Source organism: Balaenoptera musculus, chromosome 20 (assembly GCF_009873245.2).
Source record: "Balaenoptera musculus isolate JJ_BM4_2016_0621 chromosome 20, mBalMus1.pri.v3, whole genome shotgun sequence".
Lineage (NCBI taxonomy): Eukaryota > Metazoa > Chordata > Mammalia > Artiodactyla > Balaenopteridae > Balaenoptera > Balaenoptera musculus.
In genome coordinates this window covers 10,758,850-11,016,378 of record NC_045804.1, presented here as the reverse complement: position 1 = coordinate 11,016,378, position 257,529 = coordinate 10,758,850, and the positions used below count along the sequence as shown (strand labels likewise).

Sequence of the window (257,529 nt, the reverse complement as noted above, 5' to 3'; positions counted from 1 at the left end):
CAAGGTGACAGGGAGTCGCTAAAGACCAACAGAGTGGGCACCACTGTCAGAATACTGCGCTGGGTGGGGTCAGAATGAACACATCACACGGCCTGAGAAAACACATTTACCTGCCAGGTGCAATATCTTTCATTTTAAAACCCAACACAGGGACTTCCCTGGTGGTCTAGTGGTTAGGACTCCACGCTTCCACTGCAGGGGACATGGGTTCAATCCCAGGGCGGGGAACTAAGATCCTACATGCTGCACAGAGTGGCCCAAAAAAATAAGAAAGAAAACCCAACACGGCCTTAAGGAATTAGAATTCTTCCAGTGAGAGACTGAGCCCTGCAAAGGGAGGTGACTTTAGGCCATTTTAATGCCACCAGGGGATCTTCCCTCCACCCCCTTCTCCTTGTCCTTGTCCACTCCTTAGAGGAATCATGAAACAGTAAAGGGATTTTTAAAATCCAGCCTTAGAGAGATGGTGGGGTGTGGGGGGGGATCCGCTGTCCTGCCTTCAATTTAGTTTGTGGTTCAAGATAAACGTGGAACAATCCAGCTGGATTATCAGGTCACCTCCTCTACTGAGCCTTCCTTCAGCCTGTACTGTCCAGTGTAACCTGGCTTCCCAGGGCCGTGGCTGTAGCATGCACTCCCAGGCGTGGAGTTCGGAGTGACACCAGCACACTCACATCTCCAGAGCAGGAAGCTGCTTATAGCAGGAGGCCTCAGCTTCCTACTTTCTGAGAAGTCAGTATGTGGCGTGGTCAGTGTGGTCATCCTGTTTCGACAGGTGTTCCAAAGTAGAGGTTCTGGACACTGTCCACTTCCAGGTGCTGAGGACCTATTTGTAAGTGACCCTGTCAACATGTCTCCTAAACCAGAAAGATGGTTAACAACCCAAAGATCCAAGTCAAAACACACATACCACATCCAATAAAGACCAAGAAAAGATGGAAAAGCCAGTATTAGGAGCCCATCCTGAATACTCACAGAGAAAACCCCTCACATTCCCTAGTCTATATCAATGCAATAAATGTATGCATTGAAACATGCACACAATTTTTAAAAATAAAAAAATAGTATAACATTAAATAGTATATAAATGTAATATATGATCTAACGGAATTAGAAAATAACAAAATACAAAGACAGTGGTAGATGCAGTTTACTTTGCAGGGCTGAGCCAGGCGCAGAGAGGAGGAGGGTGGAGGAGGATGGTGGGGTGGTGGAATGAAGGAAGGAGGGGACGAGGAAGCCAGAGGACTTGACGAAAGGGTTCAGATGGCATCACCTCCAGCTTTGTCCCTAAAAAGATGGTGCTGTGGACACTGCGAGCTTGAATCTGGACATCCTCTCTTCCTGATCCGTTGTTCACAAAGGGCCCGGGCTCCTCCACATAGAAGATCTGCTTGGGAAAAGCCTGCCCAGTCATTATTCCCCAGGTCAGCCGCATGACACAGCAGGGGAGCCCCTGGACTTAGCCCCACTGCCCATCCAGCCAAACCCAGCATAGAATATCTTCCTGGTCCCTTGGATATTGGAGCACTTGAAACTTCCTCAATCTCATGCATTTGTAGAATGGATTCATTTGGGCCCCAAACACACCTTTTGGCCAGTCTTGCTCCTTGCCTGCCTAACTTGATAATCCTGGGGTCGTCTGCAGAAAGGACGCTCTCCGAGGCACACTTTGCTGGGAGGATAAGTGTGGGGAGAGGCTGGAACGAAGGGCCTTGTGGGGGTTGCTAGGGCAGGGACGCGGTTCTGCCCCGGACGAGAGCATCCAGCCGTCTCAAAGCAGGGCCTGTGTGACCAGGCAAGCTGAATAGAACGCTCACATTAACTCCAGAGCCGTGCAGAACAAGAAGGGCTTGTAGTTGTGGGCTTCGTTCGCATCTACTTCCCAGCCTGCCTCCAGATCTTCATTTCAGCTGTTTTCCCCACGGAAAGACAGGAGTGAGACTCAGCCGTTAAGTGTCTCACTAATGGGGCTTTGGGGTTCTACGTGGTTGGGGCAAAGTTTGGCTGGTAGGAGTCAGGTTTCTGGGCCTGGGTATTCTTGACTGAGGATCATGCTCTTTGGACCCTATGGAGTAGCTGTTCCCGAGTCAGATGTCCCCCAAGTTAAAACACTGGGGGCCAAAAATTCGGTCCTCTGTCAGCACTGAATGAGTTCATCCACCTTGGGCTGCAGGCCTGCCCAGACAGAAGGAAGAGCAGGCGGTAAGTAACTATGTTTCCTTTCTTGTTTAGGGAGGCAGGAGGGGCAGAAGTGAGAAGAAGAACGTAAGGGAATAACTTCATGGCTCCCACAACAGCACCTCCCTGTATGTGTGTCTCTGCCTTCTCTTCTTATAAGGACACCACCCAAGTCTAGTATGACATCATCTGAACTTAGCTAATTACATCTGCAAGGACCCTATTTCCAAATGAGGTCACAGTCACAGGTGCCTAGGATCAAGAATGTAACTCTTTTAGGGAACACAGTTCAACCCCCTACACGCACCAGCTCCATGGGCTTTGCCAGAAGTCCTCTAAAAGATTCAGCTGTCGGCACTGCACGAAGATTTGTATGATTTGGATGAACTTGGGTCCTTCCAGAGGATTAAAATTATTTTAAAAGCAGGGAGGGGAGAAACAGGCTCTTTGCCAGCATCAGCAGCTAAATTTACAAAGGGTAGATAGATCTACCCAAAACAGATTTTATAAAAATAATCACACTTCAGGCAGCAAAGGGTTTGCTATTCACTCCCAGGTTAGCCCAGGTTAGACCTGCTCCAGGTAGACTTTATTTATTTATTTTTTGCCACACAGCTTGCGGGATCCCGGTTCCCGGACCAGGGATTCAACCTGGACCACGGCAGTGAAAGCACTGAGTCCTAACCACTGGACCGCCAGGGAATTCCCAGGTAGACTTTATCTTAAAGAAAGATGGAGGTCCCTACCCCACTCCAGCACTAATGGGAAAGCCCACCACTCCCCCCCGCATTAGCTCACAGAGCACCCTCAGCCTCCCCTGCCCAGTGGGTGTGGGGTCTGCAGGGATGTGGCTGCAGAGCCCACAGCTGCTGCCGTTTGGGGCTGGTGGCACCGAGAGCATTGCTCCGGGACGACTTCAGGCTGTAGAGCGGGCATGACAGAGCAGTCACACCAGATCTCCTGCCCTCTTTCATTTTCAAGTAAATGGATTACTGGGGCGTGGGTGGGACGTGATGTTGGCATTGCAGCCTGAGTCCTAAATCCTTCCCCTTCCGCCTCCCATCCAACCTCTCTGTCTCCATTATCAGGGTTCTGCATCAAGCGGCTTCCTCCCAGGGCCACTTCCCCAAAGACACAATTTTTATTGAAGCCACACCTTGAGGGGGAGCTGCCTGAACTGCATTAGACATTCAGTTCACGTGGAAGAGAGAGTGAGAACAGGGGAGGGTAGGACAAATAGAATTTGAGGAGGTTCAATTCATGACAGCAGCAACTACTTCTTAAATGCCTGCTACACATACACCCCAGGCCTCCACTCTTCTCTTCAATTTAATCTGTGCAGTGACCCTTTGGAAGATGTGGAAACTAAGGGTCAGAGAGAGTAGACAATTTACTCATCATGCGTTATGAAATCAGAACAAACTGGACTCAAACTCAGTTCTCTCTGAGCCCGCCGCACCATGCTGCCTCCTTGTCCGTGACTTTCAGAGTTTCTTGCAATTATCTCCGGAGTTCCAGTGGAGACAAACACAGGCCCAGGCTCTGAACAAACAACATGAGGCTTCCTAACCATTTTAGATTTGAACATTCTAAACCTACATCATCTGACACAGCAGCCACGAGACACAGGTGGCACTGAGCACTCCACGTGTGGCTGGTCCAAGCTGAGATGTGCTGTGAGTGTACAGTTCACACTGGGTTTCAAAGACCTGGTATGAGAAAAGTAATGTAAAATATTTCATTGATAAGTTTTACATAAATTTCATGTTGAAAATACTTATTTTAGATGTTATCAGTTAAAAGATATGTTAATTTCACCTGTTTCTTGTTACTTTTTTTAGTAAAGCTACTTGAAATGTTAAAATGACCCGCGTGGCTCACACTGGGGCTTGCGTTGTATTGCTGTATTGCATTGTCTGTTGGACAGCGCTGTTCTACATCACCACCATCATCATCATCATCATCTGTGTAGTCAGGGCTCCACCAGCTGCTGTAACAAGGGGTCTTCAGAGCTTACTTCTGGCCCATGTAACGGTGCTGGCCAGGGCACAGCTCGGCAGGTGGCCTCCTTCACTCCGGCTGACCAAAACTCTGTCCCTTATGATATGTGGCTTCACCAGGTCCCCCGGAAGCTCATCTCCATGCCAGCCAGCCAGCCAGAAACGGGGAAAGCGCTCGGAGGAGGGAGCACGGAAGGCTTCTATTGGCCAGGTTAGAAACGGCATGCACACTCCCCACGTACTGTTATTAGTCTGCTAGGGTTGCTGTGACGAAGTACCACAAATGGGGTAGCTTACACAACAGAAATTTACTGTCTCACAGTTCTGGGGGTTAGAAGTCTGAGATCAATGTGTCAGCAGGGTTGGTTCCTTCTGAGGCTCTGAGGGAGAATCTGTTCCAGGCCTGCCTCCTGGATTCTGGTGGTTTGCTGGTGATGGCTGGCATTCCTTGGCTTGCAGAAGCATCACCCCAATCTCTGCCTTCATGTTCACATCGTGGTCTCCCTGTATATGCGTATCTGTACCAAACCTGCCCCCGACCTTTTTTTATGACTGCATGGTGCAGCTTGCAGGATCTCAGTTCCCGGACCAGGGACTGAACCCGGGCCATGGCAGTGAAAGCCCAGAAGCCTAACCACTAGGCAACCCTCCCCTTTTTATAAGGACACAGCCATATTGGATGAGGGTCCACCCTACTGCAAATATGCACTTTACTAATTACATCTGCAATGACCCTAGCTCCAAATAAGGTCCCATTCTGGGTAATGCGGGTTAGGACTCAACATGTGAACTTTGTGGGGCCGGTACACAATTCAACGCACAACAGACAGCACTGACTTGATATCAGTCACATGGCCACACACTACAGGGGAGGCAGGGAACTGCAATGGTGTTGGTGATGTCAGTGCCATAAGTGGTGATGTCATGCCAGCCAGTGGTAAGGAAAGGCTCCATCGACTGTGTCATCAGTACAGTCACATGGATCCCCGGTTTATAGACCAAGGCTCAGAGAGCTTGTCCGGCTGATGAGAAAGGATGATGGAACCCAGCCCTGCATCTTCTGACACCAAGTTCCAAATTCTTTCCAGGCAATTCTCCATACTTCTCTTTTCTCTTTTTTTAAAATTTATTTTTTAAGTATACGTCAATGTAATGTTCTTTGAAATATTAAACCATACAGATATGGTTACTGTCAACCCAAGAATCACAGTTGAGTTTGACGTTTATCTTTCCACAACTTTTAAAAATCTCATACATATATCATACCATCATTTAGTGGGTGTGTTTACACAAACGGTATCTTAAGATGGGTATCACTCTGCAACTTGCCTTTTTCACTCAAAAATCTGTTAGTACCTACACCAATCCATTCCTTGCACGTTCCATGGTCAAGACACTTATGTTGCTTTCATTTTCCAAAATTGCTAACGAGGTTGTGATAAACGTCCTTGGTCTGCTTCCCGGGAGACAGGCTTGTGTTTTGCTAGAGTGGCTTCCAAGAAGCAGAGCTGCTGAGTCACAGATGGTGAGGGTTTTCAATGAAATTGGTCCCACCTGAGTGTTATCAATTGGCTACACTGTGAATTGGACGATCTCTGGGTTCCAGAATGGGTGGGCTCAGAATGTGGGCACAGGCCAAAAAGGGACAACTCCCATCACAGCTCTGACCAGGTGTGGCCCAGCGGGCAGAGCTTCAGGACACACTCGCCTTGTGGAAAAAGAGAAACTGCCTGAGGTAAGGAAAGGCTGCCTTGGGGCTGGCGGTGAACCTTTTAGCTGGCTGGTCAGGGTCCTGGAAGGAGAAACACCAGAAGATGGAGGACAAGGAATCTGAAAAGACTCGTGTATTATGGGCAGGCCTGGACCCTTGCTCTGCTCAGATACTGGCCAGGGTGGCCTGGGCAGAACACTGGTGGCCCTATGGCACCGCATCCAGGGCCATCTGCACGGTGAGTTCTTTCTCAAAGAGAGTCCAGGAGCACAACTTTCCTCAGCTAGGATTTACCTCTAAAAATTGATGGAAGTGAAATTTAAAACATGAAAGTCATGTATGGAGAGCTTGCTAAGTAAATTATGACGCATATAGAATAAAATATCACGTAGCCATTGATAATCATGTATTCTGTTTATTATCACAACAAATAATTCACAGCAATGACCGCATGAAAATGTGGGTCACAGAGCACCATGGATGAAATGATCCCATTTACATGACTGTAAACACACACCCACATGCTAACGTACACACATGTACGTGTACTGGAGGGAGGAGGTGTGGAGCTATCACCAAAGTGGATGGGGGGGATGGTTACCTGTAGTTTTTACAATAAGCATTTATGGTTTTTACAAAAACACCAAAGCTATTACTTATTTTAATTTAGAAAACACAACGAAGATATTTTTAATAGACACTTGAAGTCATTTGGCAAACCTTGGTTTTCCTCTCAACAACAGCTCAGCCGCCGCCATCAAGAAGGGAACCCACCTGAGAGATGCCCACCCTCCCCATTTCCCCTGAAATCCAGGAAGCAGCTGGGGCGAGAAGTCTCCTCTCCTAGACCAGGTTGAAATCCCTGCCCTTTCCTTTCTCAAGTGGTCTGCCATTCTAGAAAGTGTTCTCCAAACCACTCTTTAAAAAAAGAGTTCGCATACCAGGAAGAGCAGGGAGGTACTTTTTCAATCATCTCAGAGGAAGGGATGAGTCCCACCTGTGGACCCCCACGCAGTTGCCCTCCCCCTCCTCTGGGACACCTACTCAGGTTTCTCAGATCCAGCTGCAAGGCGGCATCCGGCATCACAGTGACCAGAACCTTCCGTGAGACCCTCTGATGTCGGGCGCCCATCGGTAGCCCAATCAGGCCTTCAGCAGGGCGATCTTGTGTTCCGGAACAGAGTCTTCGCTGCCATTGTAGGGCTGGGTCCCTGGTTCTTGCTTCAAGTATTTCTCTGCAGAAAACACAAGGTTTCCAAACACTAAAAAAGCGAAGTGAGGATAGGTCAGTTCACAGAATGGGATTAAAGGCTGGCCTTTTGGGGGCCTCAAGCCTGGGGAGTTAAGGTCCCTGGGTCAATGTCTCCAGCCCTGGGCTGGTTTCACCTAAGTCTCCACCAGCACCTCACCACTCTCCATGCCACGATAACCCTCCTCACTGCTGGGCGGGTTCCATGGTGCGGCTGGGCCCAATCTGCTTATCCAGTTCTTGCGGATCAGCGTCTGGCTGCTTTAGCAGCGACAGGGATGAACTGCACAGACATCAAGTTGAGCCAAGGAAGCCAAACACAAAAAGAATCCTCTTGATCCTACTACATGAAGTTCTGGAACAGGCTACACTGACCGATGGTGGAAGAAATCAGAGCAGTGCTTACCCCTAGTGGGGGTCACTGGAAGGGAGAAAGAGGGAACTTTCTGGAACGATGGAGACAAGCTACATCCTGACTGGACGCCCACTGCATCCATGTGTCAGGACTCAAACTCACGTTTAGGATCTGTGCGTTTCACTGTATGTAAACTGTGCCTCAATTAAAAACGCACATACAGTCCTAAAAAATAAAACCCCAGAGCAGAAGGCCCCCTGACCACCTACCTGTCCACTGCCTCACCCTCGTCCGAGTGCTCCCCACTCTTGGACTCAAGCACCGACCCTCCCACCTCCCAGGGTTTCTGTCCTGCCGTCCTGACCCTGTGGGGTGTGGGCAGCCAGGCTGACACGGCTCTCACTCTGATGACTGGCCACACCCACCTGCTTCTTCCAGGGTGCAGAAGTACAGGACGCCCTTCAGGTCAGCTGACAGCAGGACACGGAGAACGGGGACCTGTGGGACAAACGGTGATTAAAGGTGGGAATGCTCTTGCCCTAGCAAGCCACGTCACAGGCTAACCCACATCTCTGTAAGAGGAACACTTCTTAAGTGAATACTTTCTGAAGGACATGGAGATGAGTGCTCTGCAAACACAACACTTGATGTAACGGACACAAGCAGAGCTCTGCAGCCAGATGCCGCGAAAAAGGAGCCCAGCCGCCTTCCTCACTGTGTGACATTGGGCAAGTCACTCAGCTTCTCTGGGCCTTGGCATCCTCACCTCGACATGGGGACGGTGACAACACAGACCTCACAGGCTACTTTGAGAGCAGATGCCGACACCCACCTGCAGGCCAATGAGGGCGAGGGTGGCGCCCCGCTTGTGGAAGTCCTCCAGGAGCTCCCCGAGCCCCAGCACCACCGTGTAGTCAATGTTGCAGATGTGGGCGCAGTCCAGGGCTGCAGAGCGTGGCGGGGATGCTGGGGGTACAGGGGAGTGGTCACACCAGGCAGAGGCTGCCAGAAAAGGCTCTGGCCAGGGGCATGGGGCCAAACAAGGCCATCAGGAGCTCCTCCCCAGTGGGGACGGAAAGGCGAAAGGACAAGAACCCAAAACATTAGCTGTTTGGAGACAGCAACAACCATTTCCTTCATAGGGCAGGCAAACAGACCCCTTTCTCCCCTAAATACCAACTCCTGGAAGGAGTGGGCCCTCAGGGACACATGTTGGGGAACTGCCACCCTTGCTGCATGCAAACGCGGTGGGCAGGTGTCCACTGGACGCCACTCTGAGATGCCCGAGACCCCCTGGACCCAAGGACGGGCGAGCTCCTTCCTGAGAGCTGAGAGCAGGGTCTTGGGGTCCAGCAGGAACCCCTGCTGAGAGGGTGGCGGGGAGCTGGGGGTGACCGCAGCCCATCTGGCCACGTACTTTCCAGAGCCCGGCTCAGTAACGCCTCCCGGAGGGTTTCGATCGCAGGGAAGTGCAGGCCGCTCGCCGGCTGCAGGACCAGCATCGGGCCCTCTGACACCTGGGGACAGTGTGGGGGAAGCCAGTGAGCCCTGGAGGCAAGTTCAACAGGGCAGCTCTTCCAGGCCTAGGGTGGACGGGAGGGTGCAGAGCTGGCGGGACCCCCACCCACGCCACAGCCCCACGCGCAGCAGGACAGCACTGTGGGGTTATGACCAGAAGGTCAAACCATCCGCTAGGTGAATGGTCACTTGGCAGTGCCTCGGGCCACAATCACATCAAGAGCTCAAAATGCAAGTCAGCAGGGTCAAAGGGTCTGCCCATGGCATGCTTCACCCCACCGGCCCCCTGAGGCCAGCAGGTCCCCCTCAGGGAGACCAGATGGGCTACCTGTATCTTGGGTCTGGCCACGGAGTGCAGGAGAATCAGCATGGACACCAGGGTCCCTGCCAGGATGCCATACTGGACCTCCCAGAAGCAGAGCAGGAACGTCACACAGAGGGGCAGCAAGTCCAGCCCTGGGAGAGGGGGTCCAGCTGAGGAATGGCCTATCCTCAGCGAGCTCGGCTCCCAGCTACCCGAGCCCCCTGACAAGAGACACCTCGTGCGTGGCTTTTCTCATAATGAGTGAAGGTGTCGTGGACCCTAAACAGCTCCTGAGGGACCCCCATCCAGAGACCTGGGGACCGATGCTCTGACAGGCCATGCCAGCTCAAGGATGTGTCAGAGGCAAGAAATCCCTCCCTACCTGGGCGAGGGGCCCTTAAGACCTGCCTGGTCGGCCTGGTCCCCTGCCCCTGGGAAGAGGTCCCAGTGGGCACTTCTCAGGGGACCAAGGAAAAAGGGATATGAGGACCAGGGAGGCACCAAGACTTCTCTTAGATGCAGAAGCCACATAAATCCCTTAACCACTTGGAAAAACAAAGAGAACAAAAACTTGTTACAGTAAAGGAATTGCAGGTTCCGGGGAACCTTGAGCCGCTATGACCTGTGGAGAAAGGGAGGCTATGACATGGGCCCTGCTGGTCACCCCAAAGCCCCCGTCTCTCCCCCAGCTGGGCCAGCCTGGGCAGCGGCCAATGGCAGAGGGAGGACCATCAATAACCTTGGTGCCGACGGACAGGACATACATACTCTTCACTCGCCAGAGCGTCCCCACGATCTTGGTGTCGAACAGGGGGACCACGGCCATGATAATCACAGCAGCCAGGGCAGACTTCGGGATGTAGTAGAAGAGTGAGGTCAGGTAGTCGAGTGACAGCAGCACCAGGGCTCCTGCAGGGGCGTGGGGTGCTGTGACCTCATGGCCCTGCTGCCTCGACTCCCACCCAGCAAGGAGTCCCTGCCCTGGGGCACACAGCCAGGCGCCAGAGCCAACGGCACCCACACCCTGGGCTCCCTCCGCTCCTTTCCTCCTATCTCACTGCGGCGGACACAGGGGGAACACAGTGTCTGTGAAAGGGGTGCTCACCCGTCATCAGGCCCCCTGCTGGGCTGCACACCCCTGACTGGGCATTCACAGCCGTCCTGGAAGGCAACAGAGACCCATTAGTGGCTGTCGGGCCGGGAGAGCAGGGGAGGCGAGGGCCCACATGCTGTGGCTGGTCTCCTGGGATGCAGGATCCGGAGGGAATAGGAGGACCCACCAACGTCGCCACCTAGTGGAGAGGCTTAGACACTGGCACGCTGGGTCCTCTCTCCAGGGGGACTCTTGGGCCTTCTCAATTAACCCAAAATAATGGATCGGTACGTCTGAGAGAGACCTGGTTGTAAATCCAAATGTCCAACAGGGGAGCCATAAATTAAAACTCTGTTACGGGCTGAACTGCATCCCACCCTCCCCCGCAATTCAAATGTTGAAGCCCTAACCCTGAGCACCTCAGGAAGTGACTGTATTTGGAGAAAGAACCTTCAAAGTGGTGTTTAAGTTAATATGAGGCGTTTAGGGTGGGCCCTACTCCAGTGTCCTTATTCGAAGAGGAAAATGGGACACACAGAAGCCAGGATGCACAGACACAGAGGAAAGGCCACTTGAGGACACGGAGAAGGCGGCCATCTGCAAGCCCAGGAGAGAGGTCACAGGAGAACCAACCCTGCCGGCACCTTGATCTTGGATGTCCAACCCCCAAAACTGTGAAAAGTAAATGTTCGTTTAAGCCGTCCAGCCTGTGGTATTTTAAGACAGCTCTGGCAAAATAATACACCCCCTTACAATGGAATCCCCCGCTACCACGAGAAACGAGGATGCAGACGCTTATTTTTACTGATATGGAAAAATGCTGACGATCACCTGTCCAGTGGGGGGGGGAATATATGTACATGTATAAGTCATAGGTAGATACACGTACACATACGTGTATATGTATGTACGTATAAACAATAAAAAACATAAAAGGAGAAACACCATAATTCTAACAGTGGAATTAGAGGTTAATGTTGCTTCTTTTTCACGTTGTCTATTTGAAAAACTATATTCAGACCCAAACGCCACGAGCTTTCTCTGCCGAAGAACTGGTCCTCAGGCCACATTTCCCTTTGCCGCCACCAAGATGACAAGAGAACCACGACTTGATTCCCACGACAGTACAGGACTCTGCCTCCCCCACGCATCCCATACCCCAACCGTGACCTGTGCCCACCCGTATTCCTCCAGAAATAAATGTTGTCTGTACATTTCCATGAAAGCCTTCTAAAAAGTCACCTTTAACCTCTATGGAGTTAGGCAGAAATTTCATTAATTGGTTAAAATACTCACAGAATTTTTCCTGTACCCACTATATACAAGGAATTGTGCTAGATACCAGGGGACACAAAATATGAGCTTGACTGAACAGGCTCGCAAACTAGTTATGCCAACAAGAGCATATAAAAAGTTAAACTGAAAAACAGAGGTTTTACTACATAAACGCTATTACAGCACCTACCAAGTCACTAGCATCGTTCTATGTGATTTCCTTTAAATCCTCTGAATAACTTTCCGAGACAGGCCCCGTCTTGATTCTGCTTTACAGACGAGGATGCTGAGGTGCGGGAGGTCGAACGGTGTGCCCTGTGCCCCCTTGACGTGGTGGTTTGGGGTGTTGGGAAGGTTTAGTGCTCGGGGTCGGGTCAGGTTCCAGGACTTGGCCTGAGGGCCGGGCACTGACACCTCCTCTTCTCCTTCACCCTCCCGCCCTGCCCTCCCGCCTTTCGGGGGGGCCATATAGCAACCCCACTCGAGAGTCTGCCCCTTCCTCAGGCAGAGCCGCAGTCCCTCCCACCTCCACTATCTTTCAGGAATTAACTCCAGCACCAAGATGCTGGGAGCATTTCCATGCACGGGGATCTTTTTAATGTTAAACTGCAGCACTGTGTATCGGGGTAAAGAAAACCTGCCAAGATGGTGAGGGAAGCAGAGGGAGCCCCCTCCTGTCTCCCCATAGACACCGTCACAGCTGACCAAGGGAGAGAGGACCAACGTGGAAAAAAGTGAAAACGACCTCAGGACGTGGGCAAGGGCCCCGCAGGGGGAACCTGGTTCTTCAAGCTGGACAAGGACCCTCTGTCCTGGGCGGGGACCTCCCTGGAGACACAGAGAAGGGGGAACGTGGTCACTCACCGGCCAAAGCTGCCTGTGACCGGGTAGGAGGAGAAGAGGGAGCCCAGGATGTTCGTCAGGCCTGTGGAGAAACGGAAGGAAAAAGCTCATCCAGGACTAGAAGCATAAAATAGAGAGAAAAAGGAGAGGGGGAGGAAGGAGATAAAAACCAGAAAGGAAACAGGAAGACAGAAGGTGAGAGGAACTACCCAGTGGGGCATCCTATATCTGGTTCTCTCTCCCTCTAGGAAAGTCAAACCATGATCTTTGCCAAGTGCGCTGAGATTGATTCTAGCTATAAAGCAGTTCTGACCCCAGCCTTGCCTGTGTGAGTGAAATACGCCTTTTCCCATGTATAACAGAATGAGGAATCCCTCCTGCCCAGAAAGGAGGACAGCTGAGTAAGGCAAGTGTGCACAGACAGGCCTGAAGTGCCCAGTACGCCTGCGGGCATCCCTCCTACTCTGAGTTCCTTCAAACCCACACTTTCACAAGATGAATGGCAGAAGGTCATGGCCAGTAAGCTGCCTTCCCTGTGTGCCTCTGATTAACCTGTACTGGACACACCCATGCCCGGAACCTGGCTGGGACCTCACAACGGAGGTAACTAGCTCAAGTTCATCACCATCAGCTCGTCAGCACCCACCTCACCCAGGGGCCTTCACAAAGACCACCATGGTCTCCTTGGCTCCGCAAAACCCACAACTGGTCACAGGTTCAAGGCCTGCTCTCGAGACAGCTCAGGTGTCACCTGGGATGCACAGCTCCACAGTCAGGAAGCCTGGGGCCCACCTGAGTCCTTACTCATCCGCCTGCCACTCCTGGAGGGAGGCACAGGGCGAGGCACAGGCAGCCAAGATCCCACACAATCAGCAGGCTCACCTGAGATCCTACCTGGCCACATTCCTCAGCAACCTGACCCTCGCCCTGGAAGCCCCCACCCCCAGCCCAGGTGGAACATTCCAGGCGTTCCCAGGCACAGATCAGGCCACAGCCCTCAGGGTCTGGTACACAGCAGGTGCTCAGTGAGCCTCAGTCAGACACTAGATGTTGGCACCCTACTCCTAGGGATTAAACTGAACCACCTGAGATGGGAAAATGGGCCCCACTCGGGCCAGCTCTGCACCCTGAGTGTCAGCACCTCCACCACCCAGACCCTGAGAGCCACCCGCCACTGGAGTCTTACCGATGGCCAGCAGCTCCTGGTTGGCGTCAATACGGTAATTATTCTGAGAAGCTAAAGAGAACAGACAATAAAAACACTGTCACTAGATATATATCATCAGGAAACTGTCCATGAAATGATAAAACAGGCCACCAATTTCTCCCTACAGCGTTGTCTATGATTGTAAATAGAAGGTATAAACACAGGTAAAATATATACATATATGCAAATGTATACACGTTTTCGTGTGTTTACAAAAAAAAAGTAGACATACAGCAAAATGTTAGTTAATTGGGGTAGTGAAGGACATTACAAGTGATTCGGTTTTTTTTATCCATTTCTGAACTTTCAATATCTTGTGCAACAGACATGTATTGCTTTTATAATAAGGGAAAGATGTTTTAAACTAAAAAGCTCTCTGGTTGCAAGTCAAGATGACTAGAAAGTCTCAGATGAGGCCCAGAGACATAAGTGGGAAGATTTAGGGAGAAACTATGGAGCGGCATGAATCTTAAGAGGTAAACTTTCTGTAAAGGGCCAGACTGTCAATATTTTAGGTTTTGAGGGTCACACCCTCTGTCACAACTGCTCAGCTCCCCGTTATAGCACAAAGCAACCATACAACATGAAACAAGTGAACAAGAGACCATCTTCCAATAAAACCTTACTTGTGAACTGAAATACGAATTTCATATACTTTTCATGTGTCATCAAATCCGAATCTTCTTTAGATTTTTTTTCAAACATTTAAAAATGCAAAAGCCATTCGCAGGTGATGGGCAGCAGGCTGTGGTTTACTAAGCCTTGATTTAAAAGCATGACAAGCTTTACAAATGAGCACAGGCAGTCAGCTGACTTCGAAAGAAAATGGAGGGCTTCCCTGGTGGCGCAGTGGTTAAGAATCCGCCTGTCAATGCAGGGGACACGGGTTCAAGCCCTGGTCCAGGAAGATTCCACATGCTGCGGAGCATCTAAGCCCATGAGCCACAACTACTGAGCCCACGTGCTGCATCTACTGAAGCCTGTGCGCTCTACAGCCTGTGCTCCACAACAAGAGAAGCCACCGCAATGAGAAGCCCGCGCACTGCAACGAAGAGTAGCCCCCCGCTCGCTGCAACTAGAGAAAGCCCACGCACAGCAACAAAGACACAGCCAAAAATAATAAATAAATTTTAAAAAAAAGAAAGAAAATGGAGAGTTTTCTAAGTAATAGACAAGATGAGTAAAATGTGTCACATGCAGATTCTGAGATATGCCCCTCCAAATTAAAAAAAAAAAAAGGAACAGAAAAATAGAAACTGAACAAGAAAGATGTGAGTTGAACAGGTCGCAAACTGAAATGCAGCGTGGTCTTGAGCAACTGCTGGCGTTTAGAAAGGAAAACCCTTTAGAATGAACACTGGTTTATAGTCTCCTGGGAGTGGTCTAAGGATCCAGATGCTGGAACTTCAGAGAAGGAAACATAATCCTGGCACAACCTGGGCTGGGCAGTGAACACAATTTAGGTAGTCATAGTAACATACATGTCATATATCTGAATTTTAACCTTTAGAGTCAAATTAAATCCAAACAAAGGACTTAACCCTCTTATAGAACAGAAGAAACACATCATCCTCATGGACAACACAGAACAAAAGTCCAGGGACCTAAGACAGAAGCAGGGACACATGAAAGGTTTGGCAGCCTCAGCTCAGGTGGAAGGAATCAGTATTGAGCAGCAAACATGTAAGTAGATTAACGCTTCCCAGCCTCTCCAGGGGTTGGGAGGGGACAGGCCAGGTGTGCTCAGACACTCGGAAAGGGCACCTTGTCAAATTTTTAGGAACTTTGCTAACAAGGTATCAAATACAGCTATTATTACCAATTAAATGAAAACTGTCAATTAAATAAATTATATTAAAAACAAAGATAATACTTAAAATGTATCGGTTTCTAATTTATTTTTACTACCTTTCATTATGACTGATGAGGTTATTTAGCTGTATCTGTACAGTGGATGGTAGCTATTTCATATGTTACCACAAGATTTGAATGTTCAAACTCCACATTCAGCTTGCAATCACCTGGCAGGAGGAGTGTTTACACCATGCACAGAAAGTTCAACTGGCAAAGGCTAAATGCAGGACCTTTTATGTCCACAGAGAGCAGACTGTCAAACATTTCCAGCCAAAGGAAGAGTTTTCATTGACAATCTATTTTTACTATAGGTTTTTTTTTTTTTTTTTAAAAAAGCATTTATTACTCGGATAAAAATTCAAAGTTTTAAAAATCAAAGCAGATAAAAAGCAAGCAGAAGGGCAGGCAAGCAAGGCAGGTTGGGCTCCGGGTTGAGATGCCAGGGAGGGCGTGGGTGGTGAGCATCTTACCAAAGGATTTGGCCACTGCGATGCTCTCCAGGAGACCCATCAGGGGCACCACAGCCAGCCCGGCCCCCATGCCCTGAGAGAGGAGACAGGGATGGTGAGTGACCCTCCGGGGAAGGACAGAAGAGGTCTGACCAGTCAGTGACCTGACAAGGTAGGAACTGACTCGTCTATGTCTGACAGAAGCAAACATACTTCAGCTGCAGGGCTGTGAGCTCACACTGCAAGGAACACGACACACAGCAGAACACAACAAATTCCTGCTCTGCCAGTGTCCACGATGGCAGGAACACCCCTGGGCTCAAGGTAGAAAAATAAATGTGGTGTCCTTTGAGGTTGTGCCTAATCTGGAATTCATTCCTACCTGTCCCTGCACTAGAGACGCCCCTTCCTGAGGACAGCAGTCCTAGCTGAGTTCAGAGCTGCCCGTCACTAAGCAAATGCATTACGAGATAGACCCAGGCCCAGGGGCCGCTGCGGCCTCAGCCAAGCTGGCCTGGCTCCCTGTCTCTACCCACCTGTACCATCTCGGTGAAGGAGATCGTCCCGTTGGCAGTGGTCACTGAGAAGGGAGGGATGTGGGCATCAGGGAGCCCCTCGGGTGTCTTCCCAGTTAGAACAAAAGGCTGGTATCCAGTCACCTGGAAGGAGTATGCGACCAGGGCAGCAAAGGAGACCACCAGGGCGTTGCGAGCTAGGACAGGGGGAGAGACTGTCAGTGAAACCCGGATCGTCTGGGTAACTGGAGCAAATACACCTCAGGAGGTGGAAGACCCCTCCCCAGCCTGGGAATCAGCATGGATACAAGCAACTGTATGGCAGGCATGAAAACATGACACCATGAAAAACGCACAATGGGGAAAGAGAGGAGTGGTGACACACAGGGCCAGCACTCGTATCATCTACTGGTCACCAGTGACTGCACGGTCAAAGGCAGAGCTGGAAAGACTTTGAGATCAGATCTCCCAAGGTGATGCCACTTTGAAGATGGAAAAACAGAGCAGGTTTACTCTGCTGCCTAAAACAACTAAAAACTGGACAAAATATATGGAACAACAGTGTCTGTGTATATATACCCAAATATCTCCCAAATTGACCTTCTAGAAATGAAAACCGTAACGTCTGAGGCAAAAAATACACTGAATGGATTAAAGACAGATTAGATATTACAGGGAAAAGACTAGTGAAACTGATGATGTAGCAATAGAATCTCAAAATGAAACACACAGAAGAAAAGAAAGATTGAAAAATTGTACTAAGCATCAGTAGCTGTGGAACAATTTCAAGTAACCTAATATGTGTCAGAGTCCACAAAGAAAGACCGTGGAGTGGCATGGGGAGACAGCACAAGGATTTGAAGAAATAATGGCTGAGTATTTTTCCAAATTTGATAAAAACTGCAAACCTGCATAACCAAGAAGCTCAGTGAATTCCAAGGACAAGACACATGGAAAAAAAACAAAAAGAAACTACAACAAGGCACATCATAATCAAATTGCCTAAAGCCAATGATAAAGAGAATATCTTAAAAGCAGCCAGAGAAAAAGGTCATATCTAGAGGAATGAAAGAATGACAGCAGACTTCTTGTAGGAAACAAAGCAGGCCAGAAGACAGGAGAACAGCATTTTTGAAGTGTGGAGGAGGAAAAAAACTATCTAGAATTCTATATCCATAAAAGCTACCCTCCAAAATGAAAGTAAAACACTGACTATTTTGGACATACAAAAGCTGAAAGAATTCATCACCAACAGGCCTGCACTACAGGAAACAATATAGAAGGTTCTCCAGGCAGAAGGAAAATGATACAGATGGAAATCTGCATCTACACAAAGGAATGAAAAGCACCAGAAAGATGTATGATGTGGGAAGATATAACAGACTTTGTTCTCATTACTTATACATCTTTAGAAGTAACTACATATTTAAAGTGGAAACAATAATGACTGAGGGATTTAAAACACATGTTGAAGAAAAATATATGACAACTATAGCACAAAGGCTAGAAGAGGAGAAATGGATGTATCTGATCATAAGGGTCTTATATCAACGTGAAGTTGGAATGTATACTGTATTAAGATACAGATATATACGATAAACCCTAAAGCAACCACCAAAAACAAACAAGCAAAAACAAAAACAAAACACACACACAGCAGTTAGAGCCAATAAGTCAATAAAGGGAACAAAAAAAGGAATCAGCAAAAAATACTCAATCCAAAAGACGGCAGAAAGAGAGGGAAAAGGGAACAAAGAAGAAATGAGACAATAGGAAACAAAGAGCAATATGGTAGATCTAAAGCTAGATACATCAATCATCACATGGAATGTAAACATTACCCCACCCCCCAATGAAAAGGCAGAGATCATCAGATTGTATTAAAAAACAAAACCCGTCTATATGCTTCCTACAAAAAACACACTTTAAACATAAAGACACAAATAAGTTAAATAGGTTCAAAGTAAAAGGATGGGAAAACATACGCTAATACTAACCAAAAGAAAGCTGGAGCAGCTCTACATAAAAGTAGAGTTCAGAGCAAAGAATGTTACCAGGATAAAGGGGGTCACTTCCAGAGAAAATTATAATCCTACATATGTTATGTACGTACAACGTTTGTTCTCTGACCGTAATGGAATTATGTTAGAAATCAGTAGCAAAATACTAATTAAAAAATCCCCGAATATTTGGAAACTAATTCCTAAAAGGCTCCTGGTTCAAAGGGTAAATAATCCACAATTCAAAAGAGAAGTCAAAATGGAAATTAGAAAGTACTTAGAACTAAGCAAAAATGAAAACACAACCTATCAAAATTGTGGGATGCAGCTAAAGCAGTGCTGAGTGGGAAATTTATGACCCTAATCACTATACTGGAAAAGAAGGAAGGTCTCAAAGACCTCAGCTTCTGCCTTAAGAATTTGAAAAAGAAACGTAAATTCAAAATCAGCCAATGCAAGGAAATAATAAAGATCAGAACAAAATCTACTAATGAGAAAACAAAAGCAACAGAAAGATCAATGCAATCAAAAGTCGGTTCTGTGAGATAAATAAAATTGATACACTTCTCGATCAATTGATCAGGAAAAACGGCAAGTGACCTGGGAGCAAGTCCTCACTCTGCCTGCTCCTAGCTATGTGGCCTTGAGAAGTCTTATTTGGTTTGTCTGTTTTACGTTTCAGAGCCTCATTTTCCTCACTGGCAACACAGGGAAAATAATATCCCATCCTCAAGGCTGCTATGACAATCAAAAGAAGTGATGTTTGTAAAATGCTTTATAAGCCATCCATCACTGCATGTCAGATTACAGCTCATTCAATTTCTGCAAGTCTCTACTTTTTCATCTGCAAAAGGGGAGAAATGACAACTGTTCCACCTACCCCACAAGAGTGTTCTGGGGCTAAACAAATTCTCTACAAATTGCTAAACAAACACAAGGTACTACTATAGGTTAACCTGTCCTCACTCAGCTAAAATACAAGCTGAAACGATGACTTTTTAACAAACATAGTTGGGAGCTCAGTAACTAGTTTCCTAAGGACACACCACATATTCTGGAGAGAAAGAAGACAGTAGTCCCTGAGAAGCCTACAGGGTTTTGGAGCAGCATTTCTCAGACCTCAGTGTGCCCACACGTCACCTGACAAGCATGTTAACGTGCAGATTCTGCGCCAGAGGTCTGGGTGGGCCTAAGAACCTGCATTTCCAACAAGCTCCCAGGGGATGCCTGTGCTGCTGGTCAGAGGCCACACTTCGAGTGTCAAGTTTTAGGCAATAGAGCCTGTTTTCACTATTTTACAGATGACTGTACTAAAGCTCATAAAATTTTGACAAGTGACTCATGCAAGTGCCAGGTAAGTGGCTAAACTAGGACTTGAAACCAGTAGTTTCACCATAAACCCAGTGCTCTTCCACCCTCCCAAGCGCTCAGCGTTTACCCATGGCCTCCGGGCTGCAGAATGGGGTCTGGTGAGTGACTCTTGGGACTGGGGACAGCCAGAGAAGCTGGAAGTGACTCAAGGGCTGAAATCTAGCCACCTCCTCCCTCCCACAACTGGCTGGATTTCATGGCTGCGGAGTAGGGCCAAACGGGGTGATTTCCATTCCCCTCAGCTCTGGAAAGGCCCAGTAGATATCAATGCTTCCTTGCTTTGCTGTACCTGCCATTCTCTCTCTGTGTCACCTACTGGCAGCTCAGTGGAGAGATGTCCATCCCCACCCCCATCCCCACCCCGAGATGGCCCTTCAACCAGCCAACGGTTCCACTAACTCTCCTCATCTTGCCTTTTACTTCAGCCTTTCTTTACAGATCCTCTGGTTAACTGCGACTCAACCTGTTGATTCCAGGCCTGAAGCAAAATGTTTACCCTTTGCAGCTGCACAATTAAAACAGGATCAGTTTGTCTCAGTGGAACTTGTTTTCTCCTCCAGAGACCTGCCAGAGTTTCTCAACCTTAGCACTGCTGACATCTTGGGCCAGATCATTCTTTTGCCATGGGAGACTGTACATTGCAGGATGTTTAGTAAAATCTCTGGCCTCCACCCATCAGAAGCCAGAAACAGTCTTGCCCAGTAGTGTCAACCAAAAATGTCTCTGAACATTGCCAAATGTCCCCCGGGGGCGGGGGGGTGGGGAGCAAAATCATCCCTAGCTGAGAACTCCTGCTGCTAAACAGAGCTCTCAGCCCTGGATGCATATCAGAACCACTTAGCGAGTGACGTAAAGATCTCTCCGGGTGGAATTCGGGTTCCTGGGGTGACTACAATGTGAGGCCAGGTTGTGCAGGACAAATCTGGAAATGGTCCCTCAGCCAGAAGGCCCCCTCACCTGTGGTGGCAGTCCAAACCAACCCATGGCTGAGCCGCACGCCAGTGGGCATCTCGGGATGGACGGGAGGCACGTGGTCCCGCATCAGCTTTAGCACGAGCAGCAGCACCATGCAGACCAGTCCCAGCACTGCGTCGCCCACCCTGCAGACAGACACCAGTCACCGGCCAAACCTGCTGATAGCACAGGCCTTCTGGCCTTTGGTTGCTGCTTCTGCTGGAAAACGTTCTCTCTCGAATGCTCTTTTTGTTTTTCCCTAAGTAACCTGTGTCCCTGTTCCATTTCAAAACTTTATTTGAAACTTAGTAGGTACACAGGCCCTGGGAGCTGAAGCCCAGATCACAGTGGTAGCCGTAGGCACGCTACCAGCTCACGTTTTTAGTCACATAGCTCTCTGGGCTACACGTCTCGTCAGTTCCGGGAGATTCACTCCTGACTGCCTATGATGCTCTCTGACCGGTCCATCTCCATCTCCACTACCCCCCATGTGGCTGACCCCCACCAGGTGCATCTTATGGGCCAGGAAACGTCAGCAGCAGATCAGAAGGGGAGGAGAGAATGGTCACAGGGTCTCCCCCACTCCCTCCAGGCAGCTCCCCCTACAGCTCCCCCCAGGTCACTTCTTCCTCTTGCCCCTCCAGCCAGTGAGGTGCTCTGGCCTCCAGCTGGGCTCATCGAGCTGCATCTCCTATTTGTCCCTTTAACCTGCTTGCTCTCTGAGAGAAGCCCCTCCATTTGAGTGATGTGCTTGCGGTAGGAACTCTCTCCACCTGCCGCCCGTCCCCTGGCACCTGCATGTCTGTTGGCCTCTGCCTTCCCTTGCCCTGTGGTTCTCTTGCTCACTGAACTATGAACTCTTTGACCGAGAGACCACCTGCCCTTCCTTCATATGGTCTCTTCTCACTTCGACCACAGGAGAAAGCCCTGCATGGGGCCACGCTGACTGGCACACTGGACTGACCAGAGCAGAGCTTCTCAAGCTTCAATGTGCCACCTGGGCCTCTTATTAAGCCGACTGATTCAGCAGGTCTGGGCCGGCCAGACTGTGTTTCTAACCAGCTCCCAGGTGATGCCGATGGTGCTGCTCGCGGGACCCCTGTTTGAGCAGCAAGATCCCAGAGAATTGGAATAAATGTCACCTGGGAGTGGAAATGGGGAGGGAACCGGGAGAGGGATCTAGAAGGAAGAGCTTACTTATGGGGGCGGGGGGAGAAACACAGCCAGCCGGTACCTGGTCTCTCCGATGTTGTGGAAAGTGTAATACACTTGCAGAAAAAACTGCCTGGAGATGTGCTGCAGTCCCAGCAGGTTCTGTCAAACAAGAGATTCTGATTAGACAACCTTCTGCGATATAAAGGCCTGAAACTCATCCCTTGCAGCATCTCAATACTGTTCCAAACCTGGAACCCCCCCCCAAGGGCCCTTCCTGGGGGAAAACATCTCCTGGCTCTCCCGGGCCTATCTGCCCATTCCCAAAGTCCCCAAGGGCAGGAGATCAAAGTTACCCCTCCCTGGGGGAAGTGGGGGTACTGACGGTATTTCACAATGTTCATGTTGTCCCACGTCTTTGCAAATTACTTTCCTAAGGAAAATCAGTCTGGGCGACCTCAAACCAAGGAGACTGGTTCAACTGCTCCCTAGTCTGGGGCCCGGCCCGCCCCCTCAGGCCCGGCTGCCATCTGTTCGCGATCCCGTCCATCACTCAGCGGCCCGCCCTCCACAGCGCAGACCTCACCGCCATTGGCCTGAGGCCGCGTCCGTCACTCGGAGGCCCGCCCATCGGGGACCGCCCCCTGTCGGAAGGGAAAGTCTCGCCATGAGGTGGGCAGACCTGCACGGCCGGGGGTCGAGGGGGCGCCGAGGTCCTCCAGGGAGGAGCGCTGAGGGGACCCCGCCAGGTCGGGGGTCCTCGGCTGGGAGAAGGGGCGCCACTCTGTACTTTAGTTCTTTATCTGGTTGGGCTCAGAAGGGGAGGTCGAGGCCCAGACTCCCAAGGCAATCAGGCTCCAAGGACCCCAAAACCCACCGCGTACACAGCCCCCGAAGGGGAAGGGCAGACATGGACAGCGGCTTCTGTCCTGGACAGGGACTCCTGCGTGGGCAGGTCAAGAGGACCCCCACCCCAGCCTAGAGGCTCTCAGATGACTGTCATGACCTAGTCAAGGTTTTGAAGACAGGGGCCTAGGGTTGCCAAATACGAATGCATAAAGAAGCTACCCTCTCACTGTGTTATGAAAAAAGAACATTCTTGACACTAAAAATGAAAGATAATGTTTCCAGAATAAAGGACAGAGCATCCCACGAAACAGCACTTGCCAAGCTTACCCTGACATATGTGTGTACATAATCTATAGTTCGAATTTACCCACATTGTTCTAGGCTGTTTCCTCCTCTATAAGTGGAGATAATAATAAGCCTACCTCCCAGAGAACTTCTGAGAACTAAACATAGGGAGAGTTTAACCCAGCACCCAGTGACGTGTCAACTACTTTATTCTCTCTCACACGTACCCTCTTAGGCTTCATGTTCTTACTTTCTCATTCGGCCTCCATCCGCGAAGACTGTCACGGGCCACACTGAAGCAGAGCCTGACTGTGGGAACCACACCATGGAGAGGCGTGTGTGTGTGTGTGTGTGTGTGTATGTGTGTCTCCCTGAATCTGTACAATTCAGCTCAGTTTCATTCTGCACACCCAAGCACAGCTCCGGGCGACCACGTTGGAAGTAAAACAGTGCCTGCCTTCCCGGTATGCAGAACCCAATGGAAGGAGAATAAATGATATCCTCAGATAACCGATGATCACTGATTCCAATATTTCTCATAGGTGTTTAAACAGAAACATAAAAAAGCACGATATTTGAGAAACATTAAACAAAAACTTGGAAAAGAAAGACATAAAAGTGAAATCACCTAGCTAAATTAGCTTGGGGAGCAATTTGCTTGTCGGAATTTTGGCAGTACACTCGTGACTTGTAAAGGCCCAATGGTTCAATATGTAGTAGGGGCAGGACTCTGTGAGGTGAACCAAGCACTCAGGCATGAAAACTCCAGCAAGAGCGGGGGCTGTCATTACTGGTCCCCCAAATTACCTGTTGTAGAACTTGGCCATCACTCAATATCTCTCCCAAAGGATGATTTTATTAATGGAGACTCATGCCAGCACGACAGGCTCTGAGCCCCCAAAGAGCAAGAGTTTGACCCACACATATCAGGACCTGGCCTTGGTCCTGCTAGCCAGCAGATGCCCCAGGGCCAACTAGGGTGCCTACCTTAATCTGCCCAAATCCGATGATGATGGCGGCAGCCGAGGTGAAACCTTTAATGACGGGACAGGAGATGAAGTCCAGCAGGAACCCTGGACAGCCAAGAGGGAACACCAGGCTGGTCCCAGCCCCACTGGGTCAGTGTGGGCTGGGAGAGGTGGTATAGGTGGGATTGGGTCTAAAGACTAGTGGCATACCCTGTTTGGGCTGGTTTGGAGAGCAGGAAAGAGACTAGGGACTGAGGCCCGGGGCACTTCTCCAAGTGTCCTGGCCTCTGAGCACAATAGAGGAAAGCTGAGAGCCACCCCTCTTCACACACACACACACACACACACACACACACACACACGGATAGCCCTTGGAAGGCAAAGAAGGAAACGCTGAAGGCAGGGCATCCCCAGAATGAGGTGCCTCGGTACCCCAGGAAGAGCAGAACTGCAACCCCCCGTCCCAATGACAGGAAGGTCTGAGTGCCTTACCCAAGCGCAGGAACCCCATGCCTAATTGGATGCAGCCCGACAGAAAGGCCAGCAGCACAGCATAGGCAGGCTCGTGGAAGGTGTAGAAGGAGACCAGGAGGGACATGATGGCCGTGGGGCCCAGAGTCACATCTCGGGAGGTACCCAGAAAGAAATATACGAAGCACCCCATGAAGGCAGAGTAGAGGCCGTACTGTTGGGCAAAGAAAGCAATGAACATCCAGGAGGCACACGGCACCCGCACAGGGTCCCTGGTGTAGCTGGTTAAGCACAGGGATCTGTGTGGTCCATTGTGTATTCTGGGCACAGCAGCACATACAGGCGGGGTGAACTGCTCACCCTCTGTTACCCAAGGTTGTGGACCTACAGTGACTACGGGGCCTCTTTTCTACCCACACCCAACTGGGGCCTCGTGTCCTTATGTCTGAGCCTGTGATTCTGAGAAAGCATTCTTAAAGCCAGAGTGAGTCATCCCACTGGCCCCATCAGGCAATCCAGAGCTAGTTTGGTGCCTGTGTGTGACAAGCATGACAAGAGGGGTTACAGGAGCACGCGTCTGCCCAAAGGTAGTCACACGCTCCAGGTTGTAAACTAAGGCTTCTTGGGCCCCATGGGACTGGAGCCCAGGGTGCCCCCTTGTCTGGAGGGAACACTATGCATGCATTTCTACTCTGCTCCTGGGTGAGCACTAAGGCCTGGAGTGGGGTCAGGCTAAGGCGAAGGGATGTGGCAGGCAGCAAGGGCACACATCTCACCTGGGGAGGGAGTCCAGCCACCTCGGCATAGGCCAGAGCCTGGGGAATGACTGTGAGCCCGACTGAGATCCCAGCGATGAAGTCCATCTTCAGTGCGTGCCAGGTGTAGTCAGGCAGCCAGGCCAGGAAAGGCAGCCTCTTCTGCATGGTCGCAGTGGACCAGCAGCAGGACATCGGGGCAAAGCCCTTGGGCGGCTTCATAGTAGATGACATGTCTAGGAAGAGTCGGGGTGGGGGGGGACACAGACCAGCAGTCAGTGCCTGGGCTTCAGAAAACCCAGCAATAGGGTGAGAGTGAGGGTGAGGTCCAGAGACATCAGGAGATGCGCAATCGGTCTCTTCTCACCCAGGGGGGTGGAGCTAGATGCGTTAAATCTCCCCTCACCTTGCTGATCTGAGTCAGGAAGCCAACAGCCTGTGCAGAGAAGGCGTCAACCAAAGGTGGAGTGCCCCCCGCCACCGACTGCTCTCCCTGAACCCCACCTGCCCAGACCCTAGGTGCCGTCTCTTCCTCCATCGACTCTGGCCAGAAAAAATAAATGATTTCTCACTGAGAAATTCAAACACTAATCACTAATGATTTCTCACTGAGAAATTCAAACACTAATGATTTCTCACTGAGAAATTCAAACACTAATCACTAATTAGACTCAAGGTTTCTCCTCCCAAGAGAATCTGTTTCCTTTTTTTAGTCCCCCCCCCAGGAAATTTAACGGGGAGCAGTGCAGAGAAAAGCAGGCCCACGGAGATACCCACACGTAGCCGGCGAGGAGTGGGTGGGGTGACTGGAGGCCCTGAGGTTTTCCAAGTGCGCAGCAGAGCAGGCTCCACCCACTACGGCAGACTGCGGCGCTGCGGTGGTGGGAGGGCTCCCATCCTGAAGCTGCGCGCATCACCCCAACCCCCACCTGTGGCGTCTATATCCTAGAGGAGCCTTAGGTATTCTAGTTGGTTCTGAAAGAACGTCAGAGGCTCCCCCAGTAATTCACGGCGCGCATCCTCTAGGGTCCTGGTGCTCATCCTCTAGGGTCCTGGTGCTCCTGGCGCGCAGAGCCCGTCCCAAACCACCCCCAGCCCCGGTGGGGCTGCTCTGGACAGAACCGGCCCCCCACCCCCGAAGCCGCTTGCCCCGGACGCTGGGGTCTACGGGCGGGGACCCCACACCGTCTGCCGGTCCGTGGCCTGCCGGCCCCAGCAAGGCGGACGATGGCGGGGACCTGGGTGGGGATGAGGTGGGTAGGGAGCGGGGTCCCCGCGAGACGCGCCCGTACCCTCGGACCACTTGCCGCCCCCCCCACGTCGGCCGCCCACCAGCGACCCCGGCCCGTGCCCTGGCAACTTGAGCACTCGACCCCGGGCCCCGCCGCCGTCAGCCACGCACTCACCGGACACCACAGCTCGGGGTCTCCCGTCGGCTCCGCAGCGGGTCTGCAAGAACCGCAGAGGTAGGGGGAGCGGGAGCCGGAGCCGGGGCGGGTCCTGGGCGGGTCCTGATGTGCATGTGACCGAGGGTGGGGGCGGGAGAGCTAGTGCTCACGTGACCGCGGGGCGGCGCTCGGCCGGAGCCGCCGCTATGTGCCGCTCCGGGCCGGCCTGCTGGCTGTTGCTCCTCGTAGTGGGTCTCTGTTGTGTGCACCGGGCGCGCCCCCGAAACGTGCTGCTGATCCTCGGTAAGTTCCGACCCGCCGGCACCCCGGGCACCGCCCTCCACGGCCGCCGGCTGTCAAGCCCAGAAGCGGCCAGCGCTAACCCTCCGTGCCCTGCAGGCCCCATTGCCGTTCATTCCCCGACTCCTCTTTTTGCTGGCCCCAGACTCTTCGTGGTCGGCTGCTTGTAGAGGCAAGCAGAGGCGGCCCTGTCCACTGTGGGGTCTGGAGGGGTCGGCCCCAGCATTCACACCCCATTCCTGCCCCCGGTCCTGACCCTGTACCCCGAACCGTGACCAGAACAGCCAGGGCTAAGCCTGCGGTCCCCACTCACCTCGGGAGGCTGGGCGGCTTTCCACAGATCGCAGAGGGGATGCCAGAAGAGTGGCTGGTGCCCAAGTCCTCAGAGACCAGCAGGGTGCCCTGGATCTCTCATCTTCTCCCCAGCAGTGATAACCCCGTTTCCCTTCCCTTTTCAGACCCCAGAGCACTGTGGCTCAACTTTCTTTCTCCTGGCTGAAGGGAGCAGCCCCCACCCACCCACCCGCCTGCCTGCCTTCTCCCCCAGCCCTCCCCACCTCCGTGAAACCCCAAGTTCCTCTAGCGCCCTGTTGTTCACGAGACTTCCTGCTTGGGTAACCAGAGCCCAGCTATCACAAGGCAACCTGATTTTTTCCTCTTTTGAGGTCTGGCTGTCTGCCAGGGCCACTCTTTCTGATTAACTTTGTGGTCTGGGGCAGGTCCTTCTGCTAATTGTAACTTAAACAGCACTCTACAGAGCGGCTCCCTTCAAATCCCCCTATCTCAGGGGCATTGGCAGAGAACCGGCACGTGAATCCACATCCTCAGGCATGTCTGCAGAGCCCAGGACTGCCGAATCATGCCTGCTTGGATCTCATGCTCCCCTGAGTTTTATGCCTGCCTACTAACATGTTCACCCAGTTTTCATACATGCCTGGTGGCATTCCCACTCAAGTAACAAGCCTGCTGAATATCATGCCCACTGGGTCATTCCCACTTGGGAATCACACCTTTGTGATATCAAGTCTACAGAGGTATCATACCCGCCTGGGCATCACTGCCAGGCCACTGCAGCAGGACCCAGGTCTCTCTCACTCCCACATGCTGCTCTTTCTGAGCCCAGCTCATCAGGTCCTCTATGTCTCCCTCCTTCCTCAGCGGACGACGGAGGCTTTGAGAGTGGTGCCTACAACAACAGTGCCATCACCACCCCTCACCTGGATGCCTTGGCCCGCCGGAGCCTTGTCTTCCGCAATGCCTTCACCTCCGTGAGCAGCTGCTCTCCCAGCCGGGCCAGCCTCCTCACTGGCCTGCCTCAGGTGAGGGCAGCAGGGGTTCAGGAGGAGGGAGAGCCCCCAAGGCCTCTGCTGCTGGGAACCCCTCCCTGATCTCCCTGGGGATGTGCCCACCTTCCCTCCCCCACCCCCAGCCAAATGATCCAAGTGCAGCCCTGCTCCACCACTGTGTGACTGTGAGCAAATCACTTATCTCTGTGTGCCTCAATTTCCTCACCTGTAAGATGGAGTGATAGTAATACCTCACTCCTGGGATTACTATAGGATTGGCCAAGTTAACTCTCTATATGTAAAGCTCACAGCAAGGTGCCTGGCAGGTACTTGCACAGCCCAGTGTTAACTCTTTTCATGATATTGTCCCAGGAGCTTTTGTGACAATAAAAGCTGCCATTTAAGGCACTTACTCTATTGTGCTAATGTATATGTAATGAAAGATTTACCATTTTAACTATTTTAAGGCTGCAGTTCAGTGGCGTTAAGTACATTCGCATTGTTGTGCAACCATCACCACCATCCATCTCCAGGACTTTTTTATCACCCCAAACTCTGTCCCCATTAAACACTAACTCCCTATTCCCGCTGCTCCGCCAGCCTCTGGCAACCACCATTCAACTTTCTGTCTCTGTGAATCATATAGTATTTGCTTTTTTGTGGCTGGCTGGTTTCACCGAGCATAATGTCCCCCAGCTTCACCCGAGCACATCAATACCTCACTACTTCTCAAGGCTGAATAATGTTCCATGGTGTGGATAGAGCATATTTTGTTTATCTATTTCTCTATTAGTGGACACTTGGGTTTCTTCCACCTTTGGTTGTTGGAATAATGCTGCTGTGAACCTGGGTGTACATGGGCACTTACTCCTGATGTATTATCTCACAGAGTTATTTTATCGGGGTGATGCTCTGTACGTCCCTTTCTGAGAGCCTGAGGCTGTGAGTAGGAGGCCTACATAAAGAGGAGACTGTGGCCTGTACACAGAAGCTTCCTGAAAGGTTAATCAGGCAGCTGTAGGCTACGCTCACCTCTGGGCAGTGAGCCACAGGAATAAGGACAGGGTTTTTCCTTCTTACATCTCTCTAGTCTGTTTGAGTTTGCAACACGTACAACAATTTTTTTTACACTCTAAAATAAAGTCAGCTAATAAAAAGATGCCTGTTGGTGTGGTTTTCACTCTACGATGTGTGCTCTTGATAGAAAAATTGAAAAGTACAGATACACGAAAAGAAGAAAATAAAAGCCACCCCTAATTTTAGTGTACATTCTCCCAGTCTATTGTATTTCCTGCTGTGGTCCCATGGCAAGGACCTGTGGGCCTGTTGGGCGGGGAGTGAGAGATGGAGAAAACCTCTCTGAGGACTCTAAATCAGGGGCCTACAAAGGGCCAGGCTGGTGAGCCTGGGAGAGCAGAAGCGTTGGGGGTGGGGTGGGGGACAGGACCCTGGCTGCCAGGAGGCGCCCGGCCTCACAGCATCTCTGCCGGCAGCATCAGAACGGAATGTATGGCTTGCACCAGGATGTCCACCACTTCAACTCCTTCGACCGGGTGCAGAGCCTGCCTTTGCTGTTGGGCCGAGCTGGTGTTCTCACAGGTGAGGGGCTTTGTGTAGCCACAGGGGCAGGACAGCAACTTACCTTCCTGCCCCAGAGGGGCAAGGCCTTGTCCCGAGCCACCATGGGCCCTGTGTTGCCTGCTCTGAGCACTTGACCCCAAGGAATCTGGGCCTCCTGGCTGGGCCATGGGCGCACGAGAACAAGGGCCCGGCTGCCCTCCTGGAGGCCACAGCAAGACACAGGGCCTGGGGAGCAGAGAAGGGGGCAGAGGGGAGTGGGAGACCGAAGGGGCTCTGGACAGGCCTATTTCCCCCACTCCAGGCATCATTGGGAAGAAGCACGTGGGGCCGGAGACGGTGTACCCATTTGATTTTGCGTACACGGAGGAGAATGGCTCTGTCCTCCAGGTGGGGCGGAACATCACTAGAATTAAACTGCTGGTCCGGAAATTCCTGCAGACTCGGGACAACAGGTGCGAGGAGGGTCCCTCCCCCTTACTGTCCTCACACAGCCAGACCTCTGGACAGTTAATACTGGATGCAGATCCCAGAGTCTTTGGTTGAGATTCTTGGAGTCCCCAAACAGCTGGGGTGTGGGTGGAGGAGAAGGTTCCAGATGCTCAAGTTGATCTGGTCAGAAGAAGAGGGGACATGGGGAAACTGAGGCAGTGTGGATCACGGGGAGGCTCTCAGTTGTAAGGGAGTAGGCAAAGCTGAGGGGTGTTCCTTCCCAAAGGATGAGGCTCCCCAGGGTGGAAGCCAAGTGGTGGGTCAGCCATCTGACCTTGACCTCAACGCTCAAGCCCGTCCTTCCATCTGCAGGCCTTTCTTCCTCTATGTCGCCTTCCACGACCCCCACCGCTGCGGGCACTCCCAGCCACAGTACGGGGCCTTCTGCGAGAAGTTTGGCAATGGGGAGAGTGGCATGGGGCAGATCCCAGACTGGACCCCACAGACCTACAACCCGAAGGATGTGCAGGTAGGAGGACCCCTCACCACGTTTCCGAGAACTACCCTTCTTCCTCCACCTTATAAATCTGGGGACCTGTGCCCCTCTCATGGGTTTGCAGCCCTGGCCCCAGGTGTGTAAGAAGAAACCCTCTGACTCACTGGAGCCAGGTCCCCATCCGTGGGGTGGCAGAGAGAAGCATAAAGACATGGAATGATGTACCCAGAAGCGTGGGTGTTCTGGGATAATCCATTCAGGAAGAGAGATGATTTGGGGCCCTGGGAGGAAGGCTGGCACCTGTATCTCCCACCCTAATTCAAGCGCTGGCCACTTTGCCCCCTCCACCCAACCTATCTGTTCTAACCTTGACTTTCCACCCACCTGCCCCATCCAGGTGCCTTACTTCGTCCCTGACACACCGGCTGCCCGAGCTGACTTGGCCGCTCAGTACACCACCATCAGCCGCATGGACCAAGGTGGGTTCAAGGAGACCAGGTGGTGGGATAGGGTACAGCTTGGGCCCCTATCTTGGGCCAGAGCCAGAAATCACAGTGCCGCAGGGCCATGTCCCCTCTGGGGGAGAGTCCTTCCTGCCTCTTCCAGCTTCTGGTGGCCGCAAGTGTTCCTTGGCTTGTGCAGCATTACTCCAGTCTCTGCCTCTGTTGTCACATGAGCTCCTTCCCTGTGTTTTCTCTTTAGTCTGTGGCCCTCCTCTTCTTTTAAAGACACTTGTCATTCGATTTAAGGACCACCTAGGTATTTCAGGATGATCTCATCTCAAGATCCTTGACTTAATTGTATCTGCAAAGACCTTCTTTCCAAATAAGGTTACATTCACAGGTTCTGTGTGGACATATCTTTTAGGGGAACCACCATTCAACCCAGTCTGAGAGGTTGGTGCCTTTATCATTTCCCTGATGGTACCATTAGTTCATGGGGACTTGGGAAGGGGGTGGGTGTAGAGAGAATCCTATCTTCTGGCCCCACCCAAGACCATCCTTATTACCTCCACGGGGAGATTCCAGGAAACACAGAAACCACTGCATGGCAGGTAGCAGCTGCATAGGGGTGACACAGAACTGCCAAGGTTGGCCAGTGTCCCTGGAGGGGTGCACTCAGGTGGAGGCCGTGCAAGTCCTGCTCCAGGACAGGGCCCTGGGCGGAGTGCTGGGCGGAAGGCCTGGCTGGTGGGAAGGAGGGCCGGGGTGATTGAAGGAAATGACGGTGCAGGGTTCAGCAGCCGGATGAAGAAATGCTTTAGTGCACACGCATTCCCACAACTGCGTATCTGCCTGCGGCTGAGCTCTGCTATCCCCTCCACACCCTGCAGGGATTGGACTCGTGCTCCAGGAGCTGCGTGGAGCAGGTGTCCTGAATGACACCCTGGTGATCTTCACATCTGACAATGGTATCCCCTTCCCCAGCGGCAGGACCAACCTCTACTGGCCGGGCACTGCTGAGCCCATGCTGGTGTCATCCCCAGAGCACCCAAAACGCTGGGGCCAGGTCAGCGAGGCCTACGTGAGCCTTCTAGGTATGACTCTGCATTCCATGCAGCAGGGATCGAGGAGGGGGAGTGGGGGAGGAAGAGGACATTTAGTGGGACCACCACGACCAGGCGTAGCTCCTCACCCACTACCTTATGCGGTTGCCACACCACCTCAGTGAGGAAAGGATGGTCAGCCCCACTCTACAGATGCAGAAATGAGGCTCAGAGACATGAAGTTAGGAGCCCAAGGTCACACAGCTTGTAAGCACCAAGCTTGGATTCTAGTTTGGGTCTCACTGCCTTCAAGCCAGTCATTTTTCCACTGGCCCACTGGTGAGCATCAATCACCTGGAGCACTTGCTCGTATCCACATATCCCACCCCAGAGTGTCTGATTCAGTAGGTCTGGGGTGATGCCCCAAAATTTGCATTTCTGACAAGTTCCCAGGTGATATTGATGCCCCTTGACCCCACTTTGAGGGGTCAGGGCAGCAGCATGCATGGGCCCCCTGTGGCTCAGGGCTCACATCTCCCTTTGGCCCCAAGGTCAGGAAGCGTTCTGGCCACAGCACAGAACAGGAATAGGGCCCTGTGTGGGGGCTTCCTCACTGGTCTGAAGGATTTTAGAAGGATCCTGGGTGTCACCAAGTTGGGGGCTCTTGTCATGGCATTGAAAGCATGACGGCCCAGAGGGTGACGCAGCAGTGATGAGTTGGCCTGTAGCAGCTTTTTCCTGTTGGTGATTTGATGTGCAAGGCGGCCCACCAGCTTCCAGAGTGGCCTGGATTCAGCCCTTGCACGGGGGTGGGCCTGGTGCCCTGGAGGGCCCGCCCTGCTGAGATGTCATCTCCTTTCCAGATCTCACGCCCACCATCTTGGATTGGTTCTCTATCCCCTACCCCAGCTATGCCATCTTTGGCTCAAAGAATGTCCAGCTCACTGGGCGGTCCCTCCTCCCGGCGCTGGAGGCGGAGCCTCCTTGGACCACGGTTTTTGGCAGCCAGAGCCACCATGAGGTCACCATGTCCTACCCCATGCGCTCCGTGCACCACCAGAACTTCCACCTTGTGCACAACCTCCACTTCAAGATGCCCTTTCCCATTGACCAGGACTTCTACGTCTCGCCAACCTTCCAGGACCTCCTGAATCGCACCACAGCCGGCCGGCGCACAGGCTGGTACAAGGACCTGCATCACTACTACTACCGGGAGCGCTGGGAGCTCTTTGACAGGAGCCAGGACCCCCACGAGACCCAGAACCTGGCCACTGACCCCCGCTATGCCCAGGTTCTGGAACTGCTTCAGACCCAACTGGTCAAGTGGCAGTGGGAGACCCACGACCCCTGGGTATGTGCTCCCAATGGGGTGCTGGAGGAGAAGCTCTCTCCCCAGTGCCGGCCACTCCACAACGAACTGTGAGGCCCTCCCCACCCCCACAGTGGGGGACCACTGTCCTGTGTCTGAGCTGTGTCCTGGCACAGGAATTCCCTGGGGGGTACCCAGGATGGTGCAGGATCCCCAGCCTGTGACAAGGTGAGGGTGGTCTGGGGAACAGCAGGAAGAAGGGTCTGGGACATGGGGCTTCAGTCCCTCTTGGTTCTCTGGAACCCACAGACGTTCTTGTGCCCTTCACCTGAGAGGAGATGGGCTTCTGTGTGCCACGAGGGTGGTGGGAGAGTGCAAACCGCACTCCATGTGGGGACAGCGTCTGTTTGTCAGTCCTGGTCTGGAGGGAGCCTTTGAAGGAAACTTGGGCTTGTCTTCTTCCTTCACTTTGTTCACCGTCAGGCTCCCGAGCCCCGGGCTGGGTTTCCATGAAACCACTGATTCTTGGCAGGCTCCCTAAGTGACGAGTTTCATCCTGGGGTCTGTATGGGCAGAGCTTGCCCTTCTTTTTGAGAGTGTCCAAGGATGAAGATGTCTCTGCTCAAGGCCTGAAGCCGCCCCATCCTCTGGTTGGGTGAATTCTTTTCGGATGAACACAAGTCTGTAGCACAGACAGTACTCATGGAATGCTCCAGACCTGCCCTGCCTCCGCCTGCCTGGAAAACCCAGAAAGGGGGCATTCTCCTTCAAGTGGATGGGCTCCCATCACCCTTCCCACCCCCGTCAACTCCATCCTGGAGGACATGGTGGGGAAGCCACAGGCCAGAGCGTTGTAAAAGCTTTTTATTTTAGTAAAATATACCAAGTTCATTTTCTGAATTTGTTTATGACACAGGGGCCATCAGCAAGGCCTCTACTCGGTCCACACAACCTTCTTCTGCTCATCTGCAATGGCCAGGCGGACACAGCCGAGCAGGGCATGCAGGTCGCTCCAGCTGTCAGGGGCCAGGCTGCTGTACAGACAGGGCACTTTATCCAGCTCACCCTCCTCTTGCCTGGCAGCTTCCAGGAGCTGGTCCTCTGTGGTGCCGAGCTGCTGCAGAGCCTTCCTGCCAGAGCCGGAGATGGGAGGGTGGCTCAGGGAGAGCCTTGCACCAGCCTCCCAGCACAGAGCCCCAGAAATCAGCCGCCAGCTTGGAATTCTAGGGACCTGGATGGACCGATGATGCAACAGATGCCCCTAGACACAGATGGCCTGCTTCGAGGGGACCAGTGCCTTGTGAAGAAGATGTGACTGGGGCCCTAGATGACATTGCACTAACGGGGGTTGGGGGGTGGGGCGGCGGATCTAGTTTACAACTTTGGTTCTCAAATTATAAAGGGGGCAGCAGGATATCTGGGCTTGTCCCAGCAATGGACCAAGTAGTGTTTTTCAGTCTCTGTCCTTACCTAACACAGATGGACTGTTAACTCTACCCCAGGAAACGTGGCCTCAGCCGAGGTCAGTCAGGTTCTAGGGTCTCACCTTACTGTCCTCGGGGTTGCTCCCTGGGGGTGGGCTGCAGGACCTCTGTCCTGGATGTTTTAGGGGAACTGCCCTGTGACACTTCCAAGGCTGGCACGAGGTGAGATCCTGGAAACCCCATCACGGGCTCTGGACGTAGTCGCCGTGGGCCTTATGGGGATTTCTGGTGCCTGTTCAAACCTCACCACCAGCCCCCAGGGATGCACCTACTTGAATTTCTTTGCCACCTTCTCATTGATGGAGATGTAGATAATGATGGGGAAGATCTCCATCTTGTGCAGGACGCGGACACTGTCCAGCTGGACGTCCAGGAGGGCGTGGGTGTTCTGGGGGGAGAGGGGAGGGGAGTGAGCCTCAGCCTTAGAGGAAGCGAGCGGAGCCCACACCCAGGAGTGACGCTGAGAGAAGGGAGAGAAGGGTGAGAAGGGTACAGGCAAGACTGAAGTTTGTAAAGGAGGTGGGGAGAAGAATTCGGGAATGCCCTTTTGTATACGAGGTTGCTGGCTGTACAGTTTTAAAAGTTTCCATCCGTTTGATTTTTTGCCTGGGAAATTTAGAAATCATAGGCCATCGGGATTGAGGGAGACTGCGTGGAGCTCAAATCCTAGGAGTTGGATGGCTCCATCAACCTCTTTGGGGTTGTGAAGGATGGGGGGGCCATTGTGCCTCTGACTCACAGCTGTTCCTGGCTGCTTTGTATCAACACAAAACTTTATAGTTCACAGTGAGCTTCTTTTCATATATTTGAGCCTTAAAACATGGAGTGTTATCTCCATTTTACTGATTTAGCAAATGTTTATTAAACATCTCCTGCGTTGAGGAAACAGGCTCAGGGGAGTTAAAAGTCCCGCCCGAGGGCTTCCCTGGTGGCGCGGTGGTTGAGAATCTGCCTGCCAATGCAGGGGACGCGGGTTCGAGCCCTGGTCTGGGAAGATCCCACATGCCGCGGAGCAACTAAGCCCGTGTGCCACAGCTACTGAGCCTGCGCGTCTGGAGCCTGTGCTCCGCAACAAGAGAGGCCACGATAGCGAGAGGCCCGCGCACCGCGTTGAAGAGTGGACCCCACTCGCCGCAACTAGAGAAAGCGCTTGCGCAGAAACGAAGACCCAACACAGCCAAAAATAAATAAATTAATTAATAATAAAAAAAAAAAGAACTTTCAGTTTAAAGGAAAAAAAATGTTAAAAAAAAAAAAAAGTCCCTCCCGAGGTCACATGGACCCCAAATGGCAGAAACGGGGTTTGGTCTTTCCATGATGGAGCCAGAGACAAGCTGAGCACCAACCTGGGGTGTCCAGGGGGCCCTGGAGGTTGGCACTTCCTGCCTTCTCCCACTGCCGTCCTCTGGAGATGGAGTTCCTCGCATCCCCCACCCCACCCCTTACCTTTCCCATGAGGGACTCGACTGCGCTGCAGGTGACACAGTAGCGACCACCAGACGCCTCCCTCTGCTGGATGATGTCCCCTCTCTGGCTGGAGGCATCGTACTCCTCCTGGCTCAAGTATGCTGAAGGTGACAGTTGATGGGGATGTCACCCACCCAGCTGCTCCCCCAGGAGCCCATGCTGAACACCCATGGGTCTGACCCCACGGACCCCCACCAGCTCTGGGGCAAGTTCTTCCTAGGGTGTCCTCTTTATAAACCTGACCCTGCTCTTCCTGCTTGGAAGAGTGCATGCCCTGCACATTCACCCTAAACCACTGGACACAGCAGGTGCCTAGTCAGTGCCAGGATGTGGGTGGATGGATGGAAGGTTGGCTCGAGGGAAGAGTGGAGGGAAAGAAGGAAGGATGGACAAATGTAGATAAACCCTTCTCCCATCACTTCCCAAGCTCCGAACTTACATATGCAACTTCTTACGCCCAGAAATCCCTTCAATCCCTTAAATCAGTGGTTCTCAACCAGGAGCAATTTTACCCCCAAGGTACACTTGGCAACGTCTGGAGACATTTCTGACTGTCACAACTGCTGGGAAGGGGGTATGCTCCTGGCATCCAATGGGTTGAGGCCCAGGTATGTTGCTTATCTGTGATGCACAGGACAGCCCACAACAGAGGATGATCCAGGCCTAAATGTCGTGCCCAGGCTGAGAACTTCTGCCCTGTATAAACATGTCAAAACACACCCTGACTTTTCCCTTCTTCCTGAATAGCACCCAGTCTCCCAAGTGAGAACTGCACGTGCTCTCCTGCTAGCCTCCACCCTCCAAAGCATCACCAGATCCTGCAGACAGCTGGCAGACAGCTCTTGGGGCTGCCCTCTTCTCCCTACTGTGGCTTTGCTGTACCACCTCTGGCCCAGCCCCTAGCCAAGCCCTTCTGCAGTCCGTCTTCTATTCTGCTTTGAAAACGGGCGTTCAAAGATCAGGCTTAATCATGTCCCCTTGCCTACCACAGAACACGGCACGTCTGGGCACCCACCGCCTCCCCATGGTGCCGTCTGTGCCTTGGTGCCTTTGTACACTCTGCTCCCTCAGCCTGGACTTCCTGGTTCTGCTCACAAACTCCTGTCCTGTCTTGCCGTCAGACTGCAGCCCCACTTCCACCCCCTCCAAAGAATCCCTCTCTGGATCACTTGTGGAGCTAAGATGGGTCAGTCTGCCACATCTTTAGGTGTCTGTCTCCAGAGGAGCAGAATAGACCCTGAGGGCCTCTTGGACTCTCTAGCCCGCTGCACAGAGCCTAGCACACAGCAGGTGCTCACTGGAGGAACAGCGTGGGCCACACTTGCTTCTCTCTGTCCCCTCTGTGAACTCCAGGGGAGAAAGACAGGGCCCTGTTCACTCTCAGCTTGTAGCCTAACTCTCTGTGGCAGCCACCGACCAGTGATGGGTGGATGGAAGAAAGCCAAGGAGCTAACTCCTGCTCTCCACTCTCCAACCAGCTGAGCCACCTTTCCTGCTGAGCAGGGCCACTGGGACCCAAGATTCCCACTGGCCAGTCCATCTCCATGGCTCTACACTGAGTGGCTTTGGGCAGGTGGATGAAGCCCTTTGGTTGTATGACTCCGGTTAAGTACAAACCTGTCTGCCAGCAGAGCTGCACTGGGTGGAATAACACCCCCCCCCCAAATCCATGTTCATCTGAAACCTCAGAACATGACTTTATTTGGAAATAAGGTCTTTGCAGATGTGGTTAGTTAAGGTGAGGTCGCACTGGAGTAGGGTGGCCCTAAATCCCACGACTGGCTCCTTGTAAGAAAGTAACGTGAAGACAGAGGGACACACAGACAAGGAGGCAGAGATGGAAGTAATGCAGTCACAAGCCACCAGCAGCCACCAGAGCAGGAAAAGGCAGGAAGGACTCCCCCCTGGAGCCTTTGGAGGAAGTGCAGCCTGCAAAGACATCTTGACGTCAGACTTCTGGCCTTCAGAACTGTGAGAGTACATATCTCTGCTGTTTTAAGGCTCCCCCCCCCCCACTTTGTGGTCCTTTGTTTCGGCAGCCCCAGGACACTCCTCTGGTCATGCTGCCCTCCTGAAAGCAGATACCTCGCCTTGCCACCTGAGAGTCAGGTGGGACTCCCAGGAGACAGCGTACCTGCTGGGCATTTCTTATACCCTTGGAGGAGGCACAGCTTCTCCATCAGGATCTTCCCGACCACCCTGGGCACGAAGAGCACGGGCCGGGGCCGGCTGGGCCTGTGGCTGTGCACCAGGGTGTAGGGCACCAGGGTGAAGTAGCTCTCGGCCCAGAAGCACACGGTGGAGGGGTCTGTGGGAGGAAGGAGCCGTGAGCGGGCCGGGCGCCAGGCTGCAACAGCCCCCCACCCCCAGGAAGGCCTGTGTCTGTTTTGCTCGCCACTGCAGCCCTGGCACCTGCAGTAACACAGGGCACGCTGGGCTCCCACACGATGCACCATGCCCTCCACACCTGCCCTGGCTGATTCCTTTGTACCTGTTGATTATTCCCTGTGCTTCTCTAGGATCAGCTTCATAGGCTGCAGTTTAAAACCTTTTCCTTGTTTGGCTCACAGGGAGGATAGAGAAACCACGTTCATCCTTGCAAACGATCTGGAAGCTTCCTGTGTCTTCTCCCTCAGCCTCAAGGGACACGTGATCCCAGTCCTTCCGTCCCTCCCTGGTCCCTGATCTCCTCTCCTGGTCATTCAGGTTATATTAGGCACTCAAAACACTTTTCAAGAAGAAAATAAACTCAAAACGATTTACCTTTCTCTAAATTCACTTCTGCTTATCTCATTGCACAGTTTTACCTGCTCAGGGGTCTGTGCTGTGCCGGCCTCTGTCACGGCCTCATGCCCACACCAGTCACTCAGCAGTTGTCTGAGGGTCCACTGGTTTGTGCAGTGTTGGGCATTTGGAGAGTGTTCAGACTTTAATATTCTAAAAGGACTGCTGTCCAGATGACTGTACCAGTGGCTTCGGACCGTCTTATTGGGGCAGGTTACAGAAGTAGGAGTGTCAGTTAAAGGACATTAAAGGTGTGTAGCTCAGCTGCTCTCCAGAAGGGCAGGTAGACATCAGTTATGGTTCTTAAAGACAGATTCTGGCCTAGATGAGTGGCATCACCCTGACCCAGCTCACCAACCACAGCAGCCTCCAAAGACCCTCCACCAGCTCCACCCTCCTCACCTTCTACCTGGCTTGGGTCCGACTGGCCCCCATCAAAGGATGACCACAGAGGGCTGGCCTTGGTTCTGTCCATACTGACGATGCGGACCAGCTTCTGGCCTCCCACAGAAGGCTGCTGGACGAGGGAGAAGGGACGTCCCACGGGGCTGGGGGGCTGGCACCACACCCCCGCCGGCAAATCCAGGGTGGTCCCTGGACTCCCAGGCTGTGCCTGCTGAACAGCCAGCAGGCCCAGACCCCTTGCCAGGGGGTAGGTGACAGAGGGTGGCAGGAGAGGGTCCTCAGGCTGAGCCCCGCAGCCCCCTTCCCGAGCAGGGCATCCGTGGGAAGCAAGAGGGAAGAGTAGGGGCCCCCAGCCTAGCCCTGCCATGATCCAGGGGGCTGCCCTAGCGCCTTGCTCAGGGACAGCTGAGTGCTCTATGTCGGGAGAACCCAACAGTGCCTGGTCTCAGTGGGGAATAAGGATGGGGGGCAGATGGTAGGCAAATGGGGTGAGGGAGGGAGCAAGATGGAGGGATCATACATGACGTATCTGCACGCGGTAGAGGAGCTTGCAGGCTGGGTGGCACACAGACCCAGGTGAAGGTTTGGAGGGCCCGGGGGAGAGACACGCCGGGTCACCTCCCTCAGGTTAGCAGCCTACACTCTCCACCTGGGACCCTCAGCCAGTACCCACCTGTCTTCCAGCCCACGCCAGGTGGGGTTGGGACCCTCTGGGTGGAAGGAAGGGTTGATTGGGCCCCTCCCTCTAGATGATGTGAGCTGGGGGAGAGAGGCAGGGCCCACCTGAGCAGGTCCCCGCATCTAGGACCTGGGCTGACTGGTCCTCACCTTGCGGGCCATGGTGCTCCGATGAGCCATGTCCTGGATGAGGGCGATGAGCAGCTGCTGAGCCCTGCGCAGAGGAGGAAGGCCCCAGCCCAGCTGCAGGGAGGGCTGGACAGGAGAGGTGGGCCCCCTGCCCAGTGCTCTGGGAGACCCTCACTGCCCCCACTGCAGTTCTCCACCCCAGCAGCCATGATAGTCCCCTGGGGTTTTAAAAACCTGCAGAGCCTCAGCCCACCCCTGGAGACGCTAACTGAATTGTCCCAGGCGGGATCCGGGCGACACAGTGTGAGTGGGGTCTAGGCCACCGCTCCAGAACCTCGTCACTCCCAGTGTGGCCCGAGGACTTCAACCTGGCATCACCCAGGGAAGGGGTTGGAAATGCAGAGTCTCAGGCCTCTCCCTGCACCTGCTGAGTCTGATCTCCAGGTGACAGAATTTGCCATGAGGCTTGAGAGGAGCCGGATGAGACACCATGCTCTGTGCCCTATGGTTGATCTAGAACATGGTTCTGAGCAGGGGTGCTGTTGCTCCCAGGGAGGGTGACCAGCTGTCCCATCTGGCCCAGGACTGAGGGATTCCCCAGGACATGGGACTTTCTGTGCTAAAACCAAGGCAGTCCTGGACACACCAGCATGATGAGTCACCTATCCTCAGGGTGCACTGGCAATGTCTGGAGATTTTTGGTTGTCACAACTAGGGGGGCAGGGGCACTACCGGCCTCCAGCGGGTGGAGGCCAAGATGCTGCTCAACATCCTACAGTGCCCAGGAGGGTCCCCCACGACAAACAGTGAGCCAGCCCCAAATGTCAATAGTGCTGAGGATGAGGAACTGGTCCCAAATACTCTAGAATGCTCTAGGACTGAGGTCCATCCCGTTTCACAGAGAAATCCCATCCAAGCAGTGAACTTGGTGGGTAGCACGTTGGGGATTCCACTTCTTTGAGGTGCCCCACCCTGTATCCCTGGGCAGTAGAGGGAGCCTCAGGAAGGCTGTTTCTCCTGGGCAGGAGGGGGCCTCCTCACTAAGTGAGGCCAGGCAATGTCCCCCACCCCGGGGAGCTCCCCGGGCCCTCTCTGGGGTGTGGGAGCCCACAACAGCTGCTCACTGTGCATAGTTGGGGATGGTGCCCTGTTCGGTGCCCTTGGTGCTGTAGGGGCCAACACGGTGGGCGTGCCAGCAGCTGCCGCCCTGGAACAGGGTGTCTGTGACGTGCAGGATGTCGTTGCAGTGCACCTGCAGCTCTCCCTCTGCCCGCCTCTCCAGGGCAAGGTTGACCCGGATGTAGAAGGAGTCCCCCGACGTGGCCACTTTGGCCTTTAGGTCCTGGACCAGCTTCTTATAACCTGATCAAAGAGGACGTGAGGACAGGTAAGTCCAGGGCTGTGATCCCCCGTGAGAACAGTTCTGCCTGGGGGGCCTCTGCAGACTTGGGGCTCAGCCTGGCTCTGCAGTGGGCTGGGAGCACTGGCATCGGTGGCCTCTGGGGGAGGTAGGACAGGACAAGGGAGTGTGTACCCTCCATGTTGACCTTCACAGACAGACAGCAGAAGCCATTCACCCTCTGGAGAAGTCTGACGGCCCGATCCAGGGTCATGCCCTCCAGGACAGCCTTGGACAAGGGCTCTGTTGCCTCGTAATCCACCTGAGGGCAAATCATGAGGGTCACCTCTGTTGACCAGGGTTCTGCAGCTGTGATCTGAGTGCAGGCGTGTGCCCTGCAGGAGACCCACTCCTTCCCAGACACCCACCCACACCCATCAGAGTCCTGTGTCGGGACATCTTGGTGCAGCGCCTCCTGGTTACACACATTCCTGCCCCGGATCATGTATTGAGATCGCCACTGGGCACTGAGTGCCTGCTCTCCAACATGCTCCATTCTAGAGCCTTCTGGAGCAGAGTCCTCAGCTTGGGACTATTGACATTTGGTGCTGTCCTGGGCCCTGCAGGATGTTTTGTGGCATCTCTGGCCTCCACCCACCAGATGCCAAGGCACCCCTCGCGCCACCCCTTCCCCAGCTGTGAAATCCGCAGGGCTCTCATCCATTCATTTATTCCCGGTGTTGTTTTGGTTTAGGAGAGTAGATATTTTTATAATGAGAAAAAAAAATGAGATATGTTTTTAACTCTGTTAGAACTGAATTGGCCCCATTTGGATATCAGGACTGTCTCATAAAGGGGATCCGTTGCTTTAAGCACAACATGAGCTGATAACTGAGAATCTCACGAGGACTGTTAGAAGTGTGACGAAGGGCTTTCATATTGGGTGGGCTGATGCTTACATCAGGAGCTCTGTGTGTGGTCATTCGAGACACATGAGAACTCAGCTCAGCACACAGACAGCGAGAGAGAAGCCATGGGGTCCGAGGGAGTCCTGACTGAGGGCTCAGCCCCTCCCTCTCCCTCTCAGCGCTTGCCTTCACACCCTACACACCCCTACCCTGGGAGGAATGGGTGACACCTGTTTCGAGAATTTCTTGCCATTCTTAAAGGGCCTGATGTTTAATAATTCTGCCTTTAGGCTACATCAAAGTCACCTCCCTGCCCATATGTTCACTTAATAATAATTAGGTTGTACATTTATGTTTTTTGCAGTTTAATGAATATTTTACAGTAAAAAAAATTTTTAGATGCCCCCAATGGTTAAAACGGTGAATTTTATTATGTGTATTTTAACGCATACACACAAAGTGACGATAAGATCATTACAGTAAAAAAAAAAAAAAGCCCCACATCAGAATCTTATGTAGCCTTTATCAGAAGATCCCTGGGTCAAGACTGCCGCATCCCCAAAGCCCTCTCAACTGGTGCATAGTCCAGACTATAACAGCTCACAGGCTCACCCTCCAGAGTTCAAGGATGTCAAGGTGGAGAAGGGTGCAGGGTTTTGATGAGAATCACCAGGACTCTCCTCTAAACAAGTGTGACGCTCTGCTTTACATCAGCCCAAGAAAGAGTGCGGGCCTATCCAATAATACATCTTTGTCAAGTTGAATCTGTGGCTGCCTGGGTTACCTGCCCCTCCCACTGACCCCACCCCTGAGAGGATCCTGGGGTCTCGAGGGGTTGGTGCCACACTCACCATCATAATCTGGGTGCCGGGGCACAACGCCATCTCGTCTGCCGCGGAGCCCGGGGTGACCCGATGAATGTAGATGCCCGTGAGGTTCCCGCCAATAACGCTTATCTGCTCCAGCAGCGCGTCCCCGTGGAAGGCCAGCACCGTGACCTGGCCCAGGATCTTGCGGGCTGGCCTCCGCCTCACCGGGACACTGCTGCAGAAAGGGAGGGGACAGAGCTCATGCATCCTAGAGCAAGAGGTCGGGCCAGGCCATCTCCCCATCTGCCCCCTCTAGTCCCATCGCTCTGGAATTCTCCCTCCCCGGCCTCAGAAAGGCTGATAGTGAGGACCCAGTCCTCACTCTGCTCTGCCACCTGCTGGCCCTGGCCCCCGCCCTCTGCTCACCTGGCGGAGAGGTGGAGGCCCCCGGAAGACAGCTGCAGGCTGTTCTCGGACTCAGGGAGGTCTAGGAGGAAGCCATGGGCTTAGGCCTCGAGCCAGCCTACCCCTCAATGTCATCGCCCTTCTGAAGGAGCTTTGGCTCACCCGTGCAACCTCAGTGCCGCCACCACAGGCACCCCCTACCTGTTCTGTCTTTTGCTGAGGCTGAACCTTCTCTTGCCCCTCCCTTCCTTGATGCCTAGAACCTTGATTCACCTCCCCTAAAATAGGAGTAGCTGGTGGAGAGCTGCATCTGCCAGAGTTTAACCTACATTGTGTCCTTTTGTGATCTTTGAATGAGTTGCTAGCATTTTACAAGATAGGGAATCTGGAATCTGGATTTCTGGCTTCACTTGAGAAATCAAATCTGGCATAACCCTGGGTGTGTATTTCTGTGTGGCAGCCATCGCTGGCACTGGCCGTCGGCTGCCTCCTGTCTCCCCAGGCCACGCTGCTGCCCAGCTGGCCATGGCAGGCCTCTGAGTTGGCAATCTCCTAGGACTAGATGTCCCCAGAGTCTCTCCAAGGCCTGTATTTTATATGTGTCCTGTGAGGCAGATGGCACACCTCTCCCAGCCCAGGTGAGGCTGCCCTTCTCCCCTCCTGAGCCGCTCACAAGAACCAGAGGGCCAACAGAGAGCTAAGAGTTGCCGGCTGCAGGCAGCCTGTGCCCAGCTCACAGGCAAACAGCCACTTGTGCTTACATTCAAAGCCAAGTGAAATTATACACTCCTGATGTATTTGAGGTCAATTCCACTAAAGTTATATGAACCAGGACATTATGCGGAATAATGACAAAAGGAAAAAAAAAAAAAGAGCAATGACTCTTCCTGTTCGTGCTCTTACATCCCGGTTGATTATACCTGGGGTGGATCCTCTCAGCTGATCACCAATATAAATAAACATGGCAATGAATTTGCAAAAGGCAAGGTTTCTGGTCATGTGACCCACAGAAAGCCTGGGGCCGTCTGTCCTGAAGGTGCCGCTAGGCAGAACAGCGTGGGGTACGCGTGCCCCTTGGTGGCTGTAGGATGAAATCTAGAGGGTGCTAAGCACCTACTGTGTGCAAGGCCCAAGGCTGGAGGCAGACGTGCAGTGGTGGCAAAGTAAGGAGGCTGCCCGTGAGGGGCCTGTGCCTTGAGAAGGAGGGAGGACCAGTTAAGTGACAAATATGAGGAATAAGCCACAGGAGAAATGGGAATGTCTCAGGTGCCAACACCCAGGAGAAATGTTCCTAGCAGTTGCCTCGGCCAGGAACAGTGAGGATGGAAGCCTGTTGCCCTCTGATATCACTGGGAGGCCCAAGTGTCCATGGGTTGGAGCAGGGAGGGACAGAGAGACGAGGTGTGTGTCTGGAGCTGTCTGAACATTTATGCCGAGCTGGATGTGGAGGTGAATGCAACTCCCTTAGGCTCCAGGTGAAAACAAAAGGACGCCCAGTAAGCACAGCACATCTGGACATTGGTCTGAACTGCCAGCTAGTCTGGATTTTCCCAGAGGCCCAGGGCAGGGCAGTAGTCAAGTTCACTCCTCTCTGCCCATCCCCTGGACAGAAACTGGGGTGTCTCATCTGCCTCCCTGAAGATCCCTGTCTTCACTTCCCTGCCTGGCTCTGCCAGCCCAGCCCAGGGGTGGTGGGGTGGCTGCAGAGGTTGGGGGGTATGCTCACCTGCCCTGTCTACAATCTCATAATCCAAATCTGCATCACCCTTCTTAGCACCCAGGGAGCCTCCCTGGTCCACCTCCAGGGTTTTGGGGCAGCCACTGAAAAGCATAAGAAGAAGATGGAAGCCAATGTCCCAGTGAGCTGCCAGGGACTGGAGTCATCCAATCCCTTTACCAGTCCCTCTCTACCTGAAAGACGAGGGGTCTTCCCAGAAGTCCTCTGCGGCCCGCTTGTACAGGGACTGCTGGCTGGGAGGCACAGGGCTGCTGGAGTGGAAGCTATCCACCAGCTCTCGGCTGGACCTGGCGCTCAGGTCGGACCAGAGCTGAGACTGGAGGAGGACGGGGCAGAAGTCACCACGGGGCTCTCAGGGGGACCCCTGGGACACCTCTCCTGCTGCCATACTGTGTAAAGAGTATAATGATGATAAACCACAGCCTCCCACTGACAGGGCAGAGGAGGCAAGAGGGAATGGAGGGAGGAGCAAAGAGCCAGGCCACATTAATTGAGCACCTACTATGTGCTGGGCACTCTATAACCTACTTTCTATATTTTATGTTGCTTAGTTCTTATGATAAATCTATACAGTGGGTAGCGTTGTCCCACTTTACATATAAAGCAACTGAGCCCCAGAGAGGCCAAATTACTGGCTACTGAGGGTCACGTGCTGACAGGGTGTAAACATGCAAGATGCAGAGTGTGGCATTGGAGGATGCAGGTGAAATGTGTAGATCCAGGTGTAGCCCCTCGGTTCACCTAATAAGCATTTCTGTAGCATCTACTATGTGCCAGACCCTCTTCTGTCCCGATAGACGAGGGTGCACCTGGTCTGGCCCCAACAGTGGCAGAGGCACTGGCATACCTCAGAGGAGCTGCCGTCGCTGTCGTCCCACGGGCAGAGGGCAAACATGCGCACCAGCTGCTGCTTCCTCTTCGGACAGGGCTCCCTGGCTCCCGCCTCCTGTTTGGGCTGCCAAAGACCCAGATAGGCTGGTTAATTCAGGGAATGTCCTTTGGTTGCTCTTGGGGTTCTACCAAGTCCCAACCCCTGTTTCCAGCCTCCCGAGTGGTTTCCTTTCATTGGCTTCAAGGCAAAACATTTATGTCCCCTCCTCCCAGCCTGGGACACCCAGCACTGAGGGAGCTGGCCACCAAGGGGACATGCAGCAACCGGCTTGGTGACTTCATTTTATTCCTTTTGGATAATATCTGTTATTCTTTCCTGGTTATACAAATAATATATACTATATGTATAATATATCTAAACATACTCCACAAAGAATATTGGTGGGGAGGAACAGGCTGATTAGAGAAGAAAATAAAATTGACCCGTCCTCCCACACTCAGCAATAGAAGAGCTAGCAGTTTGCTATCTGTCCATCAGTCTTTTTTCTATACATATGTATATTTTTTGAACATGTTTGATGTGGTAAGTGGGTAGGAAGGAAGGGCTAGGGCCCCTGCATAGGGAGGGGAGGGTCTGGTTGTGCCTTCCCACCCAGGTCCCTGGGCACCTCTGAAGGGTCTCGCCCACCCACCAGGGTGCCTTGGAGCTGGAGCTGCCGGCAAGACCATAATTAGAGGTTTTACAGTCATTTTAGTTCTTTGAGAACATAGCTCCCTCCGTGTCTATCACTCAGCTCTCCGACAGTTGACTTTCAAGCATCCCAGGAAGGCATCATCCACCAGAGCAAGTGGCTGCCCGCACAGCTTCATACGCTGCTTTCTTTCTTCATCAAACACCACACATTACAGACTCCAGAACCTTCCACTAAGCTACCCCTTCTACGACGTGCATAGTATTACCATAAAAGGAAATGTAGAAGGAGACTCAACCTGCCCAGCTGGGTACCTTCAACCTCTGACCACATGGTCTGCTCACGGGAGCCAGCGTGGTGTATGGAGCTGAATCCGGTGGTGCCAGCAGGGCCCGTGCGGCCGGCTCGGTCCCACCCTGAGCACACCCTGCATTCCCCCCCCCCCCCCCCCCCCACCCGAGCAGCAGCAGAGCTCACCCCTGGCAGCGACTCGGCCTGCGCTTGTAGCCGCTGGACCTGCTGGCGCAGTTCGCAGACCTGGTCTGTCAGCTCAAACACCTTCCTGCGGAGAGCGTCCTTCTCTGCCAGGTTCTGAGACATCTCCAGCTGGGATCCATCCCTCGCCGAGTAGGCCTGCGAGCCGAGATAGAACGGACCGATGCCCAGAGGATAAAGAGGCTGTGCCGCCACCACGCAGAAGTCCAGCTAGAGAAAGCCCCCCCATTTCTGGCCTGCGGTTATCCTGGACTTCCCCGCTGCGCACCATACACAGCTCATTCTGCAGCTTACCTCCATTTACAGTTCACGTAAATGTGTGTAGTTTTAGTAACACCCAATAGGTGGGGTGCACACAAACACCCCCTGCTAGAAATGAAAGGAGGGAGGACGCTGTACAGCAGGCATGGCAGGAGATGACAGTCGAGGGGAGTCAAGAAACCTCCCAGGGACCAGGAGAGAGACCCCGAGTCTGGAACCTGCTGCCATCAAGGGCGGGTGACCCGGCCGGCCAGCCCTCGGCCACACCCAGAGGGGCGGGGCCTTCCCGAGCCTCCCGACCTCCCGAGACTCCACGGGGGCAGCACCTTCTGTTCTCCGAGCCCCTCAGCCCAGCACCCAGGCCGGCCTCTTGCCTCTCCCGGGTACCTGGTCCCGCTCCTTCTGCAGCTCGACCACTTGGCTCTGCAGGACGTTCATCTTCTCCTTGTAGATTTCACAGTCCACCTTGGTTTTCTGGAACTGGAGCAGGGTCTGCTCCTTCTCTTCCCAGTACTGGACAGAGGGGGACAAACATGGCCCGTGAAGGTCAGCGGCTGTGAGGGTGGGGCTGAGGATGGGTGGTGGGGGAGCCTCGGGGAGAGGGAGGGAGGTGGTTCTGGAGGGGAAATAAGGTGAATTCACGCTCATTTCTTAAGTGCTAGATTCCAGGTGCATCTACAGAGTTGCTGTGTTGATTATATTTTAATTTGGTCATCAAAATGTGCATGGGTAAAAAAAAAAAAAAAAAATGTGCATGGGTGCTGCATGTCTATCTGTGTTTTGTTTATTCCATGTCCCAAATGCATAAATATTTTCCCTCTACCTGCCTCATTCTCTTCCACCGTCTCCTTTCTCTCACCCTCCCCTTGCCTTTTATAGCAACTAAAGAAATCCCTGGCTCTCACCCTGGGGCCCCTATGCACTTGAAATCACTCTGTGTTTTAATCACTTGTTTGCCTGACATGTTTTCTCCCCACCCCGCAAAGTAGACGTGACCTCTAGTCTTTGACTGTGAGTTGGTGCCCACTCTAGTTTTGACAAAGGAATCAATGAACAGGCCCATGCATTCGTTAGGCAAAGCTGGTTTTAAGCTCAGCGTGGATTAAAGAATCTGCTTCCTCACCCAGGCAGCCCGGCCCCTAAACACGGCCCAGAAGGGTCACCTGCTTTCGCTGTCTCTCAGCGGCCATGGCCTGCTCCCTCAGAGAGTGGATGCGGTTCACCAGCTCCTGCCTGCTCTCCAGGGCCTCGTCCAGGTTCTGCTCCAGAATGTCCTTCTCCGCCTGGTGCAAAGAGAGGTCAGCCCAGGGACCCTGACGTCCCCAAAGGCCTGCCCCTGGGGAAGCATCCCCATCATCTCGTCCCAAGGATAGGAGGCAGGAAGCTTCAAGGATGGTGTGTGGATGGATTTAGCCTTATTACTGCACATCAGGCAGGAAAAAAGGCAAGGTCAGCAATCAAAATGGAGAACATGCATTTCAGCTCCAAGTGTGCATGGCTAAGAAACAGTACAGGAAGCTGAAAGCCTCTGAGGGTAGCATAGCACCTCCACCGTTTAGGCAGCTTCAGGCTGCTCCTTCAACAAATCCACAAGCAGAGCTTCCAGGAGGGGGAACACCAACGGGTGGGTCATTCCCTCCTCACGCTCACTTTTATGAGCGGTGGCACAGTTCAGGCCGTGGGGTGGCAGTGCCAGGCGGCGGCCTGCCCCACACCCCATGAACGTCTATTGAAGGACTAGTTCAAAAAATAGATATCTATTGATTGAAAGGGATTGGAGAGGAGAGGCAGAGGGCTTGCTTAATTCCAGGGCTTTGGCGTCACTAACTTCTCTGCATCCTACCATTCCCCACTCCCTCATGCCTGCATGGGCAGGACGGCAGAATATTTTGCAGGCGGAAACGTTGCCCTGCTCCCACAACCTTAAGCTAATCCCATCATTTATAATCAGCCTCATCTATTCCAAACAACAGGGCAGCAGCAAACCAGCTGAGTAAGACTTTTGAATATGTGTGCAACAGCTATCAATTCTGCTAACATTTGGGGGCTGGGAAGAGCAGGAAGGAGGGATGTGAGAAGGAGCGGTGGAGATGAGTCACTAGGTTTCATCTCACCCAGGCCTTAGCCACACCTCAATAGAACCACTTGTCCGAAATCCCACAGTCTGGAGGCCACAGGCCAAGGTCAAGGACACTCCCCGCTGGCCACCAGGGAAGGAAGCTGAACCTTGGGGGGACCAGGGCAGGAAGCTGACCCTTGGAGGCACCAGGACCCACCAGGCTGAAGGTCAGGGAGCGGAGCTTCTCATTCTCCTCCTTCAGGCGGCTCAGCTCCTCATCTCCAGGCTCCAGGTCATTTGTCATCTTCAGGGACCGCTCTCGAAATTCCCGCTCACAGGAAGAAGACATCTTCTCTCGCTGCAGCTCTTGCTTCATCAGATACAGCTGCCAGGATGGAGATCAAGGGGGAGAATGTAACTGCTGTTTCTCCACTAGACCAGGAGCCAGCTGTGGTTCTCAACCTTTCTCCTTAAGGATGTTGCTGTTCATACTCAAAGAGGTCCCTCTCCCGAGATTTCAAAATCCATTAAAGGATTTTACCTAATGAATAGATCCAGTCCGTGCGGGACGGGAAGGCATTTTAGCTTTATTTTATAGATGAGGTGTAGGGGTTAAATCACTGGGCTGGGGTCCCCAGGAACAGAACAAGGAGCTCTGGCCACCAGCTCTTGGATCTGACAGCCAGCACAGCCGGGAATGAATGTCCAGTAAGCCTCCTCCAGCATGGCCCTGCTTCTCTGCCTTTCCACAATCTGCTAAACATATCAGATGAAGGGAAATTGGATTCATGAAAATCAGTAAGTAAAAAAGAGGAAAGTCAAGTCAAATAGAGCAGAGATGCCTGGGAATACAGGACCTGGTCTATTCAGACACACTTGAACTCTGTGTGCTAATCTGAGCCGCCTCCCACCCAGTGGGCTGCATGTCCAGGGCTATGAGCTCTGTAAACGACCTGGCCAGGTCCTGCTGGCCTCGGTTCTGCTGGGTAGTGGTCCAAGAGAAACTTGCACCTTGAGCTGATGGGCCTGGCCTCTCCCCATCTCGGGTGTGGTATCCCTGGGAAGAGGGGAGTTTCCCTGTAAGGCAAACCCAGGAGGTCTGGATGTCAGGGTGGAGTTCAGCACTCACTCCAGGGTTGGGGTCAAGCAGAGAAGAAAGAACATTTGGGCTTGGACTTTTTCCCTCTGACATCTAGTTAGCAAACTTTCCATAAGCAATTACCAAGTTCCTGCTATGGGCTAATAACTAGGTTAGGCATATCATATTCTCCAGATTCAAAAAGTAAAATTAAATCATTAAGATCTGGAAGGAGGAGACCTAAAACTGAAAGTAAACCAAACAAATGAACCTAATTATATTTCAAGCTAATACTGTAACCACATGAAGGGAGAGAGAGAAGGGGGTGAGGCAGAGGCAGAGAAAGAGAAGATGGAGGGCAGCCACAATAACTTACGAACACAGTATTTAACTACAGACCCTCAGCCTTGGGCAGGGTTGCGTGGTGGCAGGGAGAGAATTACAAATCCTAGTCTAGTCCATTGTACTGGTATGGGCAAAGCAATTCTGAATCTATTTCAGATGTATTACAGGACTGAGCAAGAGAGGAATGTGTTAAAGTGGGAGCTAGGGTTCTCACTGAGGAAAGGGCACACAGTATGGAGTGGGGCACAGCAAGAAGAAACCCTGGAGGATCTACTGGAATTAGAGGTTTGGGCGTGAACTCATGATTTCTACAACATGTGCATGTACGTGTATATGCATACTTGCGTGCATATGTGCCTATGCATATTTGTATGTGTATGTATACTTGTGTATCTACGTGCACGTTTCCTAGCCCTGTCCACTGAAAGGGCCGAGAAGCAAAGACACCCCAGTAGCAATGAGCACACTGGATCTTGGTCTCTAAAAGGAACTGGGGCTCCTTGGAGAAATGGCTGACCCTGGAGCTGAGGCATGGTGGGTACGAGATGATCCTGGAATATCTTGTGATGATGCAAAGAAAGTCAGTGCTAAGAAAATGCAGGGGCATGTCCCAGGACGCAGAGCAGATTGATGGGGCTCCCACAGCCAAATCTAGGACGCTTTGAGCTCCAAACTCGCTTAGGACAATAATATGTTATAGATCACTGGAAATAGGAATCCACATGTCTATGCCAATAACAGATGCATAAGTGGGGAAAAGGAAAGGCTCCTTCTCACAGTCAGGATGCCGAGGGTAAACTGGTCACTGGAGAAAACACTGGAGATGGGGCTCATCATTCTGCAGCCACTAGAGTAAAGACACGCTCGAGCAAGAATCCCTGGTGAGGCTAAGTCCAGAGGGAAGTGTCGACAAGGAGCAGGGGTGCTTGCTGGCCTCAAAACGCCTCCCCCTGACCCCCGGATTGCTTACTAGCTACAGGGAGTAATAGTGTGACTGCCGATTTTGGTACAATACCTGATCCTGATCTGGATCCTGGACTGGAGGGAAAATGCCATCAACGATGTAATTTAGGTCAACTGATAAAACTGGAACACGTACAGTAGATTAGATTAAAGGATTGTATCAATGTAATTTTATGAAGTTGATAACTGTACTACGGTTATATAAGAGAATATTTTATTTTTAGGAAATAGTCTCTGAAATGTTTAGGGGTAAAGGGCCATGATGTACGCAACTCAAGTGGTTCAGGATAAAGCATGTGTATGTGTGGAGAGAGAGCGACAGAGAGAGAGAGCGCAAGTGATGAAGTAAGGGTATGTGGGAGTCCTTTGTATTTTTATGTGTATATTTTTGGGCAAATTAGAAATTCTTTCTAAATAAAGTTTAAAAAACTAAAATCAAACAATGCCCTAGTTAAAAGCAAAAGCAAATGCGAAAATGACAAGGAATGAATATCCTCCATAAAGAACTCTTGTAGGTCAATAAGAAGATGATTATCCCCAACAGAAAAATGAGTGAAAGACTGCTGGGGTCTAAGGGGGCCTAGATAATAACACTCCTTTTCTCCCACCTGAATCCAGGACCAGATGAGAAAGACAAAGTAGGGGCCCATAGAGGTCCACTGTCCCCATGGTTACTGACACTGCCGGAGGAGAGTGGGGTCTGGGTGGGTCCACCACTCCCAGAATAGCCAGATGGGCCTCCAGACATAGGCAGGCGGGGTCCCCATGGTGGGTACTTCGCAGACCAGGCAGTTACAGGGCAGGGCGGGCTCGAGGCCACATAGCCTATGCAAGGAGGGGCTGGTGGAGGAGAAAGGTCAGCTTCCTGCAGGGGCGTCGCAGGGAGTGGGGATGGGAGTTCCAGGAGATGGACCAGCGAGTGCAGAGGCACGGGGTGGGGAGCAGCAGGTCAGGATGGGCACCCCGGGCGGCACCCCCGATACCTCCTCTTGCAGGCCGCGGCAGCGCGTGGCGGCCAGATCCTTCTCCTGCAGCGCGTTGCTGTAGTGCAGCGAGAGACTCAGCATCTCATCCTTCAGTTTCAGCACCTCGTGGAAGTGGGCGCTGACCTCGCGCTTCATGCGGCTGTGGTCAGCCTCCAGCTGGCGCAAGCCCTCGGCACGGGCCTCGGCCTGGCCCAGGTGCTCCTGCAGCTGCTGGCACTGCCGCAGCAGTGCCTCCTTCTGCCCCTTCTCCTGGCTCAGCTCCTCCTGCAGGCTGCCGATGGCCCCGGCCAGGCACTCGGTCAGCTTGGACGTCTCCATGAGCCCTGTGGGACAGGGCAGTGGGCCCAGGGGCTCCTCATCCAACAGGGTCTTGCTTCCTGTGCCCAGACTCTCAAGCAGGACCCCCCCACACCCTAATCTGTTGGTCGCCTTAAACGCTTCCAGGGTCAACAGGACTGAATATTTTGGTGAAATAAATAGCGTGACAGGCGATTCTGGTACAAGGACTACCCATTCTTGGCTTCCCTGTGGGACCCTGCTGTTCAGACCCAGCTTCCCCCCAGTCAGCTGAGCCGCGCTCGGTGCTCATTCTCATGTCATCCTAAGGAAAACATAGCAAAGAATCTGTATAACAGAACTCTGAATCACATAAATATTGCCTGTGATGCCAAACAGGCAGAAACGTTTTCCTAGCCACGGTTTTGAGTGATGTTGCCTGCTCCTTTGAATACCTAAATCTTTCAGCAACTCCTCCAGAGAAGCCTAAAATTACTCAATTAATAAACATGGCCTCATCTCCCACCCAGCCGGTGTAAACCTTTACTTAGCAGCTCCTCTCCTTTTCCCCTCTGGCGGCCCCTCCTGAGAGCCAGAGCCAGGTGGGACAGGGTGCGACTGGGCTCCCCTCCACCTCAAGCACCAAGTAAAGGTTTTCTAGGAAATGACACACTTCCTCTTTGCCTGCACCTCTCAAATGCAGATTCCACGACCTGTGAGGGTTCTTCTCTTGGTGTTGGATAGTTAGGGACAAACCTTTTCTTTTAGAACCCAAGGTCATGGGCTCCGCCTACCCACCCCCACTATGGTTAGTGTGTGTGTAGGGGGTCTCCTCACCCCCAGAGTGCGGGGTTGGGGGGGGTGCAGAGCACAGGGACAGGAATGTCTGCCTGAAGGGAGCAGGGAATGTCTGGAACGGCCTGCAGTCAAGGCGGGACACCCCCTCCCCCCGGGTTACATCAAAGACCCAGCTCTCACCACTGAAGTTTGTGAAGTCCATGCTGGGCTGTAGCCCAGTGACCAGGGTGTAGACGTCAGGGTTGTGGAATTTCAGGCTCTCCAGGAAGGCGATGGCCCCGTTCTTCCCGCGAGTCTTCAGCAAATCCAGCAAGTGCCCTTTGGAGGGAGAACAGTGTTAGCTGACCAGGTGCGAGGCGGGCTTCCCATGAGGGGAGCAGGGTGCAGGGAAGGGCATCCTTGCACATCTAGGGATCAGGAGGTCAAAGCAGTTTTCCAGGGGTCCCGGGGTGGGGCCCTCACTGCTCCATTTATTCCCATGATGGTGGTCAGTCTCGAGAAGGGCCAGGCTGATATTTATTGAGGAACTGCTACAACCCAAGTGCTAAGAGTTGGGGATAAAAGACTCAGGAGGATGATCTTTGCTCTCAAGACTTCCCAGGTTTGTTGGTGGACACATGCAGACACATGTATACAAAGCAGGTGGGAGGAAAGAAGCAAATAGCAGCGCCCCAGGGCCCGGGTCCCAGAGAAACTTGGGCCTTCCCAGCCCACCCAGATCCCATCATTCTCAGCTTGAATTAGTAGCTTGAATTCATTTCTCCTTGAATGGTCATAAGGCAACAGGCACAAATAGTGTCATATTGATAGCTACCACTTACTGCCTGCTTTCCATGGCCCAGGCTTTGAGATGAGTATCTGATAAATTGTAACCCATTCAATTCTCCTAACAACCTTATTTGATGAAACTATTAGCTTCCCTGTTTTTGAACGAATAAACACAGCTAACCAGACAATCAGAATCAGCTCCAAAGACATCTAGAGTGGGTTGAGTCATGGGTCCCAAAGTTATGTCCACTAGGAACCTACCAATGGGACCTTTTTTGGAAAAGGCTTTGCAGATGTAATTAAGGTAAGGATCTCAAGATGAGATCCTCCTGTGTTATCCAGGTGAGCCCTAAATCCAATCACAAGTGTCCTTATAAGAGACAGAAGAGGAGAAGATGCAAAGAAGAGGGCTTCCCTGGTGGCGCAGTGGTTGAGAGTCTGCCTGCCAATGCAGGGGACGCGGGTTTGAGCCCTGGTCTGGGAAGATCCCACATGCCGCAGAGCGGCTGGGCCTGTGAGCCACAATTACTGAGCCTGCGCGTCTGGAGCCTGTGCTCCGCAGCAAGAGAGGCCGCGACAGTGAGAGGCCCGCGCACCGCGATGAAGAGTGGACCCCGCTTGCCACAACTAGAGAAAGCCCTTGCACAGAAATGAAGACCCAACACAGCCATAAATAAATAAATAAATAAATAAAAATTAACAACAACAAAAAAAAAAGATGCAAAGAAGAAAGCCACGTGAAAATAGAGGGAGAGATTGGAGTGATATGGCCACAAACCAAGGATGCTGGGACCACCAGAAGCAGAAAGAGGCAAGAAATTTTCTCCCCTAGAGCCTTCAGAGGGAGCACAGCCCTGCTGACACCTTGATTTCAGACTTTTGGCCTCCAGACTGTGAGAGAAGACATTTCTGCTGTTTTAAGCCACCTGGTTTGTGATCATTTGTTGTGGCAGCTCTGGGACACTAATACAGTCCCCATGACTGGATCTCGGGTCCCCTCGGTGTTGTTCCTTAAAGTCCTGCACTCCCTGCCCTCACACGGGCCTTCCTGGTGCAACCTGCACTGAGCTGGCTCTGCAGAAAGGGCCTGTTGGGGCCACGGTGGCCGGGATGCAGGTCCTCACCAACTCTCATGGCCGTGTTTGTGAACCTGGGGCTGTGCAGCACCTCCTCCTCGTCCAGCTGGTCCAGCACCTTTGCCTGGCGCAGGTAGGGGGTGAGGCGGCTGGGGCAGATGCTGCGCACGATCCTGCAGCGGTGGTCCTCCATCATCTCCCACAGCATCTCCTCCTCCAGGGCGGTCAGCGAGGAGTCCGTGCGGCACAGTTCTGCCATGGCTGGGCCTGAGCACCCTGGATGGGAAGAGCAGCCATGGAGGGCTGGGATCAGGGACACAGCTTCCTGTACAGAGGACCTTTCCATCCAAACCCTCTTCCCCACGTCACCAGTAGGGAGGAAATGACCAATTCGGAGAGGACATGACACCCGATTCGGCCCTAGTGTCCCGTGACCAGCAAGAGGACACCATCGATTCTTACTGTTGATATCAAGTCGATTCCTCTACCTGGGGCAGAACAAGAAGAACTGGGTTTCTTTTGGATTCAGGAGACTGGATTTGCCTCTAAAACTCAGGAAGTTTTAGGCCCCTGGCCTGGGGAATTGGTTTACCAAATGAGGGTGACATTAAAAACCAGATGGATCTAGAACGTGCATTCTTAACAGGAGTGACAGAGCTTCCAAGGGGTCAAAAATGGATTCTTGAGCAAAAATTCTTACTCTTCTGTGTATAAAGCACAGATGTGCATAAACAGATACACAGTGTACCTGTGATGTTAATATCTTATGAAAGGGTGACTAGGGAGGGGGTAGGCACAATCACGTCTAAGATACAAGACCTTCTGTTAAGAGGACCTCAGGGGGCCCCTTCCCAGCCTGCCAGCCACAGAACACACCCCCCACCCCCGGCTTTGTAATGAGCCACCTCCACAACTTTGCCCCGCCTGAGCCCCTCCTCCCTCCAGCCCTGGCACAAGGTCATTAGCCCATTGAGCCATCTAAATAACCCTAAGATGCTTTTAACCTGTAGCCTGTTTCAAGCATACTAAAAAAGTCCTGCAAATGATATAAAATATCCATGTACCTTCCATGCAGATTCAACCTGTCTTAACACTTTGCACCTGGCTTCCTTTTTAAGGAAGTGCAGTTCGTGACAGCCCGGTCCTGTTGTCTCCTGGTCCTGCCCCTCGCTCTCTGCCCACAGGTAACTGCTGGGCCACGTGCTGTATATGAGTGTGTCTAAAACAATGCAGGGCACCTCTGCATGATTCTTTGTGCCAACAGGAACCTCATAAACAGTGTGGTGCTGGGCATGGCCCTACACTCTGCCCGTTTTTGAGGTTTAGCAAATGGATACGTGCAGCTTGAGATATTTTTTAACTGACTACTGGATTCAATTATACTAAGAAACCATAGTTGGTGCTCCTGTGGGCAGGCATTAGGGCATTTCGCCTTTTACTCCAACACACTGCCGCAGTGACCGTCCTTGTGCATTATCTTGGGCACAGCTGGGAGCATTTCTCTCAGACTTGCGAATTCCTATGATTTGGTTCTTTTCATCTGGAATGACAAGCTGGACTCGCTGGAGTCAAATACCTCTTGAAGAGGCCTGTACACGAAAAATGCTTGAAAACCAGAGAAAATCAACCCTTGTAAACTAAGAAAAAGAGGAGATGGTTGTTGGAGGTCCTGTCCCCATGAACAGCCCCCCACAATCCACACGAGGGGCCCAGTCTTTAGCAAGGACTCACCAAAAGCTGCTCACATTCGTTTTTGCAGGCACTCCTCACAGTGGGATGCGATCCCGTGTTCTCTCCGAGGCCAAGTGTGGTGCTGGCAGGATGGGGCTGGATGGGGAGAGCCCGAAGACCAGTGCTAAGATGATCTCATATCTATTTCAAGCCATGTGACTTGTACCAAAACTCAAAGATTGGGCACCGAAGACTAATGCAAGGGGGAGAAAAAAAAGCAAACTCTGATCCAGGAAATAATTCGACAGATCTTTGACCCTTACTGTTTATTCAGTAACTATAAAAGCTTCCTTGGGGCTTGGAAGCAGGTTTCTAGAAGGAAACTGAACTTTGAACCCTGGAATATCAAGGAGAGTGGGCAGGTGCAATAGCTACCCAGTGCGTCTTGGTCACCATGGGGCCGGATTCACTGACACCCTTCCCCTAAGTCTTGTACTCAGAGAGATGGATCTGCCAGGAGGGGTGTGGGTGGGAAAGGGCCCAGGGGTCTTACTGGCTGAGGGAGGATGGGGAGCAAGCTGAGGACAGGAGTTCTGTCCTTAGGCGGTTCATTCCTGGTTTCTTCAGGGAACAGTCAATGGATGCTCATGAATCAGGGCTTTATAGGCTGAATTGTGTCCCCTTAAAAGATATGCTGAAGTCCTCACCCCCAGTACCTGTGAATGTGACTTTATTTGGAAATAGGATCATTGCAGATGTGATCAAGATAAGGTCATTAGGGTGGGGCCTTGAATCCCATATGACTAGTGACCTTATAAGAGGAGAAGAGGCCCAGAGACAGACACACAGGGAGAAGCCATGTGACAACCGAGTCAGAGATCGGAGCGATGCTCATAGAAGCCAAGGGACGCCAAGGATTGCCAGCAACACCCAAGGCTCGGAGAAAGGCAGGGAACAGATTCTCCCCTACACCTTCAGAGGGAGACTGGACCTGCTGGTACCTGGATTTTGGATTTCTAGCTTTCAGAACTGAGGGCAAATAAATTTCTGTTGTGGTAATGTATTATGTCAGCCCTGGGAAACTAATACATAAGGGCAAAGGGGATTTGGAAACTTGCCCAGGTCCTGGAGTGCCCAGCCATGTCCAAGCTGTCAACCACACACTGGAATGGAAGGCTCTCAAGCTCCTGGGATCTCTACCCCGTAGAAGTTTGCATCACTGGGGTGTGGCCCTCCAAATCAGGATGACCTTCTACCTTGCATTAGGACCAGCTATACAATCCACAGAGCCCAGTACAAAGTGAAAATATGGGTCCCTTGTTTAAAAAGTATCCAGAATTTCTAGACAGTGACAGCAGAGCATTAAACCAAGTGTGGGGCCCTGGGGACAGGTTACACCTGCTTTGCATGATCAAGTGGTCTCCAGGCCCCCACTAAGTAATTTATGCCTAAATCTCTGTCTTGACCAAGTGATTCTTTTGTGATGATCATTGCCCTTCTGTGAGGTTCTCTTTTAAATACCCCTGGGGGAATAAACATTCACTCCTGGCACCTAGGTGCAAGTGGGCTTGTCAAGAGGTGGAGGGCCAAATGGGACCCACTTTCTCCATGGCTGCCAGACTGGTGGCTTGGGGGCCCTGACAGGATTCTAACTGGTCAACCTTCATAGCAGAGGATTTTAACTAGCCAACCACCCAAGGACCCAGGACAGAGGATCAACTCCGGGAGCAGCCCTTCCAAGCCCCGTCCGGCCCTGCCTGGTGAAGGCCATGGTCTTTGCTTTCTCAGGCCCTGCCTGTCCTTCTGGAAACCAGTGGGGCAGCAATAAGATCTCAGGTGCCCAGCCCCAGTGCATGGCCAAGGAGGCAGGGCCTGCCGGCACCTGATGGCCCAGCGCCCCCAGCCAAGATCCATCCCCTGCCCAGGAGGCCCTGAGTGGAGCTGAGTGCTTTTGCCCTTGGGAAGCTTTGCATTCCCTCCTGGCCTCCTCTGTTCCATCCCTACACTCGCTCATCCCAGCATCCTGTTCCCCTCAGCTGATCCCATGACCCCCAGGAATGCGTTGCCACGTGTGCTGAGGCATCTAAGGGTTCCCCTTGCGCCTTCTCAGATGACAACGTCGTGAGTGCAGCCACTCCTGCCACATCCATCTCAAAGGTTCTGGGTCAGATTCTACACATAGAACCAGTCCAAATGGGAAAGGTGCTGAATGAAGCAGACTCACAGAGTCTCTCTTCCCCAGTGCCTCGCAAGATGAGCCAAAAAATGTAAAAAAAAAAAAAAAAAAAAGCTGCAGCAGCCACAAAATAGGAATGATGGAAAGATAAACAAGTTTTTCCCCCAAACGTTGAGAAATGTCATAATATCAGACGAGCCCCGCAATGGGTGGAGTGGTGTCAAGGGGCTCGGGGCCGCCAGTGACAAAACCAGGTCTCAACGGAGGCATGTCGATTTTATGTAAAGCCTCTACCATGTCGTGGTTATCATAATCTCTTAACCTTAGTGGGAACTTTTAGGGAAGTAATGGTTCTTGGAGTTGAAAAACACTTATACTACATTCAACTATTTCATCATAATTTAATTTTAAATTAACTAAAGCTAAAATTTTACTTTGAAAACATGTGGATCTCATTTTTATTGAATGATGTTAGTGTATCTATCTCTCTAGCAGTCCCTCAATCCATATACTTATCCATCCATCCGTGTAATCTGTCCATCTGTCTATTGTTCAGTGTGTGTGTATGTGTGTTTGTGTGTGCACTTGATTGTGTGGGAGAGAGACAGAGAGAGAGAGAAACACAAAGAGATAGAAACAGAGAAACAGAGAAAGAGAGCAGGTAGATTCTGGAATGCTGTTCCCTGATGCTAATACTCGTTATTTGTGGTGGTAGAATTTTAGGAAATCTGTTGCTTTCTTTCTTTCTATTAATTAAACTTTTTAGAATGAGCAAGCATGGGTTCAATAACAACCATAAACTCATTGTTTCAGAAAACAATCAAATTAACTCAGTTGATCAAACGGAGAGGGAAGTCATCACAGATAAGGTGCTCATCAGTCTTGGAGCGTCTGTGATACTTCCTGTCCAAGCATGATTATTCACCGTGCCCCCCTTTCTCTCTCACAAGTGACATGGTTTGGGTGACCAACTATCAGAGACCAGTAGAGGCATCCCCTCTCTTGCTTTTCCCTCAGTCCTGCAAGGAAGAGCCAACCCTCATGTGTGCCGGGCACAGAGATGGTGGGAGCGGACCAGGTTGACAGGTGCTGGCTGAAGAGGGGAAATACTGGAAAAGGCAGGGACTTGGGGGAAGAAGACTTGATTGGCCCAGTCCTGCATCAGTGGGGAAGGGAACTGCTTCTTACCCCCAGGACGGGATTTCTTAACCTTCCACTTAATAAAGGAGAGGGGAGCACATTTATAAAACCCTGTGTTCCCCACAAATCTCTCATAAAATATCCACCTTAATATGCATCAAGCCTGAGCCTGAAGATTCAAAAACAGATGGGAAATAAATACACTGGCCCTGAATGGTGAACCTAAATGCCTTTCTTTGACTGGGGTCAATGGCCCTGGATTAGTTGGCTCAAAGGAGACAGTGACCCAAAAACTTGGGCTCACGGAATATTAACTTTTATTTTTAGTAGATTACACCCTGGCGTGCTGTCTGGTATTATATGATATGGCTACCAAGGGTCTGGGTCGGGGAGCACATCTCCAGCCTGCAGCTCAAACTCTGGGAGCTCCAGATGCCCAGGTCTCCATGGATGCCCTGACGACCAGGACTGGCTGGAAAGCCTTCCCTGGGCTGGGTCACAGGGGGTGACAGCCTGCCCTGGGAGCGTCTTCTAGTCCGACTGCCACCCCTGACCCCGCCTACCGTAGCATCACAGGACTCCCAAGGAACACCTGACTGCTCACAGACTCCCACTCCCATCAAAGTGAACTCAGAAAATCAGGGCCAGCTCAAGCGACAAGCTGCCTTACCAGGACAGCTGAAGACAGGTCTCTCTAGGACTCTCTAAACCTCAATCAACTACCCCTGGCTCCTGGGACCTGTCAGCCACACCAGGGTTTGAGTATAAGTGGGCGTAGCTGAGTAGAAGCCATGCTAGTCCCTGCTTCATGCAGTGAAGCAGCTTAAGACAGGTCCCCAAATGGGAATTTAAAATGTGGGAGTTTCTTTGCAACTCAGCCCCAATGTAAATAGGGGTTAGTCCTAACAGTAAAGAAAATTTAGCCCAGAGATCCCTAAGGATATTTTAAACTCTATAAAATCCTCTTTTCACCCTACAGCAATTCTAGAGGGAGTCTTAGATTATAAGACCCCTGAGCCTCTAAGATGTGGGTCCTCCTATTTGACCCTTTCCCATGTCAGCATTCTTCTCAGACCCCAAGGTGCAGATCTTCCCTTGCCTGTGAAGTAGGGGAGAAGGATAAACGTGCGCGTGCGCGCGCGCACACGCACACACACACACACACACACACACACACACACACACACACACACACACAGGCATGCACAGTACTCCAGAATAGGGGGAATGAGTTAGAGGAAGCTTAAGGGAATTGATGACCCACAAATATGGTGAGTGAGGCAGAAGTTCACCAAGCACAAAAGGGGTGCTCCCTTGCACCCCTCAGCTAAAATTTGGCACCAAAGTGCCATTGTAAATGTCCAGCTATGCCCTTACCGCAGATAGGAGGCAGCTGGTCTTACTCACTTTATACCTGAACTTAGAAACCTTCCTTCCTTTTCTTTTGTCCTGGGCAACGATGCAGAGATAAGAGTACTAAACAGAGCATTCCTTTCACCCAGCATGGCCCACGCTGTCTTAAGGTGGTACTTAGCAGCCAGAGAAAGTTCAAGTAATTTAACCAAGCAAAACGGGACGAGCTGCTTTCTCCTCTCGTACCCAAACCAGGCACCCCCTCCACGCCTTATAAGGAGGAAGCCGGCTCCTCTCATTCCCCTGTAGGCAGCTCTTGGACCGCATTCTTGGCCTACCCACCCTCCCTGGGTATGACGACCTGCTCTCCTGGGGACAGACTCCGTGTACTTGCCTTCCTTGTCCTTGAGAAGCGATGGCTGACCAGCCACAGTCTTGGCTGAGCAGCCGCAGACAAGCAGGTTTGACAGGCGCGTCCGTCTGGGCCCTGCCCACAGGAGCTGCGCCTCACTCGAGCCTCCATGCATCAGTGAAATGCCAACACATTCCCACAGCAGGGAGGATGGGTGTGAAGGGTTTGTTTTGCCTTTGTGAGAACCACAGGAACCTTCCGAGAACTGCCCTTGTATCTGGTCAACCCACAGAAGACGGTGATTGAGAAGATGATGGAAAATCTTGGAGTGGATAGAATCTTCTCTTCTATGTGAACAGTCAGCCCATAGATCCTTCAGAAAAGTCCTAGGAAGTTTAGGATAAATTCTGGACCTCTTCTTTGGTTCTCATGAGCAATTCTGGGAAGTATATAAATAGTTCCAATAGATCCATCTAAAATCAACATTTGATAATTATTTAGACTTGAATGAAAGTCTTGGTTCTTCTATGTTAAGATATATCCAGAATGTGATCACTCTCGCCCTTTGCACTGCTGGGATCTGATCAGCGCCTACGCAGACCTCTGCAATGACCTCCTAGATGCTTTCTCCATGCCCCCTGAGGCAGGTTCTCAACACAGCAGACAGGGCCTCCCTGCTAAAGGATGAGTCAGGTCATGTCATTTCCTTTGCTCTACAAATCCTCGAGGACTAACCATGCCTCACAGGTGAGACTCTGATTTCCTGGTACTTGCTGACCACATTTGCATTTACCTGCTCCACATATGGGGCCTCCTTGCTAGTCTTTGACTGCTCCAGGCACATGCCGGTCCCAGGGCCTTTGTACTTGCCTCTACCTGCAATGGTCTTTCCTCCATCTCCTTCAGGACTCCACTCAAGGGCCACCTTCCTAGAGAGGCCTTTCTAGCCATTCTATTTAAAATCGTAGGACTGGGCTTCCCTGGTGGTGCAGTGGTTAAGAATCTGCCTGCCAATGCAGGGGACACGGGTTCGAGCCCTGGTCCGGGAAGATCCCACATGCCGTGGAGCAACTAAGCCCATGCGCCACAACTACTGAGCCTGCACTCTAGAGCCTGCGAGCCACAACTACTGAAGCCCGCGTGCCTAGAGCCTGTGCTCCGCAACAAGACAAGCCACCGCAGTGAGAAGCCCACACACCACAACGAAGAGTAACCCCCGCTCACCGCAACTAGAGAAAGCCCATGCACAGCAATGAAGACCCAACACAGCCAAAATAAATTAAATAAATAAAAGGTCTCATTTAAAAAAATAAATAAATAAAATCGTAGACTTCCCACACGGCTCCCCATCCCCCTTTCCCTATTTCATTTTTCTCTATTGGACGCACTGCTCCCCAACATATTATATATTCTAATTATTTATCTGTCTCTTGCCTGCCTCCCCATGACAAGCCTGAAACTTCCAGAGGACAAGAATTCTTGCCTTTCTTGTTTTCTGCTGTGTCCCCCACCTGAGAAGAGTGATGCTCCATGCATACTAGTTGGGTGAATCAATAAGCATTGGTTGGGTGTCTGGTTCCCACTGATGCATATACTACTCAAGAAAGAAGGGACAATCATAGTTCCATGGCCTACATGAGTAGGAAGGACCTTAAGGATTATCCTCCTGACAAAGGCAGGTTCCCAAGGTCACACAGCTAACTGATGGAGGAACAGCAACCAGAACCCAAGTCTCTTCCTCCTGGTGAGTGAGAGGGATGGGGCTGTGGCCACTCGGGGCAGAGTAGGTAAGAACACAGGTCCGAGCTCAGATAAGAAAACAAGTTCTTGGACCAGAGCCCCAGCCCTGCTGCACATCAGCTACCCTCTGGGGCAGGTTATTTAAACCCCTAAGCCTCAGCTTTCTTACTTCTCCAGTGGGGCTGCTAGTGGCACCTGCTTCATGGTGGGAAAGCACTTCTCTCTGTGCCTGGTGCATAGAAAGTTCTAGATAGTTATGAAAAACTCAAAATGCTGTCCTTCCAGGTAAAAGAGGGGGCCAGAGCCTCACTAAGCCTCTGTTAAGAACAGAAATTCCGAGCGTTATAGGACCAGAGTTGAGAAAGCCCCAGCCCCCCAAGGTCCGTGAGATTTCTGAGGGCAAAAACTGTTTCTTAGTCACCACTGGGTCTTCAGGAGGACCCCGACTGACAGTTATTCTGTATGACACGGGACTATAGCTGTGTACACAATTCTAGGGTCAATCAAACAGCATTTTGGTAACCTGGCTCAATGGGAAGAGTATGTCCTGGAGAAACTCCCAAGCCCCAGGGGGCACCAGGATAGCACCACCTGGTGAGCACAGCCCCCAGCAGCAATCAATAAAGGATCAAGGAGTGAGCGATAGACGGTCATTGTGAATGCCCTGGGCACTCTGTGGAGGGCCTCTGGGTGCTACCTTATCCATAAAATGTAGGGAGTTGGTGGGGGGTTCTGGGTTTGCCTTGGAATCAAGATGTTAACACCACTTGCGGATGCAGGTGCTACAGGGAAGGCCCTGTAGGAATAAAGTTCAGACTCGCAGCAGAGAGCAACCGGGGACGGGTTCCAGGCTGAGGTGTGGCTCGCTGGCTTCTGCATGGGAGCACGGACCCCCCCCACACACACCCACCCTGGCCTGCACCAAAGCGGGGAGTGGACCAGGGGAAGTCGGGAAGCAGCAATTTCCACAGGAACAGGTGAGACCGGTCATTCCCTGCTGCTTCTCACATTTGAACATGCAACTGCCTACCTGACAACTCCCCTTGGATACTTAGGCATCTCAAATTCAACCCATGGAAATCAGACCCTTTTTTTTTTTTTTTTAATTTTATTTATTTATCTATTTATTTATTTATTTTTGGCTGAGTTGGGTCTTTTGTTGCTGCGCGCTGGCTTTCTCTATTTGCGGCGAGCGGGGGCTACTCTTCGTTGTGTCGTGCGGGCTTCTCATTGCGGTGGCTTCTCTTGTTGTGGAGCACGGGCTCTAGGTGCGTGGGCTTCAGTAGTTGTGGCACGTGGGCTCAGTAGTTGTGGCTCACGGGCTCTACAGCTCAGGCTCAGTAGTTGTGGCGCACGGGCTTAGTTGCTCCGCGGCATGTGGGATCTTCCCAGAGCAGGGCTCGAACCCGTGTCCCCTGCATTAGCAGGCGGATTCTTAACCACTGCGCCACCAGGGAAGCCCCTCAGATCCTTTTTTTTCCTTTTTTTTTAAGAGACAGGGTCTTGCTAAGTTGCCCAGGCTGGAGTGCAATGGTTATTCACAGGCGCAATCCCACTACTCATCAGCACGGGAGTTTTAACCTGCTCCGTTTCTGACTTGGGCCAGTTCACCCCTCCTTAGACAACCTGGTGGTCCCCCGCTCCTGGGAGGTCACCATATTGATGCTGAACTTAGTGCGGACACTTGATTGGCATAGCGTGCTATGAAATCCTGGGCTCAAGCACAGATTTATTATAAAAAAATGTTTGTTAATTGAGGTGAAATTCACATAACATAAAATTAACCATTTTAAAGTGAACAATTCAGTGGCATTTAGTACATTCACAATGCTGTGCAACCATCTCCTCTATCTAGTTCCAAAATATTTTTGTCACTCCAAAAAGAAAACCTGTGCCCATCAAGCAGCCCCTCCCCCCATTCCCTGGTAACCACTAAGCTGCTTTCTGTCTCTATGGACTTGCCTATTTTGGACATTTCACATCAATGGAATCATACATATGTGACCTTGGAGGTCTGGCTTCTTTCATGTAGCATAATGGCTGAATAACGTCCCATTGTGTGGGTGGACCACGTTGTGTTTATCCATTCATCTGTCGGTGGACACTGGGTTGTTCCTGCCTTTTGGCTGTTGTTGAGTCCTGTGGCTATGAACACATGGGCACATGTGTTTGTTGGATCTGTTGGTTTTGCCCTCAAACCACACAACACTGCTGCCCATGGCTTCCCCATCTCACGATGGTACCACCCAGATGCTCACACCTGAAACCCAGGAGTCAATTTTCATCCTTTAAACCCTAACAGCCCCCTCTATCCCATGTGTCAGCCCTGTCCTGAATGTCTCCTGAGCCCTCCTCTCACCATCTCCACTGCATCAGCTCCAGCAGCCACCACCACCTCTCCAACGGGTCTCCCAGCCCCTCTCTTGCCCCTTCACGTCAACCGTTCAACCTCTTGCTGCAGCCAGGTCATCTTTCTCCACTTGATCTTAGCCAAAAGGGTGAAAAGTGATAAGCCAGGTCATCTTCCCAAACTGTTTATCAGAATGAATCCTCTCCCCACAAAGAAAGACAACCCTGAAGTGGCTCCTACGGCAACCATGATGCATTTAAACTCTATTTCACAGTCTATAAGACCTTTTATGATCTGGCCCTGTTCACCCCTTCTCCCACTCCCCCTCTTGCCCACACTCTCGATGCTGCAACCATGCTGGCTTTCTGTCCCTTGATTGTGTCAATCCCCGGTCCACCTGGGGGTCTCCACACTCCCTGTGCCTTCTTCCTGGAACCTGGGGCGTTACCGCAGCCACCTCTTCTCGCAATTCACGTGGAACCTTCCTCCAGTCACCTGGTAAATCTGCAACCCATTAAGTCTGCCACTTTGCCTCATTTTATCTGAATCACAGAAATTACAAACCTACAATTATTTTATTGCCCTCCTCTGGAACACAGGCTCCATGAGGACAGCACTGTCTGTCCTGTTTGCCGCCCAGTACAGCCCCTGGAACAGCGCCTGCACCAGGAAGATGCTCCAGGCACATCTGTGGCCAAAATGTCAGATGCCAGCAGTGTGGAGTCCTGGGTCCAGCTGGGTGGGATCTGGTGATGTTTAGTAAGGTGCCCTGCCTGGCTGGGTGGGTTAGAGGTGGCTGTGCCTACAAAGGAACAGTGTTTGTCATTTAATACCAGGTGATAGGTGAGGTTTCTGGCAGGAAGTCGCTCTTTGGGGACAGCCCCTAGGATCCAGGACATCAACTCCTGTGGTGATGATTCATGGAAACCCAGCCCAGCCCAGCAGCACTACACCCAAACTTCCACCCATCCCAGACAAGACGAGCTGACTTGATTGTGTACACCCTGAGTCCAGTAAGGGTTCAGGGAAGAGGCAGGTCAGCTCCTCAGGTGCAGCCCGCTGAGCTTCTCCTGTCTTGCCCACCACTCCGGCGTGAGCTGGGAGAGTTCCTGTGCTCCTCCTCCCCTCTTGCGTTGGACATCCAGGCACACCACGCTGTACTAGGGCAGCGCTGGGGAACAAAACAGACATGGGCCTGCCCTCCTTGAGATTAGTCTAATCAAGAGAGATAACCTCCCTCCCACAGATTTGGAAAGCATGGGAAGTGAGGTGCAGGAGACAGAGGGCTGTGCCCAGATGTAACAGGCAGGTCCACCTGGGTGCCCCAGAGCCCTGGGACAAAGGATGCAGGCATGGTAAGCCATATAGACACACTTTTTCGGGGACTCAGAGTGGGGCAGCTTCTACCCCTTGCTGTGCTGGAAGTTACTTTTAACTTAACAGGCTGGGCATTAGTTTTCCCAGCAGTAAAATGATTAAGACAAGATATATGCCTGCACTCCTTAGTTGAAATTGCAATGGAGGTTTCTGATAAAAATTAAAACATTAATCTGGACATTTAAGCAGTGGAATTATGTACTGACAGCCGATGTGGGCTGTCAGTTCTTGCTTTGTAAGTACAATTGACTTTTTTTTTTTTTTTTTTTCTGATCAGAAGTTTCTAGGAGATAGCTTTTTCTTTCACATCTTTATTGGCGTATAAATGCTTTACAGTGTTGTGTTAGTTTCTGCTGTACAACAAAGTGAATCAGCCATATGTATACATATATCCCCATATCCCCTCCCTCTTGAGCCTCCCTCCCTCCCTCCCTATCCCACCCCTCTAGATCGTCACACAGCATCGAGTTGATCTCCTTGTGCTATGCAGCAGCTTCCCACTAGCCATCCGTTTTACATTTGGTAGTGTATATATGTCAGTGTTACTCTCTCACTTCATCTCAGCTTCCCCTTTCCCCACCACCGTGCCCTCAAGTCTGTTCTCTACGTCTGTATCTTTATTCCTGCCCTAAAAAGGAATGAAATTGAGCTATTTGTGGTGAGGTGGATAGACCTAGGATCTGTCATACAGAGTGAAGTCAGAAAGATAAAAACAAATACTGTATGCCAATGTATATATATGGAATTTTAAAAAGTGGTACTGATGAACCTAGTCACAGTTGACACTTGAACAACAGGAGTTTGAACTGTGCGGGTAACATCTACAGTGTTTTACATCATATAAGACAATATTGATGTAGGTACTGAGAGACGGATGATTCATCTTGTAAACATGTAACTGAAAGTGGGGTCCAGCTGCTCGCCGCTCAATGGCCAATAAAGAGGCAAGGTTGGTGGAAAGGAAAGTGCTTTATTTTGGATGCTGAGAATGGGGTGGGGGGGGAGGCGGACACCTGTCCAAAGGCCAACTCCCCCCACCTAACAATCAGGGGGCAAGAGTTTTTATAGGCAGAGGGAGGGGGCTACGTGTAGAAGCAGCACAGTCAGCTCTGACAATCATCTTGAAATTGGTCATTGGTGGTCTGACCAGCATCATCTTGATAGTTTTAAGTACAGTTAATCTTCAGTTCCATGGTTGGTTTGTTCCCACTTCCTTGAGGCCAATTCTCAGGATTGTGGCAGCTTCTGTCATGGCTACAGTCTGGTCATCATGTAACTTCTTCCACCTGGTGGGGGTTTCAGTATCTATAAGACAGCTCACAGGACACGGCTCAGAATACTATCTATAGCCCTTGAGGAGGAACAAAAGGTCCTTGACTTTGCTTAGTGCCTAAACTTTTATTATTTAGTCTTGGACAATTTTCTTTTGTTTCTGCATTTTCCCACTTCTCTGACTTAACTTATTCTTTAGCTAAAGTTTTACCACAGACAAAAGGCAGGTGGAGGACAGAGGGGAAGGACCATTGTGTCCTGCTCTGTTTCAAACAGACAATGTAAACTTGGAGTATCGATCATTACAGTACAGTATCGTAAATGTATTTTCTCTTCCTTATGATTTTCTTCACAGACATTTTCTTTTCTCTAGCTTACTTTATTGTAAGAATACAGTGTATAATACATATAAATACAACATGTGTTAATCGACTGTATGTTATGGGTAAGGCTTCCGGTCAACAGTAGGCTATTAGTAGTTAAGTTTTCGGGGAGTCAAAGGTTACACTTGGATTTTCGAGTATGCAGGGAGTTGGCGCCCCCAACCCCCATGTTGCTCAAGGGTCAACTGTGGAGGCTTAGGTCCAGCATAACATAGCTACGCAGAGCAAGTATTTTAACAAATAGGGCAAAGAGCCAGGCATGTTCCAAAACACGACTGCCTAGGTTATTCTCACCTGCTGTTGATAAAGCAAAGCGCTTTTCAGGGAATTCCCTGGTGGTCCAGTGGTTAGGACTCCACGCATCCATTCACTGCGGGGAGTGGGGGGGCCCTGGCTTCGATACCTGGTCGGGGAACTAAGATCCTGCATGCCACCTGGTGAGGCCAAAAAAAAGGAAGAAAAAAAAAAAAAAGCAAAGTGCATTTCGGATCTCGGATCTTAGTGACACTGAGACCTTTGGTGAGCATCGTAAAGGCCTTGTGAAAATTGGCACCGAGTCTGAGAAAAAAAGAGAAAAATCTCTTCTCCTGAGAGGAGCTCTTATCCTGGTTGCAATTACCCAGAGCCCTCTTTCCTGTGTAATAAAAACATGGCTCTCTATGACCTATTGTGCCCACTGCCAGCTCCTAGTTCCTGGAAGAGTGAAGGTACACTCCTTATCATCCCAAAGAGGCCTCCCGGTGGACCTGCCCCTTCTGTCGTTATCTTGGGGGAGGGGTCAGCCCCTTTGATTAGAGGAACCTCAAGGAGTACTAAGGCCAAGTCTGCTTGGTTGCCACTGTTTCGCTCGAGACCTTTGTTCCCTGACACTGCATGCCCACGCCCACCCGACTCCTGTCATCTTCATGGACTCTGGCCTAAAAAGTTAAAAAGTTATTGGCGCCAAACAAAAGGAAGAGGGCCTTAAGATGTGTATTCAGACATTGAGCAAAAGGGACATTGCCAGGAAAATGGCGTAAAATATCATAAATGTGTGAAGGCAAGAGACAAGTCCAGGGGGATCATCAATAAGATCAAAAATCTCTCAATAAGTACAAAAGAGGCAATCATCCTCTTCAAACTTAGAAGAGTGCTGCAATAATTTCATCCCCTCCCCATTGATATCAGATTCATAAAGTCAGCGATCTTCAGTTCACTCTTTCCCCATACCCTTGGCAAGGTTATTTCGCATGCTATTAAGTACCTAGAGCAGCACCATCCAATAGGAATACCACATATAATTAAAATGTTTCTAGTAACCATATTTTAAAAAGTAAAAAGAAATGGGTGAAATTAATTTAAATAACATATTTTAACTCAGTGTATCTAAAATATGGACATTTCAACACATAATCAGTATAAAAATTATTAATGAGGTCTTTCACATTCTTTTCTTATACTAAGTCTGAAACCTGTGTGCATTTTACAACACAGCCCTAGGGCACAGCTTGCAAAACAGAGTGTGGGCAACTTCAGAGAGGGTACTGGATAACTCTTTGTGGAGTGAGAAGACATAAGAACTTATATTTGCATTTTATTTACTTTAAAGTCTAAGAAAGAAATTCAAATTTATAAATATTTGACTGATACTGGCATCCTTATCAGGCATGTTTATCAGGTCAATTATCTTGTAAGGTCTGGACATATTCCAAAGTCAGGGCAAGAGCTTCAGGGCAAGTAAGACCCCTCATTTCCTTGTTTGCTGTCAACATACTGCAAACCTCTGCATTCACAAGTGTGCCTGGTTTAGTGGATAAAATGATTACTGCTAAAAGTTTTCACTAAATTAACCTTCACAACAGGAGAGCGTTCAAGCAGTCCTGGAAAGAGGCTGTTAAGAGATTAAAGATGTGCCCAGTGATGCGAGACAAGCAAACAATGAGAAAGGACAGAGCTTGCACTTGGGCAAGTGTAAGTTTCACAAAGTTAAAAACGCTATTTTCACACAACACAGATGAACGCACGTCAGGTGGTGACGGTGGTTCAGGAGCCAGATTTTTAGAGGCACTTAAAGAAGTTTAGGGTAACATGGCATAACTGGAAATATTCTGCAGGTCAACCGAAAGCCATCACCTCCAGGGTCATCTTTTCTGCAGGGCGGGATTTATCAGCACCTCCACCAGACACGCGGAATCCAGGGCCTTAATGAACAGACAGACGCACCGTCCAGCAAGGCGCGGCCCAAGGTCACGCGGCCAGTTCTGGGGGTCCTGGTGCCGGGGGCCGTCGCAGGACCCTTACTCTCCCAACACACTCGACCCCGGGTAGGGGCTTTTCCATTAGGGGGTTAAAAACCGGCCTGGGGGTGTTAAAGTGAGAGCTGACAAGCAGGCAGTTAAAGATTCCAGACTTTCCAAAGCAGACGATGTGCAGTGAGGATTTCCATCGGGCGGCAGTGATAACGAGTAGTAATGCGTTTGCCGGCGTCCCCGGCCGGCGACAACGTTGGAACATGCGTACACACGAAAGAATGGGCACAGGTGGGGACCCGCGCCCAGGTTCCCACTCGAAGCAGGGCCGCCTAGAGACCCCGCCCGGAGCAGGGTCGCCATGGCGCGGTCCGCAGCCCGTCTGCAGGGGCGCCAGGTCTACCGTCCCGCGCGGAAGATCCATTAACTGGAAAGGACTACCTCAGCCAAAGAGCCAGGCCGGGAGTACCACACCCAGTACTAATCCCAGCACCCTGCCGCCTCCGCACCATTTGTAAGGGGGGGCGGAGTCCGGTTCCGCGAGATCCCGCGGGAGCCCCTCCCGCGCAAGAGCCGCAGCACCGCCCCTTTCCCTGCTGCAGGCGCCCTTTCCCCTTTCACGTGACCAGGAGCTCCCCGCCCCTTCCGAGGCTTGGCCCCGACGCACGCTCGTACGCACGCACGCACGCGCGTGCTATGTCGTCAGTTCCGGGCAGCGGCGGCACGGGGCCCTGCTTCCGCTTTCCTCTGAGGCGCGGGCTTGGGTCTCAGCCTGCTCGGGATTATGGCGGCTACGGCCACAATGGCGACCTCGGGCTCGGCGCGGAAGCGGCTGCTCAAAGAGGAAGACATGACCAAAGTGGAATTCGAGACCAGTGAGGAGGTGGACGTGACCCCCACGTTCGACACCATGGGCCTGCGGGAGGACCTGCTGCGCGGCATCTACGCCTACGGTCGGTGAGCTCGGGCCGCGGGCTGGGGCGCCCGCGGGGAGGGGGGGGCCCGGCCGGGGGTGGTTCCCGAGACTGGGAGTGCGGCCGCCCCGGGGCTGGGGGTCGGGGCTGAGGCCGAGCCCGGGGGCCCTGAAGGGCGACCCCCGCCCCCAGCACGTGTCCCCACCCCCGTCTGTGTCGGCCAGTTCGAGTGTTGTTCTCCCGGCGGGGCTCCGTGCTGGGTCCCGCGAGGGCTGCAGGGTCCAGCGAGGTCTGCAGGGTCCTCCTTGCACCCCGGAGTCACTCATTCAGCGGATGATTGTCTTGCACCTGCCAGGTGCTAGGAACGTGCGCGGCTCTAGGCACTGGCGGCTTAGTAGTGAACCAGGCAGGCCTTAGGGAGCTTGTTATGTTTGGGAGAAGGATTATATAGTCAGTGGTAATGGCTACAAAGAAAATAAAGCGGGATAACGGAATCAAGAGTGATCGGTGGGAGGCGAGAGTTAAACTAGTAGAGCACATAGGTAAGGGGGCTCCCAGGAGGGGCTGGCATTTGAGCTGAGATCTGGACTAAGGAACCTGTTATGAGAAGATTATGGTAGAACTGGGCAGCTGGTGCCAGGGCCCTGCAGCCGGGAGCCTTATGCATTCCAGGAACAGAAAGAATCTCCCTGTCCTGGGAGCCTAGGGGCGAGTTTTGGGTGGGGGGGGCACAGATCTTGAAAAGCGTGGTGCGAAGTGATAGAGTTTGAATTTTATTTCTAAGTGCAGTGGGAGGCCATTGGAGGGTTTTAAGCAGGGAAATGATGGGATCAGATTTACAGTCACAGAGGTGGTCCTGGGTGTCTGGATATGGGGGGAGGTGAGGCAGGAGAGGAAGCAAGGAGATGTTAGGAGGCTTTTGCTCCAGTCCAGGGGAGTGATGATGGTATTGTGGTGGAGATGGAGTACTAACAGGGTTTGCTGATGGGTTGAATGTGAGCAGGAGACGAAAGTCCTGGATGTGTGAGTAACTGGGCAGGTGATGATGCCCTCTCCTCAGGCGGGGAGCACTCGAGGGAGCTCTTCTTGAATGAGGAGAGCTTGAGGGACTTGTAAACCATCCAGGAGGAGATGTCAAGGAGGCAGTTGGGAAGAGGTCGGGCTGAGGATGTAGACAGGCGTGATCAGCATCTGTGCTTAATGCCTGGGACTGGGACGGACATCTTTTTTATCCAACAGTCCTTGATGTCATGACAGTCTAGCACAGAGAAGGTGCGGAGGGAATGGGAGGTGAAGAACCATTACAGCTGGCCCTCGTAGTGTGGCCGACAGCCCTGCCTGCCTCTTGGCACCCGGGACGTCCCTGCCCTAAAACACTGTTTTTAGTTTCCCATCTACTTGCTGAGTCATCCTGAGGGGTTTAAATCATCTGTTATATTTGCTTTTGTGTTAGATGGGAAATTGTACTACATTTTAAAAGACTACCAAAAATTAATTAAAGTACATTATTTGTATGTAAAGTTTTGTTTGTTTACTTGGACAGTAGAGGGGTGGTGGTGTAGTTCATGTAGCTGCATCAAGGCAGGAGGAGTAGATGAAATGGGGTTGTAGGTGATAACAAACAACCTGCAGACTTACTGCTGGTGGGGAGTGGTGACTACAGCACTGATGGGTTTATATTCCTTTTTTTAACTTAAAAAGTAATAGCAAAAAAACCCCATTAGTGCAGGTTATTGTAATATAGTCAAACAATACACAAGTAATTGGAGTAAAATATGAGCCTCCCTCACCCCATTCCCCAGGAGTAACCACCAACATTTTTTTAACCTAACTGGGATGTCTATATTTTGCAACAGTGTTCCTTAGAGATTGTGTCTGTATAAATAAGGTGGTATGTTAGTATAAAAATCCACTTCAGCCTACTTCATTCAGCAGCTGTTTCTTGAGAGCTCAGTATGTTGGACATTGGGTTAGGAGGGGGTGGGGGATTTTAAAAAGATAACATCCTCGGCACAAGGAGCTCCAGTGTATGGTTGCAAGTATGCTGTCCTAGTGGTTAGAGCTCATTTTTTCTGTTTTAATTTACAGGTTTTGAAAAACCATCAGCAATCCAGCAGCGAGCTATTAAGCAGATAATTAAAGGGAGAGATGTCATTGCACAGTAAGTCTGCTCATGCATAGGGGGAGTCAGGTGCTAGTTAGCACAGCAGTGTGTAGTTCAGTGCTTCTTCATTCAGATGCCGTTACCAACTCTTGCCTTGACTTTAGCTATGGGCTGTTTGTTTTTAGTTTTGCATCCTCCACTCTAGAAAGCTTTCTTTTTTTTTTAAGCCAGCTTTACTTAACCTATTATTTGGCATATGGAATTGTATATAATACTCTTTTAATAGCATTATTCCCTATTTGCCTAATTTTTAAACACTCGTTTACAAAAAAAAAAAGTCTGAAATCGTAGAAAAGAATTATATAAAGGGGAATCTTTTTTTTGCCGCCTATAACACCCATTCTGTAGATTCTGCAGCTCTATCACCCCCTGATGCAAAGGCCACATTTACTGTTCTTATCACCAGTGATTTAAAAGTTGTGATGTTATGCCTGAGTCCCACCACCTTGCAGTTAAGATATTGGTCGGGGTGGGGGGGAATCGACTTGGAAGAAGCTGCCCAGTGCTTCTGCAGCTCATCTTCTCAGAGCACTGCTGGGGCGGGGGTTACATGAATGGGAGCAGTGGCATGTAGCCCATCACTCTGAATCCCATTTATCTTTGTTTTCTTTACTAGATCTCAGTCTGGTACAGGCAAAACAGCCACCTTCAGTATTTCTGTCCTCCAGTGTTTGGATATTCAGGTAATCTTAAACTTCTCTTTAATCCTAGGAAATACTTCCTTTACCTTCTGTAACTACAGTGTTCAAGAAGTACAGTTCTTAAATATATCTAGTTGTAATGATTAAACACATTTTTAAAGAGAATCTTAAGTGCACACTAATATCTGAGCTAATATTCTGTCATAAATTCCTTTTTATTTAAACTGATAGTCTTTTTAAAAATTTTTATTGAAATTTAGCTGATTTACAATGCTGTGTTAGTTTCAGGTGTATAGCAAAGTGATTCAGATATATATGTGTGTGTGTATATATATATATATAGTTCCCTGTGCTATACAGTAGGTCCTTTTTGGTTATCTCTCTTTTTACATAGTAGCGTGTATATTTTAATCGCAGACTCCTAATTTATGCCTCCCTCCACCCTTTCCCCTTTGGTAACCATAAGTTTGTTTTCTGTGTCTGTAAACTGGGAGATTTTTTTAACTAGTGGAAATTCTTGTCTGTAAACAAGAATCCTGACCAGTATACCCATTATCACTGGATATGCAATTTAGTAACATTCAGGTTCGCTTACCTGAAATCAGATGTGTGGTTAACTTGAGATAATATTCAAAATAGATCTGAGTCTGAATTAGTGCAGTCTACCTTGAAGATACTGAGATTCTCTATTTTCTGACAAATTACTTTACCAGGTTCGTGAAACCCAAGCTTTGATCTTGGCTCCAACGAGAGAGTTAGCTGTACAGATCCAGAAGGTAAGACAGTTAAAGATGGCACTGTCGTATTTGCAGGTACAGTTGACCCTAAACAACACAGGTTTGAACTGCATGGATCCATTTATTTGCAGGTTTTAAAAAAATGAATATGTACTACAACACTACATGATGTGAAGTTGGTTGGATCCAAGGTTAGGGAGGGCTGATTGTAAAGTCTGTGTGGATATCTGACTAGGCTGGGGTTGAGGGGTGTATGCAGTCGGTAGGTAGGCCGGCATACCTAACCTCCCTCCCTAACCCCCACGCTGTTCAAGCCAACTGATTGACTTAATCTAATCCAGTTTTTCTGTTCTGTCAGGTTTTTTTTCCCTGATTCCTAACATTTTGTGATAAATCACATATATGAGTTGCTGGTTTGTATGAAGTCATTTTTAGTGTAGCTTGTGTGATTCCGATAGTTTTTTGCAATCTTAGGATCGTACTTTTCTTTCAAAAAAATTAAAAATAATTGTAAAAAATAATTGTAACTATTTTGTTTTCATAGTATAAACATTTTGGAAGTGTATCTATTAAGATGTTAATAGCATTTGTGGGTGGATAGGATTATGAATTTTATATATTTTCTTATTTTTCTGTAGTTAATACATACTGTTTTTATAATGAGAAAACAGTAAAACTGACTTCATTCTGGCGCAGAAAAGAGTGGAAGGAGGAGACTTGGGCTCTCTGTAGTTTTATGATAGAAATAATGGCATAAACAATACCAGGTGGTCATCTTAAACTAGAACAGAAACAATCTTCATTTTGGGGGAACTCAGATGTTTCAGACTTCATAGCGGTCTTGGGGCAGACCTTGAACATGAATCTGTGTTTTAATTCAGGGCCTGCTTGCTTTGGGTGACTACATGAACGTCCAGTGCCATGCCTGCATTGGGGGCACCAACGTGGGGGAGGACATCAGGAAACTGGATTATGGACAGCATGTTGTCGCTGGCACACCTGGGCGTGTCTTTGGTAATTGCTTTTGTCTATAAAAAGTGCTTAAACAATAGAGGACCATTTTCAATTTGATATGCTACATGGTGGATTTTTGCATTTGAGTAACTTGTAAGAAGTGGAGGGAAGGTCCCTGAAATGCTGTGAAAACTGGTTGAAATGGCTGGCTCTTTACTTATAGCCTGAGGTCTACTTATTTCGAAATCTGATTTTATAGATATGATTCGTCGCAGAAGTTTGAGGACACGTGCTATCAAGATGTTGGTTTTGGATGAGGCTGATGAAATGTTGAATAAAGGTATGAGTAACAAAAGAATTCATTTTCTGTTGATGTAAAATTCTTAAATTTTCACAGCGTAAAATTGAAATGTGGAGCTAATGAACTCAGTGTAAGTAGTATATTCTTTGTGGAAAACAGTTATGCCCTGGGTGCACTTAGGAACATAAAACTCTGGTTTTTTTATGGTAGTGGTTTGTAAGACTGATGACAACCAGAACAACAGCATTTCAGCCAAACTGATGGGGTACTGCTCGTTGTGTGGTGGGGGAGCACAGATGGCTGAGGCGTGGAGCTGGGATGTGGTGCAGAGATGCTTGGTGGTGGTGAAGGGGTGGAACAGACAGCTGAATAAATCTTGTTTCATGGCAGTAGGGTATTTTGTGGTTTGGATGTTCCATAATTTATTTCGCTAGTTGTTTTTTATTGGTTGTCCAGGTTGTTTTTACTCTTTTATCGGTTATTTTTCAAGATAAATTTCTAGAATTGGGTTGTATTTCATGTATTTCTACCAAAACATATGAGGACAAATATGTGAGGACCCGTAAGTCATAGCAGTTGTGCTCTTAGCACAGCAACTAGGAAATGCATAATGACAGCTGTCACCTTGGTTCAGTAACAGCTGCGGGCAGTACCTCACGGTGTCTTCACGCCTCCCCTCCCTGCACACCCCCTCTCCAGTCTTACTTCCATACCAGGGGGTCGGGTGGGTCGTCCCCTTAGACATTGGGGTCGCCTGGTGTGAAGGGAATATTTTGCTTCTCAGGAGTCACCAGTAACTCATGGGGTTCTTCCCAAGCGTTTTCCTGTTCCCTGGTTCTTGAGCAGTTCTCTCAGGAACCTAGAGGCTGATGCCACCCCTTGGAGCAGCCCTCCACCCCACCTCCGTCTTGGGCCCCTTACCTGGAGGCCCTGCTCTTCAGCTAAGTTAAAGGTACAGTTACTACAAAGTGAGGTCTCCAGAACCAGTGGCATCTATGTCAACTGGGAATGTGTCGGCAATGTAGCTTCTGGCCCCCTGATCTCTGCAGTCAGAACCTTGCAGCCACCTGTCCCCTTCTCACACACCGGCCTCCTAACCCGTCCTGCAGGTGTGGTGGTGTGGTGACCCGGGGGCCAGGTCCTGCTTGCCAGCGGGGGTTTTTTTTTTTTTTTATTAATTTATTTATTTTTGGCTGTGTTGGGTCTTCGTTTCTGTGCGAGGGCTTTCTCTAGTTGTGGCAAGCGGGGGCCACTCTTCATCGCGGTGCACGGGCCTCTCACTATCGCGGCCTCTCTTGTTGCGGAGCACAGGCTGCAGACGCGCAGGCTCAGTAGTTGTGGCTCACGGGCCTAGTTGCTCTGCGGCATGTGGGATCTTCCCAGACCAGGGCTCGAACCCGTGTCCCCTGCATTAGCAGGCAGATTCTCAACCACTGCGCCACCAGGGAAGCCCTTGCCAGCGGGTTTTATTCAGCCTGTACCATATGAAATAATGTAAACTAGTTGAATTATTTAATTGGGAGGTTTTTAAATTAAGGTATAATTGACATGTAACATTTTCAGGTGTACAACATGGGTCAGTATCTGTGGGAGATTTTTTTTTAAGTGGAGATTTTTTTGGTGAAAATCTAGATCTCTGGGTTTATTTAAAATGTGGCAGATCTGGCCACAGTGGATGCATACCCTCACAGGGCAGCAGCAGCTGGAACTGAGATGTGAAGCTACCTGCAGGGGTCTGAGGCTGTGGGCTCAGGGCTCAGGTTTCTGTTGCTTTTACCTGTTGGCATCCAGGACTCTTGGGTGGGGCTCTGATCCCTAGAGTACACCAGGGAGAGGAGAGGGGATGCAAGAATTTGGTTCAGCTCTGTAAGAAGATTCCTTGTGAAATCTTGCACCTTACAGTCACAGCGCTGCATCCAGTTAAATGTGAACAGTTGATGTGCAACTTCTGTTTCAAAGTGTGCAGCCTTAAAAATTCCCCGTGTGTCTCATTCCTCATCCCAGGTTTCAAAGAACAGATCTACGATGTGTACAGGTACTTGCCCCCGGCCACTCAGGTGGTGCTCATCAGTGCCACACTGCCCCATGAGATCCTGGAGATGACCAACAAGTTCATGACCGACCCTATCCGCATTTTGGTGAAACGGTGAGGATGCCCTACTTCTCAGGTGGGACTAAAACACAGCATAGTTGTATTTGGGTTTTAAAACATGAAAGTTCTTTTTAATTTTCTCTTTTGAAAAGCCAGCTTTTATATAGTCTCCTTTGATCCAGTAATTCCAAATTTAAAAATTTGCTGATAGTATTTACTTATCAACGGAATTATTTACCATTGGCAGTAAAATGTGTATACTATTGAACAGCCAAACATTTTGTTTAGAACCATATATAAGGTGTGGTTAAAGGTTCATACTGATCCAGGGCTTGGGCCCCTGCGGTGGAAGTGGCGACTCCTAGGAGGATGTGGCTGGCGGGAGTTTAATGCCCAGGCTCCTGGGCCGCTGGGGGTCGGGCCTGTGCCTGGAACAGCGCCTGGCCTGCGCACGTCCTCAAGTTTTGGTTGGAAGGATGAGTTGACAGGATTGTGTTTGTCCTCCAGTGATGAACTGACTCTAGAAGGCATCAAGCAGTTTTTTGTGGCTGTGGAGAGAGAAGAGTGGAAGTTCGACACGCTGTGTGACCTCTATGACACGCTGACCATCACTCAGGCTGTTATCTTCTGTAACACCAAGAGGAAGGTGCGTGGCCATCCTGGCTCTTTAATGTCCTTGTGGCGAAAACCAAAGATCGGTTTTCATAGAACTTAGGTCAGGTATTTTCTGTTGAGGACCAGAATTACATGCTTTAGGCTCTGGGTACATGGTCTCCTCGGGCAGCCACTGGGCTCTGCCCTTTAGCTCAAAGTCACCCTGGACGATGAGCGGACAAGCGGGTGTATCCAGGGAACGTGTGCAGGGTGTTGATCTGGTCCCTTGACTGAAGGCTCTGGGTCATTGGTTCAGGTGGGGCCCGGACACGTGTTCTTTGAGCTCCCAGGTGATGCTGATGTGCCGGCAGAGCTGAGAACCCTGGCAGCTCTCCTTGGAATAGGAAGAAGATTTGGACCACATTCCAAAAAAGATTCAAACTTAAATTTCAAATGAGAACAGTGACATATTGTCTTTTAAGAGAATTTTTGCCCCAATATTTGCTGGGCAAAATTAAGTTTTCTACACAGCCAGTGAGGATTAGCCTGAGTTTTGTTTATATATATATATATCTATATATATATATATAGATATATCTATATCTATATATATATATATGTATTTTTTTTTTTTTTTGGCTGTGCTGGGTCTTCGTTGTTGTGCGTGGACTTTCTCTAGTTGTGGCGAGCGGGGGCTACTCTTCGTTGTGGTGTGCAGGCTTCTCATTGTGGTGGCTTCTCTTGTTACAGAGCAAGGGCTCTAAGCGCACGGACTTCAGTAGTTGCAGCACACAGGCTCAGGAGTTGTGGCTCGCAGGCTCAGTAGTTGTGGCGCACGGGCTTAGTTGCTCCGTGACATGTGGGATCTTCCCAGACCAGGGCTCGAACCCATGTCCCCCGCGTTGGCAGGCGGGTTCTTAACCACTGCGCCACTAGGGAAGTCCCTAGCCTGAGTTTTAAGAGCACTTGTTTATGAATATTCGAATTGGTTCTGCAGGGAATTGGCGTGAAATCCTGTATACAGTCTCTGGTTTGTGAGCTTATGGCAGCATCTATTGATTCCATCTGTAGGTTGACTGGCTGACGGAGAAGATGAGGGAAGCCAACTTCACCGTGTCATCCATGCACGGGGACATGCCCCAGAAGGAGCGCGAGTCCATCATGAAGGAGTTCCGGTCGGGCGCCAGGTGGGTTGGCTGAGCTCTCTGCTGTGGTCCTGGTGCTGGTGCTGTGGGCCAGCATTTACGGGGTGTTACCCGAGTTTTCCCCCCCACAGCTGAGCTCGGGCAGGTCACCAACTTGCTGGTGAGCAGGGCAGCCACTGCTGGTGTGATAGGTTAGGCTGAGATGAGAACTAGCCTTAACTATGTAGGTCGGTTGCCTTGTTTAGAAGCGTATTTTTCTGTTTCCAAATAAATGGAGATTTTCTATTTATCTTTTTGTACTGGTTTTAGCTTAATCCCACTGTGGCCAGAGAACCTGCTTTGTGTGATTTCATCCCCTCAGTGTGTATTCAGACTTGCTTTGTGGCCCAGCACGGGGTCGTTTTACAAACGTTCTCTGTGCTTGGACAAGATGGGTGCTGTGTGGTGTTGGATTTCAGTTGCTAGCTGTATTTCTCAAACCTGCATCATTACCCTTTTGCCCTTAAGTCTTGTTTCATCAGTGTTGAGAGTGCTGGTTTTCCTCTTGGGGGTTCTTCCAGGTCACTTATCCTTTCTTCTGCCTCAGTTATTCTGCTATTGATCCCATCTAGAGTATTTTTAATTTCATTTATTGTGTTTTTCATCGTTGCTTGGTTCCTCTTTAGTTCTTCTACGTCCTTGTTAAATGTTTCTTGCATTTTGTCTATTCTATTTCCAAGATTTTGGATCATCCTTACTATCATTATTCTGAATTCTTTTTCAGGTAGACTACCTATTTCCTCTTCATTTGTTAGGTCTGGTGTGTTTTGACCCTGCTCCTTCATCTGCTGTGTGTTTTTCTGTCGTCTCATTTTGCTTATCTTACTGTGTTTGGGGTCTCCTTTTCACAGGCTGCAGGTTCGTAGTTCCCGTTGTTTTTGGTATCTGTCCCCAGTGGGTAAGGTTGGTTCAGTGGGTTGTGTAGGCTTCCTGGTGGAGGGGACTATTGCCTGTGTTCTGGTGGATGAGGTTGAATCTTGTCTTTCTGGTGGGCACGTCCACGTCTGGTGGTGTGTTTTGGGGTGTCTGTGGCCTTATGATTTTAGGCAGCCTCCCTGCTAATGGATGGGGCTGTGTTCCTGTCTTGCTAGTTGTTTGGCATAGGGTGTCCAGCCCTGTAGCTTGCTGGTCGTTGAGTGAAGCTGGGTCTTGATGTTGAGATCGAGATCTCTGAGAGATTTTTGCCGTTTGGTATTACGTGGAGCTGGTAGGTCTCTTGTGGACCAGTGTCCTGAAGTTGGCTCTCCCACCTCAGAGGCACAGCCCTGATGCCTGGCTGGAGCACCAAGAGCCTTTCATCCACACAGCCAAGTACGTGGGGATTTTCTTGCCTTTTGGGAGGTCTGACGTCTTCTGCCAGCGTTCAGTGGGTGTTCTGTAGGAGCAGTTCCACGTGTAGATGTATTTCTACTGTATCTGTGGGAAGGAAGGTGATCTCCGCGTCTTACTCTTCCGCCATCTTGCCGCAAATCCCTCTTGGGGGTTCTGTCCATTCTTGCGTTATGTGTCCAGACACCTGAGTGTACAAGTTCAGAATTACTAGATTTCTGGAGGATTTAGCTTTTGCTGTGGAAGTGTCTGCCCTTCTCTACTAGGGCTTTTGTCCTGAATCCTGCTCTGTCTGACCAGCCGCACCAGCTCTGAACGTTTGGTGTCTCCTTAGTACCACCCGTCTTCCTTCACGTCTGGTTTGTAGACTTAAGCTTTAGATGGATTTCATGCAACCAGCATATAGTTGGGTTTTATTTTTCCTTTTCTTTTAATTTAATGATAATTGCTGTCTTTTTTTTAAAATTTATTTTATTTATTTTTGGCTGTGTTGGGTCTTCATTGCTGCGCGGGGGCTTTCTCTAGTTGCGGTGAGGGGGGGCTACTCTTTGTTGCGGTGCACGGGCTTCTCATTGTGGTGTCTTCTCTTGTTGCAGAGTACGGGCTCGAGGCGTGTGGGCTTCAGTAGTTGTGGCACGTGGGCTCAGTAGTTGTGGCTCATGGGCTCTAGAGCGCGGGCTCTAGAGCACAGGCTCAGTAGTTGTGGTACACAGGCTTAGTTGCTCCGCGGCATGTGGGATCTTCCTGGACCAGAGGTCGAACTTGTGTCCCCTGCATTGGCAGGCAGATTCTTAACCACTACCCCACAAGGAAAGCCCATAATTGTCTTTTAACTGGAACATTTAGTCCAGTTTCGTTTAATGTAAATACTGATATATTTGGTTTTAAATTGACCATCTTATAAGTGTATCTTACTTGTCATTTCTCTTCTGTGGTTCTTTTTTCTTTCTTTAGTTTGGATTTTTTGTTGTTGTTGTTGTTATTCCTTTTCCCCACTTTTTATTTTGGAAAATGTTTATTTCTTTATGTTATTTAGTGGTCGCCCTGAAAAGTCATCAGCAGCTGTGGTTGCTTGGTACTTTTACCATCTCCCCTGAGAGCACAGAGAACTTGAAACCCTGACTTCAGTGACCCCCCAGACTTCTGTCACTGTTGTCATGTTTTTTAATTTACATATATTTCAACCTCAACAAGAAATTTTTGCTTTATATAATGAAACTTATATAATGAATGCTGCATATTGACCATACTTGTTACTCTTCTGTCTTTCCTTTATCTCTGAGCTTCCATCAGGGATGCATTTCTTTTTTTTTTTTTAATATATACATATATATACATATTTGTTTATTTATTTTGGCTGCACCAGGTCTTAGTTGTGGCACGTGGGATCTTTAGTTGCGGCATGCATGCAGGATCTAGTTCCCCGACCAGGGATCAAACCTGGGCCCCCTGCATTGAGAGTGCAGTCTTACCCACTAGACCATCAGGGAAGTCCCAGGGATGCATTTCCTTGTGCTTGAAGAATGTCTTTCTGTATTTAGTTTGGGTCTGCTGGTAACAAAATGTCTGTTTTAGTTTCTTTGGAAATGTCTGCTTCATCTTGAAACACCTCCTTCTGACGTGTTGAAGGAGGCAATGCAAGCGGGATCGGTCCCAGAAGTCCTGTGGACACCAAACTCTGCAGACATTCTAATCCCTTATATGAAGTGGCCTATGCAGTCGGCCCTCTGTATTTGGTGTTTCCTGGTTGTGTTGGTCCTGTGGGGATGTCACCTGCTGCTGCTTATGTAAAACAGTGTCTTCTCTGCAGGCTGCTTCTTAGGTCTGTTTTGTTTGTGTTTTGTTTCTGTGGTTTCACGCTGATGGGTCCATGTGTGATTCAGTCTTATTCCTTCCGTTTGGCACTTCTGTGACTCTTGGCCTTACCCCTCTGTTGGTGCTTTGGCTCCATCCTTTCTTCTTCCTCTAGGGCTCCAGTTATATGTGATTATCTGGCAGGATTATTTTCTCCTGTTCTGCTGTCCCTTCAGACTTTGAATGCTTCTAGACCAGCGACGTCCAATAGAAGTATAATTCAAGTAAACATATGTCATTTAACCCAGTATATCATATCACTTCAACATGTAATCAACATTAAAAATATTAATGAGGTTTTTTGCATTATTTTTGTACTAAGTATTCAAATCGAGTGTGAATTTTACGCTGTAAGACAATCTCATTTCAGACCAGCCACTCCGGTGCTTGGTGGGTTGGTGGCCTCAGCATTGGATAGTGTGGGTCTGTGGTGTGTCAGATTCTGTCCTGTGTGAAGGACAGAGAGGTGTGAGTTGCATTTCTAATTTGAAGATACTGTAAACACCACCAAAATCAGTGAGGCCGCTGTACTTGAGTTTTTGCTAGACAAAAGTAAAATGTCCTTCCCAATTATTGGTATGGGACTGGTTCTAAACAAATTAAATGTAGTGTAGTGTAAAGGATAGCCAATTTTTTTTTTTTTTTTATCAGCACACATGACCTAAGTAATGAAATATACCAAACGTGCCTTCTGAACGGGGCTTTCTGGTGCTGTCCCTTGTGCTTCAGCCTGCAGAGGGGCCAGTGTGAGGGGCCCTGATGTGTTCGTAGCCAGTCTGACCCTTTTTCTTTGTGCAGCCGAGTGCTCATTTCTACAGACGTCTGGGCCCGGGGGCTGGACGTGCCCCAGGTGTCCCTCATCATTAATTACGACCTGCCCAACAACAGAGAGCTGTACATACACAGGTAGGCAGCACAAGCTTTTCTTTGGTTTCACTCTTGTTGATGGATTTACTGAAACCTTTTTTGCTATGTTTACTGAAGTGATTTTGCTTTATTGTTGAAGAATTGGGCGATCAGGTCGATATGGCCGAAAGGGTGTGGCCATTAATTTTGTGAAGAATGATGATATCCGAATCCTCAGAGACATTGAGCAGTACTACTCCACTCAGATTGACGAGATGCCCATGAACGGTAAGACAGTAAATCCGTATTTGTGATTGTTTTAGAGAGAGCTTCCTGGTTCCTGGTTTGGGGCACTTGAGGTTTTTCCCGCTTTTTTTTCTTTTGTTTTCGAGAAGTCTTTTGTGAGCCTTTAGTTAAATTTACAAATTTTCACTTTGTTTGTATTATTCCTTCTTGTTTATCTTCTCTTTCAGTTGCTGATCTGATTTGAACAATCTGCTTGCTGGAGCCTGTTCACCTATTTTGTATCAATTTGGAAATATTTAGGAGCAGTTTCTATTTAATGGGTTTTATGTGAACTCCCTTCTCAAAGCCCCCCCACGACAAACTTTGGAGATTCTGCCACCTTTTCTTACCCACATGTAAATAATGCATTGCTTTAAGTCTTTTTCATTAAACATTTAAAACTTTTCCCATAAACTCTAATTTGTATTTCTAATTTTTGTTTGCCCCCAGCTTTTCTAGTAACCTGCTGTCTGTATGATCTTGGGCAGTCATTTCACTCTTTTTTGATCTTTAAGATGGTGAAATGGAAGTGGTAAGCTGCCTGGCCTCTCCACACTTACCCAGATTGGTACCCAATCCCATTTCTTATGGACGGCAGGTGGGGGAGTTGAGACCATAAATACTTTTCTCTGGGTTGGCCTGGGTCTGTGTGCCCAGATGCAGAGGGGCAGGATGGCGCCCTGGGCAGATAACCGGGCGGAAGGATTCACCAGCCAGTCTTCCTCTGGACTAATGAGCCCACAAGTCACAGCTGAGGAGGGGTTGTGCACAGGGCACCATCGGTGATTCAGGGCGGGGCAAGCAGGAAACAAGCCAGAAGGTAAGACACCTGAGAAACTTAACCTAATTGAGATGGCTGTCAAGTAAGGTAACAAAGAAATGCAAACATCCACGGAAATGTGTATCCTTGGGGGTGATTCAGAAGTGTTATGTTTTCATAACCATTAACTCTTGAGTGTTGGTGAAGGTGTGGGGGGCGTGATGGTGTCGTCAGTAGGTACAGACTTTGGAAAGCAGCCTGGCTCTTGGGCAGTAGGAGCAATTAGAATACTTCCCTTTGAGGGCGTCCATCTGCGTAGGCAGTAGTCTGGAGTGCAGACTGCACAGGTGAGCTCACCAGTGTCCTCCAGCACCAGGAAAGGAGTGCGCATCACTGGGGGCTCGGGGAGGGAAGCGATGGGACATTGGCACTGACGCACATGGGTACAGGTTCTTGGGCAGGTGCTTGGGGCCACTAGCGTCACAGGTCAGGTGGGTTCAGCTGTAACACATGGTGGCTAAGTGTTGAAACAAGGGGCTGGTGTGTCAGGTTAGACAGAAATGTTCACAGCATTATTCATAATAGCCGAAAAGTGGAAATAACCCAAGTGCCCATCGACTGAAAGATATGGTAAGTACACATGAATATTATTTGACAATAGGAAAGAATGAAGTGCTGACACGTTGCAATATGGATGAACCTTGAAAATAGGCTAACTGGAAGAAGCTAGTCACAAAAGGCCAGAATGTTTCTGTTTCTGTGAAATGTCCCAAATGGGTAAATCCATAGGACAGAAAGCAGATTAGTGGCTTGTTTTTTTTTTTAATTATTTGTTTATTTATTTATGGCTGTGTTGGGTCTTCGTTTCTGTGCCAGGGCTTTCTCTAGTTGCGGCGAGCGGGGGCCACTCTTCATGGCGGTGCGCGGGCCTCTCACCGTCGCGGCCTCTCTTGTTGCGGAGCACAGGCTCCAGACGCGCAGGCTCAGTAATTGTGGTTCACGGGCCTAGTTGCTCCGCGGCATGTGGGATCTTCCCAAACCAGGGCTCGAACCCGTGTCCCCTGCATTGGCAGGCAGGTTCTCAACCACTGTGCCACCAGGGAAGCCCAGATTAGTGGTTTTCTAGGGGCTGAGAGGTGGAAATAGGGAGTGACTGCTAAAGGGTACAGGGCTTCTTTGGGGGTGATGAAAATGTTCTGGAACTAGACAGAGGTAAGGGTTGCACAATTCTGTGAATGTACTAAAAAGTACTGAATTGTACATTTTAAAGTGGTAAAATTGTGTGGTATGTGAACTATACCTCAAGAATCAGGTGGGGAATCTTACACTTTCTCCTCTAAAATTATACTTAAAGACAAAAAGGGCATGAGCAAAGGGAGAAAATATTTGCAAAGCATATACTTGACAAAGGACTTAAACTAGAAAATATCAAGAACTTTATGTGTAGGTAGAATGGTGGTACCCCCAAAATGCCCACATCTTAATCCCTGGAACCTGTGAATATGCTACATTAAATGGCAAGGACTTTGCAGGTGTAATTAACTTAAAGATTGAGATGAAATTATCCTGGATTATCCAGGTGGACCCTATCTAATCACATGAGCCCTTTAAAGTCAAGAATGCTCTGGGCTACCGTGGGTCAGAGAGTGGTATAATGGAAGAGGCAGGATTGATTCTCAGGGGTGAGAAGGACTCAACCCACCATTGCTGGATTTGAAGATGAAGGTGCCGTGAGCCGGGATACGGAGCAGCCTCTAGAAGCTGAGGAGGACGTCTGGCTGACAACCACAGGGACATGCGGACCTCACACCCATACACTCAGGAGACTGAATTCTGCCGACAACCTGCATGAGCAGGGGAGCAGATTCTCCCCTGGAGCCTCCAGAGAAGAAGCTGCCCTGCTGACACCTAATTTAGCCCAGTTGACCGTGTCAAATTTCTGACCTACAGAACTGTGATAGAATAAATCTGTGTTATTTTAAGCCACAGAGATTGTGGTAATTTGTTATGGTAGCAATGGAAAAACAATGTACTTTGTAACTCAATAATAAGGTCAACAAATCCAAGTAAAAAATGGGCAAGATACCTGAACAGACACTTCACCAGAGAAGATTTATGGGTGACAATGAGTCCATGAAAGATGCTCACCATCTTCAGTTGCAAATCAGAACCGCGAGATCCACTGTCACTGAAACAGCTGAAAGTGAGCATACAGACCACACCAGGCGACAGCAAGGCTGGCAGGAGGGCAGAGGGGGTCACCCACTTTGGAAAACAGTTCCATCACACACACAGCCTCCATATGACCTGACCATATCACACTTGGTGTTTGCTCAAGAGAAATGAAAACATGTCCGTTCACAGACTGGTCCATGATTACCACATCTTTATTCACAATAGTCAGTCAAAAACTGAAAACAATCCTAACATCCATGAAAATTTGATAAATGTGGCACCTCCATCCAATGGAAAACTATTTGGCAATGAAAAAGCACACAACATGGATAAATTGCTAAGTAATTAGACTGAGTAATTAATTAGACCAAAAGAAAAACATGCTATATGATTCCATTTATATAAAATTCCAGAAAATGTAAACTAGTCTATAGTGACCAAAAGCAGACCAGCTGTTGCCTGGGAACGGAGGTGTTGGGGGGTAGCAGCTTAGTCTACACAGCCCTTGGGAAGGGTTCGGGGGGAGACTGCATCTCCCACCACGTGACTGACACCAGGCCTGGCTGGATGTTTTCCAGTCAGTCACCTTAGAGATGGGTGATACTAGGGTGTGAGGTGGGGACGTGAGGGTGCTGCTTTGAGCGTGCACAGTACAGCACACGTGCACACCCTGCCTGGGAACGTCCAGGGGCCCATCGAGGATGGAGTCCTGCTTCTGTGTCAGGGCCTTTAGACACATCCTCCTTACCCTGAATCCCAGAAGGACCGGCAGAAGCTTGATTGCAAATGCCCTTTTTATTAAAAATAATTGCACTTGAGATTAAGGGTTCCCCAAGTCCTGTGTATTCTGCCGAGTGTCTGGGCCCACTTGTCAGACTGGTGGACAGCCTCCACCTGTTGTCGGGGGCAGCTGCCCAGAAAGCAGTCTGCAGCGGCCCCCAGCTCTGTGCTTTCATCAGGTCAGAGCAGCAGCAGAGCTGCCCGAGGCGGGACCTTGGGGTGCAGGTACCACCCCATCCCAAGCACCACCTCTGCGTCACAGGCAGGCAGTGGTGACTGACAGTGCACGCATCACAGTGACAGGCTACAGCGAAGCAAACCTTCCAGTAAACATTCCAAACACAGGGCACCCCTCAGGGCACTGACCCGACTGGGATCTGGACAGAAGACTCAGAAGAGCTGCTGGCCCAGAGCCTGGGAGGCAGACTCACAAGCAGATCCGGGTGTTCAGGGATGTCAGTGATATGCGATTCGGGGGTAAGCACTCTGACCCAAGGCCCACCGCCAACCGAGGGTGCAGGTGCTGGGCTGCCGGGAGGTCTGTAAAGGAGCAGCACACCACTGGGCCCTGGATTAAGACCAACTGATGAGGAACTGCTCTCCCATCGTCAGCAAGACAGGGATGTCCAGGGTCTGGGGACAAGAAACAGGAAAATTTGCTTGGCAACAGAGGTGGGGCAGACAGCAGTCTGTGGACATGGGTGGACGGTGGACATGGGGTCTGTCCTAGCCCTGGGAGCGTCTCGCTCTGTTCCCTCTGAGCACTCTTGGCAGTGGCTGCCTTAATTTGCTTTGGAAACGAGCTGCCCTTTAACCAGGGGCCGACAGTGTGGACACAGGCAGAAAAGATGTGAAGTGCAAGGGGACTGAACCTTCCCACTCCTCCCCGCGAGGATCAGTTCCTCTCCGCCCCTTGTAAGGCCTGAGTGTCCTCTCCCTTCTGGACAGGGAATCCCATGATGCCAGCTCAGCGGGCATCTCCTGCCCCCTCGCCCACCCTCAGGAACAGGCCTTCTGGCCTCAAATGTAGGCTCTCTTGCCTCCGTGTCAGGGCTGTAGGTGAAGTTGGATACAGGAACGCCATTGCAGAGGACCTGCTGGGGGGCTGTGGCCACGCCCAGGACGGTCACCTTCCTCAGCTGCAGGCCAGCCCCCTCACTGCTCACGTGCACCAGCTGGTTCACGATGGTGTTCTGGCCGAAGCAGAGAGACAGGACCAGAGGTGTGAGCAGATGGCCTGGGGCAGGAAGCCCCTCCAGGGCAGGGCCTCTGGACAGCAGATGGGGAAGGCACGTCCTCTGGACAGCAGATGCGGAGGGCAGGTTGGCAGCACACCCCATGCAAACCCTAGGACACTGGCGCAGTGCAGGGGACTCCAGCCAAGGCAGTTGGCCTACGGGCTCTTCTCCCCTTCAGTCTGCTTGACCCAGGGACAGGTGGCCATCCCAGGACCCCAGGCCAGCTCCCCTCACCAAGTCAGGATAGTCACCCCAAGACAGCCCCCAGCCTGGGCAGATCCCAGGACTCACGTTCCTGGCCAGGAAGATGACCTGCGTGTAGGCCCCACGGTCCAGCACTCCCAGGCTCTCCCCATCGTCCCAGAACAGCTCCCCTCGGGCCTCCCCGCTCGCAGTCAGGGCCACGGCCAGGGCCATGGGCTTCTTGCGGGACTCTGTGGTCGTGAGGCCAGGGCCCTGGGAGGGGGTGGCCCACGTCACCGTCCCAAACCTGGTGGAGGCCTCCAGACCCAGGCGTGAGGAGCACTAGGCTGGGACAGTGCCGTGCTAGAAGAAACCAGGATCCGCAGGACGGCCTACGGCCGAGCGGCCTGGAGGCCCATGGACACCTCAGAGGACGTGAGGCCCACAGAGGTTTGCAGACTGACTGTTTTCTGAGAAAGGCCAATGAAGCAGGCCTCTCCTTCACCAGGCCCGGGAGCAAGTGAGTGCAAGGATGTATCCTGTCCTTCCCCAGCCCAGTTCATCCTCAACCCTCAGAAGTATCATCTCTGCCTGGGGGCAGACCCCCAATTGAACAGAGGCATGTGGGGTCCCAGCAACCCCAGGGCTGGACAAATAGGATCAGGGGCCCGGCCCAAGTACCTGCATGGGGATGATGTGCCCGGCCCGGAGGTGGAGGTTGATGGTGTCCAGTGGGGCAGACAGTGTCACCCACTGCCCTTCGCTGTGGATGGCAGACGTGAGGGGTGCAGGAGGTGGGAGGCTGCCAAAGGCCTCCACTGGCACCTGGAGGGGGATGTCATGTCACAAGGGGTCCTGGGCATTGCCAAGCTCCTGTGCTATTGTCGGGAGCTGAGAGCAAAGATCTGGCCACATGGTGGGGACAGAACGTGCAAGGCCTGAGCCAGGGCTCGGGTCGGGCAGGTCAGAGGACGCAAGAAGGGGCAGGAGTTTGGGAGCAGAACTGGGGTCCCAGCTCAGCTCGGTGGCAAGTCACCCACTCAGCCTCGGTTTCTCCATCTGGAAAATGGGTCCTGTAAGGATCGCACAGGATGATGCTGATGGAGCACCCAGGTGAGGGCCCTCATGTAGCCAGGACTCCTCTTTCACTCTCTGGTCCACACGGATGGTGCTGGAGGGAAGACCCACTCCATCTCCCCCGTCCTCCCAGGTTTCAGGGCCCCAGGACTCACCGTCTGCAGGTCATACCACGTGCTGCGGGGGAAGTAGCCAGTGACCTCAACCTTCCCGGCCTTGAGCACCGGGGTGATGAGCAGAGCCTCCCCCCACAGGAGCTGGCGGTCCACGGTCCAGGTGCAGGGGTCCTCGGGGAACCTTCAAACAGGAGGGATGGGCAGGGGGGCCTGGTGACCTCTGAGGTCAGTGGGCTCAAGGGACCCATGGGGAGGCGTGGACAGGAGCCAGAGGACCTGGGTTACATGTGGCAGGGCCGGTTCTGGCCAGCTTAAGTCAAGGCAGGAGCCAAGAATAACCTCTCCCTGCCCGACTACTTGGGCATGACCTGTTCACATTTCCTGTTTGCAAGCTGTGTTCTTGCCCACATGTCTGTCTGGCCCTTACCCGTGGTCTGAGTTTCTGTACATTAGGGACAGTGTCATTTTATTGATACTGTTTTCTCCCATTCGTTTGCCTTGACAATCTATGTTCAGAGCAGTTTTAATATTTTTCTGCTTATGTTCAAAGAAGTGTTACTTTTTTTTCCTAAATGAAACCTCCTTCCCTTTGCTTTTTGCTTTTGATGCTTAGAAAGCCCTCTACTGACAGGTCATAGAGAAACATTCACTTCTGTTTTCCTGCAGCTTTTTCTACAGCTTAATTTTTGACATTTAACTATTTAATCCATTTGGAACTTAGGTTTGTATGGATGAGTGGAAAATAAGTTGATTTTTGCAAATAGCTAACTAATTACCTTACTACTGGAGAATCCTTTAATCCTCTGATTCGAGGTGCCATTTTATGGTACGGTAACTTCTTACATATACTAAGTCCTACTTGGGGGATATCTGTTGGATTTCTTTAGTGGTCTTGTTCCCTTAAGCCCCAGATGGATTCAATCATGATAAGTCTTATAACTCGTTTTACCATCTGGGAGGCCTGGTCTGTACTCAGTGTTCATCCTGGGTTTTTCTGTTATCCAGTGCTCCCTGCCCTGAGCTGGAATCTAATGGGTGGGAACTGGGGGTGCAGGGGGCACCTCAGTGGGGAGTGCCCAGACTTTGCTGCAACCTCCTTCCTCTCTCAGTGCCCAGAACACCCCCTGCAGCAGGGTAGCTGCCCTGGGGTCAGTGGGCCGGAGGCCATCAGTCCCAACCCAGGCACTCACTCCAAGAAGAGGGGCCGGGCCACGGTCTCGCCTCTGACGTGGGCCCCATGGAACAGCGTGTAGAGATAGGGCAGCAGCATGTAGCGCAGGGCAAAGGCCTTCCTCATGGCTTGCTGTGCCGTCTCGCTGAACCTGTACGGCTCCTGCGGCTGCAGTGGAGGGAGTGGAGGAAGCACCTGGGGTCTGGGACCACGGACTCCGAGGTCCCCCCACCCCAGGAGACCCAGCACTTTGGGCCAGCCAGTGCTGGGCTCATTGGCACAGAAAGTGGCATTCCCCAGGGCACGGCCTCCCCTGCCGCCCCCGCCCTACCAGGCTATTCAGGCCATTGTGGTTCCGCATGAAGGGGTAGAAGGCCCCCAGCTGGGTCCAGCGCACACACAGCTCCTCCGAAGTGTTGCCCAGGAAGCCACAGATGTCGGCCCCCACCAGGGGCACCCCCAGCAGATTGAAGAGCAGGATTTCTGGAGGGCAGAGTCAGATGGACCTCCAGCTGCTACAGCAGGAGCAGTCTAGGGCCAAGGAGCCTGACAGACATGTCTGTTGAACTGGCTGGAGGCAAGGATCCCTCCCAAAGCCCCTCCCACCCAGCCCCTACCTGATGGTCAGTACACCAATGGCCTCTGCACCTTGCACTTGTGGTCAGCAGAATGACAAGCCGCATCTGCTCCCTAACTCCCAGGGTGGGCAGGGCAAACTAGACCCGTTAGGGCTGAATTGTATCCCCCTCCAAAGGTAAGTTCTAGTCCTAACCCCTGGTTACCATATTTGGAAATAGGGTCATTGAAGATGTAATCAGGTTGAGAAGAGGACGTTAGGGTGGACCCTAATCCACCATGACTGGTGACCTTATCAGAAGAGGGAACCAGGTACAGGAAGCACAGAGGGTCCCAAACAAGGTGAACCCAAACAGACCTACACCAAGACATAATTAAAATGGCAAAAGTTAAAGAGGATTCTAAAGGCAGCAAGAGAAAAACAAAGAGTTAATTACAAGGGAACCCCATAAGGCTATCAGCTGCTTTCTCTACAGAAAGGTTGCAGGCCAGAAGGGAGTGGCAAGATATATTCAAAGTCCTGAAAGGGAAAAACCTACAACCTAAGATACTCTACCCAGCAAGGTTATCATTAGAATAGAAGGAAAGATAAGAATTTCTCAGACAAGCAAAAACTAACAGAATACAGCAATGCTAAACCTATCCTAAAAGAAATACTGAAAGGTCTTCTCTAAATAGAAAAGAAGCAAGAATCTATAAGAAAAAGAGAATCACAATTGGAAAGTAAATCATCTAAGCCAGTACAAAGACTTAAAAAAAAAAAATTTTTGTGAAAGCAACGATAACTACAATGAACGGCAAAGGGATGAACATGAAGATGTAAAAGAGGACATGAAAATCCTCTGTGGGGGAGCGGAGTGATAAAATCTAGATTTTTTTTTTCAGAATGTGTTTGAGCCTGTATGACTACCAGTCTAAAGCAAGTAGATATAGTAATGGGTTAACATACCTGAAAAAGAGGGTTACCACAAATCAAAAACATAAAATTGATTCACAAAAACCAAAAGAACACAAGGAAAATACAAAAGAAAACCATCAAACCATAAAAGGAAAAACAGAAAGGAACAAAGAAGAAATACAAAATCAAATGGAAAACAAGGTTTAAAATGGCAATAAACACGTATCAATAATTACCTTAAATGTCAATGCACTAAATGCTCCAGTCAAAAGACACAGAGTGGCAGACTGGATAATAAAACGAGCCTACAAGGTGCTGCCTACAGGAGACCCACTTTAGGGCAAAGGACACATAGCTTAAAAGTGAGAGGATGGAAAAAGATATTTCATGCGAATGGAAATGACAGGAAAGCGGGGGTAGCAATACTCACATCAGACAAAACAGACTTTAAAACAAAGCCCATGCAACATTTTCAGAGATCTTGTTTTCTCATCAGTGACCCAAGTGTAACCAACTTTCTCACATGTTACAGGTCATTGAGGCTTAGTGTTTTAAACTAAGATGGGAATATAAAAATACAGAATTCTGACCCATGCATGAAATTTGCTAGCTATTGTTTTCTACTGTAGCTATTAGCTGCCATATGTGGAATCTAAAATATGATACAAATGAACTTATTTACGAAACAGAAACAGACTCACAGACATGGAAAACAAATTTATGGTTACCAAAGGGGAAAGGGGGTGGGGGAGGGATAAATCAGGAGTTTGGGATTAGCAGATACATACCACTATATATAAAATAGATAAACAATAAGGTCCTACTGTATAGCCCAGGGAACTATATTAAAAAAGAAAAGAGGAGGGAAAACACCATGTGAAGACAAGGACACAGGAAGAAGACCGAGAGATGACAGAGGCAGAGGTTAGAGTGACACAGCCTCAAACCAAGGAGGGCCAAGGACTGCTGGCAACCACCAAGAGCTGGAAGAAGCAAGGAGGGATTCTGTCTAGAGTCTCAGGGAGTGGCAAGGCCCTGCTGACCACCGTGATCAGACTTCTAGTCTGAGAATAAGTTTGTTGTTTTAAATCACCTGGGGTGTGGTACTTCGTTACAGCAGAGGGTCAGTGAGTCCCCTGAGTTGCTGAAGGGTCAGACAGCTTCCAGAGCATCTGGGCCCTGTGCCGACCCCACCACCGCTTGGCAGGACTAGAGGCTGCTGGGCCACCCTCTCCTTGTCTCCTCGGGAGCCAGGACCCAGCCTGGAAGCCAGTGGGCAGGATGGGGCGCAGCCTGGGGCTGTGAGCAGTGCTAGTCTGGGTCACAGCAGGTCCTGGGAGCTGCACAGCCTTATTTTAGCTTGGTAACAACAGCTCACACCAGAACTGAAACCCAAGAACCAGACAGGTGGACACAAAGCCCAGGAATCCGGCTCTGGGGTGGCTTCAGAGACTGGCCTGCAGGTGCTCAGGCTCGACCCACCATGCTGGCCCCAGGGTGAAAAGCAGAGCCGGTTGGCACCTGTGGGCAGAGCCAGCAGCCGCTTTGTGAAGGAGGAATGGACTTCTCACCCAAGAGCTCAGCTCAGCAGGACATCCCTGTGGCCGAGGCTCTGTAGATGCATTGCACATGGAAAGCACGCCTGCGACTATGAAAGCACTTCCAGGCCGGGGGTTTGGTGGAGGCTCTTTTCAGCTGTGACCTCTGGGGTCACCTCTATGCCCTTCCCCAGGGCTCCTGAGCCATCCCTGGGCCTAAGGTCTGTCTGCGGCATCAGAGCTCTTGGAACAAAAATCAAAATTTTCTTTGCAGGGTGGAGCCAGGCACTAAGACGAGAGGGGTGGGGGCACCCTTTGGACTGAGCTCAGATGCTATTTCATGCAGCTCAGAATGTGGTCACCAGAAGGGACATTCTGATGTTAGCATGAATCTGAGATGGGGACGCATGGAAGAGGGGCACCACAGGTGAGCCCAATGGCACATGAGTTGGCGACGGGCCCCATGCCATCGCGGCAGCATCTCTCTGAGGACCCAGCTCTGGGCAAAACCCCCCGGAGAGGGGCCCACCCTCCCCTCCTTGCACCCCTCCTGACAGGTGTGCTCACCTGGCACGGAGTAGGAAAGCTGCTCCCAGCTGCTCCACACGTCCCCGGTCCAGTGGCCGGCATATTGGCCGTGGCCGGCAAAGGTTGAGCGAGAGATCACAAAGGGGCGCGTCCCCCGAGCCTTTACCAGAGCCCTGGGTGGAGCAGGGGGACAGAGAGCTGTGCTGAGCAGGGTCACCAGGAGCCCCATCACTGCCCGCAAGAGCGCCTGGCGGTGCAGCAGGAAGGGCAAGCTGGGAGCAAGGAGTCGCCTTGCTGAGGTCACCGCCACTGTCTGCTGGGCAGTCAGCCCTGCCACCTGACTTACCCTCGAAGATGCACGTGTCACGGGGAGGACAAACTCAAGGGAGCCAGAGGCCCTGGTCAGCCCTGGCCTCCCTGTCTCGTCACCATGCCCTTCCTCTGAGGCACCAGGCTTGGAGCTGGGGTGGGGGGCGGGGGTGGGATGTGGGGATGGCCAGGGCCTCCTCCTTCCTGCACCCGGGCCCCTCACCTGTGGGAGGCGAAGGCTTCGGTCAGGCCGTACAGGTTGTGCAGGTCGTAGTGCGTGGACAGGAACTGGTGGCCGGAGGCGCAGATGGTGGCTGCCCGGAGGGTCCCGCCAACCACCCCTGGGGGAGAGCGGGCTGTTTCCTTGGAGCCTCCTCCCGGCAGGCTGGTGCCCCCCACATCTTGAGAGCCCCCTGGGGCCATGGGGTGCGTGCCTGTACAGTCTCCACTTCTCCAAGGACAGGACGAGGCGATGCCGCAGGTTGTGGTCTGCACACCCAGACTTCACGTCTGCCTGCTCCTAACCATTTTCAGTTTTTCCCTGTCCGACTGCCTGAGCCTGAAACACCCCCTCTGAAGGGTCTCGCCTCAGCTGCACATGCCCGTCAGCAGCACGCGGCTGGGGTCTCCCCACGCGAACCTTACTCCCAGGGCACCCCTTGCCTTTCCCGGGCTGGCTGCTGCCCATCAGCTTCTCAGAAACCAGAGCTTTGAGTCTCCCAAACCAGAGAAGGAAATCCCTGATTTGAGCCGTTAAATCCCCAGCCGACTAGTGCTGGGGGGCGGGCAGGTGGAGGCGGCTCACCTGGCACGTAGGGCGGGTTCTCCAGGTTGCTGTTGGGGCAGCCATCCACTGAGCCCCTCACGAAATTGGATGGCTCGTTCATGTCCTGCAAGAGAGGCCCTGGGGGTGGGTGCCCTGCCTGGTGCAGGGAGTGGGGCCGGTCCCTGAGGCCACCGGACGCCCAAGGGTGGGGCCACACTCACGATCCACATGCCGTCAAAGGGCACCTGGGCGTGGAACTCGGCCACCATGTCCTGCCACCAGTCAAGGGCCTCGGGGTTGGTGAAGTCAGGGAAGGCGGTGAGTCCGGGCCACACCTGGACGAAAGGCCAGAGGGGAGACAGGGCCCCTGGAGCCTGCACGGAGGCCCTGTGTGTCCTGGCTGCAGGCAGAGCCGTAGCCTCACTCATCTACCCAGGGATGGGTGGACTGCAAGGGGAGGAGCATGGGGAGAGGACCCGCTTTCACACAAGGGCGGGGAGGCCCCAGAATCTGCACTGCTGGGAGCCTTGCCAGCCTCCCCTCAGGCTGGACCCCCTTCCTCCTGGTTCTGGGCCTGCCCTGGACCAGGAGGTCAGGAGTCTACTGGGCGCCCCGCCCACTGGGAAGGCCTGGGAACCATCAGGAAGCCCCTGGGGGCCCAGAGGATGTGGAGGACCCCAAGGCCTCCCCAAGCATCTTTGGAGCTTGTTTCTGAGCTGCCCGCAAACAAGGGCCCCTGACACAAGGATTCAGGGTGGTCTTCCTTGTCAGGGGCCACTGTCACCCCCAGCTGTCACCGCCCCCCACTGCAGTCCCACTGCCCAGGGACCCCTGCTTTCTCCCCTTCACCCCCCAGGCCCTGCTGTACCTGCCCAATCAGTGGCTGCCCAGTCTCATTGGTGATGAAGACGCCCCGCCTCAGACCCTCGTCATAGGGTCGGTAGGTCCCGGCAGGGCTGGAGCTGCTGATGGCAGGATCCTGGGGAGAGAAACCAGTCAGAATGAGAGGGAAATGCCTGAAGCCTTGGCACCCATCGCTGGGAAAACGAGAAAATGCTCTCGATAAATGTTAACGAGGCACAGGTGGATGCGCCCGTGAGCCAACACGCTGCGTGTGCGTGGACGTGCACAGGACCCCGCCCCCATTGCCAAAAAGGGCGCACCTGGATGCAGGCGTTCCTTTTGCTTTAAGGGCCCAGAGTTCCACAAACGTTCTACAGGGAGCATTTATTTCATTTAGAATAAAAAAAGAAAAGGTCTGTGTCTGCCCTCCCTGCTCTGAGCGGACCTGGATGCTGCTGCCTTCAGAGGGGCTGCAAGGATGGAAATGACCATCAGCCCAATTCCAAACGGATTTCCTCTCCTGAGGGGTATCCGTGGTGGTGACCATTTGGTTGTCTTGGCTCCCCCTCCCCTCCTCTGGCCCCCCAGCTGTACCAGACCCTGAATTACAGCCCTCTGGCTGCGGGGACTGGCCCAGGGAAGTGTGTCTTTCTGCTGAGCCACTCAGATCCTGCCCTCCTTCCCACAAGACAGAGCTGACCGCAGGGAGGCAGGGCCAGGGGTTTCATGGAGCTTCTGGGGTTCCGGCTGCCCTGGCACACAGCTCCACCTGGCCCTTTCAGAGCTGAGTGGTGTCAGCTGAGCAACGCGCCCCCCCCCCCCCCCCCCCCTTGCTTTAAGCTGTTCAAGTAACCTACAGCCGTAAGGATCCTGAACCACAGACAGATGTCTCCAGGGACATCACTGGATAGCAGGAGCCAAGTCTATACATCTGATATTCCCTCGATATCAAAGACCCTCAGAAACATTCTCAGTGACCATGGCAAGCATGAGGACGATGCCACTGAAAGTTGGAGCCAACAGACACTGGGCCCCTCTCCTTCCAAAAGAGCCTGCTCCCTGTGGTACAAGAGGGGAGGGGGCACTCACAACAATCATGATGTACCGCCGGCCACTTTGGTGGAGATCCTGCACCATGGCCGGGAAGTCCCCGAAGCCGTCCTTGTTGAAAGTGAAGTCCCGCCTGGCGTCCATGTAGTCCAGGTCATTCCACTGGACGTCCTACAGCCACAGCACAGGGCGGTCGGGGCCCAGGTTCGTTGCCCCCGCCCCACCCTGGGGGCCCCAGGCCCCTCCCCGGCACTCACCAGAGGGAAGTGTGCCTTGGTCATGTTCTCCACAACCTGGCGGGTGATGGTGGTGGAGGAGTAGCCCCAGCGGCACAGGTGGAAGCCCAGGCCCCAGTACGGTGGCATGAACGGGTAGCCTGGGAGCCAAGGCGACCGTGAGGGGGCAGGAGGGGCTGGGGAGGGAGGGGCCGGGGGCCAGGGTCAGGGAGAGGCCTACCCACGACGTCCAGGTACTGCCGCACCACGCTCTTGGGCTCCGGGCCCAGGAAGATGTACACATCCAGGATCCCGCCTGTCGACCTCCAGCTGAGGGCTGGGCTGGGCTGCAGGACCACATCTGGGGGAAGCAGCCCTGGGGCTCAGGGACAAATACTCATCCCCCTTGCCCAGGGCCTTCGGCACTGCACCAATGGGCCAAACCACCGCTGGAGAGGTGGGGTCCTCCCACAGGGAGCTTGGGGGCCCTGGGACAGTCACCTGAGCCCAGCTTGCTGAGATCCTTGGAGCAGGACCAGAAGATGCTGAGCAGCTGGGCCTGGGGCCCCTTTTTTGGCCTCAGCCCCACCCCGCCCAGGTCAGAGGTCCCAGAGCCCACCTTAGAGGCACTGAAGGACAGAGCTGGCAGAGGCCACAGCCCACTGGTCATTTCTCGGAATAGTGTACGAGACCCGACCCCCTGCCCCCTCCTCTACCTCCAGCCTGTCAGATAGGTGCAGAGAGGCCCAGCCCCCTCTACGAAGGAGGGGGTGTGGCTGCACCAGGGAAACCCTGGCCGGGAGCTCAGAAGCAGAACTGGCTGGGGGACGTGGAGGGCCCAGTACCCCCTTGCTTACCCATGGCATTGCTGTTCAGCAGGAAGACCCCGTGAGCTAAACCGCCATCCTCCAGGACCAGGTAGAAAGGGTGAGATCCATACAGGTTCACGTCGGGCTGGGACACGGCAGACACCCTGCTTTACGTCCTGGCCCATGAAGCCCCTCCGATCACACGCCCCGCCCTGGCCACCCCTTTACCGCAGGCACAACGTCCCGGTTCCAGAGAGTGATCTTGGTCCAGTTGGTGCTGAGCATCAGGGGCCCGAGGTGTTCGGCAAGGCCCGTGATGTGCTGCGACGGCAGGGAGGTGGACAGCTGCAGAAACTGGTCGGCGAAGAACAGGGGGGCCACCGTGGTGTTCAGCCTGCCAGGAAGAGACCAGGTGGCCTCGCACCAGAAGCCCATGGCCCCATGAGCCCTGACCACAAGCAGGTGCTGGGAAAGGGCTGCCCAAAACCCTTCCAGTCCTGGGAGTCGTGGCCCTGAGCACCTCCCAGGAGGGCCAACCTGCTCCCAGACATCGTGGAGCTGCCCAGCCAGGGGCAGTTAGGGTGCTCCAAGGTTCCACGGGGTCCCTCTCTGCATGGAAGGTGCATCACGGCTAATTTCATGGGACAAGTGCCTGCTGCACCCCACCAGCCCCTGTGTAAGACTTTGCTCACCTGCCTGTGGGTGTCTGTGCGTGTTCAAGACCAAGATCTGATAAAATGCTTAAAAAACTTCTCTCCAAACTCCGCTTGAAGGTCAGCTTCTCAGAGAGCCCCCCCCACCCAGCTGCAGAGCCAGCCCACACCCTGCATCTGCACAGCCCGTTTCTACCTCCCTCTGCTATGTCAGTCCTGGGAGCAGGTCTACAACACCCGGCCAAAAAATGAACAGGCCACAAAAGAAAGAAATGCACTTCAGAAGGCAAGTGCTCTGAAGATTTGGGCAAGTCCAAGCTCCCTCCTTCTGAGCGTGTAGCAGAGTTCGGTGCAGAGCAGGGCCTTGTCAGCCAGCACATATTCGTGTAGGACTATGTGGGCAAAGTGCATGGGATGCGTCCTGGGAAAGGTGCTTGCACAGCCCAGTGTCAGGGCCAGCGGGCAGCCGTGGCAAAACTGCTGACCCCGTGGCTGGGGGTACGGGGGGGCGCTTCTGGGCTCGAGCGACACCGGACACTTGGACTCACAGCCATAGCGTTTGAGTCTAAAAGATGCTTCGGTGCATCCAATACCTGGGGGGTGGGCTGGGGGGAGGTGAGGGCGAGACCAAGCAACACCATCATCCTCTCCACAAATATCCCTGAGCTCTGCTGTGGGTCAGAACTGCTCTAGGAGCTGGTGGTTCAGGAGGGAACAGGAAAGGCTCCTGCCTCAGGCAGATGGCAGCCATGGTCCAAGCAAAGGTAAGGTCCCGTGGGGGCACGCAAACCCCGGAGGGACATGGAGCAGAGTGGCCGACAGCACGGACGCTTGGGCTGGGCTCCGTCACCTGCCAGCAAGCACCTGGCCTCTCTGTGTCTCTGTCTCCCCATCTGTAAAGTGGGGATAATAACAGCACCTACGTCCCAGTTGTTATGAGGACTGGACAAGTTAATCACTGCAGTGCCTGATATACTGATGTGCAGTATGTGATAAATAAACAAGAATAAAGCAGGCTTGGGGGTGCTGCCTGGAGTGGGGTTGCCGCTTTAGACTGGACCAGGGTTTCTCAGCCGAGGCACTACTGACATTTGGGCCGATCGCTCCATGTTCTGGGCCGGCCTGTGCACTGTAGGGTGTTTAGCAGTATCCCTGCACCCCAGCGCCCAGTGGTGACAACCAAAAATGTCTCCAGCTGTTGCCAAACGTCCCCTCTGAGGAGGGGCCTTTGAGGGCTCGGGGTGGAGGGAACAGTGAGCACCAGGGCCCTGCGGGGCAAGGAACAGCCAGGAGGCCAGAGCAGGAGGGTGGACCACAATAGGGTCAGGGACGATGTCCTCCAGCTCCCTAAACCTCCCAGCAGATAGTGGGCACAGAAACTGGGCACTCACAGCACCCGTCCATCCAGCTTCCGCCGCATGATCACCCCAAAGGGCTCCTCTGAGAACTCCACGCTGTAGAGCGTGGACGGCGCCTGGCTGCGGACACGTGGGGTCTCCAAGGGCACCTCATAGCGCTGGTTGGTGGGATCTTTGATCTAGAAGAGAGTGGTGTCATGAGGCCCTTGGTGGCCGGCTGCCCCTGCACACCTGTCCACTCCATCCTTCACCCTCCAGAGAAGCGAGGCGTCAGTTCAAGTCTCAGGGTGGCCGCACACAGCGTGGGCGTGTGGACAGATTGGTCCACATCCCTGAGCCTCAGTTTCCTCGTCTATAGAGCCAGGAGAGCACCTCCTGTGGGGTGTGCCAGGTAAGACACAGGAAATCTGGATTTCAGATAAACAATTTTTTTAGTATAAATATGTCTCAGATATTGCACGGGACATGCTTACACTAAAAAAAAAAAAAGACTAATTCCTAGGTTATCTGAAATTCATATTTGTATTTTTATTTGCTGAATCTGGCAACATTTTTCTACCTGGCATATCTAGTCACAGGGTGAACGAGAAAACATAATTAGAACACCCAGCCCTTGTCTGGTACATAGTCATCACTCAGTAATCCACGGCTGTCATCAGTTACTTTGTTAAAATAACTGGGCCGTACTGAATTATGTGCTTCAGGCTCTCTCACCTTTGTGTCCACACATTCATTCAGTTGACAAGTTTTTACTGAGCACCTGCTATGTGCCAGGCACTGTTCCAGGGGCTGGGAAGCAGCAGGGAATAAACCGGACAAGAGGCCCTGCCCTCAGTGGCTGGGATCCCACTGCCCACTGCCTGGAACAGCCCCCCTTCCTCCCTCTCCACCTTTCCCCTTCCTGACTCCTACTTTAGGTCCCAGCGGGGATGTCACTTCCTGGGGGGCGCCTAACCTCCCACCACCTCGCCCTGAGCCCTGCCCTCTAGAACATCTTGGAGAACCTCCTAGTCACTGTCATAGCGGCCCACTGTTCCCTGAGTGTAGGCACTGTGTCTGCTCACACCCAGACTCCAGGTGAGGGCACAATACACGTCTGTGCATAAACAAACACCCCGTAGAGTCTGTCTTTGCCCACTGTCCGCACACTCTCTGCCCCTGCCCAGCCCCCGCCCGCCCACCGTGAAGTGGAGCCGGCTCTCAGTCTCCAGCAGCACGTCCAGCCGCAAGGTCATGATGTCCTTGGGGAAGAAGGTCGGGGTGGCACGGATCAGGGTGGCCGTGTAGCCCGTCTTGGTGGTGGTCAGGTTCTCCAGCCTGTAACTGGGATAGCTGGGAGGGAAGAAGCACCAGGGCTGCCCCATCTGGGTGTCCGGAGGCCACCTTGCAGGCATGTAGCAGCAGCCCCGGGCCTCACACTGCTCCTGGGTGATGGCCTTGTCTGGGGCGCAGTCGAAGCGGCCGTCGGGGGGCAGGTCGCACTGTGTGGGTGCTGCCCTGGGGCTGCCGTGGCGCCCTGGGACGGGCTGGGGCCCTTGGCCGCTGGCTCTGGGCTGGCGAGCTGGGTAAATCTCCTCTTGGGAGAAGCTGCGCAGCTCTCGGGGGACCACGTCGAAGTCATGAAGCAGGATGTGCCCCAGGATGGCCAAAGAGACTAGGGCGCAGACCCCCAGCAGGGGGCAGGAACAGGGTGGCATGTGTGGGCAGCGGGCCCACGAGGCCTGCAGACAGAAGAACCAGGCTCAAAGGGACGGCAGCAGGGACTGGCCGGGGCCTCAGGAGACTCTCTAAGCAGCTTCCAGACATGAACTTGTGGCCAGCCCAGCAGCGCACAGGCTGGAAGTGAGGTCTGGTGAGGAAGCAGGGCAGACCTGGGGGAGGGAGGAAAAAGGAAAAGGAGAGAAAAGTCCCAAGCAGGGAGTTGCAGAATCCTGTGCATTGTGAAGTCTTCTAATATGTTACAAATAAACGCATCTAGAATGTCTGTGAAAATAACTTAATAACACACAAAGACCCATGTGATAGATCAAGTGGAACAAACAAGTTCCCACAGTAGATAAGTCCCGCTCCTGTATGAAGCCTGTGGCCGAAGTGAGTCTTGGCCAGTGGGGTGGAAGTGTGCCCTCCCTCTGTCCCTCTTGGGCTGACCAGGACGTGGATACAGCCTGTGAGGGGTCTTGGGCACTGCAGCCCAGGGCAACACTCAGGGACGGCCAAGCACAGAAGAAAAGCCTGGCCCCCAGGACTGGGCAGGCGGAGCCCCTCCCCGCCCCGGCAGTCAGGCTCATGTGGGGTCTGGTTCTGAGTCTCTGTCACAGCAGCTGCACTGGAGCCTCACTCTGGTTACTTTGGTACTAAGACTGTTCTTACCCGCGTCTCGATTATCTGTATGTTCTAAATATTTTATAGGGAACATTGTTGGTCCAGCTCCTCCGAGGTGCTGCAGACACTGATATGGGACTAAACATGCAAGGATTTTATTAGAGGGGTCCTTTTTATCTGTCTGAGAGAAACTGGGGAGGTTGCCAGAGAGGGTTGAGAGCACCAACACACCCGTGCAGGTCTGACCCCATGGGAGGGTGGTGGATCCAAGAGCCCCAGACTGCCATGTAGGTTAGGGAAGCTTGGGCAAGGCCCCAGGGCTGGGGTTCCTTGAGCCAAAGTTGGCCGTTAGAGGGGTCCAGGTCTCCCAGAAGCGGCCTGCCCTAGCGTTAAGGGCTGGGAGGCAGCCCCTTGCAGGAAATGCAGTGATGATTTCAGAACACAGCAGCTGAGCCTCTGTCAGTGAAGCTCCCTGTGGTGGAAGGTCTGTGAGCTGCATTCTCATGGCCTCCAGAAACATGCAGGTGTTGGGGAAAAGTCACATGCCAGGCAGAAGTGCGCCCAGGTCACTGAGAGGGTCCAAGCCTGTCACAGACACAGACCGGTCACCTGGAACATTCTGGCCACCATGGGCCACCAGTATGTTAGATGCAAGAGTGAACTGTTTTCATTCACAACGCTTATGACACCAAAAGTGTGGAGCTTTTTCTCACCAACCAATTCTCCCAATCTCTGGACACCAGCCGGGTGTCCAGCAATTCAATTCAATTCTGACACCAACTCCCAGAGTTAGCGCAGACCCCACAGGTTGCGGGCTCACTCCCACAAGACTTCCCCCACTTCAGACACTAACCACAAGTCCCAGGTTGTCACCGGCTCTTCTGACCGAGCCGCTATAAATTCCGGGGTTCACACAACACCCCTCACCTCCTCAGGTTCAATAACTGGCTAGAACAACTCACAGAACTCACTTACTGTTACCTGTTTATTATAAAGGATGCAACTCAGGAACAACCAGAGGGCAAGGAAGGGGTGCTGAGCTTCTATGCCCTCTCTGGGCTGGCCACCCTCTGAGCACCGAAGTGTGTTCACAAGCTTGGAAGCTCTCCAAACCTCAACTAGTTTAGGGTTTCATTATGTAGGCACGAATGATGATATCACTCACCACTGGTGATTAACTTAATCACCAGCCCCCTCTCTTAATCACGAGGCTCCTGCCCGGAGGAAGGCCAGGAGAAAGTTCCCACCCTCGATCCTGCCTTGGTCCTTCTGGGGACTAGCCCCCATTTTGAAGCTATCTACAAGCCCCCAGTCATCTCATTAGCATATAAAAGACACTCTTACCACCCGCAAGATTCCAGGGTTTTTAGGAGCTGTGTGCCAGGAACTGGAGACAAAGACTAATACTCTTTTTTCATACCACATAGTGTCCCAGTTTCACCTGACCCTGCCAGACACATTTGCGATCATGATGACTCAGAAACTAAGGAACTCAGAGTGGAGTCCAGGGGTCCTCACTTGGGAGCTCTTGGGCAATGACCTGGGCCCTTCCCACCCAGACTTCAGAAGCTGCAGAGGTGGCCAGAAGCACGGCCAGGGCAGCACCCCATGCCCTTCCCTGCTTCCATTTTACAGACAGGGAAGAGAGCCTAGAAAGCGGAAGAGATCCTAAAATGGGGAAGAGCCACACGCACAGCGCTTGACAATTGAGAGAGAAAACGGGGAAGAACTGAAGGTCAGTAGATCAAGTGGCACTGCTGACCCAGAGGGCCGGTCACCCCGCCTTCAGGTAAGTGTCTCAGAACTGCTGCTTCCCCAGGCCACGGTGGTGGTGTAGAGGAGCTGGGTTCAAAGCCCAGCTCCACCACCGGCAGGGGGAAGTAAAGGCTTCTCAGCCTCCTGTGCCTCAGCTTCCTCCCCGTGAACGGGGGCAAGCGCAGCCTTCCTCGCCCAGCTCGGGGGCGGTGAGTGGGAACCGTGGAGTTTCCGGGGTCCTCGATGTTACTGGGGTCACTGTCGTTTCTGCTGCCTCCTGCCGCGCGCGGCCCTGGCACGGTGTGCTCAACTTGTCCAGTAGGAAAGCACTGACCAATCCCTCTATCGATCGACCCCTCCCCTTTCGGGCGTCACGACTGCCCGCACCCGCCAAGCCTCCACTCTGTGGGGTTGCCGCGGACCTCCCCTACCCCGCCGTTCGCTGGGACCACCGCAGCCCGCGTCCAGCAGTCAGGTCCGCTCACCTCCGCGCACGCGCGCCCGACCCCCTGCTCACCTCCGCGCACGCGCGCCCGGCCAGTAGCAGCAACTTCAGGATCCAGCGCACACCCGAGCAGCGGCGGCGGGTCACGTGACAGCTCCCTGCGCAGGCGCCCTTAGTGAGTGCTCGCCTCCGGGCGTGCGCCCTCTGGTGGCGGGGCGCTTGGGGGCGACCTCGCCCTCCTTGGGCCTCGGCGCCCCTGGAACGTGGGAGGGGCTTAGGGGGCGCGCACCTTGTAGGGGAGAGCTCTCGGGGGAGAGGCGGGGCCTCGCCTTTTGGGGTCGCAGAGGACGCTACGCCCCAGCATGAGCGAAGCCTCAGCATCCTGGCGCCGTGCCGGCCGCCCGCCGAGGCACGGCTCTGCGAATCTAGCACCCAGACGACAAAACAGCGAAAATTTGGAAGCAACTTAAGTTCCGAAAAGGAAAACATTGTCATAACCCATAAAATCGACTGTCGTGAAAATGTTCAATGACAAGGAACTTTTCGTACACAAAGTCTCATGTTAAGGCAAGCTTAAAAAAAAAAAAGAGGGGCAAGCTTGCACAGCAAGAAACCAACACAACATCGTAAGGCAATTATACTCCAATAAAAATTAATTAAAAAGAAAAAAAAAGGAGAAAGCTTTCCAAAACGACATACAAAAGCCGGACCCTGTGACCTTGTCAGGTGGAACCAGGCACAGAAAGCCCAGTGCAGCGGTGTCAGAGCAGGATTGAGGGCTTCCTCGCTTCTTTGTGGGTTTTGCATTTCTGAAATGTTTTAGAATAAATAAAATTTTCTCTCATATTCAGAAAAAAAGTTTTATTTTTCTGCTGAAAGTTTAAAATTACTTTGTAGAACATTTTCCCTTTAAACTGCAGAGAAGGCATAGGTAGCAGGGGCTCAGGAATCAGTGTGGGGGGAGGAGCCCTGGCTGGAGGAGGGGGCGGGACAAGGGGGCAGACAAGGAGGTCTGTGTTCATGCACCTGTGTGGTCTTATCTCAGGCATTAGGCTTCCAGACGCAGCCAGGGGTTCACATCCCCCTGGACTTGCTCCTGTAAGCTGGGAATCTGGATTTAACCCAAGCTGGGAGTGGGGGCAGGAGCAGAGACCTGGGTTTCCAGTTTTACTTGGAGGAGTAAGCCCAATGTGGGAATACGGGTTCGCGTTCACTGACACTGCCTTTGCAAGTGGAAGACTCACCGAAATGCAACTGGAAACGCTGGCATTTGACTTGGTTTAAACTGCTGGGTGGCTAAAAAAAAAAAAATTCCTACAATGCTGGCCTGTCTGTTTCTCTTAACTGGTGTCTCTGAGGGTAGAAAGATTTGAAGTCCCTGATGATACACAAAACTGATCTCCTCCTTGGGGTGGGCACTCTCTAGGGCCCGGATGACTCCAGCCTGTTGCTGATGGACCGGCTGACCTTGAGCAGGGCCTCCTGGAACTGGGGGTACTCGTCCTTCACGTGGTGGAGGATGGTGCTGATGCTGGCCAGGCGGTCGTCCAGCCGCTTGAGCTCTGCCAGCAGTGATTGCTTATTGCGGAGCAGGAAGCTGTACCGCCCGTCCTTCACGGCCTGCAGGTGCTTGAGGCGTGACTGCAGGGCCACGAGCGTGGAAAGGTTCTTGGGTGGGACAAGAGACCCCGTGTCAGGCTATGCACATTAAAAAGAGGACACCCACTGGGCTGGCACGAACTCCAACTCAAGGACATGCCAGAGGAGAACTTTGCAGGAACGAACAGCTGAGGGTGCCGAGTCTCCCGATCCAGGCAAAGAGGCTGACATGCATGGGGTGGAGCCTGGACCCTCCCTCACCCGCCGTCCAACCTGCCAGGTGCCAGGCCCGGCGCCCACCACTCCCATCTCAGCTGGTCAGGCCCCAAACCCTGCAGCCCTGCTTGACCCCTCTCTTCTGCTCACACCACCACATCCAATCCAGCAGGAAATCCCACTGGGGCGACTTTGAAATTATATGCAGAATCTGACGGCTTCGCACTAGCCCCAGGCTACCCCTGTTCCGTGCATCCCCATCCTCCTTAAGTACCATGATGGCCTCCAAACAGGTTCCCGTGTCCAATCTGGCCCTCCCATTCCATACTCAACATCAGAGCCGAGCGATCCCGATAACCCCCAAGTTACTCCTCCCCCCACCAACCACCTCCCCTGAGGGAGAAGCCATAGTCATAGGGTGCACCCCCAAGCGTGCAAGCCCAGGGCCCTTGGGCAGTCTCCCGCTCCTGCTGTACCTGGTGCCCCCCTACCTGGGGGTGCTCACTCCCTTGCTCCCTGCAAGTCTTGACTCCAATGTTGCTTCCCCTGTGTGGCCACCTCAGACCACCCTACTTACAAGTGCAGCCCCCATCCACCCGATGCTCCTTCTCTGCTCCCTGTTTCTCCGGAGTATCTATATCACCATCAGATATATGGTATCTTTTTTCTTATTAGTTTTGTTTATCACCTGCCCTCCCGCCCTCAGAAGGAGGGCAGGGATTGTCACCTTTTCTATTCTAGTCTGTTGCCCTGGCACCCAGGACAGTGCCGGCCCATGGAGACTTCATGGGAAACATGAGGTGGACGACAGCAGTAGGCAGTGCTGTGATCAGCCTGGGCTTAGCTGGGCCGGAACGGGCCTTGCTGCTGGGTTCCTGTGGCCCTGGTGGCCCTGGGGACTTGCCTACCTGTCGCTTGAGGGCTGCCAGCTGGTACAGGTCAGCTTCGAGCTCGTCGGCCTTGGCCTGCATCCTTGACAGCTGCTCCTGTTTCTCCAGGAGGGAGTCGCTCACGGATTTTTGAGTTTCTTCCAGTTCTAGGATGGTTTGGGTGCACTCCTCGGTGGCCTGGGGGGTTAGACAGGAGCATCCTGGGACCCTGCCCACCGGTTATTCAGCCGACAGAGCAGAGTCAGGCTGGGAGGACCCCCAGGACCCTCTATGCACATGATCCAGGAGGATTCCCAAAGAGGGGGTGCAGGAGAGTATTGGGGGTGGGGAGGCCAGCAAGGGAGCCCTGGCCGGACCCTCTGTGGGGTGGGGCGGAGAGGAGTCCGTCACCAAGCTGGGCAGAGGAGGCCCCTGGGGAGCCACGAGGGGTCGAGAGGGATGGACGCCAGGAGTGGCCAACGCGACAGAGAAGTGCACAAACCAGGCCCGGAAAAGGCCCCTCTGCGCCTCCAGTAACATCCAAATGAGCAGTTGGATCAAGTCTGTCATTTTCGGCTACCTTCCGTCATACAGGGCTCCCCCTACAGGGGCTATTCCAACATTCTCCATTCAGTCCTCTGGGTGATGCCACGAGGTGAGGACCCATTTCACAGGTCAGTAAACAGAGGTACAGAGAGGTCGGACAACGTGCCTGAGCCATGAGTGGAAGAACAGGGCTGGGACCCACGGTGGGGCTCCGAGGCCGCTTTCTGTCTCATGTAACCCTTGCCTCTCAGGGAGGGGTCACTGCTCCTATCTCCACTGGCAGACGAGGAAATTCAGGCATGGAAGGTTTCTATACGCACTGAGGCCACATAGCTGGTCAGCAGGGGCTGAGGGAAGTCTGAGCCCAGAGCCCAGCCTGGTGATCACAAAAGGAGGGGGCACTGGGGCCATATAGCTGGTCCCCGCTCAGGGCAGGGCACACACCACATGCTCAGTCGATGTGGCCTGGTGGATGGGGACATGGGCTCGAGTGGGTGCCCTCCACGTTCCCACTGGCCCATCCCCAGCACCCACTTGGGGTCAGTGACACAGGGACTCGTGCCCTTCACCAGCACTCCATACTTCCCTGATGCCATTTCTGTGAGGCAGGAAGGTGGAGAAATAGGGCCACCTCCAGTCCTAAGCTGCACCCTCCCTATATAGATCTTCTGTTAAACCCAAGACAAACTCCCAAAGAGAGCCCCTATCAGAGCAGGACGTTAGGGGCACTCGGGAAACACCTACTGATCTGGCACCCACTGTATCTTGACCCAGAACCAGCACGTGGGGTGTGAGGCTCAGGCTTTTGTCCCCAGCACAGAAGAAAGCAGCTTGTCTGATTCTGCACCCGAGCTCCTTCCATCCCCCCAGCCCCCACTGTCACTTCTCTGTCTCCTAAAACAGCCCTGACACAGCAGCTGTGACCATAGCTCTGGGAATGAGGGGAAGAAGAAGAGGCGGTGAGGCAGGTGGGGCAGGGAGCGACCCACCAAGAAGCAGGCAGGAAGGACAGAGTGAAATCGCAGCCCAAGCTGGGGAAAGTACATCAGAAATACGGCCCTGGCCAGTAATGTCTGCACGCCTGCCAGCGGGGCTGGTGACACAGGCTGAGCGCCTGTGGACAGGTGGCCCGCAGCATGGCCCCTTCCCAGTCGCTCGGCTCCCCTACCTTGTGAATGTCCCTGATCTTCCGTCTCAGCTCGGTCTGCTTGTGGTGGAAGTCTGTGCGGGTGAGCAGATTCTTGTCCATCTTGCACTGCCCCTCGGCCCGGGTGGAGATGGTCTCTCTGCGGGCGACAGCCAGCTCCATGTCCCGGATCATCTTCTCCTGCTGCTTCAGCAGTTGGCCGTGCTTGACCTGGGTGCACAGGGCAGAGGGACCTCCCACCACATCCAACTGAACCATCAGGGAACCCACAAGGGTGATGTCCCCAGGGGAGAAAGGAACCTGGGGGCTTAGTCAACTGGTCAGAGTGATTTAAGGTCCATGTAAAGAACACCAGGCAAACAGGGCAACGCTGAGAAACCGTCAGAGACCAGGGCAGGTGGGGCGACATGAGGACAAGATGTGGCCCGGGGTTGGGTCCTGGAGCAGAAGAAGGACATTAGCCAAAAAAAACGGTGAACTCTGGTTAGAATTTGTAGTTTGGTTAACTGTATTGCACCAAGGTTAATTTCCTCATTAGGAAAAACGCACAGTGGCTTTGTGAGATGGTGGCGTGAAGGGCCTATGGGGCCTGGGGCTGGGGGCTGGGTCGTGGTGGGAGCCGGGCCGCGAGGGGCGCCAGGGAGCTTTCTGCAGGGGTGGACGTGCTCTACGTCTCCACGGGGTGGTGGCTGCATACGTGTGCACTGGACATTTAAAATAAGTTCATGTTACTGCATGTAAGTTGTTCCTCAATAAAGTTGATTCAAAATAACAAAAGGATAGACAGGCAGGAATCCCCAAGTTAAGTTAGGAGTGGTGGTGGGACGCCTAGCCCACGAGGTTTAAAACAGAGCAAGAGTGACAGTAACCAAATGCTCTGCGCTGGCGCGAGCCCGTCAGAATAACTGTCACAGCAGAGCAGAGATGCAGGACAAGGATGGCATCCTCATCTCCATCTATGTGATCAACGTGGCCGTTCAAATCAGTGAGAGAAGCACAGATCATCTGATACATGCTGCTGGCATAACTCACTCCCCAGCAGAGAGAAAATAGAGATGGACCCCTATTCACAACATACCCCCAAACAAATTCCAGGTGGCTTCAAGATCTAAGTATGTGCAAACAATTGAAAAAACTCAGGAATCTGTTTGTGTAACCTCGAGTTGGGGAACCTTCTTAACAGTACAGGAGACCCAGGAGCCATACAGGAAAAGACTGATACACAACTAAACACTAAACACATTCTGAGCGGAAAGAGACCATAAAAAAAATGTGTAAAGGCAAGCAGTAGACCAGAGGTAACGTTTAGAATAGGTATTAAAGACAGGGGTTATTAACCCCAATATACAAGGAGGTCCTAAAAATTGCTAAGAAATAAGAAACAGGAAAATCAGGCAAAGATATAAACAGGCAACCTCCCGAGGAGGAAACGCCAAAACACACACACACATATACACACAGGCACACGCGTGTGCTCAGTCCCCCACGTGTAAACCAGCAACGCAAATCCACTGAGAAACCCCTTTTCATGCAGTGGGTCGTCAAATATTATAGACCGATAAACAAATGAGTGACTTTAGCAAAATCACAGGAACAAAGTCAATGTACAAAAGTCCATTGTATTTCTGTACCTTAACAATGAGAAACTGGAATTTGAAAATTTTAGAAAGTACCATTTACAATAGCACCAGAAAACACGAAACACTTAGGTATAAATCTAACAAAACATATGCAAGACCCGAATGCTGAAGACAAAACACTAACAAGGGAAATCAAACAAGACCAAGTAAATGGGGAGACAGATACACCTGCTCATGGGCTGGAAAACTCAGCAATGCTAAGGTGTCAATTCTCTCTAAATTGATCTGTAGCCTCAAATCCCAATCGTGATACCCACAGGAACTTTTGTAGAAACTGACAGGCTGATTTTCAATGTTTTTGGAAAGGAAAAAGATATTGAATAGATAAGACAATTTTGTAAAAAAGAACAATGTTGGGGGAATCACATTGGACAGAGCCACAGAAATCAAGACCGTGTGGATTTGGGCTCTTGGATCAGTGGACACAGCAGAGGGCCCAGAAACAGACCCACGAAAACAAATATGGTCACTGATTTCCACAAGGGTATCATTGTAACAATTGTTTATAGTGACAAAACAACAAACTGGAAACAATCTGAATCTTCACATCAACCTAGGAATGTTTCATTAAATTCTGTTATATCCATAGTATAATCTGCAACTGTTAAAGAAAGATAATGTCTGTATTACTTTTTAAAAAAATAAGTTGCTGAATTATATGTACTATTTTTGTTAAGGAAAACAAAACAAAACAAAACCACAACTAGGAGGGAATGGGGCAGTAGCCCCATCCGTCCATGTATGTGTGTGTGTGTGTGCACGTGCCTGTGTGGGTGTAAGCTCTGTGGTAGAGGGTTTGACCTGCTGCAGCTTCTGCGGTTTGAAAAGTCAGTTAAATGGAGTGTTTTTTTAAAAACTTATCAGCAGTAGATGCATTTGATCAGAATTCCTCTGGACTCAATAGCTAGCGGGGTTATTATTAACCACGTAATTGTAAAAGTGATGTCACATTTGTTTTTATTCCCTGCTCTCATTTGTATCCTTAAGGCCCTGAACCTTTGGCTCAGTGACAGCCTGTGATTTAATTACCAGCCTTTTCTCAAGGGAATGAAATCCAGCTAAAGATGACAGTAGAGAGAAAACATGGCTCGGAAGGAAAAGGTGGGTGTGTTCCTTGAACCCTTTTACTGAGTGAGAGTCTTTCTGGTCCAACGGTGGGATACATCTCACAAATGGGTCATGAGATTGGGGGGTGGGGGGGCGTGTCACAGCCAGTGTTTAAAAATACTGGAGTGCATTGCTTGCACAGACTGAGGGTAAAATAGTAGTTCATGAATACTGTGCAGACAGCTGTGTGTCCTGTAATCATTTCGGTGCAGTAAGAACAAGAATTGCACAGGCCCTGACGCAGGAGGTCGGCAAGGGGAACAGCGAGTTTCCTTGTGCTTGGGCTGCAGGCTGCTGTGCCTGAGTGGTTTCCTCCCAGGACCCCGAGCTCCCAGGCTCCCCACACCTCCCTCCTCCCACCCACCTTCATCCTGTGGATCTCGGCCTTCATGGCCCGGATCTCTGTCTGGCCCGTCTCGGAATCCACTGAGGCGCGCATCTCTTTTGCCAGTTGGATTTTTTTGTCCCAAAGCATGATCTGGTGTCTTTAAGGGAAGGAGAGGCAGTGTAAGAGCTGGAGAACGAAGGGGTTTTCTTTCTGATGCTTCGGTGAGCACTGTGTGCTGTGCTTGGGGCGGGCTCCGAGCACAAGGAGCAATGTCTGTAATGGGCTACGGGAGACCCTCGCCTTCCCGTCCATGAGGGGCGCCCTCGCCTAGCAGGTGGCCTGGTTAATTTGCAGGCACCTAGGCAAGGGTTTAAATAGAAACAAATGTTACCATTCTGGGACCAGAAGGTGAACTCAACCCCAGTGCCCACCACCCTCACTGGGGGGCCGGGGGGGAGCGGAGGAGAAAACAGATATGTAACTTTAGGAGAAACTGAGAAAAGCAAATATAAGTGATAGCAAAAGCCTAGATAGACGAAGAGCCTGAAAGCTATTAAAGTGTTAGCAAAGACACATGCCCCCCACCCCCTGTGGTCTGAATGTTTGTGTCCCCACCCCCCAAAATCCACATGTTGGAATCCTTACGCCAAGTCTTGGGATGGTGATGAGGTCATGAGGGTGGAACCCCCATGAATGGGATTAGTGCCCTCATGAAAGACACCCCACAGATCTCCCCCTCTCCTGCCACCCTGTGAGGACACAGCAAGGAGTCTGCAACCCAGAAGAGAGCCCTCACACGACCATGTAGGTACCCTGATCTCAGACTTCCAGCCTCCAGAACTGTGAGCAATAAATTCCTGTTTATTGTTTATAAGCCCCAGTCTGTGGTGTTCCGTTGTAGCAGCCTGGGGGGACTAAGATCCTCTGCAAGCTCCAGGTGGTGTTATGTGTAGATTCTGTCAAACCACAGGGAGGGGATGATCCCTTTGACACTCAGCCCCTTGGCAATCACATGGCACCAATCAGGGTGCATGCATACAGTACCCGCTCAGGAGCCCTTGCAACTGGAGATACAGATCTATGTGCACCAACGGGGAAGGACATCCACAGAAAAATATAAGGTTACTTCAAAGGGGGACATAGAGACCAATCTCATTTTTGTTTAAAAAAAAAAATGAAAGAAATACACAGAGAAAATGGTAAAGTAAGAGGGTTGGATTAAGTGTGATTCTCCTTTCTACTCTGCACATAGTGTTACGGTTTAAAATGCTTACCGTTGGGTCTGGATTACTCTTACAATCAGGCACCAGAAAGATCATACAGTTTTAAAAAAGTCTGTCCCAAAGGAAGCCATTCTGTTTCCAGCGACCACGATCATGGGTCTGGCGGGAGGGCTGCCCTGAGCGCAGGAGACAAGAACCCCACTCTTCCCCGGGATCCCCCTCGGGTCCCAGAGCCGCCCCCACCTCCCGGGCCGGTTTACGTGGACGGTGGCCTCCCACGGCTCCGTGGGGCAGCGACCCTGGGACCGGAGGCGCCCGGCACTCACTCCGCCTCCACCAGGCTGTTGAGCACGGCAGCCTTCTCCTCCCTGAGCTCGTTCAGCTTCTCCTGCATTTCGATGGTCTCTCGCTCCGAGGCCTGCATGGGGAGGGGGCGGCTGAGGGTGGGGCTGAGGGCAGCGCACACCTGTTCCCCTGCCCTGCCCCCTGCCTGCCCACCGCGGGCAGGAGCTCAAGGTGGAGCCCACCTTGAGCGCGCGCACGAACTCGCCCTCGGTGGCCAGGTTGCCCTGCTGCAGCTCCTCGGCGCTGCATCGGTTCTGGTTCATCAGCACGTTGAGCTTCTTCAGGTCGCTGTCCAGGTCCCTCATGTGCCGCTCGATCTGCTTCTGCTCCTTCTTCTCCTGGTCGATCTTGTCTGCGGGGAGGGCGGCCGGGGGTCGGGGGTGGTCCCTGGGGGTAGTGATCCGGGTCTGTGCCCAGAGCGCCCTACGGCCCCGCCGACCTTCGGGCACCCCCGCCCAGCCAGAGGAGGCCAAAGGGTACAGGGTTGGCGCTCAGACACCAAGCCCCTAGGAAAGACCAGCCAAGCTCAGGGGCAGGGCCGGAAAGCAACGACCCTGACCACCAACAGGGGGGTTTGGGTGGCCCAAGGGCAGGAGCAGCAGGCGGCAGGACCTCCGGGGAGAAGTGGGCATGACGCGTTCAGGCCGAGTGGGCCCTGGACACCAGGCAGCACTTCCTGTGGGGCTGCAGGGCTGGGCTGACCAGGTGGGACCAGGTGGGACCGGGACACCACAGCAGGTGCTGTGGAGGGGGCTGGGCAGGGGAGCTCACTTTCTATCCGTAGTTTCTTCTGCTCCAGGATGTGGATGTCCTTCTTGGACATGTCCAGGGAGGCCAGGTGCTCCTCGCGCTCCTGCGTGACCGTCACCATCTCCTGCTGCAGTCGGAGCCAGGTCACCTGGGCCTGCGTCACGCCAGCGTTGTGCTCCTCGATCAGCTTGGTCAGCCTCTTGATCTCCAGCTCCAGGGGCCCCACTTCTTCCCCCTGAAAGTGATGTTCACCAGAAAGCAGAATGAGCCTCTAAATCTGGGTGGGCTGCCGAGGTTGGGGACCCCTGAGATCATGTGTCTGTACGACGAGTAGGGGGTCTTTACTCAGAGGGACCAGGGACCCTGTCACTGGGTCCCCTCCCCTGAGGGCCCAGGCCATATGGCCTGACCTGCTGTGGGAGATATGGGTCTGGGGGTCTGTGACCCCTTCCCCTCCCTCCACTGGCCGGGCCCCACCATGCCCCAGTCTTGGGGCAGGGGCAGCAGGGCCTCTGTCACCCAAAGGGGCTTTGCAAATTGTCTTTTAACAGCACACTGTCATGGGTTAGGGTCTTTACTCCCTTGGAATCCACTCAGGTTGCAGCTCTGAGACTGCACTCTGGTGTCGAGGTCTACCTGAGTGCGCCCCCAGCTGCCCATTCTGCTCTGGGACTTGAAACTGTTGGTGGGTTCCTCAGGTCAGCGATACCTGGATAATCTGTAGGACTTCAAGCCCCAAACTCATCAGACCACTTCACTCAGAGCTGCAGTCAGTGGGTGAGATCCCGCCTGCTGCCTGTCTTCGCATAGCCCGTGGGCCGCACAAAAAAATCAGAAGAGAATTTTGTGCCAGGCGGAAGTTATATGGAATTCAAACTTCAGGGACCCTAAGTTAGGTTCTACTGCACACAGCCACACCTGTCTGTTTACGTACTGCCTGTGGCTCCTCCTCATAGCCGCTGGGGTGAGGGGTTGCAACAGAGACCATCTGGCCTGTAACACCTGAAATACTGACTATCTGGCCCAACAGAGAAGGTCTGCAGACAGCCCCTGAGTCAGAGCATTCTGCACAGACACATGTGCTTCACCTGTAAGATCGGCGGGACAGGAACGCGTGTGTCCTACGTGAGTTCGTTTCTGAACATAAGAAGTTCCTGAAATGGCCAGGCATAGATATCAACCCGAGCGGCCTCTCCCGGCCCTGGGGTCTTACCCCGAGTTCAGAAATCATCTGCTCCAGCTGCTTGTTCAAAAAGTTGATGAGGCCTTGCTTTCTCTCAATCAGGATTGTGCGCCTGGAGATTTCATTTTCACTGTTTGTGATGAGGTCGTTGACTTTTTTCACTTCCTTGTCCAGCTCGGCCAGTGTCTTCTGATGCATGTCCAGCCTGCAGCTGGTGTTCGTGATGTCCAGGGTGGTCTGAGCAATGTCACCGTCAATCTTGGAATGATGTGTCACCTGAATTAGCAGAAGGAAACATGTCTGAACTTTTTTTCTCTTTCTGGGAGGCTCCAAATGAGCTGGTTGGCTTCTTGTTTCCTTGATCCTCCGGGTATTCATCTGGAGAAATTCCAAAACATAATCAGGAGAGGAGGATGTTGGCTTTCTCTCCACCTCATGACCTGTCAAAGGACCTACTTGTTGGAACCCTAATGATTTCTCACAAAAAAAGAAGGCTAACATTATTGTCTCTTCTTATCAAACAAACAGTAACGTGCATTGAAATGGGGAAATGTGAAAATACAGATGATCACCCATAAATCTGCCACACAGCTAGCCAGCATCACTATTTAGAATCTATCCTGCTTTCCCGACTTTGTATATAAACCCCTCCCCCCCACCACCAAAAGAAAAACAGGATCACACTCTACATATAGGTTTGTAAGCCACTTTGCAATTTGACAAATTTCACGTCATGTCATTTTTAATGGCTGTGTAATACTCAGTCATATTTGTAACAGAGATTAGGAAGCAAGTCACAGCTGTCCCTGGGAATGTCATCTGTTCCACAATGATCATGGGGCACTGCTCTTGACAGCTCGTGTGTTTTGGTGAGGAAAACCAAGATGCCTGCCTTCTTTGAGCTTGTCAATCTGTTATCAACATTCCGACTCTAAATAATGCTGTGACAAACACCAACTTCTAATTTCTATTTGATGGGACAAATGTCCTTACATTTCACTGGAAAAGCTGGACACAGTCCTTGAGAGAAAAGATTGTACTGTGGGGTGTCACTTGCCACTTGGCCGGAGGCTTGTGACCCTGGGGCTCTCGCCAACCTTGGTTCTGGGGGTGGGAGCTTCGGCCCAGGGCAGAAATGCCCAGGGCTCCTCGGGGCTGCCACTGTCCTGAAGGCTGGGCCAGCCCACCCTGCCTCCTCTGTTGGCTTCCTAAGACAGATTTGCTCCATTCTTTCCTACAATGGAGGGTTGATCATACGGATACTTGTGAGAATCAGGGAGGGAGGCAGCTCGGGCTCACTTTGGGATCAGGGCCCTTTTCCCCGAGCTGTGGCTCTGCCTTGACCTTGCTAGCCAGCCCCTCTCCATTGGTTGCCCACTAGTTCCTGCCCACGCAAATCCTCAGCTCTCTACCAGCCTGTGGCTCCCATCAACTCCTAGTCTCCCAGGGTCATCTCTGCCCCTCCCCACATGACCCCAGCTGGCTCTGTCACACATGCACTCTCTGACCAGCCATCGTGCATGGCTTTCCAGGACATTCCTAGGTTTAAAGCCAGACCCTGCCAGCATCTCAAGTCACCCAGCTCCTTGCGGTCACACCTTGGCCCCTCTGGCCCCTCTGAGCTCTGGCTATCCACCTGTCCCTTTCTTTGCCAAGACCATCCAAGGTCAATGGGTCTTCACAGGGGCCCTGCCTTCCTCTCTACCCCAGTGCTAGCCACCCTGGAAGGGCTTCAGTTCCTAAGTCCCCTTTCAGCCACCAACCAGGCCAACCAGAGCACCCCGACCTCCCCTCAGTCCCCTCGGGCTGTTTGTCCCCTTTGTTGAGACCACCCTGGCCTCCTCCTGGGACATCAGTACTGCTCCTGAACTAACTGTGTAGGCCCCATGGTTCACCTGTGCCTGCCCTCCCTCTGGACCCAGCTGTGGATGATTCTGTCCCTCCACAATCTCTGCTCCTTGTCCCAGATATGCCCACCCTGTCTGCCACCAGCCCATGGGGTGTAATGAGCAGTTCGGGAAAAGTGCCCCCTTTCCAGAGCTGGACTTGCATCTGCTGGCTATTGTTGTAACAAATGCTGGCCCAGGACTCTTTACTGCCCTCCTGTGGACATGGGTGGTAGTACACCTGCCACCCACCAATTGTTGCAACAGATGCTGGACCAGGATTTTACTGCCGTCCTGTGGACATGGGTGGTAGTCCCAGATATGCCCACCCTGTCTGCCACCAGCCCACGGGGTGTAATGCGCAGTTTGGGAAAAGTGCCCCCTTTCCAGAGCTGGACTTGCATCTGCTGGCTATTGTTGCAACAAATGCTGGCCCAGGAATCTTTACTGCCCTCCTGTGGACATGGGTGGTAGTAATGGGCTGCCCACCAATTGTTGTAACAAATGCTGGCCTGGGACTCTTTACTGCCCTCCTGTGGACATGGGTGGTAGTAATGGGCTGCCCACCAATTGTTGTAACAAATGCTGGCCTGGGACTCTTTACTGTCCTCCTGTGGACATGGGTGGTAGTACATGGGCTGCCCACCAATTGTTGCAACAAATGCTGGCCCGGGACTCTTTACTGCCCTCCTGTGGACATGGGTGGTAGTACACCTGCCACCCACCAGTTGTTGCAACAGATGCTGGACCAGGATTTTACTGCCATCCTGTGGACATGGGTGGTGGTATACTTGCTGTCCACCAACTGTTGCAACAAATGCTGGACTAGGACTCCTTATTGCCCTCCTGTGGACATGGGTGGTAGGACATGTGCCACCCACCAATTGCAACAAATGCTGACCCAGGACTCTTTACTGCCCTCCTGTGGACATGGGTGGTAGTACACCTGCTGCCCACCAATTGTTGCAACAGATGCTGGACCAGGACTTTACTGCCCTCCTGTGGACATCAGTGGTAGTACACATGCCGCCCATCAATTGTTCCAATGAACGCTGGCCCAGAACTCTCTACTGCTCTCCTGTGGGCTTGGGTGGTAGTACACCTGCTGCCCACCAATTGTTGCAACAAATGCTGGACCTGGACTCCTTATTGCCCTCTTGTGGACATGAGTGGTAGTACATGTGCCGCCTACGTGGGTGGCTGGGGAAGAGGGACACCTGGGGGCCAGGGGACCGGCCTCTGTGGTGCTGCAGCAGGGCCGGGCAGGTTTACTTCACACCCACCACACTCCATAGCTTCTCCAGTACACACTGCCCCCCACCCCCAGTTTTGCTCCCAGCAGGTAGTCTTGCCCCCACTTCCCAGAATAAGAACTGGAAATACTCCACCAGCATCAGCTAGGGCATCTCAAGGAGATCCAGGCATGGGTGGTCTTGGTTCCAGCCCTGTCTCCCTGGTTCCTTGGCACACCAGGCCAGGAGCGAGCTGGTCTCCTCCCAGGTGTCTGGGAGGGGTGAGGTGCTTCAGGCTGCTAGCCAGATAGACAGCAGCCCCGAGGCAGGGGTTCACATCACAGGAAGAGCCAAAGAAGAAACTATTTAAGTAACAAATTGCTTTTCTAAGGACACAGGGACCCCCCCCCACTCAGAGAAAAGCAAGACCCCTGGGGGAGCAGGAGAGAGCTCATGACAGGGGTAGTGGAGGGGGTCCCCAGGCCAGGTGGGCCAATCACATTCACTCAGGACCTCCAGGCACACCCTGGGGAGGCAGAGGCTTGGGCAACTCCACAATCCATTTAAAATGTTCCTACCAATTTGACCAGGGTTTCTGCTGCAGCAATTTATCCTCAGACATGTGGACAAACATGTGTGAGCAAGCATGTTCAGTGCTGAGTTATTTATAAAGTTTAAAACCTAGAAACAACCTGAAGTGTCTAATGAGAGAACTGTTGAACAAAACACATACATTTGTAGGATGAAATGTGATGCATAAGCCAACATGTACTTTTTCTAAGAATATTTAATGGAAAATGTTATGTTGAATGTGGTCAATAATGTAAAATAAAACACTACATACATAGTGAAAAATTCATTGACAACTACACTTGTTTGTGCACTTTTCTCTCTGTGTTGTATTTCATTAAAGTTAATGTAAATGGATTAGAGTGGATTAAAAACTGGTATATAGTAAGAGTCCTATGTCCTCTAGGGTTGTGTGTGCACAGGTGTCTTCACACGTGTGTTCATGTATGTGAACATGTTGCACAAATGTGTGCATGTTGGCGTGTGTGTGAACAAGTGTGCGTGTGTTTGCTCACATGTGGGGATGTGTGCACGTGGGGATGTGTATGTGCACGTGTGTTTCTGTGTGTCTTTGTGTGTATGAGTATGACCGTGTGTGTTTCGAAAAATTTCCAGAGGAAATACACCACAATTTCAGAAGAGATTATCTCTGGATGGTGGGACTGCAGCTGTCTTATTTTCCTCCTATGCCTTTTTGTACTTCTAGGTTTTCTACAATAAAAATGCTTTCCTTTTCAACTAGAAAAAAATGAAAGATGAATGAACATGCTGAGTGCCCCTTGCTCCCGCCCATTCCCCCGCATGTGGTCTGTTCCCTGAGAGAGGCGCCCCAATGCCTGCTCTCCCTGAGGGCACCTGCCTTTCGAGGCCCAGGTGTGTGCAGGTGGCATACCAGGTTGGTCTTTTCCTTCTGGAGCTTCAGGATGAGCTGGTGGAAGGACTTGGTCATCTTGTTGGAGGTCACGTGCTCTTGCAGCTTCTCCACGATGGAGGCATCCATCTTCCTCCTCAGCTCCAGCTCATGCTGGATGGTCTGGTGGAGAGTCTGCAATTCGCCCATGGTTGCCCTGTATTCCTGGAAAGGAAGAGCTAGAGGGTGGGTGCTGTGAAGGAGGTCGGGGAGGCTTGCCCTGCGGGTGGGAGACATGACCGTACCATGTGGGCCTTGCCCAGTGTGTCCTCCGTGTCCAGCAGGGTGAGCCTGTAGGTGTTGAACTCGTTCTGCAGGGCCTCCTCCTTGGCCAGGCACTGCGAAGTCAGTTTCTGCATCAGGCTGGTTTCTGTCTCTGCCCGGTTCAGGATACTGGCCAGCTTCTCGTTCTTTTCTTCCTCCTTTATGATGGATTTCTTGTAGGCTTCGAGCTCGCCATCCATGGACTTGACCTGATGCTGGCATTCGCTGCCAAAATTGAAAGAGCAAAGCTAGGACATCGGAACACCAATGTGTATGGTGGTCCCTGCTCAGAGGAAGCTCACAGAGTGGAGAGAAAGAAATTAGGAAACCAACTCTTTTAATAGTAGTCGAATCTTTTTTTTTAAATTTTTTATGACGTTCGCATATTATTTATTTATTTATTTATTATTTTTTGGCTGCACCGCATGGCATGTGGGATCTTAGTTCCCTGACCAGAGATCCAACCCACACCTCCTGCAGTGGAAGCATGGAGTCTTAACCACTGGACTGCCGGGGAAGTCCCAATAGTAATCGAATCTTGACTAATATTTTCTAATGTATTAGAACTATTATCCGGGACTTCCCTGGCAGTCCAGTGGTTGGGGCTCCATTCTTCCACTGTAGGGGGCATGGGTTCAATCCCTAGTTGGGGAACTAGGATCCTGCATGCTGTGCAGCCAAAAATAAAAAATAAAAATAAAAATAAAAGTTAAAAGAACTATTATCCATCTCAAGTCCAAGTCTAAAACTCTTCTAATATTGTGATTATGGGAGGGGGAAAGGGCAGGAAACTGTTGCCTTGTGCTTGTGGGTGGGGAATGGTTGGCGCCAGCCCATCTCCTTTAGTCATGACCATAACCCTGGAAAGGATATGCTGTTATCTCAGTTTTGTACTCGTGAACACGAAGCTTAAAGCATTTGAGGCACACAGTGAATGGTGTGGCTGGGAGGAACACAGGTGGCTGTCTCTTCAAATCCCCTCAGCATACTGGTCATGGAAATACCCATAAGTAATGTCAAGGTAAAAAATGCAGATCCTGGATAATGGAATTTGCATTTTTGTGTGTGAGACATTTTTTCCCTTTCATTCTGTGCTGTCCTGCTGTACTTTAAGCATGCTTTTCTCTACTTATGGTATCTTATCCTTTGAATAAGTTCTTATTCAACAATTCAAAAAGTACTTTCTTCTTGAACTAGAATAATACCTTCCATATTTTTCTCACATCTATTCCTGGGCCTTGAACTCTCTTCCCCAAGCAACCTGTTACTGTCTCTTAAATGTCTTGCCAGATATATTTTGTGCATATATAAACATTATGTTTGTGGGTGTTTATGTATTTCTCTCCACTTAAAAAATTACAAGTGGAAGCTTAGTATATCCTATTCTGCACCTTACTTTTTCTTGTGTTGTATCTTAGAGATATTCATTATCAGTGTACATAGAAATTGCCTTAATTCTTTTCAATGACCAGATAGTATTTTAAATATCTCATTGGTATATGATTAGGCTCTATCCAGTTTTCTGTTCTTTCCCCAATTTCACCAGTATAGCAATAAACACCTGCACACATTAAAAAAAAAAAAAAAGATACTGAAGAGATATGCTGTGTTCACGCAGCAGAAGATTCAATATTATGAAGGTGTCAATTCTCCTCAAACTGCTCTATAGTCTCAATGCATTTCCAATCTCAATGCCAGTAGGCATTTTTCCCCCAGAAATTGACAAGCTAATTCTAAAATTCATATGGAAATCCAAAGGACCTAGAATAGCCAAAATAAGTTTGTAAAAGAAGAAAAAGGACTCCCAGTGTCTGATTTAGAGACTTTCTATAAAGCTGTACTTATGAAGACAATGTGGTATTGGTGAAAGACAAATAGATCAATAGAACAGGATGGAGAGTGTACACACACACACACACACACACACACAACTGACTGATTTCTGACAAAGGTGCCACAGTATTTCAGTGGAGAAAGGATGGTCTTTTCACCAAGGGTGCTAAGACAACTGGAGATGGACATGCAAAAAAAGACTGAACCTCAGACCATAATAAAATTAACTTGAAATAGATCATATACCTAAATGGAAGAGCTAAAATTATCAAACTTTAGCAGAAAACATAGAGAAAATCTTTATGACTCTAGGTCAGGCAAAGATTTCTTAGAGAGGACATAAAAAGCATGAACTATGAAAGAAAAAAATTAATAAATTGGAATTCATCAAAATTTAAAACTTTGGCTCTTCAAAAAACACTGTTAAGAGAATGAAATTACAAGCCAGCCTGGGGAAAAATATTTTCAAAATACACATCTGGTAAAGGACTTGTATCCAGAACATATGAGATGAGAACTCATAACTCAATAATCAGATAAACCACTCAGTTTAAAAATGAGCAAAAGAATAAAATACCTAGGAATAAACCTATGTAAGAAGGCAAAAGACCTGTACTCTGAAAACTAAAAGACACTGATGAAAGAAATTGAAGATGACACAAACAGATGGAAAGATATACTATGTTCTTGGATTGGAAGAATGAATATTGCTAAAATGACCATACTGCCCAAGGCAATCTACACATTCAATGTGATCCTTATCGAATCACCAATGGCATTTTTCACAGAATTGGAACCAAAAGTTTCAAAATTTGTATGAAAACACAAAATATCCTGAATAGCCAAAACAATCTTAAGAAAGAAGAACAGAGTTGGAGGAATCACACTCCCTGACTTCAGACTACACTACAAAGCTACAGTAATCAAAACAGTATGGTACTGGCACAGTAAAAAAGACACATAGATCAATGGAACAGAATAGAGAGCCCAGAAATAAACCCACATACTTATGGTCAATTAATCTATGACAAAGGAGGCGTGAATATACAATGGAGAATAGACATTCTCTTCAATAAGTAGTGCTGGGAAAACTGGACAGCTACTTGTAAAAGAATGAATTAGAACATTCTCTAACACCATATACAAAAATAAACTCAAAATGGGTTAAAGACTTAAATGTAAGACTGGATACTATAAAACTCCTAGAGGAAAACATAGGCAGAACACTCTTTGACATAAATTACAGCAATATTTTTTTGGATCTATCTCCTAGAGTAATGGAAACAAAAGCAAAAATAAACAAATGGGACCTAGTTAAACTTAAAAGGTTTTTCCCAGCAAAGGAAACCATAAACAAAACAAAAAGACAACCTACAGACTGGGAGGAAATATTTGCAAATGATGTGACTGACAGGGGATTAATTTCCAATATATACAAACAGCTCAAACAGCTCAACATAAAAAAAACAAACAACCCAATCAAAAAATGGGCAGAAGATCTAAATAGACATTTCTCCAAAGAAGACATACAGATGGCCAACAGGCACATGAAAAGATGCTCAACATTGCTAATAATCAGAGAAATGTAAATCAAAACTACAATGAGGTATCACCTCACACCAGTCAGAACGGTCATCATCAAAAAGTCTACAAATAATAAATGATGGAGAGGGTGTGGAGAAAAATTTACATTCCACTGTTGGTAGGAATGTAAATTGCTGCAGCCACTATGGAAAACAGTATGGATGTTCCTTAAAAAACTAAAAATAGAGTTACCATATGATCCAGCAATCCCACTCCTGGGCATATATCCAGAAAAGACAAAAACTCTAATTCAGAAAGATTCCTGCACCCCAGTGTTTATAGCAGCACTGTTTACAATAGACAAGACATGGAAACAACCTAAATGTCTATCGACAGATGAATGGATAAAGAAGATGTGGTATGTGTGTATGTATATATATATATATATATATATATACACATACATACACATATGGACACACACACATATATATGCAATTACTCAGCCATAAAAAGAATGAAATAATGCCACTTGCAACTACATGGATGGACCTAGAGATTATCATACTAAGCGAAGTAAGTCAGTCGGAGAAAGACAAATATATGATATCACTTATACGTGGAATCTAAAAAAATGATACATATGAACTTATTTATGAACTTATTTACAAAACAGAAATAGACTCACAGACATAGAAGACAAACTTACGGTTACCAAAGGGAAAGGGGGTAGAGAGATACATTGGGAATTTGGGATTAACAGATATATAGATAAACGATAGCACAGGGAACTATATTCAATACCTTGTAATAACCTACAATGGAAAAGTATATATATATATCTGAATCACTTTGCTGTATACCTGAAACATTGTAAATAACTATACTTCAATTTTTAAAAATGAGCAAAAGACACCTTTTATCAGAGAAGATATATGCATGGCAAATACTCACATGAAAAGACGCTCAATATCATTGGTCATTAGGAAGATGCAAATTAAAATCTCGACAGGACACCACAACATATCTACTAATGGCTAAAATTTAAATGACGGCACTATTAAGTGTTGGTGAGGATGAGAATGGCTGGGAATCTCAAACGCTGCCAAAGTGTTTCCCAAAGTGGTCTGTTCCATTTTGCATTCCCACACCAAGACCTGCACACAATGTCACAGCAGCTCTGGTCATGCTACCGTCCAAACTGGAAACAACCAAATGTTGATATATCCACACGAGGGACTACTACTCAGCAACTGATCTTGTAACATCAGGCTGACTCTCAAAGCACTGTGCAAAGTGAAAAAAAAGCTAGACAAGAAAAGCTACGTATTGTGTGATCCTGTTTATATGACATTCTAGAAATGACCAAACTATAGGAACAGAAAGCAGATCAGGGTTGCTGGGGGCTGGAGGTGGGAAGAGGTACTGACTTCTGGGATGCAGGAAATAGCTGATATCTTGAGTGTATGATGGCTACTTGCGTCTGTCCATTTGCTGAACTGAACTGTGCTCTGAAAAAGGATAACTTTTTACATAACACTAATAATTTACATAATAAATTTGTACATAAATTATCCTCAATAAACCAAACTTTTAAAAGTTACTCATTTTCTTTTTTAGGAAGTAGAAGCCTTATAAATACCTAGAATTTGACAATAACAACAACAATAAGACATCCAATATTTATGACACAAATCTGAACACTCAGTAAAACATGCATGGGGGAAAAGACACCAGAATGCTAGCTAATCAACTGTCATTGTCACAAAAGGAGAAAGACTGTGGTATTTTAAATCTTTATCTCTGTTTTTCTAATTTCCTGTAATGTGATCACTTACCCTTGATAAAAATTATTTTTAAAAAAGACACACTTGGGAATCCCCTGGCGGTCCAGTGGTCCAGGACTCGGCACTTTCACTGCTGTGGCTCGGGTTCAATCCTTGATCAGGGAACTAAGATCCCACAAGACCCACAGAATGGCCAAAAATAAAAAAAGTAATAAAATAAAAAAGACACTCTTTAAAAATGTCCTTCATAGAGAACAAACTGGTGGTTGCCAAGGGGGAGGGGGTTGGGGGAGGGATGGAGTGGGAGGTTGGGGTTAGCAGATATAAGTTTTTATATATAGGATGGATAAACAACAAGGTCCTACTGTAGAGCACAGGGAACTATAGTCAATATCCCATGATAAACCATAATGGAAAAGAATATTTAAAAAATGTCTACATATGTATAACTGAATCACTTTGCTGTACAGCAGAAATTAACACAACATTGTAAATCAACTGTACTTCAATTAAAAAATTGATTAAAAAAAGTCCTTGATTAACAGATACCAGTGGAAAATAAACAGAATGAAAAGAACTGGTGGAATCTAGAATATGCCTGAAGCTTGGCCCAATCCATCTGAGGATTAAGAGGGAACCTGTTACAGGATCTCAAGGCGATAAAGCTGACAGATTAACACCCAGCAGAGGTGCTGAGCCCTGCCTGTCCCACACGTTTCCTGTCAGGAGGTATGACAGAGGCAGATACCAGGGCACAAGGGGACCTGTTTGTGTCCCTATCCCTGAGAGGGTGTAAATTCTAGGCAGGGTATCCCCCCCATCCCAAGTTAAGCACAGTATAGTCTTTGTATTTTCTGGCTTGTTCTGAGATGTTTCACATGGAAATGACCCATTTGCTTTGAATGTATGACTTTCAGTGTTTGCTGCAGCCTCAACATGATTCTTCACCTGTGGTTGGGAGGCACTCCTAATGCGACTTTGTCACTAACTACAAAGATTCCGTAGGAGCTGCTGCCTTTCAAGTCTCTGTGTGGTAGGGACCCACAATAATAGAATATGATTGCTTACACACACACACACACACACACACATACACAAAACACACACACACAGGAAGTGCTGGACAATGGGGGGGTCCCTGTGGGGGGCACAGGCCATGAAACTCCCAGCCTCAACCTTACTCAAGGTCGACGTTGGGCAGGAGGAAAAAGCTGCCCACAGGCCAAGGCCTCTCCTGCACCAAACACAGGACAGCATTGAGGGGGCAGACACAGCGGGAGTGGGCAGGCCAGCAGCCCCAGGGGGCAGGGTAGAGAGGAGCCCAACCCCACAGCCCTGAGCCCGCCCGGTTCCTCCACCTGCGTGTTTAAAGGGAAAGCAGATCCTTAGCCGGACTTTGCCTGGACAATTCCATGATTCTCCCTTTGGCTTTCTCTCATCGACTCAGGGAAATGAAGGAAACGAGTATTTTTAATCCAGCATTACCCATGTAAAATGGCTTGTTTTAAAAACAATCAGTCCCTCCGTTTCTGTTTTTCTGAGGTCGAGTCGAGCTATGATGTGCTCGCTCCAGAACCGGCTTCCACATCTGGGCCCCAAGCACCCTGGAGGTTTGGGGAATTCAGGCAGTGCTGTGTCTGGAAGCCTCTGTCTCCAGCACCCCGCCCAGGCTACACGTCCAGCCCTCGCTAGAAGTGAGAGGGGAACGCGAGGGGGGCCTCTTCCTTCCCTTTTCAGGGAGATTAAAGCAGGATTTCGGATGGAACTCAGCCCTCGGCAGAACAATAGAGAAGGGATGAAGTTTCTGCACACAGGTGGTGAAACTGCAAATCAAAGGGACACCTTTATCTGCCCAAGATAAATACCCCTTTTTCTTTCTCTCTCTCTCTCACTGTTTCTCCTTAATCCTCCCAGGAAATCTGAGCATGAAAGCTTTGCTGCCCTGGTGCTACGGAAAGTTTGAAAGGATTTAAGAAACACTGAAATCTGGGTGAACAATAAGGGGGCTTCAGGGCGGAAGCTGGGGCCGAAGGGCTGCGGGGCTGCAGGTGCACCCCTTTGTCCCAGGAGAGCCGAGGATGGGCACTCCATGCTCACCTGTGAGGAGCTGGGCGTGGAGTCCACTCCGCACCTGCCTCCGCATTCCCACACTTGTCACGAGCTCTCCCCGCTCGCCCAGACACCCCCGTGGTCCTGAGCCACCTGGCCCACCTCCATGGCAACCAGAAGGGCCGCCTGTACCTGAGTGCCTCTTGGATGGTCTTGTGAGCCTCGTCGCGATGCTTCATGCCCACCAGGCTGGTGGCCCACTGCTGCAGGATGCGCTTTTTCTCCATGTTGATGGCATCTATTTCCGTGCAGGCCTGCAGTGGAGCGTTGAGGTTACTTGGATGTTGGTCTTATGTCATTAAGCTCAGAGCCCCAAAAGGATGTCGGAGAGCCCCGAGCTTCCTGAATCATCTTCCTTCTCTGTTACCCAGGCTTTTCTTTATCTGCATCAGCAGAAGGACACATGTCAAATTAAACATGGCTCTAAAGACCTGTCTAACACCTGCCTGAGCCTTGAGCCCCAGCTGTGACACGGGAACAGTAACAGTACCCACATCCTGCGGCCGTCGGATCAGAGGGGATGGTGCCTGTACACCCAGCACGTTCTTAGCTCGACCACAATTGCTGTGTCGTGTGGTGCTCAGAATGTCCTGATGGTCATTTCAGTGGAATCATTGCAATGTTAGCAAGTTGGCCTCGTGCTGATTCCTGGAAGGGGCACTGAGTGGGAGCTCGGGTGAGACCCCCATTAGGCCATGAGCATCTCTGTGGAGGTGATGAGTCCCAGCAGCGTCTGCTCTTGGTGGATGTGCATGGTAGATGCTGGAGGAAGTCAGAGTGGCCTTGAACACTCACAGGGACGATAAAAGGGTGGAGCTGGACGTGAAAGGAGGCGTCACCCCTGGGGATCCCACTCTCAGGTGTCAGGGCTTTAAAAAATCATCTATTCATTATTATTATTATAGAGCATAAAGTGGTATGAATTAATTATACCATGACTGGTGAGACATTTCAGGATTTGGGTAAGTTATTAACTGAGGAGGTTGCTCTGTGCCGTGGAGTAGGTTGTGCACTGCCCAACAGTGCCCGGCCGAGGCAGTAGGTACCAAAACCACTGGGCTCCTCCCCAGGCTGGGCTCTGCGGGGCTGGTCAGCCAGAGGCAGGTGCCCCCTGACTCCCCAGGGCTGCCGGACGAGGGCCTGCTGACCAAGGTACAGGCTGAGATGCAAAAATCGAGGCTGAATTCAGTCTTTAAATGTTCTAAACACACTCCTCATCAAAAAAAGTGTTTATTCTACTCAAATTAGAATATGGAGATAAGCAAAAAGAAAATAAAAATAATCCCACAACTTAGAGTTTACCATTTCTAACACCCCGGTGTTATATTCCTGTGTGTGTGTGTGTTTTGCGTGTGTGTGTGTGTGTGTGTGTGTGTGTGAAAGCAATCATATCCTATTATTGTTTTGTAACTTAGTATTAAAAAGTAGCGGGGGGCTTCCCTGGTGGCGCAGTGGTTGAGAATCTGCCTGCCAATGCGGGGGACACGGGTTCGAGCCCTGGTCTGGGAAGATCCCACATGTCGCAGAGCAACTAGGCCCGTGAGCCACAATTACTGAGCCTGAGCGTCTGGAGCCCGTGCTCCGCAGCAAGAGAGGCCGCGATTGTGAGAGGCCCGCACACCGCGATGAAGAGTGGCCCCCACTTGCCGCAACTAGAGAAAGCCCTCGCATAGAAACGAAGACCCAACACAGCCATAAATAATAAATAAATACAGTGTAAAAAAAAAAATTGCCATCAACTGGTGGCTTAAACAACAGAAATTTATTTAAAAAAAAAAAAAAGTAGCGGGACTTCCCTGGTGGTCCAGCGGTTATGACTCTGCGCTCCCAATGCAGGGGGCCAGGGTTCGATCCCTGGTCAGGGAACTAGATCCCATATGCATGCCGCAACTAAGAGCCCGCAAGCTGCAACTAAGAGTTCGCATGGCACAACTAAGATCCCACGTGCTACAACTAAGACCCGGTGCAGCCAAATAAATAAACATTAAAAATAAAAATAAAAAGTAGCATATCGTGAATGGGTTTCCATGCCAGTAAATATTTATTTTATTGGTGGGATAGTCCTCCACTGCATGGATATATCATAATTTGTTTAACCAATGTCCTCTTCTTGAGACTTTCTTGGTTATCACATACAGCACTGTGTCCCCAGTGACTCTCTATTCATTTTGTTCGTGAAGTATGTAATGTATACAGAAATTTTATTTGCATGCCTATTCTCCCTGGAATGAAGTCCAAACAGTGATATTTTGGGAGAGCTTGCTGGGGAGCGGGGTGGGTGTCCCTGACATGCAGTACAGTATTGCCCTTGAATAAGGATCTTGATGAAGACAGACTGCACCCCCGCCATCAGTACGGGAGCCCCAATTCCCCTGCCTTGTTCATCTTTGCCAACTTGGTGGGAGAACCCCTGTCCCGCTCTCGTCTGTCGTCAATGTCTCTGTCGTACCTGCCATGGGACCCCTGTTCTGGGTGCAGGAATGCAGGATGAACAAACGTGGGACGGTCCTGCCCCGATGGCACACAGCCAGCAGGGAGGGGCGGGAGGCAAAAAAGACGTAATGAAAGAAAACTACAGCATCGTTGTGTGTGTACACAATCATCACAGAGCAGAATCGCACACGGCAGATTCTGAATTGATTTTCAAAATCTCTTTACACCACCAAACTTACTGGTGTTATGCTTAGAAAGGCCTCTCCAACCCAGGGCTTTATAAATATTTATCTTTTTCTTTCTTCTGGTACAGTTTCCCTTGTTTCAATACTTGATCCCATGTGGAATTTTAGTGTGTGGTATGAGGAAAAGATTTTATTTTTTTCCCCAAATGATTAACCAAATGTCCCAGCACCACCGGGTGCATAATTCACTTGCTCTCCATTAATTTATAATCCATGAAATTTCTATATAAATGTTTCCTTGATTCTGAGCTCTCTCACAGGCTCCCACAGCCTACCCGTCTGTCCCTGACTCCAGTAATTCATTATTTTAGTCTCTAGGGCTTTATAGTATTTAATGCTAGGTGGACCCACCATTCCGGTTTGTCCTGGACTCCCCTGGTTCTAGCCCAGAAAGTCCCACGTCTCGGGAAATCTGTCATTTCTGGGAAAACTGGGACCGTGGGCCAGCCTTCATGAACCTTCCTCCCTGGACAATTCTCTGCTAGTCCTCTGAATTTATTTTTCAGATAAAATTAAGAATCACTTTGCTAACTAAGAAGTTTTTTCCCCCCTGAGATTCTGATGGGAGCACATTCTAGGTTAAGTATATTCATAGGTTGGCAAGCACTGGACGCTTTCCCATGTGGACCCAGGTGTGTTTGTTCATTTGTTCAAGCCCATTTGTCTCTCCTTCAATAAAAGTGGGTTGTTTCCTTTGTGTCATCACTGCATGTATGAATGCAGATGGTGACTCACAGATTAAAAAAAAAAAGGTCACAGCCACTTTGGTTTCCAGTGCTGGCCACTGAACTTGGAGCTGCACTGAGCCCGTGCCATCCCTTACTCCACATGGGAAGGGAGATGTGGGCACTGCCCTGGAGCACTGGCTGCCCAGGCTGAGAACGGGTAGGGAAACTTCAGCCCTCTCCGAAAGAGGCCTGCTGTCGCTAAGGAACTTGCTAAGGATGCCCCAGCAAGCAGGACAGAATGTCCCAGCTCCTGAGAGGCCTTTCAGTCTATCACTGGCTACAGTGGGAATAAGAATACCGGCCATCAGTCAGCTGGTATCTACTGTGTCCCCAACGTGGGTCAGCCAGATGCTCTGAGATGCTTATGAGGACAGACAGATGTGCAGGAGGCTGGCCGGCTAACTGGGGGCTCAGTCAGTCTCCTTGCAGGCATGCAGGCACTGCCTGGGCGCTGCCAGATGGCGCTTGTGCCACTGAGCGCTTACCTCGCTCACTGCCTTCCTGAGTGTCCGGGTGTCCTCAGCCTGCGCGCGGTACTGGGCCTCGAACAGGGCAATCTGTTCTTCCAGCTGGTTGGCTCGGGTGGTCAGCTGGTCCACGTGCAGGTCCTGGAAGGGATGGGACGAGGTGCACAGTGAGATGGGTCCCCAGCAACCTCAACCCACGTCAGCAACCCCATGCTGGGCATGGCCCCCAGGGCTGCGGTATTCACGCAGGGGCAGGGCTGATCAGATCAGGAAATCAAAGATGTGGCAAATAGTCACACGGGCGTCATCTTTGCAGAATACCTGCTGCTTCTTCTCCAACTCGGCCCGCATGCGCTCAGCTTCCGACTTCTTCACGACTCGCTTCATCACCCGGATGTCGTCACGCACGTCCTGGTCTATGTTCTGCACGTAGAAGAGATGCAGAGCCAGGGTCTCCATCTCGGTTTGCAGAGCTGCCACTGGGGAGAGAGGGGGAGGGTGTCCCAGCATCGCACACCGGACATCATGGAAGCAGCACCCCTCCCCCCACTGTGGGGTGGGTCTGGGAAACAGCCTTTAAACTACAAAGACCCATACCTTTTGCCATCAAAGACTTTACAGTCTAGTTGCAGAGACGAAATATATGTAATGTATGCCCACCAACTGCAATAAGCCCTCCATTCCCACTACATATTAGAGATTCTCCGTGTCTAAGGATGTTCTGAAACAGTGTCAAGGTTACGAGGCCTCATGTGAATTTTACAGATTTCTTACCACTTAGAGGTTGGCAATCTCAGGTACAGTCCTAAATCCCCTGGGAGGAAACCAGCCTGAAGGGTGGGCTGAGCACCACTGGAGTATGGGTTCCTTGGAACGAAACCCACATGAGATTGATTTATAAGCTAGAACACCAGTTTATTTAGGGAGATAGACTTCAACCAGTAATTGTTGGCTCACTTGTGTAGAGCACTCCTTATTCAGTGGGTAGATCTAAACAGAAAATCGATTTATAGATCAAAAGGCTGCTGGGTGACTATCATGTTGGAGTTAGGTGATTTTGAAGGATGAACTTAAACTTGAAAAAATTTTTTTTTTAACTTTTACATCTAAGATGACTGTGAAAACCCTAACACTAGAGAATTCTTTGGCTCCTGTGTGGGTAAGAGTTATGGGGGAGGGGAATGGAGCAAATGCAGGGAAACGAGGGGGGAGGTTTTGTAGAAAGAGTGGTTGCCGGGTGGACTGGGGTGGGGGTATATTTGGGGAGAGGGTCTTTAAAGAGGTAATTAAGATAAAATGAGGTCACCAGGGTGGGCCCTAACAACTGGTGTCTTTATGAGAAGAGTAGGTTAGGACACAGACACACAGAGGATGACTTTGTGAGGATACAAGGAGAAGACAGCTGTCTACAAGCCCAGGAGATTGGCCTCAGGAGGAACCACCCTGCCAACACCTTGATCCTGGACATCTGGCCTCCAGAATGACAAGAAGACAAACTTCTGTTCTTCAAGCCGCCCAGTCTGTGGCCCTTTTCTATGGCAGAGGGCGCCAACTAATCCACCCCCACCTGAATCAGAGAGCTCACCCACCCATCCTTCAGGGCACTCACTTCTGCCCCTCTATCCTTTCCTGGCTGAGTGACTGAGAGTCAATATTTCAAATATTCTTTTTAATTTGTATTCTTTCAACATTAGTGAAATCAAGTCTATTTTCACAGTTTGAAGACCAGCTGTCCTTTTCCTTCTCTGACTTGCCCGCTCATACCACTGGCCCTTCTTCTAGGGGTGGGATAGTCGTCTTTTACCTATTAGGCTTCAAAGGGCCCTTCATGTAATAAAAACAGGGTGGCTAGTCTTAAATGCCTCCCATGACCTCTGCCCCCAGTGTCACTCCTGTGATTGTGTTTTGTGGCAAAAAGGGAAATGATCAGGTGGGCCTGACCTGAGCAGTTGAGCACTCTAGAAGCAGAGTTTTCTTGACCTGGTGTCAGAAGAGGAAGCCAGAGAGATTTGCAGGGTCAACGGGATTGGTTTAGTGTGAAATAGGAGTCTAAGTGTTTATTTTCAGGTGGTCAAATGATCAAAAATATTTAGTGATTTAAAAATACAACCTGTACTTTCAATTTGCAGTAAATAGCTAAATTCCTGAGTAAATTTCCTGGAACTCCCTACTCCGCACTATTGATCTGTTTGCCCATTTTTTCTCTAGTGCCATTTTGTTTCTATTGCTGTAGATTGATACTGTGTTTTGATACCTGATAGGACAATTTCCCTTCATTATCCTTCCTTTTCACAATTTTCTTGGATATTCTTGTGCATTTAGTGTTCCAAGTGAACTTGGAACTTGAAAATCATTGGAGAGATTTTTAGGTATTGCATGCATGCATTGATAAGGGAAAAAAGCAAGGAACAGAGCAGTGGGTATAATATGCAGCTACTTGTGTAAAAAATATAGAAAAAAATACCACAACCCTTGTAACTTTGCTTTTATATGCAAAAACATCTTTAAAAGAATACACAAGAATCAATAATACCGTGTGCCTCTGTGGCAGTGGCTGGAGGCTGGGGCGGGGGAGACTCCAGAGTGCCTTAATTTTGTATTATTACTTCTTGAAAATAATAAATAACTATGTTAAATAAATTCAAGTTCACCCAAAACATCCCATCGTGGATTTTAACTGGACTTGCATTGAACTACTTATTAATTTGGAGAGAAATGACATTTGTATCCTCTCATCTGGTTACATGATTGTTCCATTTATTTAAATCTGCTTTATGTCCTTTAGTAAAATTTTATTGTTTTTCTTCAGATAGGTTCACTTGCTTCTTGTTAGACTTATTCCTCAGTATTTTATAGTTGTTATAGCTATTATGGATGAGGTTTTAAAAAATTATAATTCATAATTGGATATGACTGGTAGAAAAGAAAATTATAGCTCTGGTATTCAGTTACTTTATAGATTTCTTACTGTTTTTTTCATCAGTGATCTTGAATCTGCTAGGTAAACAATCATACCATTGGTGGAGAATGAGTTTCATGACTTCATACCCAGAATCTATACTTCGTTTATTTTTCCTGTTTTCTTTCATGGCTGGAACCTCCAAAACAATGCATCCTCGTCTCATTCCTTAACTATGATTTCTCCAGGGCTTTCCTCTGAGTAAAACTGCCTTGTTAGTGGCTGATAAATACTTACAAACAACTTTCCTTCTACCCTAGTTTAGAATGGACAATGAGTTTTATCCAAACACCCATTTGACATCCACTCAGAAGATCTATTTGTTCTCTCTCCTTTAAGAATATAATGCAATGAATCAGTAGATTTCCTAATTTCAAATTATTCCAGAATTAAGCCCTCTTGACTAGGAAGTATTTTTCTTTTCATATATTGCTGAACTTAATCTTTTGTTGCTGAGTAAAAATTTAATATTTGCTAATATTTTATTTAGGATTTTTACACCTCATAAGTAGGACCACTTTATAGTTTTCTGTTTTTGTACGTTGTAAGCTTTTGCAGTAAGGATTATACTGAACATTGTAAAATAAGCCTGGGGGTGGGGGTGTGGTGTCCCTGGTGGCGCAGTGGTTAAGAATCTGCCTGCCAATGTAGGGGACACGGGTTCAAGCCCTGGTCCGGGAAGATCCCACATGCCACGGAGCAACTAAGCCCGTGGGTCACAACTGCTGGGCCTGCGCTCTAGAGCCCGCGAGCCACAGCTACTGAGCCCACGTGCCACAACTGCTGAAGCCTACGCACCTAGAGCTGGTGCTCCACAACAAGAGAAGCCACCGCAGTGAGAAGCCCACGCACTGCAACAAAGAATAGCCCCTGCTCACTGCAACTAAAGAAAGCCTGCACACAGCAAAGACCCAATGCAGCCAAAAAAAAAAAAAGCCTGGGAAGAGTTTCCCAAATTTTCCACCCATTTGTGGGTTAAATAACATAGGAAGTGTCTGGTTTTGTCCTGTCTGTAATTCTATGGCATTTTTTCCCTTTACCTTTGGAATTTAAAAATTTCACCAACTATGTCTAGGCATGTTTATTTTTTCTTCCACCCATCTGGCCCTCCATGAGTCTTTACATCTGAAGATTCATCTTTCTTGAACTCACGCAAATGTTTTCCTCTGATGTCACTGGTTAATGCCCCTAATCTCCTGGAATTTCTATCTCATGGATACTGACTTTACCAGACCTACCGTCCATGTCTTTTATCTCCTTCTCAAAACGTCCATCACTTTGGGTTTTTGCTTTGAATTCTGGGCAGAATTCCTCAAACTGACCTTTTAGTACACAAGTTCAATTGTTCAATTTCCAGCAGTGCTGATTTGCCTATTTAGTACTTTGGGCGGGGTGCGGGAGGTGATTCTATTTTTTAATTCCGAGTATCCTTTTCCCTAATAGTTGGTTCTCATTTGACTGATGAGATGTCCTCTAAAATCTCATGTCGAACACCAGCTGGCATATGCTATGTTTTCGGAACCCGGTCTGTGTCTGTGGAGGCGTCCGCTCTCCTGTCTGGGGATTGACGCTGATGAGTCACATTTGGATGTGAAGGTTTACTGACTGGTGGGCTTCACGCCCCTCCTAAGTGAGGAGGTCAACCCTGGACATTCTCCAGAGGCCAAGCCCCACGTTTCACCTACGGGACAGTGCAGTGGCGGCACCTGGTAGGCAGGGCTGGGACCGCAACCCGAGTTCTTTAGCCTGAAGAAGGGAGAAACGGTGCCGTTAGGTGGGTCCTTGCTCCTGGAATTCTGCCCAGAATTCAGGAGCTTCTGCTCCTGCTCCCTGGTGACTTCCAGAAAGGACAGAGTGTCTACGAAGATGTCTGGATCTTTCCAGAAGCCCATCCACACCTTGAGGATCTGATGAGGGGTGCTGGTGGGCACTCACTTCTCCTGTGTGGAGGGGGTGGGGGACCTGTGTCCTCTTTCAGACTGGTCTAAATTCTGTTATATCTGGAGGATGTGGCTCCATTGTTTTAGTGTGAATGTCGTGCTCTTCTCTTTTTGGTAGATTCTGTTAATTTGGTGACACTCAGGGAGGGTTGCTCTTCCCCAACTCTGTCCAGAAAACTCTCCTGCATTTCTCAGGGTCCAAAATGCTTCTTTCCATCCACAGTTGGGATATACGTGTGATTTTGGTTTCTCCCAAATTCTTTTAGGTTATTTTCCCCATTATAATAGTAATACAGAGTTGATAAAGAAAGTTGGAAACATGAAAAAGCACAAAAACTGAAATAACCTGCTGTGACCACACTGTTCACTGTGGCCCACAACCTCCGCTCCGTGCAGAGCTGTTGCTTCGGTAGGAACAGTGCACGGTGACTAGTCGCACCCTCACTGTCTCTTCTGCTCCAAAGCCACCTATTCCGCGTAATCTGCCACACATCCTGGGGCTGCAGGGCTCTGGACCATGGGCTCCTGCGCTTTGGATTGGCCTCACCTATAACTCCCCACCTATTTAAACTCTGCCCATTCCCGCTCTTCCCTGCCTCTGGATACCCTATCTTCAACCCCAGCAGCCCACCAGCCTCTCCAGCATTTTTAAAAATAATTAATTAATTAATTTTTGGCTGCATTGGGTCTTTGTTGCTGCGCGCGGGCTTCTCATTGTGGTGGCTTCTCTTGCTGCGGAGCACAGGCTCTAGGCGCACGAGCTTCAGTAGTTGTGGCACACTGGCTTAGTTGCTCCGCGGCATGTGGGATCTTCCCAGACCAGGGATCGAACCCGTGTTCCCTGCATTGGCAGGCGGATTCTTAACCACTGCGCCACCAGGGAAGCCCGCCTCTCCCGCTTTTGACTCCAAATACCCCGCCTACAGGCTTTCAGTGTTTGCTACTTTGACTAATTAGGTGCATTTTAAGACATTTATGTCTTCCTTCCCCCAAAAGTTTGGGAACCCCTCCAGTACAGGAACACAGCTTGTCTTTCATGAAGCCCTGTGACGGCATGTGGGGACAACCCTCGGGGTCATGATGGCACTTGGGAACACCCCACCAGGTTGCAATGGCATTCAGGGATACGATGGCATGTAAGGATGCCCCTTGGGGTCTCTATGGCACATGGGGCCGCGCCACGGGGCCGCCTGCGAGGACACGGGGCCGCCTTACGCTTCTTGCGCTCCTCGTTGGCGGTCTCGCAGGTCCTGGCGTAGAGCAAGCGCACGCTCTGCAGCTCCTCCTCCTTCTTCCGCCTCTCGCTTGCTGTGATTGAGTGGCGGTCGTGGCTCTTCTCAAGCTGCATCTGCAGGCGGGCCAGGTGCTGCTGGACCCCGTAAAGGTCCACCCCCAGCTCCTGCCGCTGGACTCGGCTTTGCTTGGTGGCCACGCCCTGCACCAGAGAAAGAAGCTGGGTCACGGAGATGCGGGTGCACAGCCAGGTGGAAGGCGGGACAGGTACGCACCAGCTCTTGAAGTTCCAGCCTCAGTTTCTCTATTTGCCGGTTAAGATAGTTCTTCAGGGCAGCCTGGAATCTTATCATCAGGGGCTAAAACAGTGGAAGAGCACAGCCGGTTACTGTGCTGTCCCCTCCAGGGCTTAGCCTAAATTGCCACAACTCCTGGCAGGGGATGGCAGAAATGACTTCCACGCTGGGTGCTCCCCACTTCTGCCCAGGATTCTTATTCCAGAAGCCACAAATTCAAGGCACTTGTGGTCTCATCCTAGGTACTGAAGGACCTGAGTGCAAAATGACAGGGTGGGCTGGAGCAGTGGTCCTGGTTTAATCCCTGGGGCCAGAGGGCAGCGATGAACAGTGCCTGGCATGTCAGCACCAAATGAACCCTTAGCCCCTTTTCCCAGTGCAACCCTGATCCTTCCCGTGGTACCGGGAGCACCAAGTCTTTCCAAAGAGGTTCATCCAATCAAGACCTGCCCTCCCCACTTGCCAGAGGGGTGGGACACTCAAAGCAGTGGCTATCAGTGGGGGTGATTTTGCACCCACCCAATACCCAAAGTCTGGAGACATTTCTGGCTGCATGTTGACATGCTGCTCAACATCCTACAGTGCCCAGGAAGTCCCCACCACAAAGAGTGATCCGGCCCCAATTGTCTATAGTGTGGAGGTTGGGAAATGCTGACTCTGAATGAATGAACTTAAAGGGAGAATAAACTTTACAAGAAGGCAGCTCAAACCCTGCAGATAAACCATTCAAGGAGCAGGTGAGACCTGAGTGTGGCATTTGCCGTGGAGGCTCGGGGCAGGGCAGGGCAGGGCCTACAGGGCAGGTGTAGGAGTGTCTCTAAGTCCATCTTCGTCTGCATGGGGCAAAAGCAAAACTCCAGAATGTTTCCTTACATGGTTTGGGTCCAAAACCACCAGCTGGGATCTGTCTTCTTCGGCCTCATCGCTGGCCTCAGACTCCACACTCTCCACCAGGCCTCCTTCCTCGGCCATGCTTAACTGCTGGATCCTGTCCAGGAATGAGGATGTGGCTCCTTCCCTGGGGTGGGCATCAGGCTCTGGGGGGACGAGTAGGGGGGAACAACAAACATCACTGAGGAGTTAATAGAGAGAGCGCTTCTCTGGAGAATTATCAGGCAAAGCTGACGCCCAGTTTCGTGCAACATGATGGAAAAAAGAAACAAAAGGCACCCCTTTGGCTTAGGGTTCACAAGTGCTATTCACAGGGTCTTCTGCTCATGAATTTTCTACTAGCTGATTCAACACATTCTGTAGAAAGGATTGCCCTTTAAAGGTAGACAAGAAGGAAACACATTTTGTTGACACTTTTTAATACATAAATAGTGAACAGAAAGGTGGCTTCTTAATGATGGACTAGATTTTTTTTTTTTTAATGGAAAACAGATATGATTGGAAAGAAATCAGTGAGGCTCTAGTTTCAACTTTTCTCCCTTCCTGAGCTGGAGAGATCCTGTTTTGTTTCTAACTCCTTTAGATGTGTGCTGTCTGCATGTCGCTTGTGAGTGATGTGAGGCTTTGTTAGCTGGACTATCCACACACACCCATCATATGGAATATAAAAAAACCCAATCTGCTTTCCCATGTACTCAACACTGGGATACCGGAGCCAAGTGGAAAGACAGGGGTATGCCGGGAAAGCCTTGGAAACTCAGCAAACAGACACATGTTTAGGGGTGAGCTCCCCCGAGACCAGAAGGCAGTGAGACATTTGGCCAGGGCTGTGGGCGTCACCGGATCTTGGTCCAGGCCTGGTTCTGCCACTTACACGGATAGGTTACTTAATGACTCTTAGGGTCTCTAAAATGGAGAACAGTGCCTACCTCACTGGGTTAGTGTAAGGATTAAATGAGATAAAACAGAAAAATGCTCCACATGTGTTATCCATATCCGTTAATGATATTTTTATCTTTTGGCTCACAGCCCAACAGGAAACAAGGTAACAGGTGGTGAATGAGTGGCAGCCCTCGCGTAGAAGGGCACGTGAAGTGGCTTGTCCCACAATACCTGGCTCCTGTGTGGAGGGGCCCTCTGTAACCAGAGGCGGCTCGTCAAAGTCCAGGGATGTGTCGCTGCTCCCCCGGCTCTGTCCGAGGCGGTGCTGAGCCCCCAGAGGGAAGACCTTCTGCCGGAGCGCTCCCTGGGATTGTTTTTAGAGCAAAAACAACCAAATCTGAATTTATGAGGGTTTAGTCAGGACTAAGGAGTTAATTCATTACAGTGTTCAATTCAACATAGTTGTGGACTTCCCTGGTGGCGAGGTGGTTAAGAATCCACCTGCCATTGCAGGGGACACGGATTCGAACCCTGGTCCAGGAAGATCCCACATGCTGCGGAGCAACTAAGCCCATGCGCCACAACTACTGAAGCCCGCACGCCTAGAGCCCGTGCTCCGCAACAAGAGAAGCCACCGCAATGAGAAGCCCACGCACCGCAACGAAAAGTTGCCCCGCTCGCCGCAACTAGAGAAAGCCCGCGTGCATCAACAGAGACCCAACGCAGCCATAAATAAGTAAATAAATAAATTTATTTTTAAAAAAATAGAATACTGTTTGCATAACATTTGGCTTTTGCAAATGGTCAAAACAGAAAACACCTACCTCCACCCCCATGAGGAATCCGGGAGTGGTCTCTTTCTGTCTAGATCTGTAGCAAAGTGTAAACGCTGAGGCATGGGTGTGCGCTGGACGTGGGTTTCTTTACTCCCAAATGCTGCTCTCTCCAAGGATGGTAAGCAACACCTCTGAGCATCCTCTTTATAAAAGGAGGCTGGAAAGCCTGAGCCCCGGCCAGGGTCTCCCAAGAGGGCTGTTTCTTCCCTTCTTTCAAGCTGTTTCACTTTAGGGACATTTCCATATGAAAAGGTTTTCCCTCAATAGAAGCACCTGGCTCCATTTTAGCTCTAAAGGGGACTCTTGCAATGATTATTGTTGACAGTAATTACTGCTGCTGATGAATAGGTGAATATTAGTAACAACAGACAATGACCCTGCACAAGACCCTGCAAGGTGGATGCCAGTCATTTCTGTCATCTGTAGGGGAAGCAGCTCACAGAAGCTGAAGCCCTTGCCTAAGTTCGCACAGCCAGCCAAGGGCCAACTCAACGCCCAGCTCCTGTTCTTTCTAATTGTACTTCCTCAGGTGATGCTGCTTCTAGAAATGATTTCTGAGGCATCCAGAACCACGGTGACATTAATGGGGGCCCAGAGTCCAAAGCCCACCTCTGGGGTGTCCAGAAAGGGCTTCTCCTAATGAGACGTCAATGAGGTATCAGAACACGCTGATGACACAGCAGCTCCTACTCCACAATTAAGTTACTTCTTAAGACTGAGAGTTGAGGGCTTCCCTGGTGGCGCAGTGGTTGAGAATCTGCCTGCTAATGCAGGAGACCCAGGTTCGAGCCCTGGTCTGGGAGGATCCCGCATGCCGTGGAGCAGCTGGGCCCGTGAGCCACAACTACTGAGCCTGTGCGTCTGGAGCCTGTGCTCCGCAACAAGAGAGGCCACGATAGTGAGAGGCCCGCGCACCGCGATGAAGAGTGGCCCCCGCTTACGGCAACTAGAAGAAGCCCTCGCACAGAAACGAAGACCCAACACAGCCAAAAAATAAATAAATAAATAAATAATAATTAAAGGTGCTAATAATTTAAAAAAAAAAAAAAAAGACTGAGAGCTGAGAGGAGAGAAATAGGGTTCTCTCTTTGGGCTTGTCTCTGCCCTTCTGGTTGATCAAATTTGGAGACTGTTTCTTTGTGAGTTTTCTAGAAACTAGACTCGAGGATGGAAATTGGTTTTACAGCTCAACAAGTGACCTATACTTCAACACTCCTGGCTATCTTTTATTTATTTACTTTTTGGCCATGCCTCACGGCTTGTGGGATCTTAGTTCCCCAACCAGGGATTGAACCTGGGCCCTTGGCAATGAAAGAGCAGAGTCCTAACCACTGGACTGCCTGGGAATTCCCAGTCCTGGCTATCTTAGAAAGGAGGGCACTGTTTTGTTGTGTTAAATTCTTAAAAGTGGTTTTGATCATGTACTTGTCATTTGTAATTATAAAGCTTAATTAGGGCTCATCGAATATCGAATTGTGTCATTCTCTAAAGTTATTAACTCTTTTAGGTTTCACAGGGTGGGGAGGGATTGTCACTTCACCGTTCAGAGCAAGAGTGACCGTCTGCCATCACAGCTGCATGCCTCTGGGCAAGGAAGTCCCTTGGCCCCTCAGTTTCCTCACCTGAACTATGGGGATAATAATAGTTCCCACCTCACAGGGTTGTTGTCAGGATTCACTGAAACAACACATGTCAAAGGCATTGAAGTGTCCAGCCCAGAGTCCATGATGGAGAAACGTTATGCATTCTCTTCCTGCCCCGCCCTGCCCCTCACTTCCCTTCTAGAACAATCAAACCTAAAGCCAACAGGTTGGCTTGGCCCAGTGTGGGGTGATGAGCCTGGACAAGGTGAGGAGAGCAGGTTCCAGAGACTGTCCCCGAGGTGGGTCATGATAGCACAGCTGTCAGGCCTGGGCCTGCTGAGGAGGGGTCCCGGTGTGGAGAGTCACAGCCCAAACAATTGGGGCCTGGCCTGGGTGGGGTTGGCCCAACAAGGTGATGAGGGTGTCCACAGTCAGGGTGGCCCAGTGAGGGTGTGTGTCTGAGCCTGAGTGGGGTGAGGGGTGTCCACATGGGGGCAGGGAAGTGCAGTGAGGGTTACATTCGGGGGATTGATCAAATTAATAATATGTTAAGGATAATAGGGACCAGGTCTCCTACTGTTGGAAAAAGGAGTTAAATATAGAAGAGGAGAAAACTAGCAGGAACCATGTCAATGGTGGATTGGAATTAGAGACGTTTTGATGTGAGCTACCTGTATGTTTGTATGTGTATGGTGTGTTTGGGGTCGAGGGTTCTGTGAAAAGAAACCAAGCTCCTGGAGAAATGTCTGGTACTCAGGCTGGGGCAGTCTGTGCCAGAGAACAAGAAAGTGCTTAAAGGATGATGGTGGTTAAAAAAAAAAGAGAAAAAAAAGAATGGTACTGATGTGTCAGAAAGACACAAAGGCCAATTTGAATGGGCTCACTGGTCAAATTGGGAACAATCTGAGCCTCCATATAAATAATGATAGTAATGAATTATAACACAGTGAATGAAATGGGAAACAATGAGTTTCCCATTTGTTCCCATATGGAAACAATGAGTCCATACAGATATGAAAATTTACATGAATAAATTAAAAGTTTAATGAGGAATGGATGTTACCATAGTTTCAGAGTATCCCTCCCATGTTTATCTCAGAATGAAGAGTTGTTTTAATATTTGAAAATCAATCAATGTAACCACCAAATTAACAAACTAAAAAAGAAAAAAACATGATCCTCCCAATAGACACAGAAAACACTTTTGACAATAGCCAACATCCTTTCATGATTAAAAAAAAAATCCACAAACTAGGAATAGATGGAACTTCCTCAACCCGACAAAAGGCATCTATGAAAACCCACAGCTAACGTCATATGCAACTGTGAAGATTGAAAACGTTCCCCCTAAAATCTGGAAAAAGGATGTCTGCTCTCACTACTACTATTTGACATTGTACTGGAGGTTCTAGTCAGTGCAATCAGACATGAAAAAGAAATAAAGGGCATCCAGATTGGAAAAGAAGTTAAACTGCCTTTTTTCACAGACAACACAATCCTTTTCGTGAAAAGTCCTATGGATTCTACAAAAAAAAAAAAAAGCTACTAGACCCAACAAGGGTGATTAGCAATGTTGCCGAATATAAGACTGATATACAAAAATCAATTGTATTTCTATAAATTAGCAACAAACAATTGGAAACCATTTATAATGGCATCAAAAAATGTAAAATAGGAAATTCCTTGGTGGTCCAGTGGTTAAGACTCCATGCTTCCACTGCAGGGGGCACGGGTTTGATCCCTGGTCTGGGAACTAAGATCCTGCATGCCACACACCGTAGCCAAAAAAATAAATAAATAAAAAATAAAATAAAATATTCCACAAATTCTTTAAAAAAAATGCAAAATATATAGGGATAAACCTGACAAAAGATGTGCAACAGCAGTACACATTGCTGAGAGAAGTAAGAAGTCCTAAAACAATGGTGTAATCTGTTGTTGTTTTTTCTCATTTGAAATAAATATTCACTTTCCTATCTTAAACCAAAAAAGCACCTTCTCACACAGTGTTTCTTAAATGCCTAGGGGTGAGGGGTATCTTTACAGTGGATAAGGCTGACACTTTTTCATCAAGTGATCCAAGCCAACATCATCAATAATGGACAAGCTGAAATGATGCATCACCTGGCAGGACACCAGGAGAACACAGCATCCTTCTGTGACATTCCTGCTCAAGGATCACAAACCAAACCTGGAAACCTGGAAATAGCAGGCAAAGCCAAACTGATGGACCTTCTACTAAATAGCTGGACTGTGACCTTTAAAAGTGTCAAGGTCATCAAGGTCAAGGACAGATTGAGAAGACTAAAGAAACTGGGCAGCTGAAGGCAACACGCAACTCTGAACTGGAGCTCTGCTATAAAAGACATTACTGGGACATTTGGTGAAGGAGGCCTGAGGATGACTGGGTAATGTAATATAATTTCTTGATTTTGATAGTCATTATATTGTTGTTTGTGGGAAACATACATGGAAGCATTGCGAGGCAATGGGGTATCAGATCGACAGCTTATTCTCAAATGCTTAAAAAAATTAAAAGTTCTTCTATGGTACTCCAATTTTTCTGTAAGTCTGTGCTTGCTTAAAAATTAAAAAATGAGGGGACATCCCTGGCGGTCCAGTGGTCAAGACTTCGCCTTCCAATGTAGGGGGTGTGGGTTCGATCCCTGGTCGGGGAGCTGGGATCCCACATGCCTCTTGGCCAAGAAAACCCCAAAACAGAAGCAATATGGTAACAAATTCAATAAAGACTTTAAAAGTGGTCCACAAAAAAAATCTTTAAAAAAAACTTAAAAATGAAAATTATAAGAATGTAACTATTGTCATTATCTAGAACTGCACTGTCCAGTATGGCAGCCAGTTGTAACAATTGGTTATATAAATTTAAATTAATTAGAATCTTCAAAAAATTAAAAATTCAGTTCCTCCATCTCCCTGGCCACATTTCAAGTGCGCTATAGCCACACGTGAGTGATGGGTACCATATTGGACAGAGCAGATAAAGAGCATTTCCGTCAGCATTTCCGACAGTGCTGCTCTAGAGACTGGACACCTAGATGCCCTTACATGGAATGTTCCCAACTTGGGCTTGGGAACAGCAAGGGAGGGTCCAGACACTCTTGGCATCTGATGGAAGATCCTGAGACCTAAGTTTACTAAGGCATTTCTAACAGGGATTGCAATGTGAATTATTTATAGTGTACCCTGAGTTCCTCACATAGGGGTACAAGCAACTTGAGCAGTAAAACACTTGTGTAAAACAGACCTCAGGCTACTCACCGATTCCTGGTCCATTTGCTCAGATGAGCCTGATACTTGCTGGGAGGGCTCTGTGGAGATGACTCCCGCTCCTCTGGATTTGGATGGGCCGGGGGCCTCTCTGTCTTCAAGACCTGTTTTCCTCCTTGCTCTTTCATGCCGGCGTGTGGGGCCAACTTCATCTCTGGCCACCTCCCCAGGACTGATGTCTGAGTAAGCCAGATCTGGAGAAGTGACTTCCCCTTCAGGGGCCGTGGCTTCAATATCAGATTCTAACTCCTCTTCAAATTCGAATTCCTCTTCCGTTTCCATTTCCCCTTGGATTTTGACTTCCTCATCGTCTTCATCTTTCCCCTGGGCTGTGACTTCCCCATCATTTTTGATTTCCCCTTCAGAATGCTCTGTAGCACCCTCAGTTTCTTCATTTCTCTGGTCACTGCTCTTCTCTATCGGTGATACCTGTAGCCATGTAGCAGGAAAAAAATCAGGATACAACGTATAAAGGGTCTTGTGAGGTTTTATTCTTAATAAGGTAATTACACCGATGGGAAAACTGCAGCTACACACTGAGCATCGCTAGGAGATTATGTTTCATGCTTTAATTTATCTGCTCTCTGTTTTTGGTAATTATTTTGCATCCTTCATTACAGGAAATGACCTCTGAAAAACTCAGGGCAATCTAACTGTAGGATATCCGAGGCATTCCTGAAGAGCCACCAACACTTCAGAATGGGGTGGAAGGAAATTGAGCTTCTCTGCAAATGACTTGAGTCTGTTCTAGAGCAAGGTCATAGGATCATCGTACAATTTTCTTGAGAAAGTCTGAACTCTCTTTAATTCTTAGTAAATACAGCCCAGAATAATTCACCCCATAAGGAACTTTACCCTGTTGCCTTCATGATTCTGGTCCTCTTCTCCTTCAGAAGATTTGCCTTCCAGGTGAGACCTGGTGGCAGAGAAACAATTTAACAGTCTCAAATAACATCTTTCTTTTTCTTGGCATTTATCACCTCCTTGATGTCTGTATATTTACTTATTTACTCGTTAATTATCTGCCTTCCCTCTAGGCTGATGGCCATGACTTTGTCATTAACACCAGCACTAGATCATGCCTGTCACATGGCACAAAAGAGTCACTCCAAGAATGAATGAAAAATGCAATTATCGAAACATTAAAGGAACAGGTAGATTACCCCAGAAAAGTCACCTTAAATATACCTCTGTCTGTGACAAAACTGGGGAAAATAAACGCAAAATAAGAGAAAATTGTACAAAAAGGACAAATACTCTAGAAACTCTTGGTTAGTTTCCCCGTGAATTTTTTTTTTTTTTTTTTTCCATGCCTCAGAGCACATGGGATTTTATAATAGTTCCCCAACCAGGGATCAAACCCGTGCCCCCTGCAGTGGAAGTGCAGAGTCTTAACCACTGGACTGCCAGGGAAGTGCCAATTTCCCCATGATGTAGCTAGTACAAGAATGTCACATTTTAAAATTGTTTTTTTTCTAATTAGAAAAAAACTATATATTTTTAAAAAGTAAAACTAATACAGAAATATGTGACAGACAATGAAAATCCCCTGTGACTTCTCCTCTCCTTCTCAAGATAACCAGTGGTAAAAGTAAGAGATTTAAGGGTATCTTCTTTCAAATATTTTTCTATGCATTTAAAGCCACCCACCCACCCAAATTAGAGATCACACTATATATACTGTTTTGCATTTAGTCTTTTCATTTATTGTGATCTGGACTTCTTTCCATGTCAGTACATGTAGACCTACCTTAAAAAAAAAAAAGAAAAAAAGAAACAATACAGCAGTGTCTAATGTAAAAGGTTAAATTCTTTAAAATAGTTTCTATCCTTTTAAACAAAGCATAAGAGAACAGAGGCCTGGTGGCTGTATTTTTACCTTACTACGGTCTATCTGTGTGCTCAAGGCATTCACGGTGGGGCTGCCTGACCACAGGGGCCCCGGCCCATCGCCTGCCACCTCCAACCCTGGTGAGGGGGAGGGAGGCGGGAGGCGGGGCTGGTGCTCCCTCTCACAGCACCTCGCTGTGGCAGCATCCAGTACAGAGACCCCTGCTCTCAGGGCTCTGCAGCAGGGACTACCAAGCACAGTGGTTGTCATGGTTACTGTGGGACAAGCAAGTCCCGGGTTTCAGCGAGTGGAGCGCCCGGAGCGAGGGGAAAAGGGGAGGGTACGGGAGAGGACAAAGGGACGCGAGGTGAGAAGGGAGAAGGGCGCGCAGGAATGTGGGGGTGGCCGGGGAGGGCAGGAAAGGCCCAGAGGGTGGGGATGGCAGGGGCAGAGGAGAGGGGAAAGGGACATGGAAGGGAAGGGGCGCCTAGGGGGCTATAGAAAGGGGGAGGCGTGGGGGCCGCTGCGAGACCCAAGGTCCCTAGGCCCGCTTACCCGCCAGCCCGGCCGCCAGGCTCCGCCATCTCCCGTTGCTACGCGACGCCGTCAACATCCGGCTGGCGAGGACCACGCGCAGGGCGTGCGGGGCGGACGGCCTTTGTGCCATTTATGTGCATTAGAAACACAGAACATCTAACTATGTAAATATATTAAAGGATAAATACGCATTTTCTCCATCTTTATCTCTAAGACCGAGCTCTACCCCTCCTGGCTCAGTTTCTGTAAAGCGACAAACATGTCAACGTGCGTTCAGCTGGGCAACTCCGGCTCCCCGGGGGATCGCGCAGGGCACTCGGGGAGCCGGGGACCTGGGACGGCTAAGTGCCCTGAGGGTGGCAGGCGGAGGTAGGGGCACGAGGGGCTCCGGAGCCGGCTGCACCTTCGGATGCCGAAACCCCTCCTAGTGCCCGCCTATCCATCTCCAGACCTGGGGGGCTCAGCACCCCTTTCCCGGGGTTCCTGCAAATAATTCTTGGCGGAAGAGGGATGCCCCGTGGCCTCCTGATGGGTGTTGTTCTTTTCCTACCTCAAAATAGGAAAAACAAACGCAGAGGGTGGAACAGAGAGGGCGAGCACGCACATGGAGCGTCCTAGGGCTTCTGCCTTCACTCTGGGGGCTTGGGGCTTCCCTCCGGGGCAAAGTCCTGGGGCCGGAGGCCCAGGCGGGCGGTGAGGCCCGGAATGGGATGCGGACGGCTGGGCCGGGTCCTGGGGTCGGAGGGCGGAAGGTGACTTGGGCAGTTCCACGGCCGGGTTGGAGCCCGTTTGGGACCTGGGGGTTGGGGGGCTGGCCTGATTGGGCCGGGGGCCGGGTTGGGCCGGGGGGCGGGCCGGGGGCCGGGCCTCGCCTCGCGTCCCCGCCCCACCGCTCCTCACAGGCGGCGGCGGCAGTGGCGGCGGCGGCGGCTCCGGGAGCCGGCGCGAATCCGGCCCCCGGTGCGGGACCCGGGTGGGTATCTGGGGCAGGCCGGGGGCTGCGGGGGCGGGGTCTGAGGGGCCCGCGGGGGACCGGGCATAGCCCCTCCGCCGGACGGGGTGGGGGCGCGCGGGGCGCGTGGGCCTGCAGCCGCGGGGCCCGGGAGGGGCCGGGGTCTGGCCGCAGCCCAGAGAGGTACAGGGCCGGAGCAGGAGCCGGGCGGGCAGGAGCACGGCGGATCACGCGGAGAGATCCCTGGGCCCCCTCTCCGCGGCGGATGCGGGCCCCTGGGGCCGGGAGTGGGCCTACTTCGGGAAGATTCGGTCTCTGCCTGTCTGGAGCTTTGGGCCGGAGAACTTGCGGTCTTTGTCTGGCTGGTCGTCAGAGCACGCGAATGAGAAGTTGTAGGGGCCCGCCGTTCGCCGACACAGCCCCCTAAAGTGTGCATTCCACCCGCACAGCGCGCGCGCTTAGCATTCCCGGCCTTAGGGTGGGTGGTCCGGCTGTTTAAGAGCCGCATGTCAGGAAACTCACTTCCTTTAGGAACGGGCTCTTCCTCCTGTTCTTTTCTTTAAAAAAAAAAAGAAAGAAAGAAAAGAAAGAAAGAAAAAGAAAAAGGAAAAAAAAAATAGGCAATTTAAGATTGCTAAATATAACCTAAGGAACGCTGCCAGAAGCGGTGAATCTTGAAATCCTGTTATTCCCACACTCGGAAGTTGGTGTCATATGTTGGCCACAGTCTAGTTCAGATTCTATTCAGAAATAGAAAACGACATAATACGTTCACTTTCCTTACCGTGAAGTTTGTTTTACTGCCTCCTCAAGTTCATAGGAGAAGCTGGGTTGGTTGGCCAGCCCCTGTGACTGGTCCCACCGACCTTTCTTTACCACCTGCAGGCACCAATTCTTTAATTTGGAAAGAAGAGGGAAATGGTTCTCAAAAAACGCCCATATGATGGAGCATATTATCAAAGGGCAGGTGCAAAGGTCCAGTTTCGTGAATTCCATTCTAAATCTGTCACAGATTGATTAGAGAACTTTAAAAAAATGTGTGTTAGTTTTAGAAATTCCTCATTAGAAACATTAATGTTTAATTGATTAGCAAACATTAAACACTTTTAAGAACCAGGAAAACTTTTGCAAAGAAAGGATTATTAAGGTTAGGAATGCATTTTAGTATTAACTGTGAAGCTCGTTCATGGCTATTCATTGTTGATATTCGGAGGCTGGTTCTCTGCTGAGTACGCTTGGCTTGTGGAGTGTTTATGGTGAGCAGTCTCAGAATATGACTAAGGAAAGTTCTTATCAGTAGAATTTTTTAATCCTCCAGACATGATGATTGTTGTGTAAATAGCATCTGATTATCATGCATGAATTCACTGAACCCACTAAACAAACCCATAAAGTCAGTACTGAGGTTATCCCCATTTTACAGGTGAGAACACTGACACTTAAAGTAAATTCCCCAAGTTCACACATCCAGGAGTGACAGTAATAGAGGCCTTGGGCCCAGGATGCTTCAGCTCCAGAAAACCACTGTACCACACTGCCTCCCCTCTTGTAACTGGCCCCTATGATTCACATGCACACACTCTCCCTGCCCCCCTTTTTGCAGACAAATAACATGGTTCACTCTGCCAAGTGATTCATAAACATGCAAGAGAGTGGGGACTAATCCATGTCACCACTAGCTGCTAATATCAGTTCAGTTTAATCTGTAAAGAGCTCCCTAGGCCTCAGTGTAAAGGCATCTGAGAAGACAGCCACTGGGTTTGCAGAACCCTACCTACAAATGTGCTGATCTCCCTGCCTCGGGCTTTGGGTAGCTCAGTGCACTGGTTAAAAACATGGCCTCCAAATGTAGACTGCTGGGTTCAAATACCAACCCTGGTACATAGTACTGACTTAATACCTCTGTGCCTTGTTTTCTGCATCTGTGAAATGGGGGTAATACCACCTACCACAAAGTTCTCTTGCAACAATTATCTAAAATACCTAGTACCTGGCACATTTGAAGTGCTTGTTACTATAAATTTTAAATTATTATTAATGACCATCATTTGGATTTTTCACATTTAACTAGATTGGTAAAAATGTTCGGTTTTGTTTTCTGGTTCCATGTGTATGTGGGCCATCAGGTGGAAAGCTAATCATAAGCAGAAGTGGAATTCTCCATTTAGGTATATTTACATTCTTATCTTTGTAACTTTGTGTGGTGCTGGGTCCCTGTGGGCTGTCCAGGGACCAAGGTGATCAGGTTGCCTGGCAACACAAATCTGGAGTAGAGATTTTAACTTGTCCCCCCACATCTGGCTGAGGGTCCCCAATTTTGTTATTTACAGGCCTGAATCCTCTCCTGTAAGATTAGTGAATTAATTTCATACAGTGGTACAGTTGGGGAGGATGGCTTTAAACGTGATGGATTTGTAGCAGTGGAGTGTAGCAGTGGTTTTATTGGTGTACATGGTATTGTACACTGTTCTATTGTATCTGTATTAGGTTGATGAATACAGTCTCATACAGATACAATCCATGAGGCCAATGCACAGAAAAGAAGGCACATACTTTTCGCTCCAAAAAAAAAAAAAAAAATTGGGGCAATAATATAGGAAATCTTTTCCCATTCAATTCGGTGCTGTTGGTTTTGATGCTACCGACCACCCACGTACCCTTTGGGCACCTGGTCTTGCATCTCTAATAAATCTGCTTTGATGAGCTGTCTGATGATATCTGATCTGAAGCATGTCCTTTACTCCAATCTTCTGAACTGATAAAGACATCCTCAGAGAGGAGAGAAATCAGGTCACTTGCAACTACGTTCGACGTCTGCCTGCGGTAGCTTCAGTCATACAGCTAGCATAAGGAAAGAACAGAAAGGACCCAAATTCATTATCCAATCTGAACGGCACGCCCTTCTCTGCCTGAGCCTTGGGCGGCGAGTCTGAGCAGGTGTTTAGAGTTGATGTACAAGATGAGGAATCTGTATGGACTCACCTGACCACATATAGAGATGTGGCAGTGTCTCTTCCATGCTCTTTCTGGATTGGCTCCTATAGAAACCACCATAACATAGGTGCACCCTGAGCCTGTGTCCGCACCTGCTTGCACACCTTGGTGTGTGTGCTGGTTTTCCACTGAATGACCCTGATCCTGATTTCAACAGTCTGATAAATTGGTCTTTACACTTTCCGGCATTGGAATCGGAGCAAAGCGCATACTTAACAGATGGCATTGGACACCCTTTCATTTTTCAATTTCTGTAGCTAAAATGCTTTCCCTTGAGCAAGATCGGTTGTGTTGCATTCCAGGGGTGTTGTCAGTACATTTTCCCCCAGTTTGATTTCTGTTTTGTGGTACATTAGCTACTCCTTTGCCACAGACAGTGAGAACCTCTGTGTGTTAAAGTTTACAGGCACAGTATAGAAGTCAGATGTACCTCATCCACTGTGGGGTCAGTCATTGCTTTCCTGGCTGGATTTGCACTTATCCTTGCCTTTTGGGTATAGTCCTTCCTTGGTCCTCAATCCTGACTCATCTTTAAGTCTGTTTCTTCTTGCAGGCCCCCCTTCCTTGGCTATTTGAGGGAAATGGTATTGGGGGGTTTGCTGTCGAGGGGCACAGGCAGCAGATGGTTTCTCTCGGGAGAGGCAGAGGCTTTGGGACTTTCCAGGCAGTGGTGACAATTGAAGTGACAACTGGACAGTTGGAAGAGGAAAGTCACAGCTAAGCAGGCCACCAGACCTCCCCTCACCCTCATTTCTGAAACTGTCTTCTCCAGTTACTGCCTCCTGAAGGTCCTTTTTCCTTATGGCAGTTAGCGCAAGCCTCGGGCTCTGGAGTTGATGCCCTAAGCGTCATTCCTTCAATTTAACTTCAAGTCGATTGTGTTGGTCCTCATTTCTACACAGAGGCCCCACCCACAGCAGCCCTATCTTTGGGCCACAATCTTTTCCTTGTGAATCCTGAATGCGTGTGCAGCAAATGTATTTCTCTTCTGCAATAATCCCATAATTTGAAGTTAAATACAACTGAGAGGAGGGGTGATATCATCTCACAGGTGTCTTATCTGGGCAATGAGACTGAAGGAGACCCACCTTTCCCTAAGAACGGGGTTCCTGATCTGCAGGATTTATATCACCCAGTGAACCTCAAAGCTCGGGGTTCCCAAAAAAACTGTGGTGCACGTGCCTGGTTCTGGGACGGTAGAATGAGCTGGGGCCTCCTGCGAGGTGTGTTAGCAGCAGATGTTTTGTGGGAGGAAAACGATCCTTGTTTGCGTGTGTCTGGCTCGTGTTTAAGATGGCATTGCCTTGTCCCAACTCTGTGTTGATTGGGCTTTGAGGGCAAAGCAGATGAACCGGTTTCTCCCAGCCACATGGCAGGTGACCAGAGCTCAGGGCATTTTGCTCCTGAGCAGTGTGACAATGACAAGGCCAGGGGAAGACTGTGGACTTTGCCCCATGACACGTCCCCCTAAGGATGCAGTGGCCCCACTCCCTACCTGCCTCCCCCTAGCTGCTGCAAACAGCTGTCACAGTGGGCGTGGGCTGCGACCCTCAGGTGTGTAGGAACTGCCAGCTTGTGAGCTGCTAGGACCGCACCTGTCCTGCTGACCCAGGGCGGCCCCGAGGCAGGCACACAGTACAGAACAGTGAACGGGAGAAGTCTGGGCAGGGCGTTTTCTGCTATTGGCTCCAGGCTGCCCTGTTTCTTTGGTCTCACTAGGAAGGTTCAAGAGACGTTTGCACCTTTGCTCTATTTGTTTTCCCACTTGGGAATTGATGGAGCCTCCAGCACAGGAGCCACGGCTCTGGCACTGGTCTGTGTGCAGCTTTTCTCTGTCCTGTCCTGCTGCTCCCTCAGAGACACGGAGGCCAGGTCTCCCCTCTGCAGGGTCCAGGCCTGGGTAGTGGCTCTGAATGGGGGTTTGATGGTCAGTGGAGATAGAAAGCCCACCCTACCACAGGTGTAGTGTGGTCGGCAGAAGAACAGTCCCCACAGATGTCGCTTCCTAGTTCTGGGAACCTGTGAGTGTATTAGGTCACGTGGCAATGGGGATTAAGGTCGCAGATGGAATTAAGGTTGACAATCTGGTGACTCTGAGGTGGGGAGATTGTCCTGGATTATCCAGTGGGACCATGTCATCCCAGGGTCCTTGAAAGTGGAAGAGGGGGCCCAGAGTCAGCGTCAGAGTGATGCCCTATGAGAAAGACTCCACTCACATAGCTGGCTTTGAAGGAGGAGGAAGGGGCCGTGAGCCAAGGGATCTGGGCGGGTTCCAGAAGCTGGAAAAGGCAGGAAGACAGATTGTCCCCTGGAGCCTTAGGAAGGAACACAGCCCTGCTGACACCTGAGTTTAGCCCAGTGAGACCTGGGTTGACTTCTGGCCTCCGGAATTGCCAGATAATACACCGTTGTTTTAAGTCCCTATTTTTGTGGTGACTTGTTACGGCAGCCATGGGAAACCAATACACTCGAGATAGAAGTGCTTTGTGAAGGAAGTGGGAGGGGAGACTTGTGTCTTTTCTAAATGGTGTCATTTCTTCGTCCGTGTTTTGCTCATTTCTGGCTTTTGGTGACTTTGCCTGTCTGTCTAGAAGGACTCTCTTTCCCTGGATATAAATCACCAAATCTTGGGGGATGAATTTTGGGTAATAGATGCCTTAACTTCATCCCTGGAAACATTAGCTAGAGGAGAGCCCCACCCCTCACTGCCTCTGGGCCAAGTGTCAGTGGCCAAGTGGCCCCTAGGGGGAGGGAGGAGGGAACGTGTGTGGTTAACAGCAGGCCTGCCGCTGCCCGCTGGCTCCAACCCAGCAGCAGGGCCAGTTCTGAACAGGGCTATGAAAGAAGAAATCTGCTACCCTTCCCAGCCCCACCTACTTCTCCAGGGGCTACTGCCGTTTCTGACATCTTTTTTCTGCAACCACCCCAAAACCCCCCTCCTCCTGGAAGCAAACTTGAGCTACCTTCATCGCCAGTGTAACTTACTGCTGCAAGCAACAGAGCACCAAGAATAGTTCTCAAAGGTGTTCTAATTCTTAAAGACTTGCAGGTTAATAGGAAAGAATGACTCCCTAGTCAGGGAGTTTCTGCAGAGAGTCTTTTGTTTTATGAGGGTGTGTGTTTTTTCTGAGGGGAGGCCAAGTTGATCTTTCCTTTGAATTACACAATAGCCTATTTTGCAAAAATGTCAGTGGTCGCTGACAGCTCAGAGCAGCACAAAATTCAACTTGTAATCAGGTATCGATCAGAGATGGTTAAAAGCCAGCACTGGCATTTTTATTTTATACCTTTTAAAATCATTGCCCTTTTTTTTTGTACACCCAAGCTAATACACATTCCAGATCTTGGCCTGACTCCATCTCTGTATTCCTTGTGCCAACTGCCAGGTTGGCATCGCTCTCCTTTCCATCAACAAAAACGTAGCATTTGGAACTCTACTGAAAATGGCATTCTGGTAGGCCCTTCATAAAAGGATCTTCTCAGAGATGTCTTGGACTCAGGAACTTATAATCTAAAATCAACAATATTGATGAGGACATAAAACCATTTTAAAGTAATGATATTAAGGGAACGCAGTCGAGGAGAATGAGGTTTTTTTAATCATTGTCATTGATCTACCTGGAGCTGTTTCTTGATCCACCTTCATCTCTCAGAATTTGGGGAGAGGATTTATAATATTGGTACAAAGTGCTTTGAGCATCTCGAGCTGCTATTTTGATTTCAATTAACTCTAAGTCCTTACTAGAGATGTGAAAAGTCAGACGGCTGTTTCTGGCTATAGGCTTCACTGGTTTTGTGTGTTTTAGGATCTCTGCTGTTGGCATTTAAAGATTGTGCTATGTACCCTGGTCCCCTACTCTATCTGGGTAATACGGAGAATAAGTCTGGCCCGTAGAAAGGCCCCAGACCTGTGAAGGGGACCTGGGTGTTCTGCTCGCTCTGGGTTCTGTACCCGGCAGCCTTTCTGGAGCACAGTTTTCTGGTCTCCCAGGGAGGTGGGGATCTTTGTTCCCTGCAGGACACCGGGTCCCTAAGGTAATGGGTGTAAACTGCTTTGCACATCGGCTCAAGAACTATTCAAGGTCGTGCGTCTTATGGATTCAAGGACATTAGGAAGATCTCCCATCAGGTTGTTTGGTCTTTGCCAGGCCCTGGCATTGCTGCTGGCAGCCTGCTGTCAGTGCGGGGGCCAGAGCTCCCTTTGTTGCCGGCCTCGAGCTCCCTGTCCTTTTCCTTGCCTCCATCCACACGATTCCACCTCAGCCTGGCCTCTTTGGGTGCAAGCTTCCTGGTCCCAAACGTCTTTTTAAAAAATTAATATATTTTATTTTTCAGGACAGTTTTAGGTTTACCAGAAAATGAGCAGGGGGTACGGAGAGTCCATATACCCTCTCCAAGTTCCACTATTATTATTTTTTCATTGTGGTAAAGTACACACGGCAGATTTTGAATATTGACCACTTTGAAGTGCACAGTTCTACAGCATTACATGCATTCTCACCCTTGCGCGGCCATCACCCCCATCCATTCCCAGGACTCTTCCGTCCTCTCCACCTGGGCCTGCTCCTCTGGCTGGGAGCTTTCCCTGTGCACCTGCTCCTGCTTCTCCTGGTGGCGTCTTCCAGACAGCCCCTGTCATCCCAGCCTGCAGTGCAGGCGCCAGGCCCTTGATTAGCTCTGCCTCCCTCCCTACCAGTCTCCCCTCCGTTTTATGTGCCCCTGGGAGGCATCAGCCCTCCTCTGTGCCTGGACATCACCCTCTTCCTTGGCCTGAGCCCCAGCCCTGACATCCTTTAAGGATCTCCTCCACTGTTTCCCTCAGAGCCCTGCCCCTTATGTAGTGCTCCCCAGAAACCTTCCAGCTGTGCCTCCTGCGGGCTGTGATGTGGACCCTCATGTGAAGCAGTCACATGCCCCCCACAGAGCCCATGAGTGCCCTGGAGGAGACAGGGTGCCCCTCCCAGGCTGCCCCTGTGTCTCTGGCCCCACCCCCTGCCCTGCCCCCAGCCTGTTAAATCCTGTGGGAGCGCCCAGTTAGGACATAGCCTCAGGGTCAGGAGAGGGGGGCACATGTGCAGAGGGAGCCCACGGGAGCCTGCAGGTGGGGCATGAAAGCAGGGTTGGGTGGAGGAGGGGCCTGGGGCCCCAAGGCCAAGACCTTTCCCCTCTAAGGCAAACTGTTGAAGCCCGAGAGCCAGCCAGCAGGGGGGCTGGGAGAGGGATGCAATTTGGGCTCTGCAGGGGATGCAGCTGGTCAGGGAAGTGAGGGAAGCAGGTGCTGGGGGCAGGCCCTCCTCGTCCCTACCCTACTCCACCGAATCCCCTCCCCAGCCCTCCCCAGCCCTCCCCCAGCCTCTGACCTTCTTCCTCTCTGCCCAAGCTACTGCCCATCGGAAGCCCAGACCTGCGCTCTGCTCTGGACGCAGCTTCAGCAGGGCAGTGGTCAGCACACAGGGAACAATCCCAGCAGTGGGCAGTGAAGGTCCAGGACGGCTAGACCTTAGAAATCTAGGAGGATGACTTAAATGATAGTATAGAGGGGCCCGTTGCTTCCCAAGAAGGGTTTTGGTCAGGTGGATCTAGAGACCCTAGGGGAGCTGGGTGCTGTCTCTGCACGTCTGTGGCTTATCTGTGAAGAAGGAGCCCCATGACTCTGACCGTTAACCTTCCCACCGTCCCGGGTTCGTAGGGACACCCCTGAAGGACAGGCAGGTACACAGAGAGCTGCCCTGGGCCAGACCACGATTAGTCAAGTCTCGTTGCCAGAGCAGTGGGCACTGAAGCCCAGGGGCCTCCCCTCGGGGTGTCTCTGCAGGCGGTTCTCCAGTCCACGCCGCTGGACACGGAGCTGCACGTGCCTCTCCTCCGGGTGACACGTGGGCTGGAGCCGTGTTTATTAACCCAGTGACAGATAGGCCCTGGGCTGCCAGTGAGGAGAGGGCTTCTGCAGTCTTGGATCCACCCAACACCCACCCCTTAATCCTGTTTAACATCCAACTGGTGACAAACCAGGGGATGCAGAGGGGGGTGGCCCTGGGCAGCCACTGACGTGTCATTAATGTGTGCTGATAAAGCACAGCCTGAGCGTCAGAGGGGCTGGTCTACCTTCTGTCAGAGCCCAATTCTCCACCTTCCTCTGGGGGTGGAGGGGAGCAGTAGGTGAATGGTTCCCCATCTCAAATGGGGATGGTGTCACCTGGGCGCCCCTCTCCCCCAGACCTGCTGGGTCAGAGTGTAGGGACTTGCCCAATGAGTTTCTTAAAGCCCCCTGGTTTGGAGAAGCACTGCATCAGATGACCTTAGGGCCTCCGGGCACCAGTGCTGTTTCCGTCGAGCTGTGGTTTTTAGCAGGCCCTGCTTGATGTGGGGCAACTGCACCCCAAGGGCATTGTCCTGGGCTTTGGGCAGGGAGGGCCTCCATTCTTATCTGGGAGGTAGCCTGGCAGCAACTGTGCTCTTCGGGATTCTTTTCCTTCCCTCTCTTCTGACAGGGTGGGGGGTAAACTCAGATTTATATTCACCAGCTGGAGGACTCGGATAGAACTGCCAAATTAGGACGCTGCCAACTCAGATGGTGGGAGCCGAATAGAAATTCACACTGAGCAGGGAACCCAGCCTCTGCTGACTCGCAGGTCGTCGCCTTCCCCACGGTGGTCAGCCACAGGACGCGAGCTGTGATGGTGGAGCTGGGGGCCGTGTTGGGGGGGACTGTGGTCCCACGTGGTAAAGAGGACGACAGGTGATCGTCGCTCCCCACCTGGACGGAGGTGAGGGGCCTCTGGCAGGACCCGCTGGGTGTGAGGCATTCTGGACCCACGGGCCTTGCATTGTAAATAGCAACAAGGCATCTCTTTAAACAGACGCAAAATAAGGCAGTAAGGGGGATTCGAGGGGAAAGTACTGCAGGGGTTGGGGATGCAGGCAGGGAGGGTGTGTTTGGAGAGCTTGCTCTAGGCTCCTTCCTTTGGCCCAAATGAGGAAGCTGTGGCCGGTGGGGCCCTGGAACGGCTGGGGCCTGAGGAGGGCAGCTCTGGCTGGGCTCAGTCACCATCTCAGCTGCCGATGAGCAGAGCCCGGTTTACAGTACAAGCCGGCCTGTAATGAGAGTGGTTCTCACTGGAGCATGTTGGTAGTGTGAGAACCATGTGTGTCCATCACGTGTGCAACGTGGTAGAAGACGAGAGGGTGCAGACCAGTGCACGGACCAGGCCACACAGGTCTCTGGGTCATTGCTAAGGGCCCCCTCCTTTTAAGTTTCCCGTAAGATTTTACATGACACGCACCCCACCTTTATTAAGCTATATTGATGTCCCTATTTTTATCAAGTAACAGTACACAGTAAAAACAGGAAATAGCAATAAAAACAACATAAACACTCATTCAATGAGCTGGTGAATAGTTAACATGTGCGGCCTTTTCAGGTAAATGTATACTTTGAATTAGGCTTTTTGAAATATCAAAAGTAGTTAATTGAAAATGGACATCATAAGAAAAATAGATGAAAATATAAGCCAGTGATGATTGGATCTTTGGCTTGAGATGAATGATATAAAGTGTAAAAGTGATAAAAAGTAATCACTAAGGAAAAGTTATCATCAATTTGCCTAGAAGTTTAAAACCTCTGTATTTCAAAATGAGTAATACAGTTAAAAGGCAAATAACAAATTAGGAAAAACATACATGCAGCAACTATAGCAAAGGATTAAGATCTTTGCTATATAAAGAGTTCTTTCATATCAATAAGAATTCTGACACCCCAGCAGGAAAATTGGCAAAGTAAACCAACAGACAATTCACAGGAAGAACACAAATGTTTAATAAACATAGGACAACCTGCTCAAGTGAACTGATTATCAGAAAACCATTTTCCAATGACCAAATTAGCAAAGATTCAAATCCCTAAAAACTATGGTACCTTTTTGGAAATCTATTGGACATTATGTCAGGGGTCCAGTTTTTCCTCCTAAGGAAATAGGAATCCCAGAAATTGTCCTAAGGAAATAGTGAGGATACAGGTACAGATTTATGTATAAAATGTAAAGTTTATTATTTAAGTAGCCACTATTTGGAAACCAAATATCTAATGATGGTGGCTGGCTCAAGAATGGTGCATCCTTGTTTTATATTTATAGCTATCAAGATGGAGGGTTGACATTTTGAATTTTTAAATTAGTTAATAATGTGGTGTATTAGTATTCTGTGGCTGCCATAAAAAGTACCACAAACTGGGTGGCTTAAGCAACAGAAATTAATTTTCTCACAGTGTTGGAGGCTGGAAACCTGAGATCTTGGTGTTGAAGGGTTGGTTCCTTCTGAGGCCTCTCTTCTTGGCTTGTAGATGGCTGTCTTCATGTTCACATTGCATTCTCCTTGTACACCAGTGTCCAAACTCCCTCTTTGTAAAGGATACCAGTCACTGGATTAGGGCCCACCCTAATGACCTAATTCTGACTTGATTGCATCTGTATAGAAGCTACTTTCAAATAAGGTTGAATTATGAGGTGTGGGGGTGAGAACTTTAACATATGAATTTGGGGAGGACACATTTCAACCTATAACACATGGGAAAATATATGTATGTTATAACTGAAAGAAAGGTATGGTATAATTCCAGTGGGTGGTTTTGTTTTGTTAAGATAGACACGGAAGATAGTAGAAAATACACAGATTATTTTTGGATGGTGCGAGTTAAGGGACACGTATTCTTTATACTTCTCTGAACACGTTTCATAATCTAAAAAAAGAAAAAGCTTTTAAAAAACAGGTCAAGGATTCTCCACATCTAGTTTGACAGAGAGCAGAGGTCGGGAACCAGTTTTAATTGAGATGAAATAGGCTCACAAAGGGACAAATACATTGAAAAAATAAATGAGCATTGTCTGAAGAGAGTAAATATTCGTGGCTAACGTTTAACAGACGGGCTGGACCTACCCAGAGGCACGTTGTCTCCCGCACCGAACAACCTGGGGGTGGAACTGGGGGGTTGTCCTCGCTCACCCAGCTTGCAGGGGCAGGGGTAGGAGCCAGAATTCCACGCACACAGGACAAAGGTCTCATGTTCAGGTGTGTCCGCTCACTGGCTGACTTGGGGTGTGCGGCCCCTGTTTTCTCGTTTGCAAAACTGCGCTTCTAGCATGTACCTTCCAGAGCTGCAGTGGGGTTTCACAGCCGATGTGGGGAAAATGCTATATTGTGAACACTTGTATTTTGGAATCTCCTTCAGAGCTTCCGGAACATTCTTTTGATTATCCTCAATGGTGGCAAACCGTCTTAGCTTAAAGATGGTGTGGTTTTTGGACTCAGCTGAGCGTTGTTTGCAGCACATTCTGGAGGTTAGGGCGATTAAACTAAGTAATACCATTTGAGGCTCAGAAGGAGGTGGGGCTCCAGACCTGCCCCAGCCTCACCCAGCAGGAGGCCACGGGCCCCAGGAGGCCACTAAGCACCTGGAAGGTGGCTAGTGTGAACTGAGGTATGCTTAAGTGCAAAATGTACACCAGATTCTGGAGATTTAAAGAATGTAAAATAGCTCATGAGTAATTTTTCCATACTGATTACAGGCTGAAATGATACTATTGGGGATATAGTGGCTTAACTAAAAATATACTGTTAAAATGAATTTCCCTCATTTCTTTTTTACTTTTTAAAAATGCGGCTACTAGGAAACTTAAAATTGCATATGAGGCTCTCATTGTATGTCTTCTAGGCAGTGCTGATCTGGAGAAGGGAATTCTTTTTCTTGTATGGCTCATTAACTGATCTAGTAATTCTGGAATGATTCTTGAATTCTAAAAATATTCCGGACAATGGAATGAAGTCATCATTAGAATAAAAGAATATAGCTTTACCAGATGATTAATTGGAAAGAAAACACATATTTTGATGTGTAGGTTCCAGTGTGATTTATTTTAAGTTTCGAACATTGGTTGTCAAGCGTCGTAATGTGCCTTGTGTGTTCAGACAGCACTCAGTGGTTAAGACGGTGAGAGATGCCCCCTCGACCTGGGGAGGCCACAAGGCTCCCCCAGAGCTGGGCCCGGAGGAGGATTTGGGTAGTGAGGAGCAGCCCTGCCCCGAGTATCCAGAAAGTGGTCTGAGCCGGGGGTCGGCCACGTATTGCCCGTGGACCAAATCTAGCCTTCTTCCTGTTTTATACAGTGCGCGAGCTAAGGATGGTTATTATGTTTTTAAATGGGTGAAAAAACTAGAAGAGTTTTCTTGTGTAACGTCAGAATTATATGGAATTGGCTTGAGTATCTATTTAATAAAGTCTCGCGGGACCACAGGCATACCTGCCCACGTACTGTCTGCTTTCACACAACAGGGCAGAATTGAGTAGTCTCCACAGTGACCGTTGGGCCCACAGAGGCAAAAATATTTCCTGTCTGGCCCTTTACAGAACCAGCTTGCCGTCCCCTGGACCAAGGGGTCAACTTGATTCTGCAGCCCACATTGAAAGTGGTGTCTCAGGCATGGGGGATGCCTGAGAAGGGGTGGATTCGGGGCCCTGGATATGGCCGAGAATGGAGGGGCTTCTGTGGCTCAGGGCTGAGGAGGCGAGGACCCCAGCTGGGCCTGAGTCTCCAGGGCTAGTGATTTTCAAGGTCATCCTGACGTTGGGAACCTCAGCAATGAGAGAGAAGAGAGTGATGGGTTTTTCTGGGTAAAGACGCAGGAATGGGAAGGGTGACTCTTGGGCCTGCAGGGAGCTGTTAGAAGGATGCTGTGTTTGGGAGAGTTAGTTGCCGTGGAGGCAACTGGAAATATGCAAAGAGACGGGAGATCAGACCAAGGGGGCACAGAGGGACACCCAGAGAGCCATAAGGGCCTGAGGATCCAGCCTTGAGCTGCCTGGTCCCAGGACATTGAAGGAAATTAGCACTGAGACAACCGCTACCCCGCTGAGCCAGCTGGACCCCCAGCCCCCGCCCTCTGCCCCAAGAACCCGTCCAAGCACTGGACACAGAAAGAACTCCATTTAGGGAACATCCTAAATCAGCCCTGGATTTAGGGGTAAATGTACAAAGTGTAGAGGGTGCAAAGAACAATATAATTTAGCCTGAGAACCCCCTCCAGTTGATTATTCAAAAAAGTTTTACTGTGGTAAAACATACATGACATAGGGAATTCCCTGGCAGTCCAGTGGTTAGGACTCCACGCTCTCATTGCCGAGGGCGCGGGTTCAATCCCTGGTTGGGGAACTAAGATCTCGCAAGCTGCGTGGCGTGGCCAAAAAAAAAAAGAGGGACTTCCCTGGTGGTCCAGTGGTTAAGAATCCGTCTTCCAATGCAGGGGACTCAGGTCCGATCCCTGGTCGGGGAACTAAGATCTCACATGCCTCGAGGCAAATCAGCCTGAGCGCCACAACTACTGAGCTCGCATGACTCAACGAGAGAGCCCACGTGCCACAAGCTACAGAGTCCATGCACTCTGGAGCCCACGCACCACAACTAGAAAGAGAAAACCCACACGCCACAACTAGAGAGAAGCCTGCGTGCTGCAACAAAAGATCCCGTGTGCTGCAACTAAGACCCGACACAGCCAAAAATAAAGAAATGGAGGGAGGGAGGGAGGGGGAGGGGAGGGGAGGGAGGGAGGGAGAGAGAGAGAGAGAGAGAAAGAGAAAGAAAGAAAGAAAGAAAGAAAGAAAGAAAGAAAGAAAGAAAGAAAGAAAGAAAGAAGAAAGAAAGAAAGAAAGAAAGAAAGAAAGAAAGAAAGAAAGAAAGACCACTAAAAATAACCACAAAAAAAATGACATAAAATTTACTCTCTTAACCATTTTTAACTGCACAGTTCAGTGGCATTAGGGACATTTGGGTACACTGTTGTGCAGCCATCACCACCATCCATTTCCAGAACTTCTTCATCTTCCCAAACAGTAACTCTCCCCATTAAACACTAACTCCCCAGCCCCTGCCCAGCCCCGGGCACCTACCCTTCTATTCTCTGTCTCCATCAGTTTGACTATACCAGGTACCTCATATAAGTGGAATCATACAATATTTGTCCTTCTGTGACAGGCTGGTTTCACTGAGCATGTCCTCAAGGTCCATCCATGTTGTAGCAGGTGTCAGAATTTCCCTCCTTCTTAAGGCTGAATAATATCCCATCGTATGGACAGACTGCATTTGGTCTATCCATTCCCAGTCAATAATTTTATCATACCGGCTTCAAGTCTTTTTTTTTCTTTCTGAGAGCTTGAGTTGCAGCCCCTCTGCGACGCTCCCATCCCAGCCACCCCACCCCACGAGCCTGGCCTGCACCCTGCCCAGCATGGCCTGAAGTCTCGGACATCCATGATCTCTGACCAGGAAATAGCTTTACACACATCTCTTCATTGACACAGGCGACATCATGCCTGTGGTCATCCTACTCCCAGCTTGGTGGGCGGCCGTCATGAGCCCCACTGACGGGAACGTCTGGTTGGTTCACATAGCTGCCTGGGCTTTTGTTTCATTTTTGCTGGAATTAAAATTGCTTTTTGCCAGTGTGTCGGGTGTTGGGTTTTCATTTCATGTTCTCAGTCCTTCTGTTTCCACTTCTGTGAATCGCCTGCTTTTTCTGTTGGGATATTGCTCCTTTTTTGCAGGGAGTCTTTAGGAATTCTGTATATATTTTGGATCTGATCCTTTGGTTTCTAGTTTATTTTTTTAAAGAATGAGTTGTATGTTAACTTGGGTCCTTCACCTATCACTTGTGACCCCTTCCCAGCTGAGGCAGCCAGCGTGTGTTGGGACGTCAGGCTGGGCTTTGGGATGATGAGGACACACAGGGCAGGTGAGGTGGAGAAGGCTGGGAAAGGTGGGAAGGACGAAGGAGAACCGGGATGTTCCCTGGGAAGCACCGCAGATGGCTGAGAATCTCAGGAAGGAAGGGACACGGGGTGAACTCTGTGTCCTGGAGGTTTTGAAATTGCTGCCGTGGGAACAGATTCCTCTAGACCAGTTCTCTCTCTCTCTCTTTTTTTCTTTGGGCCACGCTGCGCGGCTTGTGGGATCTGAATTCCCCGACTTGGGATTGAACCTGGGCCCATGGCAGTGAAAGCGCCAAGTCCTAACCACTAGACACCAGGGAATTCCCTAGACCAGTTCCTAACAGGGTGATTTTGCCCCCTGGGGACATTTGCAATGCCTGGAGACAGTTTTGGTTGTCACAGTGGAAAGGGGTGCTAGTGGAATCTGGTGGGTGGAGGCCAGGAATGCTGCAAAACACCCTACAATGGACAGGACAGCCGCCACCACCAAGAAGGACTCAGCCCCAAGTGTCCGTAGCGCCACTGTTGAGAACGCAGCTCACCCTCCGTACGGCCTTGTGCTAGCAGGACCCCTTCTGTGGTTCCACAGCTTCTGTTTCCAGCCTACTGGTGTGGGGTAGGATGCTGCCCCAGGGATACCCAGTCCAAGTTCATGACCTTGGCCATGCCTTTTCTCTCTCTTCCTCCCCCAGGCAGGTCTGGTAGAGCCCCGCCTGGGCCCAAGTGTGCAGAGGATGGAAACACTCCCCCGGCAATGTCTCTGGGCCGCCTCCTTCGCCGAGCCTCCTCCAAAGCCTCGGACCTCTTGACCCTCACCCCCGGTGGCAGCGGTGGGCCCCCTTCCGTCCTGGATGGGGAGATCATCTACTCCAAGAACAATGTCTGCGTGCACCCGCCAGAAGGGCTGCAGGGGCTGGGGGAGCACCACCCAGGTAAGCCCAGAGTGGGGTCACAGGCCTGGGGTCACATGCTGGGAGAGGAAGGCTTGGGGTCACAGACCTGGGAGGGGAGGGCTGTGGGGTCACAGGCCTGGGGAGAGCTGGCTGATCTCTCTAAAGTTAGCAAGCTCCTGCGTCACTTCCCCATTTGCCCCAATTTCCCCATCTGGGAAGCAGGCCAGTGACCTTTGACTCATGGAGGGTAGGCAGGACGGTTTAAGGGGAATTAGCCTGAATTTGCAAGTAGAAGAGGGCATTTGAGCACTACAGGGCTTCTGGGAGCAGGGAACCCCCTGCTCACGGGGAGGGAAGCCAGAAGGGAAGCAGGGCATCCTCTTCTGCAGGAACCTGCCCAGTGAGACGCTTTCCGCCAGGCCCCCTTGAGCGTGTGCAGGAACATAGCCCTCAGGTCAGTCTTGGTGGTTTCGTCCCTTCCTGCAGTCCTGAGTGTGGGGTGAGGACTGAGTGGGGCATGAAACAGGCCTAGGAATCTGGGGACGTGGAAATCTTTGATCCTGCGCACCCTCTGTGCTTAAAACCTCTGTTTTGAGATTGGGGAAGAAAATTCTTAGACTCTGCAGGGATGGAGATGGAGGAGGGTCCTTTCCTGACCCTCCACATGGGAGCCCGGAGTTACCCTGAGCTATTCCCGGGACACTCCAGCCCGTGGCTCTCCTTAGTCCCAGGAGTGGGAAACTTTTCCTGTAGTGGCGGTGACTTTGCTATCTTTAGCCACAGAGAAAGAAACTACATTTTTTCCAGGGCTCCAGTTGTATTCTGAGCCCCAAAACGGCAAGCTTCCTTGTGCACTAAGGGAGTGGGCACAGATTCTCTTTGCAGGAGTGTCACTGACTGTGACTGTCCTGAGGCAGGGGGCCTGGGGGTGTTAGACCTGGTTATGGCAGCCCGGCACTCACACCTGAGTCCCTCAGCCCTGCTGCTCTGAGGAAACATCAAAAAGATGGGTTAGTGATACTAGAGGCCTGTGTGGTCCTTTGTCATTTGCGCAAATGACTTGCAACAGACAAATGTATCGCTTTATGTAATTTGCACAACAACCTCATGAGAGTGGCTGGAGCCTGGGCAGGCCTGTCTCTCGGACAAGGAGGCTGGTGCTCAGGGGTGCTCCCCAATGCCAGCCTGGGGTGAAGGTGGGGTGAAGGCAGGCCCTGGGCTCGTCCTGTGGCCTCCCTAGGCTGCCGAAAGGTGCTTCTGTATCCCCAGTCCCAGTGTACCTGCAGCCTGGCTGCAGCCCACCTGAGTCCAGACAGAGGTCCCACATCAGATGTCAATACATTTAAAATTCTGAATTATAATCAGATCTGGGCACTTTAATGCATGCAAATTATGTGTCAACAAAATACTGAATAAATAAATTAATAAAAAAGACAAGTTTAAATTATACTAATGAACTCTTTGAAAAGTATTCTGTCCTCCTGCCTTGATAAGCATATCTTTACAGTCACCCGGACAGTTAGGTGCAGACTTAGAATCACCAGACCCTCCAGGTTCCAAAGTAGGAAAGCCGGCTTCTGGCCCCAGCTCTTTCCTGCACTACAGGGGCCCCGGGTGTTCTCCTGGGGACACCAAAGCCCCATCCACGGCCCCCACATACAGCTCAGGTGGGAAGCCCCGAGCAGGCCCTGGAAGCAGACTCTGAACTGTGAGGGCAGGGGATTCCAGGGTCCTGGTCCCTGGAGTGTGCTCTAGAAGGGGGTACAGGCTCTGGGTGGCATGTCACCTTGACCCTGTGGACGCCTGACCATGCGCCCAACTCCGAGGACTTGGGGTGCCAGGTACAGAGGTTCTAGCCCTGGGTCTGAGGGTGTTACATTTACATTTACATTTGCATAAAACAAATAAAATAGCAGCAGCCTTTGGAGGGCTTCTGGTATCATCCTGTTGTGATGGGAGGCAAGGGAGAGGGGGCCAGAGGTCTCAGGCTCCCTTCCCAACCCAAAGCCACGTGATCTGCGGGTGTGGAGACACTTGGCCTCACCCGAATGTTATCCTTCTACATAACTGGCTGACAGCCCTGGAGTTCCCCCCACCTCTTTTGGAAATGGGAGCCAGGCTAAGGATTCTGGGTTGAGCCAGAGCCCTGGGGCATGAAAGGGACCCCAGCTCCTGCCCCAGGGGCTTCTCAGAACAGAAACCAGGAGGCCTGGGAACCTGGTGCAACAGACCCAAGAGTCAGGATGCCCCGAAATGGCAGGTGCTGCAGGAGGAAAGGCCACCTTTCCCCAGACTGAGCAGTCAGGGGCCCGAAGAGCCCACCCACGCACTGCCGGTGGCCTTGGAGGATCGCTCTTCTCATTTTTGTCAGCAGTGCAGGGCATGACATCGAGATGGCCCCTTCTTCCAAAACAGTGGTAAGGAAGAAATGCTAAGAAGCCACAGCCAACTGGAAAAGGCCCAAATGCCACTCATCTTGGATTTATTCTTTTTGGGACATAACAATAAAATCTGCTGCCTGTATCCCTCCTAAGATTGTGGTGAGGCTGTGAAGCCAGCGGGGCTTCTGGGCCCCTGTGTTCCTCCCCAGTTCCCTGGGCTTGCCCGGACCGGGAGGCTGATGGAGGCAGGCAAGCTCTGGAGCCCCCAGACAGTGGGCGGGGTGGGGCTCTGAACGAGAGGAGGAGGGAAAGCACAGGACAGGCTGCTGCTTGAGGTCCCAGGCCCACTGGATCTGCTAAGTGTGTGTGCTTAGAAAATGCCCACAGCACTCATTCATCCTGAGCTCAACTGTATCCCTCAGGTATGTTTTCTTAGAGCCAGGCTGTGTCCGGAGCCTGGCTAGTCTGCACAGCCCCACAGTTTTACTAACCCAGGTGTGGCTCCTGCGAGAAACCAGGCAGCGGCACTTCGTGCATGGCCCTCCCTAACCGTCTGTGCTCCTGACCCCTCATAGGCTACCTGTGCTTGTACATGGAGAAGGATGAACTGCTGGGGGCCACCCTCATCCTCGCATGGGTCCCCAACTCCCGGATCCAGAAGCAGGACGAGGAGGCGCTGCGTTACATCACCCCCGAGAGCTCCCCCGTGCGCAAGGCACCCCGCCCTCGGGGCCGGCGTACCCAGAGCTCGGGGGCCCCCCACCCGCCGTCCCCCATGGAGCCCAGGCCCACCCTAATCCCCAGAGATGAGGACATCCTGGTGGTGGCCCAGAGCATCCGAGACCCCGAGCGTGTCAGCCCTTCGCCCGAGGACGGGGAGAAGCTGGCCCTGGGCCTGGGGACAGACAGCTCCCTCCTGGCCTCTCAGCCGGCCCACAGCGACTCGGGAATCTTGTCGGCGGTCAGTTCGCAGGACGGGACGGAAGAGGGCCGGGAGCCGCGACCCGAGGCGGGCGAGGAGGAGGGCTCCTTGGAGCTGTCGGCCGAGGGCGTGAGCAGGGCCAGCTCCTTCGACTCAGACTCAGAGGCCTTCTCTTCACCCTTCTGCCTCTCGCCCATCAGCGCCGCACTCGCAGAGAGCAGCAGCTCCGTGTTCCTGGAGAGCGAGAGCGGGTGAGTTCCTGACTCCCCACTGCCTCTCTGGAGCCAAGAGCAATGGCATTTGTCCCCGCTCTGCTCACTGAGCGCTGAGGATGCCTGCATCCCATCCCGCAGGCACCAGAGCCTCCGCACCCTGTCCACTCACTTCACACCACCCTAGGGGATTGTGATGGATGCACAGTCCAGGGGAGGGGTGCTGGGGGTTCCCTCCCTCTTCTCTCCCCTGCCCTAGGACTAAACATTCCCTGCCAGGTCTGACCGGCCCCATAACCCCGTCTAACCCCCCTGGTGCCAGGCCCCAGCAGTCCAGGTGTCTTTTGTGCTCATCTCTGGAGGAGATGGTCGGTCATCCCACAACCCCCAGGCAAATTCAGGGAGCCTGGGTGGTGGCCGAAGGCTTGTGGGGGAGGCCTGGTCCCCAGCCAGGCTCTGTGCTCTGCCTGGGGCCAAGCCAGGCACGTGGCCCGGCCCGCCAGAGGGGTCCCTAGCCTGTCTACTTCTCACACCCTCAAGCTGTAAGAGGCTGGAACACAACCCCAGGGGGAAGTTGGCAGCATTTACTGTACAGCCCCAGAGCCCAGGGGAACCAGATGCCTGGGCACACTGGCGGGCTCACTGGCCACACAGGCAGGGACCAGGAGGGGCAGCAGTGAGACCCACCCCCTGCCTGATTGGGGAGGGTTGTTGCAGTCTCATGGTGGCCACCACACAGTGTCGTTAGGGGGCCTCAGGGCCTCCCAGAGGTAGGTGTGCACAAGGCTCATGAACCACAGGCTTGGGCTAACCCAGAGCAGCTGGGGCAGGCCTGGCACGGGCAGGTGTGGGACTTCTGCCGCCCCTTCTCATGCTCGGCTGTGGTCCTTGTTCTCATTAGATTTCTAGGCTAATAATGGTGATGATAGTAAGCGCTGACATAATCAAACAGTCAGCACACAGTTATTGAGCTCATGATATGAGATGGGCATGTGATAAGTGTGAATGGTCTGAGCTTTGCCTGGGCACTGGGCATGTGTGCCATGGATTAATTCTTTTTATGCTCACAACCATCCCAAACCCTGTGAGGTAGGTGCTAACATCACCCCCTGTGTACAGAAGAGGAAAGCGAGGCTCAGAGGTTAAGGAACTTGCTGGAGGTCACCCAGCTAATTTAGGAGCTGAGCCAGATTCGATCCCTGCTGGGTCTACACCAGACCTAGAGCACATAAGGTCACATGAACTGATGTAATCCCAGGAGAAAAGGAGTAGGGCGGAGGAATGCAGAATGCTTTGCTGGCTTCAGCGGGAAGGAATTTGAGATGGATTCATTCCTGTTTTCTTCCCCTCAGTAAGATGTGGTCCATTAAAGCCCAAGGGTAAACTGATAACATCCGTCTCAAGTACTGGAGGGTGCATGTAAGGGGAGCGGTCAGCTGTAGCCAAGGACTCCAGTGCCCCATGAGGTTCCCTGAGTCGTGTGCTGTTTCCCACCAGGAAACCAGGCTGAGAACGTAACTCAAAGCCACACCTGGGTCCCACAGCCAGTGGGGCTCTGTCAGCGCTCCCCCTGGTGGTGCCACACTGCCAGTCACTCCCCACCCCCCTCCCTCAGCCACTTTCTGTCTCTATGGATTTGCCTGTTCTGGACATTTCACCTCAATGGTATCATGCAACTTGTGTCCTTTTGTGTCTGGCTCCTTCCTTAAGGTCCATCCAAGTGTGTCAGCACTCTGTTTGTGTGTCTGGCTAATATTCCCAACAATTTCCACCTCCAGTTGGATTTGGAAGCATTATTCTGTATCGCGTGCAGACTCCTGAGCTAAAGCTGGGTGGCGTCTGTCAGGTGTGAAAGTTTGGCTGCCCCACCATGAGTCCTTTCTGTAGTCATGCTTTGGGAACCCTACTTTTACCTTCCAGATCCCTGCTCCACCCAATTTAATTTAGGGGTCATGTTTCTGCTTAGAGCTGCGAGGTGTGCTCGGAAGACTAGTGTTGTGAGGGAGCTCCCTCCTTCGCCGTGGAGCTCCAACAATTCCATATTGTTTGCTTTTCTGGCCCAATCAGTCCAATTCAGCCAAGGCTTTGGGCTGGGGCAGGATGGCCATGAGTGAGGTCCCTCCCTGCCTCCCGGGAGCCTGTGCTTCAGTCAGGGGCTGATGTGGAAACAGCCTGTCTTTGAGACGGAATGAGAGAGGTATTACATGGAGGCACCCTGGTTCCTGACCCAGCCGTGCTTGACAGGTTGCTGAGAGCTTAAAAAAAAACAGATGTGATTCCAAAAGGGGCTGGGTGGGCCCTGGAATCTACATTTCCTGCCAGGCCGTCCCTGCAGTTCATGTTTACTTGCTTCTTTGCTCTCGGAGCTGAGTTGCAGTTTTGTCTCCCCACCGCATCTGAGACCTGGAAGCAAAGCTGGTGCTCCTCCACTCCCTCCCTCCCACAGCTCCTGCCCTGTGATGGGCCTGGAAATTTGGACTAAATGGTCAGTAGTACTGGGTGCTATAGAGCAAGGCTTCCCAGCCCAGCAAAAAACAAGAATGCGCCAGGCAGCTTTGAAGGCTCCTGATGCCCAGGCCACACACAAACTGATTGAACCAGAATGGCTGGGATGGGGCCCGGGCCTGGGCAGTGTTTGACCTCCCCAGGGGTTTTCAAAGTGCTGCCAGGTATGAGAACCGCTGCTGTGGTGGGGAGCCCGGGGAGAGAGGCGTGGGCCTTGTGCCTCAGGCAGAGGGCATCTGGGGCGAGATCCCAGAGCGCTGGCATCTGCTGGACCAGACACCCCTCAGGGAGCTTGTCTTTGAGGACTTGAATGCACCCATAGCGGCTCCTGGAGCAGAGGCTCCTAATTTAACCGGGAATTGGCTCCCTGGGAGGGGAGCAGGCAGGCTGGCTCATGGGATCCCTCTGGTGGCAGAACTGAAGAACTACACACGGAGGCTGAGCCTGGGGCTGGGGCTGGGCGAGGAGGGGGAAGCAGCCCCCATCCGAGAGTCCCCTAAACATTTTGTTATGTGGCTGGTAGTTCACAGAAGGGCTGAGTGGTTAGAAAGGCAGTGTCCATTCGTGTGCTACCTGCGGGGTATAGCCCGGCACAGCCTCATCCCTAGATGGCAAGGCCACCTGCCATAGCCACTCCACCAGCCCCAGCACAGTGATGGCTGGAAATCCTTGACTGTGTGAGTGTCCAAGGACTATTGGGAAATGGGTGGGCAAGGAGAGCTGTGCTGCTGACTTGTCATCGTGGACCCTCCTCCCATGGAGATCTGAGTTATACAAGCAGGGTTTAGGGTCTGTGGCTCTCAGCCCCGTACCTTCCACAGTGTCAGAAATCAAGGCTTTGGATTGAGATGAAGGTGAGGATGTCCACCGACAAGATAAGTGGCCATCCCATCATTTGCTTCTGTCCTGAGAGGTACCCAGTCTCAAGGGCCAGTTGGATGAGGGTGTAGTATAACAGGACCCCCATGTGGACCCCCATGTGGCGTGTCAGTTGCTCCCCCTTGGGGACGTGTGTGGCGATACATATGAGCTGAAACACAGCTCCCACTCCCTAAGTCAAAAGGTCTCTTCCGGAACTCGTCCTAAGAAATAATCTAAACTACAGAAATAAAGCACATTTGCATGAAGATGTTCATCATGCTATTCTTTACAATGGAGGAAAAAGGGGAAGAATCTAGAGAAGGAGACCCATCCATTACAGTTTATCTTCCAGGTCAAGGGATTTTTAATGGGGGTCCATGAGCCCCCTGAAGTCTTACACCGCTTCCTGTGTGTGTGCTCGTGGGTGTGCATTTTCCTGAGGAGGGGGCACCCTCCGACTCCCCAAAATGTTCAGAACCCTGGTACTGCCAGACGGAAGAATGTGTATTTGTAAAGGCTGTGCTGCAGCATGGAAATTTATAGTGCATCACAAACAAAGCAGGTAGCAAATGATGTGCACATTTTGATTGAAATCTGTGGAAAGGCCTGATGCATGAATGAGGCGGGCCAAGCAGTGCTGCCCACTAGAACTTTCCAGATCTGTGCCTTCGAGGTAGCACCACTGGCCTGCTCAGCTAGGGAACACTTGAAAGGTGGCTAGTGTGACTGACACACTGAATTTTTAATTTTATGTGATATTGATCGAGATAAATTTAAGTGGCACATGTGACCACTCTATTGGACAGCACAGGTTGAGAGGAAGCTGTGCCAATATGTCAGGATAGCGTGGTTACGAGTAATTTTTTTCTTTTCTCATGTTTCAAAAATGTTACCGTGTGGTTATATTAATCATAAACCCACACACAGCTTAGACTGGCTCACCCTTGTCCACTGTCTTGCATGCTTGTTTTTTTATTTCTGTTTTTTTTGGTTTTTTTGGCCGTGCCGCACGGCCTGTGGGATCTTAGTTCCCCGACCAGGGATGGAACCCATGCCCCCTGCAGTGGGAGCACAGAGTCTTAACCGCTGGTCTGCCAGGGAAGTCCCTTGCATGCTTGTTAATGAGAAGACCTCCTAAGACCCTGTGAGGTCCTTCCCATGAAGCTGATGCTGATGGTCTGCCACCCGCGTCCCCAGAGTTGTCATCGGTGCCCCCACCCCCAGGGTAAATGTGTGCTGTGTTTCCCCTCTCTCATCCCCTCCTTTGTCATTCTTGGTGTGTGTTCTTGGGGCGGCCATCCCAAGTGAAGGGTGGCGTTCAGGTTGCAGAACGAGCTGGGTGGCCTGGCCACGCAGGGACTCTCGCCGTGGCTTCATTGGTGCAGTGGTCCAGCCAGCCCAGACGTGGGTCCAGGAGAGCCGGGTACAGCCCCAGGGGGACACGGGCTGCCTGCCCTTGGGATCCTGCTCCGATGCTCACCTGCCCCCTGACCTCCTCTCCTCTCCTCTTTTCCCACGCACGCGGTGTTTTGGCCAGCCGGCCCCAGCAGGCTCCCCCTTCCCCAGCCTCCCTCCAGCTGGAATGTTCTCCCCTCCCCTGCTGAAACCCCAGCCAGACTGCGGTCTCCTCCGTGACCCCTGCTCGCTCTACAGAGCTCCTGCTGCTTTCCCCTGGCGTCTCAATTGTGTGGCATTTAACATATGCCGCCTTGTGCTGTTGCTTTTCCGTGAGACTTACCTGTCACCTGGACCAGTGCCGTCCTATAGAACTTTCCGTGGTGATGAACGCTGTCCCGTGTGGTAGCCGCTGGCCACATGTGGCTGTGGAACCCTGGAAATGTGGCTCTGGCAACTGAGCAACTGGATTTTTAATTTATTCATCTTCACTGAATTTAAAGTTCAATAGCCACAGGCGGCGAGGGCTTTGTGTTGGACAGTGCAGGTCCAGACGAAACAGTGCTTGTGAGGGGGATGGAGGGAGTAGTCACACTCCTGGCAAAGAGTAGCCCCTCAAAATGCTCTGTCAAGGGAAAAAGGGGAGAAGACCAGAAAACTGAACAGGTGTTCCCCCCGACCCACGCAGGGGCTAGCTTACTAGGGGGTGGGTGGCAGGAGGGGTCACAAGCCGAAGCCAGTGAGGAGGCACGGTGACAACGGATGACAGCGCCCACCCCGCAGAGGGAGCCAGGCTGAAATAAATGGCAGCTTAAGTGCTTTTTGCCTTTAGGAGGAAAAGGCTCTGTGACACCAGAGTATCAGCCGTAAAGGCTGAATTATTCATACCTTCTCGTTGTCATTGGTGTAACAGGCCCTGCTCCTTCTACCCTGCTCTGGGGAGAATCCAGCCTCTGAGAAGGACCTGGAGCCCATGAGCTTGGTGGGCCAGGTCCAAGCGCTGAGTATCATTGATGGGGGGCTGCCAGGAGGGACCCAGAGGGTGTCATTCTGGGTCACCCAAAGCCTGGTTAGGGGCAGGTTGTGTGATGCCATGAGATTCTTAGTTGCTTTGGGCGGTTTTCATAAATAGCCTTGCCCCATTCCTTTTCTGTCCAACCATCTCAGGGGAGGCGGACAAGCCTGCAGGAATGAGAGGTTCATACAGAACCGCTCACTCCTGGAGACGGGGGGCGCGGGGAGGGCGGTGATATAAACGAGGGAGAAGCTTTTCACCCCTTCCCACCCATAGTAGCTAAAGCAAATAAGAACCCTCTCCCAGAGGTGGGAGAGGAGGGATGGGAGGCTGAGAATAGGGGAGGGGCCAGAAGGATGGGACCCTAAAAAGAAGAAGGGGGGAGCAACAGGGAAGGGCCAGTGGCTGGACCAGTGGATGTCCTCGGAGGCCATTCCAGCAGCAGTGGGACTGCGGAAGGGGTGAGGGAAGGTCCTGGGGCTGCTGCCGCCCAGGAAGGGAGGGTGATGGTCGGAGAGGAGCTGTGGGATGAATGCTGAGGGATGAGTGTGGGTTCCAGAGAGATTTAGGAGGTGGAATGGCCAAGAGTTGGTGAGAGATAGGATGGCCAGGCGCTGGGGGGTGCACCCCCCTACCCCCCAAATTTCAGGAAGGTACCTCTGAGCTAACTCAGTACTGGGGCAGCCCGGGTGCCCCGGATGCCCTGAGGATGCTCCTGGAACACCCACCCTCACCCCTTTGGGGCCCCCAGCAGCAGCCTGGCAGCCGGGAAGCTGGCAGCTTCCAAAGATCTGTTGTTTGGGTTTGTTTGTGCTTCTGTAACCGGGAGCTGAGATTTATTTCTTTAAAACATCCCATCTCCCGACACCCTGCAATCTGTTCTGTGCGTCGTTAAGACTAATCTTGTCTTATGTTTCTGTAGCACTCGGCAGGCTCTGTGCCGGCATCTCTCCCTCCACACCCGCCGCCCGCCTGTTCCAAGCCCCCCCAGCCAAGGTGGCAGTCACCCGTCACTCCCCATCTCTGTGCCTGGGGATGGCTGGTAGCAGGGGTCCAAAGGAAGCTGCTCTGAGAAGGGCAGCTGGTGGGACTGAGCCCTTGGACCTGCCTGGGAGCCTCCTAGGCAGGGAAGCCAGGCACTGCCTGGGGAGGAGAATAGCCCTTCACTGTCTGCCCCGAAGCTGTAGAAACTCATTGATGGGCGGCTGCCACTGCCTCCAGGAGCTTGGAGGGGCTGCCAGGGAATTCAGGCTGGATCTCGACAGTGCCCAGTCCCTTGGTGGGAGACTTAGGGCAGCTGTTGGCTCAGACACACTGTCTTGGGAGGGAAGGGGCAGGCCAGCTGGGCTGGGCAAGATCTGCAGTCAGATGTGAACCAAGTCCCGCGTGATCCCTGGGGCATGAGCTTGGCGAGGTGTTTAATCTCTCTGTGCCTCAGTTTCCTCATCTGTGAAATGGGGCTGTTGCGAAGCCAAAGAGAGGCGATGAGCGAAAGCACTTCGAAAAGTTTCAGCACAGAGTAGGCAAATGGTAGTCATTTACCAGGATGATAAAAATAAAAGTGGCACTTTTATGGCACCTACCAGTGTGCCAGCCAGATATTAAGTGCTTTGTGTTAGTTTCCTGGGGCCGCCATAAGGAAGGACCACAAACCGGGCGGCTTAGAAAAACAGAGAGGGATTCTCACAGTTCTGGAGGCCAGAAGTCTGAAATCAAGGTGTCTGAAGGGCCTTGCTCCCTCTGAAGCTCCAGGGAGGATCCATCCTGCCTCTGCCAGCTCCTGGTGCTCCAGCCATTCCTCATGGCTGTGTCCCTCCAATCTCTGCCTCCATCGTCATGTGGCTTCTCTTCTTGTAAGGACATCAGTCCTTGGATTTAGGGCCCACTCTCAATGCAGGATGATCTCATCTTGGGATCTTTAACTAATTACATCTGTAAAGACCTTGTTGCCAAATAGGGTCATATGAGGAGGTTCCAGGTGGATGTGAATTTGGGGGACACTATTCAACCCAGCACATGCTTTGTGGGTACTGACCATTTAACCCTTAAAACAATGCCTGTGGTCAGGGCTGTTCTTCTCCTGTTGTAGAGAAGGCTGAGGCACAGGGTCACAGAATGAAGGCTCCTAGCTGAGGTACCAGCTCTGAAGTTAAAAAAGCAAAAAAGCAAAACAAAATCAGGCCCTGTGAAGCCCCTGTTTCCGTCATCACTTGGCATATCAGTCGCCCCTCCTGGCCCAGCCCTTGCAGCCCTCTGGGTGTGTTCAGGAGCCCCCCTGAGAGGCTTGTGGGGCCCGAGCAAAGATGCTGTGGAAATCTACTTTAAAAGTGACAAAAGTAATATATGTCCATTTTAGAAATTTGGGAGGAAAGGCATAAAGAAAATATTTATGGTCATCAATCCTTTCGGCATTGCTATTATCATTTTGGTTTGCTTCTCTCTGGCCTTTCAAAGTTGGGGATTGTAATTGTCCATCTCAGGGGTCAGCAGATCTTTTCTGTAAAGGGCCATGTAGTGAGTATTTTCAGCTTTTTGAACTGTACAGCCTCTGTGTAGCTTCTTAACTCTGCCCATAGAGAGAAAGCAGCCACTAGCAATATGGAAGTAGTTGGGCGTGGCTGGGTTCCAATAAAACTTGATTTATGGATTCTTTGAATTTCATATAATTTTCATGTGTCATGAAATATTTCCCTCCTTTTGCCTTTTTCAACATTTTAAAATGTTCAAACCCATTCTTCAATTAAAAACCTGCACACGGATGTCTGTAGCAGGTTCTGTCATAAATGCCAAACTTGGAAGCAACTGAGATGTTCATTCTTCAGTAGGTGAATGGAGAAATAAACTGGTCCATCTAGACAAGGGAATTCTATTCAGTGCTAAAAAGAAATGAGCTATCAAGACAGGAAAAGACATGGAGGAAACTTAAATGCATGTTGCTAAGTGAGAGAAGCCAATCTGAAAAGGCTACAGACTGTGTGATTCCAACTATATGACTTTCTGGAAAAGTCAAAGCTATGGAGACAGTGAAAAAAAGATCTGTTGTTGCCAGGGATTAGAGGAGAGGGAGGGTTGAATAGAGCACAGAGGATTTTTAGGGCAGTGAAACTATTCTGGATGACACTGTAATGCTGATACATGTCCTTATGCATTTGTTAACACCCATAGAATGTACAACACCAAGAGTGAACCATAACGTAAACTATGGGCTTTAGATATTAATAATAATGTATTGATATTGGTTCATCAATCACAACAAATGCACCACGCTAATGCAAAATGTTAATAATAGCGGAAACGCTGTGTGTGAGTGGAGGAGTATCTAGGAACTCTTTGTACCTTCTGCCCAACTTTTCTGTAAACCTAAAACTGCTCTAAAAAATAAAGTCTATTAAAAAATATTCTTAGTTCATGGGTTGTACAGAGACAGACAGCGGACCATTATGTGCTGATGCCGGGTCTAAACCAGCACTGTCCAGTAAAAATGTAATGTGAGCCACATAAAATTTAAAATTTTATAGTAGTCTTGTTTTTAGAAACTCTATTTTGAAATAACTATAGAGTCACAGGAAGTTGCAAAAAATGTACAGGGAGGTCCCATGCATCCTTCATCCAACCTCCCCTGATGGCAGCATCCTGTGTAAAACCATAGTACATGTTCCAGACCAGGAAATGGAGGTGGGTACAACTCACAGATCTGGCTGGTCTTTCAAGCACCCATTTGTGTGTACATGTGTATAGATTCCTGTGCAGTTGTATCCCATGTGTAGCTTTGTGTAACCACGACCACAATCAAGGTACAGAACAGTTCCATCATCACACGGCTCCCATACACTCCCCCTCATAGTCACAGCCACTACTCTATTCTCTGTCTCTGAAGACTTTCATATAAATGGAATCACACTCTCTGTAACCTTGATATGGGCCTTTTCCACTCAGCATAATGCCCTTGAGCTCCATCCAAGCCATCATATGCATCCGTAGTTCTTTCCTTTTTATTGCTGAGTAGTATTCCATGGTGTACACAGACCAGTTTGTTTAACTGTCCATCCTTTGAAGGAAGTTCATTGATGGGTTGTTTCCAGTTTGGGGCATTTATGAATAAAGCTGTTGTGAGTATTTCTCTGGGAGAAATTCCCAGGGGTGCAATTGCTGGGTCATATCTATGGTAGTTGCATGTTTTGTTTTAAAAGAAATTGCCCAAACTGTTTTCCAGAGTAGCTGTGCCATCTTACATTTTTACCAGCAGTATGTGAATGGTACAGTTTCTCCACATCCTCACCAGCGTTTGGTGTGGTCACTATTTTATTTTTTGGCCATTTTGATATGTGTGTAGTGGTATCTCATTGTGGTTTTAATTTGCATTTCCCTAATGATTAGTGATGTTGAGCATCTTTTCATGTGTTTCTTTGCCATCTGTTTATCCTCTTTGGTGAAATGTTTCTTCATGTCTTTTGCCTACATTCTAACTGTTTTTTTTAACTGTTACATTTTTGAGAGTTCTTTTTATTTTCTGGGTACTAGTCCTTTGTTAGATACGTGATGTGCAAGTATTTCTCCCAGTCTGTAGTTATCTGTTCATCCTCCCAGCAGGTTCTTTCACAGAGCAAAATATTTTAATTCTGATGACACCCAATTTGTCAGGTTTTTTTTCTTATGGATCTTGCTTTTGGTGTCAGGTCTAAGAACTCCTGGCCTAGTCCTGAATCCCAAAGATGATCTCCTGTTATTTTCCTAAAAATTTTATAGTTTTACATTTTACATGTAAGTCCATGACCCATTTTGAGTTAATTTCAGTGGAAGGAGTGAGGCTTAGGGTAAGGTTTGTCTTTTAGCCTGGGGATGTTTGGTTGCCCCAGGACCACTGAGAAGGCCAACCCTCCTCCATGGAACTGCTTTTGCACTTTTGCCAAAAGTCAGTTGGGCATATTTGTGTAGGTCTAGTAGCCACATTTTAATAAGTAAAAAAGAGACATGTAAAATTAATTTTAATAATTACCCAGTATATGCAAAATATTACCATTTTAGCATGCGATCAATATTAAAAGTTGATGAGAGATGTTTAATATTCTCTATCTTTGTACTTAGTCTTGGGGATCCCACGCAAGCTTTAACCCTAGAGCACATCTCAGTTTTAATTCGCCACATTTCAAGTGCTTGATGCCGTGTGTGGCACAGGGCCACTGAGTTGGCCAGCTGTAGTCTCTATTGGTTGGTGTCCTGCTTTTGTTTTGTTTTTGTTTTTATTTTTGTTTTTAATGTTCTCTGGCCGGCCCTCTTCCTTTTTCCTTGATGGCTCTGTGGCTTCTAGGAGGAGGTCTGGAGAGCATTCTGTTGCTCCTGCTTGTTGTGGGGAATGTTCTGTAGCCCTGACCCCTCCCTGGCTTGGAGCAGAGATTCTGAAAGTCACCAGCCAAGTGTGTCACCCAAGGAAGCAAGATTCCAAAGAGATGCATGGTGGAGCCCTTGCATGGGTGGATCTTCTTGAAATCATGCTATTGTCGACTGCTCCCCCCTCAAGGACCATCAGCTCTTTAGAAAGTTGACCTCTTCCCTGCTCGCCGCAACTAGAGAAAGCCCGCGCGCAGCAGCGAAGACCCAACACAGCCAAAAATAAATAAATAAATTTAAAAAAAAAAAAAAAAAAAAAAAAAAAAAAAAAGAAAGTTGACCTCTTTCTATGACAGCTGTCAGGACAGGGAGGAAATAGGTGCATCAACCCTCCTGAAGTGAAAGGAAGGAAGTTCAGCCTCTGGGAGAGGCTGTGCTCCCCAGGGAATTGGCATGCCCACTGCAGGATGGCTGTCGAAGGACAGGAAATGAAACTGTTGTTGGCCTTTCCCCCTCAGCTCACAAAGCACGACAGCCCCTCTGGAGGTACCTGATGCAACCCTCGATGATTTGTTGCAGGGGGTAGTGGGGACGCTCTCTGCGGGCTGTGTTGCTCTGACTGCACAGAGCTCCACTCGGGAGCAGGAAGCTAGAGGCCCTGGGGGCCCTGGCTCTTGCATCAGCAGCTCTGGCAGGGACTCTGCAGGGCCCGGGGCCCACCTGAGCTTCTGAGAGCTCTGAGCGTGAGGTCACAGAGCAGTGACGTGACAGTGCCTCCCAGGTGAGACGGGAGCCCGCGCTCTGCCTTTTGGGACTCCCGCTTGGCTGTTGTAATGTAACCCAATACCTGATGAAATCCTCCCTAAAAGCGAGAGGGGGGTGGCAAATGACCTTTGTCTTTTGATCAGAACGTTCCTGTATCCTCTACTGTTTGCCTTAACGTTCATTCCCAGCAGAATAAACAAGGCATTTTTACTTGGATTTTCCTTTCAATTCAACCAGTGTTCCCTAAATGCCTGTGATGTGCCAGGGAGAAAGGGCTCCTGGTGGCCCCTCCACCATATCCAGAATGTGCTTCCTTGCTTCAGGGAATCTGTTTGGGGAACCTGAGAGTATCGTTTCCCTGACGATCTGACAGCTGAAGCCCAGCCACACTGGTCATTGCAAACCGCCTGCCCTTTGAAAGTCATGGGCTGGAGGAAGCAGGCCTGGACTCTGGTGCCAGCAGGTGGCCTCGAGCAAATTCCCGACCTTCCTTAGCGGCAGGCAGTGACACAGATGGTCCTTAAGTGTGGCCACCCGGGAGCCGAGCCCCTGGTCACCTCCCAGCTCTGCCCAGCCCTGTGCCCTGGCAAGTCTCCATCCTCACTGCCCCGCCTTTTGTCCCACACAGCGGGACAGTGGCCATCCATGCCCACAAGGCCGTCACGGGCAAGGCCCCTAAGTGACCTGGAGGTTCCCAGGAGGAGGCATGGAGACCAGCCTGCAGGCTTAGATGGCACATGCCTCTTCTGTTACATTTTATTTGATGGTTTCCAAGATGGGATGCAGACCCTCTAGAGAAGGGGGGGGCCTTTCCTGAGGAGGGGTTTTGGGGCCCCAAAGGCCTATAGGAAGGAGGTGCCTGCCAGGGTCGAGGTAACATTGGGAGTAAGAAGTCAGAAGTGGAAATGTTCTGGAGGGAGAGAGGGGGGCTGTCTCGTGGGTCACAGAAAGGGAGATTCGCACACATCTGGAAGGGAGAGGGAGGAGACCTGGGACCCAGCAAAGGGGGCGGGGGGTGGGGGTGGATTTGGCCTCTCCCAGGAGCCCCAGGGCTGGCGGTTAGGGCCGGACCCTGTAGATGGTAAAGGCATCAGGATCTGTCTTGCTTCTGTAAATATTTAAACACTGGGAGGATTATTTTTGGTAGCTACGGTCTCTCTGAGCCTGGCAGGCTGCCGGGCTGCCGGGAAGAGTGTCGAGTGACAGCGGGCTCCCTGCACGCTCCCCTGTGCTCCGCGTGCTCACGGTCACAGCAGCCACGATTTAATTGGGGTCACGGTCCCCCCTTTTGGGAGAGGGTGGACAGGCACAGGCCTATAGGCTTTCACCTTCAGGGTGAAACTGACGTGACCAACATGGATGTCAGGTCTCAGAAGTTCCCCTGACGGTAGTTGAAAGTGACAGTGCCTTGAGCTTCCAAACCACGAGCAGGGAAGTGTAGGGCCAGCTGCCCGGCCGGGCACCCCCCAGGGAGGTCGCCACGCTCCACCAGACCCACCTGGGGTGAAAGGACACATTGTGTGCCCCGCAGAGCATGAGGGGCTGCAGAGAGCCGTCTTTGTCGGGTCCACGGGGCTGACGTGCAGAGAAGCCGGCTCTCCGGGCGGGCGTGGACGTGGGGCGCCGAGGGCCACCTGGGCCCGACTCTCTGGGAGTGGCAGCCCGTTTCCTCCAGCCCCAGAATCAGGTCTGTCTGGACACCACGGCCCTGCAGCTTCCCCATGAAAGACGAGGCTGGCAAACACCATCCTTTGAAACTCCATTTTCCTGGAGGTGGCACTTCAGCTGAGGAGGGCTCTCCATGTGCCCAGCAGATGGCAGGCTTCCCCCAGATCAGCCAGGGGTGTCCCCTGCCCGCTGAACCCGCCGCGCCTCCTGACCCCACCCCCACCCGGCCTCCCCAGAGAGGAAGTTCCATCTGCCCTTTGTTGCTCACCTGTCCCCACTCACTTCTCACTGCCCCCTCCCGAGGGGCTCCCTGAGGGTGTGCTGTTGGGAGGCGGACACAAGCTCAGACCCAAGCCAGCCTCCCTTGGCTGTGGAGCTGCCAGACGCTCCTTTCCTGTGTCCTGTCTCTATTTTCAGCCAGCTTCTGTCTCCCCACTGACTTTCTGTCTCCTCTCTGGGGGTCTGATGGGTGGAGTATTGCCAGCATGATGCCCCCCAACCTTGCGCCATCCACGCCTCCCCAGAGATCAGATGGGTCCTAGACAGGCTTGGCCCCTGGCCCCAGAGCGGAGGTGCACGGCTGATGTCAGACCTGGGATGTGAGGAAGCGGTCAGCCAGATATAGTCGCGCACAGGGATGCAGCCTGATTCCTGTCCTTCTCACTGCCCCTGTGGACGTGCTGACCCCTAGGACAGCCCAGCTGAGTCTCAAGGGTGGCCTTGTTTGAGATTTACTGTGCTGGACCCCCTCTTTTTTAAAAAATTATGATTTTTATTCAATATATAAATAATACGTGGTTAATACAGAAATGTTAGATATAAAGGGATGGTGCCCCAAAGAATCGAAAGCAGGGACTCAAACAGATATTTGTACACCCAGGTTCATAGCAACATTACTCACAATAGCCAAAAGGTGGAAGCAACCCAAGTGTCCATCGATGGATGAATGGATAAATAAAGTGTGGACCATCCACACAATAGAATAGTATTCAGCCTTAAAAAGGAAGGAAATTCTGACAGAGGCTACAACGTGGATGAACCTTGAAGGCATTATGCTACGTGAAATCAGCCAGTCACAAAAGGACCAATATTGTATGATTCCACTCATATTAAGTACCTAGAATTGTCAGATTTATAGAGACAGAGAGTAGAAAAGAGGTTACCAGGGGTTGGGGGAGGGTGATAGGGAGTTTCATGGGGACAGAGTTTCAGTTTGGGAAGATGAAGAAGTTCTGGAGATGGATGGTGGTGATGGTTGCACAACAATGTGAATGTACTTAATGCCACTGGACTATACAGTTAAAATGGCTAAAATGGTAAATTTTATGTTATGTGTATTTTGCCACAGTAGAAGAAAGGACAAAGAAGGGAAAAGAAGTTGAGATCATCAGGGTAATTGAGAAACCACCTTGGGTGCACATCTTCCCAACCTTTTGAGAACCAGCTTTTTCAGATTAGCCATAAGCCTGTGTCGATTGTCCCCTGCCCCAACATTGGTCTGGAACTTCAGGCACTGGGCAGTCATGCCCATATGGCCTCGGACTCCTGTCTGGGGGCATCTCTGTGCCAGCTCTGGTGCAGCTATCTAGGCTGGAAGGAGAGGCCGTCAAGGCAAGCCACGGCACCATGGCCAGAGGGCTGACCATGGCCTAGGCTCCCACCACCTGTCTCCTCCTGGTGACCAGGGCCTGAGACTGGTCGCCACACATGCCTCCCTGTAAGAGGGACGTACGCCTGCTCTCAACATGTCTTGTTGAACCGAAATCGAAGGCGGCGGAAAGTCAAATTCAGTTCTAGGCCCTGAAAACTGGTTCTTCTGAGACTCTGGTGGGCGGAGAAACCTGGAGGAAGCTCCCGGAGGCTTGTCAAGGTCAGATCAGGAGATACTGCTATCCCAGCCTTTTCCAGAACTTAGAAAAATAGACTCTCCCCGTTGTCTTCTTGGAATTGGGAAACTGAGCCTGCCCTTCTGGGTGCCTGTCACTGAAGGGAGGGCACCATGGGTCTCCCTAAACAGGACCCCAAGCCCCCAGCCTCCCCACCTCCCGCCCCAGAGGATGGGCGTTGACTCTGGGAATCCTGAAGGGGGCATCAGGGAGGGGCATGCCAGCCACGAGGGTCTCCCTCCCACCCCCCAGGAACCTCTACCAATAGCGTGTGATGAGATTGGCCAGGGCCAGTGTTTATGCCCCTCCTCTTACAGCAGGAGCACTGGTTTTTCTATTAATGAATGTTCTAGAGTCCTCCCAGCCTGCAGCAAAGCAAAAGGCAGCTCGGGTCACAGGCAAAATGAGCGAGGGCTACTGGGGAGGTGGGCCTGGCTTGTGGGACCTGGGCTGGTGAAGCTGGCCTGCTCTCCACTGCCCACCTTCTGTTAGCCTTCTGGGCTCCGAGGTGGCTACTGTCAGAGCCCAAACCCCTCTCCTTCTTGCCCTGGGGCCAAGTAACAGGAGGTGGGGTACCAGTCGGGGTGGGTCCCAGGACCAATGCCGACTGCCCCAGAGGGCACGCCTGCCTTCTCAGAGGGACCCAGACACAAATTCCAGGCCTCCAGAAGCAGCTAATCATGGAGTGACCTTTGAGTTTGGCAGGTGCTCAGCCAAAGATCAGCATGAACTTGCCCCAAATGGCCAGTGTCCCTAATGGCACAGGGCAGGACCTCCAGGCTGCCCTGGGGCCCACCTCTGGGGTCATCGCTCACGGGACAGCCCAGGCGGAGCCTGAGCCCCTGGTGACTCAGCACCCTTCACCTCTGCCAGGACAGGGTCACCCTGCAGACGGTGCCTGCGCAGACTTTCCTGTCTAGCCAGGATGAGAACAGCCCCGCCCACACGGGGAGAAGCCTTTAAAACAATTCTGAGCTCTGCACAGGCCCTTAACCCTGGCGAGGGTAGGGGAGAGGCAAAGATACCTGTACTTATTAGGACTTTCTCTGTAGCAGGCAAAAAATCATGTCTTTTTGTCCTCGAGAACACCCAGCGCCACATTTATTTTGGAGGCCCCTCTGTGACTCAAACAAGGCTTAAAGAGGAATGGTCACCTGCTCAAGGCCACACTGATGGAGATGACCGGAAACTGGTTAAAAGGCTTTGGGCGTTTAACCAAGTACAGAGCGGTAGCCCCCAGCTTTGAGAACTCCACTCCGATTGTTTAATGGGCAGAATTCACTCCTTGCTCACAGTACCTCTTCGTCAGGGGAAAGCGGTGCTGCCTGTGGGGGTCTTACTGGTTCCCAACATTTGGGGTGCCCTTGGGGCCACCTCGAGTCCCATCTGTGAGTGGGATTGCAGGTCACTGCTCCCTAGCCATTCACACCATGCTTTTACCCAGAGTTGGCGTTTGTATAATGGATGGCGGAAAATGTCCCCACTCATCCCTATGCTTTTTCCCCCATTTTTAAAGAAACGTCCTTTGGGGAAAACTTTTTCTCTCTTAATTGATTGAAAGACTTTTCCTTGGTAGAACTGAGGATACTGGGTCCCCAGAAAGGGCCCGGGGTTGGGGGCAGGCATAGGGTGGGATGTGGTACACCATCCAGCCTGGCAGAAGTGGGAGGCATGGCTATGCCTGGGCTTTTCCACGGGGCTGGCCAGGGCACACTTCACTGTGATTGGCAGAACTGAGCTTTGATTCTGTGAGGCTTTAACTGACAAAACAAGCAGGGACCACTGAGTTTTGCTTTGTGGCTGATTAACGATTAAAGGGACTAACATTCCATGCATAAAACCTTCCAGAAAAACACCCTTCACCCCTAAAGTGAATGGTTTGGGGTTTGTCCTCTTTGCAGTGGAATGGGTGTGTTGAGTTGCTGGTGTGTGCTGATGGAATTCTCGGTTCGGAACACGGAGGAGCAGCCGTGTCTGGTCGAGCAAGGAGCAGGCAAGCTGTGTGTGTCTGACTTTCCACCACCATCTAATGATTGGGCAGATCCAGGGAACCCCATCGGGTGGTGCCCACCACGCCCCTTGGTAGCTGACGGTGTAGGGTTTGGACTTAACACACAGCTCTCTGTAGTTGACAAAGGAAAACTATTTCCAGTTTGGGCAAACTGGCCACAGCCGTTGCTGAAGCTGGGGGAGAGGCCCGCCGACTTGGTGTGACTTCTCGGATGGTAGTGTTTTGTTTTGTGACTTTGGAAAGAACATGAAAGACTAGGCAGACGTCTACTTGCCAAGGAGCCCAGGGCTGGTGGCCAGGCCAGCACCTCCCTGGTAGGTGTCAGGGAAAACGTTCAAAGTAAATAAATACAGTGATTTCTGGGAGTGCATAATACCTTTCCCCTCTCTTTCCTAATCCCAGCGCCTGGGGCTGGAACCCCACAGGGGAAGTTCTTGTCCTTTCATAACTGAAGGTTGGCCTGGGCCTGGACGGGAATGGGGATCCTGGCTTAAAACACATGTCCACACTCACATACACATGTGTACACAGACATACGACATATATGCGCACGCACACATGCACATACACCAGACATGCACACACCCCACACACATACACATATACAGTTTCAGGGAGAAGAACTTGAGGGTATTTTGTTTGAGTCAGAAGAAAATATTCAATATCCTCTATTCTCCTCTACATGTTTAGTTTTTCCTTTGCTGTTTTTAAGAAAATCACTTTCAGAATTGCTAGGCTAGTTTTTCCAAGTTTAAGATACAGTCAGCCCTTTGCATCCGCAGGTTCGGCATCTGCTGATCAACCAACCTCAGATTGAAAATACTTGAGAAAAAAATTTTCCAGAAAGTCCCAAAAAGCAGAACTTGAATTTGCCACCTACCAGCAACTATTTACCTGGCATGGACATGGGATTTACAACTATGTACATAGCATTGCCACTGCATTAGGTATTATAAGTCATCTAGAGATGGTTTAAAGTTTACGGGAGGATACATCCCCAGTGTTCACGGCAGCACTATTTATAATAGCCAAGACATGGAAGCAACCTAAGTGTCCATCTACAGATGAATGGATAAAGAAGATGTGGTATATATATACACAATGGAATATTACTCAGCCGTAAAAAAGAATGAAAAATGCCATTAGCAGCAACAAGGATGGACCTAGAGATTATCATAGTAAGTGAAGTAAGTCATATAGAGAAAGACAAATATCATATGATATCACTTATATGTGGAATCTAAAAAAATGGTACAAATGAATTTATCTACAAAACAGAAATAGACTCACAGACATAGAAAACAAACTTATGGTTACCAAAGGGGAAAGGAGGGGAGGGATAAATTAGGAGTTTGAGATTAACAGATATATACTACTATATATAAAACAGATAAACAACAAGGACCTACTGTATAGCACCGGGAACTATATTCAATATCTTGTAATAACCTATAGTGGAAAAAGAATATATTTATATATATGTGTATATATACGTGTATATATATATAAAACAATCACTTTCCTGTACACCTGAAACTAACACAACATTGTTAATCAACTATACTTCAATATAAATAAATAAATAATGTATCCAGGAGGATATGAGTCGGTTATATGCAAATACTATGCCATTTTATATGAGACTTGAGCATCCTCAGATTTTGGTATCTACAGGGGTCCTGGAGCCAATCCACCACGGGCATGAGGAAGGACTGAATAGCCTCTAGATCTCATACGGACATAACATCCAAGACCCTCAGAGGGTTCCAAGCCTGTGGGCCTCCAAACACGTGTGTTTGCCCCGTATTAAAAGCTCCACAAAGGAAAATTCCTTGCCTGCCTCTAAGCCAGCCGCTGTTGCAAGAGCCCCCAAGCCCCTCTGAACCCAAATCTGCTTATTCCTACATAATGTCCTTTCCCCTGAGAACCAGCTTGCAGCAGTGCCCAGAGTTCTCCCGGTGGAGTGAGGCCACAGTCACAAAACTGGGGGGAAATACTTCCCAGGGGCACCCCCTAACCCCAGCCTCCACGCTTGGAGAGAGTGGTGGTTCCTGGTCACCGGGCACATGCCTGCACTTGTTTGTTCTGTTTTTAAAATAACCATCCTTAAAGAAATGCTTGCTCCTCACCACGCCCAGACCAAGATGTTCTGGACAATTCCCTCTCTTGGTTGGGTGGGGCCACAGCCTGGAAGACGCTTCCTGCGAGCCTGCTCCCGGCTGGAGGCCCGATTCTGCCCTGGGCAATGATACAGCCCCGCCACCATTCCCAGTCCTGACCTTCTGTTGCCCACGGTGGAGGTGCCTGGGCTCCACCTTGCATCCGAGGGCCTCTGTGTAAACAAAATACCCCAGATGACTTTGCTCCAAGGCCACTGCAGGAAGGGAGCCTGGGAAACACAGTAGCAGAACCCAGAGGGCAAAGGGACAGCTGACCTCAAGTCCAGCTCCTCTCAGCGGTCATGGCAAAGGCAGCCCAGGGCCTGCCTGGACAGCCCCCAACCCAATCCCGCCCAGCCTGCCCAGGAAGGGCCTCGGACACCAGTCTGGCTGCAGGCTTCTCACTCAACCAAACCTACCCGTTGACCTAACAGGGGTGACATGTCCCACGGAGGATGCAGGATACAGGGCTCAGCCACAGCCTCCTGAAGGGTCAGGTTTGCCGAGCTCTTCCTGGTGAATGGGAAACCCAACTGGGATGTTGCTTTCCAAGGTTAAACCCACTCACTCGCTGCAGCGGCCCCGTCCTTCTGTAAGACACAAGGAATGGTGCCTTGTGGGCACGCAGGCCCCACGCATCCTTCAACGCAGGAGTTGCTGCCCTGAGTCCGTGCTTTCTCAGGTGGCAGGGGCAGACTTTGTCCTCTCCTTTGTCCTCTGATGCAGATCTCGGGGTGAGGATGTCCTGCAGGCAGGGGCTCTGGAAAATGTCCTGGGGGCTATGGAGCCACGTGGTTGTGTTGAGGATTTGGGGCCGAGGGGCCTGCTCTTAAGCTCTGATTCGAAACTGTGCATTTGTGACAATCAAAAACATCCGCTTGGGCTTCCCTGGTGGCACAGTGGTTGAGAATCTGCCTGCCAATGCAGGGGACACGGGTTTGAGCCCTGGTCTGGGAAGATCCCACATGCCACGGAGCAACTGGGCCTGTGAGCCACAACTACTGAGCCTGCGCGTCTGGAGCCTGTGCTCTGCAACAAGAGAGGCCGTGATAGTGAGAGGCCCGTGCACCGCGATGAAGAGTGGCCCCTGCTCGCCGCAACTAGAGAAAGCCCTCGCACAGAAACAAAGACCCAACTCAGCCAAAAATAAATAAATAAATAAATAAATTTAAAAAAACAAAACAAAACAAAAAAAAAAACATCCGCTTGGGCTGGACATCTGTCTGGGAGGATGATCAGAGATCTTGCGCTCAAGAAGTGAATGCATTCTTGCAATGTGGAGCTTATGCCCAGCGTGCCCTAGAAGTACAAGGTCTGAGACCAGTGTGCAAAGCTAGTGATGGCTTTGGGCCCATAGTGGGTGGATGCGAACCCAACAGCACCTTTGCTGCCTCTGCACCCCGCCCCCTGCATTGGGACCGTGCAGGAATTGGCACTGCAGTGATTTATGCAAGTGCTAATCAAAAGCTTTTATTTTCTGATTATCTCTCCATTTGATGGATGTCAGATGCCAGTGCAGTCAAAATATAAACAGATTCCAGTCGGAACATTTCAAAGAAGAAACTAGCCGTTCCAGAGAGCAGAGGACAGCGCCCCTTATGCCGCCTGGCAAAGAGTTTCATTGGGGAAAATTATTTTTCATCACCTTTTTGCTTTCTATTTAAATTAAGCTTCACCAAGCAAGTTTGGCAGCAACGGAGGGCTCCTAATTTGGTCCCCCTTGACCTCCGCTGCCTTGATTGGCAGTTTGTTGCCGGGCAGGAAGTTGTGCCCGCGAGGTAGGAGCAGCAGAACAAATGCCCTAGGACAGCTCTGCGTCCCCCAAGGACCCCAGCGGAGCGGGGAGAGCACGCAATTAGAGAGGTCTTCACACAGAAAGTTAATTAGCTACTAAATAGCATTTAGCACAGTTTACGATGGGAAATGCATGTCTGAAAAGCAAATGGAGACCAGTGAATAATGGCGGCCACAAGATGGGTGGGGGGGACGGTGCTGGCCGCTGGCACTTCACCCCTCGAGCCTGACTCAACGCCAGGGTCTCAGGACACGGGGCCTGCGTTCCCTCGAGGGTGGAGGGAAGGAACCCGAGATGGTCCAGTCCACGTGCCCAGGAGCTGTCCCCTCTGAGAATGAGGGCCAGGCACCCCAGGACCAGGCAGGGCAGGATGTCCCCCAAGACTCCGCCTGCCCTTGGAGTGGCTGTCCTGCCTCCCACGTGCTGTCCAGCTTCCCAGTCATAGAAATTAGTTCAATATGCCTTCAGTTCCTGGGAACCGTATGTGTGCTGGGTTGAAGGGTGTCCCCCCAAGTTCATGTCTCCCCAGAAGCTCAGAGCAGAACCGTCTTGGGAAGGGTCTTTGCAGATAGAATTAAGGCAAGGATCAAAACGAGATCATACTGGATTAGGGTGGGCCCTACATCCAGTAAGTGTCCTTATAAAAGACAGAAAAGGACACCCAGACATGGGGCGGAGCCCGTGTGACGCAGAGGCAGAGATCGAAGTGATGCAGCTGCAAATCTAGGAACCGGGAGGGTTGCCGGAGCTGCCAGAAGCTGGGAGAGGCAGGAAGGACTCTGTCCTGGAGCCTTCAGAGGGAGCACGGCCCTATGGACACCTTGATTTTGGACTTCTGGCCTCCAGGACTGTGAGAGAAGAGATTCTGTTGTTTTAAGGCACCGGTTCATGATGATTTGTTAAGGCAGCCCTGGGAAACGAATAGTGTAGGGGCCACACTAGAGCCCCACCTCGGTCCGTGGGAAGCCCGGCATGGGTGCTGGTGTCTGAAGCCAGAGATGGGTTGGTGGCCAGGAGAAAACCAGGGGCCCCAGAAGGGCGGGGGAGGTGTCAGGGCCACCGTTGTGTTCTGTTACATCCCAGTATTGACTCTCATATGCTCGTTTGACCTACTTGATTTATTTGCCTGCTGAAACCGTGGGTTGATTGCTTGCAGCAATTTTTTTGCTTTTGCTTTTTGTTTGTTTGTTTGTTTTTGCCTTTGATGTTTTTAATGATTTGGAGGGTTTTTTTCTTTTTTAATTATAAAAGTAATACCTGCTTACTAAAGAAATTTTGGAAAATAGGAAAAAGATAAAACAAGGGAGTGAAATCCTACCTGCGACCAACACAGCCATTGTCAGCATTTTGGTGTATTTCCTCTGGCCTTGTGATTGTTTTTATTTTTTTGTTTCTGACGCCTAAGTTATTTTACAGAGTTGCAGACATGCTGTTTGTAAAATTTGGTTTCGTGGTTTTTAAAATAATAATTAAAAATTTTTTTATATTGAATACACGCAAAAAACATATATATAACATGTAAACAATGCAGCATAATAATAAAATGCTCCCCCATTACCCGTCGCACAGCTACACGACCGAACTGACCCAGCCACTGCAGCCGCTTCCTCCCCTGGAATCCAGACTCTAGAAGGATTCACTTTCTGGAATGACGTGGGCATCATTTCCTCCCTCTTTTAAGGCAGGTTGTCCACATCTGTATACCTTTCCCACCAACACATGTTTAGTTCTGTCTGATTTTGAGAATTAGTAAAACGTCAGCATCCTTTGCGACCTTCTGTGACCCAGGTCTGTGTCTAAGATCACGCTGTTCATTTCTTGTGACTGCCGTGAGGTACCCCAAGCTGTAACTATTCCCTAGTTTGTCCATCCATATTGCTGGCAATCACCATTTGGTGTGTATTCGGGGATTTTCTCTATGACAATTCTTGCGCCCATCTTTGGTGCAGGGAGAGAATCCCTCTGGGAATCCCTCTGGGATGTGTGTGCTCAGCTTCACAAGATGCACCCGTGTTTTACACCAGCAATGGGCTGGCTTACACTTGCCCCCACCAGGATTGTGTGAGTTCGGTCCTGCTATTTTCAGTTCATGTCCTATTGTAAATTCTTCCCATGTCTTCTTAATGGCCATCATTTTTAATGCCTACTTAATATCCTATTGGGTAGATATATGACATTTCACTTGACCATGCACCTTTCATGGACATTGAGTTGTTTCCAATTTTCTGCTCATTCTATGAGAAACCTGCCTAGGCTTGGTGCTGGTACACAAATAGGATTATTCCTCCAGTGGGTTCCCAGAAACAGAATCAAAGAGGGGAACGTTTTCAATTCTTGAAACATGTTGCCAATTATTGCTTTAAAAGCTTGAGCCTTGGTTGTGGAGAAATTCACAGATGTGCACAAAGGTGTAAATATTTGGGTACACACACGTACACACAGAGGTTCCACATATACACGTGTGCAAAGGTCTGATGTGTAATTTTGTGCACGCACAAAGGTTTAATGCATACACACGCACACACACTGAAGTTCAGTGTGATATTGTTTATTTTACAAAAAAATAAAAACAGGAACCATCCCCCAAATTTTTGTCTATAGGGAATGTTAAAATAAATACACAGAACCTGAAGCAGCCCTTAAAAAGAGGTGCGGCCGATCCGACGTACTGACAGGACAAAGGCCATGAATATGGTAACTGAGAAAGAGCCAGCTGTAATAGTATTGACAGCATGATCCTATTTCTGCTTTAACGCGTGTGCCTGTGTGTGCACGTGTGTGTGTGCACACGTAGAACAGCCGCACTGTTACCTGGAGTTACGATGGAGGGGTGGGATTGAGTCTGGGCTGAGGCTGGTGAAGGAACAAGAGACTTTACAGTTTTGCTTTACACGCCTCCGAGTGTCTGAATTTGTAACAAGCACATTCCTTTTCCTATGAAAGAAGGGCTCATGGAGAGGGTGGAGATTGGACTGTTCACCCCGCCTGGGGCAGGAGGAGGGGCCGGCTTCATGGTACACCTCCCAAAATTGGCTTCCACCCCTTTGGAGATAAATCATTGCTGATCCAAGGGCTAAAAACCATGCTCATTTGCCTTTCTTTATGAGTGAGGATTTTGAATATATTTCTGTATGTTTATTCATGTTGTTTCTTCTTTTGTGAAGTATGTGTAATTGGCCCATTTATCTCCTGGGGTCTTTGATTTTTATAGAAGAGTGCATCAAAGAGATAAAGCCCTCATCTGAGGGTCTCCCAAAGCCTCATGCCAGTACCACCATTTAGGGATTATTTACATGGAGACCAGGAGGCAGGGAGATACACCATCTCCCTCGGATCCGCCACCCGTGATGTTCGGTGTCCCTTGTACCCTGTTAACCAACTCCAAGGACAGACAGTTGCTTGGCAGTCGAGACCGACAGCGAGCTTCGCGGTTCGGCTGAGTCAGGCCGCTGGAGGATGGCTGTGCCACCCTGGGAAGCAGAGCTTCCTAAGCCCATCCTCCCCAGGTTGATGAACAGCCATTTTGCTCTAAGAAGATTCTGTCAGCCAGCGTCCCAATCCTGGTTTGCCTTAAATGCCCTGAGCCAAGCAAACCATGGCTCGGTGCCAAAGGATGATGTTGGTCAACGTGAAACCAGGCCCAGGGGACAAAGAAACAAGAATGGTGTATAAGGGGTGTCATAGAGGAGGGAGGAAGAGGATCCAAAGCAAGTTCTGTTTCAACATCACTCATGGGATGTGGTGCTATATACAGAATTCAGGTTTGTGGGGTCAACCATGTGGATGGAATTTAAGTGAACGTAAATGAATAGCCGGCACCCCATCCAAGAATGCAAGCGATTTTTTATTTATTGTCATTATTATTTGCGGTTTGGGGTTAGGAGTGGTAGAGAATGGCAACCAACATCCCCTCCAGGGCCCCCCAGCACCCAGGGCCCAGTTGCTGACCCCTACCCTCAATACCAGCAGCTCCGAGTCACTCATGGCTCCCCTTCCAGCCTGCAGGGACTGAGGGCGCCGGGCCGTGCATAGGAGGGCATGACAGGGCTGTCCCTGGGCCATCACTCTGAGTGTCCCAGATGGCATGTTGGGGAGAGCCTGTCAGGACTGGCTGTCTCTGCTACTGGGGCTCCTGAATGGTCCACGGGAACCCAGACTGGCTGAAAGTGGGAAGGAGCCACATGGAGGGTACAAAGCCCAAAGCTCAGAATCCAGAAGGTTCTGGCTCCCAGCTCTGCCCTCCCTCCCACCAGCTGTGCTTCTCAGCTCGTCCCTCAGTGTTTCTTGTTAGGAAAATGAAACGATTGGCCTCCTGACCTTTGAGGTGCTTCTGTGACCACATGCTCTTTCTCTGGACAGACCTTGCTTACCCTGACCCATGACGCAGCCCTGCAACCCCCCACTGCCCTTCCCCCAGAAGCCTCTTTCGGGAGGGACGGTCCAGCCCGACAGGTGGAGCCCACTGATTCACGGGATGCCAAGCAGACCTTGCCGTGAAGCTGAGAGAGAAGGCGAACTTGGGCTGAAAGCCTGAAAAAGAGTTCATGAAATTTAATCAGATGCCTAAGGGGAACACCTAAATTTAGTCAACTTATTATTAGTATTCATTCCATTTTTAAATTGCCTAGGGGAACGTCACCGAAAAAGTTGGGAAACCACCAGCTTGGGTGATGATAATTCTGTTCTGCAGACCTGGGGGACCTGCCAGGGGACTGCAGGGGTCCTGACCTACCGCACAGCCACCACACCCAGCACCCACACTGTGAGCCACTTTTCTGGGTGCAGGGGTGCATGACCCAGAGGCTCTGGGCGGAGTGGGTGCCCACAGTGGGGTCAGGCAAGCCTTCCTGTATTTGGTCATAACAGACGCATACGGACTCACATCGACCTAGGCCTCATCCGCCCTAGGCTCTGGCCAATGGAGCCCCCCTGCCCACCGATAGCAAGGCCCCTGGTCAGCGAACCCCTAGGTCCCCAAGAGTCTGCTTCTTGTTACTGAGTCTCTGGCCTCCACCTCTGCTGGTCCTGTAGTCTAGGGCGGGCTTTTTGGAGGAGGAGCAGAGTCCCTTCCCACTCTAGGAAGGCGCGAGTGACTTGGGGCCCAACAGACGGTAGGTGACTTTTCGGGGCTGATGGCTGATTTCAGGAATTTTTGCAGAAAAATCATGCAAGATTAACATGGTGCCTTTTTAAAATTTAAAAAAAAGTTTTAATTGACATATAGTTGATTTATAAGATTGTGTTAGTTTCAGGTATACAGCATAGTGATTTGGTATTTTTGCAGATTATACTCCATTATAGATTATTACAAGATAATGGGTATAATTCCCTGTGCTATACAATATATCCTTGTTGCTTATCTATTTTATGTATAGTAGTTTGTATATGTTAATCCCATACCCCTTTTTTGTCCCTTCCCCTTTCCCTTTTCCCTTTGGTAACCACAAGTTTGTTTTCCATATCTGTGAGTCTGTTTCTGTTTTGCATATACATTCATTTGCATTATTTTTTAGGTTCCACATATAAGTGATAACATACAGTATTTGTCTTTCTCTGACTTATTTGACTAGGCATAATATTCTCTAGGTCCATCCACGTAGCTGCAAATGGCAGAATTTCATTTTTATAGCTGAGTAATATTCCACTGTATATATATACCACATCTTCTTAATCCAGTCGTCTGTTGATGGGCACTTGGATTGCTTCCATGTCTTGGCTATTGTAAATAGTGCTGCTATGAACATTAGGGTGCATGTATCTTTTCAAATTATAGTTTTGTCTGGATATATGCCCAGGAGTGGGATTGCTGGATCATATGGTAATTCTATTTTTAGTTTTTTAAGTTACCTCTGTGCTGTTTTCCATAGTGGCTGCGCCAATTTACAAGGTGCCTTTTTATGGCACTAAATTAGCTGACCTGCGAGGTTCTTTCTACCCCCAGCCAGCACTTAGATTACAACTGAATGTTGGTCTCACAGAAAGGACACAGGAACATTTTCACACCTGGGTGTTTGTGACAACCTGTGTTCCCTCTCCTGTCCTCCCTGCCCTCCCCCGTCTTCCTCGAATATCACCTTGTTGGTTTGGGCTGGTGTAGTAGCTTCATTTTGAAAGGGTCACGTGACTGGCCGTGGACTAGGCTGGGCCTGATGCTGGGGACACCCCCACCTGTGAGTGTGCGTTCTTTGCTTGTCTCTGCAGCTCAGGGTGTTGCCTGAGTGGCCCTCATGGGCCTTGCCTTGGTCAGGGTCTGGCTCTTGCCAGAACTTGTGTCACTCATAGTTTTCTCGGTCCTACAAAACTTCCAAGGTGCAACCATGAATGGGCTGAGCACATGCGGCTAATAAGAGCACTTTGGTTTAGAAATATCTTATTTTCTTACCCATATTAAGTTCCTGTAAAATCTGGAGGAAATGTGTGACTCTGCTTTTCATTCCTTTTGTGTTTAGAAAGCTCTCGCTGCTGTTGTCTTCTCAGTGAAGTCTGTCTCAAGGATGGAGTCAGCCGGGAATGAAGCAGAACAATTGCTTCTCAGAAGCCTAGCTCAGGAGCAGCTAGGAGTGGTCTCTAGGCTGCTTGGGCTATTAATTATTTTGCTTTATTTATTAGATGTACCCAGCATCCCTTAGCCTCCAAGCATATTTGCAAATGCCTTAAGGGAAAAAGAAAAACAAATGATTCCTGCCATCAGAGTCTCCAGCCCATAATGAATGATACCATATAATAAAGTTAAGTGGGAAAAGACCCACACAGCATCCCATGTACATCCTGAGTCTACCTGTGTAACAATCATACATGCATATGATACATGGATGCTCAGAAACCCACGAAAGCAGTCGGGTTGGTTAAGTGAAATTTTTCTTAATTTTACTTAGAAATCTGACAATGTCATTCTATATGACTCAGAAAAAAATTAAAATAAAAACAGCACCCTGAGGACTAGTGCGTTTTCCCCTCCTCTCTGTCAGCACCACTCCCCCCGGCTGCCAAAGGAAGAGAGGCATAGCCTGGTTATCTTTTCCCAAATTGTGTTGGTAATAAACCTGAATAACGTGCCTGCTCTCCTCCTCCCCGTGATTTACACCTTTCATAATTAGCCCTGTGCGGCATCAGGGACTCCCAGCAGAGTTAATCGCCAGAGCTGAGCCGCTGCCCTCCCAGCTCCCAGCAGAGCCGAGCTCTCGGCGCCAAGAGCTGTGATTTAAGCCAGGCGCCGCCCGTCCATCCTGCGGCTCTCAAGTCCCTCTGGACGGGAAAGCCAAGTTGGTCTCAGGTGTGGCTGATGACACCCTGAGCTCAGCCACGGCAGGTTCTGGGGGCTGGAATAACAGGATGCAGGGACTCTGATAACTTCCCATTTCCACTTGTGTCAGAAATGACCCCTTGAGCCCAGTAGAACCGGGTTCCCTTGGTGATCTTCAGCACCAAGGCCTCTGAAAAGCTTGGGAAGGGAAGTCGCCACAATCGCTAAGGTTTAGAGCTCTGGCCAGCTGTTCCGGAAATGACATTGATTGACTGTCTTCTGGGTGCACAGGGGGGCTGAGGTCTGCCAGCAAACCCCAGAGCAGGGCCCCACGGCCTCCATGGTCAGCGGAAACCGGGCAGAGTCGAGCCCAGGGGGTAGATTCAGCCGCCACTATGTGTGTGTGCTCGTGTGTTTGTGTGACGTGTGTGATGTTAATTATGGCAGACGTGCCTATAGTTTTGCTTGCAACAGTCAGCTTAGTATGCATTTTACAAACTGCCAGAATTTGAGAGCCTAACAGGGTCTCAGAGATCAGAATCCAGCCACTGTCACCTCCATTTTACAGATCTAAAAATTAAGATAAGGAAAGTGAAACTTCCTTTGTCATCCATCCGCACCCTCCTCTTCCATGCCAGGTCCCTGTGGGGCAAAGGTTACAAAGACGGCTAAGACACCATCCCTGCTGGGAAGAATGACACGTCAGGGGTGGCACAGAGGCCGGGGAAGGGCTCACAGCTGGGGGGATGAGGGGTCAGGGAAGGTGGGCTCCCTGTCAGTGATGGAGGGCAGCTGCCCCACACCCACCCTTCCTGCCCCATCCTCTCCTCCTGGTTAACAGAGTCCTGGTGAGTCCCCCAGGGTCAGGGTCCAGGGAACACAGACGGGACAATCTCTCCCTGCAGTCCTCACTCACGGAGGGCTCGGCCAGACTCCAGAGGACGAGGAGCAGAGAGCTGCAGGGGACATTAGGGTGCAGGGGAGGGGTGCAAAAGCCAGGGACTCAGGTATGGGACTGGGGTTGGGAACAGCAAGCACTCTGGAGCCTGAATTTGCAAGGAGGAGATAGTGCTGACTGGGGTGTTGGAAGGCAAAGGACATCCCACTCCGGACTGACCTCCCAACAGCCACGGACAGCTGGCAGGACGGCAAAGCTGCACCTGACAAGCAGGCAGTTAGAACAGCTGTGTCCACTCGCTGTTACCTCAGTCCCTCAGCCCTGTCCCTGTGCTTCCCCCCTCCCATCTCCCCATTTTACAGCTGAGAAGGCCAGAGCCCAGCAGAGGTAGGTAACTGACCTAAGGCTAGATAAGGGGCCAAGCCAGGATTGGTCCCAAGTCTTCCAGGCTCCACGCTGTGCAAAGGGAGGATTTCCCATCCGGTTTGTCTTTGGCAGGAAGGATGTAGGCACACCCCAAACATGCCTGATGGCCTGACGTGGCCGTTCATGTTTCAGTATTTAAACACACACGTGTGTGCGTGCTGCCGTGACGTGTCCTCCAGTATCCTTTTCTCTTTAGAACTCTTCTTCCTGTATTTTTAGTTGGCTGCTTGTCAGTCAAACAACATTTGGAAGCCCTATGTGAGAAAAGCCGTAAAATTGGTACATGATAGAGGATAAAGAGATGCTTTCCCCTGCTGTACAAGAGATAATTTAGTGTAGTGGTCAGGACACAGCGTGGCCTTGAGCAATGACTGGGCCTCTCTGGGTCTCAGTTGTCACATCTGAAAAGTGGGCGTGCTAGTAGAGATGCGGTGGGGATGCCGTATAAACCTTTAGGACTTAAACTGCTCTGTATGTGTTGGTTCTTATTTTATCCTGTCCTTTCGGCTTTGTCTGGGCAAGGTACAGTTAGTGAGGTCAAGATCACAGGTTGACCTGTGTGTAGACTAGTTAGTTTTGCAGGAACAAAACAGAACTCAGAAATGCCCAGCGTTGTGAGGCCGGCATCTTGTACTGGCCTGCATGATGTCCACGCCCTGGCTGGCCTCCTGGCCTAGGAATGGGTGGAGGCTGTGGGAGTGCAGGATGTTGGCCCTCGTGACCAAGCCAGCCGCCCCCAAGGCCACTGTTGCCCTGATGCTTAGCCAGAGGCTTAACCAGGTCTCTGCAGAGCCCCGTCCAATCCAAAGTGGCTTTGAAACAGCCCCTCCCTCTCCAGGTCCAAAGTGGCACTCGAGCTCCACATGCACGGGCAGAGGCAGGCTTCACCAGAAACTGCATCTGTGCTGAGGGCTTCGGGGACAGAGTTCCTGGGCCGCCAGCGGCAAGCTGGGGTGGTTGGGGGCCTGAAGCTATGAACGGTTGGTGACACGCAAACCGGGTTGGTGGCAGACTGGGGTAAAAGTGATCTTTGTCTTCCCCAGTCAGGGTGGACCTGTTGTGGCCATGGCTCTCTGAATACCCCCGCCTATGTCATTGATCCTTTAAAATCAGGAGCCTGGGGCTCCCAGAACATCCTGGTTGCCCAGGCTTCCTTCTTTTAAGCAATCTTTTTGTGTAACGATCAAGGAATCTTCACAAGGGCTTGTAGAGCAGCTGACTGGTTCAGGGCAGCCCTTTAAGTAGGTTCCATAGGAGGCGAGAGTTCTGAGAAAACCTCACAGCCAGCGGGGCCAAGTGTGTGACTCTGCCAGGAGGGCGCGGCGGCAATGCCAGCTGGCCGAGCACTCCCACCGGGTGGATTACACAAGATCCAGTTGTTTGTTCTTCCTTGAACCCCTCAGGTGGATTTCTTGACATAGACTTTACCAAGCGGGAAGACAAAAAACAAAACAAAAAACGTGCTTCCCTGAAACCCAAAGCCCTGCTGGCGGGAGGGAATGCTGCCCTGACTAGGGGGCCTTTCTGGGTCCTTTTTCTTTTTTTAACCAATGTTGGTTTCTTGTTTTAATTTTTATTTATTTATTTATTAGTCTATTTATTTATTTATTTATTTCTGGCCGCTCTGCGCGGCTTGCGGGATCTCAGTTCCCTGATCAGGGATTGAACCAGGACCACGGAAGTGAAAGCCCGGAATCCTAACCACTAGGCCACCAGGGAACTCCCACTGGGTCTTTGCGGGCCTTGCTTTCTCTCAGGGTCCCCTGAGGACAGAGCACTTCACGTCGTGAAGCAGTGGAACAGCCCAGCTTCTCCCAGGGTTCACTTTTTTTTTTTTTTAATTTTTATTGGCATACAGTTGCTTTACAATGTTGTGTTAGTTTCTTCTGTACAGCAAAGTGAATCGGCTCTATGTATACATATATGCCCTCTTTTTTGGATTTCCTTCCCGTTTAGGTCACCGCAGAGCACTGAGTAGAGTTCCCCGTGCTTTGCAGTAGGTTCTCATTAGTTATCTATTTTATACGTAGTATCAATAGTGTATATATGTCAATCCCCATCTCCCAGTTCATCCCACCCCCCCTCCCAGGGGTCACTTTAACGTAGAAGAAGTGGCTGTGGGACAGCCTGCCAGGTACAGTGCAGAGGTCACCACCAACAACCAGGCCAGAGATGGAGGCAGGATAGGAATTTGACAGGGAGATGCCACACACAGTCACTTTGGAAGCAAGATGGCCAGCCTTCTACCCACTCTTTCAATGTTCTTGGACTTATTCCACAGACTCTTCAAAGTGCTCAAGATAACGCAGCTCCGTGGCAGGCCTTCCTTCCTTCCCACCTGTTGGTCTGTGTAGCCTTTGCATGGGTCAGGGACTGGCCAGTCCTACAGCTGATCTGGCATGGGCGTCCTGCCTGAGTGAGCCAGGAAGAGACAGGAAAGATGAGAAAATATATTTTGGAGTGGAGGAAACTGAGAAATTCTAAATCAGTAACCCAATGAGGTTTTTTAGTATTATTATTGGGATGAAATACAGTTTACCATCTCATTCATTTTTAAGTGTACAGTTTGTAATGTTAAGTACATTCACACTGTTGTGCAACCGTCACCACCACCCATCTCTAGAACTCTTTCATCTTGTAAAACTGAAGCTCTATTCATTAAACTCTAACTCCCCACGCCCTCTCCCCCAGCATCCCGTAATCTGCTCTCTGTCTCTATGAATTTCGCTATTCCAGGCGCCTCGTGTAAGTGAAATCCTACAGTATGTGTCATTTTGTGGCTGGCTTACCTCACTGAGCAGAATGTCTTCCAAGTTCATCCGTATTGTAGCCTGTGTCAGGATTTCTTTCCTTTTTCAGATGGAATACTATTCCATTGTATGTATAGACCACATTTTGTTTATCCATTCATCTGTCGATGGACACTTATTTTGTTTCCACGTATTTTAGAGAAATGGCTATTGTGAATAATGCTGTTTGAACATTGGGTTTACAAATATCTGTTTGAGTCCCTGCCTTCAATTCTTTGGGACAAACCTGATTAAAAAAAATCGATGCCAGGGCCCTTCTGAGAATGACTCCAGCCAGCCCTTCTGGCTTCCTTATCATTCCTTCCGCACATGCCCTGCGCCTGCCCAGGCTCTTCCTTCCACCCAGAGACACTACAGGACCAGCTCCTGTGCCCCTCCTCTGGGACGGAGCCTTTCCAGGGACCACACCCCCTGCCCTGGGTGATGCTTTTCTCTGACACCTCCCACCCGCTTTGTGCTTCAGTGACAGCAGCACCTGGTCCATGTGCTGTCATCAATCCACTTACCCATGATCTTCAGCTTAGCTTTCCTATGAGATCCCCATCCTCTGGTGGGCAGGGAACCGGCTTCCTCAAGTCTTCCTTGAATGAAGTCAAGTGTTATAGAGAAGAGTGATTGATTCAATTTAATGAGTCCAACTGAATAAAAGTTTAGACTGTTCTATTTTAATTGTGCCTCAGCCATTACTCTAAAATGGTTTCTACAAGCTACCTTCAAATGCATGAACACATGAAGCAAGGCTTGGGAGAAGAGTCACCAAGCTGCTGACGAGGATGGCTTCTTGGGGGGCACACTGGACAGAGTGGGGAGGTGTCAGGAGGGGCGCTTCCACTGCTGATTTTGCACACTTTGGTATATTTTGAATTTGTTAACCACAAAAATGAATTTATTTATTACTTGCAAAAGTTAAGCAATAAAAAATGCAAGGAGTATACTCCAATGTAAAATTATTTACAATATGAGATCATTTCCATTCCTTCACTAGGAGGAAAGTTAAACTCAACAATGTAAGAGCAAAATGAATTTCTGTTCCCAGGGCGGTGCCATTTCCCCTGTAGGACATACCTAGTGATGGGTGCCTTTTTCCAGCATGTGTTGCTTATTTGACCTGTTAATGCTCTCTGCGCTCTTTGCTTTACTTGTTCTTCTCCCCACCTCAGGCCTCACCCAGGCTTCCTGAGACCACCCTCAAGAGTGTCTGCTCCCAGCCCCTTGGCCTCCTGCCTCTGTGCCCATGTCCCCATGACATAGTCACTCCCTTATGTGTCTGCTCCTCGTTCTCCACCAGAATGAAAGTCCACATGTCTGGGGACGGTATCCAGCTGTCCCCAGAACAGGGAGGCACTGAGAATTTTGTGTTGAATAAACAAGTATTGACTGAGGTCATGCTTTGTGCCTTTGCCAGGAGATATGCAGGCTGAATCAGACAGGGGAGTGTGGGGACACAGTGACTTCTTTTTATTGAGATATCATTCACGTGACGTAAAACTCACCCTTTATTTATTTTTTTAAAATATTTTATTGAAGTATATTTTACACGAATTGAAACAGAGATCTTTTGTTTTTTTCTTTTTTTTTGGCCACGCGGCATGCATGATCTTAGTTCCCTGACCAGGGATCAAACCTGCACCCCCGGCAGTGGAAGCACAGAGTCTTAATCACTGGACCGCCAGGGAAATCCCAAAACTCACCTTTTAAAAGTGTACAAAGCAACGGCATTTAGGACATTCACAAAGTTGTACCATCCCCGCAATCTAATTCCAGAATATTTTCATCACTCCAAAATAGAAACTTCATATCCATCGCAGTTAAACCCCACTCCTCCCCCGCCTCAGCCCCTAGCAACCACTAATCTGCTTTCTGTCTCTATGGATTTACCTGCTCTGGACATTTCATATAGATGGAGTCATACAATATGCGTGTGGCCTTTTGTGACTGGTTTCTCTCACTTAGCATGTTTTCAAGATTCCTCTGTGTTATAGCATGTATCAGTACTTCACTAATTTTATGGCTGAATAACATTCCATTGTATGGATATACTACATTTTGTTTATCCATTTTTCAGCTGATGGATATTTGTGTCATTTCCCCTTTGGGGCTATTATGAATAATGTTGCTATGAACATTAATTCATATACAAGTTTTTGTGTGGATATATATTTTCAATTTTTTTGAGTATATACCTAGGAGTGGAACTGCTGGGTCATATATGGTAACTCGATATTTAACTTTTGAGAAACTTCCAAATTGTTTTCCACAGAGCTGCACATTTTTTCCATCGGCAATGTATAACGGTTCTAATTTCTCCACAACGTCACCAACACTTATTTTTCCATCTTTGGTTTTTATTGTAACCATCCTAGTGGATGTGAAATGGTATTTCATTGTACTTTTGATTTGCAGTTCCCTAATGGCTAATGATGTTGGGCATCTTTTCGTGTGCTTATTGGATATTTGTATATTTTCTTTTTTAATTAATTAATTTATTTTTGGCTGCGTTGGGTCTTCATTGCTGCACGCGGGCTTTCTCTAGTTGCGGCGAGCGGGGTCTACTCTTAGCTGTGGTGAGCGGCTTCTTAGCTGTGGTGAGCGGCTTCTCATTGCGGTGGCTTCTCTTGTTGAGGAGCACGGGCTCTAGGCGCGCGGGCTTCAGTAGCTGTGGCACGCAGGCTCAGTAGTCGTGGCTCACGGGCTCTAGGGTGCAGGCTCAGTAGTTGTGATGCACGGGCTTAGTTGCTCGGCGGCATGTGGAATCTTCCCGGACCAGGGCTCGAACCCTTGTCCCCTGCATTGGCAGGCGGATTCTTAACCACTGTGCCACCAGGGAAGTCCTGTATATTTTCATTAGAGAAACATCTATTCAGATAGATCCATTGTTTAATTGGGTCAGTTGTCTTTTTGTTGTTGTGTTCTAATTTTTTTATGTATATATTCTGGGTACTAGTCCTTTATCAAATATGTGATTTCAAATATTTTCTCCCATTCTGTGGATTGTCTTTTCACTTTCTTGATAGTTTCCTTTGAAGCACAAAAGTTTTTAATTTTAACGAAGTCCGATTTATCTATATTTTCTTGGGTTGCTTGTGCTTTTGATGTCATTGAAGAAACCACTGCCTAATCCAAGGTCATGAAGATTTATGCCTGTGTTTTTTCTAAGAGTTTTATAGTTTTAGCTCTTACATTTGATCCATTCTGAGTTAATTTTTATATATGGTATGAGGTAAGGGTCCAAATTCATTCGTTTGCCCATAGATATCCAGTTGTCCTAGCATCATTTGTTGAAGACTATTCTTTCTCCCACTGAGTTGTTTTGGCACCCTTGTTGAAAACCAATTGACCATCAATGTATGGGTTTATTTCTAGATCATCTATTCTATTCCATTGATCAATATGTCTGTCCTTATAGCAGTACCACTTTATAGTGTGTTTTGGAATTGAAAAGTGTGAGTCCTCCAACTTTGTTCTTCCTTTTCAATCTTGTTTTGGCTATTCTGGGTCCCTTGCATTTCCATAATATTTTTGGATCAGCTTGTCAATAACTCCAAAAAAGGCAACTAGGATTTTGATAGGGATTGTGTTGAATCTATGGATCAATTTGGGGAGTACTGCCATCTTAGCAATATTAAGTCTTCCAATCCATAAGCACGGATGACTTTCCATTTGTTTAGGTCTTCTTTAATTTGCTTCAACAATGTTTTTGTAGTTGTTGTTGTGCAAATCTTTTACTTTGTGTGTGTGTGTTATAAATGGAATTGTTTTCTTAATTTTGTTTTTGGATTGTTTGTTGCTAGTGTATAGAAATGCAATTAATTTTTGTAAACTGATCCTGTATCCTTCAACTTTGCTGAATTCATGTATTAGTTCTAACAGGTTTTTTTGTGTGTAGGTCTTAATTCCTAAGGATATTCTATATGCAAGATCATATCATCTGCAAACAGATAATTTTACTTCTTTCTTTCAGAAAATGCTGATGCTTTTTTGTTCGTTTGTTTTTCCTTGCCTAATTGCTCTAAGTAGAACCTCTAGTAGAATAGAAGTGGTGAGAGCAGAAATCCTTGTCTTGTTCCTGATCTTAGGGGGAAAGCTTTCAGTCTTTCACCATAGAGTATTATGTTAGCTATGGGTTTTTATAGATGCCCTTTATTAGATTGAGGAAGTTCCTTTCTATTTTTAGTTTGGTAAGTGTTTTCATCATGAAAGGTGTTGGATTTTTGTCAAATGTTTTTTTCTGAAGCTATTGAGATGATTATGTGGTTTTTGTTCTGTATTTTATTAATCTGGTGTATTATATTGATTGATCTTCATATGTTGAACCACCCTTGCATTCCTGGCATAAATCCCACTTGGTCATGGTGTATATTCCCTTTTATATGTTGTTGGATTTGGTTTGCTAGTATTTTGTTGAGAATTTTGTGTCTCTATCATGAGGGATATTCGTTAGGGCCTAGAATGTTATGTTCTTGTGATGTCTTTGTCTGGTTTGGGCATCAGCAAGTGACTTAATACAAAATCCAAAGCAAAACACACAGAAGAGAATGATAAATTTCCAAGGATTTTGCAAGAAATAAAGGCAAATCAGCATATATTGAGTACCTGTGACACATCAGATACTCTGCCTAGCAGCTTCCCTTAGGTCAAAAGAAAACAACACAGACAAACTGGGTCTTGGAGAGTGAAAAGAACAGGAATAGAGACAGGAGAGCAGGCAACCCAGAGGGAGGGACCCAAGGAGGCAAATGTGCGGAGAGAGGGCCTTATGGGGTGGAAAGACGTGAGTTGTCCAGTTTGCCTAAGATATAGTGGGAACATGTAAAGAGGTATAACTTGGTTGAATAATGTCCACTTTATTTAAAAAGAGGGTCTTTGCAAATGTAATTAGTTATGCTGAGGCCATTCTGGATTAGGGTGCACCCTAATCCAGTGACTTATAAGAAGAGAAAACGGGGACACAGAGACCCACACACAGAAGGAAGAAGGCCATGTGAAGACAGAGGTAGAGACTGGAGTGATGTATCATAGGGGTCCCCAACCCCTGGGCCATAGACTGCTATTGGTCTACAGCCTGTTAGGAACCCGACTGCACAGCAGGAGGTGAGCAGATAGCAAGCGAGCGAGCAAAGCTTCATCTGCCACTCCCCATCGCTCGCATTACTGCCTGAGCCATCCCCCCACTACCAACAACCACCCCCCACCTTCCGTGGAAAAATTGTCTTCCACGAAACCGGTCCCTGGTACCAAAAAGGTTGGGGACTGCTGATGTATCACATGCCAAGGAAAGCCAAGGATTCCACCAAAAGCTGGAAGAGGCAGGGAAGGATCCTCCCTTAGACCTTCACAGGGAGCTTGGCCCTGCTGACACCTTGATTTTGGACTTGGGGTCTCCAGAACTGGGAGAGATAAATTTCTATTGCTCAAAGCCGTACAGTGTGATGCAGTAATACAAGGAGGAACAGGCAAAGATGAGCTGAGGTTAACTTGTGGAGTGTATCACGTGCCAGGCTGAGGACTGGGGCTTTACTGGCAGACAAAATCTGACTGCTGACGGTTTCAGATCCAGGAGCATGGGGCAACGGGGAGCAGTAGGTATGTTTTTCAGGGACATTCTTTAAGAGATGCTTTTTAAAATAGAATTTTGTTTTCCTCTGTATCTTCCTTTTAAGTTGTTGCCGTTGTCTCTGGAAGTCACACACCATAAGAGTCAGGAGTTTGAGCTTTGGATGAACCATGCCTGGCCCATCCCTGCTCTGCCATTTACCATCTGTGAAATTTGAGGGTGATGTTCCTGGCCTCAGTCTATTTAGCTATAAAATGGGGTTAATAATATCTCCTTCATAGTGTTGGTATGAGAAAGTCTTTAAAGCAATCAGCAGAGCTCCTGGCACATAGGAAACCTCAAATAAAGGGTAACTGTGATGATAATTGGTCCTTGATACCTCACTTTTTCGTTTCTTTTTTTTCTTTTTGAAATTATCCTTATTGGTTTTGCAATATAAAAGCTAATATGGACTTCTTGTTTAAAAAAAGATAGATTAGCTTATTGTTTCTGATTATCAAAATGATACATTATTCCTTTTAGAAAATGTGTAAGATAAAGAACAAGATGAAAATAAACTATAATACCATCTAGAGATGATCTTTATTGTAATTTTGGTGTAGTTTTCTACTCATATATTTATGTACATTTAAAATATTTATAAATATACATTATATACAAAACTGTATTGTATCATTTCATATAATTTTTCATCCTACTTTCTTCATTCAACATAATAGCATTTTCTTTGGTCATTAAATACTTTTATAAAATGTTTTATAGTAACTTAATGGCATTGTATCATATGCATGTGCCATAATATATTAAAATATCCCTTATTGCTAGAAATTAGGTAATAATACTGAGTTGAATATTGGTATTTTTTACAACTTTATTGAAGTATAATTGAGGTACAATAAATTGCATATATTTAAAGTGCACAATTTGCTGCGTTTTGACATACGTACACTGGTGAAACCATCACCACCATCAAGATAATGAACATCCATCACCCCCCAAACTTACCTGTGTCCCTTTGTAACCCATGCCTCCCTCTAGCCCCTACCTCAACAATGACTTATCTGCTTTCTATCACTGTGGATTAGCTTGCGTTTCCTAGAACTTTATATAAACGGAATGCCCACAATATGTTTTTTTTTTTGTTCTGGCTTCTCTCACTCAGCATAGTGATTTTCTGATATATCCACATTGTTGTGTATATCAGCAGTTGATTCACTTTTATTGCTGAGTCTGATCCCATGGCATGTATATATCACGATTTGTTTATCCATTCACCTGATGATAAACACTGGGTTGTTTCCAGTTCTTAGCTATTACAAATAAAGCTGCTACAAACATTGTGTAGATGTCTTGCATATGGACATAATGTTTGGATTTCTTTTGGTAAATACCTGGGAGTGTAATGGCTGGGTCATATGGTAGGTGTGTGTTTAACTTTTTAAGAAACCGCCAAACTGTTTCCCAGAGTGGTTGTACCACTTTACATTCCCATCAGCAGTGTGTTCCAGTTCCTCCCTATCCTCGTTAGTACTTGGTATAGTCAGTCTTTTAAATTTTAGCCATTCTCACAGGTGTGTAGGGGTATCTCATTGTGGTTTTAATTTGCATTTCCCTGATTACTAATGATGCTGAATATCTTTTCGTGTATAGTCTAGCTTTTCTCACTTAACATAATACATTTCAGATTCATCCATGTTGTGTGTATCAGTGGTTTCTTCATTTTTATTGCTTAAGTGTATTCCACTGTATAGTTGTACTGCTGTTAGCTTATCCATTCAGCAGCTGAAAGAAATACCTGTTGATTCTTGCTTTTGCAATTATGAAAAAACTGCTATAAACGTTCATACACCGATCTGTGTGTGAACACTTTTCATTTCTCTTGGAGTGAGATTGATAGGTTGTATGGTAAGTGTATGTTTGACTTTATAAGATACCACCAAACTATTTTCCAAAGTGGCTCTTTCATTTTCTATTCCCACCAGCAAAGTATGAGAGTTCCAGTTGCTCTGCATCCTGGCCAGCACTCTGTAACATCAGTTTTCATGTGTTTGTTTTTTAATCATTCTAATAGGTGTGTAGTGTGTCACATTGTATCTCCTTATATCACATTGTGGTTTCCGTTTCCATTTCTCTCATGATCAATGATGTCATATGCTTATTTGCTTATTTGGCGAAGTCTTTTCAAATCTTTTGGCAATTTTAAAATTGTGTTGTTTGTTTTATTACTGAGATTTGAGGGTTCTTTATATATTCTGGATACAAATCCTTTATCAGATATGTGTTTTACAAATATCTTTTCCCAGTCTGTGGCTTGTCTCTTTATTTTCTTAACAGTGTCTTTCAAAGATCAGAAGTTTTTCATTTTAATGAAGTCTGATTTATCACTTGTTTTCTTTTATAGATCATGCTTTTGGTATCACATCTAAGAAATATTTATCTAACAACACTATTGAGTTTTAAGAGTTCCTCATACATATACTGGATACAAGTCTTTCATTGGATATATGTGTTATGAGTATTTTCTCCCAGGCTGTGGGATGCATTTTTATTTTCTTTAATGATGTATTTTGAAGAAAAGAGTTTTCAGTTATCTAATTTATTAATTATTTCTTTTATGTTTTGTGCTTTTTGTTTTGTAAGAAAACTTGGCCTATTCTAAGGTTGCAAAAGTATTCTTTTATGGATTCTTCTAGAAGTTTTAAAGTTTTAGGTATCACATCTAGGTCTGTGATCTATTTTGAGTTAATTTTTGTGCATGACATGAAGAAAGGGTTGATGTTAATTTTTTTTCATACAGATATCCAGTTCATCTAACAACATCAGTTGAAAAGCTATTCTTTCTCCATTGAATTGTCTTTGCATCTTTGTCGATAATTAACTGATCATATTTGCCTATTTCTGGGCTCTATTTTGTTCCATTAATTTAAAAGTTTGCTCTTTAAGCAATACCAGACTGTCTTGATTACTGTAGGTTTATAATAAGTCCTCCAACTTTCTTCTTCTTTTATTTATATTTGCTTTGGTTATTCTAGGTCTTTTGCATTTCCATATGAATTTTAGAGTCAGCTTGTCAATTTCTACCCAGAAAATTCTGCTGGAATTTTTATTGGAATTGTGTTGAATCTGTAGATCTATTTGGCAAGATTGCCATCTTAACGATGTGACTGTTTCAACCCATGATCATGGTATATCTCTTCATTTATCTAGTTTTCCTTTAATTTCTCTCATCAAGGTTTTATGTTTTTCAGTGTATAGGTCTTGAATGTCATTTGTTGGACTTATTCTAAGTATTTTTTAATTAATTAATTAATTAATTTTAAAATTTATTTTTGGCTGTGTTGGGTCTTCTTTGCTGCATGCGGGCTTTCTCTAGTTGTGGTAAGCGGGGACTACTCTTCGTTGTGTGGTGCGCAGCCTTCTCACTGTGGTGGCTTCTCTTGTTGCGGAGCACGGGCTCTAGGCACACACGGGCTTCAGTAGCTGTGGCACGTGTGCTCAGTAGTTGTGGCTCGCAGGCTCTAGGGCGCAGGCCCAGTAGTTGTGGCACACAGGCTTAGTTGCTCCACAGTATGTGAGATCTTCCCGGACCAGGGCTCAAACCCTTGTCCCCTGCATTGGCAGGAGGATTCTTAACCACTGCTCCACCAGGGAGGTCCCTATTCTAAGTATTTTATATGGGCTTTTTGCTACTATAAGTGGAATTTTTTATTTATTACATTTTCCAATTATGTGTTACTAGTCTTTAATAATACATTTAAGTTTTCTACATTAACCTTTATTTTATAACTCTGCTAAATTCACTGATTAGTTCTAATAGTTGTTTTGTAAATTCCATGGGATTTTTCATGTAAACAATTATATCATCTGCAAATGGGGACAGTTTTACTTCTTCTTTTCCAATATTTATGTGTTTCAGTTTCTCTTCTTGCCTCTTGCTGAGTGTAGAGCCTCCCAATCGTAGGCGGAAACAATTCAGTCTCCTACCATTGAGTATGATGTGAACTGTAGAATGTCTGCAGGTGCCCTCTATCAGACTGAAGTGGTACCCTTCTATTCCTAGTTTTCTGACAGCTTTTATCCTGAATGATCAATAGATTTTTGTCAGAGGCTTTTTCTGTGTGTATTCACATACATATTTTTTGTAGGTATCTCTGGCTGTTTTCTTAGGATCAATATCTGGAAATGAAAGTAAAGGGTCAAAATACATAAACATTTTTAAGCCTTTTGCATCCGATTTCCTAACTGCCATTGAGAGAAATCTGAACAGCATACAGTGCCCCCAGCTGTGCAAGAGTGTTTCCCCAAACCCTTACTTACACTGTATTTCATAACTTTTTAATTATGCCAATTTCATAGACCTCCCCTCAAATTGTATCTTGTTTCCATTTGCATTCATTTCATTACTCTGGACATGAAAATTTTATTGGTTATTTGTATTTATTCTTTAGTGATTTGTTTTTTCTTGTACCTTTGCCATTTTTTCTGTTGGGCATTCATTTTTTTAAATTTACATACTTTTTCTGTATTAAAGATATTAATCCTTGTCATATATACATCCCAGTTTGTTCTTTGGCTTTTCATTTTAATAGACTTTATCTTTTAGAGCAGTTTTAGGTTCATAACAAAATTGAGGGGAAAGTACAGAGATTTCCCATATATCCCTGCCCTTACACATGCAAAGCCTCCCCATTACCAACATCCCCACCAGAGTGGTACATTTGTTACATTGGATGAACCTACAGTGACACATCATTATCCCTCAAAGTCCATAGTTTACATTACGATTCACTCTTGTACATTGCATGGGTTTTAAGAAATGTAATATAATGACATGTACCCACCACTATAAGGTCATACAGAGTAGTTTCACTGCCCTAAAATTTTTCTGTGCTCCACCTATTTACCGCTTCCCACTCCCCCCAATCTCTGACAACCAGGATCTCTGACAAAAGGATAGTGATCCTTTTACTATCTACATAGTTTTGCCTTTTCCAGAATGTCATAGAGTTGGAATCATATAGTATGTTTCCAACTCTGCCTTTTCAGATTGGCTTCTTTCACTTAGTAATACGCACTTAAGTTTCCTCCATGTCTTTTTCATGGCTTGATAGCTCATTTCTTTTTATCGCTGAATAATATTCCATTGTCTGGATGTACTGAAGTTTGTTTATCCATTTACCTACCAAAGGACATCTTGGTTGCTTCCAAGTTCTGGCAATTATGAGGGGACACCAAAGGGTGGCATTATTTCCAGCCCTCCTCCCCCAATCCTCCCCACCGCCATTCCACATGCACACAGCACAATTTCTGAAACCTGCACACCCTTCCCAACACGCTGTGTCCTGCTCACCCCACGGGGCAGGCCAAGGTTTGCAGAAACCAGATCCAGGATGGACACTACCTCCGACAGAGTCCGGGGTAAAGGCTCCTGCTCCCCTGCTGTGGTGGAAGGACTGGGGCCCTGAGGTGAAGGAGCCCCAGAGAGAGGGCCCCCCACAGAACTTCTGGCAGCAACTTGCCTCCAGGCAAAAGTCTGCTTAAACCCTTTTACAATGCCTGAGGGGGAAATTATTTGCATTAATTAATTGACTGACTAATTAATTCAAGACACTATACTTGGGACCTACAGCTGGGGTTCCATCGACTTACTGTTCAACTGAATCAAAAGGCTCAGAAGGAAGAAAAGCAAGAGCCAACTTAGAAGTTTGGATTTTTAAAAATGTTAGAGTCTGGCCGCAATGTCTCTGACCTTGAGAACCACAATTCAATAATTTTGGAGGAAGGGAATTCCCTGGCAGTCCAGTGGTTAGGACTCCGTGCTTCCACTGCAGGGCGCATGGGTTAAATCTCTGGTCAGGGAACTAAGATCCTGCATGCTCCTCGTCATGACCAAAAAAAAAAAAAAACCCAAAAATAATAATTTTGAAGGTTTCTTCCTTCCTGCTCGAGCTTTTTCTGAAAACAGACACTTCCCATATATATCAGTTATCTATAGCCCCGTAACAAAGGACTCCAGAACTTAGCAACTTAAAACCACCATCTTCGGTTTGCTCACAGGTCTTCCCGTTGGGCTGGGCCAAGTCAGGCTGTTCTGCTGGGTGCTCTGGGGCTTCCTCAGGCAGCTGTCACCAGCTGGGAGCTCAGCCATGTGGAGGGTCTGAAATGGTCTCTGTCCGTGAGGTCTGGGGACTCTGATGCTGTCAGCTGAGTCTCTCTCTCCTTGTGGTCTCTCATCATTTGTGCCTGGGCTTCCTTACATGGTGGCAGGAGTATACCAAGAGTGAGAATACAGAAGGTTCTTGAGGCCAGGCTCTGGAGCTCATAGAATGTCACTCATACCACATCCTATTGGCCAAAGCCACTCGAAAGGCCAGCCCAGATTCAGAGGTGGGGAAACAAACACCACTCTAGGAATTTGGGGCCATATTTAATCTCCAACTCTGTGCCTGACATTGCAGGAGTTGCCAGATGGACAAAGAACACACTTGCTATGTTTTGCTGTGGCAGAGCTTGCTTTTCTTATTCATTTCTGTTTTGCATTTTGGTGATCTTCAGAAAGAAATGCTATATTTCTTAGAGTTTAGCATCTTCTCCCTCTACCTATAAAACATTTTTAACTTATAGCATATTGGGAGTTATTGCCTTAGATAAACCATCCTTATAATTTTAATGTACCACACAATAATTTTACGAACAAGCCAAATTACATGCCGCACATATGAGTATTCTTAAAACCAAATTGCTCTGCATGTGTAAAAAAATAAAAAATAAAAATTATACATATTTCAATTTTCCCAAGATTTTATTTCCATTTTTTTTCTATGACTTCAAAATTCCCAGACATTTAACACTTTCATGCCAGGCATGAGTATTAAATCTCTGTGTTCTGCGCCAGGCTTGTGCTGAGAGCTGGGGATGCAGAAGAGCGAACGAGATACGGCCCTTAACCCCATGGCAATGGGTCTTGAGGTAGAAACAGATGTGGCCCTAGGTGACCTAGATGACTGTACAGTCATCTGCTATGACAGGCCCTAAATAACAGAGAACGAAGTCTTCTATCAACTTTGCTCCAGTTTGAACCGTGGAACCCCAGCTGTAGGTCCCAACATAATGTCTTGAATTAATTAATCAATCAGTTAATTAATGCAAATAATTTCCCCCTCAGGAGTTGTAAAAGGGTTTAGGCAGACTTCTGCCTGGGGGCAAGTTGCTGCAGGAAGGTGTTGGGGGGGTCTCTCTCCTGGGCTCCTTCCCCGCAGGACCCCAGTCCTTCCACCACAGCAGAGGAGCAGTGGCTTCGGCCGGGACTCTGCGAGAGCAAGTGTCCATCCTGGATCTGGTTTCTGCAAACCTTGGTCTGCCCTGTGGGGTGAGCAGGACGTAGCATGTTGAGAAGGGCATGCAGGTTTTGGAGGATCGTGCTGTGTGCGTGTGGAGTGGCGGTGGGGAGAACTGGGGGAGAGGGGCTGGAAATAATGCCACCCTTTGGTGGGCCCTCTCTGGCTGGGCTTGGAGGTGAGCCTGGATGGGCCGGCCCAGCCGGGGAAGCACGCCAAGCACATGCTCTCCGGCCACTGCAGCCTCATTGTTCAATAAGCAGATTATGAAATGCTGTGTGAAGCGGCATGGTGGGGGGCTGTCTTCAGACCTGCGGCTTGCCTTGTTTTGCAGTCATTGCATAGTGCAGCCCTCGGGAAGACGGGGAATCCCTCAGCCTTTTGGGTCCGAGTTCGCCGTGTGGCTGCGTGCTTCAGCTTGTCTACCTACCCTCCCATCCGGCTGTCTATCTTTACCTGAGTCTGTTTCCTGGGAGAGCGCAGGTGCCCCTCAGAAATGGGAGGACCTGGCTCAGCCCACTTCCTTAGGCAGGTGGGGAAGAACTGCACACCAGGCCCAGTGTTGTTCTAGAAGCAGCCAAGTTTCTAAAAAGGCCAGTCTTCCTCTTTGAGGAAGTTCCGAGTTAGAGGGCTTGTGCTTGAACAATCCAGAGTAGCTTCATTTGGAGACCTGGTGCCCATCAGAGGAAGAGGTGCCTCGGGATTAATTGCCTCCGACACTTTTATGTTCTCGGCTGAAACAGGAAAGTGGGATAAAGTGATTGCAGTCTTACCTCTGTGGGATATCGGGGTTGGGATCCAGAACCGATGCTTGCCTTTGCTCTGGCGATATTTTAGCAGTCATCTGCTAGATGTCACTATTAAATCTCAAGAGACAGCATTTAACCTGTGGTGTAGCTGAATCCATGTAATAAAATATTTGGCAACCGAGGAGCCAAACAAAATTATTAATTTTTTAAAGAAGCAGAATAAGATAATGGGGTTGTATTGCTGAACTTTGAACTTAGAAGCAGTTAAAGACACTGGTGAAGACGTGGGCCACAAAGCTTGGGTTCAAATTCCAGCTCTACCACCTGCTAGCTGTGTGACCTTGGACAAGTTACTTAACCTTTCTGAGCCTCAATTCCTGTTTTGTACAATGGTGGTAATAACCGCCCATTTCCTAGGATTTATTGTGAAGCTTATATGTGATAAAAAGCACATGAAAAGTGATTAACACAGAGCTAAGTGTTTACTATTAGTATTAATAGTATCATAACCCAAATGTTTCCTATGGAACCACTATTTTTTCAGGAAAATACTGAACCAATTTGAACCCAAACGGAAGCCCCACGCTGTCTAAAATGGTCACAAAACAGCTTCTTTTAGTAAGCCCTGAAAACCAGGGTGCCCAGCACTGAGCACTGTTCATTCTACACGAAGCCATGTTATTATCTTCGCTGTGCAAAAGAGGAAACAAAGGCTCAGAGAGGCTTGGTAACTTGCCCAAGGTCACACAGCAAGGGCTCAAACCCAATCAGTAGGACCTCATCTGCCATTATGACAACCTAATATCTCTGTTGAGGTGAAACAAAATTTGATCACAAAAATGCTTTCCCATCCACATTAAAGTGTAATTGGGCAAGACCTATGATAGGATTCATTTGTTCATTCATTCATTCATTCATTCATGGGTGTCCGTGGACAGCCTCTATGTGCCCAGCGTGTTCGGCTATATCTCTGAGTGTGCATGCATGTTTAAATGGTTTCCCCAGCCCTCCCTGCCCTTCCCCCATGGCTGCACAACAGAGAAATGTGTGGCCCTCACATGACTTGCTCCACCAGCTCCCCCTCCAGCGTGGACGCCCACCTGCAGTTCCCGGACAGCAGTGACCTCCTGCAGCCCCCGCGCTGGGACGAGCCGCAGCGGGCCTGCGCCTTGGAGCAGATCTGCGGTGTGTTCCGAGTGGACTTGGGTCACATGCGCTCCCTCCGCCTCTTCTTCAGGTGAGGCCCTCTTGGCCATGTCCTGGAAGCTGCCTGTGTGCCGTGTCCCGGGGGGCCATGCTTGGGTCCAGTGCCCCTGCATCCCCAAACATCTGCTTCCCAACATCACTAGTCTCGTCAGCAGTGCCCCCTACGGCTGCCCCACAGGAGCTGGGTCTGGGTAGCTCCCAAACTCTTTCCTCTGCTTTCAGGGTGATGGTAAGCAGCTGTTGCTTGGAGCTCTGGTTTGGGGAAAGACGACGAACCAGGGCTACACAGAGAGCAGGTGCTGCAGGCTGCCCCCGGTCACCCACCCAGAGGCCCAGCGTGCTCAGAATAGGTCATGGCTTTCTAGAGGGAGGCACCCTTTCCTTCATTATGGGGAGCCATCCTTTTCAGTTCCCTGCCTAATGGCCACCTCATGTCTCTCTTCCTGAAAGGCAGGGTGGCCCAGCCGCAGGAAAGCACCAACCAAGACTGGTGCTTAGAAGAAGCAGGCGTGTCTCTGTGGGAGTTCCCAGACCCAGAGCCACATCCCGCCTTTCATGGAAGGGAAGCCAAGGTCGGGCGATGGCCCTGAGGCATGTGTCGTGAATTTCCCCGGAGGATTCTCCCAGAGTGCCTTCCATGCCCGATGGGGAAGCCTGCTGGAGGGGCGTCCCTTAGCGCCCGCCCCATCTGGGTTCAAAACCTGATTCCCCGTCAGGGCATCCACCCCCAGGACTCCCGGAGAGAAGGGAGGATATGACCTGGCAGGCAAGGGTGGGGACAGAAGGCTGCTCTGACAGGTCTCCCGGGAGTGAGGACAATACAACCTGGGGTCTCCCAGGAAGGGAGCTGCTTTGCCTTCTTCAGCAAAGGGGGTGATGGCTTCTGTTGGGGCATAATTCTGTCCCCTTGCCACCAGCAGCCAGACTCCAGGGGGACTTTCTGTTTCCTGCCTCTGAGGTTGGCAATAGGGGCCTCTGATTATACTTGGAAATAAAAACCCATGTTTACATATTCATGGGTCTGTTCTCTTCCCCCCTCCGATGGCCACTCAGCGATGAGGCCTGCACCAGCGGCCAGCTGGTCATCGCCAGCCGGGAAAGCCAGTACAAGGTGTTCCACTTCCACCACGGTGGCCTGGACAAGCTGCCCGACGTGCTTCAGCAGTGGAAATACTGCGCAGAGACGCACCTCAAAGACCAGGTAGCCCGGAGGAGGGTTGGGGACTGCCCCCAGGGTGGGGAGGCCCTGCACCACCCCTGGAGGCACCACACCCCCCCTCCCATTCCCCCCTCCCCTCCAACGGGGGCCCAGGACATTGGTTCTCTCCCCCGGAGACCCATGCCTCTCCTGTGTGACCCGTGGTGGCTGGGGGCCTACAGAGCAGCAATTTGGGATTTGAAACATGTGCCCAGGCTTCTTGTAAAGGCAGTACTCCGCACTTGAAAAATCATGTTTTGACAAGGCTTCCTGCCATATTTTGCTCAATCTACATACAAATGTAATAAGAGCTCTTTAATTATCTGGTTAAGATACTGTATGTGCTTATTAGAAACGGGCTGACTTTAAAATTCCCTTCCTTCCCACAGAGCCTCCTGCTGGCTTCCCTTATTACAGTAGCATGCATTTTTTTTCCCCCTACATTGAACAACCTTTGATTTTTGAATTAAATGTCAGCTGCAGTTTTGCCCTGGATCCGTGACTGCCCGTGGAGACAACCTGACAGGCGGGCTCCCCGCTCGCAGAACAGCCATCCCTTTGTATGTGGCCAATCACATGTAATTTATTGCAGGCCCTCCCGGCAGAGGGAAGTTGGCCGTCCGAGGCATTAATTCCGTCTTTGCGGCGGGGCTGGAGGGAGAGTGGGGGGCGGCGGTCGATGGGAGTGGGCCGGGAGCCGGGAGCGCGAGGGGGGACCATGGTAAGAGGACGGTATTTTCATTTGAATTGTGTCTAATTACACTTGCCATTTAGGGGTTTGTATGCGGGGGAGAGGCGTCTCCCTCCTTTCGGAAGAGAGAGAGGAAGGCTTACATCCCGCGAAGAGCGCGGCTGGCTTCGAAAGCGAAGCGGCTGAGACACTGATCCCCAACTGTCCTCCCGTCCAGCAGGTCGCCGACGAAAAGACGTGCATGCAGTTCTCCATCCGGCGTCCCAAACTGCCGTCTTCCGAGACGCACCCCGAGGAGAGCATGTACCGACGGCTGGACGTCGCGGCCTGGCTCCGCCACCTGAACGCGCTGGGCCAGGTGGAGGAGGAGTACAAGCTCCGCAAGGTGAGGCCCGATGTGCCCGCGGGGCCCGATTCAGGACCAGGGGTCGGGGCCGTGCCCACGGGCCGCCTCCGGGGGGTGCGTCCGCTGGTGCCAGAGCTGGCTGTGTGAACGCGCCCGATAGAGCAATCAAAGCCGCTGCGATGAAAAACCAACCTCCGGAGCGGGTTTGGAGGACCCCGCGTCAGCCTGTATAGCAGAGCTCGCAGCCCGCGCCGCGATTCCAAAACCGGGATTAGGCCCTGACGTGAGAACGACAGGTTAATCTGAGTGCCGCACCAGGGGGGGCATTGACATTGAAATGAGCCTGGTTTGTGTCCTGTATGGGAATGGGGGGCCGGCACTTTCCCCTTCCAAACATGTGCAAATTGCAGCGATCTGAATCAAGGCATCAGTTGTCAAGAAGGCGCAGCAAAGCCACCAAAACACAGATCTCCGGGGATTTGGGGGTCCTTTGAGCGGCCCTGCTTTGGCCCCTCCCCAACTTTTGCCGCTTCCTCCAGGCCATTTTCTTCGGCGGCATTGATGTGTCAATCCGGGGGGAGGTCTGGCCCTTCCTGCTGCGTTATTACAGCCACGAGTCGACGTCGGAGGAGAGGGAGGCGCTGCGGCTGCAGAAGAGAAAGGAATACACCGAGATCCAGCAGAAAAGGTGACCGCGGCGACCGGCCGGGGCCCCCCTCGAAACGCGGAGGGAAACGAAACCCACCCCAGCGCCGCGGAGGGAAACCCACCCCAGCGCCGCGGAGGGAAACCCACCCCAGCGCCGCGGAGGGAAACCCACCCCAGCGCCGCGGAGGGAAACCCACCCCAGCGCCGCGGAGGGAAACCCACCCCAGCGCCGCGGAGGGAAACCCACCCCAGCGCCGCGAAGGGAAATGCCATTTGGAAAGGCAATTTGAGGTGCAATTCAGCATTGATAATATGTTCCGTGACCCATAGTTGCCTTGAAAAATGGGTCTCCCAGGACCGTGAGCGATGGGGCTGGATAAGTGCAGTTATTACCCCAGCGCCCGGCCCCGGGACTGGCTGTCTTTAGCTCGCATGTCAAGATTTTAGAATTCTTTTTCAACGTACTTAACGAGGCGCTGACATCCTCCCGCAGAACGCCGGGGTGGCGGGGGTGTTTGGGGGGCGCTGGGACTGCTGAGGTCTGTTTGGGCCTCGCTGATCCCGCGGCTGCGGTCAGCTCTCTGTTTGGGACCCGTGAGGCCGAGTTAATGTTTGGAAAGCCTTGTGCACCCCCCCCACCCCAGGTCAGTGGGAGCCGGAGGGTTTGCCAGCGGCCCCGGTTCCCATCTGGGAGCAGGGCTGGGCGGGACGCCCGCGCCAGCCGGGAGCGTATGTGCCGCTGGCTGACCCCCCCCACCCCCCGCGGGCGCTCTGCTCCATGCCAGGCTCTCCATGACCCCTGAAGAGCACAGAGCGTTCTGGAGGAACGTGCAGTTCACCGTGGACAAGGATGTGGTACGGACAGATCGAAGCAACCAGTTCTTCCGAGGAGAAGGCAATCCCAATGTGGAGAGCATGAGGTACCCCCCGCCCCCGGGCCAGCATGGTTCCTCCCCCCTCGGTTTCACTCCCATCTGCCACCTCACCCCTCAGGCCTCAGCTGACCCTCTGGGAAGTGGACCAGCAGCAGCTTCTGCAGGGGTCAGGGGTCTTTCCTCCAGGTTCAATGCCCCAGAATCAGAGGGTCGTTAGCTATTTTAGGCAATGTCAGTGGGTCTCTTATTGTCCTAGAGACCCAGGGAAGGCCTGTAGGCCCCACCCGCTGGGCATCCACCAAGCCTAACCTTGCTTGTCTCACACCAGCCGTGGGCCAGCCTCCCCCTGAGTGTCTCTGTCTCCCATTGGGTGGTCTTCCGGATGATAAAGCCACACAGGGCTGAGGCTGGCATCTTTGACGTTCTGCTACCTCCTGGCAAATAATTGCACAAAATTAGCAGCCCATGAAAACGTTCCTGGCCAGCCCACCCTTTGTCACAGGCAGTTGACAATTAAGAAAATCAGACCCACATTCCTCCTTGCCCTGCTCTCGAGGGGCTGGGCTGGTGAGTGGCTAATTGCAGGCCATTACCTTTCCCCAGGCTCTGGAGACGGTCCCAGAGCTGCCCTCCTTCCTCTGAGATCAAGGTGAAAGATGGGGGCCCGGACAGCCCAGTGTCTCCAGCCTGGGGTTCTACTGGCCTGCACAACACACCCTCTACTGACCTCCCTGCTCTCTGCACTGCGTCTCCAGGAGGATCCTGCTGAACTATGCGGTGTACAACCCAGCCATCGGCTACTCCCAGGGCATGTCGGACCTGGTGGCCCCCATCCTGGCCGAGGTCCTGGACGAGTCAGACACCTTCTGGTGCTTTGTGGGTTTGATGCAGAACACGATCTTTGTCAGCTCTCCTCGGGATGAGGACATGGAGAAACAGCTGGTGAGGCTCTCAGACGTGTATGGCTTGGCTGCTGTGGGTCAGCAAGCAGCAGAAAAGCCAGGGTCAGCCTTGCCGATGGACTATGGGGGGCTTAGCCCTGGGCCTCTGGGATAGGGCCAGCTCCCCCAGGAGGGACGCATGCTGTTCCCAGGTCCCAGGACATGTGTTGCCATCCCCACCTCAAACTCCTGCAGGTCCAGAGTCTGGACTGTGCAGGGCCCTCCCCTTGTGGCTTCCCACCTCCCTGCATGTGGCATCCCAACCCAGGCTCCCTGGGAGACAAAGAAGGGGGGGTCCCTATCACACCTGACCCTGTGCTTTGTAAAATGGTTCCTCAGGTGCATCTGGGCCCCCTGCAGGGGTCCAACATAGCCAGGGTTCTGGGGCTGGGAATGGGAGGGGCTCCTGAAACCACCTCGAGGCCCACTGGGTAGTCGTCACAACCGTACCTCGAGGGCAGCAGGCTTGCTGTGCCCAGCCGGCACCCCTCCCTTCATGGCCTCCCCTAACCTACACAGACCAGGCAGCACTGAAAATTGGGAGTGAGGAGGCAAAGCTGGGTAAGGCAGGGCCAGGAGTGCTCACTCTTTCCTTACCTAGCATCTGTGCACTCCGAGCACCTGCCGGGTGCTGCTGGCACTGGGAGATGTTCTCAGGTCCCCAGTCTGCAAGAGATTCTTGGTCTGGAAGCTGACAGTGTGAGGAGAGGATGCTGGGTGCCAGGGAGTGATACAGAAAGAGCTCTGGTGATAGAGATGGGAACCAAGACAGGTGTCCCAATGTCTCCTTGGACTAGGCCGACCCCACGGCACATGGGGTCTGGCCCTGGACACTGCCAGGCCTGCCGAGACTTGGCTGAGCAGAGCTCTCTGGGCAGTGACACTGGGTGCCCCGGTCAGGTTGGCGGCCCACATGCAATGAGGGTCGAGCTGAATGGAGGGCCTCAAATGCCAGGCCAAGGAGCGTGTCCCGTCGACTAGCCATTAGGAAGCCCTTGAAGACTATGGATGGGACAGCAGAACACAGCAGGGGATTGGACAAGGGGGAGCCAGGAGCAGGCAGGTGGGGATTGGAAGGTGAGGGGCACCAGAGCGGGGGGGGGGGCATCCGTGAGGGAGGGAGGGGGTCAGCTGCATGCGTGGACTTGACCCTGCTGTGGGCCACTGAGTAGAAAAACTGGCCAGTCGGGAAGGATCCTCAGAATCAGTTCCCGTGCCATCCCAGCGGCTGTCTCAAGTAGGAACAATGGGTCGCTTGTGTGGGAAGGGGCCTGTGAGTCACCAAGCCCCCACCCCAGGATCTGGCTGGGATCTCAGCTGAGCCTGCCCACTCCAGCCGAGCCTGCCCACTCCAGCCGAGCCTGCCCACTCTGCGCTCTCTGCATCGGCCCTGTGATGTCAGGTTTCCACGGTACCTGCGGAGGCAATTACAGGCTCTGATGCGATTCACCCCTGATGGGCTCCGAAGCACATGGCCCCGTGACTCGTTAGCTGCCGGAGATTGATTTTACAACGGTGCTGGTGAAGTCAGCAGCCCAAGCAGGACGTTGCCAGAAATAGCCTCGATCTTATCCCACGTCACTGGATGGTGACCTTAAGTGCAGGAACTGAGCCTCTTGGGGTTCAGAAACGCCCCCTCTCTGCTCTAAATCAGCTCTGGAAGATGATAGATCTTGGTGATCAGAGCGGAAGGTGGTTGAGTGGGTGTGGGGGAGGGGGTGTTGTCAATGGATGATCTGCTCGACATCCCAGAAAGGAGGGGGCGTCAGAAACAGCCCCATATGGCGCCTGAGGCCTGGGGGTCTTCCTAGCCTCGGACCTGCCACTAGCCTCCTGGTCCACATCAGGGTGCTATGCTCTGCCTTGCCCTGGGCCACGTCACAGCCTCCAAAACAGTCTGAAATCTGGGGTAAACTGACAAAGACAGGTGTGAGTCAGACTTCCAGCGACAGAACAAAATAAGTGGGTTCAGTGACACGTAGCAGGTAGAGACCTCATGCATGGCACACAGGCTTTGGCGGGGGGGGGGGGGGGGGGACCGAGGAAGGGCCTCGGTGGGAGTGGGCTTCCTGGGCCAGGCAGGCAGGCGTGCTCAGGGCCGGGGGGCTAACTCATCTTGGCCTCGCCCCCAGCTGTACCTGCGGGAGCTGCTGCGGCTGACGCACCTGCGCTTCTACCAGCACCTGGTCTCGCTGGGCGAGGACGGCCTGCAAATGCTCTTCTGCCACCGCTGGCTGCTGCTGTGCTTCAAGCGGGAGTTTCCCGAGGCCGAGGCTCTGCGGATCTGGGAGGCCTGCTGGGCCCACTACCAGGTGAGCCAGGCGCGGTGCCCAGGGCTGGGGGCTGGGACAGCGGCTCCAGAGCGACGGTCGCCGTCCTGCACCCAGCCTAAAAGGAGGGCGGGGTGCCCACGCAACCGTGCGCTCCTCTGGGGTCCCCCCTCCACCATCCCTGACCCCCTGCAAGCCACAGTCAGCCCCTCACACGGCGACTGCCTTCCCAGTCCCACGTGGCCAGCCTCAGACCTGCAATTCGCCTCCCAAGTAACTGAAATCGATGCAAATTGCCCACTGACTGCGCTCATTACCACGTTCTGGGGCTGAGCACGCTCCTGTCACAACCAATCAGCGTGAAAGACATTGCGGGGCCGAGCAGGACGCCAGTGCCCACATGCTGGAGCTGGTGCCCGCCCGCCTGCCCCCTCGGGACGGCTCAGGGAAAGGGCCCGAGATCTTGCTTCCCCGTCAGCCCCTCTGAGAGCCCGGGCCCGGCCCACTGTCCCCACCCAGGGATGTGATTTCCACTTGCCGTCCACCGTTATCAGTGTCTCCTCAACAAATTCCCCTGAGAGCATCGAACTGGCCCTGTCACACAGCTTTAATGCCCAAATTAGCAACAAGCTGGCGACGTGAAAGGATAGGCAAGTCTCTCTGAATCCATCAGGCTTAAAAAAAAATAGTATTGACGCATCCGGGAGGTGGCCAGGACCCTTTCTGCAAGAGCGGGCTCCATCCTCCCTGCGGCAGCTGGAGCAGCTTGGATTAGACAAACCTTGCTGATACGTGGGCACGCCCGCCAGCCCTCGGAAACGTGCATCAGCGTTTCCGCTCCTTACTAACGTCAAAGAAGGATTACGTCTGATAGAAGTGAGTCTGAAGAAATGTGGTGCTGCTGCCACAGGCTGTCTGTATTCATCCATCCTCACCCACCTCCTGCTCCTGCTCCCACCCCAGCCCAGGTCTGGGCTGCGTTTCCTGCGTGGATTAGCGTGCTCAACGTGTACTGCAGGGTGGAATCAAGGAAGCATTGGCAAGGATGGTCCAAAACACTGGATCACATTTAAAAAAAAAAAAAAAATTGTGTCTACTTTGCAAAGCCTCATTGCATGTTTTGCCAGCAGCAAGTTTGCCACCCTCGTGACATCACATTTAGGCTAATGTTACAAGTGAACTCAGAGCATTACCCAACAAATGGGGCCATTTCTCAGGCTAAATTTAGCCACATTTGGCCCCACCACTTGATCAAATTAGTGGCAGGAGATTGGAAGGGCGGGGGTAGGATGACTGTAGTGGGCGTAGGCTAATTCATTAGAGTGAGCTCGTGGAGAGGGGGGTGGTCACGACCAGCTGCTTTAACTTTTAAAGTGTCCCCAGAGTGAGAAAGGCTCTATTTCATTCATTTATGATACTTCTAGTTTGCCCTCAGGGGCTGGGCTGCCCTGGGCCTTGTCCAGTGAACTGGGATTAGTCCTGTACTGCCATCCAGCCCCATTTAGAATGTGCCCCACGTTTTCTGCCCCAGGGTCCTCTCTGAGAGGAGGTAGACATGCACCTTCCTCCGTCCCACCCCCCACCCCCAACCCACTGCCAACCCTGGCCACAGTTCACATAGCTGCAGAAGGACCGTTCTGAGCCACAGCAAGACCATTCCGGATTAATTCAGAGGAAGGGGCTGGGCAACCTGGGAATGGTCTCTTCAGAGTGGGTGGGGTGTGGGGTGTTTGCTGCCCATAACTTCTGCCCGCATCCAGGGCTCCTCCTGGCCCTGTTTGCAAAGGAACAAAGTTCTGTCTGGCTGGGTGGCCGACGTCAGGAGACTAAACACAGGCTTCCTGGTGGTCCTTGTCCTTCCTCTGCCCCCAGGAGCAAGTGTGACTCAAAGGCGGTGTGCCCTCAAAGTGTCCGGGCCGGAGAGCGCACAGGATGTACCCCCGTCAGGACCAAGTGCCGGCTTCCTGCTGTGGGCCAGGCCTTCCTTGCTGGGCAGCCATATGAGGCAGCCTCCAAGGAAGACAGTGGAGTCCTCGATGGGCTCTGTAAAGCTGGTTAAAGATGGTGGGCTCATCGTAGGGAGCTCCATGGGGACCATCGGGATCTGCAGTGCTCTGCTCTGAGGCTCTTCTCCCCACTTTCTTATCAACAAACCTAAGAGTCGTCTCTGGGGCATGAGCTGGGACGTTTGGCCTGGAGGCAGGAGAACAATGACCAGTGGGTGGCTGCCAGAAAGTTCTTGCTCACTGGCGTGTTCCGTGACCCACTGGAGCGTGTCCTGACGCACCGTCTCTCAAGACCCCAGAATGGGCACGGGCCAGCCGTCAGAGGGGCGTGTTCTTTGCCCCTGTGCTGGAAAGCCTCCCGGAGGGCTCCCCGAAGGGTAACAGCAGCCCGCGGGTGGCCAGCTGCAACATCGCCCCTTTGTATGTCACAGCAGCCTTTGGATGGAGGTGCTCACACTGGCCCATTTGCAGGTGGGGAAACTGAGGATGAAGGAGGCTGCTGGGCTTGCCCAGGGCCGCATGAACCCAGACGACCTCACCCCGGATCCCTTACCCCGCACCTCTGCACTTGGCCTCTACCTGCAGGCAGGGCCTGGGGCTGGGTCAGGGGCCTTATCTGAACCCACTCTCTTCCCCCCAAGACGGATTACTTCCACCTTTTCATCTGTGTGGCCATTGTGGCCATCTACGGGGATGACGTCATTGAGCAGCAGCTGGCCACCGACCAGATGCTTCTGCACTTTGGAAACCTGGCCATGCACATGAATGGGGAGCTTGTTCTCAGGAAGGTGAGTGTGGCCCCCACATGCAGGCCCGCCCTCCCATATACAGAGCCCCACCCCTTCACTTCCAGAGCTCCGCCCCCACGCAGCCCCCCACAAGCCCCGCCCTCCACATCTGCAGAGCCCTGCCCACACACAGAGCCCCACCCCTTCACTTCCAGAGCCCCGCCCCCACACTCCAGCCACCCTGGGAGCTCCTGACCAAGGCCCAGTGGTCAGCATGTCTGGCAGCTGCTCAGGGTGCCCATCAGGCCCCGGCAAAAGAGGTCTCTCTCCTCATGGACTGAACAGATTACCTGGTTTGATAGACAGGTCCTCCACCTGGGGTACCTCACTCCTAGCCCAGAGCCAGGAAAACTGAGCAGGAGGCTTAGGGAGGGGAGGTGGCCACTTTTCATCCAAAGTTAGTGGAATAAAGGGGGCCTTTGCCACCTCCCCGCTTCCCAGGCTCCTGCTGGAGACTGCTTCTTAAAGCTCTCTGGTGTCTCCTGGGGGGGCAGTGAGGAGGGCCTGGGGTCAGGGTGGGGTGGGTAGGAAGCGGGTGGTGGAAACAGACCCTGCAGGGTGGAGAGGTGGAGCCATGGGGCCAGGCCGAGCCAGGGAGGGGCAGGGTGGGCCCTGTGCCGCTTTTGCCTGCCCTGTTCACCCTCCATATGAAGGCCGTTGGGGGAGCCTTCTTTGTGTCAAGCCACATGGGAGCACTGCTCCGGGAACCATGTGAGTCCCGTCCCTCAGCTGGATCATGGTGTGGAAAGGGACAGGGCAGGCAGAGTCCTCGCCCTGACCTGGCACAGGGTGAGCCCTTGGGCGCTGACTATTGCTGCCCTTGCTCTTGGGCTGTCCCCCAACCCCCTCGTCACTGCCTGTCCTCTCTGTTTGCAGGCAAGGAGTTTGCTCTATCAGTTTCGCCTCCTGCCACGGATCCCCTGCAGCCTGCATGACCTGTGCAAGCTGTGTGGGACTGGCATGTGGGACAGTGGTTACATGCCCGCCGTGGAGTGCACAGGCCAGCACCCGGGGTCTGAGAGCTGCCCATATGGGGGCACTGTGGAGACGCCTTCGCCCAAGCCCCCCAGAGAAGGCAGGAAGGGCCCAAAGACGCCCCGCGAAGGCTTCGGTTTCCGCAGATAGGTTGGGCTCCCTGTGCTAGATGAGGGGTGAGGGAACCTCAGCCAGGTCCCAAGCATGGGGGAGGGGGTGGGGATAGGCTTGGAGGGGATGGGATGGTAGAAACGGAAGGAAAACGCCCTTGGGCGGCATGAAGGGAAACTTTTCATATTAAGGACAAAAGCGGAGTCCAGAAGTGACAGAAGTGAAACCCGCCAGCTGCCCAGAGAAAAGTCACCTCCCAAAAAAGCGGGACTAGAATGCACGGCCATCCCACCGGGAGACGCAGGCTGGCTGGGTTCTCGTGTTGCCTGCCTTTGATGGATCTCGACACGTCCCAGGAATTCCTCCAGCTTCATCAGCCACCGAAGGGTACTGCCAGGCATTGGGAAAGGCAGAGACAGAAGGAGAGGTCTTGTGCACCCACCAGTGCCGGGGAGTGCAGAACAAGGGGGTCCTGTCCAGGCCCAGAGACATCTTTGCAAGCCGGACACACCCGCCTCATCAGGCTTCATTCTCTGAAAGAACCAAACATACTCCACAGCTTCTCCAGCTGCAGCTGCAAAGCTGATGTGAAGACATCTGCCCCCCATCCCCCCCCCCAAAAAAAGCCCCACTGATTTCAGGGTAAAGAGGTGTAAGAGCAGGGGGCTGGGGGCTTTCACACTGTCCATTTCAACATCCTGTCCTCTTGGCATGTGAAGGAATCTGCTGCCCGTGAGCCTGAGCACAGGCTGTTGAAGTGTTGGATTCCTCTCCCTTTGTTGGGGAATGTCTGCATTTGGCATTGTTTAAGGCCAGCCTCACCAAATACTGCAACCAACTGGGATCTGGATGGGTTGAGGTGTGCGTGTGTGCACGCAAAATCCTCTGAAGGGAATCTGCAGTGTTTGAGGGAAGGTTATTATATTAACTGACCAACCAAAACAAAGGCACCTGAAAGTGCTAGAAAGACTCCCACTTCCCTGCAGGGCCTGCATTCTGCCATGAATGCCAGTCTTCTGTAAGTCAGCTTCTCAGGTGGTTGGACGCAAGAGTGGCCACAGTACAGTAGCCATCACTCAGGGCACCTCTGCTTTCTGTGTGGGAACCAGGTCTTCCCAGCAAGCTCTCCCGGCTCCCAAAGATTCTCATCAGTAGCTCCTTCTGGGATTTAGAGAAGGACAGATAAGGGCATGGGAGGGCTCCCAGCCAGTGTAAAGTGGTGGAGCCATTTGCACAGGAAGCCGCCTCTTGAACTGGCAGGAGCAAGGAGCCTGGAGTCGTTCCTTGAATCCTCCTGCACATTCTTCTGGGGAGAAAAATCCTTGACGTGCTGAGAGTCATCGTGGAGACACAGCCTGACTAAGGCTTCTTCCTGCCCTCAGCTTTTCTCACTGAGAGTTGACGCTGCTGGATGGCGCCACTTTAAAAAGATGTTTATCAACAGGAAAGAGGAAGTTATCAGCCTCCTCCCTTCTCAGCTTCTCTCTTCTCCATGAGCCCAAGTCCGCCAGCAGGCAGGAGACTGACACTGGTACTTCCAAGTTCCTGGCCCCTCTGTCCAAGAGCCTTTTGGAGACACCATCCTGGAGCCCCAACAGTGCCCAGATCTTAGGGTACTGACCATTATAGTCCAGCAGCGGGGTCCAGGCTGGATGGGGGTAGACTTCTGCTCTGCTTCTGGGGAAAGAAGATTGCTTTTCCATCCGGAGGATGGCTCCTGATCCATTATGGAAATGGCTTGAGTTACCCAGGCACTATGTTGACCCTCCTCTAGAGACCACATCCCCATGAGCAGGCATAACAGTTACCCATTGCCACAGTAATGCTACATAACAAATAGCCCCCAAACATGGTGGCCTCAGATAGCACACACTTACCTAGCACATGAGTCTGTGGGGCAGCAGCTCAAGCTGGGCATTTCTGGTCTGGGTTGGGCTTGCTCCCATGCCTGGAGCTGTTAAGTCCCAGGGGGGTGCTCACACATGTAGAAGTGTGTAGAGGTCAGACTTGGCTCTGCTCTGTGCCTCTTGCATCCTTCCCGCAAGCCAGTCCTGGCCAAGGCAAAGGTGCAGAATCAGAAGTGTACAGGTACCTTCCCAAGCATTGACAGATGCCACCCCTGCTGCCACCCCAATGGCCAAAGCAAGTCACATGGCCAGACTCAGCATCTAGGAATGGGGAAATGGACCCTCCCCTGCAGTAAGAGAAGTGACATGGCAAGGGGCTGGGGATTCAGGGAGGGGGTGAGGAACTGGGCGGCTGGTACGGGGCTGGAAGAGTCTACCAGCACCACAACAAAGTCCTGGTCCAGATAACACTGTTTTGGAACTCACCTTCTACCAGGGGGGTGACTTCCCCTGAAGGGGCAGGAGATGCCTAAGAGGAGAAAGAGTGCTCCCCCCTCATCCTCTGTAGCAGAAGAACGTCCATGCATTTTACAGTACCTTGTGCCTTTGGGCTGCTGTGTGTGGGGTGGAGGGAGAGGGGTCCCAGGCTCCCTCACTTTGGAGGGTCCTGGGTGGAAAGCACTCATTCTGAACCTCCCAGCTCCCACAGCCCCTCACCCCCACGGCTCCCCATGACCCTCCCACCTCTCAACCTATGGGCTGGGTGAGGTCCCAGTGAGATCTGGGCCTCTTGGAGCAGCCAGGACTTCGAAAGCTGAAGACCTGGGTGTGTGGGCTCTGCGAGGTCCCGCTGCTCCGGAGGGATGGAGAAGGCCCGCCCCTGCATGGCTCCCTTAATCTGGATGCAATTAGAGGAAACCAGCCAAAAACCCTGCGGCAGCTGTTGCCCCAGGATTATTCCCAGCCAGCAAAAGGCATTAGGGTGATAATTCAGTCATTAGACTTTTAGCCTTCCCACCGCCAGAACGTGCAAATACAGGATAATCAGCCCAGCACGGCCATCCTCGGCGATACTGCTTATTTAACCCATTTTTTTAAAATGACACTTAATGTTATTGGCTGGGGTGCGTGTGCACGCATACTTAAAAGTTTCCCCACCGCTAATGTCTGTGCTGACGTTACGTGATGTCGTCGGGGCCTCTGGGAGGAGAGGGCACCTTTGATGCGCATGTGCTGGCACAGAGAGGGCAGTGGGGCAGGGACTCACCAGCCCAGTGGGGGTTCACCCTCTCAGGGAAGGGGGATGATGGCAGGATGAAGCTGGGTGTGGGGAAGGTGGGGATATAGTGGGGTCAGGGTCTAGTTAAGTGCAGAGGGGAACAGTGTGCTATTCCAGAAGGTTCTGACTTAAGTCCCAGCAGGGGAGACTTGGAACTCACAAGTCAAGGGAATTGGAGTTCTTGAGCCAATTAGAGGGGTAGGCATAGGCAGGCTGGGAGGGGTCTCCAGCCCATCTCTGCAGAGGAGGAGGGTCTGCAGTCCAGAGGGCAGTTCCTTTGGTGGCCTTGGTCTGGATGCCATCAGCGAGCAGCGCCGTGTTGTCCTGATTGGCTAAGTGTCAGGCAGGACAGAGATTTTTGAATCCAGGACCTTTGAGTTTTCCATAAAATCGTGCTGGGGGCAGACAGCTGGACAGGATGAAGATGCTGGTCCTGAAACGAGGGCAGTGGCTGGCAGAGGTCACCCAGCTCTGACCTTTGATGGGTGGATGTAGGAAATAGGGCAAAATCTGTGGACCACAGTGGGGGACCTCTGTGGCTCTCCCCTCGGTTTTTTGTGAGGTCCCTCTGAGCTCTCTTGTCTGCTTCTTGTTTGGTAGAAGTAGCTGGGAGGAGGGCAGCCCCCAGGGTGGTGGGAATCTGCTCATGGCTGTGCCCTGCACCTGCGGAAGCTTCCATCCTCTGTTTGGCCTCCCCTCCCCCATGCCGGGAGGCTGGAGGGTGGCAGGAGCACCTGGGTTCACCCGGCAGAGAGAAGGAAGCCTCTTCCAGCTTGTCTGCCCAGCAGAGGCCCCCAGAGGCTGCCCTGCCTCAGAGGAAGGAGGAGGAGTTTCCCTGGGAAACCCCACGCACACGTGCAGAGGTGCAGCCGTAGACCGGCCTGCAAGCTGTGCCACAAACCCACAGCAAAGGGAAGGAGCCTGCGGGTCTGGCCTGAGGCCGGGCGCTTCCTCTGGAGACCCTGGGGAACCAGATGGCCCAGGATCTGATTAGCCCTGGGTTTCTAAGCCAGGCTGCAAGGCCGTCCCTCGAAGTGAAAGCATTCTGTCCCTGCCGGTCCTTGGCTCAGAGGGAACTGCCCCCAAAGCTGTGAAGCTCAAGGACAGGGCTCCCCCACAGAGGCTGCACGGTGCTGCGCGGAAGGAAGACGCTTACCTAGGGGTCAGGAACCTGGTTCTTGTCCTGCCTCTGACCCTTCCCAGGTACGTGACCTTCCTGCCCTCTGAGCCTCAGTTCCGTCATCTGTAGAATGAGAACGGCGCTGCCCTCCCAGCCCACCTCACAGGACTGCCGTGGGGACTCTCCAGGTGAAGGTGTCATGAAGATGGTGTACCAGCCCCAGGGGCTTCACCTGCCACTCAGGGAAGAGACCACTGACCTTGGCCTTGCAGCCTTGGCAGAAAGGCGGCATGCTCCCAACCCGAGAGCTCGCCCTGCTTTGAGAGTCAGCAAACCTGCTCCCTTCTACACGTCCACTTTGCTGCATGTCCCCGACTAAGGGGGACCTCTCTGTGCCTCTTCTGTGAAATTCACCCTGTGCCACCCCACTCCTGCCATGAGAAAAACCAACCATAAGCCATGACCTTGGTGACCCCGAGAGATGTGTCTGTGTGCCGTGTGCCCAGCTCTGCATCAGGGATGAGGTCCAGGCCTCGGACCCCCACGGCTGTGAAACCCACTCAAGCGGGGGGCTGTGGCCTCCTGGGTCAGGCTGTAGAGACTGGAGAGGGGTGTCCCTGGGCCTCTTGGGGGCAGGGTGGGCATGCAAACAGCCTGCAGGCATCTGGCCGTTAAACACATTGTGCTGAATTTCTAGGTAGGAAAGTACATTTCAAGTTCAGAGATCAAGTCACTTGGTCATCTTCTTTCCAGCACCTTGTGTTAGTCAGAGGGCAGGGTTTCTGTTGTTTAAGGGAAAGTTTAATGAAATTCCCACCATTACCAAGAGATTACTGATGTCCGTGGCTAGGGATTCGTTCTCTGTATTTCATTTTGTTTTCTTTTTTAAATACAATCGCCCACTGGTCAGGCCATGCCCCAGGCTTGGGACTGGCCACCCTGACCCCTGGGGCCACAGCCCCCACTGTGCTTCTGGCTCTCATGGATTCCACTGCAAAGTAAATAAAATCATATTGACAACAAACATACGCTCTACGGCGCCTCTAAGGAAAAGGTCCAGTGAGGTTTGTTAGGTCAGAATGTGGCAGGTTCCAGTGCTGGGTGAAGAGGGCTCCCACGGAAGAGCAAGGAGGGCCAGAGGGCTGGCCAGTGGCACAGCAGGCCCTGCTCTGGGGAGCCTGGCTGCAGGCCCAGGGGTCCATCAGGCATCTGAAGGGGACGGGCGCTGGGCCTGCAGCGGGGAGGAGCTGCTTGCCTCCAAGGTGGAGAGGTAGTAGGAAAGTGCCCGTGAACCCCAGTGACCGGGGGCCCCAAGACCGGCCCCAGCACCTGGAAACACACAGTGTTTTATTGAGACTTGGCTGCCAGGGCTCTGATTTCAGGAAAAGCCGAAGCCTTGCATTTGTGAACTTTTTACGGAGGCAAAGAAAATGAATTTGACCTTGTTAAGGGTGGGATTTAAAGGAAGAATTCAGGCATCAGCTTCTCTCATCTCCATGCCCTGGAGCCTACTACAGGGAACACGCCCCAGGGATTACAGGGAGGTGGGCAAGGGGGCTGGGGCCTGTCCTGGTTCTCCTGGACCGTGCTGGTGGGTGGAGGGCTCAGCCCTAACACAGGGCCTGTGGGATTGCGAGCTGGTTTTCTGTGGTTTTGTATGTACCTTTTTGTCCTTTTGCCTGAGAGGGGAGGAGGGTGCATGCGCTGCCCTCTGTAATGTCTGCACCCCTGGGGGTCTCGTGTCTGCAGGGTCTGTCTCATCCTCCAGCCACCTGGCCTTGGCTGAGACGACAGACAGCTTTGTCACCACTTCTCTGCAGGCCAGGGGTGCCCCTGCCTGAGGCTGGCTGGCCACGTGGCCAGGAGGGGCAGCAGGCCCAGCTGATGCATCAGCTGCCGTGCCTGGCTGGTGGCTCCACTTAGAGAAACCGTCTCTGTCCTTTTGGGAGTGGGAGGCGCTGCTTCCCCCTCATGCCTGGCCCTAACCTGGGATCTGAAGTCGCCCCTGACGGCCGAGTGCAGATAGAGAGGGAGCTTGGAGTTCAGGGGCACCAGCCCTACCATCACCACCCTCCAGGGCACGGCTGTGGGTCAGTTCGTCCTCAGAAAGTGGCAGTCCCACCCCACAGAGCAGCCCTGCAATGGGTCGAGGCCCACTGTGGCCCCCACCTTGGGCCATGGCCCTGCCCGAGAGGGCCTTTCAAACCTGTCAGGCGGCTGGTTTCCTGGGTCTGGCCCAACCAGGATACTCTACCAGGTGTTTGTCTTTGCTCTGCTCTAGTTCTCCCATAAATAACGGCCGCGTAGTCACGGGCCCAGGGATGTGCTGCCCTAGAGCGAGACTCTTCAGGGTGGCCCCTGGAAAGACCTGGCCTCTGTTGTCCTGCGGTCCTGAGGGCTGGGCCTGGGAGCAGCTTGTCTGTTGCGGCGCGGAAGGGCCATCTGCACAGCTCGCTTTACACCCCTGCTAGCAGCAGAGACACCCCCGCCCCGCCCCTGGGGCCCATTCACTTCAGAGAGTGAGCGTCCTGTGCACCACCCTAGTCCCATCATTCCTTCATGCATCCGTTCAGCAAGCATTCAGCAAGCCCCACCAGGGAGACGGGTACCGTTGTCCCATGGACCTGCTCCAGGGGCCCGAGGCTGAGCACACCAGGTCACTGGGGTTTCTGGGGCGGTCAGCACGTACTCTACAAATGCTCCATGAGCAAAACTGCCTTGCCAGCCCTGGGAGAAGCCACTCAATGTCCACACTTTTGGGGCCCCCCGGGGCAAACCTTGAACTCCCCGGGTCTGAGTGGCCTTTGGCTGCAGAGACTCAGGTGAGCCAGAAATGTCACTGAGATGATTTTCTTTCAGTCAACTTGAATCCCATTATGAGCCCTGCCAACCCAGTTAAGTCTCAGTTGTTATTGGTGTCTCTCCTTCCCCCCAACACCCACATGAAGACATGCAATGAGCAGGGGTGGGAGGGATCCCACGCAAAACGTGCAGGGGGCTCTCTGCTCCTGGCCCATGGTTGCCACTGAGACACCCTCTGTCCAAACCCAAGGAGCCCATGAGGTCTGGCTCTTTCCTTTGACTGGGGCCCTGGTGCCCAGGCACAGCTGCATCTCTACCCCCATCCTGTCCCTCTTCAGGGAAGCCACCACCACTATACACACACACTCAGGTACACACAGGGCGGGGAGGCCTCAGCCAGCCCCCTTCCCTCCCCGGTTCCATCGTCCACCTCTCTTCAAGGAGCACCAGCTTTTAGAACAGAACCCACAGGAGGCTGGCCACAGGCTCCTTCCCACCACTTGGCAGAAACCTGGAGGGGAAGGAGCACGAGGGCTTGGCAAGCGTGGGAGATGCTTGGAAGAAAAACTACAGTGAGAACAGGGCCCCAATCATCTCTGTGAGTTATTGGGCCACATGAGCGATCTCACTGTTAAAGGGGCTGTGTCTTCACACACCCCCACCTCCTCATGGCCATTGGGGAGGGTCCCACCCAGCCACTGCCATGCTCTCTGCAGACTGGAGGACACCTGCCAGTGGCCTCATGGGCCACATTCAGTTGCTGGCCCTGGGACACCCCTAAAGTCATCCTTCCTCCTCAGTGGACCCCCTCCCTCACCTGTGAGGCCCTCCTCTCTCTGCATCTCAAGAGAATAACCAGACCTCTGGGCTCCTGGGGCGTGTACTGTGTAATTTAGATAAAGTGGTTTGAAAATATGCTATTCATTCTCTGAATGTGATAATACGTCTGCCTTGATAGGTCAGATGCCACAAGCTCTTTCATCGGCAGTTTGACACTGAACAAAAGAAAGCACTTTATATTTTGAGTTGTTAGAGAGAATGGCTTAATGGTTTTCTAAATGGTTGTTTGGATGCTGAAATTAAGTTGGTGCAACAGGGGGATAGTGCCACAGGCTGGGTATAGCAGCCCCTCAGGAGGGAGAAACAGGTTCAAAACCCCCTCAACCAGTAAGAGACATGTGCAGTTCAACAAAGTGGGAAACCTTCATCAGGGACCAAACACAAAGTTCACGGGGTTCATTGATTACTGGCCATAAATAAGCACAAATAGAAAAAGACATGGAGGGTCCTAGTGGCCACAAGTTAACGGTTAGTGAGCCCAATTGCCCGGCAATTTTAAAACCTAACAGTAGAATATGGCAATGGGCAAGGCCCAGGAAGCCCTCTGGGATAGGAGGTCAGAGCTTTGGATCAGTTCACTGGAGAACTATGGCCAGTGCCTGTCTGGACACCAGCTACAGGCGGATGGACAGAAGATTCTGAGAGGCACAACAAATGACTAAAACGACCTCAAAGGGTAGAGGACGGGGCCCTGTCCAAATTAAAGACTGAAGGATAGTAAATGTTATCAAGAGTTTATGACTTAATGACGAGAGTGCCAACGAGCTGCTCTCCACTTTTCTGGTGGGCAATTGTGGTCACAGGAGGCGCTGCCAAAGGGCTGGGCTTCAGGAGAGCCACTCTTGAGCCACCGACCTCTTGGTGTCCCATCCCCTCTGCCCTCCAGGACTCTTGGTGTGGACTCGCCCCCTGTGGGAGAAGCCCATCGCTTGCAGGGCTCCTTACTCTGTCCAAGGTGCATGAGCACAGGGAGTGTAAGGGAGTGGGGAGTTCTGGCTGTTCATGTGAGCTCAATTGGGAGCCCACTTTCCGATACGGGGTCTCAGTGTCCTTCTGTAAAAGGAAATCCAAGTGTACTTAAACCAACCATCTGAGACAAAGTGGGGGGAGGGGGATGACAGTGGGGGAGGGGGATGACAGTGGGGGGAGGGGGATGACAGTGGGGGAGGGGGATGACAGCCCTCCCAGGGCACTGTCTGGCATCCAGGCCCTGTCCTCTGTTCTGCCCACCTCCCGCCCCTATTGGAAAACTTTAGAAACTTTAGAAAAAAGGTGCTGGGGACCCTCAGACCTCTGGACAGGTGCCCTCTGGGGGAATCCCACCCACCTACCCAAATGGCAGGGTCTGTTCTATTTCCAGGCACATTCTGCCTTTCTCCAAAGCCCGGGCGTCCTTTGGGTTTTCTGATAAATCCCCAGGTTCTGTCAAATGATTCATTTAGATGGGAGTTCCCCACCCCCATTCTTGGTCTTACTGCTCCACTGGGCCACATGACTGTCTGAGCCAGGCTGATAAATAGCAGCGAAATTTTAGGGCTCAGAGTCAGCAGCCTGAAGCAGAGTGGCAAGGAGCGGGTGGGAGGTGTCCGGTGCACAGGGACGCAGGGGTGAGGGCATTTCCAGGAGAGGTGAACTGCTGCCTTCGAAGAGGGATGAGACAAAGCTCAGCTCTTCCCCATGTTGCCTGGAATGCATACCTCAGAGCTATTGGTGAGGGGGTGGGGTCCTTCAGGTGGGTGAGACCCAGGACCTGGACTTGGGCCAGCGCAGGTAGGAAGAGGCACTGCTCCCACAGGTGTTTCTTCAAGAGCTGGTAGGTGGGACAGCGCAGCAAGTCTGGGAGTTGGTCCCCCCACCCCTGACTTCCAGCCTGCAGTCTCTCCCACCCCCTCCCTGCCTGCCGCATCTGCACCCCTGTCCCATGCAGTGGCCAAAAGGATTCTGCAGAGTTGAATCTTACCAAAAAGGCCACTGTCCTTCCCCTCAATCTGCTGGGCCAGAGTGCAGTCGCCAGGCCAACCCCAAAGAGGTTTCTGGGTCCCCAGAAGAGGGGGAGGCCCCCAGAATCTGAAATGTAGCTATTGGTTCACCAAACCGGCCTGGCCTCCTGAGTCCCTGCACAGACCTCCAATCCCATCATGAGCCTGAAACTGACCCAGAATGCCAAGGTCTGCTTGTAGAGTGAGCCGCTGGGCCCCCAGAAACTGGCTTCGATTAGAGGGGACACACTACCAGAGGGTGTGCCAGTGATGGGTACAGACTCCTGTGGCTGCTGCCCAGGCTGAGGATGGGTTCCTAAGAGACTGCCAAAGCCTGGGCAGGACTGAGCTCCCCATAGGGGTTTTCCTTTCCAGAAAACAGGTTCCACAGTTTGGGTGGAAGCCTGCTTGGCATGCCCTGCCCCTAGGGCCTGGGACACCAGGTAGCTTTGCACAAGGCTGGAGGCAGCCTGCACGGGCTCCCCACTCCTGTTCTCAGCTGTCCTACTGAATCCCAGACACAGGCCTGGCTGTGGGATTCAGCCACACAGTGGCATCTCTGCAAAGCCTGGGATTCTCACCAGGAACTGGTCTCCCAGGAGGGAGGGAGGTGGGCAGGCGCTCCCCTGCCCGCCCACAAGAGGGCTGGGGAACTAGGGTCCCCATGCCTGGAGCCCCCCACTGGGACCTGTTCAGAAGGTGGCACGTGTGGGCACAGTGGGGCATCGCTTCCTCAAAAATAATCCTCGGTGCTAATTCCCATTTCCCCAGGAAGAGGGCCAGTGCCTCTCAGATCCATCCCATTTTCTGAAGAAGGGCTTTGTTGCTGCTTCTTTTTTTTTTTTAATTAATTAATTTATTTATTATTTTTATTTTTAGTTGCATTGAGTCTTCGCCGCTGCGCGTGGACTTTCTCTACTTGCGGAGAGCGGGGGCTACTCTTTGTTGTGGTGCGCAGGCTTCTCACTGCTGTGGCTTCTCTTGTTGTGGAGCATGGGCTCTAGGCACACAGGCTTCAGTAGTTGTGGCGCACAGGCTTAGTTGCTCCGCGGCATGTGGGATCTTCCCGGACCAGGGCTCGAACCCATGTCCCCTGCATTGGCAGGCGGGTTCTTAACCACTGCGCCACCAGGGAAGCCTGTTGCTGCTTCTTTTGATTTCACACCCAGTGGGCCTTTTCTCCAAGTGGGGGTCCAGGTACGGGGACCCTAGTTGGAGTGTGTGTGTATGGTGGTGGCGGCTTCCCTGCAGAGGGACAGGATGGGGGTAGAGATGCAGCTGTGCCTGGGCACCAGGGCCCCAGTCAAAGGAAAGAGCCAGACCTCATGGGCTGCTTGGGTTTGGACAGAGGGTGTCTCAGTGGCAACAATGGGCCAGGAGCAGAGAGCCCCCTGCACGTTTTGCGTGGGATCCCTCCCACCCCTGCTCATTGCATGTCCTCATGTGGGTGCCCTATGCCCGGCACACGCCTCGGGGCCACCATGTGGTTGGGTTCCTGCCCATGTGGTGGGCAGGAAGGGGCACCAAGGGAGAGGGGCACGCAGGACAGGGAAGTGCCTGGGGCTTCCAGAGGGAGGGGACTTGGGGAATGGAGGTGGCATGAGGGCAGGGGACGGGGGTGGGAATGGGGGAGAGGTGCAGGAGGGCAGGGGACGGGGGTGGGAATGGGGGAGAGGTGCAGGAGGGCAGGGGACGGGGGTGGGAATGGGGGAGAGGTGCAGGAGGGCAGGGAGGAGGAGGGGCAGCCCCCTCCATCCCTCCCAGGCCCGCTGACCTAATCATATCAGGTGTGCTCCAGATAAATATTAATAACCCGGTGACAGAGGGGATTTGGGATAATCTAATTAAAAGGGCACCATTCAAGCTGGCAGCTTTACTAAGGAATCACTCCCAGTGAAACCCATGAGCCCCCAAGAGGGCCCTAAGAGGGAGAGGAAACGTCCCCCTCCCCACAGCCACCCACCCAGGGCAGCACGGGCAGGACATGACCTCTGGCAGGGCAGGTGCCTGGCTCCAGTGCCCTCTGAGCCCCACCCCCACCCCGCCCCAACTCATCACTCCCAAGCACCACCCCTGGGCACCAGCCTGAGGCTAGGGCACCCGGCCCCCCATTCCAGCACCGTCACCCTCAGCTCCTCAGCCTCCCCCTCTGCCTATCTGTCTGTCTCTGTGTCCAGCTGACAGTTTCTCTTGACAAAACCTGAACACCCCATGCCCCCCACCGTCCTCCAAATGCAAAGAAAAGGCAACCTCACGGCCTCAGAAGGGCTCCCTGGGTACCTGGCTTTCCCTGGGGGGCACTGGGGCCTCTCAGGAATGCAGACCTGACCTCTGCCAGAGGGCCAGGCCCCGCCGCTGAGAGCTGCCCATTCTTGCCTCGGACAAAGTCCTCATCCCAGGGCCAGAGTGGCCCCGTGCCATGACCCCAGAGTCCAGCCAGCTTGGGAATCTATCTGCCTGATGGGTCCCTTATCATGGGATTCACAGGCTTCCAGGGCCCACTTTCTCTTGAAATCAAGATTTATTGGGGCCCCTCGTGTGAGTTAGTGGTGTTCTTTGGCCTTCGTCAACTTGGCTTGGTCCAGCTGGAGTTAAGAGGAGCTGGGGGCTTCCCTGGTGGCGCAGTGGTTGGGAGTCTGCCTGCTAATGCAGGGGACACGGGTTCGAGCCCTGGTCTGGGAAGATCCCACGTGCCGCGGAGCGACTGGGCCCGAGAGCCACAACTACTGAGCCTGCGCGTCTGGAGCCTGTGCTCCGCAACAAGAGAGGCCACGATAGTGAGAGGCCCGTGCACTGCGATGAAGAGTGGTCCCCGGGGCTTCCCTGGTGGCGCAGTGGTTGAGAATCTGCCTGCTAATGCAGGGGACACGGGTTCGAGCCCTGGTCTGGGAAGATCCCACATGCCACGGAGCAACTAGGCCCGTGAGCCACAACTACTGAGCCTGCGCGTCTGGAGCCTGTGCGCTGCAACAAGAGAGGCCGCGACAGTGAGAGGCCCGCGCACCGCGATGAAGAGTGGCCCCCGCTCGCCGCAACTAGAGAAAGCCCTAGCACAGAAACGAAGACCCAACATAGCAATCAATCAATCAATAAATCAATAAATAAATCTTTAAAAAAAAAAAAAAAAAAAAAAAAAAGAGTGGTCCCCGCTTGCCGCAACTGGGGGAAGCCCTCGCACAGAAACGAAGACCCAACACAGCCAAAATAAATAAATAAATAATAATTAAAAAAAAAAAAAAGAGGAGCTGGGTACGGGGCAGCTGGGGACGAGGGCAAGTAGAACCCTGAGCCCAGTCGAGGTCCTTCCTGGGCTTTGCCATCCAGCAGCCCAGCCCCCACCCTCCCCTGGCCCCTGGCCCTGCCCTTGGCAAACAGATGGACAGCCTGTCGGGGCCACTGAGCTTCTGGACTTGAACAGCAGCATCACTGGCTCTTTATTCTGTGTTTGGGGTAAACAGATCTCTCTTTCCAGTCCCCACTTTCCCCCTAAGGCTGCCTGCAGGAGAAGCCCGTGGGAGGGGTGGGACGCCGCTGACCATCCACCTGGCTGGGAGGAGGCCTCCTTGGGGAGGCCCAGGAAGAGAAGGGGTTAGTTCATCTAGTACTACTCCAGGCAGGGACTCGATCCTCCCAGCCATGTCCTGTCATCTGGAATACCCCATGGTGGAGAACTTACTACCTGTCAGTAGAAGCTGCTCTTTGGCCGGGAGCCACAGGACCTCTATGTGGACTAAGCAGGCCTGAGGGTGAGGCCAGTGAATAGCAAGGATAGGGGCATTTGGTACACTGACCCTGCAGGGCCCTTTCCATCCATTGTAGCTCTCAATACTCACAGCAGCCAGATGGGGGCAGTGCTGGGTTTACCCTGTTTCCTAGAGGAGAAAACAGAGAGGTTAAGTAAGTGGCCCAAGGTCACCCAGCCAGTAGATGGCAGAACGAGGACTGGTGCCCAGGTCTTTCTGATTCTCTTTTCCCTGTGCTTGGACAGTCTCTGGCCAAGGGCTTTAGGCCATCCTTCCCCAAGGGAGGGGACATCTGAGCACTGTCCAGTGGGCACATTGAGTCTCAGTTTATCTGACTCTGAACTGAGCTGCTCGTGCTCTCTCTGGTTTCTTCCTCCTGCCCACCCAGGGGATGAAGGGCAGGATGTGTGAGCTGGAGTTGCTTCAGGCATGATGCCTCCCCTCTCTGAGCCTCTGTCTGTGGGGCAGGAGGTTGGTGTGTGATCCCCAACAAGAGGACAGAAGTCCCCACCTCCTCTAGGGGCTCACCTGGCCCCACCCCCTCCACTGGGACCCCAGCACCCAGTAGGAAGGATCCAAGTCCACGCAGACTGAGGCTGCCAGGAGCTGCACCCAGGAGCCAGGTCCTGGAGCTCCATCCCCTGCAGGCTGGTGAGAAATGCGCAGGTTCTCTTGCCTGCCAGGCTGGGAGACTTCAGGGTAGAGGGACACACCCAGAGTTGGATATACCCCTGGGCTTGGTCCTGAGATGGGGGAGGAGGCGGGGCCAGGGCCCGAGGGGCAGCTCTGGGATGGAAGGAGGGGCCACTAGTTTCAGAGTCCCCCTTGGGGCAGGGAAGGCGGCCCCTCGAAAAAAGGGGGAAGTGAGGACAGGCCCACCTGGAGCCCAGCGGGTCTCAGGGGGCAGAAATGGGGAAGGGCAAGGCTGTGGGGAGTCGATTCTGAAGTAACAGAGGCCATGCCTCTCACTGACTGCTGGGTCCAGCCCCGGCCTCGACTCAAGGGGTACAGTGGGGAGAGGGGGAGAGTAAGCTGTGGGTTCTGTCCCAGTCTCCCCAGGTTAATGCCTCAGCTGTAAAATGGTGCCCTTAGCGCCCTCCTCTCAGGGACAATAGTAGTGACCATGCACTGAGCACCTGTTGTATACCAAAACTCTGGTCCAGGTAAAGGATGGGTTTTCAGGGGAGAAACAGGCTGGGGGAGGGGAGCTGCTTGCCCGAATTCCCAGGGAAGAGTCACAGGCAGATTTGGAACCAGTGGGGTGGGCTCTTAACAACACCCTGCGCCTCTTTCCTCCTCCTGCCTACTTGTTCCCCGCATACAGGGCTGCCTCAGGGGGCCGCTGCCCCTGCTCCCATAGGATGCTGTCAGGTCCGCTGTGTCTATTGCGTGGGGCCCGGAAGGAAGAGACCTGGGCGAGCCCGAGAGATGGGTGTCAGAAAAATCACACAGAGCACATGCAGGAAGCTTGACAAGCTCTGCTGATGGCACAAGGGCCCAGAGGGAGCGATGAGTGTGAGGCTGGGGGACCGGGGGCTGTGAATGAGGGCGCAGCTTCTGCACCCTGGAAGATGCCTGCATCCTGCATCCTACCCATAATGTGGCTTGGCTGCTAGGAGTCACCTCTTCCAGCCATCCTGGAACCGAGGCACGCACACTTGCCTTAAAGGGGTCCCACATCCCAGGTACCAGGAGGCCAGGTCCGGATCAGAACACAAGAAACGTGGTTATGCTCACTGGTCATGTCACTCTTCCAGGTTCTCACCCTGACCAGACATGAGAATCACCTGGGGACTTAAAACCAGGGATGCCTGGACCCCTCCCAGATGTGTGGGGAAGTGGGGGAGGCCCTATCTGTTTGCAGGTTCCCTGGAGCCTCAGAGTGGATAGCCCAGCGCTGCCCACTAAGGGGGCTGCTCCCCACTGAAGCCGGGTGCTCCCTTGCTGCCCCCCCCTCCCCTTCCCACAGAAGCTGACCTCTGGGGCTGTGTGGAGGTACCCACCCTCCTCCCCAGGGAGGCACTGGGTGGGAGAATTGGGCACCTGGGACTCCCTGAGGCTCTCTTCACCTCACCCCCACCCCTGCTTTTATATTCTGGAAACCATAGAAGTAGAACCTTCCTGCATCCGCAAGCCTAGAACTTGACAGATCCACAGACTTGCTGATTTTCCAAAGTGCTGAGCAGGTGTGGCCACAAGATGCTTCACACTTCTTGTAAGAGAAGAATAAGCCCCCGCGTGTCTTTGGCAGCCCCCGGGCCAGCCCTGCCAAACCTGCCCTGCCTGCCCCCACTTCCGCCTTCTCTGGGGCCACTGATGCAGGACTCCTGGACCAGAGCACGCCTGGGGAACCAAGGCTGGACCAGGCGAGGCAAAGGGGCTTTGAGCTGCTCTCGCCTCCACCCAACTGGGCCTCAAGGCCCAGCCCAACTGTGCCCACATGGTCCCTCCTCTAATCCTCTGTGACCCCCCACAGCACCGCACAGCTTCAGGCCCTGGTCCCCATGAAAAGCAGTGCAAAGATAGACACTGGGTTTCCAGGGGTTACCAGCTTTGGCTCCGAGGCCATCTTTCGTGGGGGCTCCCAGCCCCAGCCCATTTCTAGGCAACATGGGTCTCCCCTAATTCGGACTTTGACTCAAGGAGCGGGTGGGAGGCTGTGTTTACATCTGAATCCCACAGTCCTGCATCCAGCTGTGGGAATCTGGGCACATCACATGACTTCTCTGAACTTGAGTGCCAGCAACCAGGACATTGGTTCTACCTCCCAGAGCTGGCTCCTCTGCCCCCACCCACCACGGCCTAGACTTCCCACCAGGACCCTCAACCTCAGCAGTGAGTCATTGGCATGGCCCCGTGGTCCCCACACCCAGCACGGAGCCTGGCCTACAGCAGCCTCATGGTGTTTGAGGATAATAAATTAATAAACAAGGCCCCCTCCCTGATGCTCGGCAAATATTGTCAGAATGAAGGCATGTCACCACCAATACGGACACATGTCAGAGTACACAGACCATAAAAGAGACATGACAAGTGCTGATGGGGTGGATAAGATTAGATCCCAGATGTAGAGGCTGGCTCAGCAGGTCCCCGAGGGGTGCACAGGGTGGAGTCTGAGAACATTCTCGCTGCTCTCCAGAATCCTCCGTGCACCGAGGGTCCTTTGGTTCCAATCCAGCATCGCTCGCTGTGTGACCTTGGGCAAGTGGCTTAGCTTCTCTGAGCCTTATACTGCTCCCCTGTAGAATGTGGACCATAACAGTAACCATCTCTCATACTCATTATGAATTAAATGAAAAGCACGAAGTAACACATAAATCCCGTCACACGTGCCTGGCCTGTTGGAAGCCCTCAAACTGCAGCCATGTCATTAGGGTCTTCCTCACATCACGTGGAGTGCACAGCTGCAGGAGTGAGTGAGTGGCTTGTCCCCTTGTCCTCAGCTCTGCTGCCCTGCACAAGCCCCCTGTCACCCATGACCCCGTCTCTGGGCTTCTCCCACCAAGGTCTCAGTGCCTGCCCCAGGGCAGGTGTGAGAGGCAAAGTCCAGGGGACAAGGGACTGCACCGTGGGCCCAGCTCTCTACTGCTCGTCCAGTCTTCACGGCACCCTGCCAACAGGTAGGCAGGCAGTTTCTGGACCATTTCACAGATGAGCAGACGGAGGCACAGAGAGTCTGTGGAACATGCTCATGTCACTTGGCCTGACTGGGGCCGGCCCAGAGGGAACGGGGTTGGGGGGGGTATGTGAACACAGAGGGGCAAAGGGGATGGGTGTCCCCAGGATGGGAAGGCGACCTGGGCCTGGCCACAGCTTGGGGTTGCTGCAAACCTGTGCTCAGCCCCCTTGGTTGGGGAGGGACCACTGTGATACTTGGGTTTCCTACCCCAAGGCAGCACTGGTGCCTGGGCCCCCGTAGACCCTGCTCTGGCTGAGAGGGTGAGTTTCCCAGGAAACAGAAACTGTCTATAGCACAGATCAGCATCTGCTGGATGTGACCCAGGGCTGGGCAGCTAGCAAGGGCTTCCCACAGTCTCATAGGATTTGTATCTTTCACGGGTTTGATTTTCACCTGAGGGACAGGGCTGTCAGAGCATTGTGACTATGGTGGTTTGGCCTCACCAGGTTGGGGGAGGTGGTGGCAGGGGAATGGGGGTCCCTGGAGCCCCACAGAAGGATGAGGGGATTGTCGGAGCAGGGGCACCTCCTCAGGAAGGTCGCATATTTCTGGGGGAGGGTCAGGGAAGTTGGGCCAAGGCCTCCAACCTGGGGAAGGGACTCAGTGACACTGGGCGTGACAGGGTTGCTGGCCAGAAGCTACCATGCTGGGGGAGGGGCATTGGAGTCCTAAACCTGGGAGGCTGGTATTGACCTAAAACAATAAAATAGCCAGTTATTTTACCAGCAAAATGGGTTTCTTTGGGAATGGCAAAGAATTGCAGTTTGAGGCATGCAATCCACGCCAAACCACAGGCAAGACCGGAGAACAAACGAGGGGCACCTTCTTTTATAGAGGAGAAGCCCCCGCCCACCCCACAGGCTGTTATAAACAAAGAGCTCATTGGAGGAAACTAGGAGTTGGAAGTGTTGTGGCTTTTCATTGGCTGAGTTGTGACAGTCTCTCATTGGCTGGGCTGTTGCCAGGCAGAGAGAAATCCTTCCTTCCTCTGCTGGCTAGAAAAGTAGTAACCTTCTTCTTGTTGGAGATGCCAGGTACCCTCTTCTTGTTGGGTCTGCAACTAACGCTGAATAGACCATGAGAGCTCCCTCTCTGGCCTCCCAATCCCACTTTAAATGAGGTTTCTGTTTATTAAATTTCACACCACAGAGCTGAGGGAGGATGCCACAAGGCTTGATTGGAAGTGCTCTCTCTGCCCCCCACAACAGCTCTATGGGCAGTGGAGGTCTCCCATGCCTGTGGCAGTAGTCCGGGGACCCCAGCTGCTACCCACTTCCAGTGGGCGGTTTGTGCCTGCCAGGGAAGAGCCAAGGGCCTGGCACAGTGTGATGACAAGAGCACAAGATTCAGAATAAGGGGGGCCCTGAGTTTCTGGGCCACAGTGGTTAGTCTACACAGTGAGGGGCTTGGGCTGAAGTGAATGCTTTTGGGGCCCCTAAATGTGACAGGGACCAGCCAGGCACTCTCAGTTATTCCTCCTAGTGGCCATACAGGGTAGGGCTATTATTATCCCCATTTCCTAGATTAGGAAACTGAGGCACAGAGAGGTTAAGCGACCTGCCCGAGGTCACACAGCTGCTTAGTGACCTGTGCTGGGTCACTGCAGTTCCTCTCGCCCTCACCTTCTGCCCTCTAGGTTGCTAATGCCAACGGGAGGATGACAGCTCGAGGACAGGTGTCCCCGGGAAAGATTGGCCAAAATCAGGTCCCAGAATTAGGGAGGGGTGACTCCCACCAGAAAGCACTGAGCAGTGAGCAGGGAGGTAGTATGACCCCCACTGTAATCTGGCCTGGGTCCCACCGATACCATCAGACAATGTCCCGAGGGAGAGAATGCACAAACAAACTGAAAATGACTGAGGACACTCAAGGAGGAGTTCATCCTCCCCACAAATCTGACACCTGAAGGGACAGGCTTATGGGATAAACAGGAGGCAGTGTAACGGGGTTCACATCCCAATCTGTGTGCCTCAGTTTCCCGCCCATCCAAGTAGGAGGAAGTTGCCACCTTCCACACAGGGTGGGTGTGAGGGAGTGAGATAATCGAGGTAAATAAAGCAGGTGCCTGGCACCAAGCAGGCCCTTAAAGGTCCAAAGCTGCTTTAGAGAATTTTGACAAAACCTGAGAGGAAGCAGCCTCTCCGATGTCCTGGTCCCCTGTGGAATGGGCGGAAGATGGGGGAGGGGAGGTGATCGAGCCAGGCCCCCCTTCCTGTTGCCAAGGGGCTGGTCAGCCTGAGGCCTGTCTGAGGCCAGGGGGCCTCCTGGAGGGGCTGCTCCCTGAAGTTCTCAGCTATCTCTCAGCCTTGAACTTTCTATTCTGTTTTGCAATCAGTTCAGAAAGCGGCATTTCTAAACTCCCTTCTTATCACCGGGAAACTTCTGACACAACAATAGCTGATTGTACTGCTCTCCTGGGTGCGGCTAAATTCCTGGACCGACCCCCCCATCCCCACCCCCCAAGCACACACACCTTTTTTTATTTTTTTGGTAGCTTTGGAACTATAATGATGCCATTGTGATTGGTGTGGTTAGGTGACAGTGTGAGTTTATTTATTTTATTTTATGTATTTATTATTTATTTATTTATTTTTAACATCTTTATTGGGGTATAATTGCTTTACATTGTTGTGTTAGTTTCTGCTTTATAACAAAGTGAATCAGGAGAGAGGGGGGACCTGGAGGCAACCAGTGAGACAATCAAGGGAAATCTTCTTAGAGAGCCGAAAAGGCATTATCTTGCATAAGTCACCTGGAGATAGCAGCGCCTGGACTGGCTAGATTCGAAAATATGTACTTATTTGTCAAAATACCAATTTTTTTTTCAGTTATTATAATTTTCTCCCCCAGCTCGAGCCCAGCCAGTAGGACTCAGCTGCATAGAGTTGATACAGATTCATCTGAACGTAAAGTAACAACAGGCCGTCAGATAACAACCCTTGGTTGGCCACGTGCTGCGGTGGGGAATGAGTCAGGCCCAGCCCCTGGCCTGCGTAGCTCTGTGACCCTGGGCACGCTGCCCTCCAGGGCTCAAGGTCTATAAATAGAGCAGGTGGGGAGCCCTGCATGCTGGGGGCGGGGGGCCTCGGTTCACGTGTAGGTGGCAGCCACCAGCAGGAGCCCCCCGGACTGGGCCTCGCACTCCTGCCTCCAGTTCACCAGCCTGGGTCCCTGGGAGACGGTCCCTGCCCAGAGCTCGGGTGCCACCTGCTACCACCGTCCCCTCAGCCCAGAGGACTTCCTGCTTCACCCGGGCTCCCAAGAAAACCCTGGGAGGCATTTCTTAGAATGTTCGGCAGTTGCTGCGCATTCAGAAGGACTTGGCAGGGGCCCCAGCAGCCGGAACAGAGAAGCAGATTGAATTCCAAGACCTGGAAGCCAGAAGCACTGGCGGGGAGACCAGCAGGTCCAGTGTGGTGCCGGCGTGGTGCTGGCATGCACGCTGGGAACCGTCACTTTGTGGGGAGTTCAGGTGGACCTCCTGCCATGCTGCCCCCCAGGGCCTCTACCTGGAGAGTGGCACCTCAAAGCCTAAGCCTTCCTTGGCTGGCTGGTTCAGGTAAATGGGGAAACAGGTAAACGGTGAGTTGGCATTGGACACCGTGCGCAGGCTCAAAGAGAGGAGTCATCATCTTTGTTAAAGAAACAAATATGCTTAAAGACACTGGTATTTGCTCTCTTCTGGGTGTTTCACTGGCTTCATCCCAGTCAGCCTTCCCCACAGGATCTGACTGGGAAAAGAGAGGCACTTGCCCAAGGTAAGTCCCTGATCAGTTTCCCGGCCAGTTTCGCGGCAGGGGCTGAATAGGGCTCTGGCTGACTCCAGGGACACGCCACGGAGGCTCATGGGTCCCAGGCTTTATTTCTGCCCTGAGACCCCTTCTTACCCTGGGTGAGACTCCCCAAGGCCTGTGGGACAAAACTTGGACATCGGAAGAGAGACCTGGCCCAATGCCATCTTCCCAAGTGGCTGGACCGCCCTGCCCAGCAGAGGGCCTTCAAGGGTTTGGGCTCCGGATGGACGTGGCCTTGGAGAGCAGAGAGGAGCGGCCAGGCTGGGAGGAGCCCATGTCAGGGACATTCAGAGACCACTGGGGTGGGGGCTGGGAGCAGCCTTCCCAGGAGGGCCGGTCTGTTCTAGAGAGAGGGGACAAGGCTTGCTCTTCCCTGGGCAGGGCAGGCAATTCAATCCAAGAAAGGACTTTCAGGTAGAGTTGTCCTGTGAGGGAGCCATGAGCTCTGTCATTGTGTGGTGCAAGCAAGCCTGGAGGGGGCTCTGGCTAGCAAGTTTGGGGGTCAGCCGGATGACCTTTGAAGCCCTGAGAAAAGGCCAAAGCTTCTGACAGCTTAGCTCAGACCTGGGGGTGGGGGAGGAGGGGGTGGGCTCAAGTCAAGGGAGGGCCAGGGGTTGAGGGGGCCCCCAGGGACCCAAGAGATGCTGGAAATGCTTTTGTGTAAGTCCTGTCTGGCAGGGAGCCAGGGCACCCTGCCCTGTGTGCTGTGGACAGAGCCATGAGCCACAGGGCAGAGCCACCGGGCAGAGCCAGATGTGACAGGGACAGAGGCCATGGCAGTTGGGAGGAGCCATCAGAGCAGGTGAAGTCAGCCGGGAAGGTTTCCTGGGAGAGGTGACTCTCTTGCTGGGCAGGAAGGACATCTCAGAGTCTCTCCTGCTGTCATGCCTCCCCCAGGAGAGCAGAGGCAGGCCGTCTCCGCTGGGACGCCCAGCCTCTTGCCGAATAGCCGGTCACCCAGCCTCTTGCCGAATAGGTGGCAGAAAAACCTACGCCTTTAAAGAAAAAAAATATTGAAGTGAAGCTTACATGAGATAAAATCAACCATTTTAAAGTGTACAATTCAGTGGCATTTAGCACATCCATTATGTTGTGCAGCCATCAACACTATCTGGTTCCTCATTTTCATCACCCCAGGAAACCTGTGCCCATTGAGCAGTTTCTCCTCATGCCTCTTCTCACAGCACCTGGCAACCATCAATCTGCTTTCTGCATCCACGGATTTGCCATTCTGGATATTTCATATCCTAAGCCATTTTTAAAAGAGCAAAAAGCAGATAGTTGGGATCTGGTCCCTCTGCGTGTTTCCAGCTGTGTGGGCTTGAGCATAATATTTTGTCTCCCTCTGCTTCAGTTTCCTCATCTGAAAAATGGGCATAAGAGTGTTTCACAAAAGGGTTGTCGTGGGCATAAAGGGGTCATCTAGGCAGTGCGCTGAGTGCAGGGTCTGCCCCTGGAAGCCTGGGTGCATTTTAGCTGCTGTAGCCATGGGCATCAGATGTTCGGATGGTGTGGTACCGGACAGCCGGGGGCATGGAAGGGCAAAGCCTGGAAGAGCAGATGTGTTTTCCACTGGGCATGGCTCATGCGTGTCACCTGGGCAGGTCACATACCTGCTTCCAGTCTGCACCTGCTCCTTCCTGCTTCTGTGACATTGGGCCTCAGTTTCTCCATCTGGAATGGCAGGGCCTCACAGGGGGTGGGGCCTGGCATGATGCCGAGGGTTGGGAGATGCTCAGGAGGGTTGGGAGAGCCTGAGAAGGGTTGCAGTGGGGACCAAGATGGCCTTGAGAGGAAAGTCCTGGACTGGGCGACAGCAGGCAGGTGCCCAAGGCCACAGTGATGGGCGTTGAGAGCAGGCAGGCATGGCCCTGGCTCCTCCGGCATGTCCTCTGGAGCCGAGCTTTTGATCAAGTGGCTGGATGCTTCCTGTCCTGGCTCCCCTTACAGGCGATCTATCAGCTCAGCTGTTACTGTCTGGGCCAGCGAGTGGCCATAAATGCTCCCGCCACCTCCCACACCCACCGCCCGCCCCCCGCCCCCGCAAGTGGGCCAGGTTTTATGTTGTAAGAACACTGTGGGGCGTCTCAAACACACCGCTAATGACAGGCATCATGAAGCAATAAAAGTGATGGGGCTGGGAGGGGGCTGGCAGGAAGGGCGGGGGGCCGCCAGTACCCAGCTCCCCTGGCGGTGGTGGCAGGAGCTCTCGGAGAATTGATTAGTCTTGGACGTGCTGACCTTTTTGTTCTTGAAAAATTGCTTTTGAGCAGCTGAGGCAATAAAAGTAAATTGATTCAGAGAGTAGGAGGATGAAATTTGCGTTAGGTGGGGAGGGGTGCATAAATGCCTCATGACGTCAGCACTCCTCTCCCCCCCACCCCCGCAGCCCCAAACCCTGGGCAACAGGAGGGCAGGACCTGCGGCACAGGCAGGGCAGTGCTGGGGGCCAAGCGGGCTGGGCCTGAGGGACCTGGCCCACACTCAGCGGGGCTTCACCAAATGTCTGGGCAGAGAAACGAAACTGATAGTGAACAAGGGAGGGCCAGAGATGAAATGAAATGAAGTAGGAGTGTGGGGAGGGGAAGGAGGCAAAAAGAGAAAAACACCAAGGTGAAAAAGTGAGGGAGATTTACGCTAGACAAGAAGGCAATGGGGACCCAGAAGGAACCAGGGAAAGGAGAGAAGGGATGAGATTTGCCCTCGTCAGGGTTCTCCTGAACACTGCCTGTGCCTGACCATCCTATTTAATCCCCACAAAGCCTTATTTTTGTCCCCATTTTATAGAATGAGGAAACTGAGACCTAGGGAGGTCACGTCACCTGCTCAAGGTCACCCAGCTGGGAAGTGGTAAAGCCCAGTTGAGCCCCTCTGAGGCCAGGCTGGGGAATCCCGAGGGTGGACCCGTTACTGAGTCACTGTGAGCACCAAGGAGCTACTGTGCGCCTAAAAAGGCCACCTAACAAGGCCCCCTAACCCGGGGTGTCCAGATGAGAGGCTCAGAGCAGATAAGCTGAGGCCCCGAGCGCAGGGTGGTGGGCTGGGTCTCAGCCATCCTGCAGTCTCAGCCTGTGTGCCCCTCACCACCCGGAGTCCATTTCTTCACTGAGGGCCTTGGGAAAATGACATGAGTCCGGGTCTGTGAAATCCAGAGCTGTGTGTACAGGTGCCCAAGATGTACTGAGGAACTGGACCCAGCCGCTGGCCCAGGAGAGGGATAAACCATGTTTGATCCTTGCAGCAGCCCAAATCTCCGCTTCCGCCAGGGCATCTCCGTGTTCATGGGCCACAGTCCTGGATTTGGGTTTGGGGGTTGGAGATGTGGAATCCTGTGACTTTTTGGTTGGAGTATGTGGCCTCAAGTGGTGACTAAACACCAAATCAGGCCCGTGCAGGAAGTGGTTGATGTCTCCCTAAAATGCAGGCACCCCAAGGGGAAAAAACGCAAACACTGTCCAAGCTCTGTGGGTGATCCTGTCCCCGAGGCTGCCCTCTGCCCCCAACCAGCCCCAGAGAGACCAGCCCCCAGCTAAACGTCACCTCAGACATTCTGGATCCCACACCCTGACACGACTCTCCCACCCACGGGCACTGCACCTGGCCCCTCCTCTGTCTCTGTCTCACCAGGCGCTCACAGCTGCGGCACCCTTGCTCCTCGCCCAGCCTCGAGAGAGGGCCAGGAGGCTTTACTGCCTCTATATCCCCCGGAGGGAAGGGGCTTGCCAGGGTCTCCGCGAGGCCTGGGTTTCCTGCCTCCCTGGATGCCAGCACGTGGCCGCCCAGGTGCCCCAGACCCCGTGCGCAGGTCCAGCGAGAGGCCGCCGGGGTCTGGAGCGGGCGCTAGGGTTCCCGCTGCAGTCTGCACCCCCAGGAGGGAGGGGCTGCCGCGCGTAGCTGCGCGGCGCCCCCTCCCAGTCTCCCTCCGGGCTACCGGGGGCGCAGCGGGCCTGGGGCGCGCAGGTTGCCGGGCGACCGCGCCGTTGCCAGTGGAGACGCGCACGCACACTTCCCCCACGGCGGCCGAAGGAAAGCAGGAGGCTGCGGGGCTGTGGATGCCTGCGCTGCGGGGAGCACAGCGGGAGATGCGAGGAGGGACCGCCCGGGGGCTCCTCCAACCTCGGTTCGGGGCTGGGGGGCGGCCTCTGGCCCCCGTTCCACAGTCGGGGGCGGCTGAGCCGCGGGACGCCCATCCCAACGCCTCCCGGCCTGGGCGCCAACCCGCTCCACGCCCACCGACCCTGAGCGAGGGCAGGAGAAAAAGCGGTTGTGACTCCGTTCGTCCTTCCCAACCCGGCTGCCATCCTCCTGGCAGTTTGCCTGCTAGGGTCCCAGGAGGATGGAAAGGGAGATTTGTCACGGGAGATGGGTTATTTCCTTACAGGAAAACTGAGGCTCTGAGTGGTTGGGAAACTTACCCGAGGTTTTAACTGCTAGGGACCGGACCGGCAGTGCCCGCATTCGATCCCATACTCCTCACACTGTCCACTTTGTTCCGTAGCTTGGTGGGTGACCCTGGGTGGCGCCCTCGCCCTCCCTGGCTGCCCTCTTCCCGCTGTAAAAAGGGGCGGTTCCTGGATCCAGGAATGGAGCCTGGGGTGCAGGCCCGGGCCTGGCGCTGGGCCGGGAAGCCACTGCTTGGTTCCACCTCCCTCCCGAGCAGTCCTGACACTGCCAGGGCATGAATAAAGCCTGGCAAAGCGCCGGGGAGGGTGTGCAGAGGTCAGCCGAGAGGGCTGTGCAGGCAGCCTTCTCGGGACTGGCTGCCAGGTGCAGCCAGGCCATTCTGCCTGGGCCCAGGCTGTTTCACTTCCCCTGGAGCAGGGGGGCAGCGGGGAGCGAGGTGGGGCTGAAAACAGGGGACCCAGCCAGCCACGTGCTGGAGCTGAGAGCAGGGAATTTACTGAGGTCATGTTTTTACCCCTAGTCCCCCTCCCCCTGAAGACCAGTCTAGGGGAGCTGGCAGAGGCTGCCATGGGAGGTCCCCTCCTGTGTCTTGACTGGTGGTCCAGACTGTGGCATCCACCCTACGCTCCACAGCAAGATCCTTGCATGGGTATGTTCTAAAAGACTCCAGGAATCCTGTGCCCACAAATATGGCTGAAGGCCTACGAAGCATCTAGTCTATGATTATTCATTCATCAAAGATTCATTCAGCAATATTCAGTCATCTCAGTACTGTTGTATTAAAATGCAAATTCCTCTGACAGTATTCTGGACTTCAGAGGAGGTCTTGTCATTGTCAGATACTAAATGAGCCAGGTCAGTGACTATGACATTGAAAGGGCCCCTTTCTGGGGAAAGTGGATCACCTCTGACCTGGATAATGTACCCACCACCACCCAAATTTGTCTCTCTCCCCAGCACCCGAGGTTGGTGGAAAAGGAAAGCATTCTCTGTAGGGCTGTTCCCGTGGTGACCTACGAGCTGTCCACTCGCCACGTGTCCTGGCTATGCTGGATGCTGGACATGGGGCATGTGGAGGGTGGTCAGGAACACTAACTGCATGGGCCAACTTGCTCTGTGAGGACAGGAAGGGCACATGAGCCCACACTGTGTGTGCAGCAAGGGAGGTAGCAGTCGTGAATAGTTTGGGGAAGTGTGCCTTCACAGAGGAGCCAGCACACACCTGTGGATGAAGATTGGGGGGTGGGGGGGGCGTCTGTATGTATACCATCCAAAGGCAGGCACTCAGCATGCAGTGTGCACACACATGGCAACATCTGGACAAATGCCTTTCCAGTGTGGGTTGGT

At 51.1% G+C, this 257,529-nt stretch overlaps 7 protein-coding genes across 22 annotated transcripts; 3 read left to right on the top strand and 4 right to left on the bottom strand.

The window, feature by feature from the left end:
* Positions 1 to 6,291: 6,291 nt before the first annotated feature.
* Positions 6,292 to 26,849, bottom strand: SLC26A11 (solute carrier family 26 member 11). Of its 2 annotated transcripts, none has more exons than XM_036836040.1 (17): positions 26,766 to 26,849; positions 25,381 to 25,595; positions 24,626 to 24,818; positions 24,153 to 24,238; positions 22,114 to 22,193; positions 20,883 to 21,025; positions 16,576 to 16,751; positions 16,061 to 16,133; positions 13,716 to 13,766; positions 12,551 to 12,611; positions 10,424 to 10,479; positions 10,087 to 10,227; positions 9,343 to 9,470; positions 8,914 to 9,013; positions 8,329 to 8,462; positions 7,922 to 7,994; positions 6,292 to 7,127 (listed from the first exon to the last, which is right to left on the bottom strand). In XM_036836040.1, the coding sequence occupies exons 2-17, from the start codon at positions 25,591 to 25,593 to the stop codon at positions 7,036 to 7,038; spliced, it is 1,800 nt and encodes a 599-aa protein (XP_036691935.1). In that variant the 5' UTR covers positions 25,594 to 25,595; positions 26,766 to 26,849; the 3' UTR covers positions 6,292 to 7,035. The 2 variants fall into 2 exon arrangements, with proteins under 2 accessions (XP_036691935.1, XP_036691936.1); XM_036836041.1 differs by lacking the exon at positions 26,766 to 26,849 and adding an exon at positions 26,137 to 26,200.
* Positions 26,850 to 26,858: 9 nt separating this feature from the next.
* Positions 26,859 to 34,525, top strand: SGSH (N-sulfoglucosamine sulfohydrolase). 3 transcript variants are annotated; one of them, XM_036836042.1, is made up of 8 exons: positions 26,859 to 27,050; positions 28,206 to 28,366; positions 29,827 to 29,932; positions 30,216 to 30,366; positions 30,716 to 30,872; positions 31,237 to 31,318; positions 32,173 to 32,376; positions 33,189 to 34,525. In XM_036836042.1, the coding sequence occupies exons 1-8, from the start codon at positions 26,954 to 26,956 to the stop codon at positions 33,746 to 33,748; spliced, it is 1,518 nt and encodes a 505-aa protein (XP_036691937.1). In that variant the 5' UTR covers positions 26,859 to 26,953; the 3' UTR covers positions 33,749 to 34,525. The 3 variants fall into 3 exon arrangements, with proteins under 3 accessions (XP_036691937.1, XP_036691940.1, XP_036691938.1); XM_036836045.1 differs by having other exon boundaries at positions 33,467 to 33,699; XM_036836043.1 differs by having other exon boundaries at positions 33,440 to 33,699.
* A 21-nt stretch (positions 34,526 to 34,546) lies between these two features.
* On the bottom strand, positions 34,547 to 58,330 carry CARD14 (caspase recruitment domain family member 14). 7 transcript variants are annotated; one of them, XM_036836033.1, is made up of 21 exons: positions 58,140 to 58,330; positions 56,457 to 56,684; positions 54,745 to 54,882; positions 53,488 to 53,813; positions 50,336 to 50,503; positions 49,223 to 49,342; positions 48,447 to 48,572; positions 47,781 to 47,936; positions 46,628 to 46,735; positions 45,954 to 46,096; positions 45,769 to 45,863; positions 44,064 to 44,124; positions 43,680 to 43,872; positions 42,116 to 42,242; positions 41,706 to 41,943; positions 40,603 to 40,666; positions 39,772 to 39,883; positions 38,720 to 38,893; positions 36,565 to 36,686; positions 35,391 to 35,506; positions 34,547 to 34,764 (listed from the first exon to the last, which is right to left on the bottom strand). In XM_036836033.1, the coding sequence occupies exons 2-21, from the start codon at positions 56,665 to 56,667 to the stop codon at positions 34,569 to 34,571; spliced, it is 2,994 nt and encodes a 997-aa protein (XP_036691928.1). In that variant the 5' UTR covers positions 56,668 to 56,684; positions 58,140 to 58,330; the 3' UTR covers positions 34,547 to 34,568. The 7 variants fall into 7 exon arrangements, with proteins under 7 accessions (XP_036691928.1, XP_036691930.1, XP_036691927.1 ...); XM_036836035.1 differs by having other exon boundaries at positions 39,772 to 39,886; positions 43,680 to 43,869; XM_036836032.1 differs by having other exon boundaries at positions 39,772 to 39,886; positions 58,140 to 58,329.
* Positions 58,331 to 73,159: 14,829 nt separating this feature from the next.
* On the top strand, positions 73,160 to 86,765 carry EIF4A3 (eukaryotic translation initiation factor 4A3). Its single transcript, XM_036837884.1, has 12 exons — positions 73,160 to 73,403; positions 75,453 to 75,525; positions 76,145 to 76,211; positions 76,883 to 76,945; positions 77,788 to 77,920; positions 78,120 to 78,200; positions 80,166 to 80,307; positions 80,761 to 80,899; positions 81,919 to 82,034; positions 86,013 to 86,120; positions 86,221 to 86,348; positions 86,534 to 86,765. Exons 1-12 carry the CDS (start codon positions 73,235 to 73,237, stop codon positions 86,548 to 86,550), a joined length of 1,236 nt encoding a protein of 411 aa, XP_036693779.1. The 5' UTR covers positions 73,160 to 73,234; the 3' UTR covers positions 86,551 to 86,765.
* Positions 86,766 to 89,474: 2,709 nt separating this feature from the next.
* GAA (glucosidase alpha, acid) lies at positions 89,475 to 108,059 on the bottom strand. 4 transcript variants are annotated; one of them, XM_036837333.1, is made up of 20 exons: positions 107,983 to 108,059; positions 104,570 to 105,259; positions 103,422 to 103,567; positions 101,606 to 101,771; positions 101,426 to 101,522; positions 100,810 to 100,929; positions 100,611 to 100,729; positions 100,393 to 100,524; positions 99,329 to 99,439; positions 98,682 to 98,795; positions 98,500 to 98,584; positions 97,918 to 98,035; positions 97,425 to 97,558; positions 94,177 to 94,328; positions 93,865 to 94,013; positions 92,714 to 92,855; positions 92,163 to 92,306; positions 91,590 to 91,754; positions 91,101 to 91,253; positions 89,475 to 90,693 (listed from the first exon to the last, which is right to left on the bottom strand). In XM_036837333.1, exons 2-20 carry the CDS (start codon positions 105,083 to 105,085, stop codon positions 90,634 to 90,636), a joined length of 2,823 nt encoding a protein of 940 aa, XP_036693228.1. In that variant the 5' UTR covers positions 105,086 to 105,259; positions 107,983 to 108,059; the 3' UTR covers positions 89,475 to 90,633. The 4 variants fall into 4 exon arrangements, with proteins under 4 accessions (XP_036693228.1, XP_036693231.1, XP_036693229.1 ...); XM_036837336.1 differs by having other exon boundaries at positions 98,706 to 98,795; positions 107,983 to 108,058; XM_036837334.1 differs by having other exon boundaries at positions 107,951 to 108,028.
* A 764-nt stretch (positions 108,060 to 108,823) lies between these two features.
* CCDC40 (coiled-coil domain containing 40) lies at positions 108,824 to 151,241 on the bottom strand. Its single transcript, XM_036837061.1, has 20 exons — positions 151,146 to 151,241; positions 149,615 to 149,675; positions 148,751 to 149,188; positions 143,284 to 143,416; positions 142,153 to 142,316; positions 141,259 to 141,342; positions 140,966 to 141,185; positions 135,173 to 135,330; positions 134,870 to 134,992; positions 131,111 to 131,232; positions 123,707 to 123,950; positions 123,444 to 123,626; positions 118,894 to 119,139; positions 117,702 to 117,915; positions 117,113 to 117,282; positions 116,912 to 117,003; positions 115,399 to 115,519; positions 112,309 to 112,497; positions 110,634 to 110,792; positions 108,824 to 109,578 (listed from the first exon to the last, which is right to left on the bottom strand). The coding sequence occupies exons 1-20, from the start codon at positions 151,172 to 151,174 to the stop codon at positions 109,333 to 109,335; spliced, it is 3,396 nt and encodes a 1,131-aa protein (XP_036692956.1). The 5' UTR covers positions 151,175 to 151,241; the 3' UTR covers positions 108,824 to 109,332.
* Positions 151,242 to 152,039: 798 nt separating this feature from the next.
* On the top strand, positions 152,040 to 235,954 carry TBC1D16 (TBC1 domain family member 16). 4 transcript variants are annotated; one of them, XM_036838042.1, is made up of 12 exons: positions 152,040 to 152,100; positions 168,520 to 168,759; positions 171,677 to 172,274; positions 219,716 to 219,877; positions 220,900 to 221,047; positions 221,953 to 222,120; positions 222,621 to 222,769; positions 223,515 to 223,649; positions 224,360 to 224,546; positions 226,678 to 226,857; positions 229,463 to 229,609; positions 235,025 to 235,954. In XM_036838042.1, the coding sequence occupies exons 2-12, from the start codon at positions 168,582 to 168,584 to the stop codon at positions 235,046 to 235,048; spliced, it is 2,076 nt and encodes a 691-aa protein (XP_036693937.1). In that variant the 5' UTR covers positions 152,040 to 152,100; positions 168,520 to 168,581; the 3' UTR covers positions 235,049 to 235,954. The 4 variants fall into 4 exon arrangements, with proteins under 4 accessions (XP_036693937.1, XP_036693934.1, XP_036693935.1 ...); XM_036838039.1 differs by lacking the exon at positions 235,025 to 235,954 and adding an exon at positions 230,486 to 231,297; XM_036838040.1 differs by lacking the exon at positions 235,025 to 235,954 and adding an exon at positions 230,486 to 230,770 and having other exon boundaries at positions 221,956 to 222,120.
* The last annotated feature ends 21,575 nt before the right edge of the window (positions 235,955 to 257,529 follow it).

Bases quoted from the DNA above. Each gene is read 5' to 3' on its own strand.
- SLC26A11 (XM_036836040.1), bottom strand. From the start codon at position 25,593: ATGTCATCTACTATGAAGCCGCCCAAGGGCTTTGCCCCGATGTCCTGC. The intron at 24,239-24,625 runs GTAAGGCACTCA...TTGGCTGTCCAG, and splicing joins CATGGGGTTCCTGCGCTTGG to GGTTCCTGCTGGACTTCATC. The intron at 8,463-8,913 runs GTACGTGGCCAG...CTGTACCCCCAG, and splicing joins ACTGAGCCGGGCTCTGGAAA to CATCCCCGCCACGCTCTGCA.
- SGSH (XM_036836042.1), top strand. From the start codon at position 26,954: ATGTGCCGCTCCGGGCCGGCCTGCTGGCTGTTGCTCCTCGTAGTGGGT. The intron at 27,051-28,205 runs GTAAGTTCCGAC...CTCCTTCCTCAG, and splicing joins AAACGTGCTGCTGATCCTCG to CGGACGACGGAGGCTTTGAG. The intron at 32,377-33,188 runs GTATGACTCTGC...TCTCCTTTCCAG, and splicing joins GGCCTACGTGAGCCTTCTAG to ATCTCACGCCCACCATCTTG.
- CARD14 (XM_036836032.1), bottom strand. From the start codon at position 56,667: ATGGCAGAACTGTGCCGCACGGACTCCTCGCTGACCGCCCTGGAGGAG. The intron at 47,937-48,446 runs GTACCCGGGAGA...CTCGGCTCGCAG, and splicing joins TGCAGAAGGAGCGGGACCAG to GCCTACTCGGCGAGGGATGG. The intron at 40,667-41,705 runs GTGAGCAGCTGT...TCCTCTGCGCAG, and splicing joins ACCATCCCCAACTATGCACA to GGCTCAGCAGCTGCTCATCG.
- EIF4A3 (XM_036837884.1), top strand. From the start codon at position 73,235: ATGGCGGCTACGGCCACAATGGCGACCTCGGGCTCGGCGCGGAAGCGG. The intron at 75,526-76,144 runs GTAAGTCTGCTC...TTTCTTTACTAG, and splicing joins GGGAGAGATGTCATTGCACA to ATCTCAGTCTGGTACAGGCA. The intron at 82,035-86,012 runs GTGGGTTGGCTG...TTCTTTGTGCAG, and splicing joins GAGTTCCGGTCGGGCGCCAG to CCGAGTGCTCATTTCTACAG.
- GAA (XM_036837333.1), bottom strand. From the start codon at position 105,085: ATGCCACCCTGTTCCTGCCCCCTGCTGGGGGTCTGCGCCCTAGTCTCT. The intron at 100,730-100,809 runs GTAGGCCTCTCC...CTTGGCTCCCAG, and splicing joins GCAGTACCTGGACGTCGTGG to GCTACCCGTTCATGCCACCG. The intron at 91,254-91,589 runs GTGAGTCCTGGG...TGCTTCGGCCAG, and splicing joins TCATCTTCCTGGCCAGGAAC to AACACCATCGTGAACCAGCT.
- CCDC40 (XM_036837061.1), bottom strand. From the start codon at position 151,174: ATGGCGGAGCCTGGCGGCCGGGCTGGCGG. The intron at 131,233-134,869 runs GTAAGCGCTCAG...GCTCCACTGCAG, and splicing joins TCAGGAAGGCAGTGAGCGAG to GCCTGCACGGAAATAGATGC. The intron at 123,951-131,110 runs GTACAGGCGGCC...CAATTTTGGCAG, and splicing joins ACCATCCAAGAGGCACTCAG to CGAATGCCAGCATCAGGTCA.
- TBC1D16 (XM_036838039.1), top strand. From the start codon at position 168,582: ATGTCTCTGGGCCGCCTCCTTCGCCGAGCCTCCTCCAAAGCCTCGGAC. The intron at 172,275-219,715 runs GTGAGTTCCTGA...TTGCTCCACCAG, and splicing joins TTCCTGGAGAGCGAGAGCGG to CTCCCCCTCCAGCGTGGACG. The intron at 224,547-226,677 runs GTGAGGCTCTCA...CCTCGCCCCCAG, and splicing joins AGGACATGGAGAAACAGCTG to CTGTACCTGCGGGAGCTGCT.